At 38.4% G+C, this 288,358-nt stretch overlaps 3 protein-coding genes across 6 annotated transcripts; 1 reads left to right on the forward strand and 2 right to left on the reverse strand.

The window, feature by feature from the left end:
- Nucleotides 1–19,830: 19,830 nt before the first annotated feature.
- On the forward strand, nucleotides 19,831–211,823 carry cnksr2 (connector enhancer of kinase suppressor of Ras 2). 4 transcript variants are annotated; one of them, XM_012956245.3, is made up of 24 exons: nucleotides 19,831–20,230; nucleotides 54,814–54,977; nucleotides 58,521–58,723; nucleotides 62,080–62,148; nucleotides 66,984–67,071; nucleotides 72,313–72,354; nucleotides 77,261–77,380; nucleotides 82,480–82,539; nucleotides 85,967–86,035; nucleotides 109,019–109,165; nucleotides 109,608–109,652; nucleotides 118,245–118,378; nucleotides 121,374–121,585; nucleotides 123,488–123,577; nucleotides 127,117–127,331; nucleotides 159,507–159,555; nucleotides 166,507–166,679; nucleotides 170,578–170,651; nucleotides 172,473–172,544; nucleotides 178,548–178,624; nucleotides 179,803–179,903; nucleotides 182,156–182,681; nucleotides 202,387–202,583; nucleotides 208,751–211,823. In XM_012956245.3, exons 1-24 carry the CDS (start codon nucleotides 20,167–20,169, stop codon nucleotides 208,964–208,966), a joined length of 3,207 nt encoding a protein of 1,068 aa, XP_012811699.2. In that variant the 5' UTR covers nucleotides 19,831–20,166; the 3' UTR covers nucleotides 208,967–211,823.
- Nucleotides 211,824–216,012: 4,189 nt separating this feature from the next.
- Nucleotides 216,013–219,353, reverse strand: klhl34 (kelch like family member 34). The gene has a single exon (XM_002936045.4). The coding sequence runs from the start codon at nucleotides 218,846–218,848 to the stop codon at nucleotides 217,058–217,060; it is 1,791 nt and encodes a 596-aa protein (XP_002936091.2). The 5' UTR covers nucleotides 218,849–219,353; the 3' UTR covers nucleotides 216,013–217,057.
- Nucleotides 219,354–236,951: 17,598 nt separating this feature from the next.
- Nucleotides 236,952–280,348, reverse strand: smpx (small muscle protein X-linked). Its single transcript, NM_001078785.1, has 5 exons — nucleotides 280,191–280,348; nucleotides 266,037–266,097; nucleotides 256,092–256,178; nucleotides 248,309–248,471; nucleotides 236,952–237,061 (listed from the first exon to the last, which is right to left on the reverse strand). Exons 2-4 carry the CDS (start codon nucleotides 266,073–266,075, stop codon nucleotides 248,322–248,324), a joined length of 276 nt encoding a protein of 91 aa, NP_001072253.1. The 5' UTR covers nucleotides 266,076–266,097; nucleotides 280,191–280,348; the 3' UTR covers nucleotides 236,952–237,061; nucleotides 248,309–248,321.
- Nucleotides 280,349–288,358: the final 8,010 nt, after the last annotated feature.

Raw genomic sequence — 288,358 nt, forward strand, 5'->3', positions numbered from 1 at the left:
ATCTTGAAAGGACTGTTAACTTCCTAATGAAATAAGTATGGATTCATAAATGCATGAAAGAAAGAATAAAGGCATTCCACTAACTGTTAAATGTCATCAGTGCTAAATCATTGCTAACACTCTCACTTGGGGATGCCCACCCAAAACTGATTTTTTTTTCCACAATGGAAGAATATGTAACTGTAAAGTTGTTGCTAACAGTAATAGCAACTGAATGCAGTGTTTATTTCTGTTCTTTAGTTGTTCGTCGGCTTCTGCTGCATGGTTTCAAAAGTCAAAACCAGCAGTTCACATAAAAGCAAGGAACAGAAAGATAGTTCTTTCACTTACAGATACATTTAGAAATCATTTAAAAGCCACTGACATTTTTCATAAATGTATAATGGAAAGTTGATTAGTACATTATTCAAAAAAAATATTTGGGTGGATATCCACTTCAACATACGTGTCTCTATCATGTCATCAATGTCTGTTTTATATTAAAGAAGATATTTAACAGATGCATTGTTATACTGATCATATTTGTAATAGTTGATCATATGCCTTCATAGGGTATTTGCTTTTTTAAAGAAAGCACAACCGTCATGCCTTTCCTTGTCATTTAAAACATTAATTTCCTACACGATCAGGATGGCCTTCACTCGACTGATTTGGTTCTTTCACTTTTATATCTTTTGTAGATTGATGCCTAAAATGATATCCTGTATTGTAGCAATGGAATGAGCAATGATTTGTGCATAGGTGACTGTACTCAAAGCCCTCTTTCCTACATGCTAACATTTTCTTAGACTTTGCATCAAATGTGCCCGTAACGTGCTTGCATATTTTCTTTCTGATACACAGATTAGTACAGTTTAATCTATAATTACTTTGTTTTTTATTGCAGCTTAAACTTTATTTATCCACACCAAACTCCAGCTGTCAAGTGTCTGCCCACACTGCTAAAGTCCAAAGCTTTTGTAGTCAGTTACTATTTGGCTCTTATTCTACAACATAACAAAATTTAGTGTAAGGCTAATGCCAGATGTGAGGTTTGGCATATATTTTCGGCAAGCCAAAAAATATGGCTTGCCGAAAATATCACCATACACCTCCTACCTGTGCCTGCACCCAAATGAATGAAATACGCTCGGGTGCAGGCACATGTAGCCGATATCCACCAAAAAACGCAAGACTTCATATCTTCTACATGTGCCTGCACCTGAGCGTATTTCATGAACTTTACAGCGCTCATGTGCTGTTTGTAGGTATAAGTGTCGCTGATGATGTGTGAGAGGCAAAATGGCTGCTGTGGGAAAGATGCTATTTTTTTTTAGGAAAATGTGATTGCGCTGGCAGAGGGGATATATATGCAATGCAAATATGTGGTTTGGGTGTCCAACTTATATACATGGAAGGAAAATTTTGTCCTGGGGTCAATCTGTGTCCTAGGAAGCACTTGTCTGTCAGTGTCTCTCTGAGGGAAAACACTTAGATCCATGGAATGTTGCCGGAGTTCTATTTTTATTGCGTTGCTATAGAAACATCACTATCATTGCAAAGTAAAGAACAAGTGTTTATTATTTATTAATTTCTGAGCATTATTTAGCCATACTATACAACTCTGGGAATAACAAAAAAAAACTGGGGCCTTAATCTGAGGGGAAAAGGTATGTGCATCTGTGGTTTTCAACCTACCATACAGCCTCCAGGCTATTATACTATTGATAGTATAAATCCCAATACCTTAGTATAGCAGTGGTGTCCAACTGAGGCACACGGCCCACCTCTGTGTGCCCCCCCCCCCCACGTGTTTGGCTGCTTTGACTGCTTACCTTTGTGTAAGCTTTAAATGGTACCAGTACTGAGTTTAACTGGCCCCCTGCATTGTTCACACCTCAGATTCAGGTTTTAAACCCCTGTATTGTTTAAACATGTAATCCCCTTGTACTGTTCACATTTTTTAATCCCTGTATTGTTCACACCTCAGACTGTAAGCGCCCACATTGTTCACCTGTTCACACCTCATATCTTAAATGTATGGTATGGTCTTAAAAGCTTTTGTGATAACATGGGTGTGATTTGAAGTGGGTGTGGTTTAAAAAGGGGAGTAATCAAAACTGGCTTCCATTATCGGCCCTCCGCCATGTAGACCAGAAAAATTCCTGCCCTCGGTACCACAGAAGATGGACAGCACTTTTCTAGAGGACCACAGTCTGGAGGACCCTGATGTATATACTGATACTTTTAAATAGTTGTTACATGATATACTGTATTATTTTTTGAATTATTCACAAATATTTTCTACATTATGGGGGCTCCGTCTAGCACTGGAGCCACTTAGCCCTAACCCTATACAAGCCCTGCAATACTGCTAAATGAAGTCTTATTTTGATATAAAATTTATATATACAGGTATGGAACCTGTTATCCAGAATGCTTTCCTGGAGTTTATAGATAAGGGATCTTTCCGTAGGATGGGTCTCCATAATTTGTCTGGTTATTTCAAAATCATTTACACATTAAATAAACCCAATACAATTATTTTGCCTCCAATCAGAATTAATTATAATTAAGTTGGGATCAAGTACAAGGTACTGTTTTATTTAATACAGAGAAAAAGTAAAAGTTATTAAAGTTATCAAAGTTATTTGATTTAAATGGAGTCTATGGGAGATATCCAGGAGAAATTGTGTAGGGAGCATGTAAGGCAACGTCAAGGCCTCACCTTGAGTATGCAGTGCAGTTTTGGGCTCCAGTCCTTAAGAAGGATATTAAGGAGCTGGAGAGAGTGCAGAGACTGCAACTAAACTGGTAAAGGGGATGGAAGATTTAAACTATGAGGTGAGACTGTCGAGGTTGGGGTTGTTTTCTCTGGAAAAGAGGCGCTTGCGAGGGGACATGATTACTCTGTACAAGTACATTAGAGGAGATTATAGGCAGATGGGGGATGTTCTTTTTTCCCATAAAAACAATCAACGCACCAGAGGTCACCCCTTTAGATTAGAGGAAAGGAGCTTCCATTTGAAGCAGCGTAGGTGGTTTTTCACGGTGAGGGCAGTGAGGTTGTGGAATGCCCTTCCTAGTGATGTGGTAATGGCAGGTTCTGTTAATGCCTTTAAGAGGGGCCTGGATGAGTTCTTGATCAATCAGAATATCCAAGGCTATTGTGATACTAATATCTACAGTTAGTACTAGTGGTTGTATTTATAGTTTATGTATGTGAGTGTATAGATTGGTAGGTGTGGGTTAGGTGTGCTGGTTTTACTTGGATGGGTTGAACTTGATGGACACTGGTCTTTTTTCAACCCTATGTAACTATGTAACTAACTATGTAACAATAGAGTAATAGAGTAGAACAAAAGTCATAGCACTCACCATATCTTTGCTGTACAATTCTTTTATTTATTAGAAAGGGTGACAATTAGCCAAGAGCCAGTCAATTCATAAAGGTGGGGCCGAGCTTTCTGGATAACGGGTTTCCAAATAAAATCTTTACTTACACACACACATAAATATATATATATATATAAGTAAACACATACAATTCCCGGCACTAACTTATTATGGATAAATGTGCCTGAGTGCTGTATATCAAAGAGGGGTAATAAATGTTGAAACAGGAAACCGCACATCACAGGTCTTAATTATAGTGGAAAACAAAGGATGAAAAAGATCCTGTTGAGGACCGAAACGTTGGACTACTTCTGTACAATGTGTTCACAATAAAGTTGTGATTGTTTACATAAGGTGTGCCAGTCGTGAAATAATTTTTTTGTATACATTTAATTTGGCTGTGCACCCTGCCATATGATGATTTTTGGCATCAGAGTGCAGACACTCCAAGGACTGCTTTCAGGTAAATAATTGTTTTTCTAACTCCCATGTAACTGGAGGAGTCCCAAGCCGGACTTGTATTTCTTACTATTTAGTGCTATTCTGATATCTGCTGGGAGCTGCTATCTTGCTATCTTCCCATTTTCTGCTGATCGGAGTGGAGGGGGGGTGATCAAACCCTTACTGCAAGTTATTGGTCAGAAAATACATTGCCTGGCCTTACACTGATACATAATGTTGACCACACATAATAATATGGTTGGACAATCTGATTTCAGGAACCTCCTTTTGTGTTTCAGATCACACAGTAGTAATTGTCATTATTTCATTGATCTATTATAATGGGGTTGTACCCACAAGAAGAGAGATCAATGCTAAAACACATGACTTTTATTGCATTCAATGTTGTGGGTACAGCCCCACAGGGAAATTATTAAATCTTTTCGAGGGCACGCTAACACACTACAAGCTACTGCATGGTAAGTGCAGAGAAAAGGTTTCATAAATTTTGTATGAACACTAAACATTTTGAAATGTTGTCTTGGAAGAAATTAAGATTAACTTGGAGGGGATCTTCAACAAGAAATATTTTTGACATGATACTGTGTTTGATGCTACAAGGTTTATATACAGCTGGTTTATATTTTCCAAACCTTGGATTTCACAGTACTGTCTCTATTTTTGCTGATGATACTAAATTGTGCAAAACTATAAGTGACAGGATGCTGCCAATTTGACTAATTTGGAATACTGGGCAGCAATCTGACACATGAGGTTCAGTGTTGATAAGTGCAAAGTTATGATTTTTGGTACAAACAAATAAACATATACACTAAATGGTTAGTGTTTTAGGGGTATGCTTAACTGAGAAGGATCTGGGGATTTTTGTGGATAACAATCTATGTCATTCCAGGCAGTGTCATTCGTGGCTACTAAAGCAAATAAAGTCCTATCTTCCTTGAGGAATAAAAAAACATTTTTGCCAATTTATAGATCCCTGGTAAGGCCTCACCTTGATTATGTATTGCAGTATTGCGCTCCAGTCTTTTTCTTTAACTATATTTTACTACAAAAAGTGTGAGTGTTATATAATAAACACTGCTAAATACCTTATGCATAACATTTTTCATCTTAGGTATGATGCCATTGGACACAAATAGGAGGCACACCTGTTTCTTTTGAGAATCTGGTTTTCTGATTTCAGAATCAGTATGCCATTCTCTATTATTCAAATTCAGAGGTATTTGTCCTGAGTTCACAATTTTCACTAGCAATAGATTCAAGAGCGGAGGCGATCCTCATGTTATTGTGCAATATTCCTTACTGAGACCCAAAGGATTTTAAATTACAACATCAAACTGAGAACATTATTATAGCGAAAAACACTGTAATTCATTCTGGCTGATGGAGCTAAAATGTGGATAATTCATTTAGTAAAATGGTCAATTTCAATGAACAGATACATATATTCTAAAGCTATACAGAATTACAACCCCAGTAGTCTAAATGCACAGTGATAAGTCCATCATTTTGTACTGGTGAACTAGTGTTAAATGAGTTATGAGCAAATGAAAATGATGTAAATGGTCATCCAGATTTTGTCTAATTTATTTGGTTTGTCTTGCAGAATTTATTATGTGAATTTAAATAACAATGAAGGTTAAAAAAATGTTAGTAATAGCAGCTGTGAGCATGCAGACAGCAGGGTTGACGAGGGCCTAAAATGCACAAAGTATAGTATAGCGTCGTATAAACACATGTAAAAATATTGTCCTTAAGGCTAATGCCAGACGAGGCGTAGGGCGGATATTTTCGGCAAGCAGAAAAGTGCTTACCGAAAATTCCGCCCTACACCTCCTACATGTGCCTGCACCCGAATAAATGGAATATGCTCGGGTGCAGGCACATTTAGCGAAAATATGCATAAAAACGCGAGAGTTTGAAAGTCTTGCGTTTTTATGCGTATATCGGCTACATGTGCCTGCACCCGAGCGTATTCCATTCATTTGGGTGCAGACACATGTAGGAGGCGTAGGGTGGAATTTTTCAGCTAGTGCTCATCCGCTTGCCGAAAATATCCGCCCTACGCCTCGTCTGGCATTAGCCTGAAGTAGAGTGATCAGATCATTCGAAAATTCAGGGACATGTCTAATTAATACTTATTGTAGGGCAGCACTGATAGCATTTTAATTAAACTGTAAAGGTATAGGACCCATAATCCAGAATGCTCGGGACCAAGGGTATTCCGGATAAGGGGTCTTTCCGTAATTTGGATCTCAATACCTTAAGTCTACTAAAAAATCAATAAAACATTAATTAAACCCAATAGGATTGTTTTGCATCCAATAAGGATTAATTCTATCTTAGTTGGAATCAATTACAAGGCTCTGTTTTATTTCTACATAGAAAAAGGAAATCAGTTTTAAAATTCTGAATTATTTGATTAAAATGGAGTCTATGGGAGTCGGGCATTCCCTAATTCGGAGCTTTCTGGATAACGGGTTTCCGGATAAGGGGTCCGATACCTGTAATCAGTTCAGCCCCGCTGGTGGGATTTTCCAGAAGTGTCCCTGAATCCTCGAGTGATCTGGACACCCTACCTCAGAGGGATTTTTGTAGCCCAAATACTGTTCATGGGCTTCATAGATTTCTTTGCATAGATTTTTTAATATAATATCTCCTTATGACAACAATATGACAAATGACTATATGATGGCAGGACAAATAACCAGCCTACTATGTGTTAATAATGGAAATGTTTGTAGCCCTGTTTTGCTACTGAAGCAGATCCTGCACTGATTTACAATTTTTGGTGCTACAGGAGTCTTGTATGTCCACTATATAGGAGGCAAGGAGGCAAGGACTCCCTTTCGTAACCTAAATAGATTGGATTTTCTGCCACTGGGATTCTCTACTGATATTTTACATAATCAGCATCTCAATAGCAGCAATGATCCAGCACTTCAAACCTGTAACAGGAGCTCCCCATCTTGGAAAGTGTCTATGACCCAGGCTCAGTGAACTTTGAGCGCTGTTGAGAAGCTACTCAAAGGGGTCGTCACAAATTATCAAGCAGTAAATGAGATTTGTCTGTCATATAAGCTGATGCTACAAGGCTAATCATTACGTTCTGATGCAAATTGCACAGGTTTCTAAGCTGCCCTATAGTAATGATCTGTATTAATTACTAATCAGCCTTATATTGTGACATTTATATACAGTATATTGTGAGTCGGTCCTTAAGCTCAGTAAGTGATAGCAGCACAGAGCATGTGCAAATGTAATTGCAACATGCTCTGTAGGATAATTGTATGCCCTCCCCATAATACAGGTATGGGATCCCTTATCCGGAAACCCGTTATCCAGAAAGCTCCAAATTACGGAAAGGCTGTCTCCCATAGACTCCATTATAAGCAAATAATTCTAATTTTTAAAAATGATTCCCTTTTTCTCTGTAGAAATAAAACAGTACCTTGTACTTGATCCCAACTAAGATATAAATAATCCTTACTGGAGGCAAAACAATCCTATTGGATTGAATTAATGTTTTATTGATTTTGTAGTAGAATTAAGGTATGGAGATCCAAATTACAGACAGACCCCTTATCCAGAATACCCTTGGTCCCGAGCATTCTGGATAATGGGTCCTATATCTGTAAAAGCCATAACCAGTAACCTTGTAACCTTGATCAAAATAACTTTGCAAATAACTAGGCACTAAGACGAGAGTGTGGGTAAATGTTGGCCATAGCTTTATTTAATTTTTTCCCAAAAAAAGGGCCTTGCCAGAACTATTATCAACAACAAAAATAGCTTCTGCACTAATTTTACCACAACAACGTCACACCAGTAACCAACTGTGCTGAGGGAGGAATGGGCCAAGTGCATTAGGTGCCCAGGGCGCCAGCCAAAAGTGGCAGGCAGTAAAAGGCTGATCCCAGATCTGCCCCGCAATCAGCCTACGCTCTCACTAGGTGCCGCACATATATTTGGTTTTGCACACTCCACACAGGCTGCTTCTGCAGTGTCTCACAAACTGTTTGTTTAAATACAACATCAATATTCCCTTCAAAATCAAGAGAATTTTCAATAACTTGTTACATCAGTAATTTAACATAACATTTGTAAAAATGTCCCTAAGCTGTCACAGCTAATCCACAAGATGATTGAAATATAAAATCAATGATATTTTGTAAGAAAGTGATTATTGTTTTATAGCTGTTAATAGGCGATATTTTATTCTAGTGCAGTTTGAAACAGAGACAAAATGAATATTTTCAAGAGACAAGAGACAAGTACATTGATTCATGCTCAGGGTAAGTTGGTTACATCTTCAATTACCCAGGTTATGTATGCAGAATATCAATCAGATGGTATTTCTTTATATTGCTGAAACTATCCTTTAATACGCTGTGAATTTACTCCTCTGTGATTTTTGGATGATTTAGTGTTTGCCTAGGTCACATATTATATATGTGATATATATGTGACTTATATACTGTGGAAGCATGGAAAAAAGGGACCATTACATGAAAATGTTCAGTCAAAGTCAAGGTTCTAGTCTACAGTACCTCTTCTGAACCCCTTCGCCTAACAATAACCATCCTCAAGTCACCCTTCTGGACCTTTCCAGGGTCTTATCCTGTGCCAACCTTACCCATTACAATCAGCCTACCTTGTACCAATGTACAATCTAGCGAAACTAAATCTAACAGAAACCTGAAATCTTTGTCAGTATTGCACTTCTTGGAGAATGAGAAAAGGCTGATTGACCTCTTTTTTATGATCACAAGAATCTTGCCCACTGTGTGTTTTTTTTTTCATTTTATTTCAATTTTAATCAGACATTATCATAAATCAGCAATTGTTTCCCTGGGTTTCAAATTTACCCTAACCCTTTAGATTGTAAGCTCTTACGAGCAGGGCCCTCTGATCCTTTTTTTACTCTGTAAACCTTAGTTGTTATATTATTGTAAGATCCCTATTCATTATAAATTAATGTAAAACTCTGCGTAACTTGCTGGTACTATGTAAATAAATGATAATGATTTCATTCTGCCTTCTAAGTAGATTGGAGATATCATTACTTTAATAGATGTGGTTTTAAAGATCACATTTGGTTTCTATTCTACAAGTCTGACCCAAAGCCTTATCCTTTAACTGAGTTTGTATCCTTGAGTTAAGTTTCTATAGTTAAACGATACAAACTCCTCTTATCAAAGGCATATGAACAGAAGCTTATAACTTGACTATTCTACAAATTTTTCTTATAAGGAAAAATATTTTTGGCATAAGGTAATTCAGTCAGGCTTATTTAGAAAACATTTAGTTCTCCCAACTGTCAATCTAAATGTCCAGAAAGAAATATAAATTTATTTTTTTGACCCAGACATACTTGACAGTGACTGTATATTTACCACAGTGACTGTATATTTACCACTCCAAGTGCACTGCGATGAATGAGAGCTGACTGCCTGGCTATGGAATTGCAGAGGTACCTTTACGTGTCCCAGAGGCACTTATATTAATAAACATGCAGAAATGGAAAACATACCAACACTAATTGACAATACAATGAAACTGCATATTTATGAACAAATATTAAATTACACATAAAGACAGATGTGGCAAAAATATTTACGCACAATCAACCCATACAAGATACATTTGAAGGGGATACTATCAAGTTAAAAAAATTATACATTTTTAAAATTAAATGAACAGGCAGAATGCATTTTTAAGTCCTAATTAATTGGCACATTCCCATTTTGGAACATTGTGCATATTGCACTCTTTTGTTTTTAGGAATATAGCCCACTAATATGCTGTATGGGTCAAGCTATTGCAGTGTTTATTTGTGTAGCTACTGTATGAAAGATATTGGTCCTTAAAAAATATTCTGAGCCAATACTTTTTAAAAAAAATGTAAATTAATGTATGTACTAGAGTGGTATTCTTTCTTTCATTTATACAGTATCAATAATTATGGCATATAATTTACTTTCCCATCATATAGAAGGTCGATCTGTTCTGATTCTTAACAATTTTTCAATTTGTTTTTTAAAGACAACATTATTATTTTAATCAGGGCTGCTGAAAAAACAAAAGGGCCCCCTATCTATTAACTGATGTAAAGGGAACAAGCTTCTTTATTTGATATAATGGGAATTAGCAGTGCTATTCAAGGTAATGCAGCCACTATTACTGGGTTAAGGTGAGTATATTCTCTACTATTCAATGTTACAATAAACTTACTGTATATTGTTAGGAACACTGAGGACTTTGTCTGATAGTCAAGGTCAGTCATATAGGATATTTTATTCGCAATGAAGGTAACATAAAGAACAACTGTATGAAAATAAGTTTTGTATATGCCTGGCTATATATACTAGGTACTGTCAATAATATCCCCTTCTACTGCACTACACTATCATTTGAGCCAGAGATAATTAAGCCTTTACATTTTAAATGTCATTAGATGAATATCAGAGTGTATTCATTCATACATCTCCTTGATAAAGGACTTAGATCCATAACAATGGGCTGTTCTTTCTTGATTCAAGAAAAAGTATGTCAGAAAAACATGAACGTGAATATATGCGCAAATATTTTCTCAAACCTCGAACTGAAAAGTAATAAGCTGGCGAGTTTCTTTGGAAGTCAATGGGAATTGTCTCTAACAACTTTAACTTTCAAACTAAAATTTATTTTCCCAATTAATGAAAACAATTTATTAAAGATTTTCAGCCTTATTGAAAATGAATGGGACAACATTGTGTGTTTTTTCCTGCAATAGATCATTTTGTCACCTTTTTACCTTTAAATACATAAATATGTGTGCCCTTCCGTAATCAATATAGCAACCTATTACTCAGTGCTGATCAATATTCTCCACATGGGAGGTGTGGTGTTTTCAATCCTGCCCTTTTGGCAAGTGCGTCTTTGTCAAGGGGAATTCTTTGTGACAAGGGCATTATTTCCGAAATGTTGGGGTAATTTTCTTGCCCAGAGTATCCACCTTCATATCTATGGGCTTTTCTTGCTTTTTTGGTGGTACGGTATATATAGTTTTTTTTTTTTAATTGATTTAAACAATAATGACCTTGTAAATATGATTTAATACTTGGTCTATATAAATTTTGATGAATATTTTTCTTTTGATTGTAATACCACTTCTGTGTTTAGCAGTTTTTTCTGTGTGTTTTGCCGTTTTTTGTACTTATTAATTTGGTTTTCTCAGTTTTACAGCAAGGGGCCATTGCTAATTTCTTTTGTATCCAGAGCATCTTCACTTGATATAACAAACAGAGAATTGTTTTTGTTTATTCCCCCACATATTATGAGCCACACAAATGAACCCCGCAGCATCATCTCATCTGACTGTTAGGAATTGTGTAAAAAAACAGCATATTTATCAAGCTGTATAAAAGTTTTTTGGTGCCTACATTTTTTAGAGTTCATGCAGGCACAGGAGCTCCTGCTCTCCTATCTGAGGTCTGCAGCTCAGTGACAGCAGGGGGGCCCAGCTAATCCTGAAAGTGTAGTACTGCAGGGTTCCCCCTGTGGGGGAAGGTTCATGACTGGGCCCCTGAGGTGACAACACCAGTGGGCCACAGACATCCCAGTCCAACACTGATGCTGAAATCTAACTGCAAAACAGTTTTTCTCTTTCTGTATCATTTGAAAGCCTGGCAGGGGAGGAGGAATTAAAACATTGATGTTACAAATTATAACAACTTCTCCACAGCTCCATATTTCAAATTTGTGAGTTAACAAAATCAAATAGAACTCAAAAAACTTGAAAATCTCAAATTGAAAATATGGCTTGACTTATGGCTTGCCTTAGACAACTCCCATTGACTTCTACATAAATTAGCTAAATGTACAGTAGTAGTTAACATAAATTTACAAGCTTTTAGATGGCGAAGCTTTACATTTAAGTTTTCGGGGTTTTTGCACTTAATAAATATCAGGCATAAGAGTTTTCAATTTTTTTAAAAATTTTTGTTTGCTATAAGAGTTTTTAAACGATAATGTGAATTTTGAGAGCTTTAGGGCTAAAAAACTTTAATCGGAAAAAAATCAATCTTGAAACAATAATAAATCACCCCCTTAAAGTAGTCAGCCAGATCAGCAGGAGAACAGCGGGCTAGGCTTAAGGAACTGTTCCAAATAATATTATTAAATTAAAAATCATGAAAAAGCTGCATATCTTTTATTGATGTATATTGCAAAGTTGCTTAAAATGATATTTACTTTTTAAGTTGTGTTTGGGTGGAGTTTCCCTTTAATAGAACAATACCACTATATGTATCAAACTATGGAACATACATATACAAATAGAGAAATACCAGCAGTTATTTTAGATTGAGTGAATGACAGAGAGAAACAAATATAGGGGGATAAATAGAGGGACAGATAGAGAGGTAGATAGATTGAGAGAGAGAGAGAGAGAGAGAGAGAGAGAGAGAGAGAGAGATGATAGATAGATAGATAGATAGATACATACATAGATACATAGATACATAGATAGATAGATACATAGATAGATAGATACATAGATACATAGATAGTAGACAAGGACAACTGGCAGTTTGTTATAGAACTGCTACAATTTCCCCAGTGGTACTTAATTCACTTAGTTTGTTTGTATAACTGTTCACCCTGGAGAAATAATGTACACGAACTCATAGCCAACTATAATTACACTGTAAATAAATAATACTGCGATCCTAAATTATTTACAAAGCTTACTGCATTCCACAACAATATTGGATAAATGTGTAAAACAAAATGATTTGACGTGACAAAATTGGTTCTCTCTACAATGATTTTTATCTTGTCCAACTGTATGTTAGCCAAATATGGAAATTCTCTAGTGTTTGATCTATCATTGTGTATTTGCCCCATTTAAAATTCTATTTAAGGGGACCTGTCACCCTTAGAAATAATTCCGAATCATTTTCTATTATGTTAGCTGAGCAAAATAAATTTTACAAACCCTATATAAATTATTTTAATCTAGTTTCGGTATTTCTTGCAATCACAGCAAGCAGACGGGTTCCATTTAGTGGGCACTGTTATTAAGACAAGCTTTGCATCATCCCAAAATCTTGTTTATGGGCCAGAATGGGGGACCTAATGCCCATGCCCCTGCACAGGCTACACAATTATAGACTATGAGATAGTTGCAATCTCTCCAGTTCATTAATATGGTTCTTAAGGACTGGAGCCCAAAGCTGCACTGCATACTCATACTTTACCAAAGACCTTTAAAGAGACACAATTATTTTATCCCTCAAGTTAATGCTTTTTTATGGAAGACAGCACTTTTGCATTAGTAGCCACTAATTAACACTGCCTACATTTACACAGCTTGTTATACTCAAAAATCCCCAAATCCTGTTTTATAATATTTTTCAACTTCTTCAATGGGGAATATTTTTTAAGCAATTTTATAATATATTAATATCTATGAAGTATGAATATCTATGCAAGTACTATTTCCCATTGGAATGCAAGCATGCTATTCATCCCTGGCAGAGTAGAGCACACCAGCTGTCCCTTTCCTACTAACAAATACAATTATATGGCAGCTTGCCACATTATGGTATTTGTTAGCAGTCAGCTATCTGTGATAAGGATTTATATCTAAATACAATTTTTTTCCTAATTATCCAAATAAAACCATGAACATCATGCTACAAGTGATGTACAGTAGCTGGTGTATAGTTTATATACTAAAATGTACAGAAGTCATTTAATAGTGAAAGTCCATATCTCCTGAAGTCCTTTCCCTTTGCCCAGTTGAAATGTATATTCTCTGGCTTACTTACATTCAAGTATGTATCCCCTTAGTCCCAGTTAGGAGCTATTCTATGAGCTATTGGCAATGGTCACCAGGATGGCCATTGATAGGTAAAGATCAGCCACTAACAGTTACCCAAAGAGGATGCAAATGACATTGAAAAAGTCTAGATGGATGCCAAGAAAACTTGAGTAAGGTTTGAAAGATGGTCAAGGAAAAAAAGAGCTGAAGCTAAGGGGACCATGTAAGAAAACGCCAACCATACACCATACATCACCATTTGATCACCAGGCATTGATCAAATGCTGTGTAAAAAACATCATATTTGTCAAGATACGCTATTACTTTTATGCCTAAATAACCATGTTAAATATGGTGATCAGGCGGCGTAAAATAAAAATACACAGAACATTACACATGATAGCATGATAAAAAGGCCCCTTTTATCCAGCAACAAGAATATTATGCATTCATCTGTAAATAATGTATCACTATTACAAAGGAAAGCGTCACAAAAAGATAGATTACTTTTAATTTATTAGATTAGTTGATTTATGCCAGTTTGCTTTACCTGAGCTATTTTGGGATTAACATGATAAAGACTGTAATAACTAATAATTCAAAGGCAAAAACAAATATTATCAATAGAAAGGATAGCACATTGTACCCAAATTATGAAACCCTTGCAATATAAAGATGGGACACCTACTGCACCCTGTGCATTCCAATGGCGCTGCAATGGAAATTCTATTTATTTACACTTAATACATATTTATATGGTTGTGAACTGGTCAAATGACATTTCTCCACAAAATGTAACAAATAATCCAAAATCTTATGAAAAGCCATTGTATAGGTATTTCTTAAAGAATGTTGGCACTTTTCTGACACATTAATAAACATTTCTCTTAATGTCCTAGATTAGGTCCCAGTAAAACATGTTTATTACAAAATGTAATAGCGCTTCTCCAACAGAATCCTACATTGAAATCCATTTTTCAAAAGGGCAAACATATCTTTTTATATTTAATTTTGAAATATGAAATGGTGCTAGAAAGGAGCCCTCAGCCATGTGACTTGTGTTGTGGTGAACTTCAGTCACACTTTACTGCTGTATGAAAGTAATATCACTGCCTTTTCCCCCACAGCAGCTGATCAATAGAACAATGGGAAGGTAGCAAGAGAAGAGCTCCTTGACACCTGCATTGCTAAAAATGCTCCCATGCCCCATCTAGTAGTAGATGAGAATAGCACTCAATTGTAAAAATCCAAGTCCGGCTTAGCCAAGTCATGACTCCTTCAGTTACACTAAGCAGGAGAAACAGCTTATCTGAAAGCATTTCTATTATGTAGTGATGGCTCCTTCTGAAAGCTTAGCATCAGGCACTGCCTATACTCCAGTATTACAGCTAAAAAATAAATATATTGGTTCAAGAATAATATTCTAATGGTAGAATAAATTATATGCAATGTGAACAGTGTAATTTAGTAATAAAAAATTAAAAAAAAAACTTTACCATAAAAATCACGACAGAATCCCTTTAAACTCTCCTGAAGAATGGCACCTCGCCTTAATATATATATTATTATACAATTCAAAAAGCAGACACAGCCCAAGTGATGAGGTAAGAAGGTCCTGCCTGAGACAACTACAATAGGACAATACAATGATTGCAGCACAGTGGACATTAGAGGGTGTCCTCTGTAGCAGGCTAAAGGGTATCCTAGGGATGGTGCAGCCATATGGAGCAGAACTGGCAGCTTTTTTAATCTTCCTAAATAAATCCTACAAACAAATCCTATGTGTGTGTGTGGGGGGGGGGGGGGTGTTAAAGAACCAATTAAAACAGTGAGAAGAAAGAGCAGTAAATGGATTCCAATTAAAACCTGCATGCTATTGGATAATGAATATGCTTGCTACTTATTACAGTAATTTGACTGACAGTGTTGTTTCACAGAATTGATATTTTATCACTTGTGGAACCAAGTATTTATTTTATTAGTAAAATTAATTCTGTGCTATAGATTTTTATATAATTTCTGTCACAAGCTTCTATTTTGTCATAAAAATCTAGCTTGGAATACACTATTATATATTTTGTGCAAGTTTTGTTTTACATAATTTATTCTGTTTATATTATAATGATATCTATTTGTGCATAAAATTTATTTTGTTTTCATTCATCACTAGAAATATGTCTTTTGTATATTTTTACTAGTGCATATGGCCACACATTCATTCTGTGTACTGGGGATTATTTTGTGTATACAGAATGTATATTTGTAGACAAAATATACTTGGGACAACTGGCACCCCATACTTTAAAGACATTTGCAGCTATTTCAATCGATTGCAATTAGACAGTCATTCCTTACAACATTTGCAGAAGGAACAGAGTATCCTATGCCCCAAATCACTTGCAGAACGGCTCACTTAAACTTTAACTGATGCCCTGACAAAGCCAGAAAAAAAGACAATGACCCCCTTAATGTAGATATGTACTCCTGACATTGCATTTACTGGGATTATTCACAAGTAACTAGTAGTTGACAACTCATAGGAGAAAACGAGATGTTCACAGGCTTCACAGGCACCACCCATTATAAATATATATTCAGCTATAACTGTTCCATGTGGTATGGCCCTAAGCAAAGGGAGAGTCAAAACATTGCTAGCACGCTCCAACTGTCATAAAGACAACTGGCAGCATTCCACATCAGAATGGTCTCAGATTGCAACAAATGGGAGCAAGGAACAGAGGCAAGTGGAAAGCATTGGGAATGTTTTCTCATTTTGACCTGAATTCCTTTCACTTATAGAAATAGTGATCGGTAGTACTAGCCAGAGGCCCAGTTCGGTCTCTTTATGACCATCATCATCATCATCAAGGCTTTTTGCAACAAAAGAAGCACTGGTAAAACGTTGTACTCTTTTTTGGGTACAAAGGTCCATGTGTAAGGTCCCTTAGGGTGTAACTAACAAGAGATGGCTAATGATAGCAACCTAAAACACATTACCCTGTTTCCTACAGGGACAACCCTTTGCTACAAGTTGTAGTCCTTTTGGTATGACCCATTAAAAACAATTAAATCTATTTATAGACTGCCAAAGTCAGCACTTATGTATCATAATTAGTGATGAGCGAATCTGTCTTCGGTGAAAAATTTGCAAAACGCATATGTTGCACAAGTCTTTTTTTGTTGCCCGTTCTCTTTTTTGACGCGACTGCGCCCAATTTTTGACACAACCTTGCCCAATTTGTCGCACAACTAAATTTTTTTTAAGCACGCCAAATTTTTCTGCAGCAAATTTTCATGGAAGTTTTGCAAAACAATTTGCCATAAGCGAAATGTGGAAATTTGCTCATCAATAATCATAAGCCTTAACTTCTGCTTTATCTAAGTTCAAGTTGGCAGACAACCTTTAGAATATATTGTTTCCCTATATAGAAACATCTCATCAAGACAGAAGCAGAAAAGTAGGTCAGTACCTAATTTTCTGTATCAGCATAGAGCTAGTGTTCCAAAATTGTTCTGGTGGGTACATACCTAGGGGGAGAAAACAAGGCCCTTTCCCAGCCCATCTGCTTTCCACCTGCATGAGCACCTGATTGTGCCTGTGCCTTGTAGAGTATATTCCGTAAGATGCACAAAACACAAGATGTAGCTTCTTCTTTTCTCTTTGGGCCTGCTAGTAAAACGGTATAGATGGTGTGTTTAGCTGCTGTGTAACAACTCCCAGAATCCTATGTTAACCTCTAACTGTGGGCTGGGACAGCTGTGTAGCCATAAGGGCAGCCATTCAAGCTGGCCAAAAAAAGGAGAAAAGGCACAGGCTATATAGCAGATAACAGATAAGCTCTATAGAATACAATGGGAATCTATGCAGCTCATCTATTATCTGCTGTAAAGTTAGATGTTAGATGTGATCATTTTTGATGATCAGAAATGTCACAAATATGCTTATGAAAAAATCTCAATAGTCACGATAATATCGTATTGGCGATCCGAAAATCACAAAATTTTCGTATCGTAATCAGTGGGAAAACCTTTCTGACTTTGATCCTTCTGAGCATGTTTTTGGAAGCCTCCCATAGGACTCAATGGCACTATGCAGCTCCAACCTGGCCCAAGGAAAGTCACGATACCGAAGCTTGAATGAATCCGAAACTCTCGTACTCGGCACGACAAATACGATTTTGTTGCACAAATTGTCGCAAAGTACGAAAAAGTTGCGCAAATTAATGTAAAACTAATTTTTTTTATTCGGAAACAATCGTACTTTGATAAATGTGCCCCAGCAGCTTTGTTTATATAAACTATAGTAGGGTTTCTGAAGCACAGCTTTTACCAGTGCAGGGCAACAGTTCAACATATATTAAGTACTTTAATTCACTTTTATTTTTTGGAGTTACTGTTCCTTTAACTTTTAGTATGTTATAGAATGGCCAACTCTAGGCAACTTTTATTTATTTTTTTATAGTTTTGGAATTATTTGCCATCTTGTCTAACTCTAACTTTAAAATGGGAGCCAAAACACTATTGCTCTATGAGGCTACAATTTTATTGTTACTTTTTTATTACCGTATATACTCGAGTATAAGCCGAGTTTTTCAGCACCCAAAATATGCTGAAAAAGTCACCCTCGGCTTATACTCGAGTATATATACGATTCCCGATGCCCCGGCCAACCCTTGTACCTGGTTAATACCTCTCAAGACCCTGTACCGATTGCAAGTGAACGCGCATAGTGTAGTCAGCTATCAGGATCTGTTCCTGGCTGCTCTGCAACTGTCAATCAATTGCAGGACATGAGATCGCAGCACAGAAAATACATACCCACTGTTCAGTTGCCAGCAGAGTTTGAAGAGAGGGGAGCTCCAAGCACACTGAAAAGTGCAAGATTGCAACACAGAAAATACACGGTGTAAAGATGTTTAACTGATTATTGCACACTTAAAAGCTATGTTTTTATTTTAGCGATTTTAGATTGTCTTTAATCCTGGCAGTAGCTGCTGCATTTCCCACCCTAGGCTTATACTCGAGTCAATACGTTTTTCCAGGTTTCTTAGGTAAAATTAGGTACCTCGGCTTATATTCGGATCGGCTTATACTCGAGGTACTTATTTTTCAATTCAGTCCCTCTTCTAATCCTATACCAGTCTCTCATTAAAACCACTCCCTGGTTACTAAGGACTCTACCAACCAGATAACTGCTGAAACTCCAAACTGGAAAGTTGCTGAATAAAAATGTAAACAATTATAAAACTACAAATAATAAAAAATGAAGACCAACCGCACCTTATCACAGAATATTAATCTCTGCATCACATCAAGGGGCCCATTCATTAAAGCACCAATTTTTATTTTGAGAAAAAAAATCGTAATTCTTCTAATTTATAGAACATTTCGTAATGTCCACTATAATATCGTTAAAATTCCAAAACTTTTTCATGGTTTTTGTTAACTTCCACAAAAAAGTCATACTTTTCCAAAGACTACGAGCATTTCGGAATTCATTTAAGCTTTGGTATCGTGACTATCTTCTGGCCAGGTTGGGTCTGTACAGTGCCATTGAGTCCTATGGAAGGTTTCCAAAATCATGCATTGAAGTTTCAAAGCCAGAAAGGTTTTTGTGCCGTTTACGATTGTTCAAATCTGAAAATTTTGTGACTTTCGCGATATTTTCGTATGACCGAGAAAATAATTTTCGGGATGTTTTCACACATCAGAAATTATCGAGGTTACTCTGAATTTATTCCAATCGTGATTTTAACCACACAAAATGTGCGCTTTCATGAATGGGCCCCTAAAAGTGAAGTGAAGGTGAAGTGAAAGTGGTGAAAGTGAAGTGAAGGTGAAGAACCCCTTTAAGCAGTTTCCCCAGTTTAACTATTTCTGAATCTGACGTTATCAACACCAGCAAAATGGAGTTGATAAGTAAAAGCCACTAGATACTCAAATGTAAAGTGGCACCAGAGTCTGGGGCCTGGGGTGTCCAGGGCCCACTCTGGCTTGCATCTCTGGTGCCTCCCATTCTAGTCCTGGATATATATAATGATGATCATTTCTAAAATGTCAGTAGCAAGAGAACAATTTGTATCTTTATCATCACCATGGGAAAGAAGTAGTGATAATTTTTATCCCTAAGTGAAGGGGAGGCGGGATAATGATGTCATGATGGGAGGGAATAATAGGTGGGGGGAAACCAGCTCCAAGGAAACCACTGTACGGTTTGAGTGACTACTGAATCAGTATTGTGTGAGAGAGTGTGAAGAGGCGTGATGTGTCCGGCAGCCTGAGAGCTGATGCTGTGTGTGGGAAGCGCGTACTGAGGGGGACAGGAGACGGCTCGGCATTGGTACAACCCACAGCTGCCTGGGAACAAAGCGGGCTCTTGTACTGCTGCCAAGTGGCCACCCTGCTGCCCGCCAGGCTCAGCCAAGGGGAACATATTCCGCTCTCTTACACACTTTATTCATTCTGCTTCTCCCGTATCCGCTATTCCTGGCGCTGGGAAGAAGATCGACTAAAGTTTGGCAATGGCTTTGATCATGGAACCCGTGAGTAAATGGACTCCGAGTCAAGTGGTGGACTGGATGAAGGGTAAGGTCAATAAAAGAATTTCAACATTATTAAAACAGAATTAAACCCATTTTCAGCTGCCCTCTTATATGGCTTTGCGTATAAAGGGTCTAGATTTGTTTTTGCACTGAGGCAAAAATCACTGCCATAATATGTGTATTGGTTTGTGTTTCCCCCACCTGCTTCCCAACCTAACAGGTGTAATGATGTGTGTGTGTGTGTGTGTGTGTGTGTGTGTGTATATATATATATATATATATATATATATATATATATATATATATATATATTATAATAGGAACTTGACATGTAGCTGGTTAGCCCTGCCAGCTGTGACAGCAGGAATATCTACCCCACTGCTTCCCATTTGCCAACTTGTATTATTATTATTTAATTAGAACACATGAACATGTTCTGCGCTGCTTTAGGTTACATTACATTTTAGTTCAGCTACAACTCCTAGTGATAGGGGAGCAGCAACTGGATTCTTCCAGACCATGATTTGGCTCTCCCTCCTTAGATTTAGCTGCTGCACTTGTACATAGAAATAACCTCCGATATGTATTGGCAAGCAGCAGCCAGGATTATTTGAAAAAACATCAGTGGCAGTGATCCTATTCAGCATAGTCATTTGTTGGGAAAAAAAATAGGTTAACTATGTAGTTAACTTGCCATGCCAATTAAGAAGAATTAGTGGGAGAATCGGTGAAATTCCGCCTTAAGGTTTAAATAAGATGGGAATTCCTATGGGATTTATTTCAGACTTCAGCTAAGGGAAGAAAATGTGCGACAGCAAAATTGTGCCACACCGATTAAGAGAGAGACTTTACATTGGATTTAGAAGGATCTTGTTCCTGAATAAGCCTGTGTCAAAAGACGTTGATAAACAACTCCTATTTTCACATTCTTCTTTAAATGTAACCCTGCATTGGGCTGCCTTTCCCTCAGTGTATGTCTGTAGGCTGTTTATGGGGACGTGCCTAATTATTTCCCCATAACTGTTCAGTTAAGTAGGAGCCTGTATAATGTGCTTATCAGCTCTTTATTTCCCATACTTTGCTGGAACCTTTTACCCACAGCTCCCCTGCCTTGTGTTGTGACATGATCCACCTAATATGGCATCTAAAATTGCATCCTAAATGGTATGAAAATGGCTTTTCCCTGTCTGAGCAAATGCAGCTTGCATCAGTAACATTCTAATTGCCAATTAGCCTTTAATAATGACTGATGGAATAAAGTTCAGTTTAGTTGTTACAAGGGCACAGCAATCTGGTACTAATTGTTATTATACAGGTATACAAGACTATAGGAAAAACATTTTTGTTTATGTCGCAACTGTCTCTGGGATACTGGGTGAGTTTCAGCTGCAGGGCTGGAGCAATATTTCGGCTGGAGTAACATATAGCACAAGGAAGCACATTTGTCTCTAAACAGAATCAATGGGGCATGCCTGGCGTCTTACAGAAGCAGGCAGCTATCACATTACCTGCTTAACCCTCTCCCTTCTGTTTGGTTGGTTGCTTTTAATTATGAAGCTTTAAAGAAAACAGATTTTTCATGTTGCCCATGGAAATCTCTGTTGCCTTTATGCAACATTAAACAATACAATGATTTTTGCCTGTAGAAGTTCTTAAATATAATCAACAACAGAGCAGTAGCTTTTAAGGAATGCGTTACATCGTCCTATATTTGCTTCAGCTCTGGTAACCAACAGCAGCCAATTAGAAGATAGGGTTTTTTTTTTAGGTCTGCTGTGAAAAGTTAACATCTGGTTGGTGCTTTGGGTTACTACACGTGACGGAAACACTGCACCTTTATTAATTGCCCCTCTAGTTTGGTATTTCTGTGGTGCGAAGGCAAGAGAGACTTTGTTTAATGGCTGATGTGCCATTTGAGTGTTGCTTTTTTGGGCTGAGATCCATGTGTCCAAGGCCTGACGCACATCTGTATTTTCTATGCAAGTGCAGGTGTCGTGACTGCATGTCGAGAACATTTGAGTATGAGCCCACCCCATATCCAGGAATCTTATTCACTGCTTGGATGTGGTGGGAGTGCAAATGCATTTATCACCAATTTGCCACTCATATAGTGACATGAAATTGGTGTTATTCTCTTAATGCATGCATTCTCAAGCTGCTGGATCCATTTGTCTTAGTAAATGGTTACTATGACTGTATTTGCATGGAAACCACACAGGTCCTAGTGAATTACTTTTTTGGATGGACAATTCAAAGCCTTTCAGTCATTGCTTTTAGCTGTTATGGGTTTTTCTGATTTCTATGTATATATGTTGTAGAACAATAACAGCTAGAGCCATAGGCAAATAAAGAGTAGAGATAGGCAGTGCTATGCAGCTTGTTGAAAAATTGAAATATATCTATGCAATGACCCATCTTAACATCTGACACCTAACATGAACTAATAAATCTAAGATGAATGAGGTCCACACAGCCCACACACTATCCCTCCTGCCAACAGTGAGGTTATCTTCCCAGATAGCTTCATCAGGCTTGCTTTGAGTTGTAGTCCAATACAGTGTGAAATCTGCCTTAAAACTATGAATTGGGGTTTCCTTCCCATTGAAATCTTTAAGATTAAGATTTTTGAAATCTAAAAATTTCCTAGTTTTCTTCCCTGTGCAGCTTATGCTTGTGAAATCTCAAGTAACATTTCTTGCAGTTTTTTTTATTGGGTATTTATCGAAGTCGCCACTTACCATAGACTTTAATGGGAAAGCAACTAAGGAATTCTCAAGACATCTTTGCGAAAACTTGAGTAAGTGATGTGATAGAAGATTTCCATTCAGACCAATGCTGATGTACCCATTGATAAGAATGAGTCTCGCCAGGTTTGAGCTCCTGAAGTCTTTTTGGTGAAAAAAGAAAAGTGATTTTATTTAAGGTTTAACTTAACTTTTGTCTTGACCTTTTACAAATTGGTCCCTTATTCTAGTTAACCCTATCAGAATATGCTGAGTGCAGGCTGTCTCTTCAGAAGCAGCTGAAAATTTCTCTGCAGGTCTCTAGCTGAGCACTTTGTATGCCTGTTGGTATTTGTGACTTCTGGTACAAAGTTACTTTGCAGTACTCATTTAGCTACCAGTGCCAGCACTCAGCTGGTGCAAATGGCATATTGTTAATGCCCTGTTGTGCACTCCAAGGTGCTGAAAGGGTCGGTTTTAACCTGCCTTTTAACCTGCTTTTAACTATGTCTATGATTTTTATGTACTTTTCCCCTAAGAGATGCTAGACTGTGCTGCTTATTTTAATTATTAATCGCAAAACCTTTCCCTTTGGGGGCTGTTTACCTCTTAGTGCAAGCAAAGAACACAAATTCTTCTACTGAAACAAAAATGTTAGTTTGGACATCCATCATTGTTGCTGCACAGGGTATGTTGGCATCTCATTATATATACAGGCTTCTCTGCTACTGTAGTACTTAAAGATATAGAAGCATACATATATATGATTATTCAATTTGGTTAGAGTCTATCAAGAGTTTTAAGCTGGCCCTATGTGCTTAGATTTGGTTGGTCAGCTGCCATTTTTTACAATACTGCTGAACCATCTAAATGCAAATTTCACCTGAAGGAAGTCAGTCATTGCCCATGACAAAAGATTATCACCCACTCCTGCACAGAGGAAAATGTCAGGCTTCCTGTTCAATGGGAAACAGCCCACAGTAAATAGCTTGCTACAGTAAATAGATTGCTACAAGTGCCCAAGTCCACAAAAAGGTGGCATCCAAAGCTTCATGGAGCAAAACTGTATTACATTGTTACAATTCCCATGTAAATCTGGTAGCACTTGGTGGAGGAGATACATATAAATGAGACCGTCTACGTGTTTTTATTGACTTTTTACTGGTGTATTTGTGGGGTCTTTGTATTTGCCTTATGGATAAAATACCAGATAACTGCTATATTAAAGGGGCATTATAGTGAGGCGAAGCATCTTTTCTAATGTTGGGTAAGGCACTCACCTACTCATGTTTCCATTGGAAAGGTCTGTACCTCTGTGCTTATTTTTTTTTAATTGCAAAACTGGTGTTAATGATAGGTGAGTAGGTGAATACTTCAGGCTCATTTCATTGGACTTCTATATGAGGGGAGGTCAGTGTCCGTAAGATCATTTGAATAATGGCAAAAAGCATGACTGTACCTTCTAGGGTTGCCATCCAGTTAATGGCAATATATTTGGCAGTAAATTTGTAAAGGTGGCAACACTGTCTATAAATACCTCCCTTCCCTGGCCCTCTCCACTTTTAAATAGAGAGCCACCTCTGCCTATTTCACCACCCCTCCCATTTACCTGCACCATCCACCTATTTCCCTGCCTAGGCCGCCCATTTCCCAGCCCTGTTACATCATCACCCCACCCCCAACCTGAAGCAAGGTATTAACGGCAAAGATGTAGAGCTGCCAGCTCAATTCCAGACACTTATAGCTGCCTAACTTGTAATGCCCAGATATTCTCTTAAAGGAGAAGAAAAGGCTAATCACTCGGGGGTTCCAAAATGTTAGGCTCCCCCAAGTGACTTAATTCGCTTACCTTGTACCCGGGCTGGTGCCCCTTTTAGGAGAAAACGGCACCAGCTCGGGGTACCTGTAGCGAGCGCTTCCTTCTTCCTCTTTCTTCTGCCGGCGAAATCCCTGAGCCGGAGCATGCGCAGTAGAGTGAAAAGCCGACTTCTTTGTTGAAGTTCGGCTTTTCACTCTACTGCGCTTGTGCAAGTGCGCAAAACAGGAATCGCTTGCTGCTACCCCGGGCTGGTGCTGTTCTCTCCTAACAGGGGCACCAGCCCGGGGTACAAGGTAAGCGATTTAAGTCACTTGGGGGTGCCTAACATTTTGGCACCCCCAAGTGACTTAGCCTTTCCTTCTCCTTTAAAGGAAAAATCTTTACCGAAGAAGTAGGCTAGAAATGTATGTTGGGCTTCTGTACCAGTCCAAGGCGACCTGTATATACAGAATATAAATGATGCAAGGGCTGATTAGTAATTAATACAGATTATTAGTACATGATAACTCAGAAAACAGTGCAATTGGCATTAGATATTAATAATCGCTTTCTATGCCAGGCCAGCCAAATTTTCTGCTTGATAATTTGCTACAACCCCTAAGCTTAGCTTCTCAACAGCTGCTCAAAGCCCACTGAGCATGTGAGTGTCACAGACACTTCTAGTAGTAGTGAGAGCACTGCTGTGCTGAATGGCAGTTATAGTCGCCATAGTTAACATCTGTGTTATTCGTGGATAATGTATTCTATTTTCTGTCCCACAAGTACAATTGATTTAAGAGCATTGTATGAATCGTGCAGAGATCTTGCTGTTGTTTCCACAGACGTCAGCAGCAGTTATCCTGTCACCTACGTTTAGTGCGAGGGAAGCACTTGGATCAGCCAGCCTACAATAGCATTGGATGCTACTATATATGTGCATAAACATTTTTAGTCCTCTTCTGTTCTAGGTCACCATTATTGCTGTGAAACCACTTTGATCAGCTTGCCCAAGCAGCTAATAGTGGTTATATATGGGTATATTTTTAGCCCTTCATCTTTTTATTATTGGAAACCTTATCTGTATCATGTTCCTTGTGTCATAGCCAATTTGAACAGATTCCTTTTTGTATGCAGGTATGCTAGTTACAAAAAATAAATATAAACATTAAAAGTATGTAGCCTAGCTTTTCTTATACGGCGTTATTAATCAGCTCTCATCTGCATCCGGTTTGAGTGGGTAATAGGTGAGACTTGTATCAGATTAAAGAAGATACATAGAGAAGAGGTGATAGGTCTGTCTGCCCCTGTATTACATGAATATTAAGAAAATGTATTTTGTACCCTTTGAAGGTTTAATCTTTGAATTTGAATGTGCTTTTATATACACTATAGGATCCCTTATCTGGAAACCCTTTATCCATAAAGCTCCAAATTACTGGAAGGCCATCTGCCATATACTCTGTAAGCACCAATAAGTTATTGGTGGCAAAACAATCCTATTGGGTTTATTTATTTTTTTAAACGATTTTAGTAGATATTGAGATCCTTACCGAGAAAACCCTAGGTCCCAAGCATTCTGGAAAATATATTCTATAACCCTAATATTTCCCTTACAATTTTTAATCCCAGCCACCATCTTCTATATGTTTTACTGGCCAGTCTTGCTCTTTTATCCTTGCCCAAGCTACTACTGCCTTCTAGGCTAGTTGGCCTATCACCTCACCTAATTTTGGATCCTAATCCAGTCAAAAGGCGCATTGGCTAGCATCTCAGGAGATAGTACAACCTGTTTTTGGCCATGACCAGCCAAATGGGACTGTAAAAGTCCATAGCAGGTAGAACTCCTTTCCTAGGGTTTCTCAAATCCTATACAGAGAGGTATGCACTCCATGCATGTGAATGAAACCTTTGATAAAGGTTGCAGTTGTGTTCAATTAGTATAGTTTGCTTTAGATCTGTTCTCTCCACCTTTTTCAGTCTATTGAGCCCTGGAGCAGATTGTGGGCCATTTGGACCACCACATACAGTCTACAGGACCAGTGTCAGACTGGGACCCCAGGGGCCCCCCAGAAAACCTTAGACCATATGCCTACTCCAAACTATTGTTACTCCTCACTTAACCTCTTTATTCTCCTAGTCTTTTACTTTACAAGCTGTAACTTTGCTATCATCTATTTCTCCTCTATGTTCCCATACAGAAAAAGAGAATTACTGTGAAATGGTAAGGGGTAGGATGGCCCCCTGTGAGTTTTCCTGGTATGCTGGTGGGCCAGTCCAACACTGCATAGGCCTACAGTTAAACATACTTGTTTGCATAGTGTAAGAAATAAACAAATAAGTAATGCTTATAAGTTCCTCAGCAACAAATGTTATATTCATTTATAGCTGTTGTCTGCTTGTTTTTCTTTTCTGCCTGTTAATCTAATTTGGAACATCAGTGAATTTAAAATTTGTATCAGCCTGAGAAGGAATCTGAATAGCCGGCACCATACTTGATGGTATTTTTATTGAAATCACGTACTGAAAAACCGCCCACTCGTACTTACAGCAAGAATTTCACAAGCACATTTAGAACTGCTTTGATGATAAATCTTGTTGCTAGGGCAGTAATTTATTTCACATGCTCCGTTTTTTAAAGTAATTTTTTTCATATTTAGTGTTATAGTATTATGTTTCTATTCTGGCAAAATAATGTGTGTTTTTTTGGTGCTTTACTGTAAAACAAAAAGTAAAACAAAAAAACAAAACCAATTTTTTTTATTTTTGTGTGTGTGGGGTTTTTTTTGTATTTTTTTACTTTTTTTGTATGTGGTCAGTGTTATCTTTTGTTCATAGGGTGAAGCCAGTTCACATCTTTGCCATAGACTGATGATGTTTTTTAAACCTCAGCTAGGGGTTTGGGTTGTTGGAATCTCCTTTTTTTTCTACCAAATTTAGTCAGATTCCTTTGCCATCTGACATTCATTCAGAGTCTGATAGTTTCAATGCTGCATGGGTGTTTCATCTCTTACTGAGAGGATTGTATATTCTGAGGTGCATACAGCATTTTACTAATTTAAAGTAACCCAGATTAATTCTGTTCCAGATCTTGGGCTGAATCAAAGACTTAATTACTTGTCTCCTTTTTTGTACATATCTCCTGCTGCTTGTATGTATGCTGGGAATACATTTTTCATACACATTTGTCATTCTAGTCTCTTGGTGTACCCAAACTCCTAGATTGAAGTTATCTATTTTGACTTCTGATGCTGTGCTGACTTTTAAGTCCCTCTTAATAGTAATTAGTGAGTCTGAAGACTAAAGGGGGGCGTGTAGAGATGACTTAAGGGATACCTGCTCATTCAACCCAAGAACAGATTGTTGGGGATTTTTAATATTCCTGCCCACAAGTATAAATGGCCATTCAAGGTGCCTATAGAGCCAATGATGGTTGGACATTAAGGGCAGTAACAGACCTACTGACATACTATCTAGGAGCATGTATATCCACCTTAAACCTTTTTTGGAAGTCCTGCATTCCAGAACTGCTCAAATGGATAGTGACCTTGGAATATTCTTTATTCATACCTGGAAACAATTTCTAATATAATAAGAAGTTGTTCTTTAGTGAACATTTGCTTTACTGTGAAAAAAGTTATTGCCTGTTTTTGAATTTGTGTGCGGAAGTATATTTCCTTTTCTCAAAGGGTATAGAAAGTATCAGTTGGTTCTCACACTGTGTAGCTGGCCCACCACAGGTATGGAAAAATATACAAGTGCAATAGCAGAGTGGCAGTTAGGACCATATTTTTTAAATTATCTGATTAGAATAGCCGACAATGCAGGCCAGTGGGAGAGGAATGCATCAATTAATCCCAATTAGTATTGCATTTCATTTACTGTAAGAAGGTCATGCCAGTGTCAGTCTTTTGGAATACATTATAGAGAAAAGCATTGAGTAGGTGGAACTGAGCGCTACAATCTCCTTGCCTCCTATGTTGTTGCTTAGAATAAATGAATGTGAATGCAAAATCCTGCCGGGCTGAGCAGCTAAACTTCTGAATGATCTGATTCTCTCCTGGAATTAAATGAGAGAATGAAAATGCTATGCAAATGGCTTTACCATGGGACTGTTCAGCGTTCCTCATTTTTAGCTGCTGCCATGGTGGGGTCAGCTCATTCAGCTGTTGAGGGACCCGTCCTTCCACTGCAGAGATTCTGCTTTCAGTAGTGCAGAAATAAGACATAAATGGGGCTGAGCCACAAAGTTATAATCCATCTTTAGTTTCTCAGATGTTAGAATTTTTTCATACAAAGCTGCCTTTGCCAAGCAAAGATGACGAGAGTTAGGAATTTTCTGCGTTTGCTTGTGAGATCAGCAGGTGGCATTTACCTGTTTAAATGCAATTGTATTGGTTGCTTTTGGTTACTGCTCCTGGGCAAATTTTGTGCCTTTTATTACATATGGGGAAAGGTTTCTCTCAGGTCTAGTAACCTATAGCAGCCAATCAAGCATTTACTTTTAAATGTCAGACTAGTAAATGCAACTCGGTGGTTGGTAGCTATGAGCTGCAAGCCCTAAACAAACCTTGCACCCAAATAGATGATAACTTGTCTATGTATGTGAGCCAAGATATGTATCCAGGAATAACTGTATCTAGAAATTTGAGATGCACATCAGAGTATCAAAGGTTATCCTTTACTATAATTATATCCCATAGTAATAGCAATTATTACAGTGAGCAAAATGAATGCATGTAATTCACATTTAAACTATTAATATAAACAGTGTTGTAATATGACCAATGAGACCAATTGCTGTAGTTCTAAGAGTGAAAAGTTGTCCCATTCATAGAGATTTTGGCTGCTCAACAGTTTGGGTGTCCCATGTCCTATTTTTTCTTTCATAGTGCACCAAATGTTTTCAGTGGGTGACAGGGTGACTACAGACACCCGTACTCTCTTCCAACGAGCTGTGCTATTGTAAAACATTCAAAATGCAATTTACATTGGTCTTTTTTCACCCCAGCTTACCTAAGTCCAGCAAGTTCAACCCAGCACATACGCACACCTATCCTGACCTACCTATACACTCAAATACTGTGCATAAACTATACATACCAACATCAATACTAATTGTAGATTTTAGTATCCCAGTAGCTTTGAATACTATATTTGTTCAAGAAATCATTCAGACCAATATTAAAGGCAATTTGGCATTGGTTTGCTGAAGTAAGCATGACCTTCCCTGAAAAAGATGGTTGTCTTGAAGGCATCATATTTTGTTCCCAAACCTGTACGTTGTTCAGCATTAGTGTTGCCTTCCCAGATGTCCACGCTCTCCGTGCCATGTGCACTAATGCACCTCAATACCATCATACTACAAACCATCATGGAAACTGGCTTGTGAACTGTGCACTGAAAAGAAGCTGGATGCTCCTTCTCCTCTTTAGCCCTGAAGACGAGGGGCAGATTTATTAATCCACGAATACGAACCACGAATGGGCAAAATTCGTATTGGAAACGAAAATTTCTGAAGATTGCAAATATCCCGAAAATGCTTACGAAAAAATCGTATTACTCACGATAATATCGTATTGGCGATCCGAAAGTCACAAAATTTTCGTACTGACCATTGTAAACAGCGGCAGAGCCTTTCCGAATTTTTCGTGCGGCCGCGAAAAAATCTACAAGAATACACTTGGAGCGTTCGTGTCTTAGCGAATCTCCCCCTAGGTGTCCATGATTTCCAAAATGAATTTTAAATTTTGACTAGTCAGACCACAGGACAGTTTTTCACTTTGCCTCAGTCCATCTTTAATAAGCTTGGGCCCAGAAGAAAGTGGTGTTTCTGTATCATGTTTATATATGGATTCCTCTTTGCACGGTACAGCAAAGTCTTGGCTACACTGTAAACCAATCCTTGTATTACACATAGAACAGACGTATTTTTATACAGTGGCACATATCTTTATTTTGAAAGCTACTCTGTTTGTGTTACTTCCAGTGTTAGTTTAGTTGTCCCAGTGTGAATGGAGCCCTCTTTCATGCTTAGAGCTGGAATGGTTTTAATAATGTATATTTTAACTGTTGTTCAGTACCATGGACAGGGGTCATGGCTGCAGAGGCTTTCTGAGCTGCCAGGTACAGTTCTTGTCATGCAGGTTCTTTTTCTTTAGACTAGAACTTAACTTTACACTGTTCTCCTCCTGGGAGCAATATGGCAGAATCAGGGCATTCTTCCTAACATTTACTCACATACTTGGTTTGCTGTGCTAGCCTATTTAGCATTTTATTAAGCAATCTTTCTGTACTCTACAAAATTCTTCATCTGAACTGTAATAAAAGGTGCAACGGTTGCTAATGGCCCAGCTCTCTATAGCAGCCAGTTAGCAGGTAGTGGTTATTGGTCACCTGTTTGCTATGGGTTACTGCTCCTGGGCCATTTATTACACATGGGGTAAAACCTTAAAAGGTCACTGTGCATTCATGTGTTTGCATTTGTCCTAGATTTGCCTGAATTTGTTGCTGTTTAGTTTTCCCTGAACCCTTATTTAGTTTTATCATTTCTATGTAAGAAGCCATGGATATAAGGGCTCATAATATCGCAAGGCCGCTAAATTAGCCACTCTTATTTATTAAAGGTAGTTGTGTTAAAAAGCACTTGCACTTCAGTATAGTTGCCTGATTTTTGTTCTAAATTAAGCAAAAGTGTGCCTATTGAGCAAGGGGTTAATTGCAGGTTTCCCACAGAAGCTTGCATCAGTCGCTTCAGTGCAGCTGTGCCAAAAGTAATGAGCAGAGAAATACCTCTCCACACTGAATGCCGGAAATGATGCCAAGTGGACATTCATTGTAATGAATTGTTCAAATCTTGACTCATTGGCTGCAATTGCATAAGACACATCTCCCCCTGGTGACCACAGGGGAGATATAATAACCAGTGTGAAATTCTGCACTTCACTGGTGCAATACTAATTATTATCTTTATTTATAGAGCACTGACACATTGAACACAATGCTAACCACAGAGGTCTTGGTCACTCACATTAGTCACTGCCAAAGTAAAGGTCCCTCTTTATTTTTACAGGTCCCTTTCATGTTTAAAGTTGAATTAACTACATTAAAGGAGAAGGAAAGCCTAAATCACTTGGGGGTGCCAAAATGTCAGGCACCCCCAAGTGACATAAATCGCTTACCTTGTCCCCCTTTTAAGAGAGAACAGCACCAGCCCGGAGGTGTCTGCGAGCGCTTTCTTCTTCCGCGTTGGCACACTGCGCGTGCACATTAGAGATAAAAGCTAAACTTTAACAAGAAAGTCGGCTTTGCACTCTAATGCGCATGCGCCGGCCCAGGGAATTCGCTGCGGAAGAAGGAAGAGCTCGCTACAGGTACCCCGTGCTGGTGCAGTTTTCTCCTAACAGGGGCACCAGCCCGGGGTACAAGGTAAGTGATTTAAGTCACTTGGGGGTGCCTAACATTTTGGCACCCCCAAGTGACTTAGCCTTTCCTTCTCCTTTAAGAGCAGGTTTACACATCTGGATGTTTAGTGTGAGAGGAAACTAGAGTGTCATAGGGAAGCCACACAATGGGGAGAAGATACAGACTCCTTGTGCATTATAACCAAATTATGTGCTCCTAACACCTCTCCAACTTGCACAGTTATAAATCGGCTACCAATCACCATTCAATGCAATTGGTCCAGGTGCAGTGTCCCAGACACATAGCAAGGGGAGGTTCAGTGCATTAAAGACAATCAGACACACACTCCGGTTTATTTTACATCCTGCTTGATGTGACACAGGAGCATGCATCTGATTGTCTTCCTTGTCCCTGTGTCCATATAAGGATTATCAAATTAGATAGGCCCATCTATAATATAGCTAAAAGTTAATGTAAAGTTCCCCTGTAATCTGCCTGAACATTTAAGGTGTATGGGAGAAAACTGGGTACCAAACACAACCCCCTACAGGCACAGGGGAAACTGTAAAAACTTATTGAAGATGGTGCCTGAGGTTCTGAGGAAGCCCCAGTAGAAGTTTGCTTCTTTTCTCATTGAGAAAGCATTAACACAGGGTTTATAGGACTTAAAGTGTGCACTCACATGTTCTTGCAGAATAGTAATGCAGAGGAATACTAAGTTTGACATATGGCCTCTATTTGCATAGACAAATAGAAAGCCTCCATCTTTTTTAATGGCCACCTATAAAGGGCATTGCAAATTATTGCTGCACCTGTCGCACTTCTTTTAAACTCCTGCACAAGTGGAGCAGGTTTCCTAGATGATCACGACTTCTTCATTCAGCAAATAGTAACCGTTTTTAAGAGGGTCTCACAATCACCATATTCCATACAGGTAGGGAGCTTGCCACCTTTACTGTGACCACAGGTAGTGGTCACGTTGCCTGTCGGCTTGAGAGAGCATTAGATGAAGCAAGGTTTGCATTATTCTCTGAACTAGTAATGCTTTTGTGGAATCTTGGGAAATAAAATAGAAAAATAAACATGCCTGTAGCTCTTAAAACTTCCATTAGCAAAATCCACAGGGAAAATAAAAAATGATGGTGAAGAGGCACTTTATTGATTCCTGAAATAAGTGTTTTACCTGTACATAACAGTATACTCAATCTCTAGTCCTGGGAAAAACCCTTGACCGTTACTAATCTCTTCTCTAAGCTACCAGGTCCAGAACGCTGAAGAGAATACACCTTGCTTTATTCAGCCTCTCCTTTAATCGATTTAATAGAGAGCATACATGGCTTATGTCAGAATTTTTTTCTTCCTATAAGAGGGTTTGCTACTCTATAATTTTGTATAACTGGTGTTATTTTTATTTGTTTTATACTTGTGTTTAAACTTTTGATTGGCTTTGTCTGGTTGTTGACCTTGGCCCAGGATGTAGGGGTAGGTGTGACACAGACCATGGCTGAAAGGCATAAAAAAAAACAGATAACCAAGCTCGTTGCTTGCCTCGACTGAGTTCTGTGGGGAAATTGCGTCTCCAATGTCTAGTAAGTCACCTGTTGAGAAAGTGGCCCAGACTTGATGTTTTAAGAATACTGTGCAGCATTCTTATTATTTTCTTGGTCCCAGATTTCAACAGTATGGGGTTTCTTGCTCTTATTTGTATTTGAGTTTTACTATACTTTAGGATCTTGGATATGTAAAAAATATAGGCATTTTACTATAAATTGCTTTGAAATGTGTAATATTTGCTTAAGAACCTGCAAAGAATGTTTAAAAATTGATATTGCCTGTATTAAGTTTTATTACGGATGTGTTCCTCCAGTCTATGGCATAAAGAAGTAGATGTGGAGAAGAATGTAAAATTCCCAGCTGGAGGCGGAATACTAAGGCAATGATGATAAATTGCATATGCTTGGAAGTTCTGGTAAACAAATAAATGCATCACTATAATAAATAATGTTATATATTGTATATGCAGTGTTCAGTACATGCTAATAACCTGATCCCCTGATGTTGCCATTTAATTATGGGTTTGCTTTTTAAAACCAGCACTAATTTTAGTTCACTTGCCTAATGAAGTGTCCCTTATTTGTTTTATTTGCAAATTATGTTTAAGCCTTTGACTCAAGGCCACGCATCCACATAGATCACTTTAACTAAGGAAAATCTTGGAGACTGAAATATGGCCTCAGTGTTTGATCTAAAGTACTTTTTTTTGTTTGTAGAAAGACGCTATTAGGGTTGCCCCCGGGGAAATACTTTGGCCTGCACTCAGTTCAGCCATGTCCTCTCTGATACCTCTCCCAATTCCCAACTCACCAAATTTCTTTAGCATTATCCTGATCCGTCCCCTGCCGCCCCTTCAATGTCATTGCTCCACCCCTTTTGCATCATAACCCTACCCATTCATGTCTTAACCCCACCCCTTCCCCTATCCCCTGGCAATCCTATACCTTCTAGCTTGGTCTCACTGTGAACAAATTCAAATGCTATTATAATTTCATTTGATTTCTATGGAAATAGAATAGAACTGCCAGCAAATGTGTATTTCCATTAGTATGCATGTGTTAGAATGTTAATGGAGACACCTCTGTAATCCCAGCATTTTTGTAATGTTCTGTAGTGCATCCATCACTAGCCTAGACTGTTTGAGTAGCTTCTAATGGGATCCTCTGTCTGGAAATGTGGACACTTATGTGGCTGTGATGATGGGTTATATTTGCAGAGGCAGAGAAGCTCTTTGAACATTAAACCACATAAACTAATTAAATTGTCCCTTTTAGCACCGGCACTTACAGATTTTATGTCACATCTTGCGCCTATGAAACATCTGTTCGAGCAAATCTGCTCTTGCAATATGTTTTCTCAAGCAATTTCTTTCTCCCTGTGTTCTGATGCTGATGTAGCAATGAAGCATTGTATTAAAGCAGTTCAACTCTACTGGGAGAATTTTCTTGAAAATAGCCATGGTTCTTTAAGTGTTAGGAAAGCCAAGAGCTATTCTTTTAAAAATATTGATGTAGCTGAATACGTACAGTGCAGGCACTTTTTCTTTGTTTGCTTTGCTGAACTCCAGCACCCTAGTTTTGAAAGAGCCAAAGATATATGCTAAAATTGTCAATAACAAATGAATATTATATATACATAAATGACATATGAGAAAACCAATGCATAAGGGACAGGCCCTGGCATTTCAAGTACACAGAGGGCCAAACAGCCCCCACCAGCCCAATAAATAGTGACTGTCTATGGCACCTTGCAGCAGCCCCTCTAGCATTTGTCGGAATCCACAGATTCTAAAAGTGAACTGAGGTCCTGGGATAAATGTAGGGCATTTACTGGGTGAACCAGAACAAGCCCTTAAATTTGAGACTATCCCATAGAAACTGTGACAGTTGGGCACTATATGCCATGTCATGGCAGATATTTTGAAGTCTGGACCATCCGCATGTTATTCAACACGTCATTGTGAAGATAGTTGCCTTAGAGCTACAGTTTTAAATTCCATTTTTTAGACTAGGGAACAGGTCATAATATATTGAATAAATTCTGATACATTAGTGGTTTATTCAGTTGATGACATTTGTGACCTTTGTTCCTCAGTGCTCCTGCATGCTAGAGATGTTTATTGATTATTAAAGGTAGGAAGTACTACATTAGACTGTCCTTTTGAAAGCATACAGGTGAACTGTAAAGGGAAAGAGCTTTAAATAGATAACAAACCATTACACCTCTGTAATAGAGAAATATATTACATGTGCGTTAAATACATACCTTTGCATACATTATACAGCAGTAAACCTAAGTGGACCCTAGGATTTATATTACATGAAAGTATATATAGCATAGACACAGTTCTTCACTTATATGGAGGAAATATTTAACATAAACTAGCATCTCTGTCTGAAACCCAAACGTTTTTTCAAGGAAACCTTCAGAAATGACTGGCTTCCAGACCAAAATATCACCTTTATAAAGGGCTGTGTTCCAGACAGACCGAGATCTCCGTATACATTAAAGACAGAATACAAATATAAATAATTATTAATATTGTAAAATATACCAGGGCTGTGGAAGTCGGAGTCGAGGAGTCAGAGTCGGAGGCAATTTTGGGAACCTGGAGTCGGAGTCGGCAAAAAATGAACCGACTAAATTTAAATGTCCCAATTCACAAACAGTCATAATTAATTACTTCTCTGCTATAAGAATAAAGCCCAATGCACACAGTGCATAAACGAACACGTTGAGTGACCATGAAGCATGCTTTTCATTGACTGTATGAATATATAAAATACATTAGCATATTAAAAACAGAGGAGTCGGAGTCGGAGTCTTTATCTACCGACTCCACAGCCCTGAAATATACCACCAAAGATGTCCAGCACAACATAAAAGCACTAGGCTACAGGCCTTCTCACTGATGCTTGCAGTGCTACTCCAGTATCCTGTCCAGTATTAAATGGTTTACTAAAGCTTGCTTATCATAAGAAATCAAGGGAATTGTGCAGTCGTATGGTCTGATGAATGTACCAAAACAAGTAAAGAAAACCTTCTGGGAGATGAATCTCTGTGAAATGTAAATACACTTTTCTTGACCTGCACCCTGGCTCTCTTGTTACTGTAGAGCAGTTCAACAGTGGCGCTGGCACCTCCATGTCAAAACTGTAAATTCAACACTCTGTGACACAGAAAAGGTTAGGCTAGATGCACATATATATGCACACACACAAAATATAATATTAAAGACAGCAACCTTTCTCAAAGCTGTCATAAAGCTATTTTTACAACTTATGTGTTCCTTAAAGAGTCAGGTATAAAAGATGGTTTTTATAAGCCAATGCGTTTTATACTGGATGTAAATCTGCTCTGTTCTTAAGCAGTCTTGGAATCCGTTACTACTGTTTGTACTTTTTTGATTTTGACTCTACTTTCAAAGACACATTTTATTATTCTTAGACTGAATACTCGGTGGCAGATGTAGCCATCTGACCAATTTAGCTGCACACAAACTGGTCAGTACAGGACCTGATTTAGTTATCTTGCAGTCACCCCAAGAAAAGATTTAGGTGATTTTAGCATTTCTTTTGCTCAGAGATGGTATAAATGACTGGTTTTAGCATGGAGGGATTTGCTCAGTTGCAGTCAGAAGTTGACTCTTTGAACCGTGGTGAGAATAAGTGGAGAGAACCTAAATGCAACATTATGCTTTTGGTCCTCCATCCATTCTGTAAATTTGTCCTGTCATGTTGTGCAGCCAAGTGGCATAAGGGCTTATGTATACAATGGTCCAAATGCCTAAAACCCATTGTGTGTGCCATAGGCCTTGTGCCTAGAGGCCCCTTGAGGTTTCTGGCACCCAGTACCACTGTGGATAGTTATGTTGAACTAATACCTAAACACATTGGTGTATGATTGAAAATGTTGGCGTATTTTATCTTCCTGTGTGTACTGAACATTGTAGACTTAGAGAGTATGGTTTAATATCTGCAAGTATTTGCAATCTTCTTTTGCTTGAAATTATGGACCAAATAAGATGTCATTAGAATTGTGTTTGTCTTACCTTGGCTTTTAAGGTGATGGAAGAGGATGCGAGCTGCAAGCTTTTTTCCAAGAACTGACTGAATCACAGGTTGGTTATCCTTGAAGATGAGTAGGGTTGTTATTTTGCTCGGTAAAGTACCAAACCACAGATCTAAGTGAATTGAAATTGAAAAAGATATGTGCTGTCACTGTGATAAGCATTTATCAGCTCATCTGTAGGAGGAAGCCTGGAGCAATACAGAGTGATGGCTTGTGACGGAACAGGCTTTGAGAAATCCTCCAGTGACACCATGCACAGAGAGCAATCTGATCAGCTAAGTGCAGCCCCATGGAGAAACAGCCTACACTTCTCTATGGATATTTAATCCTTTGCTTACTAAGGTTGCCTCAAACGTTTTCCTCTCAGATCATATTTTTTATTTCATTGCAGCACTGTTTATCTTGGACAGGTGGCAGCACAAAGGTGCAATGCATTGGTGTTCTATCCAGGCAGGGTTTGAGTGCTTTCTGTGCTTGTAGGTTTCCTTCAGCACTCTTATTCACTCCCATGCTAAAAAAACATACAGGCTTGTTAATCAGTTCCTGATAAATTGACTGTAATGTGTGTGTGTGTATGGTGACTAGATTGTAAGCTCCACTGGGGTAGGGACTAATAATGATATGTCATTTCTAGGGATTACTGATGAGTAAATCTGTCCTGTTTCACTTTGCCCAAAATTTGCGAAACTGCTGAAAAATTTGTGAAATTTGCAAAATGTGGCTACCACATGACTTCTTTTGATGCAACCATGGCTTTTTCGCTCACTTTGTTATTTATGCAAAGTAATGTGGAAGATGTTTGTGTTATAAAGGTATGGGACCTGTTATCCAGAATGCTCGAGACCTGTGATTTTCTGAAATTTGGATCTCCATGCCTCTCCATGTATAATAAAAAAAATATCTTAAAAATTAGTTAAATGCAATAGGATTGTTGTGTCTCCAATAAGGATTCATTATATCTTAGGGATCATTGATCTTGGGAACAAGTACAAGGTTCTGTTTTATTACAGAGAAAAAGGAAATCATTTGCAAAAATGTGAATTCTTGATTAAAATGAAGTCAATGGGAGATGGCCTTCCCGTAATTCAGACCTTTCTGGATGATGTTTTTTTTTTTTTTTTGGATAATTGATCCTATACCTGTATAGATAAAGAAAAATAAGAATCTTATATTATAACTCTGATGCAAATTATTTTAAAAAAACCGTTTGTTTATAGTATATATCTTTTTAATTTTTTTTGAGGGGGAATGCCTTATATTATTAATATGTACTGATGTGTTGACTAATATTTTGGCAACCACTAGTGATTACACCTTTCCTTTACATAAGAATTTGATTCGTCAAATAAATGAACACGCTCTCGTGTAATCTCTTATCTTTCTATATTTTGTTGAGTTCTTAATTTTCTCTTTTTATCCTTTCTCCAGATAATGCTGACTAAAATTGTATATAAGGTAGAGAATGTCGAAGCATCTCCCGAAATATAAAATTTGTACTTTTAATCAGTTAAATCATTTGGAACAGCTTTACACCACAATATTGTTGTTGTTTTAATTAAAAATGTTGTTATAATGTGAACATAAAAATGCCATTATTGATATTATTGCACTAAACTATATACACTAATCTGCTTCCCTTCTGTTTAAATCAACAGAGTCACTAAGGCAAGGAATTATTTATCCACCCTCTAAGTAGTCTGTATAACAAGTTCTAACTGGTGGAAACATTCTGACTTTTTTTAGCCCTTTAAAGGAGAAGGAAAGTCATTTTGGCATGTTACTGCCAATAGATTTGCCACATTAGTGCCACCTAGAACACTATATTTATTCTACAGAAAGCATTATCATACGTGAGTAAAGAGCCCTAGAATCTCCCTCTGTTTGTTTAAGACAGCGGCTGCCATTTTAAGTAGCTTCCTGCTTGCAGCTCTAGCCAGTGGTAGCTCAGATTACACATATTTATCTGGTATTCCATGTCTCAAGAGTTCAACAATGCATTGGCTGGCTCAGCAAGAAACCTGCAAATAACACAAAACATGGAGGACCTATGGGGGTTTAATTGTATTCATTTGGTGCTGTTCTTAATGTTTGAATGTAAGCATTTGACTCAGCCAGCCCTTATTAACATACATGGGCCAGACTCGGCAACATTTCTTCTGCACTGAGCTGAAACCCTTTCTTAAACTTTCTGTACCAATATTCATGCTAGAGAAAGGTTTGCATTGGAACATAAAGATCAGTCCCAGAAATGTATTTTTTTAGGATATAATAGCTGGGAACCTGGAGTTTTTCCCTAATTGGGTCTAAAAAACATTTTAATATTAAATAAACCCAGTAGGATTGATTTGCCACCATTATGGATTTATGCAGCTTAGTTATCATTAAGTTCAAGGGACTGATTTTATTAATGTAAAGAAAAATAAATCGTTGTAAGAAATTAGAATTGTTTTCCTTAAAATGGACTCTGAGAAACACCTTTCTTATAATTCAGAGCTTTCTGGATAAAAGGTTTCTGGAAAAGAGGTCCTATACCTGTATTTTCCTTATTATCCTTCATGTAATACTGACATGCTCCTCCATGCTTTCCAGACATCATTTATCATTCATGACTGCTGCTTTCCCTATACTGTACACACACACACACACACACACACACCAGCGTCGGACTGGGGTGTCCAGGCCCATTGTGGCTATGACCTCAAGAGCCCCATTGCCTCAGTGCCACATATGTTTTATTTTATCTTTCCTTAACTTTGCAGGTGTGACTGGGCGAGGGGGGGGGGTAGTATCCGCAGCACCATGGGAAGCCGGCCTGGGTCATTGGGGGTGAACTGCCATCCCTGCATACTCTTTCAGTTTCATCATGTCCGTAGTCAAACCATCTGATGTATGGAGTCAAGCATGGAGAAAGCATATAAACTCTATGGAGATAATTCTTTTGTCAGATCAAAGCACTCCTGTAACCTAATGGAATATGTCAGTATCACTTTGATACTCCACAAATGGGAAGGATAATTTAACATTAAAATCCAGACCTGCATTGTCAGGTAATTGAGAGAGTCATGTATGATATTACTGGACAGATAGCACAGATAAAATAATGGTATTAAAATTGTGGTAATGACATAAAAATTTTGCTTTCTTTTTTATTTCTTTAAGAACGATATATCTGTATCTAGTTAGCAGTTTTGCTGTAGTTTCGCCAGTTGATATAATTGCTTCCTCTGGGACCTGCTGTTCCATTTAAACCATTTATTCTTCTCTAAAACTCTACATAAAGAGCGCTACACTATTTTTAAAATATATTTATTTTATGGGGGTATGGAAGTTGTTTAAAACAATAGCTGAACCCCTAGTGGGCTTATTTTCTAATGCACGTCCAAAAAAAATACTTGGCTTTAATCACGGATTTGGCAGTGAGATCATTGCATTAAACAGATGATGAGCATTGCATTAACTACAGACATGTCAATAACCTTACTAGACTGAATGATCAAAGATCACTGTATTAACATTAGACATGCAACCAAGATCACAGCAGAGAACAGATTCAGAGCATTGCAATAATATGCCAGTAATGTCCATGCAGAACATGGGTTTAGTGGCTTGCATTAATCTCAGACATGCCAGTAAGTTCACAATAAATAAGGTGCATTGCATTAACTACAGTTATGGCAGTAAAATCATTGCAAAAATAAGTGCTGCATTAACTCCCAGATACAGGTGTTGCACATTGTTAGCCAATCGCCAACTATCTTATAAGATTACTGTAGAAAATAGATTTTGAGCATTCCATGAATTCCAGACATCACAGTTACTTCACTGCAGATAATTAATTCTGGGCACTATTAAACTATCACCCAAAAGTTGACTTTTCTCGCTTTAATTTTTCCCTATTACTTATCTGACTTCTGCTTTCCTTTTTATCGCAGTTGTTTTTTGTTGTTTCCCTATTTCTTTCCTTTTTACATTGTGTGCTCTCCTTTATGTTTTATGCTGCAGTGTTCCTCCTTCAGCTCTTTCTCCTTATTATTTACCCGCCCTTCTTCTTTGGCCCAATCACTCGCACTTTTATACCTAAGTGAATACTAGTTTACTTTTAACAAATTTTTGCTGTTCTCTTGTATTTTCTTTCCTTTGCTTTTCCCTGTGTGAATTTGCTGCCTTCCTCCCTTCCACACAAAATATGTCTTTTCTTTTATATGGATAGTCTGTGCTCTCCTTAATAACAGCAACAGCTAAGACAACCCGGGGCAGAAACATAAAATGTGTTAGTCGCAGTGCATCTTAGCTGTTGCTGGTATTCTAAAGGAGAGCACTGAATATATTGATGATGGAATAGACAAACAAGGAGGAGATAAGGAAATATTGTGCATGGATATAAAGGGAAGCCAAGTTCATGGAGGGAAAATCAAAGGGGAGAAACAAGAGGAGCACAGTAGGACAACTACAGTACTTGTTCTTGAATTCTGTTAATTGACCGGCAGTGCAAGAAAAAGGAACCATTGAAGTGTTTCTATCACTGTGCATCCAGGAACAAGATTCAAAGGCTGCAAAGTTCATGGACTCCATTTCTCACACTTTGCTTAACAATGCAGCCACTATTGAAGCAGCACTGGTAAAACTTGACATCATGTAATTACCCTCTTTTTCTCTCATGATCTGTGTGTAAAGGCTCAGATTTAATAGATGTATGTATTTTAATGTTTTGAGTTTGGTAGTTTGCTGAATCTTATCCACATATCCTTATTTTTATCCTTTCGAGTATCTAAGGCAGACGTAGCCTTCAGACTGTTAAAAACAAACTGGCTTTTCAGATAATGAAAAAACACTCACATAGAAGCAATTTTCACACTAAAACTAGATCTCTTTTTAAATTGTTCGCAGGTAAATGTTTATTCAGGTAACATGCTATGCATACTTTAAGCTGTTGCGACAGTGTACTTCACCAAACACTTTGTGCATACCCCTTCTGTGTGTTAGAATTATTTAAGCCCCACCTATCATAACTGGCATTCATGACAATTTTGAGGCAACCATTTGGGAAGGTCCTTCAGCAGGATATGGCCTTGTGCGAAAAGTAAGATCAACCTTTGAGATACACCAACACCAGGATGATTTCCTAACATCACATCAGGTGTGAATGGAGGCAAATCCAATTTACCACTGTTTCTAAATTAAAAGGAAAGCCTTCCCAGAAGAGTAGAGTTAGAGACCAACTTCATAGTAGTACAGGTCCTGTACAGGACCTGTTATCCAGAATGCTCGGGACCTGGGGCTTTCCGGATAAGGGATCTTTCCGTAATTTAAATTTCTCCAAACCTTCAGTCTACTAAAAATTAATTAAAAAATCATTTAAACCCAATAGGATTGTTTTGTCTCCAATAAGGATTAAATAATTTAAAAATTATAATTATTTGCTTATAATGGAGTCTATGGAAGATGGCTTTCCATAATTCAGAACTTTCAGGATAATGGGTTTCTGGCTAAGGTATCCTATACCTGTACCCTTGTTTTAGACTAAGATGTTAGACAGGCAACTGTTTGGATGCTTTTGGCCATAACATGTATTTGTTTCAACAAGTTGTTTGTAGATCTAATACTATTATGTTCTAGTCTTTGTATGCTGTTACTCACACATAAAAAGCTGTACAGCTACGGGACCTGTTATCCAGAATGCTCGGGACCTGGGGTTTTATGGATAAGGGATCTTTCCGTAATTTGGATCTCCATTGCTTACATCTGCTAAAAATCATTTAAATATTGAATAAACCCCATAGGATTGTTTTGCCTCCAATAAGGATTAGATATATCTTACCTGGGATCAAGTACAAGGTATTGTTTTATTATTATAGAGAAAAAGAAAATACATTTTACAAATTAGAATTATTTGCTTATAATGGAGTCTATGGGAGATGGCCTTTCCGTAATTCTGAACTTTCTGGATAATGGGTTTTCGGATAAGGGATCCCATACCGGTATAATAAATGCAATGTACAAACTAAACATTAAACCCAAACACTTTTTTTTTCTTTTATTATTATTATTGTACAAAGTTTGCCTTAATAACAGTGCTGACAGAATCGCACCTGCCTGCTTGCTGTGATTGTGAATTCCAAGAATGAAGGAAACCCAGTTTAAATAATTTAAATAATGTAAGGGAGATTTATTTTGCCCAACTAACATGATAGAAAAGGATTTGTAATTATTTCCTAGGGTGACAGGTTACCTTTTAATTGTTCAGCAGTAACCAAAAACCAATTAGATACCCTTAAGTTTTTTTGTTCATTGCATACATGGTGTAATTGCCTCACCTCTCTTTGTTCTATTGTATCTGATGCTTATATAAACCTCAGCAGGTTTATACCTGGTATGTTGAGTTGGTATAAGTTTGGCAATAGCGTAGAGCTGATTTTCAGCTTTCCTGAGTACAAAGCATTTGCATGCAGTATGTCACTTGTACTTTGGAAAGCTATTTACAACTTTTAAATTAGTTTTTTTCCACGTAATGCTTCAAGCTTCTAGTTTCTCCAATGAACAAATGAACTGCTAATCCATTTCTTCCTGACAATCTATAAAAACAATTGATATATTTAATTAGACTTGTTCATCAAAGTCACTTCAAAGCATTTCATTCTTTTCACTGCCGGGCTATGTACATTTCCAGAGCTTAATTGAAGTATGAGAGCATCTTAATGGGAAGCCAAGGCAAAATGTAGACAATCATAGAGGTAAGAAACAAGCTGTTATTGTGAGGGCCCTGGTAGACGAGGGATTTGTCGCATGCAGTAAATCTGCATTACCACGGGGAACAAATCTCCTGAAAATGCCTTTCCATTACTTAGCATTTGGATTGGTGCAAGTAAAGCATATTACTCGTGCCAATCTGGCTTAATTGGGAGAACATAAGAAAGACCGTCATTTTTCCACATTTAAGCTGGATCGCTGCAAGTAATGTTTTAGATTTTCAGGAGAACTGTCACCTGTGGTAGTGCAGATTTACGACAGGTGGCTACTTTGGCTTTATGCTTTTGACCTTGATTATTTAATTTAATAACAATTTCAGTATTGAGCCTAATGCCACCCCCCCCCCCATCAAACACAAAACATTTCCCCTATAAAAATCCAAATAATTACTCCACATACTCATAACATGAATAACACACATGAATAAACAAACAATAATCAAATTTATCAATCTAGGGGTGGTTTAAATGGGTTGGTTAAGGGCATTACTGCAGAAAGAAATGGTGTAGGACAGGGAATTACAAATTTTATTGTAAATCTGCAACATCCGCCTTGGTGATTTACCTGCTAGCCTAGAAAAATGCCACCCAAGTGACTACATTAGCTCCTAGGCCCAAGCATATATCCACTTCTACAGAGAAACCTCTACCCACACTTCCTATTGGGTCTTAAACTGCACTTTAATGTGACGCCTTTCTTATCCTAGGTATACTAGGAAGAATGGACACTAATAAGGCTGACTGAAACCACCAATCTCCAATTTTTTCCTCATATATGTTAATAGCCAGAATTTGTTCAAACTGGTTAAACTCAGATGTTCATATTGCAGCTGTCTGATTGTATAGTCCAGGGGTGGCCAAAACTTTTATTGCGGTCCACCAGTCGATCCCCTGTGGATTTCTGGTGGACCGGGTCTAAGCCGGTAAATGCAGAAGTGCAGTGCAGATGTGGAAGTGTGGCGCGTTTATTGGCTATGCGTACGTATGCTGCGTCATGTAAGTAACGTGGGGAGGAGCCAAAGTAGATCGCTAGGGGAAAAAGATTGGGCACCCCTGGTCTAGTCATAATGTATTTACTAGAAAAACAATTGATTTAATGTATCTGGCAAATAACTGCATAGTAAAAGCCCTGCTTTTCCTGTTTCAGGAGAAAAGGCAGTTGATAACTGTATGTACATCACCTTCTCTGATCTCCTCCTCCTCCTTCTTACTGTTGCACTAATTTTCATACCCCTTCCATAACCTTCCTTTTTCTTATTTCTGTGCATTTAAGTATGCTACACTAGAAGACCTAGAAAAAAATGGTTTTTCTTCAGGCGATTCCAGACTAAACTCTATTTTGACCTCTCTCTGATGCTCATCATTTTTCTTCACATAAGGAAATCAATACTTCTAGATTTACCTCGATGCTCTTAATATTGTAAGATAATCAATAGGAGATGTATTTAGAAACAATGACTTTGATGTGCTAAACACATCAGTCATTATGGTAATTATCTCAAGTAATGAGTTTTTAAACTCATATCCACTAGAGAACATTACGTCCTAGTTTAATAGTAACTTGGAGAAAGCAGTCTGAGTGAAATGTATGTGGAATGGATACATGTCAGTGTTTATATCTATTTTGGACAGACACTGTTTTTCTCCTAAGCCAATCAGCCTCTAACTGAACATGTATTGCTGTTTGCCCCTAGCTTGCCTATTTGTATCTTGCAGAGCTATCTGAGCCTGTGTTGGGAAAAAAAAAAGTCAGTGTTAAAATGTGGAAACTTTGGGGTATATTTATTAAAGGGATTTAGATTTGGCTGCTAGGTAGCTCTGGTCTCAGATTATAGCAGGGAGGGGGGAGAAGGCAGGGGGAGAGGGAGAGAGGAGCAAGTTGAGCATGCTCAAGCCTGAGCCCTGAAGGTTTGAGCTGAGAGAAGGAAATCTGATACAAAAACTCATGTGTACAGAATAGAAGGAAAGAAATGCAGGGTTTCTTTTCACAGAGGACTCAGAGCAGCAGTTCTGTATGTGCTTATGGCTGCATTTACAAAGACCTTTCTTATAAAGCTTACTTTTTTTTACTTTACTTACTTTTTCACCTTTCCTTCTCCTTTACATTCCCCTCTGGTGAACTGTGGAGAGGTTTGCTTTTACTCTTTCATAAAAATGCCTCTTGGCGTTTGCATGGGCAGAGAGTTTCAGAGGATATGTATTACACAGAAGAAAAAAAAAACTTAGTTCAATAAAATTTCCACAACAAAATTAATTTTCGTCAGCAGTTATTTAAAGGATATACTGTATGGAAGACTTTTTTAATGTTTGCCAAATACAGAACCAAATCCTAATCAGAGGAGACTCCTGCTAATTTGTTTCAAGGGTCAGAACTAGCAGTTGCTTAGAGAGATATAATTTCTTTCATTATGCAAAAAAAATTTTTTGGTGGAGTTCCCCTTTAAGTGGATGGTGGTATATATATATATATATATGTGTGTGTATATATATATATATATATATGCGTGTAATTTTTTTTTTTTGTGGGGTTTCTATTTACAAATATTTAAATGAAAACATGTAAATAAGTTTACTGTGAAACCTGAGATTGTTATTAAAGCAGACTCCAAGAAAATCTGTCAGTAACAAATGTCGTCTTCAAACGCCTGTGTAATATTACATTTCATCGTAAATATCAAATGCATTTTGTCACTTTTATTAAAAGAACATTCTCTGTCCTGACAGTTCATATTTTTTACACAAACTGATATATTTGTGTGTTTCCCACTAAGCACAATAAATCATTGCTGCTGATATTCTGCATTTCACATTCCCAGCATAATCTCCAAGGGTGTATCTTATCCTTACCAAAAAAAAAAATGGCAGAGCTGTTTTTGTGGGAGGTGAAGGACAGTGGAGACTTGTTCCCTCCCATTCTCACACTTGCCCTGTTGCACCTAGCTGACAAAAGACGCAATGACACCGTTGTGTGGGTAGAGTTCGGCCACAGCTTTATTATAGAGTACAACCTCCAGAATTAGTCCTTGCCATGTATATTCAACTTTTTCAAACATCTTAAACTGTTTTGTTAACGAATGCCGGCACTGGCTGGGTGAGTTAACCCCTTACTAGCACGGAGGGAACTGAGCCACAGCTGGCTCCACAGTCCCTCCGCGCTTTCATTAATTAATTATTTCAGCGCTCTCTATAATGGTTTACAAACTTGCACTTCTTTTGTTTCACTATTGCACATTTAAGATTAAAACTGAATGTCTTCTACAGTCTGTGCTTCCGAGTTGGTTCTGCCCTTTGACTTTGAAGCTTGCCATTAGAGCAGTATATAACGACAGAAGCCAACAGAAGTCCAGGCTTTTTGAATGAAATCTATGTTAATTTATAAACCTGTTTGTGTCTTCAGGGCTGATTTAATAATTTTGAACATTACCTATACAGGTATGGGACCTGGTATCCTAAATTATTGGATCTGGGGCTTTCCGGATAAGGGATCTCCATACCTTAAATCTAATAAAAAAAAATAATTCAAACTTTAAATAAACTTGATAGGTTTGTTTTACCACCAATTCATTAAAGGAGAATGCAAGTCAAAATGTAAAAAGCATACTGCCCAATAGTCCTCCTATTATTTAGTAAAAACGCCACACTTTTGGCTCACCTAATCAAATACTTACTCAGTCACACTTACTTCACATTTTCTAGAACAGGCAGCCATCTCTAAAAAGGTATTATCCCTTCCTTTCCCTCCTTGCTTCATACTGCACATGTGTTTCATTCCCTCCCCCCCCCCTCCCCTCTGCCAGATCCGCTTCTGATTGGCTGGTGGGCATGTGTAGCACAGAACAGGAGACAGGATCAAGTTACACACATGCTCAGAGAATAGGAAGGCTGCCGCTGGCACCTACAGGAAGGTGAAAGAGATTTCAGTGATGTCTCTGTAGTCCTCACACTGCTGTAGGCTGCCAGCACCATATCTCAGAGAAGAAAGCAGGGATCTGGGAATTTAGATATGCAGTAAGTACTTAAAAATAATGCCTTTAGACTTACTTTTAATTTATATTAACCTTTCACTGTCCTTTAAGGATCAAGGATTCATTATATCTTAGTTGGGATCAAATAAAAGGTACTGTTTTATGATTACAGAAAAATTTAAAAAGAAAATTAAAATTATTATTTGATTAAAATGGAGTCTATGACAGACGACTACCCCTTATTCCGAACCTTCTGGATAATGGGTTTCCAGATAAAGGATCCCATAAATGCCTGGAATTTGCACCATGGGATCCTTTTATAGCCTGTAGTGGCCCACCTTGTAGCTTAGGGGCCAAAACCAGGCTTTCCCTGGGTATTCCTCTTTCCCAGATGTACCCTGGGGCTTTCACCAAGCTTCAGGCAGGTGTTCTGCCCTCCAGCCAATCTGATCAATCCCCTGCCTAGAAACTGGTAGGGTAATGTCACAAACAGAGAAAGCTACAGCACAGAAGCTGGTTGGCCCAAGGGTGAAGACACATAGAGCTACTAGCTACTTGTCACGGCTACTAAAACAGACAATGCTGATCATTTACTGATAATTGTCTCTATGTGTGTTTTAGCAGAGGCAATTTTCAGTATTGTCTATGGCAGGGTATTTTCTGGCATTTAGTAGCCATCACAAGTACTGTAGCACGAGCATCATTGGAATTACTGCATGTCTATTGCAGTCAGTAGTTATGTGACCCTGTGTGTGGACCCTTTTTGTCTATTAGCGATACAGTATATGGTTTTTGGATTATACATTTCCTTTTTAAAGTTAAATGTATTAACATCTGCACCTGGTACTGTAGGACTCATTTACTTTTGCTCCAGGCAATAAGGGTTGTAAAATTGTGCCCATTTGTGCCCGTGCAGGGAGCAGTTGTGCCCTTAGCGGTGGACATTGCAGGCTGCTCTCTGACAGGCGCCCTATTGGTGCCATAGGGAGAGAGACAAGGTTAGTTTACATGAGAATTCTCCTTTAAAACACTGTTTTAGTCATACTGCTTTAGTCATGCAGCAGTCCTGTTGTCAGTATGTGCTCATTTCTCATATCACGAATACTCCTACAAAAGGGGGAAAAAACGCCTGCCATCTGTGTTCCTACACAAGGTTGCTATCACTCTCATGCCAGCCCACATTTAAAAATAGCTGCATTGCTAGGAATCACTTGTTTTAGAACTCTAACTGAAAAATTGTATTTGCTTTTCTGCAAAAAAGACCAGGTTCTTGACTGCGAATATAATTTCCTTATGTAATTCTGAGCTGATTGCCTGATTAGGCTGCGGGTTGCTCAGCAAAGTAACCATAGTAATAAAGAAAATACTCCTGCAAGAAGCACTTAAAATGAAGTATTGTTTATTAAAATGTCCTGACTTGAAAGAACACTGCTGTTTAAGGATTTTAGTTTAGTAGCTAGATCACACTCCAAGGAAAATGAAGGGATAACGTGAAATATTCATAGGGGACCATGGGTTTTAGAAATGTTCACTCAGAATTTAAATGAACAACACAGAATGATAGTGACAATGTTCTGAGTCTTTATCGTTCCTGTCCACAAGGACCTGCACCTCCTTTATACTGTGTATATTCTCCTATGGGTGAATACTTTATTAAAAAGTAAATACAAGAAAATGTTGCTTTAGGAACATATAAGCAGCCATTGACCTTCTTTATTTGTTACTGACCTATGATACCAACCAGAGTAAGCACCATATAGGCAAGATTTACTTATATATAGTAAAAATGGCCACAGCTTTGTTTATCAATGAAACCGTATAATATGATTACTCATAACATATTAAACATATATCTTACAAAAAATTTTTTAACATGACTGTGTATCCATAAGCCTCTGAAGGCTGCCCCCTAACATTCCATACATTAAATATCTTAAACCTTCTAGCTTGAGGTCACCCACTATAGAGCCCGGGACAAAGCCTCCAACTACTATTCCCTCAGACCCCACAGTCACCTTAACTTTGGTATCCCCCCTTTCTGGCTGCCCCCTACAGGCTACAATAGGCTGGTTATTAGTGCAAGACAGTAATAGGTAGTACAGGTATTGGACCCCTTATCCGGGGTCCCAATATCCGGCACGCTCCAAAAACCGGCACTCTGAGTTAAGCCATCGCATGTTCAGTAACCTTTTAACATGCGAACAAGCAGATAACTTTTACGGATGTTAAACTCCCCCAGTTTCTTGTGGTATGCGCTAACTTCCGGTTCCCCTCTGCCACAAGAAGCTGTCTTCCTAGCTGTGCGTCGAAGCTACAGGTCAAGGATTACAGCCTCCCTCTCGCTCGCCTGTAAGATGCTTTTAATTTACTGTTCGTTGACTGACTTTTGGTCTCTGCTTCTCCCCCCTGATAATTTAAGTTTGTGAGCCAGCCTTACACAACATAGCTGAGTACCGGTACCTTTTCAATCAAGCTAAGGGCTTGCAGGGATGGAGGCATGTAGGTGCAAATGACCCTGGTTATGCACTGAAAACTGAAACACCCCCACTTACCATGTTTAATTGTTGCCTCACATTGATCCCAATTCCTCTGCCTGACAAATATATTTTTCCCTGTTGTTAAACATACCCATTTATATTGGTGCAGAAATGGCAGCAGTACCATCCATGACTGTTAATTATTCTTATGTCAAAATGTTTAGTTTCTCAATGTGTTTTTGGTGGCACTGAAAAATTTAGGATATTCTGAAACTACTCTGCAATTACTATGCCCAAACCCCTGGCCATTTGCAAGAGGAGTGTTGCAGAAAGGGCTATACATTATTCAAATAAAAGCTGTTGTCAAAATACTGTGTTTTTTCCCAACTTTTAATCAAACTGGTAAAAGTGCTCCAAATTACGGAAAAACCCCTTATCCGGAATAGACCAGGTCCCGTGCATTCCGGATAAGGGATCCTATACCTGTACCACAATGGGCATGAGTGTTTAATTACTAGGAATCAAGAAGCTCTTTTTTTCTTTTTCTTATTCTGTTAGTCGGTTGATTTCTACTCATTGGTGAACAATATTATGCCTCCTACAATCCTTTATACAACTGATTTGATTGTGGGGTTTAAGGCAAATGGGATTTTAGAAAATAGGGTAAGGTAGTGAGTTGCAGGACACAAGTTAATCGGATGCTTAGCCCTAGAGGTGACCTATATGTTGCCAGCTCTGTTCCTTAGAAGTGGAGGTTGATAACAAAAAATGGAGCTTTACGCAGGTGCCCTTCTGCAAAATATTTTGGAAACTCAGTTTATTATTTACTGTAGGTTAAAAGAGTTTGTCTTGTCAAGTCATTTAATTGGTTGAACTGGGAAGAACTGAAGTTATTGTTCACATATAACTTTTAAAGTGTAAATATTTCCTTTTACTTTAAAGTTTGTAGGATGCATTCACTTCACCCTGACACAGTGAGCAAAGTGCACTTTTGGACACAGTCGCCATATTTTTTCTTTCAATGCACTAAATTGCCCACTGTGTCTGCAGACGTAATTCAGCCCTTAAATCTGTTCATCCTGCACCTACATTAGACTATTGATTGGGGTGAAATGCCCTATTCTATTCTGTAGAGAGCCACAAATGGCAAATGCCCCCTGTGTATCCTACTGTATAAAGAATAAATGGGAAAAAGGCCTATTGGCCAACGCTCCTGTAATATATCAGCATTGTATGCTAGGGTGGTATTTTTATGCCAGAATTTAGTTTTTTTGGCAACCTGTGGTCCCTTGTAAGTAGCCCAAGTAGATATTCAATGTGTGTATCCATCTGCTTGCGTTTCAGCAGAATAATGTCCTGTGTCACAAGTACCAGATTATTCAAAAAACATTGCTTAAATATGACATCATTATAATGCAGTGGTCTTTAGGCCCAGACTAGCAAACTATGGATTCAAGCGGGGCTGCTATAAATTGCCTTAGGGTCAGGCATTCACTATTTACTGAGCTGGTAGACATAGGTGGAGGGTGACTTTTTGTTTAGGGAGACTAAAGATGGGCTATATGTAGACTGACCTAAAGCTTACTGTATGTGGATTCACTGCTGGCATAAAAAATCTCCCAACTACCTTTTTGCAGTTTGCACTGACTTTGAGGCAAACTTTGCAAAAGTGCGAGTAGGAGAGCTTTTTTTCACCCTAAAATGCTTAGGATGTAAAAGTATTTATCCATGCATTCTGTGAGGGTTAAGTTAGCTTAAATGTGTTTTAGTTAGTTTTATGGAGAGAAAGGCAGTGGGTACTGACATCCCAGGCACATTTAATACAGTGAGATGCACTCTGTATTTACAAAACCCAGCACATTATATGCAGTGAGATGGCAGATATTCAGGCATTCCCCTCTCACTAACTGAAACACAACAACAAAATATATAAAAGCACAATTAGCTTTTTCTGGGGGAAAGAGTTGATTTTGGAAAGGAGCAAGGGTGATAGGGACGTTGTAGATGCAGATTCAGCTAGTGAGTCAGCCTTTAGAAAATATACAGTATAGTACCTGTGGGAGTGGGATGAAATCTGCAGCAAATATACAGAGCTAGTGAGGATATCCGGTAAAGGTTACAGCCTGTAGATCCTTCTGATCAGTCTTCATTTCTGCAGTAAAGCCAACAATTCTGTAGGGAAGCACAGATAACAAACCACTGATGCAGTCCCTTCAATAAAGTAGACTAAAGTAAAAAGGTGCCAATATTTCTTTATTCGCTTAAAAATGTCAGTGCGCAAATCTTTTCTGTGCAAACCCGTATGGGTGTAGGTTGAGGAACCAATGCGGAATTAGCCCGATGCTTTGCATTATTGCAAGGAGACCTAAAAACAGCATTTTTAAAGCCATGTGGTATAGGTGATTTTATGAAGCTCAAAAAATGCAGAACACACAGTTTAAGTGATTGATGTTGAAGTCTTACCCTTTATAGTGATGGGTCCAGGTGCTCATGCCCCAGACCTTCAGCTTGGGGAGCCAATGTAGGCAGGCAGGCACTTCGGAACTCCAAAAAATGAAAGTCTCAAAGCAGCTCAATATTGAAGTAAAAATATTTAAGTTTATTATAACCATACACATAATGCCACAAAAGCTTTATAGGTGATTTTATATCTCCTGAGGAAGTGTGGCTTACCAAGTGAAATGTGTAGCGGATCGTAGAAGTTTCCAGGATTTTAGAGACTTTTTATTCAGTGCTTATATAAATCTCTGTTTGTGACTGTCATTTGGGGTTCTGTTCATTTATTAATAACACTTTATTACACTATTTTGGCACACTTTTTTTAGTCAGTATCCGCATAGGATACACAGAAGGTCCCTGATGAGAGATTGATGTTTGGCCTATGTGCATCTGGTGAGTAGGTGATATTCAGATCACCTACATGGATTTACATGGAAAAGATTTGAGCACTCACTTTTTTAATAATTGGCATATTTACATTTTAATCTACTTTACTGAAGGTACTGCACCAGTGGTTTGTTTTCTGAACTTACAAAATTGTTGGCTTTACTTGGAGAACCTGGAAGAGTGGATCAATTTGGGGAGCTGCAGTTATTACACCACAATATAGCGCTAAATGAACTTTCTTTTGCTCATTTGTGCACTGCCTTCAGTTTGTAATATCTCCCCAGCCCTGCCTATATCTGTGCCTTGATTGGTCAATTTAATGGTCTGTCAAGGTGAGCTGCGCTCTGATTGGAGAAGCCACAAGAAAAAGATCCAATCAGAACACAGCTGATTACAACAGAACTGGAGTTTGCAGGAATGCAAGAAGATTTCCCATTGAAGATGTTTTATTACAGTGCCAAGCAGATTTGGGGAGTTGGGTGGTATTTGGGGCTGTTTTTGAATTTGAAATCCTAGGACCTATTTCAAATTCCAGTCCGAATGAGTGTCTGTGGTATGAGGTAGAACAAGGCATTTGGGGAACCAAGCACTTATCTTTATCACACTTTTTTACATGCTGTAGTCTGTTCATTGCTTGTAGGGTTTTTCAAGGATGCAGTGGAATCATGGTAGCCTGATATTTGAAGATACAGGCACTTAAATTGATGCCACAGAGGCTGTATCATTATCTTATGTGTCTGTATCCATTATTCAGAAAAACAAATCTCTCTGTACTCCTAGGGCACACAAGAAGCTTGCAGCGACAAAGAACATTGTGTTGTTTGGATCTAAGGTTTGTTTGTTAACAAAATCCAGTATTTTAAGGATATGATAAAGTGTTGTGCCCTGGTATCAAGGAGATCAAATTTGTTTGCAGTGAAGTGTATCTGACAACTTTCTTATTACCTGTATTTTTTCTTTCTTGTTTCTTCTCCCTCCTCCTGCCCCCCCCGTTCCTTACTATAGGCTTGGATGATTGCCTGCAGCAGTACATAAAGAACTTTGAGAGGGAAAAGATTGCAGGGGACCAGTTATTACGCATTACACATCAAGAGCTTGAGGAATTAGGAGTCACACGGATTGGACACCAGGAACTTATTTTGGAAGCTGTAGATTTACTGTGTGCACTGGTAAACACTACGCCTAAATGTTACATTCTTACCTTCAAATATATGAATCCAAATATAGCATGGCTTGTTTAGCCTCATATCACTGGAGTGTTTATACATTCAACATTCTTAGCCAAACCCCATGCTATATTTGTGCAACTATCAGTATGAAGAAATGTACATCTTTGATATGTAGTCAAGTGTTCCATTTCATATTTGTGTATACAGCATGTATTTCCTGGTAATTTACATTTTGTACAATTCAATAATAGCACTGGCAGGGGGAACTAACATTGCAATAAACAATAATAAATATACACAAATTAAAGTTGCAAAGGTCAAGTGCTACCTGTTAAGAGACAATGGAGTCCCCTGCCCCATAGAGTTTACAGTCTAATGGAATAGTGAATTACTCCATTAACAATCTAGCAATTTATTAAACTACTGTGTACTTAAAAATTAACAGCTCCTTCGATCTAATGTATAAAAGCAAGATTATGGGGCAGCTGTATGAAATTTGAAATGGGGAATCCAGATGGATTTGTTAACAATCAGTTGGCATATATAGCGGAGGCTCTGCTTTTTTTTTTTTTTTTTTTTTTTTTTTTTAAATGTTCCAGCTCTTTAGATATGATTTGAGTCAAATTCAGTTCTGTTGAGAGGTAGTGGCAGTGCTGAACAATAACACCCTACTGTTTCCCCGAAGTACCCTAAAAAATACGAGCATTAAGTCTATTATGGAGTTGCCAGTTAGTAGGAATCCTTTTCTGCATTACTATAAATTGCTAGTTAAGCAGAAAATAATGTGTGCATTTGAACTGCTTGTTGGAGTAGGTTGGGTCTTTTTAATATATTTTCTGATTAAATAGGGCTGTCCACCTTTTGCAAAGTCCTACCAAAGTGGAAGGAGTTTGCAAAAGAAGCACTTTTGCAAATATAATTATGTGCAAAAGTTTTAATTAACCTCCTAAAGATGCCGACCCCTTCTTCCACTGTTCGCACGCAGAGATTGGCGGCAGGTAAAGAGAAATCCGCATGGACAGAGTGGGGTTAAGTCTTTCTGCATAAACAAAAATCTTCAGCACACCACTTACATACATGTTCTCAGAGGGTGCTTAACTTCCACAGCCGCTCCCAAGCCTTTTTTCCATGTATCTTTGTAAAGGGGAAGAAGCACTCCAGTCTGTCGGCAATGCCTTTAAATCATTTATTTGCAGAAATGGACAAACAGCACAAGCTTTCGGGGGTGACCCCTTCTTCAGGTCTTTAAAGCTGGCCATACACGTGGCGATCTCACGATGTTTCGTACGACCGTCGGTCGCACGAAACATCGTCAGATCCGCCACACACCATTCAGGGCTGAATCGGCAGGTAAGGAGGTAGAAACAATAGGATTTCTACCTCCTTCTGCCGATTCAGCTCTGAAGGGAGAATTTTGGTCAGGCGCCTTCTATGGCGCCCGATCAAAATTTTCTAACCTGGCCGATCGGCGAGTCGACCGATATCAGCAGCTTCCTGCGATATCGGTCGGCTCGCTGACATACCATACACGCACCGATTATCGTACGAAACGAGGTTTCGTACGATAATATCGGTGCGTGTATGGCCACCTTTAGTCTTTCTGCGCATGCCTGGACAGTTCCTCATTTATTTGCATACGTTTCAGCCAATCAGATTAGTGATATGCAAATGAATGAGCAAGTGACCAGGCATGCCCGAAACCTCTTAAATGACTTTGTCCTTATGCTGACCCCAGTGGATAAAAGATTCATTTAAATTTAAAATTTAATTTTAAAATTATATGAAGAAAGCCTTTTTAAAAAAATATTTAAATGGGAAAAGTATTCCTCTTGCAAAGTCCTACCACTCAGATAATGTATTTGTTGATATTTCTACCCTTATTCTTTAATATTGGTTAATAAACTCCATATTACTCATCAGTGGACCAATAACCACACAATGCACTGCATATGTAGACTGTCATGCTCAACTGTTAGATCAGACCCATGCCCGGATTTGTGGCGAGGCAAACATTTAGGGGCGGCATGCCGCCCCGCCGCACCGAAGTTCTGCTCCCATACGGAGCAGCGGGGACCTCTCCCCGCTGCTCCGTATGTGTTCATATCGGCGCCCGCAAAAATGCGCATGCGTGCGCTGGGGGGGGGTGAGTTGCGCATGCGTGCTCTGGGCGAGTTACGCATGCGCGGGGGGCGGCTGGGTTGGGTGGCCTCCGGGCGCTCGGATTTTAAATCCGGCGCTGATCAGACCAGGCAGAAAATTCTGAGTCTGGCCAGGATCATTTGGTCCCTTACATACATGGGCCTTGAACTGCCTATTAGGTCAAAGGCATTAATCTGCAGCAATATGTCTCTGGACTGGCCTACTTAAAGGAATACTCTCATGGGAAAACATATTTTTTTTCCCAAAACCTATCCGTTGCTAGAGCTTCTCCAGCAGAATCCTGCACTGAAATTCGTTTTTCAAAAACACAGATTTTTTTTATATTTTTTTTTTTAAATATTCTTTATTTTTTATTTTGAAACATTTAAATGAGGGATACAGAAGGGAAGAAGGGGTGGGGGTAAAGAAGCTTACTGGTTACATTAGGCTCATATACATATATCCAAGCATGACAATAAGTGCATATCTGTCTTTAACATTTGCGCTATCTCAAGAACACATTCTGATTTTTTTTTTATATTTAATTTTAATTTTCACATTAAATTTCACATGGGGCTAGCCATATTCTTAATTTCCCAGGGTGCTACGGCCATGTGACCTGTGTTCTGATAAACTTCAGTCCCTCTTTACTGCTGAGCTGCAAGTTGGAGTGATATCCCCCCACCACAGCAGGCGATCATCAGAACAGTGGGAAGGTAGCAAGATAGCAGCTCCCAGTAGATATCAGAATAGCACTCAATAGTAAGAAATCCAAGTCCGGCTTGGGACTCCTTCAGTTATATGGAAGTAGGAGAAACAATAGGTTACCTGAAAGCAGTTCCTAATGTGTAGCGCTGGCTCCTTCTGAAAGCTCAGACTCAGGCACAATGCACTGAGATGGCGCCTACACACCAATATTACAACTAAAAAAAAAAAAATTTGTTGGTTCAAGAATAAAATTTAAATTGTAGATTGAATTGGGTGCTATGTAAATAGTGTAATTTAGAAGTAAAACGTATACCATAAAAATAATGACCGTATCCCTTTAAAGCTATACAACACTAGATATACAACCTATTTTGTATTGTTTAGCAGTCTTCTTGTATTGAATGTTTGAGTTACTTGACCATAAATTTTTAAAGGTTAATGTAGTTATGTAAAAGATAAAACAGTTTTTTGTTATTGCATGCTAGATTTCTAGAACTGATACGACTTTCAGTACTTCCTCCTTATACAGCATATCTTCTATATGACTAGGGTTCTAGATGCAGAATCCAAATCAGCTCTGGAGTTTTCTTTTGCCATGACACAGTATATCAGTAGGGGTTTGATGAAATGAAAAATTGTAGTCCATAGTAATTTCTATGGCTAATGTGTCCCTTTTCTGTTTGTCTTTTTCTACAGAATTATGGATTGGAAACTGAGAACTTAAAAACACTTTCCCACAAATTAAATTCATCTGCAAAAAATTTGCAGAACTTTATAACAGGGAGAAGAAGAAGTGGCCATTATGATGGGAAAAGTAGCAGAAAGTTACCTAATGACTTCTTAACTTCTGTTGTGGATCTCATTGGGTCAGCAAAGAGCCTCCTCGCTTGGTTGGACAGGTAAAAGAATGCAATGCTGTTGATCTAATAGTTTTAGATCAACATAAACCTTAATAAATTGGCAATAATGTTTAATGTATGGTAGTAGAGATATGAATATTTGTTCATGCAACTCATTTATAAAACTCCCATCACACAGATAACCTGGGGTTAGCCTCAAATGTCTTACAATCCTCATATCAAGTTATGATTTTGAGCTTACCTAGTGCCTCTAATTTAAACTCTTTTTCTACTGACGTTTCTTATAAATATTTTTAAAAAAAATTTGAGCCCTTATATGTAAGTGTGAGTTATTTGCATTTTACATCCTGTGGTTTAGTTTATGTAGTTGAAAATGACTGGGAGAAGTGGAGTGGCTAGTGATATTTATAAGTTTTATATTTTAATCCAAATTATATGCAAGAAAAAAACCCTTGTCCCTTGAGGGTCAGCCCTAGCCATATATCCATATACTTCATCTGTCTTGCAGAATAGAGCTGGGTAAAAGCATCAGATTTAACCCAAGCACTTCTAAATATAGCTTGTACTATGTTAGAAATTAAAATACGGGTGTGTGCAGTTAGTATGGAATACTAAGGCATAAGAACCATGTAAGGAATGGGCTAAATTAAAACTATGGGTTGTATGGTGTTTGCTCTTATAGTTACTACATATTGCCCATGCAAGGGTGTTATGTTAATTATCTGTTTTTTTGATGATAAAGGCTAAAAGTAAAATAAGAATAAATGTGTTCTTGTGCAGTACCTGCACCTTTGTATTAATTTGCATTAAAATGTATTTTATAAACTATTTTTATTATTTAAAATGTAGGTACAGAAAACTTAAAGTAATTCTTCTCTGTTGATACTATGCGTATATTGCAGCTCAGGGTCCTATGTTAACGTGCCAAAGTAATAGGTACCCTAACCCCATGTGACTCTAATCTCTTACCCCAGAAATTTGGCTTTTGTTGTCCTTTACTGTTTCAATGAATGATGAGTGAATACATTTACTAGTGTGTGTGTGTATGTATGTATATATATATATATATATATTATAATATTTTGTATCAACCCTAAAATTCTAGGAGCTAATATATTGTTTAAATAAAATATATATATATATATATATATTAACAAAAATAGAAACTGCCAGCACTCGCGTTAAGCAAAAGAAAGTACGCCTGGGTGCAGTCTTCAAAGTAAAGAACAAATGTAGATATCGAAGAAGCTGCTCACTTACTAATGTTTCGGCTGAAGCCTCAGCCTTTCTCAAAGTTACATATCAGGGTGAAAGTAAGCCATAAATACTACAACTGGCGGGAAATTCAAACAATGACGTGCATAAGTGACGTAACAAATTCCAAACCTCAACCCCACCCCCATTTAAACACGTACAAATACCCCCCATCAATATATTAAAATCACACAAAATCAACTAGAAGAGAATCGCAAAAAATCAAAATAATAAGTAAAAAATAAAAGATATAACCCTTAGTTGTAAAAGTAATTTTAGAGTATCAGGGAATTGGGCCATATTGGGGACAGAAAGGGACAGCCACTGAGAATTGTAAGCGTAGAAAGCACAGCCTAAAACAGAAGAAAGTGTAGGCTGGGGGCAATCAGAAAGGTCCCAAGGTTTGTCAAGGTAATTGTCAGTAATGCCAGGGTCAGTAAACAGCCTCGGACTGACTTTAATTAAATAACCAAGAGTCATGCAGTTGGTAGAGCACTAAATAATCTACATATGGGCGATATAAATCAGCGACCAGGACCGATGTCGGATGTCAGGCAGTATGTGCATAATAGCTGACAATCAGGTCAGGCTACTTTTAATAGTTAGTTTGTAAAGAGATCCACAATGCATGCTCTTAAATGTATTGCAGGTGAAGGGGACTGGTCAGCACATGTGGTATCAGTACCCCTAAATAGGGGACATAAACCAACAAAGCATCCCGATTGCATCTTCCCCCTTTTTTTTTTATTAGAGAAGCGGTGCCCAAAATTCAGTTGGAGCATGACCTGTTAGATTTGTAATCATCAAAGCATTCACCTCAAAGGACAGAGAACATCAACTGCCATGTATCAATTGGCAACCGGGACAAAGTAACAAGAAGTAGCCACAATGTGTCGCCTCGCTGTAACTAGTTGTGCACGGTTGTAAGAAACAGTGTAGTACTGGCGTCAGGAAAGAAGGGAATAGCCACTTATTCGGCAGAACAATCCAATATTCTATAATAAATTGAGGCTATATAGTTCTAATTAATTATACAATGTTGCACTGCATTAAATAAATATATAAAGATTTGTTGCTACATTCATTAGCATCTCTGTTTTATTTATAACTCAAATTTTACTTTTTATTTGAATTGTTTCAATGTTGTGAATTATGTTCTTTATTGCTATATCTAATTTAGGCTTAAAGATATATTAAAAATGTTACATTGAGCAACTTTAAACTCGACTTTTAGGCACTGTCAGTATTTTATGTTGATCGATGAACATTGACATTTTTCTGTAATTACTATAATGTCATTCGTATAAAGTATGTCAAATTATTTCAGTTATTTTTCTGCAATTTATAGTTGGCAAAAACTGCAATTATGTAGGTGTATGGCCAGCTTTAATTTTTATTAGAAAATCATTGACTTCAGTCAGTTTCTAAATAGAGCAAATAATTGGCATTATTGCCCACCACTTTTGGTAGCTAATTCCAGCAATGGGACAATTTTCCTAGTGGCCTGATCGGAAATAAAGTAAACTGGATTGGGTGGATCTTAAATGCAGCAAGTAAGCTTGCCTAGAAAATACAGCCACTGAAGCCCAAATGGAGTTACTCATGTTTTGAAGTGTTTTAAAATGCTGTTACACTGAGAATTCGGGAATTCCAAGAGTATGCAGGTATCTCATTTATTAACAGTACCCTAATTTCATCTTGCATAGCAGAACTGGTGGTGATCTCACTTGAAGGCCCCTTCAGACATAGCAATGAACTAGGCAGGGTGCCTGAAACATTTCATATTCACATGGGGGCTAAATAGGAAATATTAGCTTAAACATGGAAACTGGGGACAGCTGCTTTAACATCTGCAGTAAAAAGCTTACACACCCTCAATAAGCTCAGCTAAATACTTTTAACTGCACAAATTCTCTGCAACCTCTGATGTACAGTGCCTTGGTAGTCATTATTGTCCCAAAATGTAATGAGATTTTACTGGAAAATAAATAAGAGTTGACTTTTCAGAGGCAGCCCATATAATGTTTTATCTCATTGTAATAACTATGAATGAAGAATAGCAAGTTATGTAGCACTGATGTTTTTTTCAAGTTGTTGTACAGAAGCTTTCGCTTGTGTTTGAAGTCTTTCTCTTGCCATAGGTATTGCCACGCTGATCAGGATGACATCGATAACCTTAAAAAAAGATGGATAGGGCATAAACTGGATAAGTAAGTGGCTCAAAAATCATTATTCTGTCCGAAGTTGGCTTTGCTTGACATGGGCTTACCCATAATGCATTGTAATTTGAACGATTATGCAAAAAAAAAAAAATGTCACTCCAATGTTGTGTTTGTGTTTTTGCACTTTTGGTAAAAGAATTTTGCATCAATATCTAGCAAAGAGGCAATTCCTTTCAGCATTGTCCATTGTTATGTGTTGATGTAAAGCCTACTGCATCATACCTGCTGCCATGTGTAGATAAGAGTGTGTTATGTTGCAGTGAGTACCCGTTTTATTGTCTGGTGTTTTACCTATCCGGTTGTTCATTCAGTCATAAATAGTAAACTTCATTAATTACCCTACACAAGAGTCATTAATATATTGTTAAACATTTGACACCAAGGCAGTGTTTGCAATGACTCTATCACTATAAGGGTTTATCTAGTAACAGGACCAATTTTTTCCTGCACTAATACCCCAACAATAACTAATTGGCAACCGATTTTTACAAATTATAGAAGAAAATGAATTGCTGTGGCCAAAACACCCTTTGGCCCCTTTATACATAACCCCCCCCCCCCCCCCTTCTATTCCAGATTCTCAAACTTTAAAGATCTAACCCCTATATATAATGAAAGAAACTAAGTTTGCCCAGGAACAGTAACCAATTGCAACCAATAAGATGAGTGCTTTTAAACAGGTGACCAGTAAATGCTTCCTGCTGATTGGTTGCTATGGGTAACTGCTCCTGGACAAACTTAGTGCCTTTTTATTACATAACCCCTTAAGGCCATTATTTAATAAAAGGTGAAAGTTTGCAATAAACCTCAAGTCCTATCAGTCATAAAAAGAAATGTATAATAAAACCTGGTAATAAGTAACTTTTTAAGGAATAGATAGATGTTATTGAACTGCATAGAGGAACTAAGGTATTTTTAGAAGCACCTGATGTGTCTACACCTGAGGAAGCTGGCCAGCTGCCACAGGAAACCTGCTAAAAAAAAGGACTGCCATTTGCAGCCTATTAAATGAACTTTAATTTAACTCTGCATACGTTGTTATGTAAGTATTATACAGTTGTGGATTTATTAGGGGCCAAATCGGAAGAGAGTTGTTACCTCCCTGTAGGGTCTGTGACACCCTCTGAAGAATATTGCATTCCTAAGAATTTAAGTAAAACTTGTTAATTGCTGGCAGAATGTTAAGGTGCTGATGGCATATGGTCAGTGGTGTCCATGGATGAGTAATAAACTGCACTGTTATAATTGTCACTAAAGTCTATTAGCATTTTGACTGTTTTTTGAACTTTCAAGTCTTTGCGCAAGGTCTACACTGCCAGCAATTTGTGATCTTCCATATTCAGTTAAATTTAAAAAATATAAATAACTATAAAGGTTATAGTACCATTATTGCTAAAGAACAAGTATGTGGGAGCTAATAAAGGCTTTTTCATGATTTTATGGAAGGTTTAAGCGCTTTCGTGGTCAATTTTGTTTGCCAAGTATAATCAAAACACTGAATAAAACAGACAATAAGTTATTTGGTATAAAGCTCTTTGTAAATAAAGAAACTTACACAGCATGCTGTATTTAATGAATAGAGCACATTTTTGTTGATAATGTTTTAAATATATGTATTATAATTTCATTGTTATGGGATAGAAGGTTTTATGAATAATAGATGTGCAATAACTGATACTTTCTGCTGATGCTTGCTGTTTCTACCCATTACTTTACTGTAGAAATTTTTTTCTTGTATAATTTTTTTGCTGTAGCAAATTTGCTGTAGCTTTACATTTTATAGATCTATAGAATTCTCACAATAGAGGTTCTTGGACTGTACATTATATGTTTATTCTTTACATCAACTCCTTGTGCCAGATTTACCAAGATGCGAGATTAAAGTTTAGCACAGAAAAATTCACCCACTTTCTATCTTTCTATTCATTCCTATGGGATTTTTTGAATTGTATTTATCATTGGGTAAAAATCACTGTTTGATAAATATGCTTTTAAAAATCCCATAGGAATAAACAGAAAGTGGGTGAATTTATCTCACATTTTGATAAATCTGACCCCTTATGATCTGGTTGATATAGTTGGTTTGCAGGTTAGACATAGGTAAAATGCCTAGCAATATGTTAATTTACCCTTCAGTCCAAGCAAGTATGTCAGTGGTTCCCAAACAGTAAAGCTGCCCCTTTGGCCAGGGGGCCTTAGCCTTAAGGTCACTTAGTGGTCACACTTAAATCTCTCTCTAATTAAAAATCCAGAAATATCTAAGGTGGAAACATTTATTTACTTCCTATACTGTATATTCTTTAAAACAATGTCTAAAAAAGCTGATATGGCAATATTTAATTATGCTTGTAAATGGTTATGAACCAATGGTCCTTGGCCGAGTGTTGAATCTCAAAGGTGGCTTTGAACTGTAAAAGTCTGTAACTCATTGCTGTAAGTCATGAGTTGTCCATGATGATCATCAATGCAAATGCTGGGACTGGCTGACTGTTGTGAGCCTTAAAATCAAGGAATCCAGTATTTGGAGTAATCAAAATGGCAGCTGAATTACTTCCAAATAAGGGTAGAAGTATCCAAATCAGCAAGAATGCCTAAAAGTCACATTAAAAAGAAAGAAAGGGGCTAGAATATACCGAGGTGTCTTGATAAATGATGTTAAATTGCATTCAATTTTTAATTGTGTGATAGGAGAAAATTCTAAAACTAAAATTACAGAGGATATTTTGGTTCCAGTTCTGTGTAATAATGGGAAACTTTAGCTTACTGTGCTATAGATATCATCAGTATGAGTAGAGGAAAGTCTTCAACAATGGAAACTGCATTAGCAGGGTCAGAGCCAGAGAGAAGTCAATTTCAAAACAAGCCAATAGACACTAACCTGGATTTTTAAAATTCACAACTGTAATGAGCTGCAATATACATACATGGTAATGACCATGGTACTGCTCATTATTTTCTGTGCATTCTTGATCAACCCCCCCCCCCCACACACACACACATTATTTACTTACTATGTAACCCAAACTAGTCAGCTGCTCTTATAAATCAAGCATCATAATTATTCCCTATCTTTACAATATTGATAGCAATATGTAATTGCTGAGGGTGGCTGGACTGGATTGGGTGGTGGTATTTTGGGGGTTAAATCACATATGTTATGGCAGTTAATGTCATCTACTTAGATTTTGCTAAAGCGTTTGATACAGTACCTCACAGAAGGTTAATGATCAAATTGAGGAATATTGGGCTAGAACATAATATTTGTAATTGGATAGAGAACTGGCTGAAGGATAGAGTACAAAGAGTGGTTGTAAATGGAACATTTTCTAATTGGACCAGTGTGGTTAGTGGAGTACCGCAGGGGTCAGTCCTTGGTCCTTTGCTTTTTAACTTGTTTATTAATGACCTGGAGGTGGGCATAGAGAGTAATGTTTCTATTTTTGCTGATGACACTAAATTGTGCAAAACTATAAGTTCCATGCAGGATGCTGCCGCTTTGCAGAGCGATTTGACAAAATTGGAAAACTGGGCAGCAAAATGGAAAATGAGGTTCAATGTTGACAAGTGCAAAGTTATGCACTTTGGTAGAAATAATATAAACGCGAACTATCTACTGAATGGTAGTGTGTTGGGGGTTTCCTTAATGGAGAAGGATCTAGGGGTTTTTGTAGATCACAAGTTGTCTAATTCCAGGCAGTGTCATTCTGTGGCTACTAAAGCAAATAAAGTGCTGTATTATATAAAAAAAAGGGCACTGACTCAAGGTATGAGAACATATTTTTGCCCCTTTATTGATCCCTGGTAAGGCCTCACCTTGAGTATACAGTGCAGTTTTGTCTCCAGTCCTTAAGAAGGATATTAATGAGCTGGAGAGAGTGCAGAGACTGCAACTAAACTAGTTAAGGGGATGGAAGAGTTAAACTATGAGGTTAGACTGTCGAGGTTGGGGTTGTTTTCTCTGGAAAAGAGGCGCTTGCGAGGGGACATGATTACTCTGTACAAGTACATTAGAGGGGATTATAGGCAGATGGGGGATGTTCTTTTTTCCCATAAAAACAATCAACGCACCAGAGGTCACCCCCATAGATTAGAGGAACAGAGCTTCCATTTGAAGCAGCGTAGGTGGTTTTTCACGGTGAGGGCAGTGAGGCTGTGGAATGCCCTTCCTAGAGATGTGGTAATGGCAGACTCTGTTAATGCCTTTAAGAGGGGCCTGGATGAGTTTTTGAACAAGCGGAATATCCAAGGCTATTGTGATACTAATATCTACAGTTAGTATTACTGGTTGTGTATATATATATAGTTTATGTATGTGAGTGTATAGATTGGTTAGTATAGGTTGTGTGCTGGGTTTACTCGGATGGGTTGAACTTGATGGACAATGGTCTTTTTTCAACCCTATGTAACTATGTAACTATATGTAACTATGTAACTATGGATGAATATGGGGCTGAGTAGTATTTTGGTGAGAGTTTGTGCTCTTTTACTGATGTTATGAACAGTTCCTTCACAGGAAGGTCAAATGGAATTAAATACTTGGTGCTTTCGATCCCACCTCTTCGTATTTTCTCCTGACAGGCAATGATTTAAATTTTATGCCATGTTTTTTTATTTTGGTAGTATAAAGTATTCTGCATTTCACCATGCATGTTTTATTAATTCCTGGCTATAACTATGAACTTACTGAACATAGTCTATTGCTTAGGCAGCATAACTTATGCTAGTTCTTGAGTAGATATCATTGCATGTTGTGTTTTCTATAGGCTATTTTAATTGTATGTATTCTAGAAAGTATAAAAGCTAAAATGTGTTCCTTTTTACAGATCACCATTTGCTGCAGTGACAGATTATTCAGTCACAAGAAATAATGTTATTCAGCTGTGCTTGGAATTAACAACCATTGTTCAGCAGGTCTGTATATGGTATGATAAAGCGCATTCGTAATACTTTAATGCATTAAAATAACCAACTCTACTTTGGGACATGAAAAATTAAAATTTTGCTTACAGAGCTATTGGCATTTGAGTGTTGGTACCCTCCTTTTTATGATATCCTAGCAATGTAATTTAAGTTGTTGCACAATGTGTCTTAGGTTTAATGTCTTTGGGATTGTGGATAGAATGTCGAGCCCAGGGGTGATCAGGTCAGGTCAGATAATATATATATATATATATATATATATATGTATATATATATATATATAATATATATATTTTTTTTTTTTTTTTCATCTGGCATTTCTGACAGGTAAATTAAAATACTTGGATAAAAGAAACCTTTTCTTGATTAGTATAAACAGAAAGCACCGTTCTTTTGGGAAGTCCTTTGTTTGAAATGTCAAGTTTTTATATTTGTATAGCAATTATGCACAGCATGATATTCTCCTGGCTGACAAAGTTCTCCCAGGTTACTGTAACCTGCTTGACAGGTGGTATTGAACGAAGGAATTTGGAATTTCAGAAAATTAGCGTTAATGAGAATGTCTAGCAAGTGAAATCGTAATAAAACTTGCCTCAATTGATTCAGTAAAGATATAGGAAAAAAAAAAGAGAATCCAAATACTGATTTGAGGTTACATTTACAAATAATGAATATATATTGGTAATTTGCTTAGAAATAGATTTTCGTCTCAAGGCAAACTTTTATTTTTATATATGATATACCCTTTAACTAATCAGTGTTTCTGATAATAATCAGTATAGTGTCATAATTTACTAATGCTGATTTTGTAAAAAATGTTATAACAACTTTTTTGTGCCAAAATACGCTTTTGTCGCAAAAAACACTTTTCCGCTATTTATTATGCAACAGAAGCGTGACAAATTCAAAAGAAAAAATACGTCATCTAAAACCTGACGAAATCATGTAGAAGTCAGTGGCAGATGTCCCTATTAGAACTGAAAGATATTTCTTATTTGGTGGTTTTGGGTTTTTTTTATGCTGTTATTTGTGCAACAATACAAAAAAGTCACTTTTTTTTCCCCACGTCTTCTTTTTTTTTTATTTTTTATAAATTACTAACATTCATGAAAATTAATTGTGACAATAATACTCATTGCCAAATGGGTCTTTTGATGAACACTTTTTTGTGATGTGTTGAAAATTGCTTGCAGCTTCCTTTAAAAAGTCCACTTCAATATGACCTCAAGACAAATTCAAAATAAATATATAGGTAGAGCATGAAAGATAGAACAAAATAAAACTAATACTGTAATATGTTTATTGCAAAATACAACACCCTAAGGGGCACATTTACTAACCCACGAATCCGAATCCGAATTGGAAAAATTCCGATTGGGAAAACGAACATTTTGCGACTTTTTCGTAATTTTTGCGATTTTTTTCGTCGCCTTTACGACTTTTCGGAAATTGTCGCGACTTTTTCGTTACCAATACGATTTGCGCGAAAAAACGCGAGTTTTTCGTAGCCATTACGATTCGCTCATATCTTGTTGCGACTTTTTCGTATTGAGCGCTCGTAAGTGGCGGGCGAAACTTTCAGACTTAGCATGATTTTGGAAGCCTCCCATAGGACTCAATGGCACCCTGCAGCTCCAACCTGGCCCAAGAAAAGTCACCATACTGAAGCTTGAATGAATCCGAATCTTTCGTACTCGGCACGAAAGCTGCGAAAAAGTCGCGACTTTTCGCGCAAGTAGTAACGCTATGAAAAAATCGCAACATTTTGCGCAACATTCGGAATGGCTACGAAAAAGTCGGGTCAATTTTCCGAAAAATCGCCAAATACCGATCATTACGAAAAAAACGCAATCGGACGCATTTGGCCCGTTCATGAGTAAGTAAATGTGCCCTTAAGTGTGTATATAACGCATCAAAAATAATTTGAAATGCTTGGTGCAACTGTAAAACCTCCACCCAGATGGTTAGATAAGTATGCGCACTCACCAGACTTTAACCAATCATGCCAAAAAGATAAACTTAACAGAAGATCCAACTGTGAAGGGTGAATATACTTCTCCTCTCCAACGATACGATAAAGAGGAAAAGAATATTCCCTAACCCATAAATTGTTTAAATATGTGATTGTTGCTTCACTTCCGCCTGGTAAAAAAAAATTCCTTTCCTTCCTCTTTTCCGGCTTTCTTTTTTTTTTCTTCCCCTTCTTCCTTTTTTATCCCCCCCTTTTTTTTTCTTTTTCCTTTTCTTTTTTTTTTAAAGAATAGTGTTTAAAAAAACAGTGTTTCTAAAAATGGTATATGGAAACCATACAACTATTAACATATAAGATCTAAAATCTTGTTGTTCCATCATACACGATTAATTGACAAACATATAATCTATACATATGACAAATATATAGATTAGAGATAAATTAAGCTACAATTAAATAATAAAAAATGTAAAAAGAAACCAATGTAGGTGAGAGATATGTGTTATTGTACAAACTAAAAAGCAGCCAAATCAATATCTACATTATGACCATGAGGTTGTAAAGTGTTCAAATTAAAGATCCAAAAAGTCTCTCGCCGTCTCAACTTGGTAAAACGATCCCCTGGGGAAATTTGTTCCAGACCTAAAAATACTAATCCAGTGGGATCACATAGATGTACCTTTTTTAAAATGTCATGAAACCCCATGATTATTCTTACCCGCTTTAATGTCACCTACATGTTCACTGATTCTTGCGCCCACTGCTCTAATGGTCCTACCCACATAAAATTTCCCACATGGACAAGTTAGTAGATATGCCACATATATAGATCGACATTTAATAAGCAGGTTTTTTGTACAAACTCCTTCTACTGATAATTTTTTGGAAGCTACAAAAACACATGTACTATATCTTTTTACCACATTTATATGTAACTGGAACCCCTAAGGCATTAATTGGTAAATTGCTTTTATTACAAATGTTTGATGGTGCTATAAAGTTCCCCAAAGTTTTAGATTTTCTAAAATGTATTTGGGGTTTCAATCTCATATAACACCCAAGACTGGGGTCAGCTGACAGGACAGGACTTGGTATAAAAATTAAATCTATAAGGGAAAGGTCCAAAATGTTCTTTCTTGTTAAGTAACTGATCTCTATCTACATTGTTTGCAAGATTCCTAGCCTCCATAATCCATTCTATTTTATAATCTTTCTTCTAAAATGGAACATACATTTATGAAGTCTATTTCTCTGGAACAGTTTCTCTTAGCCCTTAAAACCTGGCCCTTTGGGATATTCCTAATACAACTGAGAATGACGATTGCTAGCGGCATGTAACAAACCATTACGATCCGTTATTTTCCGATATAGTTTGGTCTCTATTTTGTCACTCTCGCTAAAAAGCGTCACATCTAAATAATTACTCTCTTTTACATCAAACTCTGTTGTAAAATTCAAATTATAAATGTTGAAATTGACGTATTCAAGAAAATTCTCAATTTTTCCTCTCGGACCATCCCAAATAAATAGCAGGTCATTGATATATCTAGTAAAAAACTACTATATTGTCTTTAAAGGGGTATGCACTCCAAATAAATTCGTCCTCCCATGCCGCCATGCAAATGTTGGAGGGAGCGAATTTACTCCCCATAGCCATACCATGCTTCTAAAGAATATAAACCCCATCAAAATTGAAATAATTGTGTGTTTCAAATTACAAATTATTTTTGATGTGTTATATACGCACTTAGGGTGTCATATTTTGCAATTAACATATTGCACTATTAGTTTTATTTTGTTTTATCTTTCATGCGCTTCCTATATATTTATTTTGGATTCATGAAAATTAGTTTCAAAATCCCCCAAAACCACAAAAATGAGAATGTTGATAAATGGGCCCTTTAGGTGTCTTTAGGGTCTCCAAACAGGAGTGATAGGCCAGATCCCAGAAGAAAGCAGAGGGGTTAAGGAGCAGTAGTAGGTATAATAAATGGAAGAAATGATATAGAGTAATAAAAGAACGGTAAAAAAAATATTGTATGTACCCGAAGGCCCAGAGCATAGACAGTGGTACTTTTTATAATAATGGGGACAGCTAAGTCTAATTTGCCCTTTCAAATGCCTCATTACCTAGATGTATTATATTTTTTTATTGTTTAATTTTGCAGCTCTGCTATATAGTTCTAAATTAAGCCTATCTAAGCTTGCAGGAATGATCAAGGCTAATTGCACTCCAATATGATATTTATGATAGAAGTTGGTTTATGGTATGTTAGTTAATGGTGTGCAAAAAAGAGAACTGCAGAGCAGAACTGTATTTAATTCTTCATTTGAAACAAATCTGATGTTAAAAGGTACAAAGTTTGTTGTCATTTCAGTATGTAACAAGACCAAGCATGGTTTACCTTTCATTTATCTGTTTAGCTCAAGAAATTAACCAAAAAACAATACAGTATGTTCGACACAACACCTATAAATTGAACTCACATTGAACAAGGCTGTATTCTGGTCCTTTAACTGCGTAATGGGCTCACATAGACATACTCCTCCCTCTGTATCCTCACTTTAATAAGTTGGCTCAATTTGTTGAAGTTAACATAAAAAAATAAAAGATAGTAGTCTTACCTTTCTTTTTTGTCTCTTTCCATTCTACTAAATTCATTTAAACATTACATAAAACCGATTGAATTCATATTGGTAGGAAAGCCATTCTTACGGCTTAGTTGGGATCAAGTACAAGGTACTGTTTTATTACAGAGAAAAAAGAAAATTACTTTTCAAAGATGTAAATGATTTGAATAAAATGGAGTCTATGGGAGACTGCTTTATCATAAATCCCAAAATATATTAAATAAGCACAAAGAAAACTACACTGAGGAAAATGTATTTGAGTTGAAGCTATTTTTCCCAGAAAATGAGTTTTGTTACATTTGTCTGATGCATTTTTAAGTGTGTGTATAAAGGCCGTTTTTTTTTTTTTTGTTTTTTTTTATAAATCCATGTAAAATTAACCCTCAACTTAAGTAACTATACTATATGAATGCTAAAAATTATATGATGTAATTGTAATGCAATATATATGCTATTTTGCTAAAAGCAAGCCCACAACATCTTTAGAATAAAAGTAAGATAATTGGCATTCCCACCCCAAATTGATTAGCCTTTCTTGTATTTTAAACAGTATAGTTCTATATCAAGATTTCAAAAAAGTTGAAATTGTAAAAATGGCTTATATATCTGTCTTTTTTTAATTTTCCTAGGAATGTACGGTGTATGAAACAGAAAACAAAATTCTTCATGTGGTGAGTTTAATTGTAGTTTATTAAATTAAGTTTAAAATGAATGTGGATCTATTAGTATGATGTTGGAGGAAGAAAGAAACAAAACAAGGGATTTATACTTTTCCCAGTTGTTTTTAACACTTTATGTGTTCTTCAACCAAAAACATTTCTGGCTGCAAAAAAAACACTTTTGCTTTGAACCAATGATGAATTTTACTGGCAGTCTGCAGTGCACTACTGATAAACAGCATAGCTGCATTGTTTGCAGTAGAAAAAAATATTTTGGGGTTGAATAGGTACATTAATAAACAGTTTGGTTGCATGTTTATAGCAGTTATAGTTCTCCTTGAAGTAAAGTTGTTGGTGGGGCACTGAAATGGAAATATACAGCGATGACGTTACAAGTGAATCTCTATGCTATGCTTGAACATAAAACTTGAACCTTTAGAGGGCAATTTATCAAAAATTGAGTTTTTGACAATCAAACATGCTCTTATATATTAAGAACCAGGAAGACTTGATTGTGTAAAAACATGAAAAAAACTTGAATGCAGAGAAACACATCCTACCCACCATGTTCTGAGGATTTTTTGTCTACCTAGAGTAAGAGAAATTGTGATAATGGAAAGTATGAGAGTTACCCAAAAGTACTTTTTTATTGTTAGTGTCTCAAGCCAATGCTGGGTATTATATTGCATTTGTACAGCTTCTCTTCACTAATTCAGTTAGAAGTATAAAAATGAATTAGTAACCCTTTTAAAGCCTAGATGTTAACCTAATGTAAATTTTGTATCAATTAAATCAACCTGTTTAATGAATGTATAACCTAGAACAAACCTCTGCTTTTCCATTCATACGTGTAAAATAAGTTGAAATTTAAAAGCTACCTCTCATAAGACCCAAAGAAAACAGTTATGAGCTAAAAGTTTATAACCAAGTTATCATTTTTAACTCAAATGTTCTATATTCCAAATATTTTGTTATTCACGAGACATGAATGTAAAACAAATAAGTCATAATGAATGTTTTTAACAGATATGTCTGACAATATGAAAATAAAAACAAAGTTATAAAAAAATAAGGGATTGAGGCCTATTAGTCTGACATCAGTAGTAGGAAAGCTCTTGGAGAGGGGTAATAAGAGAATATCCCTTGAATACTTGTTACCTTTCCATAGTTCTGCTGATCAGCTGCTCGGAGGGGCAGCTCATTTGTAAAGATTGACTGAAGGTTATCAGAGCACAGGTCATATGACTAAGGGCAGCTGGGACACCAACAACATGTCTGACCCCATGTCAAATTTAAAACATTTTTCCTATGATTTAACCCTTATTACCATTTATGAGTAATGTGTTTACCATCCAAAACACAATGGGTGGCATCTCAAATAAAGTAAAAGATAGTGGGAACTTTGTCCCTAAATACATTAAATGTAGTGAGAGACAGTAGAAACTTTTATAAAGTGCTGTCTAGTATTAAGGGTTTAGGATTCCATAATCATAGGATGTATGTGAGCTTATAAGGATTCTTAAAAATGTAATGTAAAAGAAGAGGGGTGACCTTAATCTGGCCAGGTTTGAGCAAAGTAGTCTAATATTACCAACTGACTAATATTTAATATTGATTTGGGATATTTTGGGGTTTTAAATAGCAGGATCCTTTTAATGAGGGATATGATAAGGGATAACTTATGCTGGTGTGAATGTTACAAACCAACAAATATTGATCCGGGTGTAGAAACCAAACTTTTACTGCAGACAGAGGATGCCCGGCTAGAATTAGAAACTGACTTTATAAAAAAGCTGCAGTGTACCCAAGGGGACTTAGTGTGCATGCAAAGAGACCAGCAAAAAATGTTATCCTTTGCTGAATAAGGGCATCTAAGATTATGCCATGCCTAACTGAATATTCTTATATTGTGCAGTGGGAAATACTAAACAAATGAAACATTTTAAATAGTTGTGAAGGATTTATAGAAGCTAATAACAAAACAGGGATCAAAGCTAAAATAAGAAATAAATACAAAAATACGCTTTTGTTTGAATGAAAATTCAATTTTATATTCAAAATGAAGTGCGATAAGAGACAAGAGCATAATTGTTTCTTATCAATGGCAAGTGCAACTAGTATTTTTAATTGCAGGGAAAAAAAACTATATAAACTTTAATGAATCTGAAGGAGCAGTATACCCCTTGTTCAACATGAGTGCGATGAATAGGGCTTTGGCTAAACATACTCTTTTCTTAGGCTGATGCCACACAGGCTGATTCTTGGCCAGGGGAAGAGCACAGAATACTTATCTGTTTACTTGAAATCTAATCCTTTTATATCACAAGAACCAAACATTGAGTAGCTTCAGTTTTTCTGTTTGCCCTCTTTAGCTCAAGGAATAACAAAAAACATAGTTTTTTTTGTGATTACAACAATAGGCAATGTTCAACCCAAGCTCTCTTCATTGCACTTATGTTGAACAAAGGGTATACAGGTATGGGACCTGTTATCCAGAATGCTCGGGACCTGGGGGATAAGTAGTCCCTAATTTGGATTTCCATACCTTTAGTCTACTCAAAAATCATTTAAACATCAATTAAACCTTAATCAATATACCTTTAATTAAAACAGGATTGTTTTGCCTCCCATAAAGATTATTTTATCTTAGTTGGGATCAAGTACAAGGTACTGTTTTATTATTACAGGGGAAAAAATAAATCATTTAAAAAGATTAGAATTATTTGCTTATAATGGAGTCTATGGGAAATAGGCTTTCTGTAATTCTGAACATTCTGGATAATGGGTTTCCAGATACCATACCTGTACTGCCCTTTTTAAGTAAGAAGCCATTTTCTTGGAGGATGAGTTACAATTTTGAAAAACTTTCTATTTATGCTTCCTAGGGATCTCTCTATCTCTCTCTTTCTCAACAGAAATAGCAAAATCTGTGATACTCTTATTTACGATGGCAAATGAGGCCATAAAAGCATGGAGGAAGAACTCGTTATTTTAAAGTTAACCATTTAAAAAAATCTAGACTACTCTGTAATGGTACAGGTGTATGTTGCTATAGACTCTACTTTGCCTTGTAATTTACATTTCTTTAATTTATAGCTTTCCACTGTTCTTAGTTCATTATCTTTCTTGGCTCTAATGCTAGTCTTTTGTTCTTGCCTTAACTATCGATTATCACTTTAGAACTCTTTGTTACTAAGTAACGACCCTCTTCAATAAGTAGATATTTGGAGAAAAAATATATTTAATATACATTTACTTTTGTTCCACAATTTTCTTATGGAAAATATCAATTATCATAGATAACTAACCTGGTAGGCAGCAAGTATCCAATTTTAGTATGTGATATATTCAGAACATTTCCTTGTGCAGTTTTACTTTACTAAACCAATATAAAGTTGGTATCGATAATTTTTTTTATCACATATAAATAAATATATTTGTGCATACATCTTGCATTGTCACTGGATTGCACTTTTCCGAGCTATAGACTACATGATTCTGTGCTTCTTATTTAAAAAAACAAACAAACTCACTAGTATCTTTGTAATGCTCATGCCTACTTATGTACAAAATGGCAGTACACTTCCTAGACTGGTGTACCGCATTTTTTATTTTTTGGCAAGTGCAGGTACTGTATGTGACCTATGATCAAGAATGCTCCGGACCTGGTGTACTGCACATAAGAGGTCTTTCCATAATATGGATCGCCATACTTTACGTCTACTAAAAAATTACTTAAACATTAAATAAACCCAATTTTTTGCCTCCAATCAAGATTAATTATGTCTTAGTTAGGATCAATTACAAGGTACTGTTTTATTAGAGAAAATGGATGTCATTTTTAAAAAATTTGACTAATTTGATTTAAATGGAGTCTATGGGAGATTGGCTTCCCTTAGCTTTCTAGATAACTGGTTTCCAGATACCGGATGCCCATACCTGTACTTTATTTCATTTGCGTCATGCTTGTAATTGAGAGACAATACTGTAAGCAGTCATCCTAGCTGGAACACCTCAATGGCAGCTTTCAGAGACAAGCAAATATATGCTTAACTATTACATTTTTTTTTATCAAGCAAATAAAGTGCTGTCTTGTATAAAAAGGGCATTGACTCAAGGGATGAGGACATATTTTTGCCGCTTTATAGGTCCCTGGTAAGGCCTCACCTTGAGTATGTATTGCAGTTTTGGGCTCCAGTCCTTAAGAAGGATATTAATGAGCTGGAGAGAGTGCAGGGACTGCAACTAAACTGGTAAAGGGGATGGAAGATTTAAGCTATGAGGTTAGACTGTCAAGTTTGGGGTTGTTTTCTCTGGAAAAGAGGCGCTTGCGAGGGGACATGATTACTCTGTACAAGTACATTAGAGGGGATTATAGGCAGTTGGGGGATGGTCTTTTTTCCCATAAAAACAATCAGCGCACCAGAGGTCACCCCTATAGATTAGAGGAACGGAGCTTCCATTTGAAGCAGCGTAGGTGGTTTTTCACGGTGAGTGCAGTGAGGCTGTGGAATGCCCTTCCTAGTGATGTGGTAATGGCAGACTCTGTTAATGCCTTTAAGAGGGGCCTGGATGAGTTTTTGAACAAGCAGAATATCCAAGGCTATTGTGATACTAATATCTACAGTTAGTATTACTGGTTGTGTATATATATAGTTTATGTATGTGAGTGTATAGATTGGTTAGTATAGGTTGTGTGCTGGGTTTACTCGGATGGGTTGAACTTGATGGACAATGGTCTTTTTTCAACCCTATGTAACTATTTTAAAATCAGATTAATGATCAGATTAGAGTTCACAGAATGAATATTGCATTAGCAAAAACAGGTGTAAGTTGAATATAAAATGGCCTGTGTTCTTTTATGGTTTTGGTCATATTAACTTTCATTATGTATTTAAATGTTCCTTTCTACTTTTAGTGCAAAACCCTCTCCGGTGTCTGTGATCACATCATCTCTCTCTCATCGGACCCGCTGGTTTCACAGTCAGCTCATCTGGAAGTCATCCAACTCTCCAACATCAAGCCAAGTGAAGGACTGGTAAGAAATGAGCTGTTACTGAGCAAAATCATCAACCGTAAGACAGCAGCGTGCTTTCCATGTGGTGCTGCAATAACATAGCACTGTTCTGTGGGGCTGCGGTGCTATTAAATGACACAGACAATGATAAAGGTTACTGAGGTGTAACTAAGCTGCTGAACACTGCTCGTGTACAAATTCAGCCACACATTTACAAATCCATACAAATCTTAAGTATATATCTTAAGTATATATACCGGTACATTGATATTCTAGAAACTGGCCAAGAATATATCTGTACCAAATACCACATAAAGCATTTTGCATTGGTCTTGTTTATAATACACATGAAAATGGGGCAAAGGGAACTTCGCTATTGTTGCAGAAGCACTTGTTTGATTTTAAGGGCATCTCTAAAGCAAGTTAACTGTAGACCGGCTTTTCATAGGGAAAACACAAAAGGCTAGTAGAAAATGTTTAAAATGCTAACAAATACAAGATTAACTATCTAGCATGCTGAAAAGGCAATTGGGCAAGCAAAAATGGAAAATGAAAAGGGCTACTGCAAAGAGTATAACAAAATACAAGTGTCCTTGAGTATAGGACGGGGGGGGGCAAATTTAGCATTGCTTGTACCTTTCCGCTCAAGCAATCAAATTTAAAGTATTTTTTTTCTGAACAGGCTTCCTTAAATAAGAAAATGTGACAAAATGTGTTCCTTAAATAGGTGACAAACTTTTTCTTATTTCAGAAAGCCTGCCCTTGGAAAAATACCTCAATTAATGAGGATTTCTTTCCAGAAATCGCATGTGAGTTCCTTAATTCACACAAAGTTTCCTTTATGATTGCTTGAGCCAGAAATCTGCCCCTTCGTATGCAAAGTAGATACAGATGCAGCCAGCAAGTTTTCACATTTTGTCTCACCATATCCAGACACCATTTTTGTTAAATCCTGCCTCTAGATGATGGTGCTAGAGTGCAAATACTTTCTGGCAAAATACAATAGAAAACACCATAGACCTTTCGCCAACTGGTTATAACTTTTTATATTTTCTTTCCCCTGTTAACTGAAAAAAACCTAACATGACAACATGGTAAAGGAACTTTGCTGAATCTGTTTTTTGATTGATGAAAGCAAAGAAAAGTGGTGATAGGTGGAACATTTTCTTGCTGGACCTGTCTTTTTAGTGAAAGGATCTGTTTTCTGGTCCTTTGCTTTTTAATTTGTTCATAAGTGACCTTTGCAGAAAGACTGGAGAACTGGGTAGCTAACTGCCAATTAAGATTCAATGTTTATGAATGCAAGGGTGTGCATCTGGGCAAAAGTAACCTTAATTTTAGTCAAATACTAAATGGAACTGTATCAGGGGCTTATTTCATTAAAAAGTATTTGGCTGTTATTGTGATCAACAGTCAAGTAAAGCTTACAATGTTCTCTTGTATAAAAATGGTTTTAAAGGACAAGGAAAGCCTGTTTTTACAAAGTGGCTCATTTTGTAATTGCACTCTCCAAGATACCTTATGTTTGTAGAAAAACTGCCTGTAAAGGGAATAATCACTATGTGTATGTATTCGCTCCATTTGTGTTTCTTTACCAGAATCGCGTCTCCATGCACGGCCTTCACGTTCATCTGCGCATGCGCCAAACTGAAATAATAGCTATTGCGCAAGCATCTTAGTCTTGAGCAGCACGGTGACTGGGTAGCGCTCATTCTATTCTTCCAGCTTTTGGAAAAACAACAGATAAGGATCTTTTTAACAGGGTATGCTTTAGCAAAATTACTGCACTGACAGGCTGTAATGAGGTACGCCTTTCCCTGGACTCCTTATTATATTTAGCCTTTCCTTTAACTCGTTGGATAAAAATATAATTTTCCCATTGTATAGATCCCTGTTAGTTCCTCACCTTTAGATTTGGGAGCCAGTCCTTGAAAGGATATCAGTGAGCTGATGCAGAGACTTCTGGCTTTGCTAAACTTCATTTCATGCTCATACAGTTGGGCCAAATTAAACAACATTAGACCATTTTGTAGTTAAATTAACACTGATTATTCTCTCTGATTTGCACAATGGCTGCTGTCCAAATGTTCGGTTAGCTTTTCAGTTGAGAAATGTATTACTTGCTCTAATATTTTTTATCTTTATTGTTACACATTAGTAAGTTTGATGTTTTTTTTTATTTCATGAAATGAACTTTAATGTACAAAGAATTGATACCTTGATGATATTTCCTTAATAAAGTTTCCCCATTTCCATCTGTATTAACTAAGAGTGCTTTGCTTTACTTAAACAGACCTTGGGGAAATTCATTCCATTAGATAACATAAGAAACAGCATCATACACAGGCGAAAATAGGGGCAATGCAAGTCAAGCCCTTTAGAGCTTTTAATAGGGATAAGCAGAAGAAAACAAAATCGCTGTGTTCCTTGCAAAGAAAACCTAATGTAAAGATATAAAGAGCTTGTTTACAGGATAGTTTTCTGTTCAAGGACAAGGAAAGCATTGAGGGGAGATTTAGTAAAAAATCTAGTTGTCATTTTTTTTTTTTGCAGTGCATCATGGGACTTGAAGGGGAACTTATATGTGCAAGTCTTGGTTCCTGTCATAGTAACAGTTATCCAAAGCTTGAAAAGTGAGGATGTGTTAATTATATAGTAGTGTATCCAAGATAATATCTGTAATCATTGACAGTATTACAGACTCTAAGCTGTTCAATAACTATTGAGGCATATTAATAGAGCTCCTGGGATGTGTAAACTTTTGTTATTTGCTTGAGAGAAAGAAAGGCTTTCAAATTTTCTGTTCTTCAGAACAGGAAGCTGAAACCGTATGGCTGCTATTGCTTGGGAACAATGCTGCTTATACCACAACTACAGTAGAAAAACAAGGGGCATTTTTTGTATTTATTCATCCATGCTGAAAATAAAAAAACAGTATTGTCGCTTTACAATGGGTACACAATAGCTTAAAGAACCAAATAAGAATAGTTGGAGAGGCTCAGAAATGAGAGGATAAGATCTTGAAGTAGAGTGAAAATGTTTAAAAGATATAGAAAAACAAAAATGATTAGGACCAATTTACCAAGTCTAAAAAAGCTGGATGATTCTTATCAAAACTGGGTGTGCCATTCAGATGCAAGTATTCATAGTGCCAAGTGCAGATACCAAGGTTAGGGATAATTACATAGTCAGCATAGGTAATAGCTGTAATTTGTTAAAATCTGCATCAATCATCAATATATTTAATATATAAAATATATACATGCAGTTACTTTGTATTTAGAGACAGCAGGAACAATCTGCTAATGAGATTTACAGTATTATTAATACCTGATGTTATTATCAAGCCATAAATGTATTTGTTTTAAATTGTATTTAGTTTTTTGTAAACAGTAGGCTTGTACGATTAGGATTAATCAACCCCACTGTTTTCTTACAATGCTCTTACAAGGCGGGTCATCCTAGTGTAAAGAAATACTACATTACAGCTGTTAGATTATCTCACCAATAGAGAGTAGTAAAATAGAGATGATCTTAGCCATACCTACTGTATCTATATCAAATGTATAAGCTTTTAAACATGTGGGTGTAGTGGAAAGCCTTTCTCTATAATGGCTTTGTGTAAGTATTTTACACATACCTCCCAACTGTCCCGATTTTCGTGGGAAAATCCTGATTTTGACAGCTCAGCCCACAGTCCCAGATTCTTTCTGAAAGTCCCTCATTTCCCTTTTATCTCCTGCACTGAACCTGCACTGAGCCAAAAAAAGATACAATGTTTCTCAAAATTAATTTAAAAAGTAGCTTTTGGTAGAGAGCCCAGAAAAGTTAACAAGCTACACCTGCACTGAGATACAATTGTAACTAATAAGCTAAACAGGTCTCTTGGGGGAACTGAGACTTGCAGGTTAAAGGGCAATTTTAGCTTTTTTAGTAAAACTGTAATAAGACATAAAAATGACCCTAAATCCCCCAGAAATGTGTTCAAACGTTAAAAAAAACTTGCCAAATTTTGTAAAATGGGAATGATATTTAGGGGTTGTGGTCGCAAACATAGGCGTGGTCAAAAAAATGTTGCAGCGTCATTTCCCTTTGTCCCTCCTTATATTTTTCTAATGTTGGAAGGTATGATCTTACATAGAGTGAACAAGAAGGTTTTCTCATGCATGATAACTGGATTATTTCCCAACTTATTTGGTACTTTTAGGTCCTCTTAGATATCTCGGTAACTGCCTGTGGATCATAATTTCTACATAGCTGTAGCCCATTTTGATATTGCAGAAAATATAAGAGCCAGGAAAGAGGGAAGAGCCTGTAGTTTAACCTTCCTTCCTAGTATGTCTGACTCACACAGAGCATCACACAGTGAACATCAGTGCAGAGCTCACACTGAGAAAGTTCTAAGAATACTAAGAGAATAATAATAATTTTTCCTTTGAACAGCAAGCTACATCCTTATGTAATTATGTTCTGAGCCATCTCAATCAATTTTGCAGGACAAAGATCCAAAGTAAACTGAGCAACGCTGTGCACTAGAGCTGCTAAAAACTAATTGAACAACATTGCCTGTTAATTTGTCTTCTGACAGTTAATATCCGCATATAACAGTAATAGCAGTTTATTCAATTTCTTGTTTTTCTTGCTTTAGTTAAAACTATAAGTTTATGTTTGGTGTGTGTGTGTGTGATCCAATGTAAAATGGACAATTCCATTCCTGAACTGCTGGGACATACAGAGATCTAGAACAAGAGGACCAAGGATGCAGGTCTTCTTTCATAAGCAGTGCTAAACCGAAAACCATTCAGGATTACCTACAATATTGATTTTGCACCCATGAATCAGTGCAGTTTGCATTGGAATCCAAGTCTAGGTCTCTATAATGTTTTCAGTTCTCAATTATAAGGAAAATCCATAATTAGAAGTTTTTAGCCAGGTTTTTAGATCGTCTTCCAAAATATCTCTTGCTATTTTAACTTTACCCACAATCCATTTTTTGCCCCACCTTTTTATGCTCAAGGGGCCCCAAAAGGAAGTCTCATGTACTCCGTTATTATTATTTTTTTTTTTTTTTTTTGCTTCATACGTGCTGCATTCGTTTTTGACCAATATTTTTATTTTAGGGTATGTACATCAAATCCACATATGATGGACTTCATGTGATTACTGGGACTACAGAAAATGTAAGTATTAATATACTGTTACTTTTCACTTTGTGCTAAATGCAGAATAAACCAGGAATGGTCCTACACAGCATGACATGTATTTATTGTAGTGACTAGGCAGACTGTTATGTCTATTGGCAAGATTACCATTGATGTAGAAGATGATTTGGCGCCCGCCCTTGCAGAGTTCCATTTATATGAGAAATAATGGAGAATATTTCCATTGACATTGCATGTCAAGAAGTTGTGTCTGTTGTGGTCAGAGCTTAATCACAAAACAAAAACTGTAGTACCGTGTTAGCCAGTGTCAAAAATAATAATAAAAAAAAAAACACATACAAGAGTATTGTAGAAATGATACCTATATTGGCTAACAATAAAAATACATGCAAGCTTTCAGAGCTCTAAGGCCCCTTCATCAGGAACTTTGGAACTGAATGAGAAAGGAAGATCTATGAATTCGATTGTATGGAGTTATTCAACACATTAAGACAGGGCCTTAATTTGGGGTCAGGTTTCATGTCACACTATCTGACCTGACTGAATCCAGACCCCTGGACTATTTACAACCCACCCTAATAAACTTTAATTACTTTTACTCTCTTCACAAGTTATCTCTATCTATCTGTAACTTCCTAATTTATTGCTTGTGAACACTTCTCTCTGATCTAACAGTATAAATGTTGTGCCATTTCAGTTCTCATTTGTATTTTGCCTGATGAAGGGGCCTTAGAGCTCCGAAAGCTTGCAATGTATTTTTATTGTCAGCCAATATAGGTATCATTTCTACAATACTCTTGTGTTTGTGTTTTTTATTAGGTCAGAGCTTAGTAATTTTTCAGGTGGTGAAAATTGTAGCGATTCTTTGCTAGCATTTTGCAGTGTGTTGTGTTTTTCATGAATAACTGCAAGAAACAACTCCCATTTACTCCAGTGCATTTGATGTGAGAAAAAACCCTCATTGATTCCAACACACAGAAAAGAAACTCTCACTCTATTGCATTTGACATTTTGCATTTGTGTGCAGTTTAACACATTTTTTAGCAAACAGAAGCAGGGCAGTTTTGCTCATCACTAATGCCTACTGATTTCCTATCTAGCATAAAGTATTTGTAACTGCAAACATTTTAAATCCAACTGTAAATGTCAATATACATGAGGCAACTCTGAGACATTAAGGGATAGATCCACTCAAAAACTTCTTTAGTATAAGTGAAAAAAAAATGTATCTAAGCAAGAAAATAGAAAGTGATAAACACATGCTGCTTGCAGTTACAATTGCATTTACAAGTAACTTTAAACCATCAAAAATATTTAACTTACAGTATAGAAACTTGCTCAGAGTGACATTTTCCTTACATATGCAAATATAGTTTTTGGGTGGAGATTCCCATTAACTGAGCAAAAGTGTTCCCTCTACAATGAAAATATGCCTCAATCACATGAATGTATACTTGTAGTCAGTTGTTACAGATCTTGATATTTGATTTTCATTGGGTTTCCAGTACATAGAAATGTAATTGTAATTGAAAGCAGGGGTTGTCTTTAAATTCTAGGGGTTACAAAAATTTAACAGGAATCCAGTCTTCTCCAGGTCTTTTTATCAGCTTTGATTCTCTGGCTTGCAACATCATTTCAGGAGTCAGAGCCAAAAGTATGGAGAATGTACAGTAAACAGTCAGACATATATTGCACTCGTTTACAGTTATATTGGCAAATAACTTAAAGGAGAAAAAAAAGCTACTGAGGCTTATTGTCAGTAGATTAGCCACAATAGTGCAAGCTGGAACACTATATTTATTCAGAATGCTTTACCATACCTGAGTAAACTGCCCTAGAATTGCTCTGTCTAAGTTGCTGCCATTTTAGCTTGGTCTGATGTCACTTCCCTGCCTGCATCTCTCCTGCTGGCTCCTAAGGGAAGGGGAGAGGGAGAGAGAAGCAAGCTGTGTTTGTTTGTACCGTGCCCTGAAAGGTTTGAGCTAAGGGAAGGAATACTGATACTGTAAACCATGTGTACAGAACAGAAGGAAAGAAATATGTGGTGTTTCTTTACAGAGCACTCAGAACAGCAGTATTGTGAGTGTTTATGGCTGTATTTACAGAGACCCTTTCCTTCTCATTTAAAAACTAGTGGAAAAAATGCAATTAATGAATACTGGAAAGTTGCTTAAAATATCATTTTCTTTCACTGTGGCAAACAAAAAAAGTTCTAGTAGGTGGAGGGCCCCTCTAAGACTGAGCAACATATGATACTGTGAATAGTGGTGTGGTTTACATAAATCATGCCATATGGTCTGTTTTTTTTAAACAGAAACTGGCTGAGAAACAGTGACCGAACTGAACCTCCCAAATAGCACTGTGGACTAGTAGCAATCTAAACCTAATACAGCATAATGTATAGTGATTAAATAACAGGATAAAGGAAAAATCATTAGCATAAATCTCAAATGATAGGAATAAAGGAAACCCTTACTTAAAAATAGCTGTTTTGTTTTTTATTTAATATATATATTGATTGGCCATTAGATTAATTAAGGGATCTTTTATCAGATACACTGTATGCTCATTAATTATTTACTGATCCAGTACCAGCAAGAACATTGCCAAGTTAAACAAGCTGTACAAAAATGAATGCTGCGTATACAATAGCCTGAATAATTTATTGATTCTTTACCCTTGACTCTTTAAAGGGGAACTACAAACTACAAGTCCCACAAAAATGTTTAGAATACACCTTTTTCAGAAGCATCATGCTGTGATGTGAATTAGAGCCGACGTTAACATAAACAAACTTGACCCTCCAACCTTGTTTACTCATTGGCCCTGATTTTCCATCGTTAGCTATGGCTTTGCAAGTTATATTAAACATACACACAAAGAATAGACAAAATTTGCCAGTTATATAAGAGGCTGTTCAATGGCGTAAATTCACTGTAAACATTCTGGTTGATATTTTATTTCCCTGTAATAGAAATGTCTCACATTCAAACCCCATATTAGTGCTGTCATTGTCACGGGCTGCCAATAATGTCCTACAGCAGAAGCCTTTGGAATCTAATAGCACAGAGGACTTTAGAAAATGTATTATTACTTGCACTAAAGAATTCTGCAGTTAATAATCTTTTGTAACACAGCAGTATCTAAATTCAATGGTAACACATTGCAGTGGTAACATACAATCTATTTGTATTTAGTGGCACAACTATAGAGAGGCCAGTCTGCAGTGGGGCATGGGGGATATGCATGCATGACCTGTACTGCATGCTATATTGTGGGTGAAAGGGGGGAAGGGAAGCCAAGGAAAAAAAATGGAGGGGGATGGGGAGGTATTTTTTTTTTTTATTTATTATTATCATCATTATTATTATTATTATTATAGAAAATTGTTTGATGTCTCTATTACAAATTATCTTCAGCTTTTATTATTGTGTTTACCTCATAGTCACCTGCTGATCGATGCAAGAAAATTCATGCTGGTGATGAAGTAATACAAGTCAACCATCAGACTGTGGTATGTATCTTGCATTCAGCTTACCGGCATTTGGATTGTTCTGCATGCAGTCAAAGCTTTGCAAGATATCTGCTATGATGCAAATCCATTGACCAGAACCTTGTGCATCTGTGTTGAGTATGGGTGAAAGCATAATGGCTGCTAAAACTGCTTATATGAAATAAGCCGAGACAGATTTTTGCATGGTACTTTTCCTCATTTCTATGGTTTGGTGTGGTTAGTGAAAATTTGATGATTATTTCCTCATCCACTTGTTTTGAAAGTCTTATTTTGCTTTTTGGTTTTCCATTAATAAGCATAAATTATATGTTGCCCTTAAGGTAAAGCAGATGGAGTACAGGCACATGGGAAGTAGAAATCAGGGTATTAATACTGTAAGATTAAAGATGGCCATAGAAGGGCTGTCATCTTAGCCACTCCATACCATTATTCAGCAACTTGGTCATCATATGGGGACAAAAACACCTACCAAGCTCCAACCAGATATTGGTTGGATAGGCTATCCATTGACAAGGTGGAACATTCCATTTAAATAAGGACCACATCAAATTGTATGTATAACTTTATTTATAAAGTGCTACAAGTATACGCAGTGCTGTGCAATCTTACTATGGCTATGTACAATAGGACACAATAAATACAATAAATAAGTATAAATACACAGATTAAGTGCCATGTGGTATGAGACACCATAAAGGAAGTCCCTGCCCTGTAGAGCTTACTGTCTAAGAGGATGTGTGAATGCAGTCCTTTCCCAATAACCCTGCATGAGGCCCCTAAGCAATCCTATTGCTGACCTTTCCAAAGTGGGTAAAAACCTACTCATCTGTCTACCTCATAAAACAGATTGGATTCTCCCACTCATCGCCAATTTGACATAAGGGGATGTAGTGGCTTTTTACCTATTGCAGGTGCAAAGTAGTACGACTGCTGTTGGTGATATGGTTTAATTACCCAAAAATCACATTTTATCTGCCTTTTATAACACAGTAGTAACATTTGCTTAAGGGTGTTACATTTTATGATACTGGGTGATAACCCATTAAAGAACTATATAAGCATTTCTGTGCCAGGCTTAGTAACTACTTATGTAGTAGTGTGCCACCATGCTTCTGATGGAGTAAATACCAGGTTACCACGCAGGGTGTCTCATAAATCCTTAACTGAACTGGAAGTGTCCATAAAACTTTCCTTTTAAGCCATAGCAACCAATCAGCAGGAAGCCGAAAAACATAAACTAGGCACTGAAATTGTCTTGCAGGTTCTATGGGCCATTAGCCTGGTACCACTGATTATGACTAATTCGAAATAATTCAGACTATACTGATTAATTGTAATGTTTAGAGGGGTGGTAGTGTGACAGATCATTTTTTCCTGCTATCCCCAAAGTTAAACGATCCATTTCTATTGGAATCTGAAGAGAAGTGAGACTGAGTTTGGGGTTATTAATAATAAAGAAAAATAAATGCAGTGGAAATTGTTAGGCCGAACATGGCTGTGCTGTTTCTATACTAATGCTATATTTCTAAGATTAGTGTATATTTATATATTCATTTACAAACGGTAAATTGCCATTAAATTAGATGGAAACAGCGTGCCATTCCGTTTGTTTTGCAGCAATTCCCTGGCCATCACTTCTGGCACTAAAGGAGTGAATGTTTATTGCTGATTAGTTTTTCAGCTATTACATTTTAGACAATGGACAAAATGGACTTCTTGTAATGATAATGTACTACTTTGTCGTTAAAAGAAATCTTTAGGGAGCATTATTTCAGGTGGGGTTGATTGTTTTTAATTATTTCGTTTTTTTGTTTGTAATTTTCTGGCAGAAATGTCTTGTAAAATCTGTAGAATTAAACGACATTGACACATGGGACACATTGTTCCATCAGGAAGTTGTTTCTCTCACGGGTGACAGTGCCCTGCTTGTCATTGCCCTAAAATCTACTTTGCATTTTTTTGTTTGTTTAATAGAGGTAAACTCTAACTCTGCTAAAGATAACTATGTTATAGATTGACCAGTTCTAAGCAACTTTTCATTTGGTCTTCATTATTTATTTATTTATTTTTTTTAATTATTTGCCTTCTTATTTTGACTCTTTCCAACTTTCAAATTACCCCATTAGGCAAAAAACTCTGTAAGGTTTACCAGGGTCGGACTAGGCCGCCGGGACACCGGGAAAAATCCCGGTGGGCCCCGGCCCTAGTGGGCCCCAGCGGCCCAGTCCGACCTTTGCCGGCGCTCCCCGCTACTGACTGTTCCTCCCCGACGCGTTCAATTTATACGCGCTCGGGGAGGACGTCAGGCGGGGGCCCTTCGGGGGGGGTTAGGGGGGCCCTTGGGGGGGTTAGGGGACGCGGCTGGGGCACCTGCAGGGCCCCTGGGGCGGGAGCCCCGGTGGGCCCTGCACCCCCCAGTCCGACCCTGAGGTTTACTATTAATGTTACTTTTAATCTTTTTTTACTGTTATATCTGTTCAAGTCCTCTCCTATTCATATACCATGCTCTCATTTAAACTACTCTGTGGTTGCTAAGGTTATATGAGCTCTAGCAACCAGATGACTGCTGAAATTCCAAGCCAGAGACCTGCTGAAAAAATAGTAAAATAACTAAAAAACAACAAATAAAAATAGAACAGGTGAAAATGGTCTTAGAACATTACTTTCTGCAAACTAAATGTTAACTCAAAGGTGAACAACCCCAAATAAGTTTTTCACAGATATAATTGATTCCACAGATTGAAAGTATGATTGTCTGTCTTGTTTGGCATAGGGATGCACTGAAATCACAATTTTAGGATCCGCCCAAACCACAAATCCTTTGTGAAAGCTTTAGCTGAATACCAAACCAAATCCAAATCTTAATTTGCATATACCAATCAGAATGATGAGGGGTTAGAAAAGAACTGTGCGCAAAACTCAGTGAAAAATTTTCAACTTCCCTGTTTATTTGACAAAAAGTCATATGATTTTAAGGATTCAAATTCAGGCCAGAGGCATGGATTTGGCTGAATCTTGCTGAAAAAGGCCAAAACTTGACCGAATCCTGGATTTGGTGCATCCCTAGCTTTGCAGGGACCATTTCCACACCCCTCTTTTGACTCACAGTGTAATGTACACTGTGGAACTCATTGTTTCATTCTGAAATGATTGATTCTGGATTTGAAATCCCTCTGCTTTCCATAGTGGATGGTGAACAGATTCTCTGGAAAGCAGGGGAACTACAAGTCCCAAAATCACTTTACAGTGAAGGTAAGGGAATGGTTGGATCACTATATAATCCTAAGGAGGGGTGGGGAACTGGTCCAGTGCTTAAGTACTAGTATTCTTCACCACTTATTTGCCATCAATGTTTTGAAACCACTCTAGGTCCAAATAAATAACCAGATAAGTATTAGATGCATTGATAAATGAGCCAACAAAAGTTTGAAACCATGAGCTAAATATCTATTTTCAGAGTAAAATGACTTCTGCAAACCACTCATACGTGTAAATCCCTCAGCATGTGTGTCTGTAAGGTTAGCCGTTTGCTTTGTTCTCTCTCCCTGTAGTGCCATGAGTCTCTGCTCTCAGTGCATGTCTGCAATAATTGCCCATGGGCTTCCCAGCTGAATCTGCAGAATGTCGCTCTTTGGTGATTAAGTCTGTACAAAAACAAGTAGATGTCTGAATTAAAATGCTCAGTCGCTCTAGAGCTGGCTGTCACTTCTGACTGGATGCGCTCATATCATAAATCTTCTGGCCACTGCAGATTTCTGTGAATGTCAAGAAAAAGAACACTTTTTGTGCATGTGCCATATTACATTTTGTTTTTTTCTGTAAATATATTAAACTAGAGGGGTATAGCTTGTTATATGTCCAATGCTTTTCTTGTCCCAGTGTTTGCGTTTGTTTTCATGTGATTGCACCTTTCCATAGACTTTAGGGTTTTAATGCAAGACCAATTTGAGGGTTTTCTTGTGCTAAAAAATCATTCATTTTATTTGTTTTCAAAAACTTGAATATTTGTTAAGTGCAAAAAGAATTAAAAAATCAAAAACTTCGGCATCTAAAAGCTTGGGGGTTATGTAGAAGTCAATGGGAGCTGTCCTTGACAAAATGGAAACTATTTAATTTGAGTTGTTCGAGGTTTTTCTAAATTTTTTTGGAGCTTATGCCACTTAAAATGAGGAGTAAAATATGAATTTGAGGTACAGGTATCAGATCCGTTATCCGGAAACCCATTATCCAGAAAGCTGCAAATTATGGAAAGCCTGTCTCCCATAGACTCCATTTTAATCAAATAATTCAGATTTTTTTTAATTGATTTCCCTGTCATAATAAAACAGTGCAGTACCCATGTATTTGATCCCCGCTAAGATATAATTAACCCTTATTGGATGCAAAACAATCCTGCTGTGTTCAGTAATGTTTTACTGATTTTTTTTTTTTTTAGTAGACTTAAGGTATGGAGATCCAAAATACGGAAAGACCCCTTATCCGGAATACCCTTGGTCCCGAGCATTCTGGATAACGGGTCCTATATATTACATTTTATTCCCACTATTTAATTCGGATATAAATAAGCAAACATTCAAGTTTTTTTTTTTTAAATTATGAATTTATTCAAAGTAGAAAAACCTCTAAAATTACACAAATTGAAATGATGATAATCAAGTGTCTTTGAGGCATGGTGTTTTACACCATTCATGCATTAATACTGGGGAACATCCTAAGCCTTTACAACAACCCCATATGATACACACATATAGATGGGGCATGATCTATCACAAATAGTTGCTCCTTCCGTGCAATCATGTGAGACAATTCCTGGATCACTTGAAATATGTTATTCTCCATCTGTAGGCCCTCCATCCATGATATACCATGTTTGTTGTTACATAGTTACATAGTTACATAGGGTTGAAAAAAGACCATTGTCCATCAAGTTCAACCCATCCGAGTAAACCCAGCACACAACCTATACTAACCAATCTATACACTCACATACATAAACTATATATATACAACCAGTAATACTAACTGTAGATATTAGTATCACAATAGCCTTGGATATTCTGCTTGTTCAAAAACTCATCCAGGCCCCTCTTAAAGGCATTAACAGAGTCTGCCATTACCACAACACTAGGAAGGGCATTCCCCAACCTCACTGCCCTCACTGTGAAAAACCCCCTACGCTGCTTCAAATGGAAGCTCTGTTCCTCTAATCTATAGGGGTGACCTCTGGTGCGCTGATTGTTTTTATGGGAAAAAAGAACATCCCCCAACTGCCTATAATCCCCTCTAATGTACTTGTACAGAGTAATCATGTCCCCTCGCAAGCGCCTCTTTTCCAGAGAAAACAACCCCAACCTCGACAGTCTAACCTCATAGCTTAAATCTTCCATCCCCTTTACCAGTTTAGTTGCGGTCTCTGCACTCTCTCCAGCTCATTAATATCCTTCTTAAGGACTGGAGCCCAAAACTGCACTGCATACTCAAGGTGAGGCCTTACCAGGGACCTATAAAGCGGCAAAAATATGTCCTCATCCCTTGAGTCAATGCCCTTTTTTATACAAGACAGCACTTTATTTGCTGTAGTAGCCACAGAATGACACTGCCTGGAATTAGACAACTTGTGATCTACAAAAACCCCTAGATCCTTCTCCATTAAGGATGCCCCCAACACACTACCATTCAGTAGATAGTTCGCGTTTATATTATTCCTACCAAAGTGCATAACTTTGCACTTGTCAACATTGAACCTCATTTTCCAGTTTGCTGCCCAGTTTTCCAATTTTGTCAAATCGCTCTGCAAAGCGGCAGCATCCTGCATGGAACTTATAGTTTTGCACAATTTAGTGTCATCAGCAAAAATAGAAACAGTACTCTCTATGCCCACCTCCAGGTCATTAATAAACAAGTTAAAAAGCAAAGGACCAAGGACTGACCCCTGCGGTACTCCACTAACCACACTGGTCCAATTAGAAAATGTTCCATTTACCACCACTCTTTGTACTCTATCCTTCAGCCAGTTTTCTATCCAATTACAAATATTATGTTCTAGGCCAATATTCCTCAATTTGATCATTAACCTTCTGTGAGGTACTGTATCAAACGCTTTAGCAAAATCTAAGTAGATGACATCAACTGCCATTTCAGCATCAAGGTTCCTGCTCACCTCCTCATAAAAGGCAACTAAATTAGTCTGGCAAGATCTGTTACGCATAAAACCATGCTGGCACAAACTAATAGTATTGTGAACTGCAATGTATTCAACTATCCTATCCCTTATTACCCCTTCCAGAAGCTTTCCTACTACTGATGTCAGACTAACAGGCCTATAGTTTTCAGGCTGAGAACGAGATCCCTTTTTAAATAACGGCACCACATTAGCAATCCGCCAGTCTCTCGGCACCATGCCAAACCTCAACGAATCCTGAAAAATTAAGTGAAGAGGTTTGGCAATCACAGCGCTCAGCTCATTTAATACCCTGGGATGAATCCCATCCGGTCCTGGACCTTTGTTTACCTTTACATGTTCAAGTCTCTTTTGAATTTCCTCCTGAGTGACCCACGCGTCAGTAGCTAAATTACTAGCACTGGGTATATTAAAAGGGAAGCCTTCATTATCTGGCTCCTCAGATGTATAGACAGATGAAAAATAAGAGTTCAAAATTTCTTCTTTTTCCCCGTTCTCATCAACCAACGTACCTCCCCGTGATAATAAAGTTCCCACCCCTTCTTGCTTCATTTTTTTACTATTCACATAATTAAAAAATAATTTTGGATTCTTTTTACTCCTAGCTGCAATATCCCTTTCCATCTCTATTTTAGCTTGCCTGATAGCTTTTTTGCATGCTTTATTTGCTTCCTTGTACCTGATGAAAGTTTCCGCTGTCCCAGCTAACTTGAATGCTTTAAAAGCACGTTTTTTATTACCAACCTCGACCTTAACTCTTTTATTCAGCCATAAAGGTTTTACTTTGCGATGCCTCTCCTTGCTTACAAGGGGAATATACTGTTGTGTATACTTGCAAAGCAATGTTTTAAAGATGTTCCATTTTCCTTCTGTGTCTAACCCCATGAAAAGCCTTTCCCAGTTGACACATTGCAGAGATGCCCTTAAACTGGCAAAGTCTGCACGTCTAAAATTGAGCGTTTTAGTTACTCCCTTATAGAGCTGTCTCTGCAGCATTATCTCAAAGGAGACCATGTTGTGATCACTGTTCCCCAAATGCTCACCCACACAAATGTTAGAGATAAGTTCAGTATTATTAGATATTACCAGGTCCAAAATAGACTCATTCCGAGTAGGTTCTTGAACCACCTGAAATAAAAAGTTGTCATTTAGCATATTTACAAACCTACTAGCTTTTTCTGACTTAGCCACCCCATTACTCCAGTCAATGTCCGGATAATTAAAGTCCCCCATAATAACAACTTGACCCAATTTTGAAGCCTCCTCCATTTGCAAAAGTAGCTGGGACTCATCCCCCTCATCTATACGGGGTGGTTTATAGCATACACCAATGATCATTTTCTTTGTGACCTTCAGCCCTACTGAAATTTCTACCCAAAGAGATTCAACGTTTTCATTTGTAATGTCTTTATTACATGGCTTTAAATCTGACTTTACATAAAGACAAACCCCTCCACCCTTTTTAATCCCTCTGTCCCTCCTAAAAAGCATATACCCATTTAAATTCACAGCCCAGTCGCATTTTTCATCCCACCAGGTCTCAGTGATACCAATTAAGTCATAATTTTCAATACATGCAATAGCCTGCAGTTCCCCTATTTTTCCCGACAAGCTACGCAAAAAAGATGCCCAGAATAACAACTGGCTGTACCACTGACTAAAGACAAACTAAAGCACAACTGCATAGATGCATGGTGAACTTTTTGGCTTATTAAAGGCCAATTAAATGTAAACTGACAATAGTAGGACAGGTTGAGCCCACATCAGCCCTTATAGTGCAACATTTATAGTTCAGTGTTTGCTGGACACAAGGTGCTTTTTAATACTTTCAGCCCAGAATCACGAGAGCAGAGAAATTTAAACTGCTGGAATTGAGTTTGTAATGCAATCGAATGTAATCAGATTGGAGCAGGCAATTTGTTGTAGCAGCTTCAGTGTGTAGTACATGAATAGACACAAAGATGTGAAGTCATGCAAGCTCTGAAGGTTAAAATTCTCACATTTCTACACAAGGATTAAAAGGTACTTTTAATTACAGTATGCATTAGTGCAGTAACTCATGGCAGCAAATCAAATTGTATATTTCATTTGATTCAGCTGCCTACAGGAGGAATAATGAATCACCATATGGTGGTTTGGGGTTATTGCCCCAGTGCCAGTTTGCACAATAAATAAACCTGGGTTCCAAACATGAAGTAATGTAATGTGCATGTGCCTTGCCGCTAGCAGAATCTGCAATGTAGTTTTTGTTGCTTCTATGCAATAATCTTAAGGATAATGATAAATGGAGGCATACTCATTAATATAAAAATGTATGGGTGCACTGGGAGACACTAAAATGCAGTGTAAATTGAAGGTGAGAGAATAGGTACAGGTAGGAGACTTTTTAAACAAAATGAATAATAGTAGGGCAGAAAGCAGGACTGTTTAAATGTCTTGCTAAAATTGCTCCTATGGAAACACTATCCCATGTGTATATTAAGTTATTGTTTGTTTTATGCTTCTCCACCGCTTGCCTCTCAATAAATCTTTTCTAAGCCTGACATGATTTTATAATTCTATAGAGCTTTTGAATAAAACAATGCATGTCCTGCAATAGCAGTAATAAAACATACATTGCGTTACCTGCACTGCACCAAAAATATCATTAAAGGACCAATAACAAGCAATGAAAATGATTCATTTGTCTTGATGTACTATTAATTTTTACCCTGTGTCTGTGAAAAATGTGTTTTTTGTTTTTGCCGACAGCACTGTTGTGTTTGGCCTGGTTTATTTGTTGTTAAAACAAGCCTGTTGTGCTCAGTGCTGCCCTAGCGCATACATATTTGTGGCTCTCTCCCTCAAATCATATTTTGGAATATTATTGTGTCTGCATATGGTGCAGGATTTTCCATAGTGAAGTGAAAAAAGAAAGATTATCATATGAAGAGGGCATTTTCTTTTTCTGGTGTCATCAGTCTTATTTTTTTTATTACCCACAAACCTGTCTAATGCTATCCATTCTAGTTTCTCACATGCCAGCAGGGAATATTGGATGGCTCACCCTAGACCACATAAGTCAAACACAATGCCCAAATCCGGCCCGCCTGGCTCTTTTATGTGGCCCTTGGCGAGTGATTCTGACCGTCCAGCATAATAAACTTCCATTCTCCTCACATAGTAACTAAGACTAACCTTAATAATCTTTATTTAAAAAAATTCGGCCCGCAACTTTTAGATTTCGGCCCCCTAATGTGATTGAGTCTGACACCCCTGCCCTAGACCCACCATGAAGAGACCAGTAGTTTGCAAATGCAGCTTTACTTCTGTACACTCACTAGCATATGCACAAGAGCACTAATCTCCTCATTAACTGGTGTTAATGTATTAACCCCTGCATAAATAGCTGGGAAATTCTAGTACAAATTGAATGCAACACAAGAAAAAGTGCATTTTGATTTGCAATAAAATGTTACACTGAAGGTATAAAGCTGTTGGAATGTGGGCCATTCTAGTCGAGGCTGAAAACTTTGTTGGTTTACAACATTTTTTGTGTTGCCCTTCTGATTTGGTACATAAAACACAGATTCTATGCCTAAATATAAACAAAATCTGTAACTATGGTATATATAACAATTTGGTTTTTTTGTATATCTTGGTATGAATAATGTATACAGTATGTGTATTTTTAAACTGAAGAATAAGTATAAGTATAATAATTATATGCGCACCTATTACACAAGCCTGATTGATTTTAATTGGAGCAGAGGCAGTGAGCATGCCCAGTTGGCATCTCTTTGACATCTTAATAGGGGGAGAGAGTAGGAGTGCTCAGAAGCAAAAGAGGGCAGATCTTAACAATAGATCATTTGTGAAAAGAGCTGCAGTTTTTGTAATAAAGAAACAAAATAAATCTGCATGCATGGAGAAAAATGTTATTCTAGAGGTTGTACAGAGTCCTTTTAAGGGATTTAAAAATAAAAGGCTTACTTAGCCTTTAAGGAGAAGCAGAGCTTCCTATACCTACAAACTGTACATGTACTCTTTTAGGGGCAGATTTACTTACACGAAATGTAAGTTTAGAGCTTAATACATAAAAACTCCCCTACGTTCTATGAATTCCTATGGGATTTTTAGAAGCATATTTATCAATGGAAGAAAGAAAAGAACTCACCATTTGATAAATACACTTCTAAAAATCCCATAGAAATGAATGGAACATGGGTGAGTTTTTATGTATTAAGCTCTGAATCTGCCCCTTAATGTTGGTCTTTGATAGAGTGATATATGTTTGCAAAACCACTGATACCTCTTTTTGACTGAATAAAATGTGTGTTTTTAAGACTGCCACTGAGGCTCTGATGGTGGTTAGTGATTATCTCTTCTCTACAGCATATGTAATTTATATTATTCTACGCTACACAGGTTGTTGTGTGTTAAACAGGAGCAGTGTAAAATGAGAAAATAATGGCAAACACATTTTTCCAGGTGCTTTATAAATATATATATACATACATACATACATACCCCCAGTCCCTACACACAGCAAATGTTCAAATACAGATTTATTATTCCTGGACTGCATTTTTTTCTTGGTTGCTTCTTTAGCACTAATGTGTAATTCAGCATTTAGATGTAGAAGAGTAAATGCGCAGGGAAAGATAGTACCTACTGGGATATATTTAGGTATCCAGGTGAGCTAGTATGCCTTGGGCTTTCATTCCAAAGTAATTGAATGTCGAGGTTTTCCTCAACTGAAAGGTCATATGAGTCAAATGCATCACTTTCTTGAACAAGAATAAAGATGAGTTGGATCAGTTGGTTGCACTGGAAAGCACAGCTGGACATTAACAAGATTGGCAGGAAGGTGGAAGAGCTGAGCACCAACATACTTGTTGGTGGATAGAAATGTTTTTGTATACATTCTCTGTTCTGAAGCAGCATTTCATTCTCTTATGTTTGAATTATAAAGCTAAGCATTTGTTTTTGTAGGTTTGGCCTTCTTGTGACTAAAGTATATACCCACCTATGCAGTGTCTGATTAACAGAATTCTGTCTGCTTCAAATCTGCTATCATAATACTACAGTTAATAACATAACAACATAAGTATGGGAATCTCATTGTTAATGCCAGTAGGATTTAAATAGGATGCTTGTTCTATAACAATCTTAGTGTGTAAAAAGCATTTTAAAATGCCACATTTATTTGTTTGCCAGTTTGAAGGATTAGGGATTTGTTAAATTGCTTTTGCTGTGTTAACATGGTGCAGTGATATGCATCTGGAAAAGGAGATTTAGTCGGAAACCCAATTTTCTATAAAAGCTATTCCTGAGTTGGGAATTTGTAATTCTGATATATGGGCATTCTGCATTAGGCTATGTCTTTTACAAGAGCTATATAGAATGATATTTTGTAATTTTGTCTAAGACAAAAGGTTGCAGTCAGCATTTTTTACCAGAATTATAATTGATCGTATATTTATAAAAATTATATAGTGAATTAAATACCCTCTTTTTTAAAATATAACAGTACAAGTCACTAAGACGTTTTATGACCATGACCATGCAAAAGCAAAAGGCTGTGTGTTTTTATATAGATCATGGAACTCCAAGCTGGCTTATAATATCCTCATATTTTACAACAGGGGGTACATAATTTAATATAATACACAAGTATCATTGAGTCCTGTGACAGAAATTACATCACTAAGCACTGCTTATAGCTGATGACATCATTATCCACCATAATTCATGGCTTTTGTGTATTATACAGTCATATAAAAATGTTTGGGAACCCCTCTTAATTCTTTGGAGTTTCATTTATCATTGGCTGAGCTTTCAAAGTAGCAACATTTTCAACAGTGACATAAATCATAAATCTGACATAAATCTGTTTGTTAAGATCATGATCTTAACAAACAGACATTTTTAATGTGCTGCTTTACATTGTTACCATTGTTACTATGGAGGGGGGAGTGTTGTTTTCATGTCAGTCAGTGTGGGCTAATTGAGAACGCTGATGGCCCTCTTTCTTTTCCAACTATGATGACCTCAGAGGTGCCTATTTATCATGCCTGATTGATTTTAATTGGAGCAGAGCATACCCAGTAGGCCCCTAATGTATGTTTGTTGCACACTCAGCCTACTCGTGAGTTTACTTTGGCTATTGGCTACTGAGCATGCTGTTTAGATTATGAAACACGCCTCCTCCAGTCTATCCACCAATGAAGATATGGCATTGGTGTTTCCCATAGAAACTAACTCTGCTCTAGCTGTCTGCTCCTATTTTTTTCTCCTAAACTCATCTTAACCATTACAGTGCTTAATCCATGCAAGACCAAAGTAGGTTATACTTTGCATTCTTGACAATGCTGGGAAACAGAATATATAATGCAGTACAAATGATTCCATCTGGGTGGGGGAGATATGCCCAACTCATATACCCAGTGGGAAAATGTAGGGTTTACATGTCCTTTAAAGTTAGTGGGAAGATCTGGATCTGAGGAGAGAGAAGTATTTCTCACTAAACTGAATCTGGGTCAAAATGAGAGATGTGGCATTGTGTATTGTATTTAGCAGGTGGCAGTGACTTACAGTATGTCCTGGAGAAATACTCGGCAGACAAGGATAAAGAAAACTTGTTTAAAGCCATTGGTATAGACTGGGGGAAAGTCTAATTGAAAGTGGGAGAGAATTCCAGAGAAAATTAGAGACATGGCAAAAGAATATAAGATAACACAGGGAAAGCTGACATGGTTGATTTCATGATTGTAGAACACAATTCTAATTTTGAGGAGAATGTATTAAGAATGTTTTCTGGATATATTGTTCTGTTTGCACACACTTAGTAATTTTCAGTACAGATATGAAAAATGGATTTGCATCATACTTTGAAAATCATAATGAATTGCCAAGCTAAATAGTTTTGGCCAAATGCTTCTCCTTACACATTTCCCCCTTTTTAAACAATGATCTATTCTTAGATGCTTTGTTCAAATTCAGAATCCATGCAAATTGTTTGCTAGGAAGCAACAAACAAATGTTGAATGATTGGTTTGTTTTGTATGTAATTTCAGCCTGTTGTATTGCTGCTTACTATAAATACTACACTTGTTTGGAAGCCCCTCTGCAGTAAGAAGAGCAATGGTTGAGTTGAAGCCAACTTTCTAAAAATACCGATATTATAAATCAACAATTCATATTTTTTTTAATGCATAATACTGGTACCAGCACTAAAAACAAAAAAAATACGTGATAGTGGCAAAATTTGTCAAAAAGTAGGATGTTTTCTTTCTGATGTTGCTCCTTTTTTGAAGTTAAAATTGAAATCCATTTAGAATAAAGATTAGTAGGCCTGCTGCTCTGTAAAATCATCTTTAATAAAGGTGGACCATGTTAAATAAATCAGGGAATAGCTATATTTAACTTCCAGTTACCTAGAGTTCCCTGTGGCAGTGATATATTGTTCTTGCATGGCTGCTAGTTTTGCAATACCTACTAGCTTTTACCATTTCTTTTTTTTTTTGTAACTTACAATTTTTATTAAGGAATTTGGGGGGTACAGAAAGGAAGAAAGGAGGGGGTTAACAATTTCACATCCACAGGTTGGCAGCTTTTACCATTTCTTTCAAGGTCTTCAGTGTAAGGTTTTTGCCTCCATGCACTGGTACTTTTTTTGGTACATGGATATGTAGGATATTCCTCTTTAAATTCCAAGAAAAACTGTCAAACTGCAAGTGATGTGATGCCAGTAGTCAACTCCTCTTTAAGCTTTACATGCATTTAACATCAACAATAGTTGTGTGTGAGTTCTGCTAGGTTGAAAGCCTTATTAGGAATGTAGAGGACTATACAACAGGGACATATGAATTAGTGTGTAAGCCAACATCACCAGTGCACAGTACCCACAATGTCAGGGCAGAAGGTATGTAAGGGGGTTAACTATACACTACGTACCTCAAGCATGCCTGGATGGAACTAGAAAAATGTTTATGGTTTAACAATTATTTATTTGTAGAGAGTTTAAAATATTTTGTTACTGTCCTTCTGTATATTTTGTGGGTCGTGAAAATGACTATTATTAAGAACTTCTGTACACCACACAGAACACAGTTTGGTTTGGTTTTAGATCATAAATCAGGGGATATATGACCCCCTAGGCTGATAGTAGGTGCTGAATATTGCTATAACCTTCATTTATATACAGGAGTTGATTATACTTATGTGTTTTTTAGTTTTATTTATAAAGGTGACATTGCTCAAATGCCTTTGCAAAAAGCGACCAAGCAGCAATTAGTTTTTTAAACAGTCTATTACAAGTTGGATAAATACCTATATTAGCCATATTATCCGCAAAGTTAGAGAAAACAAGGTCAAGACAATGTTATTATAGATGTAAAAAAACAAAGTTTAGTTTCAAGTGCCAGTATCTCTATATAACTCCAGCTTATCTTTAATCAAGTGGTTATAAATGCTGGATATATTTTCCCTAAATTTGTGCTGGGTGCAGTGATGGTGGGAATCTTGCAGTGAGTTTAAGGAAGAATAAGATTACATGATCACATTTCCTGTATAATATTGGTAAAATGATGTATACTTTTATTTGACCCAAAAAAGGAAACTAATTTGTTAAATACAGTATTACTGTTTAAAACCTTGAAAAGTCGTTTATTTCAGTGCTAAATCCCTAAAGCTCTATAAGGCCGTGTTGTTAAATAATCTTGCAAATTATTTTTCCTTTGACCATTATATAAAATATTTTCCAGTTGAACAAACAGAATTTTCTGCAAATGTGTCTCTCGCCGACTAAGAACACAGTTCAATTCCCAGTGACAGGGAAACACCTAAGGCTCGGGTCAGTAATTGGTTCAATCCTCCTCAACTATGTTTTTTTTTTTTTTTTTCTAGAACAGCAACATTTGGAAATAGCCTGTAATTATTTCAAGTCATTCATCCCATTACATATTGTTTTCCGTTATGCTCCCCACCCAAGTTAGAGATTTTTTGGCTATCTCTGCTGGAACAGTGAATGGGCTGTCAGATTTACAGATCAAGTGCTAGCAGTGCAGTAACCTTTCCCTAAGAATTTGCCAATTGTTAATCCTCCCCTACAGTTTTGCCAAATGCTGTGTTTTGTCCAAATGTTCTAACCCCATGACAGATGACACCTCCACAATTTCTTTATATTGAAGCAACAGAATAGCACCTGCCTAATCCTTTTTTCCTGTTATTTCTGGGATTTTAGGTGATCCATTTATTTTAACATGTATTGTTTGTAATGGGGCAATATATGTTTTCCTCTGATAGCTAACCTTCTTTTACTTGCTTTTATATTTATAACAGAAATTGCATGGGACGGAATAAATAAAAAAAATAAATGTTAATTTGAGATGAAAATAATGGGACAGATTTACAGAGAATTTTGAGCATTTATCATTATTTTAAAGAATTTCTTGTTAAGTAAAAAGGATACAAAAAAATGTTTTTGGAGTTGTCCAACCCTATAGACGAGACTTGGCCCGGTCGAAGCTGGCATACACATTTTGGTAATAACAAAAACAAAGAATGGGGGAAGTGGAGAAAAGATTTTGTAACAGATCATGAAAATGTATTTGACTTGGTTGAAAAGTTGTCAAATGTTTTCTCTAAATGTGAAAAATAGGCCTTTGGGAATAACTTGTAATGAAATGAAAAATGTAAGGAAATGTTAAACTGGCTATCGTCTTTTAACATACACTGTGCTATGGCCATACTTAATTATTAAAATGATGCTTTTACAAAGAGAGGTGGCATTAGCCTCTTTTTCTTTGGTTCTGCAGTGCTTTACATAGATCATACATCATTCCCATCAGTCCCTGCCCCACATGGAGCTGACAGACTATAATATACAACTTTCCTACATATTATGGTCAATTATCCTGACTGTATGTTTTTAGAGTACCCACAACACACAGGGTGCCCACGCATACTTCTTGTATAAATATATCTCCTGGCTGGAATTCAACCTTACACCGCAGCGCTGCTAATTAGTAATGATTACCACTGCACTACTGTGCTACCCAGTAATACATAGTGTAAACTATATCATCTACATATTTATTTGTCTAAAGGGGAAAAAACATCCAACACAAAGGCATATTCCATTCACACAAAAACAGGGTAGATATATATAAAATATTAATTTGTTTGAGCTACTAAACATATTTTTAAGTATATAACCTGATTACCACAAAGCTTCTGTTGTATATATGTGTGGTCTGACCTGCACAAACCATTGTGTTTCCTGGAATGCAGTTTGATTTGTTCACATGTATATGATTTAAGAAGCATAAGAAGTCATAAGTATAGAACCAGTCCCTGACTTGTAAAATAACCTTGCCTGCTTGCCCCTGGACCACCCAATGAATAATCAACTGATTGTTTTTTTCTTAATATTTTCTTAAGTAATGTTGTAAAGGCTTGTTTTTGATCATGGTTTGCTTAATAACTAAACTCATTTAAAAGCATAATGAAACCTTAATAACTGTAGTCTTATTATACGAGGACCGGAGGTTTACCCTTAGGTCAGATGGGTTAGGGTTGAGATTTGGGCGACCATTGCAGGTTTGGGTCGGGTGGGGGTTGAGTTTTTCCTGAACCTCACATCACTAGAGCACAGTATTAGGATTGTTAGGGGAGAAGTTGTTCTCTGAACCTTCTCAGCCAATACATCTTCCCTCTTTTCTTTCTCTCATATTTCATAAAAATAAGTGTCTGTAGCCATTGTATAGGTGAAATCAGCCCCGTCTGTATCACTCGGTATCACATCTGTAATGAACCCGTAGCAAAGGGATTTTAGAGGTTTTTACAATTCAGGTTTGAAGTTTAATGACTGAAGAATAGAGCTTAATGATTTATGTATTAGGATTAATCTTTTAATTCACAGTAATTTAAATTTTTTTAAATATAAAGCTATTTTTCGTTTTCTTTAAACCTGTGAGACCAAAACAGGCACAGCACTGCTGAGCTATATAGTGCCTCGTACAAGGCAAGGGGAGAGATACAACCAAAATAATAAAGGATGGAAAGCTCTAGGGGCCACTGAAAGGCACAGATCTTCACTGCCATATATACCCTCTGTGTGATAAGGCTGCTACATGCATCTAATATAATATTTGTGACTTTGTTTTTCTTTTAAATAGAAAGCAAACCTTGAAAAGGGGGGGGGGGGGTTTAACTAAAGGAATGTAGAACACTCCACATAAACGTGATGTCAGATCTCATTTGCTAAATACATATTGACAGGTATTGGTGCTTGACAGAATTTATCTTCTGGTTTTGGTTTCATTCACATATGATTAAGATATGCCAAATTACCAAAGCATCCAGAATTTTCTAGTCTTTTTTCCTTGCTTGTCTCATTTCCCTGCTTGTTCTATAAATCATGGTAGTATTGTTTGTATCTTGACTCGGACCTGTGCTTGCTATGGTATGTCCTACAATTCCTATAGACTTCAACATTGCTTAACACAGAATGAGGTTCCAATGGAAAATTCATGCTCAAGTCCTTCTGTTTTGTAACTCTAGAACAGCGGTTCTCAACCTGTGGGTCGGGACCCCTTTGAGGGTCGAACGAACCTTTCACAGGGGTCGCCTAAGACCATCTGGAAACACACAGACCGATGGTCTTAGCAATAATTCTATGGTTGGGGGTCACCACAACATGAGGAACTGTATTAAAGGGTTGTGGCATTAGGAAGGTTGAGAACCACTGCTTTAGAAAGTGACACTTGTAGCATTAAACAACAGATTGTTTAGGCAAATTAAACAGCCATTATAAACTTAGTGGAGATCATCAGCAAGGCAAGAATGGCTGAAAAAGTCACTGTATTTTCCATGAAGATTTTAATGCTCTTTCTAGAGTCCATATGGTTGCTCATTTCTCAGCAATGCTAATTCAAAGGCGCATAGCAGAGTAAGGAAAAGTAGAAATTTGTATTCCTCGCAGGCGTTTTGTTAAAGTAACAGGCAAGTAATGAACAGACTGAATGAATTAGCATACTGACTGGATCATTGGCATTCACAATATTGAGGAAAAATGCTATTTTGTAGCTTGCAACTCTAGGTATTTCACACCTAGACTGAATTTTATAAAGAGAAATATGCCCTCTTAAATGCCTGTACTGTTATAAAGACTTGTACAGGTATGGGACCTTTTATCCAGAATGCTCAGGACCAGGGGGGTTTCAGATAAGGGGTCTTACTATATTTTGGATATTCATACTTGAAAATAATTTAAACATTAAACAAACCCAATAGAATTGTTTTGCCTCCATTTAAGGAGAATTGTTTTGCCTCCAATAAGGATTAATTATATCTCAGTTGGGATCAAGTACAAGGTACTGTTTTATTATTAGAAAGGAAAAAGGAAATATGTTTCAAAATGTTTTATGAAATTGTTTTATGAAAATGGTGTCTATGGGAGATGACCTTCACGTAATTCAGGGCTCTCTGGATAACTGGTTACCAGATAATGAATCTTATACCTGTATTACTAGTTCCTATTCATAATAAGTTATTTAGGGAACTGATAGCCTTGTAGTTCTGTTTAATTAGGGTCATTCTTCTTAAAGAAAAAAAAATAGGATTTGCTTAAGGTGGTCAATGAACCCATAGTGTATTCTACACTAGATAAAATTCTTGTTTATATGGGGATACTGAGGCATGGATTTGCTTACACCAATTCCGTTTGCTTACTACTGCAGGTTAATAATCAATGTACAATGCAGAAGAGAAATCAAGAAATTAACACTGATGCTTGCCATCCTCGCAGCGTTGTCTTATTGAACTTTAGATTTTTACCTTTCACTGAATCAACAGAACAAGGAAAAGACAAACACAGAATGCAAAGCTAGCACTTTCTTTTCTAACCACAAGATGAATCCATATATTGTGCAGCTGAGCATAGGAATTTGCGTGACTAACTAGGTTTCTTTGTTCCCAGCTTTAGCAGATAATAAAAGCCAATGTTCTGAAGAAAAGCATATTAAATGTAATACAGAAATTATTTAATAGTTAGTTAATAAATAAATATCTTTATTTTTAAATTGTTATTAATTATAATGCATTGCTAATGGAGCAATTGAATGATGCAGGTTGAAATACTGATGTTTTAGCTGGAGCAAAGGAAACTGTTATATGACTATTTATGTATATGTACAACATGTATGTGTTTGTTTAATGTTCATTAATTATGCTAAATAGAGGATTATTACAGTTTTTGAAGACTTGTTTGTCTTAGGAAAATATTAGACTGTCTTTGTAACTGGGTTTGTCATAACCCACATTAGATGTGACCTACTGAAAACCAAGGGACATGCTGTGAAAAATGAGAATTGTCAGGCTCTGATGTTTCAGTTACTTTTACTTTTTACTTACATACTGTATCCCTCCTAAGGCCAATCCAGACATTTTACCATACTGATGGCGAGATATTTTGAATAGATATTTATTCTCCACCATGACATTTTTTTCCCACCTATCCTTCTGTGGTTTCTTACTACAGTTTAATTAAAAAAAAATGTTGAATTGGCTGGCATTTCTCACATTTGTCAAACTGTATGGCCAGACTTATTTAAAGTCTCTGTAGCAAAAGTGGCAAGGTCTAAAGGGACTTCATCCTCACATGTTGAAGTAACAGCTGTTTTTTTTTCAATAGTCAATATAGTATTCAGTTCTCTACTTTTTATTTTAGTAACAATTTAAAAATAAACATGCTTTCTTTGTAGAACCCTTTACTCCACCTGTCCATCTAAGTGGCCGATATCTCCTTAATACGCACTGTGCATTTTTTTCTCAAAAGGCTATTTCTTTATATTGCGTATAAAGAAGGCTAAATTTAGTAAGGATAGATAGATAGATATTCCTATCTATCTATCCTTGGATATAAAAGAAGTCCTTAGCAACTATATTTTACTTATTGTAAAGTGGAGGTGTAGGGACTACTGGGTCGTCATGTTTTAACATTCTGTGGGTTCCCATAAACATATGGGTCCAGAATTATTCCACACGTTAAAGAGGTTAGTGCAGCTGATGAAGATGATGGATTTCAAAGTAGTAATATGATGCAACATAATCCAGATACACAGAATGCTTTGATTTGTTGATTTGATTTGTGTGGCATGCAGTGCATGTTTGATCGTTACATTTTTCTGCTGCATTGTTTATACAGTATGTGTGCCTATTGAACAAAGCACAAAATGTGGCAATATTAATAACAGCTGAAATTATTTTCATGGCTGAAAAGAACTGTAAATATATGCAGAGATGTTGGCATAGAAGAGAAAATAAAGCTTAGCATTTAGCTTGATATATAAGTGTTAAAATAGCCTCCCAAAGAAAAACATGCCACTGGAAAGACTGACTCTCCATTTACCAGGGTAATCTTCATGACCACTCCCCTCCAAAACTCTAATCATTGTGCTGCTTACTGTTTGTGGCACTTAATGAATGGACTAAATTTAAGCACTAGTTCTTTTGGGCTCTGGTCCCTAAATGGTTCATACCCTGCCAGGCATTTAAGTAACCTAAAAATGTGTGCAGTACAGAATTGAGCATTGCCATACATTTGTGCTTTCACTGGCGTTGCTTGCAGATCACTCCCAAATGATTTCATGCATTAGCTTTGGCATTTGCTGTCTCATGGTCCAAGCTTAGATGTGAATGTAATTTTCTCCACTCAAAATGCTGTTTTTCCTTTAGTGCTGACATTTTGTTATATCTATATATTATATATTTTTAAGTTTGATATAAACAATTTCTAACAAGATATTAGGTCACCCCTTTCAACAAGAATTGCCGCTGAAAGCTTAGATGTGTTTTCTACAAGACTCTCATATTAATTCTATCGACCCTGAAACACTACGTTGTGATAGAGCTAATGGAGTGTGACTCCATCCTGTTTGTTTTGGTGTATAGGGATTTGGCTGGACATCCAGGGCAAAGCTCCATAGACAAATTACTTGTTAAAGGAGTATGAAACTTTGTCATCCAGCCTTTAACTGGATCTTTAATCCAGCAGGGTCTGGCTTTGGGTACACAATATCATCTTTTACTTTATGTAACTTTGAAATGTATAACAACTTTTCTTGCTTAGTTATTTCATACCACCATCCAGCAAACCCAAAGCATCACAGACCCACCACTTGTGTCATGAATATAACCGAGATAGGGTCAGGATGAGCTCCAGCTTACCTATCACTGCCCCTCAATTCTGTTCTTCCTTCCTCCAGCCCCTTTTAAAGTCTGATTCCTGTGGGTATTGATCCTCAGGTATATTTCCTACCATCCAGCAAACCCAAAGCATTCTGTTCTTCCTTCCTCCAGCCCCTTTTAAAGTCTGGTTCCTGTGGGTATTGATCCTCCGGTATATTTCCTATGTTTTTTTGAAATGTCAAGCATTGTTAGTGTCTACAGCTAAGGACTATGCCAGTGTAATTAAAGCCATACAGTTTTATTAGGTTGAGGAGCTGGTGCCACTGACTAGAAAGCAAATGTAAAAGGCTAAAGAATAAACTCAAGGTATTGAAGGCATAATACAAGCCAAGACAACAGGAGACCAAGAATCCATAGTGATGAAACTCCCACACTGTGTCCTCTAAGATATTTACAAGTTATGGGAATGTAAATGTCTCTAATGCTGGTCTTCTGCTATTGGATACAAATATATATAAACATAAAAAGTTCAATTTCCCCTACCTGTAATACCATCCCTTAGAAGAGACATCTAACTAAATATAGACATTAAAGGGGACCTGTCACACTAAGAAAAAAGTCCCTTTCTATGATGTTAGTTGTGCAAAATAAACTTTACTTGCACTATAGAAATTATTTTAATGTTCCGTTTAGTATTGGAATTAACAATCACAGTAAGCAGGCGGGTGCCAATTTGTGGGCACTGTTATTAAGTTTGCATCACCCCAAAATCTTGTGTATGTACCTGATGCACATGCACTGGCTACTCAGTTATGGACAGTAAGGAGGGAGGGGGAATGTGAGAAGTGCAGTGACATCTAGGAAGTGCTGAATGGAAAGTGAAAGTGATTGATAGCCTCGCCTCTATGCCTCAGCTCAGATTTTTAAATACATTTATTACAGATATGGATGTATAAATGTATACCATTTTTTGTGGTTCCAACAACATGTAATACATAATGCATTTCCCTGATTTAATATTTTCCTGGATTTTATACTATTCTTTCCTTGTCCCCTTAAATACGTAAAATAGGGGTTCTTCTGTAGTGTAAATTCTTTCTATTCTAGTAGGCTGGCTTCTCTGTGCAGCAAGGTATTGTAGGTCTTCAGAAACATATCTCCTATATCTATATATTAACTGAACATTTCCTGTAATATGAAAGGGCTCCTTATGTCTATTGCTGCCCACAGAGCTAATGATCATAGGAAACAAGATAGTTCTTTGAGGAAGCATTATCTGAGCATATTTGTTCCTCAGCGCATGCAAACAAACTGTTTAATGTTGGAATCAGCTCTCATTTATTTTTAATCTTTAAACAACATGATTGCCATTTATGCAGTGCTATTATTAGATTTGTTTTCCCCTGATCATAAAAGATGAACTTGCGGTTTTATTCATAAAGTCCAACTGCCCCGTTCATTTAAATTCCCAGTGCCATTAAATGGCTTATTATTATATTATGCTAATATTTGCTCTGCTTGTGCCCAAAACAAAATTCATGTCACATATCCCTTTCTTCGAGAAAGGGGCTCATTACATGATGAATACTGTACTTCAATTATATTGTAATAATTTTGCTGGTTACCAGGTGGGTTGGCAGTTGAAAAATTTGGTGAATGCACTACGAGAGGACCCGAGTGGTGTTATCTTAACTTTGAAAAAGCGACCTCAGAGCATGCTTACCTCAGCACCAGCTTTACTGAAAAATATGAGATGGAAGCCTCTTGCTCTGCAGGTAATAAAGCTTAATCCATAAGTCATGCAATATCATATTAGCCTAAGGCAGAGTTTGTTGTGCTTTAATGTGCCTCATCTCAGCAGCGTAAAATTACCAATTTACGCCTTTGAGAGTTACCTTTGTAATGACATGCTCGTGTGGCCCCACCTAACTTTCATGGCTTCATTTTCTTCTAATTCATCAGTAGAATTTGATCATTTGCTGCAACTAAAATGACCTAAGCTTTGCAGGGAATAACTGTGCATTCATTTGCTATCCATGTGGCAAGAATGAAATATGGTTAACGTCAACGTCTTCTCAATACAGCTGCTCAAAAAGGCAAAATGTAAAATTAAATGGCAGTTTTTCATAGTCAAGCATTGATTGTTCGTTTGCCTATTGACCAAGACAAGTAACTACCACCAATGAATGATAATGTGTCCTCCTCTTATTTTTTTAGTGGTATGATGAGGAAATGAAAACTTATTCCTGGACACGTATATCAGTAAGCAACTTCAAGTTACTAGATTTTTTTATTTCTGTGCGGAACACTTTTCTACACATTTCTAAATCATTTCAGTTTTATAGAAAAATGTAAAGGTCCATTTTCTTAATTATGTCTGCGGGCACAAGCAGCCCTGGGTATAATTAGATCAATCCTATAAACCAGGGGTTCCCAAACTTTTTAACTAGTGGGCAACATTTAAATATCCAAAAAGTTGAGGAGCAGCGCAAGCATGTTAAAGTTCACAGGGGGTAACTAATACAGGCTGTGATTGGCTATTTGGTAGCCCAATGTGGACTGACAGATTACAGTAGGTTCTATTTGGCAGTACACATGGTCTGTATGTCTCCAAAACTTTCCTCCAAGTAAACGAACACCTGCTTTTAGGCCACTGGGAGCAACATCAAAGGGATTGCTGAAAAAAATATTGCTTGCGAGCCATTGGTTGGGATCACAGCTATAAACCATAACCATAACAAAGTAAAACCTGCTATAATGTGAGTTAATGTTACCCTTTTAAAGAGATTCAAGTCTTTCTGGTCTTTTAACTGAATTGAGGTGAAACTCTGATTAAGGTGAAGTCCTATTTCAATCATCTGAAAGCTACCTATTAACTGTCCATTCCAATAACTTCATAAATCAGGCTGATGCATGATTTCTCCTGCATGTTTTAGGTACATACAGTTAGCTGCAGATGCACTATACCATAGCCATGAAATGTAATTTATTCTTGTATTCATGGTCAAAATGATGATCACAGACTTATTCAGATCATAGATAACACCAGAAATGTACAACTCTGTTACAACATAATATTCAACCCCAGACACCCTTATAGGAGAAAATTACCATTGTGAATGGTTTTTATAAATATACCTCGATAGATGAGTATATTATGCCCAGTATACAAGGTGAGATTGCAAAACCACTGCTGTTTCAAAATTCTTCTTCCATGTTGATCTTTTAATTGACTTCATTGAGTTCATTGACTGTTCGTGTAAAACAATATTTTTTTGTTTAGAATTCTGATGCATTCAAATGAATCAATATGTTTTTTAATCTGAGTTTAACAATAATTTGTATAGAAGTTTTGGTGATATTTTTAGTTTATATTGCTCTGAGGGCCCCAAGTTAGTCATCCTTGGTTTAGAAGTCCAGAGGCAAAGTGCTTGGCTGTTTACTGTGAAACTTTCATAAAGTCAGAAACATTGAAAGCTGACATCTATAAATAAATGGAGTTAGATTCCCAACATAAAATTTACTTCTTGGAGACAAGTCATTTTTTTTCCTGCAGATCAGTTTTTCAGGGTTTTTAGAGGTTGGGGCCATCTATCACTGAAGGCACACTGTGCAGTACAATAAACCAGGGGATTTGGAGAAAATAAAATAAAGTAGAGAGAAATGAAGGCTACAGAACCTAGTTTTTAATATGGCGAAGAGTAATAGTAATGGTTCAGCAGTGCGTTGTTTGATTATTGACGCACCATACACTCAAATTCACATATTCAGCAGTAGTTATATAGTAGCAGAAGGAAAGTTTATCATTTAGTTCTGTGACACTGGAGTAGCCTGATTATGATCTCCCTAAGTGCTATCATTTAATTTTCAAAATTGCTATTGTACTGAATCATTCGCTATAGCTTTAGTTTATTCAATTAAAATGCATGGGCCTAAGGTGCATGCACTCACCTAGGGCCAGAGGGTGGGGGTCAAAAGCAGCAGTTAAATGACTTGTGTCATCTTTCAATGCTATAGAGAAATAAGGCAGAGTTTTACCTGAACCTACAATGATAACTGAGTTTGAGTGTACAGGTATGGGACCTGTTATCCAGAATGCTTGGAATGTGGGGTTTGTCGGATAAGTGATCTTTCTGTAATTTTGATCACAATACCTTAAGTATATTAAACAATCATTTAAACATTAAATAAACCCAATAGAATTGTCTTGCCTCCATATGGATTCATGCAGCTTAGTTACCATCAAGTACAAGGTACCGTTTTATTATTACAGAGAAAAATGAAACATTTAAAAAAAAAATTTGAATTATTTGACTATAGTAGATGACCTTCCCATAATTTGGAGCTTTCTAGATAACCAATCCCATACCTGTATTTAGAGGTAGCATGATGCATCCTCTCCTTAGTCCTACTTTCTCATTAGAGATCCTTTTTTAGTTATTTTTAATTTTATGGATATGTTTCTATTTTTAATAGTTTATCAGAGAATACTGTGTGCTATATATTTGAGCCAGAAACTCAAGAAAACTCTTATAAGGACAATTAAATAGAGAGAATAATCTAGAGTGCAGCGTTACATTCCCAGCAACACAATAACACCTTTTATAAAAGGAATTTGACATGCAGCTCACAATGGGCAAATTCTGAGTTGTTTGCATAGTGAACGTTCTGTTTTGGAAGACTCCGCAAGGACCTTCTGGCATTCATGAGGCATCATCTTCAAGTATGTGACATTTGGACTCCATTACTGGCAAGATTGTTGTGTACAAAAGCAGATTAAAATGTTGCCTTGGACTGTTGTTGCTAGCAAGCAATACAAATCAGGAGGAAAATGTACTCGTGTTTTTAGAAACATTATGGAATATATTTTATTTTATACTTAACTGTGCTCCATCATTTGTGATAATTTTTTTCCTATCTATGTATAGTACTGTATCTTTCCCACTCTGATCTGAACTGCAGTAATGTCATATTTAGTTTTTCCAAATAAATAGCACTGGATTTGCTTTAAATAAAGAGAGAAACTATGCGGCAGGTGTGGGCGAGTGATTGTCAGCCCTCCTGTAACATTATGTTTAGGAATGTTATGGTCTGGTAAACCAGTATGTGCAGTTACTAGTAAGATTTCTTTTTCTCTTCCCATTGCATCGGTCCAGAATAAATAATTTGCCCTGGTTTTTACATTTCCACATCATAACGCACAGTAATGGCTAAAACACACAAAGCTACTTAGTAGCAGCTACATGTCACGGCTACAAAACCCCAGAAAATACCCTGCCGTAGACAATATTGACAACTGCCTTTGCTAAAACAAAGGTACAGATGATTATGAATAAATTTTCAGTATTGTCTATTTTTGTAGCTGCTACTAGTAGCTCCATGTGTCTTCACCCCTAAAACTATAAAGTCTAATGAGATTCTGCATATGTTTTACTTTATTTAATTTTTAAGTTATAGTTTCTTGAAAGCAGTTTATTATTTAGAGTTGGGTTTTCCACCATTTCTTCTATCTTGTTGACACCCATCTTCTTCTGAAATTCTTTTTCATTGGGGAAATATATGGTAATATTTTTTATTACAGTGTGTGTGTATGTGTGTGTGTTGATGCTGTTATGATATGGACTTTCTCACACTAGGGCAGGAGTTCCCAAACTTTTTACCTATGAACCACATTCAAATATATAAAAAAGAGGAGAACAAAACAACCCTGCAAATGTTCCCTGGAGTACCAAATTTGGCCTGTTATTGGCTATTGGTAGCCCCTATGTGGACTGGCAGCCTACAGAAGACTGTTTGGCAGTACACCTGGGTTTTACACAACCAAGGCAGGACTTCAAAAATAAGCACCTGCTTTGAGGCCACTGGGAGCAACATCCAATGGGTTGGTGAGCAACATGTTGCTCCCTAGTTACTGGTTGGGGATCTCTGCTCTAGGGTAGTCACAAAATGCCCTTTAATGTCATAAAATTCACATTATTTTGTTGTTATGCCTCATGGTATAACAAAATAGAGGCCAACAGTTAATGACAGTCACAGTACATGTTGTGGAATCGGAGTAATTAAAGGGCTACGAATGGGAAATATGACTACAGTCAAGCCAGTTTCTGTGCAATTCAAAGAGATTAGTATGTATGCACATTGTCTGTACTTTCTATTTCCAGGAAGTATGTACACACCACAAGGGTCATTTTCAAATGCAGTCATGCATGTTGTTGCTCTAAAAAGGGCTCAATTGTTGCACGTAAAGGATTAACTTTTAGTATGATGTAGAGAGTAATGTTTTAAAAACTTTTGCAGTTGGGCTTCATTTTTATTACATGTTGTTGTTGTTTATTTTTTATTATTTCACTTTTTATTCAGCAACTGTCCAGGCTGGAACTTCAGCAGGTATCTAGTTGTTAGGGCTCAAATTACCTTAGCTATCAGTGAGTAGTTTGAATGAGAGACCAGTATATGAATAGGAGAGGGCCTGAATAGAAAAAGAAGTAATAAGAACTAACAATAACAATATAACGGTAGCCTCAAAGTAGTTAAGTCGGTAACCCCTATTTAAAAGTTTAAAACTATAAAAAAAGAAATGGGACCTATTGAAAAGTTGCTAAGAATTGGCCATTCTACAACATACTACATACATACTTTTGTTTTTTAACATTGCCACTCTTTAAAGGTTCCGACATACTCTTTCTACTTCCAAACTTCCAAAGTTGCCCTGCCTATTTTACTGAATCATGCATGTGTGCCCCTACTGACGCTGGGGGACGCGCCACCAAAAACAATACACCCTGAACTAGTTTTAATTCCAATGGGTTGCGTCAATAAGCACAGCAGACTTGCACCAAAAGAATTTCACACTAATTTTGTTTTAATGCACATGTCCAAAGTGAGCTAATCCCATATCTGAAAAATAAACTACTACAACTTGGTATCTGATTTTGTGAACATACACAAGAGTTCTTGAAAAGAACACTGCATTGTGAGTAATGCATGGCATGAATGTTCTTGCACATACCCAGTTACAGTTGCTCATATCTGTCCAAATGAAGAGCAAACGGGCAGAGCCCAAAGTAAAACCCCGGTCTTCCCTCGTGCCTTACTCACAATTAATAGGCACAAAAGCATATGGTGGCTACAGCATCTACTAACATCTTTCTAAGGACAATTAATCACTAGATGAGGTGAGTTTATTCAGGCTGTGAACCAAACATTCTCACACTTCCACCATCGTTTAACCTCCAAATCCAAGTGAAGTGAACCCTTTTTAGTTCATGAATAGATGATGGCACCACAAAATTAACTTCTTACATTAAAGAAATGTAAAAGCCTGTAGTGTCTCAGCAGCTAGTGAGCTGCCATCTGCATGGTATGATTGTGGGTAGGCATGTAGGTGAAAAAAAAACCATTGGGAAGTTAATTTCAATGCACCATGGGTGTATATGATTGTTTAAACATTACTTATGTAGTTTTCCTTTGCTTCCTTTAAGATCTTTCCCTTATTGTTTTATGCAATGCTAAAGCAGCAGTTCCATATCACACTAGGATGAAAAGCAGCTTCTGTTTAGGATGTCTCTGCCCAGGTCTCTGGCCACCTGTCCAGCATGGGCCCCGCACAGCTGTATTGCTGTAACCCCCCCATGACAGCCAGACCGAGATAACAACCCATTACATAATGCTAATCTGTACAATTTTGGTGACCCAGAGCAAGCCCATGATAATTATTTGCTGCTTGGTTACCACTAGTAACTGCATTTGTTCAATTTAGCACCTATATTAGTAAATCAGTCCCAAAGTGTTAACCACAGCAGCCTTGTAAGATTTACACAGGAGGGGATAGTAACAACAGCTTACTGTCTAGTACTTGCGGCTGCCCTTGTGAAATTCCAGCTCTGAAATACATTAACCTTGAAGAAAGGCATTTTAATTGATGCATTGGCTGCAGCATTAGATGGCAGAAGATTGGGAGGGGGTTAAATTATGAGGCAACATTATCTCTACACATTGGGGAGATAAATAACAGCATTTTGTGTTTTCCAAAACCATGCCTTTTGTGTTAATAGGAATAATGTACTCCCTTATCTCCCTAGTTCGGGCCCTGAAGGATCAAATACTGATGCGTATTTGATCCCTCTTCCTGCTCGTAAGTGTGTGCGTGCACAGGAAAAGGCCCAGGGATGCGCAGGGGTTGCCTAGGGTGCCCATTTAACTTGGCCCAGCCCTGCCTTAAACTAAAGTTTTTAAGGCCTAATAATGGTTATCATATAATAATATACACGAGCCATAAACATCCTGTAAATTATATCCTTCTAAATGGTGCTTAGTGATGTCATCAGTTATAAACAGTGCTTAGTGATATGATTTAAAGTTATGTGACTCACTGAAACTTGTGTATTAAAATAAATAATGCACCCCTTGTTGTAAAATAAAAGCACCCCGCTTTCGGCCTCATGCCTTTATATGGTTATGGAACTCCTCGGTGACTTAATATCTGTAACACTTGTTTGGCTGTAATAAGGGGTATATACCAGGCTAGTTGGACTTAGAGCATGTGTTACATGCAACCCCTTCTCCCAGGATGGGCCTCCGCTATAGGGGAGATGAGTATAGGGCTCAATGGTGTAGTTGAACTACAACTCAAACTGGTGTTGTGCAATAGATTAAAGGAATAGGACGCCAGGAGCTCTTGCAGATTAACTAGATAACGCTTTATTGTCCAAGACAGATATTATTAATGCAGGGATCAACAGATACAGAGTTGAGGTAGACCAGCATACAGAAGTACAATTGATATTATAGATGATCAATTGGTAGAATATGATGTTTCCCTAGTAATCCCTTCTCATCAAAAGGTTGGGTAGGTAAAGCACCAACAGAAGGATAGGCAGAGGCAGCTCACCGGCGTAGTTCCTTCTCATCAAGAGGTTGGGCAAGGCATATTTGCTAACCTAAGTCCCTAGCACTTCTGTGTCCCTACAATAAGGCCATGAAGGCCTGGTAGGAAGACTACTCCTTTCCTATTATTCTGGATGGGGCCAAGACTGCCCTTGCTAAATAAGTCTAACTGATCTCACACCTCCTAGAGGGTGCTATTACAAATGCTGCTATGCTGTCTTTTCCTCATTCACGGGGCACTATCCCGACTTATCAGATGGAATGCTTACTGGGGCCTTAGTGCTCCAGGCTCAGTGGACTGATGCCTGAAAGCAGTGGCAGCCAAAGAGGAAGCCACTCCCTCCTACTAGACACTTTATCAGTCTGCAGGGGGAGTGGTCAACCTGTATAGACCTATAGGGCATAGTGTTAGAACTGTAACTTAAGTATAGGGGCTCTTACCCAATAAAAATAGAGCTGTGAATAGGAAGGGATAAAGCCATAGGGAGCTTAACCCTATGGGTCCCTACATATCCTTATTTTCCAAAAGAGGGTACCTTATTTACTACATATCCAGCCTTTCCCGGAGCTGTGTCACGTGATGCCCTCCATTGCTAATGAACTACATATCCCAGAATTCTCTAACAGCTGATGACTGCTACTTTTATTAATGGTTTGGAGCTTAACATGCTCATATAACCACCTATACTCTTATAAATGCGTTACTTGCATTTCTGCTTACAAAAGATTCCCCATCTTTATTTCTCTGCTCTGACCTCTTGTCTTTTTAATGCTATCGCCGTTTCCAGCCGTTATTAACTCTCTGCCAGTGGTGGTTCCTACATGTACTTATTAAAACATAAATTTAACAGACACAGTTACAATAATTCCAGTCGTATCTTGGCCTCTAACATGATTACAAAGTATTTTGCGCTTCGTCAGGGTTTCTGCAGATTTTTTTATTTTCAACTGTTAATGAAAAATAGTAATTTATTTTGTAGCTCTAATATTATTATCGCAATGGGAGGTATATCCTATTTTAAAGAGGCAGTGGTTTGTGTAAAACATATTATTTGGCTGCTGTCTTAAAGTTAAGCTATTCATTTTTCTAAATTATTTCTTGCATTTGTTAAGAGAAACAGTTCCATTACAACGTCATAAAGATGAAAAAAAAAGTTGTCGTGACACAATTTCGACGCAGGTTCTATTTATTTGTTCCTGTTTAGCAGAGGTGGATGTATGTATGTTTACTGCCCCTTTAAGAATATGAAAACATAAAGTAGCTTACTATCCGCACCCCTAGCTCTGCATATTTGTATTTATAAATTTGAGTGGAAGTTGCCGTGTTGCTTTTCTCCATTAACGGCTATAGTTTAGTAGCCAGATATTCCTGTAGTAGCTGCTGTTTCTATAAAGCATGCCTCAGCAAAGGTAAACATTTCAGCTCTTCACATCTTTCTGAGTTTTCATGCAAGTATTTTTAATTCTGTAATTTCAATACCTCCCCCCACCCGCAACAACCACAATCGAGAATTCAAGGTGATGCCCTTCACCTGTACCTTTTCGGTTGCACGTGACTATTCAGTGGGGCTGAGTGAGCGGCAAAGGAAAATAGTAACCTTCACTGGGACTCCAAAGGAGGGATGAGCCATCATGCACAAGGTTTATTCAGAGAGGGGAGAGAGTCTTTAGTAGGCTGCTGTGATTCCATTTCTTTAAGTAAGTGTGAGGTTATTGAGGTCAAGTGGGCCAATGATAGACACTTGGTCTGTATTCAGTGTGCCAAAGACACATAGGGATAAAAAGATGAAATGCCTAATATGGTGTTTTCCCCTTAAATAATATTTATCATTCTTTTATAAATATTTGCAATTCATATTTACCATGTGCACATGTGAAGCTGTTATTGTATGGAATACAGCAGAATAAATACTGTTTGTTAGGAAGAAATTCTCATGTTTGTATAAATCAGATGTTGTCTACTTGCAGCCCCTCATTCCAAGGAGTCCCACCAGCGGTGCCGCTACTCCATCAAGCACAATCAGCACACCGACAAAGAGAGACAGTTCAGCACTTCAGGACCTCTTTATTCCTCCTCCACCCCCAGAGCCTTACATACCCAGGTATGACCTGTATTTTGTACTTTATATTCCTTTTAGTCACTTTTGAGCTGGTGTTTGATCCCTTTTGTCTTATCTGGCTATCCTAATACATTAATATCTCCCAACATCCTCAACTGGAAAATTGGACTGGTTCATACCAGGGCTCTGATCCGACAGGCACAAAATTCAGCACACCTCTTGCTTAATTTGCACTGGAGCTAATCAATCCAAGGCTTTTACAAGCCAATTTAAACCTTCTTTGTTCCCATAAATTACCCATACAATTTAGTTGTAATATTTCAAATCCAAATGTTTATGTACATACAGTAGTGACCTGCTCTATACTGTTTTCTTTTATATGTACTAAAACCAAGCTGTAAGGGCCAGTGTGCCCAGATTATTTTGCTTTTATTTTATTTTACCATGGAAGGTAACTTACTCTGAACTCATTTGCAACCTCGTGCTGTGATCATTTGAAGTAAACTATATTGTTCTTGTGCATTGGAGCAGCACATTGGGGCCATGGTATGAATCCTATATGAATCTTGACAACTATGCTGTTGGAGTCTGTATGTTACTTAAACTATACCAACAGAATATACAGAATACTTAACAGATTATATTATGTTAAGTGACCTAATTAAGAATCTTGTCAAACTGGAATATATATATCAGTAAATATTGCCCAATTACATCCTTTCTCTTGATCCACCATTTAGTGATGGGCTGTGTGCTCCCTTAGAGATCACCTGACAGGAAGCTCTAACTGTAACAGGAAGTAGTTTGTAAGCAATACACAGAACCCTGTCCATTCATTGGCTGATGGGGCCTAGCATGTATGTGTGCCTTGGCTTGTTTGTGTGCACAGTGAATCCTATAATCCCAGGAGGCGGCCCTTAATTCTTAAAATGGCAATTTTCTATTTAACATTTCCCAATAGCACATACAGGTATAGGACCCATTATCCAGAATGCTCAGGACCAAGGGTATTCTGAATAAGGGGTCTTTCTATAATTTGGATCTCAATACCTTAAATCTACTAAAAAATCAATAAAACATTAATTAAATCCAATAGGATTGTTTTGCATCCAATAAGGATTATTTATTTCTTAGTTCGGATCAATTACAAGGTACTGTTTTATTTCTACATAGAAAAAGGAAATCAGATTTAAAATTCTGAATTATTTGATTAAAATGGAGTCTATGGGAGACAGACTTTCCGTAATTCAGAGCTATCTGGATAAGGGGTCCCACACCTGTACTACTAAAAAAAGTATATTTTTTATGAAAATGGCTTATTTAGATGAAGCAGAATTTTACATATGAGCTTAGATTTATGTAAGCTCCACTAGAGCAGGGACTGATAATGTTGATGAACAATGACTGTAAACTGCTGCATAACATAATGCAATGCTCATAGTATATGTAATTCCCATAACAGTTTCACTAAATTTAAGATTAGCAAAGGCAATAAGAACTTTCATTGACATTTGAACAACTGTAAGTGCACATACTATGCATTATGAGTTATGGCTCTGACATAAAAGTACCATTCTAAATATACCATTTGCTTATTTACCATGCCACTTGTTTACTGGGAACAAAAATGTGAAAAAATCCATAGGTGCCAAATTGAAAATGGTTAAACATATTAAAATAAATGTCAGAATTGTTAAGTGTTCTAATAAGGCAGCGGTTCTCAACCTGTGGGTCGGGACCCCTTTGGGGGTCGAACAACCCTTTCACAGGGGTCACCTAACCGTACTGTAATTTTAAGGCTGGGGGTCACCACAACATGAGGAACTGTATTAAAGGGTCGCGGCATTAGGAAGGTCGAGAACCACTGGCTTACAGGCATATTTGCCCAGTGCTGATAATGAGCCCCTATATAAATGACTGCTGGTGAAGGTATGAACAGGGGTCACCTGAGGCCATCGGAAAACACATATTTCCGATGGTCTTAGGAACCGAGACACCGCTCCTCTATCCGTCTCCAGGTGGGTCCGCCCACATACGAGTATCCGGCGTTGACATCATCGCGCCAACCCCATCACATACATCCCGTACAAATACAGGTGTATGTGACAGGGTTGGCGCCATAATGTACTTATGCGGACCAGTCACATGTGTAGAGACTAGCTACTGTATTGAAAGCAGCAGTATTGGAGGTAAGTTATGAAGTAGCAACAAAAATAACTTTATGGTTGGGAGTCACCACAACATGAACTGTATTAAAGGGTCGCGCCATTAGGAAGGCTGAGAATCACTGTAATAAGGAATAAAGAAAAATTCTAAATAATATTGGTAAAATGAATGTAATGAGTATAAAGAAGTTTAGAGCCACAGCTAAACCAATACACCAGTATTCTGTGGGGTCCAGTGCACATGCCCAATCTCTTCAGGTTGAGAACTGGGAGACTATTGGTAAAGACATGTGTGCAGCCTTCCGAGGAATGAACAGAAAATTAACTTGGCCATCCTGCAGTCATATTTAGAATACCACAAAAACTGTTTAATATGTTGACACTAATCGGTAAGTTTCTAATCTCAATTCTATTGGGTTTATTTTACACCTTTTATGGGGATGGTTGTGGTCCCTGTGCCTGTGTCATTATACAAGAAGAAAGTTTAGGCATGAAGTGCTACTGCGCATATCTTTCCTTTTCTGCCTTATTTGCATGTCTTTGAGTTGATTGGTTGTATCACGCCAGCCAGTTGTATCAATGATATTTAAGTAAAGCTGAATGAAAGGGGTATGCACCGTAGCACTTCATGGCGGTACTTTATTTTACAGTTTACAGGAACGGCCAGGCCTGTGTGAGTAACTTTTCACATCAGCAATGAGCAGTTTGACTTGTAATTACCTTGACAGCAAATTGAAAACCAGTTGAGAAAATGTTTCTAGTGGCAGGGACCATTGATATTCAGAGATTTGTCCTGTGATGAACTCTTTGCAAAGTATTATATCTGTAAACTGAAACCTAATTTTTTCCTATATTTTCTCCTTGTGTGTAAGAGATGAGAAGGGCAACCTACCTTGTGAGGATATGACTAGACACACTGTTGGCAAACCTGTTTCGAAGGGATCAGAGTCTCCAAACTCCTTTTTAGACCAGGAGTACAGAAAGCATTTCAATGTGGTGGAAGAGGATGCAATTCTGTATTGCTACGAGTATGACAAAGGAAGATCCGGCATGCAAGGTCGGAGGGAAAGCACGCCAACCTATGGTAGGAACCTACTAAATATTGTTAGTACAAAATGTAGTTGGGCAGACAGAATTCCTGAGGTTATTGATGGTGAATGAAATCATAAAAAACGAATACAGCTTGAAATACTGTTTTTATAAATGCTGAACTTACTGCGCAGGGATAGACTCAATTGTTCAAACTGCAGCAGGCTAAAAAAAAGTGATTGGTTGCTATGGGTTACTACCCATGAGAAAATTTGCCCAGTGTTTATAAATGAGCCCCTCTGGTTGCTATAGGTTACTGCACAGGTTGCGTGCAATTCCAGAGAAATCAATTGAGCACTCGGCTGCAATGACTTACCTTCTTAATAATAGTACGAACTGTCTTTGTGAGTACTTTTCCCAGATGGTGCTCATTCCTAAAATAATGGTGAACTTTTTTCCAAAACAACAAACTGTCTATCTATCTTTTTAAAGTATGCAATTTTGTCTGCTGCAGCCATAATATGTCTAATGGATCTTATTTATTGCCATTCCCATTATGAACATCTTTGAAAAGAAAGCATCAAGCAGATGTTCTAGTGACACCGGTCTGTAAAAACAGCTTTCCATATATGTCTATGAAGATTTCCAAATATATCTGAATCAAATGCAGTATGGCTATTGGAAGGTTCTGTTACATTTTATGTCTATGTTAATGGTTCTACTAAAGATGCTCAGTAACATCATAGCTCCCAAATCTCACTACTTGCTGTTTAATTCTTAAAGCATTATTGATTCCTAATTTATATATTCTTGATTGTTTCCCTAATGTAAATATTAAGACCAATTTCTAAGTCAGATGGTCTGATGTCGTTGCTGATGTTTGCTGGTCCGATGTCATAATCCACACAGAGCATTAGCAGGAGTTGTCCCCTAGGGGGACTAATAGATTAGTAAGGAATTCCAGTAGAGTAAGCATAGCTGAGCAAGAAAGTATTAAAGTGTAGAAAAAATATGAGCAGGGTTTTCATTTTTCCAATTTCAGTAACCCAATCCAATCAACCAGCTTTAATCAACTTTGACCAGCCTACAGTAGAGAGAGCCCTAATGGTAAACTGGAATTCCATTATTACCCCTTTTAACTTAATAGCTAATGTGTGAGTAAATGGTTCAACCATCTTGTTATAAGGCATGGTTAGTCCCATGCTTAAATGTGCAATATAACGTGGGATGTATCCCTGTGAGATAATCAGCTTCCTTATTTTGGCTAAGGGGTTTTCTTATTCTCCTCTTATTTCCTAAGGGGTGCCAATATATTCACAGCTTACTATATAAAGTCATTTGTAATGTTCGCTATAGTACTCTGCCATACTGGGTAAAATAGACTGCGCAAAATGAAAAATATTTCTAATATGGTTAGGTAAAAATGTAAGGCTGGAGTGAGCAGATGTCTAACATAATAGCCAGAGCACTAACTAACACTAACTGAACAGTTATGTTCCATATGCACCCCCTCAAGTCACTTATTGGCTACTGACTGCTAAACAGCTTAGAGAGCTGTAAAGGAGGAAGTAGTGTTCTGGCTATTATGTTAGACATCTGTTCACTGCAGCCTTTCTAGATTACATTTTTAACTGTATTGAAAACATTATTTATCCTGCACAATCTATCTATTTTACCTGGTTTTATTTTTACAATGAACTATTCCTTTACGTTCCAGTTTTGCTTATTCTGAATTGCATGGGTTTTGTCCTTAGAGCAATATCATTTAGAATGGCAGTCTTTTAATTACTTACTGTACCTGACTTTCCGAATCATGCTTGGTATGGTGGGGAGATATAAAAACTGACAGGCTATACAGGCTATGAGCTATGAACTTCCAGTTGTAAAAAACATAATCGCTAAGTAAACTTTGTTCTGGCCCCAGTACTGAGGTGCCCTGGTATTTATTTATTTGCAGGAAAACTGCGTCCAATTTCTATGCCCGTGGAATATAATTGGGTTGGGGATTACGAAGATCCCAACAAGATCAAGAGAGACAGTAGAAGAGGTAGGACAAGTTTCTGTACATAACTTTGAATGCTAAAATATATTAATGAGTCATTTCCTTCATATGGAATTTTCCCTAATGAGTAAACCGGAACCGATGAACTGTTCTTCATGACTCACTAAAGAAAACAAGAAAAACAAATTTAACATTAACATTGTGGTTGTTATGTACAACTTATTAATATATCTTAAAAAAAAATAAAATAAAAGTGAATGATGTTGTATGGGTATGGGATCCATTATACAGAAACCCATTATCCAGAAAGTTCAGAATTACAGGAAGGCCATCTCCCTTAGACTACATTTTAATCAAACAATTCAAATATTTAAAAATGTCTCTGGAATAATAAAACAGAACCTAAAACTTGATCCCAACTAAGATATAATTAATCCTTATTGGTGGCAAAACAGTCCTATTGGGTTTATGAATAATTTTCTAGTAGACTTATGGGCTTATCAATTTTCAAGCTGAATTGAGTTGTGAATTTGAGTGTTTTTCCAGTTAGAATAAACTTGCATTTTTAAAAAATTGAATGCTTGCTTATTTATTAATATGGTAAACTCGTTTGAATAAAAACACTCAAATATCTCAAAAGTGTGAGTTTACAAACTCGAATAAAACTCAAATTGAAAATATGGCTTGACTTTGCCTAGGATAACTCCCATTGGCTTCTACATTAACTCGCTAGCTTTTAGATGCCAATGTTTTAAATTTGAGTGAGTTTTTTTTTTATTGGTGGGCTTTCTTTAAATCTTAAGTTTTTGAACCGTAATTCGAATGAGTTTTCGCACTAGAAAATGTTAATCAGGAAAAAAAAATCAGATGTTAATAAATTACCCCCTTAAAGTATGAAAAGACCCCTTATCCAGAAAACCCCAGGTCCTGAGCATTCTGCGTAACAGATCCCATATAGAACCTTAAAATTACATAAAATCTTATTTTCACACAAGATTGGATAGCAATAGTGTAAAAAAATTGTATAGTCTACCCCACCCCCCCCACGCAGGAATCAATATAGGCATACACTACACTGAGTAGTATAAAAAAAAGGCTCCCCCTAGTGATCAATGGAGGATACAACAACTGAACACAATAAAACTCAAATACCACTCTGTAAGTAAAAGATGTACAAATTTATTTCAGTCCATTAAAACGCAACACTAACCCCTTATAAATATATATACATATATATAAATATATCTATATATTTATAACACGTTTTATGCTTACCCAGCACTTAATCATAGGCTACAGAAGTGGTATTTGCTTTATACTTGTGTTCTAAGTTCATCTTTGACACACACACACATATACATACACACATATATATATATATATATATATATATATATATATATATATATATATATATATTCATAAGTATAGATAAAAACATTTTATTAAGAGCCAATGTTTCGGTCACAGAAATATATATGTATAGTTCATAAAAAGACCAGCAACACCAGGAATTGTAATGAAAAATCATGTGTATTGAGTAGGAACATACAGCGGCTGTATGTTGAGGGTAGATTTTCTGGGTGATATATGTATGTGTGTGTGCGTGTGTTGCACTTACTGTTATGTTACTGTTAAGCCCTTTTTAGGCCTTGAGGTAGATATATAGATATATATTTGTATTATTTTTAAATATAATTGCTATTAAAAGCCAAATATATATGTTCTTATCTGTTGTTTACAATCACATCTGGTTCTGATTATCAAAAATATGTAACAGAAGCTAGCTGTTCTCCAGGCCATTATGCCAACTTCCACAATCACCACTACCCATAATAAATGTTTTGCAGCAAACCTGCTTAAGCTTATTTTTTGGGTTTCTACAATCCCCTGCATACCTCTTAATCACCTGCCTTCTGCTTCATTTAGTTGTCAGAATTAGCAGTGCTAAGAACAAAAAAAGTCAGAGCCAGATACAATTTTTTGTAGCAACTGCCTTTCACCATTAACTTTAAAGCGGACCTGTCACCCAGACATAAAATGCTGTATAATAAAAGCCCTTTTCAAATTAAACATCAAATCCAAAATTATTTTTTTATTACCATATCCATACCCATTATAAAAGCATTTAAAAATCCCAGCTGTCAGTCATATATTGCCTGCCCCTCCTCTATGCCTTAGGCATAAAGGTGGAGCAGACAGTTACTTTCACTTTCAATTCAGGAATTCTTAGATGTTGCTGCTCTCCTTACATTCCCCCTCCCTCCTCACCATCTAATTTTGTAACCAGTGCATGGATATGGGCATCAGGTCCCCCCATACTGGCACAGAAACAAGATTTTGGCAGGATGCAGTGCCTGCTTTGATAACAATGTCCACAAAATGGCATCTGCCTGCTTGCTGCAATTGTGAATTCAAAGGCTAAAGAAAATAAGATTCAAATAATTTATATAGTGTAAGTGAAGTTTATTTTGCTTGACAAACACAATAGAAAACAATTTGGAATTATTTGTTAAGGTGACAGGTGCGCTTTAAAGTAATTGAAAATGTATATATTGTAAACTTGATTAAAGGGACAATCACTGGGGGTGGGAAATGTTGGGCAGCCTCCAGTGATTGTAATCACTTACCTGATACCCCGGGCCGGTGCTCCCCAGGGTTGCTGTGAGAGTGATCCTCTTCTTTCTTCTGTCTTTGTGCCGCAGTAGAGTGAAAAGCCAAACTTTAACAAAAAAAATCGCCTTTTTCTTTACTACGCATGTGCCAGCCCGGGATTGCTAGCAAAAAAACAGGATTAAGTGGTTTGCTTGTTCGTAGCTACTCTGGTTCTGTTTTCTCCTAACAGGAGCACCAGCCCGGGGTATCAGGTAAGTGATTACAATCACTGGAGGGTTCTTAACATTTTGGCACCATCCCCAGTGATTTTACCTTTCATTCTCTATAAAAGCTGATTTTCTTTTATTAGGCAAGATGCTATACTTACATGAATTGTTTATAACTTCATTGCAATTTATAGATCTATTAAAATCTATGTACAGATGTAGTTTTACTTAGGAGTCCTGCGGCACAGTGCCCTCTGAAAGCCAGAGCCCCAGAACAGCAGAAAGTAGAATAAGCAAGACCAGAGCGACAACAGAAATCAATTGCTCACTTGTGGTGGCTGTCAGAGGAAATCACTGCCTGCGATGCAAACTTAGATAGCCTGTGGAGACTATTATTTTGCGCCTAATGTCTTTTTTTTATTGCTAGAGAGATTGGCCATTACAATCATTAGAAATGGACAATGAGTGCATATCCCCAGCCTTCAGGGGAGGTATGTACTTGCTCAGATATTTGTGTAATTGAGCCAGAATGCAGTTTTACTCTGGGCAAATCTACTGTAGCATTATACAGTCCTCTCCATCAGTTTCATGTTCATTCTCAAATATAGAGCAGGAGATTTAAAATCACAAGTCTGTGGATAAGTTCCACAATTCCCAGCATCACCTTACAGCATTCTGCTTGCAAAATACTAGGAGATTTTGTTCAGAACCACTTGGGGGAATCACTTTTATTACTATAATTTGTTCTCTCTTTTTGCTTAGAAAGTTCATTGCTACGTTATATTAGCAATGACAAAGTAATCCAAGAAGAATACATGCTTCAGAGGGGCACAAAAAAAGAAACTGGTAAAAAATCCAAGAAGAAAGGAGAGAAGAATACAAGTCCAAGCCATTATGCCCTGATCCCTGCTGTACAAATGGATTCCCTGTGCCATGAAGTTGTGAGCCCATCTGTTTCAGACGCTGCATCATATCATGTGAGTACTATACGCAATAAGATATGACATGCACATTTAAAAATATATATTTATACAAAAAAAGGAGCAGTGGCCAGCTCCATGTTGTAGCTCCCACCCTTCCCAGCTACAGTCAGTGATCCCAATAAAATGGTAACCATTTGGGCGTTTTAACTTTGAAAGCAAGCAAGTTGTAGGCAGAAGAGCACTAGGTCCACCAAAAAAATAATTTCTGGTGAATTATGACTTTTAAAAGTCAAAATGATGACTTTTAAACTCATAATTATGACTTGTAATCTCATAATTATGACTTTTTAAAGAGTCGGCTTTTGTAGAAACAAAAGGATTGTTTCTACAAAAGCTGCTGTTAAATTGTTAAACTGTTGTAAGACTATGTCACTGTGAAAAATGAAGCAGCAGAATTCTTAATGAATCGGAAATAAGTGAGTATAGGACTGGCCAGACTGGGGATGAAGTTGGCCTGCTTGAATATATTACAGTGTATGGAAGAACATTCCCGTGTTTTGTTTAAAGGAAAAGGCCTATCTTAGTAGCTTAATGCACAGAATGTCTTATTGTCCTAATGTATATATATTGATAATGGGTAAGTGCAGAGGACATCTAGGATATATATATGCTTGATTCCCTTGAGAAAACATCGGGTTTGTAAATTAAATAAAAACACAATGTGTGTGTACAAAGTGTGTATGTATATATATATATATATATATATATATATATATATATAATATAGACATTATACTTGTGTGTAATGAAGACATTGTAATTCAGAGATACCCATGTGCATCATTCCCCTGAGATACAGGAATTATGGAGCGGAGCTTGTTGTTTTGTGGTTGTGAACGTGGTTGTGTATTGGTGGACTTAACATTTTGTGTGTTGCTTAATTAAATAGTGGTAGCGCAAGTATATAAAAAGTATAGAGACTGCCTCCATTTCCAAATGACTCGGTACGGCAGCACATTACAAAATGAGGATTTTACAGTCACCTCTTCTATGGGGCTGTTTTTATAAACTATAATTATTTCCAAGCAGCATTTGGATTGCAGTGTTTGTGAAAGTGTAATTTCATTAAAACGACATAACATACTTCCTCCCAGGCTTATGAGAGTTTTCTTGCCATGAATCAAGAACCTCTTATTCCGAGCGCTTCTGTACAGCTCAGCTTTCCTGCGCCTGCAGCGATATAAATTTTGAAGCTACAATAAAAGTGCAGCAGAGACACCTGACATGCTTCATTTATATCAATAACCACAGGAAGCTGCAGAGCATGGCAAGCCTTCTAGCCCTTGTTTTTGCTCCCAGTACCACATAACCTTGTCTGACAAGTTCTGTAAACATGCTGCGTTAAAATATGTGCTAGCTGAGGAAAAACAGATACTCCTTAGTTATACAGATCTTACTCGGCGAAGGTAAATAATTAAAGGGGACACTGCAGAAATGCCTAAAACCACTAGCTTTAGTGTGAGTGCAAGTGGCAAGGGCAAAATAGGTGAATAAAACATCACCCTTTGGGGTGTATTTATTAACATTGGAAAAAACACATCACCAGCGATGTTGCCCATACCAACCAATCGGATCTTTGCTCTTGTTTTCTAACTTGTAGGTGATTGTTCAAATCTAATTGCTCATTGGTTGCCGTCACAGGTGCTGTTTATCTTCAACGTTAAAGGGATAGTTTACCTGTGGATTAACTTTTCATGGAATGTAGGCAGTGATACTCTGAAACAATATGCCATCGGTCTTTATTTTTTTGTTCTGCCTTTTTTTCTGTTATTTAGCTTTTTGTTCAGCAGCTCTCCAGGTATTTTACCAGATATGTTGCTAGGGTCATATATATCCTTGCAACCAGGAAGCAGTTTAAATGAGAGACTGGAATAAGTATAGGAGGGGGATTGAAAAAGAAGAGAATTAATTAAGAGTAACATTTACAATAAAATTGTAGCCTCACAGAGCAATAGTTTTTTTGCCTGCTGGGACCCCCATTTGAAAGCTGGAAAGAGGAGGAAGAGAAAAGCAAATAACTCAAAAACTATAAAGAATAAATAATGAAGACCAGTTGCAAGGTTGCTAGGAATTGGACATTCTATAACATACTATAAGTTAATTGCAATTACCATAAGAACACTAGAAACAAAAATGGTAGTCAAGAGGTTGTGTGAGTTAAAATCTGATTACCTACCTGGCTGCTTTTCAGAAATGCCCCGTTTTTGTGTGTATGTGAGTTATAGGGATGAGATTGTTTAGCTGCCAATTTTCTTTGCCTTTGGCCCTGTGGGATATAAATACAACTGTATATACTGGTGTGTGTGTGTATGTGATATTTCTGGTCCTTAACCTTTCATTTAACTTGATAATGGTTTGACTTAATTCATGCTATTTGTACATCTGTTGGACTAAATGTGTTTCTTCATTGTCCTCTTGCATGGAGCTGAATTAAATATTCATTTAATATGACTTCACACAACTCCCACACACTCGGTAAAGGGCTGTATAATGACACATAAATGCATTGATATAACTATGAATTGTGTATGTCAAAAAGAAATGTAAAAATTTGGGTTCTCACGGTTAATCACAGTTGAGATTTTTATCAATCCTTCTTTGGGATATACTTATATAGCTATGCAATTAAAAAAATATTTAACTTTTATCTTCTGTCACTGCTACACTGGGGTAAGGGCTAGGAGAAGTTCATAGTAAAAAGGTACATCCTAGGGTAGGGTTTTCATGTATTTGACTGCCAATAGTCTTCTTACCTTGCATCTGCGTCTATTAGTATGTACAGTAATGCATGGTTATTTTAAAAGTATGAGCATTAAAAAGATACTACTCCTTTTACAAAGTGTCTATGTTCCAAGTCATAGTTGATGAATACGGACATGTATAGAGCCATTAATATGACATAGTTCCTATACATTTATGACTAAAAATGTTGTATTTAATAAAGTTAACTTGATGTGATACCAGAGGGCTTCAGTAGCCCTATAACAGTAGCGATCAAGGCCTTCAAAGTCATCCACAAAAGCTCCCCCACGGTCTGATCTTGTTAGGCCCGCTTTCGAGTCAATGACACTGCACATGCTCAGTGTGCTTTAGCCTGCTGTTAAGATGCTAAGCTTAGGGGATGTCAGAAACATATTCTGTACATTTGCAACATGGTCCCTAAGCTGAAGCAGATGATTTTGGCTCTTCGCTGATAAAATGTAACTTGATTAGAACAGGCTTTATGCAGTTTAGGATATAAAGCTTTGAATCTTAGAAAGCTGTATTTGAGTTAGTAAACTAATAGTTCTGAATGCATAGCTGGCCACAGGGATATAAAGGAATGCAAGTCTCCTCCCATGATTTCTTAAGCCGAGTAAATATTTACCATTTTTCCATGGTGATGCTATATATGTAGAAGGGGGACCTGTGAAAACCTTGTCTTACAGGAAAGGGATCTATCATCTGGAATGCGGGACCTTGGTTTTTACAGATAAGGGGCTTTTCTACATATATCAAAAGACAAGCACATTAAAGGGGGAGCTCCAGCTTCCAAACCAAAATATGTTAAAGTGCTCCACACAACAGGGAAACCCCTTGTATAAATATAACTGTAATCTGTGCTTTCAAAAAGTATGGACAAATACCATTTTTATATGCTGAAATCCAGCTGCAAAAGGGTTCTTCCCTTTCTGCATCATTTGAAATCCTGGCAGGGGAGAAGGGACAACAGCAGGATGCAGGCTGAAGGCAGGCCGAGGACGTTCGACTACTGTTACATTTTATTTGAGTCTCAAAGTAGGAGCAGGAGAACAGGGCGTCAGGCTTAGGTAACTGTTCCAAACCATATTATTACATTAAAATCATGACAAGGCTGCATAGTTTTTTGAATTATGTATACAGGTATGGGATCCCTTATCCGGAAACCCGTTAAACAGAAAGCTCCGAATTACGGAAAGTCTGTCTCCCATAGACTCCATTTTAATCAAATAATTCAAAATTTTAAAACTGATTTCCTTTTTCTCTGTAATAATGAAACAGTACCTTGTAATTGATCCCAACTAAGATATAATGAACCCTTATTGGATGCAAAGCAATCCTGTTGTGTTTAATTAATGTTTTATTGATTTTTTAGCAGACTTAAGGTATGGAGATCCAAATTACAGAAAGACCCCTTATCCGGAATACCCTTGGTCCCGAGCATTCTGGATAACAGGTCTTATACCTGTATTACAAAGTTGCTTGAAATGATGTTAACTTTTTAAAAAGTTTAAGTTGTGTTTTGGGTTGAGTCCTATTTAAATACCTTAGAATGGAGAACTTTGGAATTATATGCTTAACATAGATTGTAAGGTGGCTTTCCTGTAATTTGGACCTTTCTAGATATCTGGTTTCTGGATAAGATACTTTATATTTGCATCACAGAAACAGAGATAACAAGACAAGGCCCTATATTCATTATTTAGCAGATATATAGAACAGAATAAATATCCTAGCCATTAAATGTGTTTCTGGTGTAATATTGAATGCATGCTCAAAGTTTAAATTAGCAGTCTGTACTTTTTTTAAAATATATCTATTGGGGGGGGGGAGCTATTTGTAAACAAAACCATATTTTGAGTAGGTGTGTAAGAAATGACGGCATGGCCATGCAGATGGTGCTTGGTTAGATATTAGATAACTTAGAAGTAAAATAATTAGGATTGGAAATGTTCATGTTGCAGCAAATGCTATTCATTTATAAAGGTCTGAATTCTTAAATTGGCATTTTAAATTTGGCATTTTATGTTGATTTGCCTAGAAAACGGAAGAAGGATAGGGCTTGCTGTATTTCTTCTGAGGAAAAACTGAGAACCCAGGAGGAGACGTGGGAGTGAAGCATGCTTCAGACCAAAAGGAAATAGCAGTGGGAGGAATCCATATACAATTCTTAATCCAGTCACCTCATGTATTGGTTTATTTGGAAGCATATGTTGTTTAAAAGATATTTACTAACTCACACCTTAATGTAATGATATTCATGCTGAGTGTCCTATTTGCTTGAAGTATACCCAAAAGGCACAATCAAGCCTGCCGCACACTGGGTATTATTTGCAATAATCATTTTCTTTAGTCTTAGGGAAGATTTTTCCAGCACAAGATATTCTCTTTAATGTGAACCATCCTAAGCACATTTTATATCGTAAATATGTCTTATTATGGGTTAATGACCTTTTTCCCCATTCTAATTAGAAACAGCTCTAAAGATGTATTAACAGTGCAATTAGTCCTTTTATAGAGGGAGAATAAGTTTCAAGAGGTTACAGTACTGTACATCTATCATGAGCCTGCCATATAACAAAGTGACTGGGGATCGATAGGAAGATACATACTGTGCTGCAGGGAAGCAAACTTAGCTTCTTGGATGTTCATACCTTCACCGGCAGTCATTTATATAGGGGCTCATTATCAGCACTGGGCAAATATGCCTGTAAGCCAGTGGTTCTCAACCTTCCTAATGCCGTGGCCCTTTAATACAGTTGTGGTGACGCCCAACCATAAAATTATTCCTAAAACCATCGGAAATATGTGTTTTCCGATGGTCTTTGGCGACCCCTGTTTAAGGGGTACTGCTGTAAGCAGTAACCCATAGCAACCAGGGAGTGAGTGTCTTTTTTTCAGCCAGCTGAAGGTAGAACAATGAATGCAACAATTTGATTGGTTGACATGGGTTACCGCCCACAGGCAAATTTGCCCATTGTTGATAAATGACCCCCAATATTAATAATTGAATTTTGCCATTGGGGGTGCTTAATGAGTGGTTTTCTGGCTATAGGATGATTTTTTGCACTTTGGAAGGTGTAGATTGAGAGGCTGGTGTATAGTGAATGACTATGGCAGACTGTCCTGATGGGTACAGTCCTAAACTGGTTCTGGAACTCCATCCATTAATTTGTTTTTTCAGGTAAAATAATCTCTGTACAAAGGTTGTTATTTTTAACGTTAAATTTTTTCTTCAAGTACCAGATGGAGGAAAAGGCAGTCCACAATTTGACCACTAATAGACTTTATGGGCATTGTGCTATATAATCTACTGGTGGGAAATGGGAGAAATGCACTGAGTCACAATTCTAATAAAGAAATGAACCAGAAGGTCTAGATTGTTCCAGCTCTGTGACTATATTTCACTCTAATAAGGTGTATAACATTCAGTGTTATACACCAAAAGCAATGGGCTTGTTTACTAAGATTGGAGATAAATTGTTGCTTACTGGCTTATCCCTGTCTATAATAAATACCCCATTATTGCTTCTTATATAGTTAGATCTTAAGAAATGAATCTGGGGTATGTTGGGGTAGAATGGGCGTGGAATTTAGGGTTGTGTTCACAAAGTGCACGTGGCAAAAGATTTTCACAGCGCATGGTGGATTTTCATGGTTTGTGCTGTCTGCTTAAACCCCCCCCGCCCATGTTACACAATTATGCAAGTTGTGAGCAATATTGGGTTTTGCCAATTAATTGGTTTCCTGCAAACCTGACCCCTACTTATTGGTATGCAGGCTCAGTGTTAGAAATACAGGTTGTTTTTTCTTGATAAATTTGCCTCTCCCTTAAAAATGTTTCTGTGGACGCCCATGGTGATCAGATCACGTGTAAATTCAGGGAGACGTCTAGAAAATCCAGCTAGTGATGCTGCCCTGGTTGCAATTTTATTTTACGTGCAATAAGTGCAGCCCCGCAAAATACATTTTTTTGTAGCAGCGCAAGGCAAATGCAGGTACAAACGTGTGTAAGGGCCCCGATTGGCAATAATTCTGTAAAAGAAATGCCGGCCTTCCTATATTTTCTTCTTCCTCCCTATTAATAGCATTGGCATTAAGCATTGATTTTGTGGGCCAGGGAGGAATTACTTTTGCACGCTGGGGGTAAAACAAAAAAGGGAAGGGATCACCAACGAGCCGGGCTTGAACCAGCACCCTTTGGATACTGCTGTCCTTGATAGTCTGTTGCTCTACCGATGAGCCATGAAGGGATCACTGAATACAACTGTCTCACAAAGGCTTCTAACTGTGACCTAGGAGGCATTCTCCAAGATGGTCTTGCTTTCCAGCAAGGCCATGTTGGATTTTTTTACTTGAGCCAGGCACAGGGAGCAAGAGGAGCAGGCTGTGAGCAGCAGGAAAGAAGAACTTTGGTGTAGGGATTCTGCTTGTGCAAGTGTAGGTGAGGGAATGCTTTCAATCTATACATTTCTGCATTCATCTTTCTGGATTGTCTGGAGTTAATGGAATGCCCATTTGCCATTTCTGCACTTATAATACTGCTACTGTACAATGCAAATCACTTATATAATCTTATTTTCCCTTTAAATACTATGTTCTACATCTACATTCTACATGTTGAAATATAAGCTTTGTTTTATAACTGATATTTTACCTAGTTTTGCAATGAGTGACCTACTTCAATGAGTAAAGTAAGGCAAATTCCAAAGCAATGTTGTTAACCTGTAGATCACAGTCAAAGCAAAAAGTTTCAATTCAATCAGAGCCAACACTTTACTGTAATTTGATAACGACGTTAAGCAATTTCTGCAAGTGACTATTTTTGGCATCAATGTTACAGAACTTTTGCTTCATTCCAATACCCAGTCCCTTAGTAGTGTTAACATTTACCTTAGGAGTGATTGATTTTTCAGGAAATATATTAGCTTGGTGCTTTGGGGCGAAATAATTGCTTCCGTCTAGAAATACACAAACTTAAACAAAATTTTACTTGGGTCGTATCTTAGAACAGTCACTATCCTACATTAAATGGCCATTTAATTAGTCTGACGTGGGAAAACCAGTTCTATGAACATTTTTTACATAATAGTGTCACAAAAAACCAAGAGTATATTACTTTTAAATTAAGGGATTATACATCCCACAGTATTCTGCAGAACATATAAACTATTTTTGTCAGAATCACATAGGTTTGGCCATTTATACACATTCAGTTATTGATACACGGTCAATTACTGATAATTCTACCCTTAGGGGCTGATTTACTAATCCACGAATCCGAATGAGAAAAATTCAGATTGGAAAACGAACATTTTGCGACTTTTTCGTATTTTTTGCAATTTTTTTCGTCGCCGTTAAGACTTTCCCGTAAATTGTCGCGACTTTTTCGTAACCGGTACGACTTGCGCGAATTGTCGCGACTTTCTCATTGCCATTATGCCATTGGAGAATTGTCGCGACTTTTTCATTGCCATTATGCCTTTGGAGAATTGTCGCGACTTTTTCATTGCCATTATAACTTTCGTGAATTGTCGCGACTTTCGGATTAAGAGCTCGAAAAAGTCGCGACAATTTGCAAAAAAGTCGCAAAGTACCGATCATTACGAAAAAAACGCTTTCGGACGTTCGTGGATTAGTAAATGTGCCCCTTAGAGTGATTCTTTTTACCGAACTTGTTAATGCAATATACAGATGAAGCGCAGGTTTTCCCAAAACTTAACTAGTTACAAGATAACACAGGCTATCCTGTTGTGTTATCTCGTGCCATCTCCCTGCTGTGTCAGGGGAAAAAAAGCCTTCTTAAGGTGGCCATACACGGGCCGACTATAGCTTCCGATATCGGTCCGTTGGACCGATTCGGCAGCTAATCGGCCCGTGTATGGGGAGAGCAGAGCGGCCTGGCCGACCGATATCTGGCCTGAAATTGGCCAGATCTCGATCGGCCAGGTTAGAAAATCTGGTCGGATCGGGGACCGCATCGGCTCGTTGATGCGGTCCCCGATCCGACTGCCCCATTGCCGCCCACATAATCCGATCGTTTGGCCCCAGGGCCAAACGATCGGATTATTATTTTTTTACCTAAATGCTCCCCGATATCGCCCACCCGTAGGTGGGGATATCGGGGGAAGATTCGCTCGCTTGGCGACATAGCCAAGCGAGCGGATCTGCTCGTGTATGGCCACCGTTAGGCTGTTATTCTGTTTTTAGACAGCAGGTGGTGCCTGGAAAGTAACGTTAACATGCACAGTAGGGGGTCCATTTTGACACCAGACTTCTCCAGCCTTATCTTTTTTCTGGAATGTGGGAAGTGCTAAGAGTGATTAAGATTATCCCCTGGTAAAAGCAAATAGAGCACTAGTCTCTCCTGTGGGTAATTACACACTGGGCTGTTTCTGGGCAAATCCAGTTGGTACAACGTATATCAGGCGCATAATCATATATTTTTAATTCTGTAGTTTGGCATTTTTCCCTCCTCTTTTCACATTATGCAATTTTGTTTTTCTCAATCATTTAACTATTAGAGTTCCCAGATCCCTGCAAAGAATGGGCCCAGACAATAAATAAGTTCCCTTTTCTCTGTAATAATAAAACAGTACCTGTACTTGATGCCAACTAAGATATAATTACCCCTTATTGGGGCAGAACAGCCCTATTGGGTTTATTTAATGGTTAAATGATTCCCTTTTCTCTGTAATAATAAAACAGTACCTGTAATTGATCCCAACTAAGATATAATTACCCCTTATTGGGGGCAGAACAGCCCTATTGGGTTTATTTCATGGTAAAATGATTCCCTTTTCTCTGTAATAATAAAACAGTACCTGTACTTGATCCCAACTAAGATATAATTACCCCTTATTGGGGGCAAAACAGCCCTATTGGGTTTATTTAATGGTTAAAGGATTCCCTTTTCTCTGTAATAATAATATAGTACCTGTATTTTATACTGGGTTTTTTTTGTGGTTAGGATGGTTTTGAGAGAGGGCCATTTGTATAACTCAGCCTGCAGCCTTGTGCTTTATATGGGCACAGAACCCCTCAGTGACTTCTAAAATCCTTATCATTTACAGTAGGGGGTACATTATCCCTTATCATACATGAGTGATACTCAGAGTTCCTGTATAACTCTGCCTGCAGCCTTGTGCCTTTATATGGTCACAGAGCCCCTCAGTGACTGCTAATATCCTTATCATTTACAGTAGGGGGTACATTATCCCTTATAATATACGAGGCCTGCAGCTTTGTACCTTTATCACAGAATGCCTCCAATATCCCTTTTAATACATAAGAGATTATTACAGCCATGTTTTTCATTTATAGTTATTAAGGTTAAGGCCACAGGCAGTGACAGCAGCTTTGGACAAGTATAAATGATAAATAAAGCAGACATTATCAATAGTTAAGAAATATATCTTTCCACAACTTGGGACAACCTATCTGTACTGAACCCAGTGAGTTTCTTACGCCCTGTAGGCAACACTGACACCCAACACTGCACCACACCATACCTCCCAACATTTAAAAATTAAAAAGAGGGACAAAAGTATATGCCGCGCTAAGTGATGCAATATTTTTGACCACGCCCCTCTAACCACACCCACATTACAAAACACCCCCATTTTCCATGGTTGGAATGGCAGCATCAGACACACCAAGTGCACTAGTGTTTTAACTCTTTTACTGCCAACGACGTATGGCATGCATGTGCCGCCGCTGCAGAGAGCTTCTATCCATGACAGCCCCCCTGGGTAACGTGCCAGGGGGGCTGTCATGAGGGTCCTGCAAGACGATCGCTTGCAGGACCCTCCAGGAAGCAGCAGACGCGATCGCATCGCGTCTGCTGCTTCCTGCTTCCTCCTTCCCCCCTGCCGGCCGGCCCACTGAAGAGGAGGCGATCGGGTCTTCAGGACAGGTAAGAACTTTTTTTTTTTTTCATTTACACACTTACACACACACTTACATACATTTACACACACTTACAGCACACATTTTAGCAGTTTTTTTTTCATTTTTCATACTTTTATACACTTATTTACACTCATATACACACTTACACACTATAACAAAACTTTTACACATGTACACACATGTATACACAAACACTTTGGGGTTTTTTTTGTTTTTTTTTTTCATTTTGCCACTTTGTTTTTAGTTTCTTTTACCCAAAAACTGTTTATTTTGACAGCGTGACTATTGGATCAGATATTCTGACCACTAATTACACTGTCATGTGACTTTGCACAATTTTTGTGGTTTTATCGCATTTTATCCCTGTATAAGTGTTCCTAATCTGTTTTTAGCGTAGCTTTGCCAGGTGTAACTTTGGTGTACAAAAATAACTTTGCCTATTTTGAATTCATCAGAATGTGTACTTTCCAAAAATATATGGTTTCCTGGGGCTCTCTGTATAGTAAGGGGGGGGGGGGTTACTGCACATAATACGCTGTCAGGGGGCTCTGTGTGCAAAAGCGGAGTTGGCAGGCGAGAAATCCTTATGCGCTATTTTCATTTTGGGGTCAGTACACACCGCAGACTTTGGTATATCTATGCATATTGGGCATCAAACTGTTCAGTAGGCCTCTGGTGTTCCTATTTGGGGTGACTTGCCTTTGTATGCAAGAAATTGTGTGAGATAAATGCGGCAAATTGCAACATTTTTAGGCGATTTTCTGAAATACCATAAAAAACAATAACTTTAGGAAAGCTTTGCAGATTGGTACTTTGGTGTAGAAAGGACTCTTTACCCTTGTTGGATTTGTCAGAATGTGTACTTTCCAAAAATATATGGTTTTGTGGGGGTCTGTGTATAGTTAGGGGAAGTTTCGGCACATAATACACTGACAGGGGGCTCTGTGTGCAAAAGCTGAGCTGGCAGGCGAGAAATCCTTATGCGCTATTTTCATTTCGGGGTCAGTACATACCGCAGACTTTGGTATATCTATGCATATTGGGCATCAAACTGTTCAGTAGGCCTCTGGTGTTCCTATTTGGGGTGATTTGCCTTTATCTGATCTTTATCAAGAAATTGTGAGAGATAAATGCGGCAAATTGCAACATTTTTATGCGATTTTCTAAATGTCATATAAATCTGCAAACTTAGGAAAGCTTTACAGCTTGGTACTTTGGAGCAAAAAGAAATGTTTACCCATTATAGATTCGGGGGGATGTGTACTTTCCAAAAATATATGGTTTTCTGGGGTGAGCGTACTTTTTTTGTAGCATTATCCCACATAAAGGATGTAAATGTGTTGATTTTGCAGGAGCTGAAATGATACATCAGATGGGGGTATGTTCCCATTGGGGCCCCTACATGCCACATACTTAGCTAAACCTATACATATTGGGCATCAAACTGTTCAAACAGACAGTTCTGCCTATTCTGTATTCCCCAGAATCTGTTCTTTTGCAAAAATGTACAATTTTGCGGGATAAACCTTCTGTTAGTGGAAATTTTGTCCTTGAAATCTAAGGTATGCCGCTTTCTGGAGCAGTGCTTTGGAAATTTGGTAATGTACTGCTGGGAGTTTTTGAGAAATCTCCATAAAACTATATATATTTGGTATTGGCACGTTCAGGAGACATGGGACTTTCCAAATCAGTTGTATATTCGTGCATAAAATCATTTTTGTTTCTAGTATGTGTGTTTATATTATGGAAAATTAGATTTTTTTTGCATTTTTAGACATTTAGAAGCCTATATCTTGTTACAGAATTGGAATTACACAAAAATTCTACCATATTTTGAAAGCTTAGGTTGTTCTGAAAAAAACGATATATTGTTTTCCTGGGTAAACTAAAAGTCCGCCAGAGAAAAGGCCCCTAAAGTGAAACAGTGCAAAATGTTAAAAAACTGTCTGGCAATACAAGTTCCGCTTTGACCAAAACAGCTGGCAGTAAAAGGGTTAATAGCTGGCATCATAAATCATGAGCTGCCCTTGAAAACACAAAAAGGAGGAGGCCAGGACGCGCCTGTGGCCATCAATGGTCCTTCATAGTTCAATTCCCTTGGTGCGTCTGCCTCTATCAATGGGGCTCAATGCTGATACCATTTCTGATACATGCCCTACCTAAGGCATCAGCTTTGAGACCCAAGGAAGCTCAGCTGCCAGGGCGGGACTCGAACTCCAAACCTTACGGGGTAGGAATCGAACTCCAAAGCCAACGGGGCAGGAATCGAACTCCACACCCGGCGATGTAAGGGCGTGCGCTCTACCACTTCGCTATCCTTCCTCCTCCCACTTGTAACATGTTTCTTCGTAATCTTGTTTTCTGCATATTGGCGGTTGGTGTATCCTAACCGACTGACTGAAACACTCAGGGTTAGAGCCTGCTGCTTGCCCCAAGCCCTATATAACTAGGGGGGCTGTTATAGTAGGGGGAAATGAATCCTCCATTTATCAACATTCTCTAGGGGGGAATGAATACAAGGGTATAAGTTTTACCCCCGGGGCAAGAGAGGTCCCCAAATTTCCCCATTGACTTATGATGGGGATTTTGGCAAATAACTAGTTTGTCGTAGACCCATGAATGAGGTGTTAAACTGTGCGGCTAATTCGAGAATGGGGTGCAATGACTTTTCTGAGGGGTGGGCAGTTAATTGCCCCAGCAGGGGGCAATTAACCACCGTTTGTCGTAGACCCATGAATGAGGTGTCAAACCGTGCGGCTTATTCGGGAATAGGGTGCTATGACTTTTGTGAGGGGTGGGCGGTTAATTGCCCCAGCAGGGGGCAATTATCCGCCCATAGACTTAACATTGAGACCAACTTTGACTGAGTCCCGCACCGTTTTTCGTAGACCCATGAATGAGGTGTCAAACCATGCAGCTTATTCGGGAATGGGGTGCTATGCCTTTTCTGAGGGGTGGGCGGTTAATTGCCCCAGCAGGGGGCAATTAACCACCGTTTGTCGTAGACACATGAATGAGGTGTCAAACCGTGCGGCTGCTTCGGGAATGGGGTGCTATGACTTTTCTGAGGAGTGGGCAGTTAATTGCCCCAGCAGGGGGCAATTAACCACCGTTTGTCATATACCCATGAATGAGGTGTCAAACTGTGCGGCTTATTCGGGAATGGGTTGCTATGCCTTTTCTGAGGGGTGGGCGGTTAATTGCCCCAGCAGGGGGCAATTATCCGCCCATAGACTTAACATTGAGACCAACTTTGACTGAGTCCCGCACCGTTTTTCGTAGACCCATGAATCAGGTGTCAAACCGTGCAGCTTATTCGGGAATGGGGTGCTATGCCTTTTCTGAGGGGTGGGCGGTTAATTGCCCCAGCAGGGGGCAATTAACCACCGTTTGTCGTAGACCCATGAATGAGGTGTCAAACCGTGCGGCTGCTTCGGAAATGGGGTGCTATGACTTTTCTGAGGGGTGGGCAGTTAATTGCCCCAGCAGGGGGCAATTAACCACCGTTTGTCATATACCCATGAATGAGGTGTCAAACTGTGCGGCTTATTCGGGAATGGGGTGCTATGCCTTTTCTGAGGGGTGGGCGGGTAATTGCCCCAGCAGGGGGCAATTAACCACCGTTTGTCGTAGACCCATGAATGAGGTGTCAAACTGTGCAGCTTATTCGGGAATAGGGTGCTATGACTTTTCTGAGGGGTGGGCGGTTAATTGCCCCAGCAGGGGGCAATTATCCGCCCATAGACTTAACATTGAGACCAACTTTGACTGAGTCCCGCACCGTTTTTCGTAGACCCATGAATGAGGTGTCAAACCGTGCAGCTTATTCGGGAATGGGGTGCTTTGCCTTTTCTGAGGGGTGGGCGGTTAATTGCCCCAGCAGGGGGCAATTAACCACCGTTTGTCGTAGACCCATGAATGAGGTGTCAAACTGTGCGGCTTATTCGGGAGTGGGGTGCTATGACTTTTCTGAGGGGTTGGCGGTTAATTGCCCCAGCAGGGGGCTATTATCCGCCCATAGACTTAACATTGGGACCAACTTTGACTGAGTCCCGCACCAATTTTCGTAGACCCATGAATGAGGTGTCAAACCATGCAGCTTATTCGGGAATGGGGTGCTATGCCTTTTCTGAGGGGTGGGTGGTTAATTGCCCCAGAGGGGAGCAATTAACCACCGTTTGTCTTAAACCCATGAATGAGGTGTCAAACTGTGCGGCTTATTCGGGAATGGGGTGCTATGACTTTTCTGAGGGGTGGGCGGTTAATTGCCCCAGCAGGGGCATGAGATTTGCCACGGCAAGCACCACTCACATTTTCTTCAGGAAATCTAGTTATTATTATTGCCGTGGAAAAAATCGTGCCCCTGCTGGGGCAAATTAACTGCCCACCCCTCAGAAAAGTCATAGCACCCTATTCCCGAATAAGCCGCACAGTTTGACACCTCATTCATGGGTCTACGACAAACGGTGGTTAATTGCCCCCTGCTGGGGCAATTAACCGCCCACCCCCTAGAAAAGTCATATCACCCCATTCCCGCACGGTTTGACACCTCATTCATGGGTATACAAAAAACGGTGCGGGACTCGGTCAAAGTTGGTCTCAATGTTAAGTCTATGGGTGGATAATTGCCCCCTGCTTGGGCAATTAACTGCCCGCCCCTCAGAAAAGTCATAGGACCCTATTCCCGAATAAGCCGCACGGTTTGACACCTCATTCATGGGTCTACGACAAACGGTGGTTAATTGCCCCCTGCTGGGGCAATTAACTGCCCACCCCTCAGAAAAGTCATAGCATCCTATTCCCGAATAAGCCGCAAAGTTTGACCCCTCATTCATGGGTCTACGACAAACGGTGCGGGACTCAGTCAAAGTTGGTCTCAATGTTAAGTCTATGGGTGGATAATTGCCCCCTGCTGGAGCAATTAACTGCCCACCCCTCAGAAAAGTCATAGCACCCCATTCCCGAATAAGCCGCACAGTTTTACACTTCATTCATGGGTCTACGACAAACGGTGGTTAATTGCCCCCTGCTGGGGCAATTAACTGCCCACCCCTCACAAAAGTCATAGCACCCTATTCCCGAATAAGCCGCACGGTTTGACACCTCATTCATGGGTCTACGACAAACGGTGGTTAATTGCCCCCTGCTGGGGCAATTAACTGCCCACCCCTCACAAAAGTCATAGCACCCTATTCCCGAATAAGCCGCACGGTTTGACACCTCATTCATGGGTCTACGACAAACGGTGGTTAATTGCCCCCTGCTGGGGCAATTAACTGCCCACCCCTCAGAAAAGGCATAGCACCCCATTCCCGAATAAGCTGCACGGTTTGACACCTCATTCATGGGTCTACGAAAAACGGTGCGGGACTCAGTCAAAGTTGGTCTCAATGTTAAGTCTATGGGCGGATAATTGCCCCCTGCTGGGGCAATTAACCGCCCACCCCTCAGAAAAGTCATAGCACCCCACTCCCGAATAAGCCGCACGGTTTGATACCTCATTCATGGGTCTACGACAAACGGTGGTTAATTGCCCCCTGCTGGGGCAATTAACTGCCCACCCCTCAGAAAAGGCATAGCACCCCATTCCCGAATAAGCTGCACGGTTTGACACCTCATTCATGGGTCTACGAAAAACGGTGCGGGACTCAGTCAAAGTTGGTCTCAATGTTAATTCTATGGGCGGATAATTGCCCCCTGCTGGGGCAATTAACCGCCCACCCCTCAGAAAAGTCATAGCACCCCACTCCCGATTAAGCCGCATGGTTTGACACCTCATTCATGGGTCTACGACAAACGGTGGTTAATTGCCCCCTGCTGGGGCAATTAACCGCCCACCCCTCAGAAAAGGCATAGCACCCCATTCCCGAATAAGCTGCACGGTTTGACACCTCATTCATGGGTCTACGAAAAAACGGTGCGGGACTCAGTCAAAGTTGGTCTCAATGTTAAGTCTATGGGCGGATAATTGCCCCCTGCTGGGGCAATTAACCGCCCACCCCTCAGAAAAGGCATAGCACCCCACTCCCGAATAAGCTGCACGGTTTGACACCTCATTCATGGGTCTACGAAAAACGGTGCGGGACTCAGTCAAAGTTGGTCTCAATGTTAAGTCTATGGGCGGATAATTGCCCCCTGCTGGGGCAATTAACTGCCCACCCCTCAGAAAAGTCATTGCACCCCATTCTCGAATTAGCCGCACAGTTTAACACCTCATTCATGGGTCTACGACAAACTAGTTATTTGCCAAAATCCCTATCATAAGTCAATGGGGCAAATTTGGGGACCTCTCTTGCCCCGGGGGTAAAATTTATACCCTTGTATTCATTTCCCCCCAGAGAATGTTGATAAATGGAGGATTCATTTCCCCCTACTATAACAGCCCCCCTAGTTATATAGGGCTTGGGGCAAGCAGCAGGCTCTAACCCTGAGTGTTTCAGTCAGTCGGTTAGGATACACCAACCGCCAATATGCAGAAGACAAGATTACGAAGAAACATGTTACAAGTGGGAGGAGGAAGGATAGCGAAGTGGTAGAGCGCACGCCCTTACATCGCCAGGTGTGGAGTTCGATTCCTGCCCCGTTGGCTTTGGAGTTCGATTCCTACCCCGTAAGGTTTGGAGTTCGAGTCCCGCCCTGGCAGCTGAGCTTCCTTGGGTCTCAAAGCTGATGCCTTAGGTAGGGCATGTATCAGAAATGGTATCAGCATTGAGCCCCATTGATAGAGGCAGACGCACCAAGGGAATTGAACTATGAAGGACCATTGATGGCCACAGGCGCGTCCTGGCCTCCTCCTTTTTGTGTTTTCAAGGGCAGCTCATGATTTATGATGCCAGCTATTAACCCTTTTACTGCCAGCTGTTTTGGTCAAAGCGGAACTTGTATTGCCAGACAGTTTTTTAACATTTTGCACTGTTTCACTTTAGGGGCCTTTTCTCTGGCGGACTTTTAGTTTACCCAGGAAAACAATATATCGTTTTTTTCAGAACAACCTAAGCTTTCAAAATATGGTAGAATTTTTGTGTAGTTCCAATTCTGTAACAAGATATAGGCTTCTAAATGTCTAAAAATGCAAAAAAAATCTAATTTTCCATAATATAAACACACATACTAGAAACAAAAATGATTTTATGCACGAATATACAACTGATTTGGAAAGTCCCATGTCTCCTGAACGTGCCAATACCAAATATATATAGTTTTATGGAGATTTCTCAAAAACTCCCAGCAGTACATTACCAAATTTCCAAAGCACTGCTCCAGAAAGCGGCATACCTTAGATTTCAAGGACAAAATTTCCACTAACAGAAGGTTTATCCCGGAAAATTGTACATTTTTGCAAAGAACAGATTCTGGGGAATACAGAATAGGCAGAACTGTCTGTTTGAACAGTTTGATGCCCAATATGTATAGGTTTAGCTAAGTATGTGGCATGTAGGGGCCCCAATGGGAACATACCCCCATCTGATGTATCATTTCAGCTCCTGCAAAATCAACACATTTACATCCTTTATGTGGGATAATGCTACAAAAAAAGTACGCTCACCCCAGAAAGCCATATATTTTTGGAAAGTACACATCCCCCCGAATCTATAATGGGTAAACATTTCTTTTTGCTCCAAAGTACCAAGCTGTAAAGCTTTCCTAAGTTTGCAGATTTATATGACATTTAGAAAATCGCATAAAAATGTTGCAATTTGCCGCATTTATCTCTCACAATTTCTTGATAAAGATCAGATAAAGGCAAATCACCCCAAATAGGAACACCAGAGGCCTACTGAACAGTTTGATGCCCAATATGCATAGATATACCAAAGTCTGCGGTATGTACTGACCCCGAAATGAAATAGCGCATAAGGATTTCTCGCCTGCCAGCTCAGCTTTTGCACACAGAGCCCCCTGTCAGTGTATTATGTGCCGAAACTTCCCCTAACTATACACAGACCCCACAAAACCATATATTTTTGGAAAGTACACATTCTGACAAATCCAACAAGGGTAAAGAGTCCTTTCTACACCAAAGTACCAATCTGCAAAGCTTTCCTAAAGTTATTGGTTTTTATGACATTTCAGAAAATCGCCTAAAAATGTTGCAATTTGCCGCATTTATCTCACACAATTTCTTGCATACAAAGGCAAGTCACCCCAAATAGGAACACCAGAGGCCTACTGAACAGTTTGATGCCCAATATGCATAGATATACCAAAGTCTGCGGTATGTACTGACCCCGAAATGAAAATAGCGCATAAGGATTTCTCGCCTGCAGCTTTTGCACACAGAGCCCCCTGACAGCGTATTATGTGCAGTAACCCCCCCCCCCCCCAACTATACAGAGAGCCCCAGGAAACCATATATTTTTGGAAAGTACACAGTATTCTGATGAATTCAAAATAGGCAAAGTTATTTTTGTACACCAAAGTTACACCTGGCAAAGCTACGCTAAAAACAGATTAGGAACACTTATACAGGGATAAAATGCGATAAAACCACAAAAATTGTGCAAATCAGTGAAACAACAAAATAAGTCACATGACAGTGTAATTAGTGGTCAGAATATCTGATCCAATAGTCACGCTGTCAAAATAAACAGTTTTTGGGTAAAAGAAACTAAAAACAAAGTGGCAAAATGAAAAAATTCAGTGGGCCGGCCGGCAGGGGGGAACGAGGAAGCAGGAAGCAGCAGACGTGATGCGATCGCGTCTGCTGCTTCCTGGAGGGTCCTGCGAGCGAACGATTTGCAGGACCCTCATGACAGCCCCCCTGGCACGTTGCCCAGGGGGGCTGTCATGGATAGAAGCTTTCTGCAGCGGCGGCACATGCCGCCGCTGCAGAGAGCTGCGCTTAAATGCCAAGGAAGTATGGGACACGTCGTTGGCATTTAAGCCCTTTTACTGCCACGACGTATGCCATACGTCGTTGGCAGTAAAAGAGTTAAAACACTAGTGCACTTGGTGTGTCTGATGCTGCCATTCCAACCATGGAAAATGGGGGTGTTTTGTAATGTGGGTGTGGTTAGAGGGGCGTGGTCAAAAATATTGCATCACTTAGCGCGGCATATACTTTTGTCCCTCTTTTTAATTTTTAAATGTTGGGAGGTATGGTGTGGTGCAGTGTTGGGTGTCAGTGTTGCCTACAGGGCGTAAGAAACTCACTGGGTTCAGTACAGATAGGTTGTCCCAAGTTGTGGAAAGATATATTTCTTAACTATTGATAATGTCTGCTTTATTTATCATTTATACTTGTCCAAAGCTGCTATCACTGCCTGTGGCCTTAACCTTAATAACTATAAATGAAAAACATGGCTGTAATAATCTCTTATGTATTAAAAGGGATATTGGAGGCATTCTGTGATAAAGGTACAAAGCTGCAGGCCTCGTATATTATAAGGGATAATGTACCCCCTACTGTAAATGATAAGGATATTAGCAGTCACTGAGGGGCTCTGTGACCATATAAAGGCACAAGGCTGCAGGCAGAGTTATACAGGAACTCTGAGTATCACTCATGTATGATAAGGGATAATGTACCCCCTACTGTAAATGATAAGGATATTAGAAGTCACTGAGGGGTTCTGTGCCCATATAAAGGTACAAGGCTGCAGGCTGAGTTATACAGGGAACTCTGAGCATCACTCATGTATTATAAGGGATAATGTACCCCCTACTGTAAATGATAAGGATTTTAGAAGTCACTGAGGGGTTCTGTGCCCATATAAAGCACAAGGCTGCAGGCTGAGTTATACAAATGGCCCTCTCTCAAAACCATCCTAACCACAAAAAAAACAGTATAAAATACAGGTACTATTTTATTATTACAGAGAAAAGGGAATCATTTAAGCATGAAATAAACCCAATAGGGCTGTTCTGCCCCTAATAAGGGGTAATTTATATCTTAGTTGGGATCAAGTACAGGTACTGTTTTATTATTACAGAGAAAAGGGAATCATTTAACCATTAAATAAACCCAATAGGGCTGTTCTGCCCCCAATAAGGGGTAATTATATCTTAGTTGGGATCAAGTACAGGTACTGTTTTATTATTACAGAGAAAAGGGAATCATTTAACCATGAAAAAACCCAATAGGGCTGTTCTGCCCCAATAAGGGGTAATTATATCTTAGTTGGGATCAAGTACAGGTACTGTTTTATTATTACAGAGAAAAGGGAACTTATTTATTGTCTGGGCCCATTCTTTGCAGGGATCTGGGAACTCTAATAGTTAAATGATTGAGGAAAACAAAATTGCATAATGTGAAAAGAGGAGGGAAAAATGCCAAACTACAGTATTAAAAATATATGATTATGCGCTTGACAGGCCTGGATTTGTGGAGAGGCCACAAAGGCCCGGGCCTAGGGCGGCAGAAGTTTAGGGGTGGCACGCTGCCCCGCCGCCAGAAAAATTTTTCAATTTGGCTTCCATACGGAGCAGTCGGGACCTCTCCCCACTGCTCCGTATGGGAGTTTAAAGGAGCGTTCGCGCATGCGCACTGGGGAGAGGCCGCGTTCGTGCATGCGCACGGGGGCCGCGTTCGCGCATGCGCAGAGGGGGACACCTACAGGGGTGGCCTCGGGGCGCCTCAGAAAGAAATCCGGCCCTGGCGCCTGATACACGTTGTACCAACTGGATTTGCCCAGAAACAGCCCAGTGTGTAATTACCCACAGGAGAGACTAGTGCTCTATTTGCTTTTACCAGGGGGTAATCTTAATCACTCTTAGCACTTCCCACATTCCAGAAAAAGATAAGGCTGGAGAAGTCTGGTGTCAAAATGGACCCCCTACTTTCCAGGCACCACCTGCTGTCTAAAAACAGAATAACAGCCTAAGAAGGCTTTTTTTCCCTTGACACAGCAGGGAGAGGGCACGAGATAACACAACAGGATAGCCTGTGTTATCTTGTAACTAGTTAAGTTTTGAGAAAACCTGCGCTTCATCTGTAACATAGGGGTAAGTCTTTGTTACTCACCATAGTGGTAAGGTCAGCTGTTGGTTTATTTCTAAATTATGGGTGGTGGGAATTCACAATTCATTTTTGATTTTCATCTGCCCCTAGGAAGACAGGAGAACTAGAGAACTAATTAGGATTCTGATTCGTTTCTGGATTCATCTGAATCCTTCAGAGTGGGTTTGGGGGTTCGGCCGAACCCAAAAAAGTGGGTTCGGTGCATCCCTAGTACTTTCCTCTCTCAATGGTGTTCATGAAGCAGACAATCAATGTGTATGTGTCAGGCAACTTTTATGTGTAATGATAATGAATCATTGACTAGGGTTTTGTACAGTAAGATTTTTAATTCCTCGATTAACAAGCAGTGTTTTTGAGTTAGGGCATTACTTTATGCACTTTCTCCCGTTGTTATCCTGAATACAGCTGATAAATTACAAATCCAGGAAGAGGAATGTTGTGTCAAGATAGGTAACAAACATGCAGTACTTGACTTGTATCAAGAGGTCATGTTTTTTATTGCAATTCCGAATTATAAACAAAACCCCATAAACCAGTGCTAAAACAAAAAATGTGAGAACTCTGTGAAGGCTCAGTATTCACTTACGAGTACGAGCTCTGAAGTTTATGCTGGTTGTAAAGCATTTTTTACCATTTTGCAAACGTTTTTATTCCAAGGTATCACCAGTAGATTGGCATCTGCTGAGCAAACTGAGTACAGGTATGGGATCCATAATCCAGAAACCTGTTATCCAGAAAGCTCTGAATTGTGGAAAGGCCATCTCCCATAGACTACAAAAAATATAATTAATCCTTATAAATTATATGTTATTTGGTATTAAGTACAATCCTATTTGGTTAATTTCATGTTGAAATTATTTTTTTCATAGACTTGGGGTATGGAGATCCAAATTACAAAAAGACCCCTTATGCAGAAAGCCAACAACCTATTTAGTATATGGAAATTACAAACGGCAAACACAGTTTATCTCACTAAAAAAAATATAGGCTTTTTTTTTTTTATTTTTGCAAAAGTTCCATGGCATGTTAGTTTATAAATATTCTGTCTAATCGGCTGTACTCGCTCATGCAAATAATGATTTGATATTGTATAAAATTCACTCACTCTTATCTAAGTCATTAAGCCCGTGCGTATGACGTCACACGTCAGCGACGAGGCGCAACCTTATAGAAGCGCCTGTTGCCTGTAAGAGAGAAGGAGCCGCCGCCGATGGTCTGTTGGGGGTATGTACTATGGGGGAAATTGGGGCACTGTGTGGGGGCTAATGTCTATGGGGAAATTGGGGCACTTTCCATGGGGGGCCAGGTCTTTGTGGGTATTGTGTATGGGGCACTTCCTATTGGGGCACTGTGTATGGGGCAATTGGGGCTGTGTATGAGGGCACTTTCTATTGGGGGGCAAGGTCTTTGGGGGGTATTGTCTATGGGACACTGTGTATGGGCAATTGGGGCACTGTGTATGGGGCACTTCCTATTGGGGGCACTGTGTACACTGTGTACACTTTGTATGGGGCAATCACTGTGTATGGGGCACTTTCTATTGGGGAACTGTGTATGGGGCAATTGGGGCACTGTGTATGGGGCACTTTCTGTGCAAGGTCTTTGGGGGGTACTGTCTATGGGGGAACTGTGTATGGGGAAACATGGGGGCACTTCCTATTGGGGCATTCTAAGGCAATGGGGGCACTGTGTGGAGGGGGCTGTCTATGGGACACTGTGTATGGGCAATTGGAGGCACTGTCTATGGGGAAATTGGGGCACTTTCTATGGGCAATTGGTGTGTTGTGTATGGGGCAATCACTGTGTATGGTACTGTCTATGGGGCAGTTGTATGGGGGACCGTGGACTGAATAGCGTTAGGGAGGCCTGGCCAGCATAGTGTTAGGGGGCACTGTGGTAGGGTGACCCTAATACTTTTTATGTCTGTGTGTCCTGTACTGATGGGAGGCCCCGTGATTTCTGATGGCGGCCCTGCCACCATGGGCAGCCACGGACGCACAGCTGAATCCACTTTTGACATATGACATGCGCACCGCATTTCAAATTCAATAAAAAAAAAAAAAAAAAAATTTAATGCTGCTTTTTTTATTTTGTCTATTTTTTTTAAGAATAACTAAATAGAGGGGCGGCAAATTTCCGGTCGGCCCCAGGCGACGAAAGCCCACGCTACGCCACTGGTTATTATGTTACCAATATTCAATTTGTTAAAGCATTTAAAGAGCAACTGACAAAAGAAACTAATAGGTATCAAATGTATCATGTATAATAACATAGTTATAGCTTGTTCCTTTTGGTTCAAAAAATGTTTTTGCATGATTGAGCCCAGGCAGAGAAGTCATCTTCTTGGCTAAGTTTTGATTGTAAGGACAAAGCCCATAATGGAAGGGGTAACATCCTGTTAGAGACAACAAGCACGTACTCTAATGAAGTTAGTTTGTTATCTTGGTCTTGATTTAGCTTTTATTTGCTTTGTTAAGTCTGTGAAAATCTCTCCAAACATTCAAGTTAGCTACAGTTTGGCACCAGGGTAGTTTTCAAGCCCTCATGCAAATAATTTGGCCTTGAACTGTGTCAGTATAGATATAGGATCTGTTAAAGAAAAACCTGTTATCCAAAACCGAGGAGTTCCATGACCATATAAAAGGCATGAGGCAGAAGGTCAAGTATTTTTATACAGGTCATGGAAAACCAAGGTGACTTCTTATATCCATATTTTTTTCAACAGTGAGTACATTATTTATTATAATACCCAAGTTTGTGAGTCATGTGACAGATATTATATCACAAAGCACCACTGATAACTGGTGACATGACTAAACACTGTTTATACAGTAAGGATATTCATGGCTTTTGTTTATTATAATGAATAAATTCTTCACATTACTGCACCTCTTTTATTTGTTTGTACGGCTTGTTTTGTTGTATATACTGAACATAATGCTGGCAAAGAGCTTGTCCTTTATTGTACCTGTGTAAATCATTGGCTACATGTGAGGCAACAAGCATTTCAAATAAATTGCACTGTAAAGCTTGAAATCAGTTGGGAACAGTTCTGCATGGTGTACAGTTCACATGCCAGAATCTATATCTGAGATGTGACAGTCAGGTTAAAGGGAAAGTGGCAGAGCCAAAGTGATACACAACATATTCCTAAAATGCCAACTGTGGGGTGGGGAATAACCAGTTGCCTCCACTATAGCTAACCAACCCAGTCACAGCCAGAATGTGCTACTCTAGCAAAGCCGGCAAAGCTGCTCTTGGTGAACATGCTAACCTCTAGTTCTTTTTCTCTGGAATTTAGTGTCAGTTATCCAGAATTTTTGACCTTTGTTGTAGTGCTACTGCATTTCATTGTGTTTTTTAAAATGTAACTTTGTCATGTAGTGTTTTGCATTTGATGTATATTAAAAATACAGGTATAGAACCTGTTATGCAGAAAGTGTGGGACCTGGGGTTGTTCCAGAAAAGGGATCTTTCAACAATGTGGATCTCCATAAGTCTGCTGTCATTTGGATATTAAATAAACCCAATAGGATTATTTTGCCTCCAATAAGGCATCCAAGGCAATAAGGATCCAATTAAGTCGTAGTTGGGATCAAGTACAAGGTACTGTATTATTATTACAAAGAAAAAGAAAGTATTTTTTAATAATCAGAATTATTTGCTTATAATGGAGTCTACGGGAGATGGCCTTTCCATAATTCAGAACTTTCTGGATAACAAGTTTCCAGATAACAGATTCTATAACTGTATACTGTAATGGAGAAATGCATGGTAAACTCACTTGTCTCTATTGAGATTGTTTGCCGTCAGCCTGCATTTCAATAGACGTACAGTACATATGTAAGGGTCCCTTAAACTCTCTCAATGGCATTTTCACCAAAAGAAGAAAAAATCCCACTGTTGTTAATTTGTATTGTCATCATGTCTGCAACTCCTTCCCCCCTACTAATCATTGCACTGACAGCACAGTGGAGAGAAACATTTGTACATTTAAATTCCCATTCCTCTGACATCCGAATGATTACAGGCGCGGAAGTTACAGTGTCGTATTCACATGGGAAGATTTAACATAAGGTTTTATGAAGGATCTCAGTCTGTTGGGCCAAATGGCCCTTATCTTTCATTTCTAGAAAGTGCCATGACATCTGGAAATCACTTATCTTCCCATTGCATGTGATAGTGTTGATCCACCAGCTGTCAGTCGCTGCTCAATTCATCTGCATTAACCTGAAGGGACAGTGTAAAACCAATTAAATCTCTATCACTCACATTTAAGGGGGGAAAGGACCTGTTTGATTACAGGGAAATGGTGATGAATTTCTATAAGAGCCTTGCTTGAACTGCCGAGTCCTTTTGCAGAGCGGGTAAGCATTTTGCAGTACATTAATCGGCTGTCAGCAGCGCACATTCCCTTCACAGCTAGGCAATTACAATCAGTTGGCAAAGTGGCGCTTCTGCTGGTAGGTTAAGAGGTATTCAAAGGACACACTTTTTGTGCTGTAATTTAAGTTTTGGCATTTGATTTTATTATCAACCCCCTTATTTCTGCAATACGGGCGAGGAATATAAATTTTAGCATGACAGAAGGGTTTTGTGTGCCGGATAAAAGCAATGTCTGTATTTTTTAGTTACTAAGTATTACATATTATCCACAATGTGAGCTTTTTGGCTTTGCCTCCCAACTTTCTTTAGTTCCTGACCTGAAACTTTAGTCTGAGCCTTTGTAATAATCACTTGTGACAGATCTCATTGAAACTCAATTCCGGCAAATCTCATCTTATTAGGGTTTCTGCCCTTGAATGAATATGAGGGCGTAGCATTGTTCTGTAATAGACAGAGAATATTAAGTATGTAACGCAGGAACGTATTGCAGAACTTTGGGCCTTTGACATATTATACTTAAATGATTATAGAATTAATTAAATAGGTCATTTAGGAACAATGGTGCTAAATAGCAATTTGTTTTTAGCCTTCTACCTGTTAGCAACCAACCAGATCCTTGCATTCATTTCTTATCAACCAAGGAGGAATTAAATAATGCATGGGAACCTCCTAGGGCAACGAAACATGGGTTGACTGAGGGTGTTTGGGTAATATTTATTAGCACTTGTTCATGTATATATACTATGATTGGAAGGAAAAGAGAATGAATGTGCCATTGCCAAGGTCCTTTATAGGATCTTAACTGATTGGAACTCGAAAAATTGGTTACCATGTTGTTAAAAGTCGATCTCCATAATCTTCTTTATTATAGAACAGTTTTTGCTTACAGCAGCTAAGTAATTAAAAGGAATCAAATAATTATAAATTAAATCCTAGGTCATAGACCTGATTCCAAACACAATTTGGGCCCTGCCTGAAAGGCTAAGCGACCAGACAGAGACCGGAACCAGTCATGTGAGACATTATATGTGTACTCACCTTTAACCGATAGTAACTCTTTCAGCCACTAACTGATGAATGGCAGCCAGGCTTGCTCTCTTGGTATTAATCAGGGCAGTCTCACCTTCAATACTTACAGGTATAAAAGTGAGAACATGGATTTGATTTTTATACAGCTAAAAACGGTCTTTCTGGGTTTGGGGAATAGCTATATTTAAAATGTTATATATAATATAATATATATATATATATATATATATATATATGTTATAATATTAGAATTGTATGTTAGTCTTAGGCCTTGTTCCAACTGCTATTTAAGTTTGTTTTTTTTACCCTTTTGCAACTCCCAATTGCCTTTGGGTTTCACGTGAATGGTTCTCCTCCTATTATTCCAGAGTATGTTACATGCACAATGAAAGATCGTGAGAGCCGCTGCATCCTCATGTGGCGCACTGCACCTGCTCTGTCTCTGGGCCTAGAGGAGTAAGGGCCACACCAGAGGAAGCTTGAGGATTGGTGGGGAACAGACTAGAGACCTGCTGGCTTTTTTCAGTCCCACATCCAACCTATTCCCACTTACCTGCTTTCTTATCCCCATGCAAGCTCACTCCGCTCCTGAAGTATGTGTCACACTGGAAGTGACATCACACAAACCAGAAGTGATGTCTCACACCCATCGTTTGTACATTGCCAGGAGTAGATTTTAATTTGTTATCCCCTAAATTGCCACCTCACTGCATTGGGTCGGGTACCCATGGGTTACCTGCATGTTGAGGACATCAAGTAGATTCCAGCCGAGTCCTGATTGCTTTGAGAGTATCCCGTGGGTACCCAACTTGATGTAGGACTCTAGCACAAACCTAATTGGCAGTAGGTCTTTTCTTTTCCTTGCCCTTTAAATAAGAGGCTGGACATTTAACTTGCAAAATATGGAGAAAATTATTATATTGTCAATGAAGACTGTTGACAAGCAGTACTGGGCATATTCTAAACAATCCACAAGATGGCAGAACATTTAAGCCTTAAGCTGTTGCATTTTTGAGTGTAGGAAGAATTGGCTTGTTTGTCCATTAATTCCAGCTATTGCTGTGAAAGAGTTTAAAGAATCTTTCCTTTTTAAATAACAAAAGTTACACAGCCAAGTTATATAAAAGACATTCAGCCACCCTGGTTTATAGGTGTAATGAATTTGAGTTTCTATTCTGTTGTTCTTGGGCTAGATTTAGAGACGATGTTAAGCCCCTGTCCTAATGTTAGTAAATCCTGGTAATACTCATCTCAGATCTTTATTGTCCATCTTATTCAAAAATTCTGAAAAATATCTGCGTTAATAGAACCATGTGTAAAAAGTTGCAAGGGAAAGTGCTGGTACCCCTGACTAAGGCACTTAGAGATTAAAGGGGTTGTTCACTTTTGAATATGACTTTTATTATGATGTAAACCGTGATATGCTGCAGTTGGTCTTTTTTTTATTTATTGTTTTTCAGTTATTAAAGTTTTTGTTTAGCAGCTCTCCAGTTAAGTCTGCTTGCTAGGTTTCAGATTATGCTAGCAACTAGAATAGTCAAGCTCTTAAATAGAAAGATAAATAATAAAAAAAATGACAATAACATTGTAACCTCACAGAACAATAGTTTATGGGTTTCTGCGGTCAGTGACCCCCATTTGATAAAAGGAAGGCAAATAATTAAACTATAAAAATAAAGGCCAATTGAGAAAAGTGCTAAGAGTTGGGAATTCTTAACATACTAAAAAGGTAACTTGACAGTGAAATACCCCTTAGAGCAAATTTTTTTATAGACACTTGGCATTTTCATAGCTTTTTTCCATTAATGTGCATATACCATGTGTTCTGTGTGATATCAAAAATGTGACTCCATCTCTGCTCTTGAATTCAAAAAGAAAAAAAAAATGTATTCTATTAAAGGGAGTCGTGATTTTTTATGGTGTACTTTTTATTTCTAAATTACACTGTTTACACAGCAAATAATTCACTCCACCATTTAAAATGTTATTCTTGAACCAACAAATGTATTTTTTTAAGCTGTAATATTGGTGTGTAGGCGCCATCTCAGTGCATTGTGCCTGAGTCTGATCTTTCAGAAGGAGCCGGCGCTACTCATTAGAACTGCTTTAAGGTAACCTATTGTTTCTCCTACTCCCATGTAACTGGAGGAGTCCTAAGCCGGACTTGGATTTCTTACTACTGAGTGCTATTCTGATATCTACTGGGAGCTGCCATCTTGCTACCTTCCCACTGTTCTGCTGATTGGCTGCTTGGGGAGAGGGGGGTGATATCGCTCAAACTTGCAGCTTAGCAGTAAAGTGTGGCTGAAGTTTATCAGAGCACAGGTCACATGGCTGTACCACCCTGGGAAATGAAGAATATGGCTACCCCCATGTGAAATTTCAAAATTAATTAATTAGTTTGTGTTTTTAAAAAACTGATTTCAATGCAGGATTCTGCAGGAGAAGCTCCATTAACTGATGTGTTTGGAATTTTTTTTTTTCCCATAACAGTGTTCCTTTAAATTTTAAACTTGATTTGCTCATGGCACATGTAACCAGCTTAAAGGTAACATCATTTTTTGTGCACAAAATAACATCTGTTTCAGTAACACGCTTCATTACATACACAGTGCAAATTCATGAACACACAATCGTTCCTCCATAGGCTGATGAGTTTGTATGTGTTCAGAAAGCTTTGGGTTTAGCATTGCGCATATTTTTCCCACTAACTCTGTTTCTTACGTTCCCCCTTTATACTGCTCCATTCAGCCTTATTATGGCCCTTGTCACGTGCTTGTACAAGTGTACATCTCGCTAGGCTTGTTTCCATGGAGACTGAGCACTGGTATAAATTTAGGCAGCTTATTTCTGTTACCGCACTTTCCAGTTTATGTTTTTAATATAGAGTGAAATGTTGATGAAATGCAAATGGCACTAAAATAGTGTTGTTTACTTTGCAGCAAACCAGTGTTTTTATTTGCTTGATCTATTTAACAAATCTGCTCTCTAACCTTATACAGAATGTCCCTAATATTAAGAGTAATACATTTAAAGGGCAACCAAAGTTTGTAATGAAAATGGGCTATTTTACTACTTGTTCCAGCAGCCGTTCAAGATAGAACCACTCTCTTTCCATGAGCATCCGATCTACCATCTATGTTCTTTCAGCATGGTCATTTTGCAGCAAGTGCAGGGCTTTGTGAATTTACAGTATTACAGACTTTATAAGCATAAGCCATAATACAGTATATTTATCAGGCAAGAGGACCTAGGGGTTAGGGATATCATTTTCTTGTAATTGTAATCAGTAATTAGCACAAGATCATAACAGTGAGTGCCACCAACTGGCAGGATTTACTAGAGCAGCGCTGTCCAACTTCTGTGGTACCGAGGGCCAGAATTTTTCAGGCCTACATGGTGGAGGGCCGATAATGGAAGCCAGTTTTGACCACTCTCCTTTTAAACCACACCTACTTCAAACCACACCCATGTTATCACAAGAGCTTTTAAGACCATACCCACATTAATGGTGGTAAAAACCCAAATTGTTGGTTCTCACTGTAGGGATATCACCCTTCATTCATATGTAAAAGAATTATATTATGTCATATTAAGACAAACCCATAAATCCATATGCCTCCTCCTCCCCTGTGGATAGTAAAGCAACCCCCAGCATATTACACACCTTAGGGACCATATAATTACTATTTCCAAATGCTAACAAACTTCCAGAACAAACCCCTGCCAGGTTCACCTCCCACAGGCAGCATAGGGCAGGCAGAGTATGGCACACACAGGCAGGCAGAGTATGGCACACACAGGCAACGTAGGGCAGGCAGAGTATGACACACACAGGCAGCATAGGGCAGGCAGAGTATGACACACACAGGCAGCATAGGGAAGGGATAGTATGGCACACACAGGCAGCATAGGGCAGGCATAGTACTACCTGTGTGTGCCATACTCTGCCTGCCCTACCCTGCCTTTGTGTGCCATACTCTGCCTGCCCTATGCTGCCTTTGTGTGCCATACTCTGCCTGCCCTACGCTGCCTGTGTGTGCCATACTCTGCCTGCCCTACCCTGCCTTTGTGTGCCATACTCTGCCTGCCCTATGCTGCCTGTGTGTGTCATACTCTGCCTGCCCTACGCTGCCTGTGTGTGCCATACTCTGCCTGCCCTACGCTGCCTGTGTGTGCCATACTCTGCCTGCCCTACGCTGCCTGTGTGTGCCATACTCTGCCTACCCTACCCTGCCTGTGTGAGCCATACTCTGCTTACCCTACCCTGCCTGTGTGCCATACTCTGCCTGCCCTACCCTGCCTGTGTGTGTACTAGAGCATCCAATGGATAGTCCATGTGTAGCCAAGACACAGGGAGGCTGGTATACTGGAGTCCTTGATCTTATTGTTACTCCATAAAAATCCAATGGCATTAATCGGAGGACTATTGGTCTCTGAGCCTCCCTTTCTTATTGAAATATGGTTCCTTTTATTTAGGATGCATTAAAGTTCCAGTAATAAGTTAGGTGCATGGTGCCAGGTGGTTCTATCGACTTCCAAAACTACACACACCACACTTAGTACATAATTCCTAACTTATCCTGTGTATTTCCTGGGCCCTCCCCTCAGAAACAGAATATTATTTGCTCCCTTTGTTCTAATCCCCTATCTGGGCTCTATGCGCGAAGCAACAGACAAGGTATGAACAGGAACACAGCAGTGGATGGAGCTGCCACATTGAAAGGTGTTTGATTCAGCAGACAGAATGGCACCAGTGCCACTAAGGGTAGTAGCAAGATTACTGTCCAAATCACAGAATAATTTAAACTTTTATATCCTATAACACAATACACTGAATCCCACACATGAAATAAAGTAATAATGTGACACGAGATTCCGGTTAGAAGTTTGGGATTTCTTTTTTGGCGGTCATAAGCCTGTGGTACATGAGCTGTGTAACACAACCACAAACTGGTTTCTTTTTCCCCAAGACAGCCCTCCGTTTGTTCTAGAGTACAGGGCCCTTTAGAATGTCAAAGGGGGCTGCTATATGGTGTTGCACTTTGTACAGTATTTGTAAATTAGTACCCTTTGATAGTTAACATCAAAAATAAGGTCATGGAGTGCTCTCTGATCATTTTATTTTGATTTTTTTTTTGCAGACATTTCAGCAATCTTCATTACAGCACAAATCAAAGAAAAGGAATAAAGGTAAGAGAAAGTAAACTGCATCTTGACTTTGAAGCTTTTGCTGGAGGATTCCCATGAAATGAGTCAATTAAAATGAATTCAACATATGTCTATTTTCAGTGGTAAATGGCTGAACATGTGCTCAGTCCTAGCATGCTTAATCCAGACTGGAGCAAATCATATATGGGGTGGAAATCATACATCATGTGCTGGCACTTGTGTGGCAAGCTTAAAGGGGAACTATTGCTAAAATGAAAATTTAATATAAGCCTCATCATACTAAAATAAGAAACTTTCTAAATATAATCAATTACCGTTTCTGAAAGAAGTTATTTTTCATTCTCCCCCTCTCATCATATATCTAACTTTATTCTCTTTTCATGCAGGACTTGGTTGTCAGATTTTTTCGACCCTTTTTTTCTATTTCTGTATGATGAAGCTTATATTAAATTTTCTTTTCTGTGATAGTTCCCCTTTAATGCTAAGGTTTGTGTCACTGTTGACAGAAAACTAGTGAGCAGCGATCTTAGTGAAGGTCACTTGAATTCTTCTTTCTTTCTGTATTTCACATGGCATATACATATCCTTTAAAACAAGTGTGATATAGTATTCCTTAATAGTGGAATAGTATTGGCCTCCTTTATGTGAAATTGCCTCCTTTATGTACACCTGATCTGCTTTGTGTTAAAATAACAATTATTTTAATCTCTCTGTTTTATTTCTAGTGATGAGTGATTGCCAGGTATGGATTTGTGGCATTCTGCATTTCGCCATTGGCAAATTTTTTCATGAAACTGTGGCAAAAATTTGCAGAGTAGGCAACAATAGGAGGTTATTCATTACTGGCATCTCAAGTGACCAAAACCTTTGGAGTTATGCTCACAACAGGGAGGAGCTACATAGACTCCATTTTAATCAAATAATTAACTTGTACCACATTTACGCTTGTGTGCCTTAGTATCAGGTGTCCTGTTTGTTGCTCTCTTTTCTAACTTCCCACAGGGTCCATCACATAAACACCAGTGGCGTCTCAGTGGCTCAACTTCTTCATGAAAGTCGTGGGCAATCTATACAATGATAAAAAGCAAAATACCAGTTTATTGGTGACTCTCTTAAATGTCAGTAGGATGTAGACAGTGATATTTTGGGCAGGTTGCATTGAATAGCAGAAGGCAGTTGCGTAACTATAGTTAAAAAAAAAAAAATCCCCCTCCCTGCTGCCCGTTCTCCTACCTGTGCGCAAGCGTTTGGGAGTGAGGACATGAACGGGAAGCAAGGTAAAGGGGGTGGGGATGCTTTTGCAGGTGCGCCGGGCCCCTCCAGATATTACTTTGTGGGGTCCCATCACCTTATTGTTATGCAACTTGCAGAAGGTCTAAATAAAAATATGCACTAAAATATATTAAAGAATAAAACTCTGCTTTTTTTGGTTAAATTAATATCTACAAAAACAAAAGATGAAACACAAATTGTCTCAGAATATCACTGTTAACATCAGGCAAAAGTTTATTTTAAGGTAAATATCCCGTTTGACTCCCGGGGCCCAGAATACTCTGGGGAACAGAAACACTTTTATTTTTGTCCCACTCAAGTTGTCAATGTAACACTTACAGAGGCGGAAATTGATTCCATGATCATCATCGTCCTTTCGATCAGTGACAAAGAAATATGCCTGAATCATTTCATGTACGAGAGTCTGTAGAGTAGAAAATACTTCAATTAAATATTATTGCAGGGCCCAGTATTATACAGAATATACAAGTAAAATAAAGTGGGTTTTATAACCTGTTAACAATTTGACAGCATTAAAATGATAAATATTATTATTTTACTTAAGTTTTAAGGAGTAGTAACTAGTTCAGCCCCATGTCCCACAGAGTTAGGAGGAGACATAAAAGCCCAAACTCTTACTTCCACCCTGTTCTTTTTTCGGCAGTAAGTCCAGGATAGGCATAAAGGAATTATAGGCATCCTACAGATGGAGTGGTGGCATTTTAACCATCATGTGTACAGGATACTTATGAAATTGAGGATACTAATTGATGGAGCGTGGTGCTTATATTGTGGTATAGATTTTTCCATATGCAAGTTTTGGATTTATGCATTAAATCCAGCATTAGTGACGAAAGAATCTGTCCCGTTTCGATGAAAAATTGGCAAAATGCATTGAAATCAGTAAGTATATGCAGCTCTTTTTATGCTCTTTTTTTCTCACCTCCAATACATTAAAGTTAATGTGCTTTTTTTTTCTTAACAAATTTTTTGTTGCTGAAAAAATTTTGCAGTTTCCAAAAAATGTAATGGCAAAATGTAGGCTTTCTCCACAAATCCGTGCCTGGGAACATAATTTGCTCATCACTAACTGGCACTTTTTGGTCAGTATGCAGATTATCCATTTTCTGTAGTAATTATACATAAATGGATTTTCAATAAGGCTATGGGAGCCTAAGCCTCCCCAAACCTGCTTGGCGCCTTAAAAGAAACCTCACTCCGTTTCTGCACTGGTCTGGAACCTTTAACATCGGGAAATCTTGTTGCATTCCTCTTTCCTGGATGCTCTGGTTCTGCTGTAATCAGCTGTGCTCTGATTGGATCTTTCCCAACTAAAGTCAGTGCAGAAATGAAGACTGATAAGAAGGATCTGCAGGATGTAAACTTTACCTAAGAACCTTTACCAACTCTGAACTTTTGCTGCAGATTTCATCCCACTCCCACAGGTACTATACTGTATATGTTCTAAAGGCTGAATCTCTAGCTGAAATTAAATCTATCCCCTGAAAAAGCTAATTGTGCTTTTCTATATTTGTTGTTGTTTTTACACTGACTTTTTTTTTACTTTTGTCATTGTTTTGTTCATTTCTAGTTAGTTACAGTGGGGCCAATGTTGTGTATCAGTGCCAGTGTTATAGTGCCAGGGCCTGAATATCTGCCATCAGTACCCACTGCCTCTCACTGTATATAATGTGCTGGTTTTGTAAATTTAGGCAGCATTTGATGCATTTTAATGTGCCTGGGATGTCTGTACCCACTGCCTTTCTCGCTATAAAACTAACTAAAAGTAATTTAAGCTAACTGATCCCAAACACAAATGGATTGAGAACCCCTCACCGAAGTTCATGTACTGTATGAATACTTAACAGCAGCGAATCTCACATTAGCTTTTGGTCAGTCTATTTTAGTATGGCGATCTTTAGCCTCCCCAAACAAAAGTCACCCTCCACCTATGTAATTATACTGGTATGTTTTAGGATGATATGCTGATTATCATTTTCTTTAGTGATTATACTGACAATACCCAGGTCAATATGCAGATGGCACCCAAGTTGAACTGCCAAGCTTGGAGCTCAAACACATACAAATGATTATACCCTTTTTCTTGAACCCTACATGGCTAATTAGCAGCTTACTTCTGCACTGGGTTTTGTTCAGGCGTGCACTATAAATCCAAATGAATTGCTAATTAGTCATATAGATTACAGTTTTAGAAAAAATTATAACCAGAAGCCCTTGCCATTTGTTGAAAGGTTTCAGCTGGTTTACCTCCTGACTTCAGTCTTTATCCTCTCCAGCATTATATTCATTCATAACATAGATGTCTTTATCCTGTGTTCATCCATCTAATGCTGAACTACCTCTACCAGCATCCTTTGATAGGTAAAGGGAGACCTGGTCATCGGCAGTTGGAAACTTGTAGGTTAAACTTCTTAGTATAAGAATATGCCTCCTGTAACGAGTTTGCAGGCAGTGAACCAAGGACCATGCATAACTGATGTATGCACAGTAGTGATGAGCAAAATTTTGTGGCAGGTATGCATTCACTGCTACAAAAATGTCCAGTAAGGAAAAATTCGCAGTCACATAAAAGAAAGTCGCGCAGTAGCCGCGTTTTACAAAATTTTTAGCACTTTACTGGGATCCCTCATGTAGCTTTTATTCAGCTCTAAAAGATTCCATGTTCTTCTGAGAACTGCTTTATTGCATTCAAGCCACAAATGTTCAATTACTGCAGCTTTGTGGTCTTGATATTGAGATCATTAGTCAGGAACATTGATTATATGTTCAGTGCATGAGATCAGGGCCAAGCTGGGATGCAGATGTAGTTTTGAGAGAGAATGTTTATATACAGGAGTAGTTCAGATTATAGTACTGTTTTCTCCTGAAACACCATGCTCAAAAGGGGACCTACTGTCACCCAGACATAAAAGGATGTATAATTAAAGTTCTTTTCAAATGAAACATAAACCTAAATTCTTTTTTTTTTTCAATATATCCATACCTGTTTTGCACTTTCTATGCCTTAGGCATAGGGGCAAATTAATATTAATGGTGGATTGAGAAAAGAGAATCTATAAGTTATATTCCACTGGTAGGTCCTGAAGCAGTATACAATCAAGTAACAAAGTATTTCAGTGAAATAAACAGACCATTTATTGGCTCAAAATCAAACAAACAATACAAAAATAAGCAGTAAACATACTATACCAAACAATGGATAGGTGAATCCCAGTGCCTCATGGTACCCACTCTCCTAACGCGTTTCGCACCATTGGGTGCTTCATCAGAGGAGGCAGTTACTTTCACTTTCCATTCAACACTTCCTAGATGTCACTGCACTCATCTCATTCCCCTTCCTCCTTATGGTTTATAATTTTGTGCCCTGTACATGGTCACCACATCCCCCATTCTTATGCATACAAAAGATTTTGGCATGATGCAAAGCTTGCCTTTGTAATAGTACCCACAAAATGGCACTTGCCTGCTTGATGTGATTGTGAATGTCAATACTGCAGGAAAAAAGATTTATATAAAAAAAATGATTTTGCTTGACTAGCACAATAGAAAAGAATTTGGAATTATTTCTTAGGGTGACAGGTCCCCTTTAAAGTAAGTTTTATCCCCCTAACACAAACTTATTAACTCTGCCTGGTATCTGGCTGTTGTCTCCGTACAGCAAATAAAGCAATGATTTCCAGTTCAATTAGGCCTTTTTGGTCTTGATTTAATTAGGGGCCCCAATTTCAGAGAGTTGCTTTATTAAAACATTAATGATGGGGGCCTCCCAGAACATTTTGCCATGTAAGCAGCACATTTTTATATGCAATTTGTACTTGAGTAGGCCTAGAGGAGTAGTAGGAGTAGTGCTGCTCAGCCTTCATTAGGTATTTAGAATGGTCTTTGATTCAGTGATCCTAGGGCTGCATGTTACCACATGGTGTGTTTGCAGAATGTCCTCCTTGGGGTTAGAGAAGCCAACTAAGCATAGTAGTAAAGATTACTTTAAGGCATGGAGGGCAAATGGGCACTTAACCCAAAATTCAGTCCCTACTTTTCAACTACAGGTTGCTGCTATTTTTTATTTTACTTTGTTCTTATTGCTGTGAGCCTGGTCCTCTGCCTGCTTTTATCTTTTGCTCTTCATCTGCCATTTTCCTGACACTCGCCAAAGCAGCAAACATACACCTACCTTGTATTCATATCAGCATTAAGTAGTTCAGTTTTAATCTGCAAGACTGGTTATTTCTTGATATTCTAAAACATTAAATAAAGGGTTAGCCAGCACTGACTGTGGTTTTTGCTGGGACCTGAGCCACTCCACTTCTATCACTCAGTTTTCAATGCAAGGACAAATCCTATACTAGGGAGTTAATGGGTCCTGGCAGCAATGTGGCATGAACCTGATTCTGTCAGTCGTTTGCCAGGGGAAAATGTTACAAAATCTTAACAGGAATAAATGTAAACATTGGATATGCACTAGTGAATTTTATGTAATCAAACAGAAATCAGTTGCTTCCCTTCTATGATGCTGGCCTCTCAATAGGAACTGTGCAGACAACATAACTTGGATTGGAAGAAACAGCGTGACCTTTCTTAGCAAAGCATGACAGCGTGGTGGTTAAACTAAGAAAGACTAATGAATGTATTACTGAAGTGGCAGACAGACATAGCCGGAGGATATTTCTTTTTATCGCAAGTCACCAGCTTCTTGGATGCCATTTAAATTAGACTTAATTTGATATGTTTTATAAGCCAAAGAAAATGTAATTTGAAAATCTGAACACATAAGCTTTCTAAGGTACTTTAGAGAAGCATTTTTACCAGTAATAATAATAATCTTATGTTCACATCCCAATATTATACCTATTAAAAAAACTGTATAATTTTGCAGCACTTGCAATTTATAATTTTGTTTTCTTTATACTACATCAAGTTACTTTAATTGATATATATAGATTTAAAATAAGCCAGAACTTCAATATTAATATGTATTTATAGATTCTGGCACAAGAGGCGCATGGAGTCGAAACGAACAACCAGACTTATGTGCAAAAACACTTGGCATGCAGCAGTGCTGAAAAGTCTCTGAACATCACTGAAAACAGCCCTCTATCTATTCACACCACACATTTTTAGAAAAACTACACTACGCTGGAGCATATTGCCTCCACACATTTGGACACATCAATAGATTTAGAAATGGGGATTATGTTAGGAGTATTCTTAAAATAAACCTACAGTAACTGCTGCCAGCAGTTATAAATATATATGTGTATATATAATAAAATATACGTGTGTCATTTAGATTGTAAGCTCAACGGGGCAGGGACCTCCATCGTCTTGTCTTTGATTCCTAACTTATTGCAACTGTACCTTAGATAAATACAAAAGTATGGTAATAAATACATTATTTTAATAACCGCCTGTTGTATTATGTTATTGTTCTACTGTAGCAGCACTTTATAAATAAAGATATACATATCTTATACAGTATATATATTTTTTTTATACACACACCAATGCTTTTAAATGTAAAGTTTCAATTAAAAAGTGATTGTGTCTGCATTGACCCTAAAATATCCTTCCTGAAACATTGGATTCCTTGGCAGCAAATCGAACTGTTAGGCACAGCATTACTTTTGCTATACATCATTTCTGTAAATATGTGCTGCATTAATCTGAATTGATCTCTTGAAGGTCCTGTTCCTGGCAAAAGTAAAAGGCGAATATCATGTAAGGACCTGGGTCGTGGCGATTGTGAGGGATGGCTATGGAAGAAAAAAGATGCCAAGAGCTATTTCTCTCAGAAATGGAAAAAGTACTGGTTTATTCTGAAGGACACATCTCTTTACTGGTATATAAATGAGGAGGTAAGGATAAATGTTTAGTAACTGATTTAAAAGGGGAAGAATAGGTAAAATTACCTGGGAAGAGGGGTTAAAGTTGTAAGGCACTTTCTATGCTACCCTGGCATAGTGCAACACTTCTAGCCCGCGCAAAAATGGGGTACTGTTTGATGAGTGCTGCGCTACCATCTTTTTAGTCTTCCAGGCAGTACTTCCACCTTGGCCAGTAGCGAAGGATATACCTTTTTACTTGGAAACTGGGGGTACATTTATGAAATCAATTCAGCCCTTACGAGAGGCACATCTGTTAGTAAAGCCACTGTTTGTAAACTGAATCCAGTGAAACCACTTTTTTGATGAACCTCTGCAATTCTGTAGCAAAATTAAGCCTAAGCTCCTCAAATCCCGACTAGTTTATGAAGCCAGTCTTTTATGCAAGGGCTTGCAGTCTGTCTTCGTTTAATTGGAATTAAGGCCTTTGTGGTGTCTAGCATTACCGGGATTAATGATTTTCTATATGTATTAATCAGAGGTGGGAGGGTGTCATGCAGAAGAAGTGCAAGTTGTGTGTCAGGGATTTGTGCGTTGGTGACCATTTTGATAGTGTCTTGTACTGTGCTTTAAAATGATTTCAGGAACAGACAACACCAAATATGTGTGTGTAAGGGTTCTGGGGTGTTTGCTGCATCTACAGCATAGAGGTGATACTGAGGTGGAAATCGTCTTTAGTTTTGTTGAGTATCTATTAAGTTATAAGGTATAATTAAGTTCTTGTATCTTGGTGCAAGTAGAGGAAGTGTGGGAGAGTTGCTTAATTTTAGTCCACTGATCTCCATTTATGCTAAGATTTAGGTCTTTTTCCAATTTTTCTAAATTTTCTCTTAAAGGAGAAGGCTAGTAAAGAGTTAATCTCCAGCTGCAGGCATACCTTCAGCTGTCTCAATAGTGCCCTTAAGTCTCCCCATATTTCACCTGTTCAGAAGATCTGAAACCAAAGAGGAAGAAAAAATGCTGAGCTGTGCAAAGTAAGTTCCCATAATGCCTCGCTCCTGCACAGACACCCAGACCAAGTGAACATGCTCAGTGTGTAAGACTATGAGTCAGCTTCCTGCTGATTGGCTCAGATCCATATTCCTAAGGGGGGGAGTGAGTTCTTAGCATTCTTGAGGGAGGGGGGAGCAGGAGAGAGGAGAGAGCCGCGTGTCTCTGGCACAGGAATTACAGACACAACAAATTTTTTGACAGAGAACTCAGTGCAGCATTTCTGTGAGTGCTTATGGCTTTATTTACATAGATCTTTCTGATAAAGCAGCACGTTGGGCAGCTCTCTTTCCATGCTCCTGTTTAGAATGAACCGGGAAAAAAAGAATTAAAGGGGAAGTTCAACTTAGTCCTATTTTGCTATAAAAACATTAATTCTCTCCCCTAAGTTTACCGGTTACTCTCCCATTTCATTTTATTTTATCACTTATGCTTATTCTTATACCCTGAACTGCTCTTTCCTCTTTCATCCCCTTCCTCCACCCCCCCCTCCTTTTTCCCTTATGTTTATGACTACGTTATAAATTTGCTTAGCACCCTGGGATAACCCAAAAGGTGCTCCTCTGTATGCCTAAAAGCCCATCAGCCTGTAAAGTAGTTCTCCTTTTTTCACCCTTTAAAGCAGATTAACATTTACCTGAAGCCCATAGGCCTGTATAATTACTCTTCTTTCTTCACCTTTCAAGGCAGAACCCAACTCGCTGCAAATCTCTGTTTCAGACTGGAGTGTTGGGCACAGAGATTTGCAGCACGTATCTTGTCTAGTAATCACATGATTACTAGACAAGATACTTGCATGTTGTATATCTCCCTTTTAAAGGGGACAAATTGTGTGAAAAACACAATTGTGCCAATGGATTGTATTATTTTAAATATAGAAGGAATGTTATTTAAAAAGTAGTGTTTCAGGCTGATTTATTAAAACTTTCTCCACATACCCCACTAGTCCCGCCCATCTGTTCCACTTCCTGCTGCCTCCTTTTCCAGGTTGTGCAGGGGGGCCGGTGGCACTTAGCAGCTAGGCTGACCTGATAGGGAACTGCAGTCTGTCTGTGCTTGTTTGACTGCATTGCTGTGATTGGCTGTCCCACTCCTACTGTGCTTCTGGCACACCCACCTCCACCATTTGAAACATGGTCAGGGACCTGAGAGGATCTATAGGGAGCTCCAATAAAGGGGGCATTATTACAGATTAGTTTTTAGCCCAAAGTTAAACCCGCACCATATATTATTCATAATTGCCTACAAGATTAGAGGTTTTTTTCCGTTTATCTCTTTTTAATATTAAAGTATTTAAACATTTATAACAAGACAACTTTTTTTATAACTAATTTTTATTGACATTTTCAAAGTTTCAAACACAAAACTTCTTTGGTAATAATTCTTCACAAGTGTTCTAGTAGCGTGCTCCCTACTAAAAGATGGCGATATGTGAACACATTTTTAATGTAAAGACATTTGTAATAGAGAATGAGAAATTATTGACTCAGATTAGCGGATCTCAAACTGTGGGGACATGGAGGGGTGGCAGGGGGGGAATATTAGCCTAAATGCCTGACAAGGTGAGTATTGTGGAGAATAACCTTGTCCTACATACACCTGAAAGCCCAGCTTGGTGGTTTGTTATTCTATAATGGGGAGAGGGGTTGTCCTAGGTTCTAGGTATTCCAGAAAATATGGCTGACACTGATGGAACAAAGGGAGGCCCTGACCAAAGTTTAGACCTTCAGGGGAGCTTGAACTGAAAAAGTTACAACTTCAGAATTACACTTAAAGGAACAGTAACACCAAAAAATTCAAGTGTATGAAAGAAATTCCAATATAATGTACTGCTGCTCTGCACTGGTACTGTTTAAACACAGAGGCGGCGCTCAAATCAAATAAATGTGATAAATTAAATCAATGATTATTTATTAATTAATTGAAATAAAAAACATTCATATATAGGAATACATCTTAGCATTAAAAATAAAATACATCAATACATAAATACATAAAAAATATAATCAGAGATATATTATACAATTTGAGACCTTAGAGTGAATATGGGTCTAAAAATTCATAAAAGGAGAAATGTAGATAATCGAGGGAAATAGTAAGTTCAATATAATAGGGTGACTATACCAATATCCTAATCCATAATAAAAGAGTAAAAATTGACTGCTATAATATCTAGTCACCGGATGCAGTAATTAAAAGGTATAAATAACCCCCATAGGGAACTAGCTCCCAAGAATACCACCCAATAGGTAGGAGAAGCCAGAAAGGATAGTAGTAGTAACAGTACTGAGGATAAGTGTTCTCTGCACTGGTACAACTGATGTGTTTGCCTCAGAAACACTACTATGGTTTATATAAAGAATGCAGCTATGTAGCCATGTGGGCAGCCATTCAAAGGAGAAAAGGCACAGGCACTTAGCAGATAACAGATAAAACACTATTGTATTCTACAGAACTTATCTGTTATCTGATATGTAACCTGTGCCTTTTCTCCTTTTTTCCAGCTTGAATGGCTGCCCCCAGGGCTACACAGCAGCTTATTATATATAAACTATAGTAGAGTTACTGTAGCAAACACACAACTTTTACCAGTGCATTATATTTTATTTACTTTAAATCTCTTTAATTTTTTGGTGTTACTGTTCCTTTAAAAGGACTGCCACTTTATGCATAGGGCCCTACGGGTAATACCGCTCATTTCTTTAGCAGTCTTATGTGACAAAAGGTCAAGTTTTTCATTTTATTTCTGAAGCTGGCTCTTGACTGAAAGGTGAAAATAAATATATTTTTCTGACTTAATAAATAAATAACTTTTAAATTTCATGTGACAGTACATTAGGCATCATAGTGATCCATCTGTTTAACTTGTGTTTATTCTCAGGAAGAGAAAGCTGAAGGCTTCATCAGTCTGCCTGAATTTAAAATTGATCGAGCCAGTGAATGCCGTAAAAAATTGTGAGTATTGATGCCAAGAATATTCCTGGCTGGATGGCATTTTCATGTTCATGTGTAAATGTAGAAAAATAATTATTGGTAAAGTAAATTTTGCCCTTTTGCATAAGCGCAAGTGTGTATTCCAGTCATCAAATGCTGAATCTAATCGTTCATTTCCCCTTGCAGAAGGGTTCTGGCCTCACCAATCACAGGCGGCAGCAGGTGCAAAATAAAATTGAATTGTTTCACCTCTTTCCTTCCCTTCTGTTATTTGTTAGGAATAGTCAAATTGTCCATAGTTGTTGTTTTACATTAAAGGAGAACTAAATCTCTAAACTAAAGAAAAGGCTAGAAATGTTGTACACCATGTTTTGGGCTTCTGTACCAGCCCAAGGCAACCACAACCCTTCAGCAGGGAAGATCTGTGCCTCCAAAGATGCCCCAGTAGCTCCCCATCTTCTTTTCTGCTGATTCCCTGCACGTGCTCTGTGCTGCTGTCACTTACTGAGCTTAGGGGCCGATATACTGTATATATAGAATATAAATGTCATACCATAAGGCTGATTAGTAATTCATTCAGATTCACATTATATGGCCGCTCTGAAACCAGTGCAGTTATCAGAATATAATGCTCAGACCTGTAACATCAGTTTATTTGGACAAACCTCATTTTCTGCTTTATAATTTGCTATACCCCCTAAGCTTAGCTTCCCAACAGCTTCTCAGAGCCCACTGAGCATGTGCACTGTCCCAGACATGGAATTTCTAGCCATATTCATCTTTAGGGTTTAGTTCTCCTTTAAGTAAAAAATGATTAATTTGACAATTCTAAAAGAGACATTACAACAAACAGAACAACTCTCATGAACAAAAGCAAAACCACTATTTGTTTTTTGCTAAAATAGGTTTCTTAAAGTATGTGTTTGTAACAGACACTGGTTGTTTAATGGCATCTTAATAGCAGGGAGCATAATGGTTGAGTTTTAGTGCTAGAACTCTAGAGGTAGACATAAAAGGCACATCTTTAGACTGAAAAAGTAGGGGGGGCACTGGGCACATACATATTCTGCCTTATAAGGTAGAATATGGCCCTTGTATAAGTCAAGTGCACCAAATCAGCACTCTGCACTCTCCAATGTCTAGCTGCAGGGGGATTTGGTGCATGGGGGGGAGAGTTGTTGTGTACAGGAGAAGGCCGAGGTACAACAGAGGGTGGGGGCAACCTGTGATGATGGCTTGCCTTTGGGGACCCTCCCTGGTAGGCCTGGCACTGTGAAGTATGATAGCATAAAAAAGAAGAATGTCATAAAATATATATGGGATGCAAAAGTTTTCTCTAAAAGGAATCTAATGTACAATATGTAGTGTATATACACTTTGTATAAATGCTTTATCTCTGTATATAAAAACTGTATATAATTTTTATTCTTAAGTCATGTTAACTGTTAATTATATTTCTAGTTTTGTCTGTACTTATCTCTATTATGTCTCTATACACGTTTCAGTTCAGACTTGAGAGCACCCAATTAAAGGGCCTGATTAGTTTGCAGTCACCCATTTTTAACCTGAAGGCCAATGCTGTTCAGTCCAAATAAGCTACAATGGCAGTTGCCGAGTAGTAACATGTGAGGGTTAGAAATGGATAACCATCCCTTTAAATTCAGCAATAGTGATGCTATTTTGGTAAGGAATTTTTACCCATTAGAATATTTTGAAGAAAACTGTTTCTCTGCGAATTGTAATTGTAGTTTATAACTCTTATTATATCATCTCTGGTAATAATGTCATTTCATGATTATATGTTGTTACAAACACTACTGCTTTTCGCATCTTCCTTTCCAGTGCATTTAAAGCCTGCCATCCCAAGATCAAGAGCTTCTATTTTGCTGCTGACAACTTAGATGATATGAACAGGTAAATAAAACAGACCATTATTGTTATTTTCTTTGCGGTCTGTTTTTGAAGCTGGTGCAAGACTGATGGATTAAACTCGGCAGTAAATTACATTTTGAAACAAGCATCCTAACAATTTCAATAGTTACTGAAAAATAACATCAGTGCTAGGGCTATGGCATATCTTTATGAACAAGGCAATTTTTGTAAAAATGGAAGATGCTGCTAAAGCAGCTGAATAGCAGATCTTTTATTGACTTTATTGTCTGGTTCCTACTGGGCATGCTCACTGCCTCTGCTCCAATTAAAATCAATCAGGGATGCGCAGTAGGCACCTCTTTGAGGTCATCATGTGGGAGAGGCAAAGAGGGCTCATAAGAGCAAAAGGGGGCAAAGCATCACAGCAGATAAGGAATTCAGTAAAATATATGTAGTTGAACTGGATGTAATAGAAACACAAAGAAAAACTGGATTTAAGGAGAAAGGTATGTTATTCCGGGGGCTGTAAAGAGTCATTTTATATATATATATTTTTTTTTTTAAAAAGATTTAATTATTCTTTAAGGAATTTTTTAGTGTTCAGAACTGGCTGGATGAGAATATTCAGATAGCACATTCCAGGTCAAGCATCACAATTTCCAAGCAATAGAGTGCTCAATCACAGGGAAACTTAAGGTTCATCAATGAGACAAGTTTTCTTTGTTGCCTATCAGAGGTACAGGTATAGGATCCCTTATCCGGAATGCACGGGACCTGGTCTATTCCGGATAAGGGGTTTTTCCGTAATTTGGAGCACTTTTACCAGTTTGATTAAAAGTTGGGAAAAAACACAGTATTTTGACAACAGCTTTTATTTGAATAATGTATAGCCCTTTCTGCAACACTCCTCTTGCAAATGGCCAGGGGTTTGGGCATAGTAATTGCAGAGTAGTTTCAGAATATCCTAAATTTTTCAGTGCCACCAAAAACACATTGAGAAACTAAACATTTTGACATAAGAATAATTAACAGTCATGGATGGTACTGCTGCCATTTCTGCACCAATATAAATGGGTATGTTTAACAACAGGGAAAAATATATTTGTCAGGCAGAGGAATTGGGATCAATGTGAGGCAACAATTAAACATGGTAAGTGGGGGTGTTTCAGTTTTCAGTGCATAACCAGGGTCATTTGCACCTACATGCCTCCATCCCTGCAAGCCCTTAGCTTGATTGAAAAGGTACCGGTACTCAGCTATGTTGTGTAAGGCTGGCTCACAAACTTAAATTATCAGGGGGGAGAAGCAGAGACCAAAAGTCAGTCAACGAACAGTAAATTAAAAGCATCTTACAGGCGAGCGAGAGGGAGGCTGTAACCCTTGACCTGTAGCTTCGATGCACAGCTAGGAAGACAGCTTCTTGTGGCAGAGGGGAACCGGAAGTTAGCGCATACCACAAGAAACTGGGGGAGTTTAACATCCGTAAAAGTTATCTGCTTGTTCGCATGTTAAAAGGTTACTGAACATGCGATGGCTTAACTCAGAGTGCCGGTTTTTGGAGCGTGCCGGATATTGGGACGCCAGATAAGGGGTCCAATACCTGTATTTCCATGTTTTGAATTTTCAAGCAATTTGTCTACTGAACAACTTCATATGTATTTCCATGTTTTGAATTTTCAAGCAATTTGTCTACTGAACAACTTCATATGTAACAGTTTGCATTGCCTGTAAACTGACAGCCTTTATACCAGTTTGTCTCTCTGGACACTAATACTCCCTCTGCAAGAAATATAATTTAGAGACCGGTCCAGCCATAAGGGAGAACAAACCATAAAATAAATGGTTTTGATGATATGCAGGACAGTGAAAGTGTTTTTTTTTTTATATTTGTAAATGTTAAAAGGTCCTAGCTGTCGCCATGGCTCAAGCTGACTACTGTCATAATGACTCGCTTAAAATAAATGGCATTACCTAAGTCACATGTTTCCATTTGTTATAAATTCACATCAACTGTCAGTTAGGTCATATGCCCTTTAGAATTTGTGAAAGTCAGGGCCCAGGGGGTATTGCCTATGCATTCCTCACACAACCCGACATTTATGAAACCACAGAAATGGGGATTTAATAAAACAGTATTCAGGTTGTCATTGATGATCATGGCATTTTACCGCCCACTCTTTCATATTTTAGGGAGACAGAGTGTTAGACATTTTGTCATTCTATATCATATGTGGAACTACAGGTATTGGACCACTTATCCAGAAACCCATTATCCAAAAAGCTCCGAATTATGGAAAGGCCATCTCCCACATACTCAATTTTAATCATATAATTCAAATTTTTAAAAATGGTTTAATTTTTCTCTGTAATAATAAAACAGTACCTTGTACTTGATCCCAACTAAGGTATAATGTCTTCTTATTGGAGCCAAAACAATCCTATTGGGTTTAATTAATGCTTAAATAATTTTTTTTTATTAGTCTTAAGGTAGGAGATCCGAATTACGGAAAGACCCCTTATCCGGAAAACCCCAGGTTTCGAGCATTCTGGATAACGGGTCCCATACCTGTATTACACTATAGAGCTTACTTCTTAATAAGTGGGAACATGTGGTTTAAGATTACATTTATGACCATGATAGACACAGTGAAAACCCTGAAAAATGAAAGCTTGGAAACAGTTAACTGCATTATTAGATAAGGGCAGTTCAGCCAATAAGCGTGGTTTCCCCATCTGCAATTGTTTTGTTTCAGTGTAATTCAGCATGAATCATTATAAGACGGGTAATTATTCTTATGTAGCGACTTTTCCTTTGGGACTGACTGTGGGACTGACAGTGTACCAGCAATCATGATCATTTTCTGATATATCAATTAAATGATGAGTTTTACATCTGGCTTTATATAGCTCCAAAGAAGTTCTGTGACAGCTTGATAAACAACAAAAGCTGCTGAAAATTTCAGGTACTTTAAACTTCTCAGTTCTTGATTCTTAAAAAGGAATTACCCTGTGGAATGAGGGATTAGAATTTATTTTAACTGGCTATCTAAAACTGTATCCTTTTACTTCCATATATAAATTCTCTTCAAATACAAGTACATCTTCTAGTCTTTTCAGCCTTGATCTAATACAGAATGCTGACACCAAATTTGCAATCTACTAAATCCTTTATAAGTGTTTAATCTGAACATTTAGCCTTTCCTAACTAGGGTATTGCATATTTACCTGTCTTTTATTAAAGTCTATAATGACAAACAGTTAAGGTTTGGTGTTGCAAATGTTTCCTTGTATCTGACCAGTATGACATACGGCAGGTTTCTATGAGAAAAATGACTGAAGATACAACCCTACTTTTATTTTGTATAATTGCGGGATTTGCAGGAGATTTACAATCCAAAGACGTGAGTGAAAGCAATTGGTGTGGGCACAGCAAATGTCAGTTTATGTTTTATGCTCCAAGGCACAGCTTTCAGTGCCAGAAGTCTGTTGCTGAGAAATGAGCATTGATTTAAACCCTCATTATGGAGAAGTCTTTCATTTAAGGTGCTTATATAGAAATTAAACTTTCATTTAGATCAGTGTGGTTGCCCCCTGCAGGGGGTTTGGAGCAGCAGTAGGAAGCTCAGCCTGAGTTAGAAGTTAGAATCTGAGAGAATGCCCATTTGCTCTCTTAGATATATCTGAAAGCCGAGCTTGGACTTGTTGAGGTCAGTTGGAGTGAAATACAAAGTTAATATCTATATTCTGTCCTATTTATGAAACCTGACTTAAGGTTGGACTTTTAAGTGGGGCCCTGACCAAAGGTTGGGCATTGAAGTGGGGCCTTGACCAAAGGTTGAACCTTCAAGAGGAAGCCTGACCAAAGGTTGGACATTCAAGTAAATGGGACATTAACTGACAGTTTGACAGCCACTGATTTTGATATCTCTGAATTCAGCTATATGTAATGGGGTATGGGATATCTGAAAGGTTGTACAGATCTGGCTGAAGGAAGAAAGGATATAGTCATTGATATTTTGGGATAGTTTGCCATTGAGCTTTTCTTCTAATCTTCGTGAATAATACCTGAAATTCTCAATGCTCTCTGGTTTTCGGAGTCAACATTTGCCACATTAAAAACCATGACCTGTTTGCTGGGAAAGTGGGACCCTTGCACAGGTACTGTAGGCGCAGGACAAAATGTAGTAATAATATATAAAGAAAATTCCCTTAGGAAAAATTATCTAGAGCTATATTGTATTAGAGTGACTGGGAGTTATGTTGTCCTGTTTGTTAAAATCTCTCCATAACAGGCTGCTTGTAAAACTTTCTCTGAATTTACAACAAAATGATTGTCCAGAGCAGAAAGAAGTTGTCCTCACTGAAAGTTTAGGTCTCCATACAAATAATTTTCAAAGGAACCATTATAAAAAATAATTCACAGCAGCTAAAACGCTATAAATAGAAATCATATAAAGGTTATGCCAGTGCACCATTTTCTGACATTGGCAATTGCACCATTAAAGCCTACTCCATCTGTATTGTTATGGACACATGCATTAAGCAAGTAGAACATAAGGCAATAGTCAGTCACCTGTGGATGCGTACTAGCCAATTTTCCTGACTCTGTCTAGTATTCATGCCACCAACGACATTAGCCAAACTTTTAGGGGTGAAGTAAGGAGAACGTCTAGTTCTGCCAGTTTTTCGTGACATTGATGCTCACTGTACAACTTATTATTTCCTGTATGACCTCTTTGATTTGTATTTTAAAGAACTCTAACTTCAAAGTGTACTTTGAGTAAACTGACAAGTATTAAATTTTTATAGCCAACAGAGAACTCTCCATAGATTCTATCACCTTGATGTAATCTGTAATCATATCTTGTTGGCAGATGGTAACAACTGCCAGTCTGTCATATGACAATGCGCTCACTTGCCAAAATATCTGAACGGTTGATATTTCTGTTGCTGCGAACATGCTGTTCATGACTTGCAGTTTTATTGAGAGCATTTCAGCAGCCCAGCCTTATATAAATGGCATTATGCGGCTCTCTGAGGTTACTGATTTAATAGATATATTTCATGGGTGCTTAGGCATCAGCATTATTGCATATTCATTTTTATTTTTTCACCCGAAGTAAATTGCAAGTGCTTAGGAAGAAAAACAATTTCTAACACAGCTGATCGATATGTGTTATTTTATTGTAACTTATTCTGGACATCAGTATTGTACACTATTACTGTACAGTATATAGTATACTGTACTATACCTCTAAACAATGTTGGTCTGTACAAAAATTAATTGCATAAAGCAGCTTATATGGAAAATTGCCATTTTAAGAATTAAGGGCCACCCCCTGGGATCATAGGATTCACAGTGCACACAAACAAACCAAGGGCTCAGATACGTGTTAGGTTATATCAGTTATGGACAGAATTCTGCCTTTTACTGACACACTACTTTAGGATTACCCCTGCCATCAGCTGCAATATAGCCTCAGTTAAAATGCCTCTTTCCACCACTTCTTCTAATAACCTTATAGTAACCTATAACCTGAATCACACATATAGTGACAGGGGAACCTTTGCTTCTACCTGGTGCAAACCCTTCTTGTTTAGGCATTTTGACTTCAGCTACTACTGACACTTTGTAAGATACTGTAATAAAGAATGTTTTTTTTTTGTGTTTTTTTTTTTTTGCTGACATTTATTTCTGCTTATAATGAAATATTATGAAAAAAATACAACATGCCTGTGGCTTTGCATGTGGAAAGACAATTTCATGTATCTGAATACTCCCAATCCCATTTTCTTTGCAGATGTTTGATGTCTTCATTCATGGTTCTCTAGTTAAAAAAGGAAATCTTTGTTTTGACACATAAAGCTGAATTATACTTGTACTGAGACAACAATTATCCCAGCTAACATCTGGCCATAAGTAATAGTTTGTGATGTGTCACAATCTCGGCAGCCATATTTTATATAGTCATTGCATTAAAATTATAGGTGGCAAAGAAGCCATTGTGTGTACTGTTTGTGTAATTCCTGTTCTTGCTGTTGCAGATGGCTTAGTAGAGTGAACCTAGCAGTGTCTAGCTATGCAGAGAGAGAGAGGATTAAACAGGATCAAGGCAGCATAAGTAAGTTTCCAACCAACCAATAAGATGTTTGCTTTTAAACAGGTGAACAGTAATTGTAACTATTCATTGGTTTCTATGGGTTACTACTCCTAGGCAAACTTAGCGCCTTTTATTACATGCCCCCATAATTCTTAAAGCTAAGGCTATCCTGTATGGTGCCCGACCAACTAGCCTGTGCGGTATGACACTTGAGGAAGTCTTTCAAAGCAGTGGATCTGCATGACAGTGCTCTCCTCTATATTTACAATGTATTAAGAGGCCATTGGGGGTTGATGCATCAAGCCTGGAAACAGTAAGGCTGAGCAGTTGAATACCTAAGTTTTGATTCTGTGCTGTATGAGGTGGCCATACAACAGGATCTTTCTGTTGCTTCTCCTGTTGGTGCCAACAGCTTTAGACCTATGGCCAAAAGGCAACTCTCTGGTGTCTTCAAGCTCTTCCACTGAAACACTGGGAGAAGAAGGGGTTGGGGGGTAATTGCAGGCTTTCTGGTTTGGTTTATCCCTTTAAACAAAAAGGACACTTATTGAATACACATGCTGCAAGTTGGAAAAATCCTTGATCCATGCATCCAGCTTGCAGCATGTGTACTCTTTTAAAGGGCTGAGATTGTAACCCTATTTCTGATGCCAGGTTATTAATTGGCGCTAAAACTGGGTATAAAACGATAAAAATGTGGGGGGTGATATGGTGTAGAATTAAAGTAAGTGTTTATTAAAGTTAGAAAATGTACAAGGAAGAAAAATGTTCAAGCTTTCAATAAAAGTCCTTGTTCCCTTTCCACCTTGGCATGTTTCATGCTATACACTGCGCTTCCTTAGGAGGTCATTTCAAAAACTGTGTACCATATGCTTTAGGGGAGGCAGGTAACAAAGGTAATGGCAGCTCCAGCTATTGCAACTTTCATAGAATGCTACTAAACGTAGTCAGCTATTGCTGAGAGAATAGCTGACTACGTTTAGTAGCATTCTATGAAAGTTGCAATGACCTTTGCTTCATATATATATGCATTGACTCTTCAGTGCATAGAGTATGTATTAAGGGAAGGTCATTGCAGAGAGTGAGACAGAAATTATGTCTATGAAGATTCTCATTCATCCAGGTCATGATATACAGTATCTAGTAGAATTAAGTCTAAAACAACTGGACAGAAATTAATTACTCATTTCACTTAATAGATTATTGGAGTGAGAGTGATCAGGAAGAAGTTGATACACCATCAACACCAAAACAAGACAGTCCGCCGCCTCCATATGACACATACCCAAGGCCAGCCTCCGTAAGTCCAATCATGTTGTATTTAATATATGCTACAGGTATTTGTATGACGACTTGCATTGTTCCCACAGAGATATTCAGTGTTTACTTTATATGCATGCCTTTTAATTATATGGGACTCGCTACTTGTCACCAGAAAAATGCTTATTACTCAGATAAATGCAAACAGGCCAAAAAAATATTGTTTACACATATGAATAAATACATTCTTGGCCTTTATAAATCATCATCATTATACCAATTAAATCAATTAAAAACAATTCATACACAATAAATCATTAATTTGAACATAAAGTGCAATTTATAGAAGCAATAAAATATATTATAAAATTTAATTATTATTGCATACACCAGCTTTGGTTTCAGCATTATATAAAAATAAAAAATTTAAAAAAAAATTATTGGTGAACTTTGTTTAAAATACTTGCGAAAAAAGCTTTAGCTCCTAGTTGTTGCTCTGTGCTGCAACCAAATACAATTGTAGAAATCCAAAAAATAGGAAAAAAGCTTCAGCAGGTTTACTGCAAAACATTTATTGTGGGTAGTGGTAACACAACATGTTTCGGATCAATACCCTTTATCAAGTGTATTATTTTAATAACTGCCTGAAATACAGTCTGCCTCCCAGTAATTCAAAGAAAGAAACTCCCTAACCATTTTGCCATCTCAGAATCTAAGTGCCAACCTGTTCTGATGTATATTTTATAATTTGCTAAATGTGGTTTCTTTGTTTTTCTTGTTTTCCTACTTTTGAGCTTAAAACCATCACAACACTTATTGCAGAAAATGATCATGCTACATAAATACTGAAACTAGGGATCTACATATATATCCTGACACGTCTCAGTATTATTCCACTATTCTTTGAGATGTGTAGGATGAGTAAAACCACAGAAATGTTTCCTACGCTCTTGTATATCATGTACAGTTCTAAATCTGCAATTATGCTCTACAGCGATTCATATCAGTATTTTACATGTATTTTACATTTGCTTTTTTACTTTATTCAAAACCCAAAAGCATACAAAAAGATTATTATATAACATGAACATTTTTTCACTGAAATGAATTAATTTATACTGACAGTGTAATTGACAACCATTACTCCAGAAGTAAAAGATGTAAATATATGCAAGTTCTTAGTTTCCATGGAAACACTGACAGCGCAGTCTACAAAGTAAATTCCTAAAAGCAACAGAAGTGGCACTCAATTTTCATCTGAGAAATAAAAAAACATTCTGTGCTTTGCTGCGAGTTCCTCAAACAATGTTTGCTAATTGTCGGTAAGAGACAAGATAATGTTGGAACCATTACAATACATAAACATTCATTAAACTATCAATCAAGTTCCGTATCTTGTTTTCTCTAAAAATGGAATGTTTTTTTCATACTGCCCTGGCTGTCCAGTTTGTTAAAGCAGTTTTATAGATTTGTAGATTTGCTTTGCATAAAGGAAACTACTGCTTCATTTGGGTTTCTCCTGGGGAAGGACACAACATTGTGTAGCATGTACAGTATACAATACTATACACTATACGGCTGCTCTGAAAGCAAAAGTCCATAAAAATGGGGCTTATGTACAGGTAATGAAATCATGGGAGTGCCTAACTAGCTTGTTACAACTATTGTACATATCATACAAGGACATTGTCAAGGAACTGATCCTTAAGATGATTGAGTTCTCTGCCAATTGAGGCTGCTATAGAATATTCCTTGAACTTAAAGGTTCAGGTATCTTCTATTAAATCAAAAAGAAAGGAAACAATATCTGGAGTGAATTTCTGTTGTTAAAGTTTAGAATACTTCATTGTGATCTTGATGGTATACCTGATGAGTGGAGGATAAAAGAATGGCATTCTAAAACATCTGCCTGAATCTAATTTTTAGTGTATCCAAATTACAGAAAGACCCTTTATCCAGGAAACCCTAGGTCCTGAGCATTCTGGATATTAGAACCCATGCCTGTACATGAATATACAATCTTGGTTCTAGAATTACACATTTTTAGCTTCAGGCTGTTTTTCAACATTCCTGTTGGTGCATTTTTCCCATATAATTCCAAGTTGCTGTTTCCCCACTCACCCCCAAATAGGGAATAGCCAAAGTGTAGCATCCCTTCAGCTGATTTAATATATACATAATATTATTTTATTTTATTTTTTTTAAACCATGATTGTTTTATCATAACTGGAATACAAGTCTATTGGCAGTTCTTATCCTCCCAGGTTTACTTGGTTTTTTTCTCCCCTGTAGATGAGTTGTGCCAGCCCATTTGTGGAACCAAAACACAGGCTGTCTTCCACTGAAACCTCACAGTCCCATTCCTCGCATGAAGAATTTCGGCAGGAAGCAGCTGGAAGCACTACAGATTCTCCAGTAAGAAAAACAGCCAGTCAAAGGCGATCCTGGCAGGATTTAATTGAGACACCACTAACTAGCTCAGGACTTCATTATCTTCAGACTCTTCCTCTAGAGGACTCTGTATTTTTGGAGCCAGCTGTGGTTTCCCCAGATCACAGACGACAGTCAACCCTTCCAGCTCCAAAGTGCCATCTTCTAGATCATTATGGTCCTTTTTCTTTGGCAGAGTGTAAACAATCACAAGCACAAAGTGGTAGTGGGGCAAAACCACGCAGTTTTACACTCCCACGAGATGGAGGCTTGAGCCACTGTGCGCCACTGTCACCAGTGAGTATCCTGGAGCCACTGGAATCCTCGCCGAAACTGGAAACACAAGGTGAAGCAAAATCTGATCAACCAGGGAAAGTTGAAGATGCAAGTAGGTGTTTCTTGTTCTCTTCAGAATATTGTAGAGCTTGAAAAGCAGTTTGGATTTGGTTTTAATGTAGCTCTGTCTATTATGAACCATATTATCACTTTTATAAGTATATCTGGAGTTACAGGCTGCTTTCGCTGAAAATTAAGTGCAGAACAGTATTCCAGAAATCTGTGTCGGTCTCATTATATTGTTTCAGTGGGGGAACTAGAAGTAGAAGTAGTTTATTGCCACCCTAAAATGCAAGTGAGCTATGGATTAGGACTAGATGTAATTCTTAGTGGTGAAGGTAGCAGGAGTCAAATGGCAACATGTGCCATGCCTGTACAAGGATGTCCAGCACTTCTGAATTGCACCTGATTAACTGCAGAAATGGAGCAGAACATATATACAAAAAAGAAGACAATAAATACTGTGTTTCTTTTGATAGAGGACTCAGTGCAGCTTTTCTGTGAGTGCTTATGGTTGTATTTACATAGACCTTTTATTATCCTTTCTGATAAAGCTTATTTAGTTTTCATCTGTCCTTCTTCTTTAAGTCAATCTGTTGTTTTAAGCTGTGTGTTGAGCAACAAAGATTGTGTAGAAACGACAACGTTGGCAAAATAGTGGTAAAAATGTATGAAGCATTACACACTTGTGTTTTTGTTCCTGTTCCTTAATGCACATGTGAGAACCCCTGAGCAGGGCTATTAATGGTGACTAGTGATGAATGAAATTTTTTGGCAGGTTTTGCCGCAAAGAATCTCCCATAGATTCCAATGTTGGGAAAAAAAAAGTTGCATGAAAAAACACTCATTGACTTTAAAAAATTTTGCAAATTTTTTCTGTTTCGCAAATTGTCCTGTGAAGCTAAATGGGACAGATTCACTGATCACTAATGGTGACTGATATATGATTACCTTGCTGTGAATCAGGAGACTATTGTGATTACAAAGGAAGGTCTTTAATCAACTTTCATCCAGGGAAGATAACATTTTATTTTCTTGATACAATTTTTGGACACCCATTCGTTTTCATTTTTGCTTTTTATTTTTTCAATAGTGATTTTTGTTTAGGGCTTTTCATTTAAGCCTTTAACCTGCATTGGCAAAAATTTTTTGCAGTTTTTTGGTAATTTATTTTATTGGAAACTCCAATGACAGTCTGAAAATAGTCCGCACAAGCTTGGCCCTTACGAGTGGCTAGAAGCTTGCGTTTATAGCATTTCTGTTGTGTAAAATTCATATTTATTAATAAATAGTTGTCTAAAACTTTTTTCCTGCACTTTGCAATGAATGGTTAAGTAAGGGTGAGTAGAATGTAGTATTGATTCAGTTATGAGGCTTGTCCCTATTTGGTAGCTGACATGTGCATTAAAAGCAAAACCTGCACCTGTAAGTTTTAGGAAAGCTTTGCATAACCCATGATAAGGGCAGCGTCAATTCTGTTCCCCTCTCTGCCAACCCCCTACCATTACGCCTGCCTCCTTTGTTCCCACCAAGACATTCACACGACAACCTTTTGGGTAGAAATAGGCCGCAGCCCGTTTATTTGCAACAGTATCAAATTTGTTTAACAATAACACTCATATCATTAAATAATATAACTTAGTATCTTGGTAACATAATAACAATAATAACAATAAGCCGCTGAAGGCTGCTTTGTGGCAGCTGTATCTGCCCCCACCGTAAACAGTTCCTTGAGGTTAGAAACCCCTTTCTTAATCCACCACAGCCCCATTTCCCACCGACCTATGGCTGTAATCCCTATCCTCAGGCCTAAACTTCCGCCTAGCTCCTCTTAGTTCTGACCACCCCCCGGCTGCGACTATGTCCCTCTTGTTCCCCTGCACCCTATGACCCTCTTTTTCTTTCTCCTAAAGCTAAGGGAGGGAGGGTGGGAGCTGCTGCAAACAAAATGGCTGCTCTCCTCCGCGCTTCTCCCTGTTTGTCTTGCTCCTTCATTCTCTCCTCCAATCACCTTCCGGACTACATCCCCCATAATGCCTCGCACCTAACACTTTTCCCCGGGCCCTTTCCTAACCTTATCATGGCCCCGTGCCCTCACTCCTGCCTCGCTTATTACGGGGCCCCTTGATGTGGGGTGAAACAGAAGGCTCTGCAAATGAATTATAATGTTGTTAAATATGGGATAAAGTATATTTATAAAATACCCCTTGTAGTGAGATGGCACAGACACAGAAAACCATAATATATGTTAGACAAAGCCCACTTATTTTTGGTAATTCAGTAGTTGTAATCAAAAGGGTTATTTCCAGGCAAGTGCAGAGCTCAGATTTCAGGGCCAGATTTTTAGCCAAATATGAAAGTGTGTTCCTTACCAGATGTTTGTTTCTTGTTTGGAGGAAGTTGTAATTGGCAAGTGTGCAAGTCCTGAGATCATGAAAATGTAACTGCCAACCAATGAGCCTGAAGCTGCCTTTCAGGGGCAATTGAAATGACTCCAGTTTACAGATGCTGGTGTCACACATGGGAAAGTTTTCTGGATGCACAAATGTTGTGACCACGCAATTCCACAAGGGGCTTCATTAGACAACGTGGTTTTCCCTTTTGGTTTTATCAGACTTATGACCACTCAGATGTTTGGGGGCTTCCTACATACCAACTTATCAGCACTGAATAACCACAATGATTTAAAAGCCCTGCTTGCAGTACTGTATTTAAAGCAAGTGGGTTACAGTTGAACAATGATAGGTGCTAGACCTTTTTCTTCTAACACTTTGCTTCAGTCACTGTTAGTTCTTACTGATAAAGGAGCCAATTACTTTTGGTTTCTTTTTACTTAAAAGGGGAAGTAAACACTCCTTTCAAAGTTTAGGAATTGTAATATTATTGTGTAAAATAGGCTTCTTTCTAATAAACAGCGATTTTTGTACAGGTATAGGACCTATTATCCAGAATGCGCGGGACCTGGTGTTTTCCAGATAAGGGATCTTTCCATAATTTAAAAAAAAATGACTCACTATATATTAGAAACTAGCTTCTTTTAAGGGATACAAACAGAATATGTAAAGTTGTGAGAATCCTTTGGTTCTCCTTTAATTGGACTCATTTGCAAGCAAGTGTAGTGTTGAAGTTGTACAGTTTGCTCAATATTCACTGTGTTTTTAGACACAGTTTTATCCATGTGCGTATGGATTGTGTCAGTGCCGAAAAAGGCATTGGAAATAGTGTGCAATTCAGTAGTGTATATCAGCTGCATGTGTAGTTGCAACAGGGTATAGGGAACCCATAACAGTAACATCTCCTCAAGGCAGGTGTACCTGTGTGCCCTCTACTTTGTACCTTGCACCTAATACTGCAAAAAATGCACACAAATGCACATTTGAGGCTATGTTGGTGCTTTGTGTTGAACTAAATCAAATAGTTAACTTGCCCTGCTGCTTCGGGAGTCTCCCTTCTGTAACCTATAATAGGAGGCTGGGTTTCCAGTTAGCTCAGTAAGGTTATGTAAGTGCATACCTCCCAACATTTGAAAAAATGTAAAGAGGGACAAAAAGAAATGACTCACGTAATATAAATTTTCTTGACCACGCCCATTTTTTGGCGACCACAATCACAAATATCACTACCATTTTACAGAATCTGGCAGGTTATGTAAAGTCTGAACACATTTCTGGGGATTTTGAGGTTTTGTTTTATGTGTTATTACAGTTTTGCTAACAAAGAGGTAAAATTGCCCTTTAAGCTGCACACTTGAGTTCCTCCAAGAGACCTGTTTAGCTTATTAGTTACAATTGTATTTCAGTGCAGGTGTGGCTTAAGTTTTCTAGGCTCTCTGCCAAAAGCTACATGTTTAATTAAGTTTTAGAAACTTTGTATCTTTTTTAGTGTTCAGTGCAGGAGATCAAAGAGAAATGAGGGACTTTTCAGTAAGAATCCGCGACTGCGTGCTGAACTGTGAAAATCTGGACTGTCCCATGAAAATCGGGACAGTTGGGAGGTATGTAAGTGGAGGAAGCACGTGGCTCATTCTCTGTGAACTCCACTGGGTACCAGAAGTGGAAGTGCTGGGGAGCCTAGAGTCGAAGCTCTCCGTACCAGTCTTTAAGTCCTAAGGCGACCAGCACCCTAGAAAAGTTACGGGACAGGGACACCATGATAAGGGTAAGAAATGGTGGTAAGGGGGTAGGAGCTGTGATAGCACCCATCTTGGAGACTGTAAGATAGACAGGCCAGCTTATTAAGAGCAGCTTTTGCTCTGCAGAGTAGGGTGATGTGGGACCCCAGATGGAATGGAAGTGAGACTGTTGCTTCACATTTGATCTGTCACCTGTTATAATTGGTGGTCTGATATTATATGCTCTTTAATTGCCTCACCACTTTTGTGCTCAGGAAGTCCCCTATTCAAGTTACTATATGCTAATAAACCTTGTTTTAATTAAGAACTGCCAATGCATAATAATATTTGAGAGTAACAGTCCAGCAACATCAAACTTTTCCGCTGTCATCTTGTGAAGAGCCAGCAGGGAGAGGGAGTCACGGTGGAACAGTGTTCTATTGGTCAGCAGCTTTGGTTAAAAGGAGAATCATTTTTACCCATTATAGTGATGTAATTTAAACATTTCACTCCCTAGTAGTCATACATTGTCCTGTGACAGCGAAGGTATTTTTATTTCTTTTAAAAACAGGTGCCAAGCCTAAGACTAATATCATCATTGGTAATGGCAATGACAGTCTTCTGAGGGAATAAAATGTGACAGTTAAATATGAGTGAATGTCAGCAGTAATCCTTCACTGTCACTGTCCCTGTTAAATATGTCAGCAGCTTATATGTGCTATAGGCACAGCATCTGCCCGGTGTTTGCACTGTACTGGTATGGGATCTATTATCCAGAATGCTTGGAACCTGGGGGTTTTTAGAAAAGGGATTGACCATACCTTAAGCCTGCTAATAATTATTTAAACAGTAACTAAACTCAATAGGATTGATTGTTCTGCCACCAATACACACCAATTACAGAGAAAAGGGAAATCATTCTAAAAAATTAGAATTAGAATTGCCTTTATTGGGAAATGGCCTTCCAGTAATTTAATGATTTTCATGATAATGGGTTTCCAGATAAGGGATCCTATACCTGTAAAACAAAACTAGTTCTAGCAAAGACAGGAAATCCGCATTCACAGGTCTGAACGTGAAAGCAGCGATGATTTGTTTGTGGAGACAAGTGACCATTCAGCCCATTAGCCTTCCTCTGAGGTAAAACACAAAACACTCTGTTGCCCTAAAAAAGCATGTAGTGGACAGAAGACCACAGTTGTGCTCATTGGTGGCATCTAGCAATGGATGTAATTGTGTAGAAGTGCATGTAACTTAGAGATATCAAAACATAAGTGGGGTTAAATCACATGTGGGTGTCCTGAATGCTGTATCTGAGAAAGGGGGGAGGTAATTGTGGGAGATATTCTAAATGGGTCACCCTTGCTTTCTTCCTCCAGTCCAAGCTCTCCTAGAGGGCGGAAGACATTACAAGTTGTCAGACAATTGGCCTCACCTCAGTGGTTCTTTTTAACCAGGTCTTGCCCCTTGACAGGTTAATAAACTCTTCTACCTCTACTCTACTACTAAATATAGATATCTCAGTTACAGTATGTGTTACACCTCGATGTTGCTCTATTTAAAATTACACAGTGTATCAATTTAGCATGTCTCCCACTGACACAATGGATGTATTTTATCGAGTTCCCCCCCAGGATTCTTCTAGTCTGTAGCAAATCATGTTACTGTGCAGTTAATGTGTCGCCCCACATGCCCGCTACAGTGCCATATATTGCCAACTAATAGAGGTGTCAATTTTGTACAAGGACAGCAATTTTCTTGACAGTACCAGTGTTGGTATTTTTTCCCCCATACTCTTTGTGCGCTTCAATAGGATTTCTGCCTTAATTTAAGTATACTGGACTGGGTGGTTTACCTAACCCAGTATGTAGAGCACTTGATTCTGTCTGGAAATATTCTTGACACTATTGGAGCAGTTCTGTGGTTGTGCTGTTGCATCACCCTTTTAAAACAGTCCTGTATGTGTAGGCAGGGCCGCCATCAGGGGGGCACAGGTGGGACAATCGTCCCGGGCCCGGACGTTTTTAGCTTTAAAGGGGGCCCGGCTGTTTTTCTAAGTTATCTTAGCTCGGGGCCCCCTTTAATCAAGTCCGGGCCCTTGCTTCCTCCGGCTTCAGCGGCGTCCTCGCTATGTGCCGCTACTTCTGCGCTTTTATAAGGTTGCGCCCATGCGAACTGACGTCACACGCACAGGGCACAACCTTATAAAAGCGCATAAGTAGCGGCACATACGCGAGAACCACGACGCAGCCGGGGGACACCACGGCAGCAGGCAGCTGGGGGGAGGGAAGGTGGGAACTGGCAGATGCTTGGGGCCCTGGGGAAGCTGGAAGGATGCTTGGGGGGTGGTGGGGGAACTGGAGGATGCTTTGGGGGGGCTCTAGGGGAAGCTGGAGAATGCTTCTTGGGGGGGCCCTGGGGAAGCTGCGAGAATCTTTGGGGGGGGGCCTGATGGAAGCGGAGAATGCTTTTGGGGGGGGCCCTTGGGGAGCTGGAGGAATGCTTTGGGAGGGGGCGCTGTTGGAAGCTGGCAGGATGCTTTGGGGGGGAGCCTGGGAAGCTGAGGATGTTTTGGGGGGGGCCTTGGGGGAAGCTGAGAGATGTTTTGGGGGGGCTGTGGGGAAGCTGGAGGATGGCTTTGGTGGGCCCTGTTTTAGGGGCTGGGGAAGCTGGAGGATGCTTTTGGGGGGGGCCTGTTTAGGGCGGGCCCTTGTCTACCAAAGTTTTAGGGGGCCCTGGGCTGGCTAGCAATGATTTAGGCTACCAAATTTTATGTCCTTTGTATTCGATGGGAGGGGTCACTGGGCGAGGGGCCATTGGGGGTGTGGCAGGAGGGAGCGCCCACAAAACTTTATTGTGAGGGCCCCGTTGATTTCTGATGGCGGCCCTGTCTGTGTAGGCACATTGGTGACTTGTTTCAGATGTTTTAAAAGGTGGCATATTATATGTAATGCTGCTTAACATTAATAGTTAAGGTACTTTATGGAGGAAGGCCATTCTGAGGGACTGATTTGACAGTTGACTAATATTTTTAGTATGTGGTAATGTCTGTTTTATAAAAAAAAAAAAAAAAACTAGAGTTTTTATGTATTAAGCTCTAAACTCACATTTTGATAAATCTGCCCCATAGAGTGTTATGCTGTAAAATTATATAGCTGTGCACATAGAAAAATGTATTTTGCTGTTGGTAAAAAAATGTGAACTTTGGCACTAAATGTGGCCTACAGACTTGTCCACCTCCTCTCAGCTCCCAACCACTACTGCAACTAGGGTTGCTGCCCCCTGACATTATCAACACCCCTAACGTCACTGCCAGCCTCAATGTCATAAACTCCACCCCTTTTGCCTGGGTTTAACTACCAGCTAAGGTGGCAGTCCGGCCTAGCTGCAACAGGCCTTAATGTCAATTCAAGTTTAGGAACTTATGCATTAGGACAAGTGCTTGACAATTATGCTTGAGAATCTTTTTAGTGAGGCACTTTCTCCTGTATATTTGCCTTATCTGGATGATTTTGATGGCTTTATTTTTTACTGTTTAGGAGATGAGCATTTGGGCCACTGTACTGTCTCTGTCTAAATGAACCAGTCTGTTAGACTTGATAACAAGATGCATCTATCTTGTACTTTACTAAGTTGATGTAAACGTGCAGTATTCCTCATTCTTGTCAGTTTCTATGGCAATGCTTGTTTCTTTATATCAGCTGATCAGCCTCGGGCCTTACAATACATTTTAGCAGCCGGATTTTAGTTTCCTTGCTGTAAATTCCATCACTAATCTACGTGCTGCGTTCTTTGCCATATAAAGGGTTTTCATCACCAAGGAAACCTGAGTTTTCCAGCGCTTATCACCAGCAATTATGAGCACTCCTGTCCCTGGGTGGTGCAGACTGTGTCTGTGTGTATGTGTGTATATATATATATATATATATATAAAATTTATTTATTTATTTCCTCCAGTACTAGAACTAGATATAATGTGCTGGGTGGGGTCCACATGTTCCCTTCTTGGTAGAACATGTTTTGTGCAGGTTCTGGGACTCAAATGTGATTCCAGGTTCCATGTGGCACAACTGCTTGGGGTTGTTTTCTCTGGGAAAAAAAAGATACTTGCGAGGGGACATGATTACTCTGAACAAGTACATTAGAGGGGATTATTGACAGATTGGGGGCTTTTTTTTCCCATAAAAATGATCAGCGCACCATAGGCCCCCCCTTTTGATTAGAGGAATGAAACTTTCATTAGAAGCAGCGTAGGGGGTTTTTCACGGTGAGGGCAGTGAGGTTGGGGAATGTCCTTCCTACTGATGTTGTAATGGCAGATTCTGTTAATGCCTTTAAAGGAGAAAGAAAGGTAAAAACTAAGTAAGCTTTATCAGAAAGGTGTATGTAAATACAGCCATTAGCACTCACAGAAACAATGCACTGAGTTCCCTGTCAAAAGATTTGTTGTGTCTGTTTTCCTGTGTTAGAGACACGCCCCCCTCCCAAAAGAATGCTAAGAACTCACTCCCCCCCTTAGGAATGTGGATCTGAGCCAATCAGCAGGAAGCTTCCTCATAGTCTAACTAACTGAGCATGTTCACCAGTCTTTGTCTCAGAGTGAGGCATTATGGGAACTTTCTTTACACAGCTCAGCATTTTGTCTTTCTGTTTGGCTTCTGATTATCTAACGGGAGAAATATGGGGAGACTTAAGGGCACTATTGAGAGAACTGAAGGTGTGCCTGCAGCTTGGGATTAACTCTTTATTAGCCTTTCCTTCTCCTTTAAGAGGGGCCTGGATGAGTTCTTGAACAAGCATAGTATCCAAGGCTATTGTGATACTAATATCTACCGTTAGTATTAGTGTTGGTATATATGGTTTATGTATGTGAGTGTATAGATAGGTCAGTATAAGTTAATGAATTTGATGAACTTCTGTCTTCTTTCAACCCAACTTAACTGTGTAACTGATATAGTTGAGTCAGTCAGGGCTGGAACTAGTGGCTGGCAGAAGCATGTGCCTAGGGGGCAATGCTGGGGTGGGGCGTTAGACATGTATCTCTTGTCTGCCTACCCCAAATCCTGGCCCTTGGGTCCCTTCAGTCCCACTCATGATCCCCATGCTGCCCACTCCCTAGGGCATCTGGCCGGCCTGCCTTCACTTTGGTGTGAGTTATAACTGATGCTCTGATTATTAGGTTCTGTTTTTAAGGATGTGTTGTATAGTTTATTTATGGCTTTCTTATCAGGGAATATTATTCCTCCAGTTGTAATATATTAGAAGTTGTAAATGAGTTATTTGACTAGGGTTGCCACCGAAGGACGATGACCCCCATCATGGAATGGAGACAGTGATGTCTCACAGGGCGGGGCTATGACACGGGGGTCGACAATTGCACGATTGTCCTGACCTTTTCAAAAACCAGGCTCTCTGGGTCAGAATCAGACAGGTGGCAACTCTATCTATGACCATTGGGGAGTCATTATTTATCATTTCCAGGTTTCGTAGTCTGGTTATAACTGATTATTAAGCACTGTTTATGAGGTTGTATTTTACATGATAATCTGATTTTGTGTATTATATTACTTTTCGCAAGGTTGCCAAGTCAGTAGGTCAGTTCTTTGTTGAGATAAGTAAAGGACACATGAATAATATAGCTCTGCAAGATTACTGCACCCCTATTAACCCGAATATGTATTTTCTTGATAGGCTTTTACTGGCTACAAAAATAAATAAAGTTTGCAGTGATAAGGGTGCAAGACTTAAGTTGAGCATAGGAATAGTTGCTATTTAATTAAATTAAGTGGGTTCTTACCAGGCTTTCTATTGGATAGGAAGAAATTTCTTTGGGGTTCCTGCCTAATTCCTAGTGTGCTAACTTGCTTGTGGTGTTCAGCGCTATATGGTTTGGGAAAGCCGAAAACTGCACTTTACCTAATGAAAGAAAGTATAAACAACTTCTCTATATACATTGCAGTTAAATCAGCATTTGCCTGGCTGTTTACATTCCCGGCACTACTGACTCCTGAAGCAATGTTACATAAGCCTTCATACCTTCAGTAAAAATGTGCAATATATGTTGGTCAGAATTGCATTTTTGTTTCTTATGCAAAAAAAAAAAGGTGTTTTGGGCAGCCGAGCCCTTTAATGTGTGGCATATTCAGTGCTGAAAGAGTGAAACTCCGGCTGCAGGGTTTGGGAGATGCAGCAACATGACAAGTAAATAGAAGGTGACCTGCACGTGATTTATGTTTTCTGCCAGGCCCAGAGCTGCAATGCCTTGTGTTATATTTGTACTTACTGTGCAGCCTGTACTTCACTCTCTTGGGACAAGGTGACTACCTGGCACCCCTGTTATTACAGAACTTTACCTAATTTAGAGTTCTGGCCCCCTGCCTTGGAAGTGTATTTGTTGCTCTTATGAGTGACAAACTTTTTATAATGTGTGACTAAACTTAGTCTGTGTAGGCGTTTGTTGTACCAATGCCAACTAGTTTAGTACTACTCTTGTTGGGATGCAGTAAACACCATATTGTGGCATTTGCTCCATTGCCAATGTGCACAGTAAAGCAGTAGGGATCCAGCCTGGAAATGATAGATAGTAATTAATTATGGGAAATAAGAGAATAGGGGAATTAAATAAAAGGCACAAAGTATGACCAGGTATAGTAACTGTAAAAAGCCCCCCTAAATACCGGGTTATTGACTATAACTTGTCAGGCTTTCCTTGACTCTACTATATATACAGTGTTGTGAAAAACTATTTGCCCCCTTCCTGATTTCTTATTCTTTTGCATGTTTGTCACACTTAAATGTTTCTGCTCATCAAAAACCGTTAACTATTAGTCAAAGATAACATAATTGAACACAAAACGCAGTTTTTAAATGAAGGTTTACGTTATTAAGGGAGAAAAAAAACTCAAAATCTACATGGCCCTGTGTGAAAAAGTGATTGCCCCCCTTGTTAAAAAAATAACTTAACTGAGGTTTATCACACCTGAGTTCAATTTCTGTAGTCACCCCCAGGCCTGATTACTGCCACACCTGTTTCAATCAAGAAATCACTTAAATAGGAGCTACCTGACACAGAGAAGTAGACCAAAAGCACCTCAAAAGCTAGACATCATGCCAAGGTCCAAAGAAATTCAGGAACAATTCATTAAACCAGTGGCAGGTTTCACCTTTCATTTCATTATATCCTTAAAGAGCAAGGAAAGGCTACTACTGTAGCCCTTAACATAGTGTAGAGCCCCATAGCCCGTAGCAAATCGCCAAATTTAAAAATTGGGATTAATTTAGCTGTATTTGCAGCCTCTCACGGCCGCCATCTTGCATTCCCCCACTCGATCAAACAGACCCCCCCACTCGCACCCCCCCCGTGGTGATCAAACAGACCCCCGCTCACACCTCCCCCACGATCAAACAGCACCCCGATTTCAACCCCCCCCCCGCTTGCTCGAGTGCTTCCCTGTGCTTCTGTGCTTCTCATTGTATCTGCATGTCACATGAGCGAGGGGAGCGCGCCTGCTTGTCACACTGAAAATGAGCGCTGCCCATGCGCCACCTACGTGTCCCAGTCACATAGTCAATGCAGGAGTGAGGCATTATGGGAATCCTCTTTACCCAGCTCAGGGTTTTTTCTTATTGTTTGGCTTCAGATCTTCTGAACAGGAGAAATATGGGGAGACTTAAGGGCACTATTGAGAGAACTGAAGGTATGCCTGCAGCTTGAGATTAACTCTTTATTAGCCTTTCCTTCTCCTTTAAAGGGGAAGGAAAGGCTAAATCACGGGGGGGGGGGGGGCGATCCCAGGGCCTGCACATGCGCAAAAAGGCAGCTTGTTTGTAAATCTCGGCATTTCCCTGATGAAGGAAGAGGGTCGCTTCTTTGCATACTCCCCGGCTGGAGCAGTTTTCTTCTAACAGGAACACTGGCTGGGGTTTCAGAGATTACACTCACTGGGGGGGAGGGGGTCCCTAACATTTTGGCACCCCCAGTGATTGTAACTTTCCTTCTTCTATAAAGAGGATCTAAACACCTAAAAATGATGTGATGTAAACTTATTCAGAGTGGTCCCCTGAGCATTTTCGCAATTTACATTAATTTTCTGTTTACGGTTCTACTGTTCTACTGCTAGACAAGCATCAGATCAACAAGCTTCTTTGAAGACCAAATAGTGAAAGACTGTAACTATGCACCTGGATTCCGTTAGCCCTTGACAGCCAGCTGAGCCAAAAACCTGGTATTAGCAGTCCCAAAATGCAAATATTTCAGAAACAAATAAAAATACAACTTAATATAATTTGCAGAAATGCTCAGAGAATTGCTCCGAGTAACCTTACATCAATTAGCCTTTTGGTATTGATCTTCAAGGCAGAGTTTGCCCAGGAGTCGTGATGAGCGTATATGTGTCTGCAGAAAAATTCTTGAAATGGCAAAAATTCAGGAAATGCATTTAGCAGCCACCACCAACATCTTACACAACTGACAGACTCCTCAATTTCCCAGGATTCCATTCAGTCAGTATTGACACTGACACTCTTGCTGCTGCTGAATGGAATCCTGGGAAACTGAGGAGTCTGTCAGTTGTGTAAGATGTTTTGTGGCAGATCAAATGGCTCGGGGTGAGCCATGGGAAAATTGCCCGTTTGCCCATTTTAATAGAGCAGCCCTTTGGCTAGTTGGTCCATTCACTGACACTCTAGCTGCTGCTGAATGGAATCCTGGGAAATTAAAGAGTCTGTCAGTTGTATGACGGATTACAATTTTAAAATATTCCTATGTCCCTAATTTAAAAACAATTCTAGATTGTCAGTATTACTATTATTATTATTATCAGCTAGTGTCAATACTGACTGAATGGAATCCTGGGAAACTGAGGAGTCTGTCAGTTGTGTAAGATGTTTTTCTATTGTTTGCCCAACAAACTGTTCTTCAACTTCTTCTTTCTTCTTCTTTTTTCTTAGCGCCCCCCATTTTCTAAATGCTACTCCTCCTACAGTTTTAGGGGTACAACACCCAAACTTGCCACACTTCTTCGCCCTATAGCAGAGCAGGTTGCTTGTGCTTTTCTAAGTGATCCCGCCCCCCGTCTTTTTGTGGCGCCGCTCTGAACACCCCAATTTTCCCATTGTTTTTGACAGGGAAGATTTTCAAACTGCTGCCACTCTTACAGCTTTAAAGCTACACCCCCTAAACTTGAATAACATGATCATGGGGTGACCCCAAATGAAAGTGACATTTGTTGGATGTCCCAAAGTGGGAGGGGCCAACAACAGCCAATCAAATTTTACCCATTGAATTTAATGGGGTAATTGCTGCCAATCTTACAGCTTTGAGGCTACACTCCCCAAACTTGAATCACATAGTCATGGGGTCAGCCTGAATAAAAATATGATGATTGTTGGATGCCCAAAAGTGGGTGGAGCATCAGGATTCCAGAATGAAATCCTGGGAAATTGAGAAGTCAGTTTTGTAAGATGTTTTTACCAGACACTTGTGATCACTTGCGATCCGTCAGACAACTGATAGACTCCTCAATTTCCCAGGATTCCTTTCAGTCAGTATTGACACTGACACTCTAGCTGTAAGATTTTTTTCCCAGGATTCCATTCAGCAGCAGATGTTTTTTCCCAGGATTCCATTCAGCAGCAGCTAGAGTTTTGAGTCTGCTGTATCACAAGGGGTAGAAGGTATGAAGGAGAGTGTGTTACTAAAGAGGGGAGTGTTCGCTGCTTAGCCCAGGGCATTACAGGGGAGGAAGGCTTCTCCATATGATTGAGGAGGGTCTTCCCTGTGTATCAAGCTGATAAAGCTCTGCCCTGCCCAGTTTCAGTGAGGGCACTACCAGGCAGCCATTGGAGACTTGTGAACTGCAGTTTTGGGCTCAGCCACAATCCCTTGCTGGATAACTCCTGTAACTACCTGCAGGTCTTATTGTCTGTCAGTAGCTCTCCCTATGTGCTGTCTATTGCTCCTCTGCCTGTTGCAAATTTCAACTTTGCTCTACAGTACCTTGTAATAATGTCCCTGACTCATTTGCTCTTTATAACCCTATAACTACGTGTTGTGTTTCCTCCTACACACAAAATACTCTACAAATACACAAAAATAACCTCAGCCTTTCTTTACTTCTGCCGAAAATAGCACTGCTTTCTCTTAGCTGTATCCCCTACAATAATCATGTCCTAGCTATACTCCCTACTTACTCAACATACAAACTGTGTGGAAAGTATTATTATGGGCATCCTACAGACATATATTCAATATCCATTAAGTTCTGAGCCTATTCACAAGCGAACAGTCATTGAACTTTACAGGTGGTCAAACATACAGGGTTCCCTTGTGCCAAATAATGTAGGGCAATTGTGCCTTGGTTTTGAAAAACACTAGTTGGCAATTTGGTGTGTAGGTGTGTTTTGCAATGCAGTGTTCACTCTAAATGACAGTTGCATAGTGTAACTGCTTTTTGTATGGCATTTTATGGACACAAAGTAATACAAAATGTTTGTGCCACACTAAGTCTGTCATAAAAGGCTGGGGAACTCTCATTTTGGCTCTTACAAAATTCAGCTGCGACATGGGATGTCATGGGATGTTGGGACCAGTTTGTCTAGTACACATTGTGCGTCTGCAATTTCAACCAGGAAGAAAGTATGTGTTTTTTCAAAATAGGAACGTGTCATTTGGGGGCGTGGTCACAAAGTGGGCGTGGACAAACATCAGATCATTTTGTCCATCTTTCTGCTTTTCAAATGTTGGGGAGGTATGGTAAAAGCATATAAGGCCAACTGTTGGGTGAGCAGGAGGGGCCACTGGAAGTTTTCCTGGTATCCTGGTTGGCTACATATTTCACAGCTTTGTACAATAAATGGGGTGTATACACTAAACATACAAGAATGGATGCAAAAACAACCAAACACCAATACAATATCCAACATCTTACAGTAGGGGCTGCACATTGATATGATTCGTCCAAATACCTCTCCCTGAACAGACTGACACTTTTGCTCTGTGCTTTTTATGACTTTTCAAACAAATAGTTTTGGAGGGCACACTACAATTGCTAAAGCAGATTAGCTGGCTTTAAAACAAAGACGGCAAAAAGAAGAAAAAAGAGTGCAAATGTGAATCTGTCCCCAAGCCCACATAGGGGCAAACAGAATATTAATACAAATCAATCAATTACTCAATGCACACCGACTAACCACAAAGAGGCAGCAAATGGTATGTTTAACATATAATGCTCTTTATATGGTAAATATTCACAAAGCAGTAAATACAATTACAGTGCATAATATACATCCCCCCAGTTGGACAAAACGTGTGGATTGAGAAAACCCCAATGTTTCGGAACACAGTCCTTTGTCAAGGGGATTCTGATGTGCGGGCATTCTATGCAAGTTTAAATACCCATAAGACACACCTCGTTTGGTACTGCAAGCGCACGGAAAAAAGCGAGTGACGTCACTCCCATTGTCATTTCCGCTGATTTCATCGTTAAAGATGCAGTAAAAAATTGTCGCCAGAATAGTCGTAGGCAGAGGAAACTGATTCATATCAGAAAAAGCTGAAAACATAGTTTCTGACTAACTCACAACAAGGGTGCCATACAAGTACTTTATACAAAAATATAACTCCTAGTAGTTACCAATAACAGTAACAATACACAATGTATATTATTCCACATAGCGAAAGTTACACATCATATCTAAATATTGGGGACAGAACATTTTCAACATATGATATGTTTACAGTGTATATTTGGGAAATGTTTTTAATTCTGATGTTTTTACTGTTTTTTTAATATATTTATATAGTACATATATTGGGTGAACTGTTCTGAACAACGATTGATCTTAGACTCTCTACCTGGGGATTGGGACAATCTCATTACTGAAAATGGGTTTTTACCTCTTCGCAATAATGTCACTATTGGCACTTCCACTCTCACTGAGAGTACTATTTCAACTGCGATTTTGGACTTTCAATGTTATTAACAATATATATTGATGTATTTATATGACACATGTATTGACACTACTGCACTTTATGTATTTATTATAACAATATGAAGGTATTTTATTGTCTGTAAACATATCATATGTTATACTAAATGGCAGCGGAAATGACAATAGAAGTGACATCACTCACTTTTTTCATGCGCTTGCCGTACCAAACGAGGTGTGTCTTATTTAAACTTGCATAGAATGCCCGCACATCAGAATCCCCTTGACAAGGGACTGTGTTCCAAAACGTTGCTTTTTCTGTTTTAATACATTTTGTCCAACTGGTGGGATGTTTATTATACATTGTAATTGTATTTACTGTTTTGTGAATATTTACCATATAAAGAGCATTATATGTTAAACATACCATTTGCTGCCTTTTTGTGGTTAGTCGTTGTGCATTGAATAACCGATTGCTTTTTATGACTTTCACATGGATCCTAAATAGAGAGCTGCTAATTAGATTTCTGCTGCATGTCTGGCGCTCTGATCGCTTGCACAGTATTATATGGAATTCTGTTTTGGGGCTGAAACGTGTACTAATTATTTTGTACATCGCGTTTAACATTTTGGAATGAAGCTGCCTATTCAGACATGCTTCGTGAGAGTGTAATATATCCTAATATATTCATCCTTCGCCCGCTGGATATTACTGAGCTGGCAAACAACAATTTCTCCCCCTGCTTGAGATTCATTTGGTTAGAAATCCATTTTGCATTACCTGTTTGTATGCATTGTTAATCAGCTATTCATTGAGTTGGGTGTGATATTAAAAATTGTTCTTTAGTGTAGTTTGTATGAAAACCATTCTGACTAATGGTCATGTCATGCGCTAGACATTGATTAATCTGTATCTTGCGTCTTGTGACACTGAGCGATTCTGTGCGTCTCCTAATCTCAAGGTCGTGCAGTAAATGACTGGCATCTCAAGTGCAATCATCAGACCCTTAAATACAGGGCTAAATTGTTTTCCTTTATGTCACTCACAATCTGTGCCTTGAGCAACTGCATTTGATTGACTTTTAGGCTTGTGATTCTTTTCCCATCGTATAATAAAATGCTATCGTGGTTTTGTGCACATTTTATTAGTTCTGTTTTACTTCCAGGCTCGTGTCAAAGAGGATAGAAGAAGTTGGGTTATTTGTCAGCCCATCTGATTCATGCATCTAGGTTGTTTAGCATGGAGACATTTAAAGGGACACTGTCATGTACAGAAAATATTTAGAGAGGACAACAAGTGTGCCCTTGCCCTTGTGCATGCTGATTTTTGGATTCTGAATAACTGCAATTCATTCATCTTTACCTTGTTGACAGCAAGAGGATCTCACTGACCAGTTGATCCTGTCAGTACTTGATAAAACATCAGCTTGTAATGACTTGAAAATGCAGGGTTGTGTGTGGAGTTGTTGGCATTCGGTTCATGTTCCCAGAACCAAACACTTAGTGATGGCCATTGATTCACTAATCCCTGGCTGCGTATTGTAGTAAGGTTTAAGACTGCAGGTTCACCTTGGCTATGATGTGTGTGTGTGTGTATACTGGCCGAAGGGACAGGTTCTGCTTCTTATATAAATATTACATTTTTTGGCTGTATTTAGAGTCAACAATGATCAGATATTAATATGTATCAGTGTCACTCAAAAACTTACCTTGGGAAAATCATTTTGTTTCCCCAAGGTATGACAGGACAAGTGTTGGGTCACTGGTCAAATGGCAGAGTTGCTTACAAGGCTGGGCTGCACCCAATGAAAGTGGCTCCTTGGCCAGCAGGATATTTGCTAAGTGATGGTGGGAAAGAGCGCCATTTATATAATCCGCTTATACCTAGAGAAGCCTTCTGCATATTCAATGAACTCCCAAGCTGCCTTAAGGAAGGCTGCTGTGCCAAAGGAACCAAGTAGCTCTTTTAAAAAAAAAAAAATTAGGCGCAAAGCACAGAATTTTGAGTGTACAGTAATATTTATGTTATTTTTAGGATTTGTGTCCCATAAAACTTAAATAATTTGGATTTCTCTTTTTCTAATATCATTTGGAATATTTCTGCATGTTTGCTTGTTATTAAAGCTGATATAAATCTTTTCCAGGAAAAAATAACTGATGTGGAAAAAGCCTTGTGTTATAGTCTATAGGGGCTCAATACTCCCAATGCTAAAGGGCTGGTTCACCTTTACATTAACTTTTTTAGTTAACTTTTAGTATGTTCTAGAATGAGCAACTTTTCAATTGTTCTTCATTATTTCTTTTCCAAAGGGGGTCACTGACCCCAGCAGCTAAAAAACTATTGTTCTCTGAAGCTACAATTTTATCATTGTTGTTACTTTTTATCACTTATTTTTCTATTCCTGTTCCCATACCAGTCTCTTATTTAAACCACTCCCTAATTGCTTAGGTACTTTGAACCCTAGGAACCGGATAACTGCAATAGATCACAATAATTAGAAAAGCACAGATAATTAAAAATGAAGATCAACTGCAAATTGCAAATATCACTTTCAACATCAGTGGTCCCCAATCCACATTCAAATGTAAAAAGAGCTAGGGAGTAATATTTGGGGGTGCCAAATAGGGATTGTGATTGGCTATTTGGTAGCCCCTATGTGGACTGGCAGCCTACAGAAGGCTCAGTTCGGCAGTGTACCTGGTTTTTATGCAACCAAAACTTGCCTCCAAGCCAACAAATCAAAGATAAGCACCTGCTTTGAAGCCGCTGGGTTTTTGGAGCACTCACTTTGATCTCTTTGACTGTGCTCATCTGTGCCACTAAAAATGAAAATGAGAGGATCATTACACTTGCCTAACACGATTGATCAATCCTTTGACAGACTCATGTGCATTCTTAGTAAATGCTTAGTTGACGTGCACACAATTCTGTGTACAGCTTGCAAACTAAAGGAGAAGTATATTATACGAAGAAATATGTCCCTGATCTACATTTTTAGTGTTATGGGTAAGCCCCTGAGGTATGGAACAAGGGGGACAGAAAAGCTTGGTTGAATTGGTTACTGCTCCCACATTGGGCTACCAAATAGTCTATCACAGCCCTCATACAGCATCCCCAAGGATCATTTTTTCATGCTTGTGTAGTTAACCAGCATTTTTTACATCTGAATGTGGCTCTATACCAGGATCCCTGGTATAGAAGAATGGCTGGAGATGGGAGTATGTGCTGCACAAGAGCTGTATTACTTTAGAAATAAAGTCAATTAAAAAAAAACAACATTTTTTATGGGTACAGAAATACCCCTATCAGAACATCACAAATATTTCTCATACAATTTCATGACCATTCCATTAGAAATAATACATTTATGCTGTATGGTAATGCAGAAAAATTAATCTGGGTATGTAAGTTAACTGCTGCATTGCTCTTTATGATTTGGTAGTGATAAGTAAGGGATATTGAGTAAATAACAGTTAGTCTTTTGGACCATGTGGTCTGTGTATACAGTTTTGGGTGCATAGCGCTGCTGCTGTCCACTGCCTGCTATGCGTTATTCACTAGTTCCTAGTCCTGTTTGTATGAGTTGGATACACTCTCAGAATTGCTGTCTTGTTTGCAACTAAATTGCAAGCCCAATATCAGGACAAGGATGAGGTGCTGGCTTGCAATTACTCACCAGTTAATGTTGCTCCATTCCTTCTGTTTTCATGATAGCTGAAACTGTAGACGAGAAGCCAGCAGACTCATTACAAGATCTCTACAGGGCCCTGGAGCAGGCCAGTTTGTCCCCACTCGGAGATCGGCGTCTTTCAACCAAAGTGGAGTACAAGAAGTCTTTTATTAAAAGGTGTAGTGATCCAGTAGTCAATGAAAAACTCCACAGACTGCGAATTTTGAAAAGCACTTTAAAGGTAGGATATTAGACGAGACAACCAAAAGTGAATCCCTGAACTCCTGGAGAATATATTAAATGAGCATTTACAGATTTATTACCCAAACTGTAACTTGTTCTGAAGTCCAACTTACCTTTATATACATGATACATTCCTTACAGAGAAGTCCATCTTCATTTCACACCATGTTCTGGAATTAATGATAACAGTGGATTTGCTCTCCAAAATGTGGTCCTTTTGAGCAGTAAGAATAGTAGCCTACAAAAGGAGGTCTACTCAGAGTGCAAGGTGTAGTGATGGTTGCCTATGCACATTAACTCTTACTATGTGTGATTGTGTATATTTATACTCTGTTCAGTGCTAATGACAGAGATTATTATAGCACAAAGGTTGGGGTGTAGTGCCTTGGTAGTGTAGAGGTATTCCTAGCTCTTGAGTCCATGGGGTTGCAGTATTTCTTCACTAGATGTCTACAAGTGATCCTATGACTGTGGTTTGGTAAGTTGCTCTTGGTGTTGTGGGTTTGTACAAGTGTATTATAACAAGACTGCATGGTTTTAGCTTTTCGTCGTTCTACCATTTTGTTTTTCTTGTGATCGACTGTTGTTCTGTTAGTAATGTCATAGGATATGTTGCATAATGTTCCTAGTGATGTGATGGACAATGTATTTCTATTGTAATGTGACACAATCAGTGATATTGTTTCTGATGTTGTTTGGTCATGTAATGTCATCTATTATAACTTAATCACCGAGTGTAGGTAAGGGTGTGTACAATAGATAAGCTCTAATGAGCTGGGTCCTCTCTTGCTCCTGTATTTGTTTGTAATCTGTATGTGTGATGTGTACATTCTTCTATTGTACAGCGCTGTGTAATAATGTTGGTGTTTTCTAAACACAATGCTCTTAATAACATGTGTTTTAGTTGTATTTATAATTAATCTCAACACTGTACCCACATGGGTTCCTTTAGGGTATAGCAGCAGTGTGGTACATTATAGCCTCACTCCTTACAGCATAGTTCAGCATACAGATTTAGTATAAGGTGGAGATAAATATCCTCCAATCTGCACATTCAATATGTACAATTATTTCACAAAATCAGTCCCAGAAATAGAGCCCTTAGGTTAATATCAAGCTAGGTGATTTCTCTAATGTACGTCTTTTGGCCTTAAACTTCCCAAGCTTGTGTTGACAGGCGGTTTCCACTTAATGGAGACAGAAAGGACAAGTGGGTTCCTCAGCACTGCCCCATGGGCTGTGTTTACTATGGCTAGGGAAAGGGGGGCCAAACTTTGCCTCTCATTCCCCTTAAATTCAGTAGGAAGTGTCAAGGGAGGTTTTGGGGGTTTCAGAAACTGCATAGTGATTATGAGCATTAAGGGCACCTATATGTGCATGGCGTAATAAGCCATGGCTGCCTGCACCGGGGGTTCCCTGCCCATTGTGGGTAGCCCAGCGCTGGCAGGGGCCCTTTAGGCTGTAGGGTGTTGCAGTAAATGATACCAGTGACACTCCCTCGTCCCCCACACATTTTTTTTACTTGGCCCATGTGCCTTATTTACTCTTCTAATGATGATTAAATTGGGTATTTGTAATTATGTATAATTTAATACTGCCTATATGTTGCTAGTTCTTGTTTCATTGTATGTTAATATCTGTTGGTATCAATCTAATCAAGTGAATCAACCATATTTATTGCTTAAAATGCACAAAAAACATTTTTAGGGCAAAATACAATCAAAACATCGGTAACTAGGGTTGCCACCTGCTTGGTTTTGAGCCAAACAATTCTGTTTAATTTAGGCCTGATCAGGTCTCAGTTGTCTGTTCAGTTTTTATCCTTGTAAAACGAGAAAAGTAATCTGGCCAATAAATTATAACATTTAAATATTAAAATACTCCACTCAACATGGCTTTGTTATCATCAGTTAATTTTTTATTACCTATCCGTAACATAAGATGAAAACTGCCTGTCCAGTCTCACGGAGTGAAACCTGCCTGTCCGGATTCCAAATTAAGAAATCCAGACAGAACTTTGGCTGATTGCACATAATTCATTTTAATCGTTGATCGTCACATCATATCCCTGCCCCTGACATTATAGACCCGCCCTGATGTCACTTGCCCTGCCCCCTACTTTATCAGTCCGCCCCTGACATCTTCCTCATCCGCTTTCCCCCCCCGCCAGGACTTTTGCAAAAGGTGGCAACCCTACTAACACCCCTTTCACTTTGTCTGCTTTATTATATTACCATATGTAAGGGACCACTACAGTGCTGCCTGCACCTTACTAGTTAATATGTCTGTAACCAGGCTACACTCTAGGTCAGTTACAGGCACACTGAAAGAATGAGCTGCCACCAGTTTTGTACATTATGATACCAATGAACCTCAGATAAACGTCCCCCAGTATGATCTACAGTGGCAAGGGCAACTTTGCTGTATACATATACTCATTATTAGAATTGATCATCTTCACTTTGCTTTGTTACTCAGCATTTTAGAATCTAAATCCAGAAATAGCCACATGATGCAAACATAGAATGCTTTTCCCAGATCTATAACAAAAGGTTTTCAATTAAAACAGTTCCTATTTCCTATCATTGTGTAAGCTAGAAATGTGCCCTTGTTTTGCTGTATAATGGAAGCTTCCAAATTGAGGTAGATTTCCCAAAGGTGTTAGTGTTCCTTGAGCCTTCTAAGACGTAATCTGCATCTGGCTCAAACATACGCACATTTATACACAATTCCCCTTGCCTTAATATAGAATAATATCATCAGGCACAACAACAGAGGTTGGTTGGGATTTAAAGCTACCTCCATAGCTTAGCTATTGTTGTAACCATAAACAGTTTTCTGTATTAAGGCCCTAAATTATGAGCAAAAGTAGGAAATAACTGGTACATATAAGGTTTTAATAGGAAACCAATATCAGTTAGTGTAAAAAAAAAAGGCCCATTATTGTCATTAGGCTTAAATTAATGCTATAAATAGAAATTATTGGTATAGTCAATAAGTATTTTTTTTTTTTTAAAGACTAATACCCAAACATCAATTCCATCATTTGCTTCTTGGCTTCCTAGAAATCATAACAAAGCTTTATAACTAGGTATTGGGTTACCTGGCATAACCTGGTGTTTTTGTCCATTTCTCTGGCTGAAAAATGTGTAGCATATGCCCCGTGTGAATGAGCCTTAGTCTGCAGATCAAAGATGGTGGATAACAGTAAAAAAGTGGAAGTTGTGCTCACCACTAAATTTTAAACCATTAGGCGGGGGTGCAATGAGGTTGTGACCATAAAATTAATATAGACAAAAACAAAAGGTTTGCACTCCATTTACACCCATTATTTATATATACAGTATAGGAAATGAAGACATTCTGTGCATTCATCTACTAGGAAATACCTTCCCCTTTAAACAAAACAGGGATTGTTTGTCCATAAAGAGCAATATATTCAAGCTGGCCAACTACATCAAAGTTATACCTGGTCTCACTTTCATCTGATCTATTAAGAATTCTACTGCTTCATTATACATTTTTACACAAGGACTGAGAAAAAAAGGGCATTGCTTAGTAGCCTAGTGCATAGAATGTCTTAATGTCCTATATATATTGATAATGGGTGAAAGCAGAGGACCTCTTGTTCTGTATATATGAATTTTATGGTCACAGCCCCATTGCACCATTGTGCATTGTGCTAGCCATCTTAGTGGCTAGCACAACTTCATCTTTTTTGTTATAGTTTATACAGGAGCAGTGGGCAGCTCCATGTTATAGCTCCCATGATTCCCAGTTACAGTCAGGTGATTCAAAATTGTGGACAATAAAAGGGCAACCATGTGGTGGGTTTTAACCTTGAAAGCAAGCAAGTTGCATGTAAAACTCAGTCCCTGTGTAAAATGTGTAATGAAGCAGTAGAATTCTTAATGAATCAGATAAAAGTGAGTGTAGGACTAGCCAGACCGGGGATGACCAACATAGGTGGCCAGCTTGAATTATATTGCAATATATTGACAAACAATCCCTGTTCTGCGTAAAGGGAAGGGCATTTCTTAGTAGCTTAATACACCGAATGTCTTAATGTCCTATATACAGTATATTGATACTGGGTGAGTGCAGAGGATCTCTTGTTTCTGCTGATAAAAGTAACACTGTAATACAAATCACAGGAACTTCTATATCAAGAAATAGGTATAATAAATCATTTTAATAAGTGTTGATGTTGTGTCTCTAATCTTGCATTACTCTCAAAATCCATGTAAGAATCCCTCAAGGCCTGCTTTCTCTGCTGTGTCCCTTGCATTTTGATGGGTGCTCACAAGTGTGCCAGGTTCTTATGTTGGCACAACTGCTCTGTGTAAATATACTGGCACTGCCAAGGCAGCAAGCCAAGGGAAGTTGCCATTTCAAGGGCAGTACTGGGGAAACTTCAGCACTATTAGCAGCAGCTAATAGACATCTGGTTGGCCTTGGTAGCCCTATGACAACTGTAGAGTTTGAGGCTTAGCGTTGTTATGGGTATTATAGAGTTTACTAATGTATGTCTATGAAGATTCTCATTCATCCAGGTCATGATATACAGTATCTAGTAGAATTAAGTCTAAAACAACTGGACTTTTCTGAGTTTTTCTTGAAAACGTTTCACCACTCATCCGAGTGGCTTCTTCAGTTCAAATGACTGGTAGGGAATTCCCCGGTATTTAAACTCTTGATGGTAGTACAGTCACAGACATCCAATCACAATGGTTCCATTGAACTTGTTCAGTTAGGTGTTAGGTGAAACTGACAGGTGTAAGAAGGTATGATCCAATCAACAATTGGTACCATTGTGATTGGATCATACCTTCTTACACCTGTCAGTTTCAGCTAACACCTAACTGAACAAGTTTAATGGAACCATTGTGATTGGATGTCTGTGACTGTACTACCATCAAGAGTTTAAATACCGGGGAATTCCCTACCAGTCATTTGAACTGAAGAAGCCACTCGGATGAGTGGTGAAACGTTTTCAAGAAAAACTCAGAACAGTCCAGTTGTTTTAGACTTAATTCTACTAGATACTTTACTAATGTAGTGTCCATAGTAGGACTATAAAATCTTTTAGCATATATTGGTAATAATATGTATATACATTATTATATTTTATTATAATTAGGGGTGCAGGTTTAAAATACACCTTTTTAGGCAGTGTTCAACTATTAAAACATAAATAAATTCATTAATTCATTTCTGGTCCAGGATCTGACTCGGTGGCATTAAAGAATAAGTAAACCTTTTATTTTTTCGATCAGTAAAATTACTCTAAACAGCCTCCAGAATTACCTACCTTTGTCCCAGTATTCTGTCTGACCTGGTTCCTCGGTTTGAAGTTGATCGTTTCCTTTGCTTCCTTGTGCAGAGTGAAGCCACACCCCCACTTCCTGTTCAGTTTCCTCATCAAAAAAAAAAATCCTGCTCATGCACAGACTGGCTCCTGCTGCCTCCAGGCATGCGCAGAAGGCTCTCCACTACAGTAGTCGAAGTGATGAGAGAACTGAACAGGAAGTGGGGGCGGGGCTCCACTCTGCGGAAGGAAACAATCACCTTCTGACTGAGGAACCAGGTCAGACAGAATGCTGGGACAAAGGTAGGTAATTCTGGAGGCTGTTTAGAGTAATTTTACTGATAGAAAAAAAAAAGGTTTACTTATTCTTTAAAGTGAAGTGTTATGTCACAGAATACTTACCTCAACAAACACAAAAAGTAGGTTAAATGAGGTGCCTCATTGTAAATGCAGGGATCCTATTGTCAGACTAAATGAATCATCAACATATCTAGTTTTTCCTTTAGCCAAATGCAACTGTAAATATGAAAGTGTTTAACCCAATATGTAATGGGGAGAAGATCCAAATTCAGCTTGTTAGAATTTCTCAGAAGCTGCAGTGTGCACAGGGGTGAAGCTCCTGTAATTCATTATCAGTTTTTGCTGCAGTGATTGAATAATCAATGCAAGATGCTTTGTGTATTTTCTGTTTGTCTTTGCTCTTTTGTTGCCTCATTGGTTCCCTGATTATTTTTATTGAGTGTAACTGTGTGTGCATGTTGGGTAGCCGTCCTCTCGTAAGGCGTTAGACAGCTGTGCCATTATAAATATACGTACCAGTCCCAGTAAAACAAATCTTTGCCTTTTATCTTTTTCAGGCCAAAGAAGGAGAAGTAGCTATTATTGACAAACTTCTGGAAAAACCAGACTTCACATCTAAAGACTTTCAGGAGTGGAAGAGCCTGTACCTTGAGCTTTTTCTGGAAATCTGTCAAAAGAGTAACTCAAAGGACGGGGAGAGCGTCTCTTCAGAAGTAGATGCACTTATACAGTCTCTAGCGCACATGCACTCCTATATCGAAACGCATGTATAATCGTCTTTATTCTCTGATGCCTATAACCCTGAAGAAAGGACATTTTCTATTATTATATGGAAAGTCTAGTAAATTATATTTTAAAGTTGCTGATCTATGTGGAGTAACTCTTCTATGATCCCAATGCCGTCCTCTTCGATTGGCGTTTGTATATTTTCTACGCTGGTAGTGCTTAGCTTTATGTTCATCCTGTGATTCGGTCGGTAAAGTGTACAGAGATGATTTATTAAACTCAGCGATGGAAGCGGTTTTCTTAAGGCCTCATCCCTTGGAAAACTTTTCTATTAACAGATTTACATTTTTTCTGTGCAAACGGGATCGGGGCGACCATGAAAAATAGGTTTTGTATTATTCTTGAAATGTTTGAAAAAAACAAAAAAAAAAACAGGTATCTAAAGTATATAAATGCTGCAGTTCTATTTTTGATGATGTAGAAAAGAATAAAGACACTTATTTTAAAAGAAAAAAAAACATAAATACCAAGAAATGGTAATATCACAAGACAAATGCATCGTCCTCATCCTCTGTTACATTCTTGTTAATATCAGCCAGGAAGGGTCAAACTGATGTGATTTGTTATCCAAGTGCCAATCATAAGTACATGTGACCAGACCGAAATGATGTCAGCATGGAGAATGAATTGCATGTTGTCATCTATTGTTAGATGTCCTCTCTGCGATGCGTCTTAAAAGGCTTACAAGCCAAAAGCTGTTCTGTTCAATAACTAGTAATTATTTTGACCTCTAGTTCTTTTCTAAAAATGGTGATGTTGATTCTTTTTTCTCCCAACGTTCCACACAACTTTAGTATGTACCCATGCATTGACAGGAAGAAAGAATACATCTAGTTACATATGACTGATAAATACTAAAATAGAAAACAAACTTTATGTTGTATTCAAAACTTTTTAAAATGTTTGGTTTTCTCAGTTTTCAATGAAATTAAACTGATACAAACAAGTAGCACTTACTGTACATTAAAGGGCACACAATCCATAGCCACACAAGCTGTCTCTAGGCATGGCAGGTCAATGCTTGTTTTTTGCTTGGAGGTCCAGCCTGCATTCTCTTCTCAAACATTCTGTCCCCATTGGCCATTAATCCGGCTCTGTCTGGTGTTTATAATTACTATTAATCAGTAATTGACATCTTTTAAGGGAGATGCTGATATATTCCTTAACAAATCATTGGATCAGCTCAAGGTGGCCATATTGAGGAAAGATCTTCAGGTTTATGGCAAGCTTTACACAGGCACACACAATCACTCTTTCACAGATACATGCACACAAACACTTATACATGTGCACATACAAAGGTACATGGGAGTACATTACAGAATCATGCACTGTATTAGCAAACATACCCAGACACAAATGCACTTTAGAAAGTTATAATACACAGGTTGAGGTTGCCACCATCCCCGGGTGATGTTAACAGTCTGCACAGGAGGGAGTGAGATGATGATGGTGGAGTTAATGGTGGGCTTGGGCGGGCAGTGGGCAGGCAGAGGGCACAACAGGAACTGGGTGTGGTGGGAGTGGGGATGGAGGGCTTTAATGGGCAGTTAAAGTGGCATGATAGGTCAAGGAAGAGGAATTAAACACATAACAGCAATTCATTTTCTAGCTGGTGATTTACTGGGTTTGGTCGACAAACCTAACACATAAAAGCACTAATACACTGGCACACAAGCACTTTTTACTCAGACACACACAAATACACATTAAGAAGTCATGAGCAGAGACACAAACACTGAAAAAGTATATTTTTATGGCCAAAACGCCACAACAGGATTACCCATAAGTCTTCTGCACTGCAGTCAGTCTCATTACCTTGGTGTACAATGCACCTACTGTCCCTAGATTATTTTCTAGTCTCTCTGAACAGAAGTGATTTGCAATGCAAACATTTTCAGGTATGGCACAAACTGATGTTTTCTATACCACTTTTAAGTGTCCTTTGTAAAAAAGCACAAAATGAATATTTCAGATATACTGAGTCCTTGAACAACCTTCCTATTTAAACACAAGTCTTAGTGGCATTGATGAATGCTGGCCAGTGCTTTGCCATAATGAGTGGTATCTACTTACAATGAAGCACGAGCCTCGCTTTAGCCTGGAAAGTCTCTGCTTCCCCTCTTTAGAACAGAATGGTCCAGTCTGCTGTAAACTTAGTGTCAGCCAATGTCACTTCTACACTGTATTTACATCTATGTAGTTGTTAGAGACTCATATATGTGCAAGCAGCTGCATGTTTGAAGAACTGGCTCTGTATTCTTCCTATAGAGTATGGCTGATGCTCTGAATATGCCATTATAAGGGTCAAGCGGAAACTTAGAACATTAGAATGCTTTGCAGAAAATCCTTCTATACTTTTGCAATAAAGACTTGCCTGTGCATCTCATTGAATGTATTTAAATCTTAGTTTGGATGCTGCTTTATCTATATTTGTTATTAAAATGAAGATGTTTTGATTTTCGTGCCGAACAGCCATTTCATTCTAAATATTTTATAAGTATTGCATACTTGCACAGGGGACTGAGTGGCCTTCCTTGGCTGTCTCACTTATTCATCATCTAAGCCAAAACGGTTCAGAAAGAAATATCTCATTTTGTTGGAAAAACTAGATCCAGGGTATTATTTGTATTATTTAGGGAGAAAAGGAAACTGTTTAAATGAAATAGCCATTTTTATCTGCATGAATACAGATTGTTCATTAAACTGTTATGCGGCTTTGTATTTTCCCATGAAAAATGGTTTGTGCTCATGGTTTGTGCATTGAGATTTATTGTTTTACTGGACCAAAAGAAAAAATATATATATATATCTATAAATATATAAATACTCTCTTAAAACAAATTGAAGTTGTTTGCGTAATTATTGTGCATCAGATGCAGCAAAACTTGCCATACACAGGACGATAAAAGCTGCAGACTCTGCCCCCCCCCCCCCCCCGACCATGAACAGCTCATGTATGGGCCAAGATAACTATCAGCGAAGTCTGAAAATCCCATTGGGCATGAACCGCATACTGTAGGTGCATTGATGTGGTCCTTGCCCTACAGGTCACACATTGTGATCCAATCGTTTGCCTTCAGGATTTCGTCATTTCCTTTGAATGTTTAATACTCGCTGTCAATTGTAAGTGAAGATTCCAAAAAATGAAATATCTGATATTTTTTTAATAAATTATAAGCATTACTATTCAATATAAAATGTAAGTCAATGAAAAAAAAACACCTTTCTATTTTTGTATGAGCAAATATCCTTCGCATGCATAACGTAAGTGGTCACCAGGCAAGGATCTGCGGCAATATTCTGCACGTCACAAAAATACCACCAGAGAAAAATGCCACAACGCCCATTGACTTCAGTGTATTTTTTTCTGTGGCTTCTCCCATCACTACTAGTAGCATCTTGCCCACATTAGTTTCACATCGGCACATCTAACGCTTCCTTTTGCCCAGTGTTTCATGCCATTCAAAGTGCTGAGCTGTGATTGACAGAATAATACCAAGAAAACCTAGGAATGTAACGTGGTTCACCCTCGACTTCCATATTCTGTATTTCACAGACATATCGGCAGGCATGTTATTACTAATTTCACTATGAATCAGCATTCAAACTGGTTGGATCCATCACAACCAACTCCCAATTATATCTGCTGATCATTTTACCATTTCCTTCATCTGTAGCACTTGAATATCTGCCCCACAAACTCAAATATGTTGAATTCAAAATACGGCTTGAATTTGCCTAGGGCAATTCCCATTGACTTCTACAAAAACTCTCTAAGCTTTTAGATGCCGAAGTTTTACGTTCGAGTTGTTTGATTTTTTCCCTTAATAAATATCAGACATTCTAATTTTTGAACCATATTTAACATTTTGCGAGTTTCAGAGCTATAAAAAACTCTAATCATGAAACAAAATCAACCTCTCCAATCCACTACAAGCAAGGCAAATGAATTTCCCAAAGGATTGAAGTGATAATAAATATGTTTTATTACAAGATCTGTTAGAATGACAGGGGTGGGGTATTGGTAAGATAAAAGGAGAATGATAATAAAAGGATTAAAAATTGTGCCTCTAATACATGTGAGATGGGTTTGAATGTATCTGGAAGGTTGTATACATTTTGCAATTCTGTGCAATCCATACTATCTGGCATAGGCATTGTACACAATAGCCAATAAGCCAATCCAACCTATCAGCTGGGTTAACCCTCCATTCCCTCACCTTTATTGGGTATTGTAGTAACCAATAGCAGGCTGTTGTACATATGTTTGTCTTATGTCTTATTTTTTTTGTGTGTTCCCCTATTACCTTTGTTACTATTTTCGAGTTTGTCCTACTTGTAAAGTAACCTGAAAAGTCATCCACTCACTATCACAACCCTTCCAACAAAAGGGTATCAATATTATTGCTTCTGCAGGGATGACCTTGCCACTGCCATTTGGTATCTGAAATCTATCAGTCCCCATGATAGAAATGTTCATTAGACAAAGTGTTATAGTGACCCTTGTATATAGTTTTACATACTAATCACATTTCATCTAAGCAGTCACTTCTAGAAATAGTAACCACCGTTTCTCAAGCCACTTATTCTAAGTTAGATCATCTGCGCTCCTTTTGGAGACAGTTGCCAAAAATTGTAACCCCTACACAAGATGTGATTGGAGATATTTCCACATTATTCTCATTAAAACATATTTATAAAGTGCCAACATATCCTACAGCGTTTTTCAATACAATATGATGAAATGTTTTACTTTTTTTTCTTCAAACTTCTTTCTTCAAAGTCCATCAAGTTCAATCCCTCCAAATTAACCCCAGTGCAGATATATACACATACTTATACCAACCTATTTTTATATTTACATACTGTATATAAACCATATACCAACATCAATACTAACTGTAGATATTAGTATCACAATAGCCTTGGATACTATGCTTGTTCAAGAACTTATCCAGGCCCCTCTTATAGGCATTAACAGAATCTGCCATTACCACATCACCCAGCAAGGGCATTCCCCAACCTCACTGCCCTCACCGTGAAAACCCCCTACGCTGCTTCAAATGGAAGCTCCGTTCCTCTAATCTAAAGGGGGGGCCTCTGGTGCGTTGATTGTTTTTATGGGAAAAAAGAACATCCCCCATCTGCCTATAATCCCCTCTAATGTACTTGTACAGAGTAATCATGTCCCCTCGCAAGCGCCTCTTTTCCAGAGAAAACAACCTCAACCTCGACAGTCTCACCTCATAGCTTAAATCTTCCATCCCCTTTACCAGTTTAGTTGCAGTCTCTGCACTCTCTCCAGCTCATTAATATCCTTCTTAAGGACTGGAGCCCAAAACTGCACTGCATACTCAAGGTGAGGCCTTACCAGGGACCTATAAAGGGGCAAAATTATGTTTTCATCCCTTTGAGTTAATGCCCTTGTTTTACATCCAATTTTACATGTATTTAAATACTGTGTATAAGGAGCACAAATGATAAAACACCCACATACTCATAATCATTCTATATCTGCCTACATTTTTGGGAAATTCCACTACAGTTTCAAGATATTTGACTTTACATGTTTCTCACTATACAGAGATAAATTCATCTCAAAAATTTTATTGTACGCAAAAAATACAACAACTTTACACACCTGAATGTTAATGCTAAATATATATAGTTGGTTTTTTTTTGGAGACTCCAGACTTTGCGGTTCAATAACGAAATATCAAAGTACCTTGCCAGAAATAAGCAATACAGGTATAGGACCCATTATCCAGAATGCTCGGGACCAAGGGTATTCCGGATAAGGGGTTCTTCTGTAATTTGGATCTCCATACGTTGTCTATAAAAAAAAATCAATAAAACATTAATTAAACCCAATAGGATTGTTTTGCATCCAATAAGGATTAATTATCTTAGTTGGGATCAATTACAAGGTACTGTTTTATTATTACAGAGAAAAAGGAAATCCGCTTTAAAATTCTGAATTATTTGATTAAAATGGAGTCTATGGGAGATGACCTTTCTGTAATTCGGAGCTTTCTGGATAACGGGTTTCTGGATAAGGGATCCCATACCTGTACAAGATTTCAAGGCCCAAAACTCCCTTAACAGTAAGTTGACCCCAGAAAAGCTATGACATACACTTTCTGATGCATCAAAAAAAAAAGTTTTGGTTTTTTTTTTACTCTAAACTGCATTGTCTTTATGTCTTAAATACAAGTATGGGATCAGTTATGCAGAAAGCTTGGGACCTGAGATTTTCTTTGGAATAATTTGGATTTCCATACTTTGTCTACTAAAAAATCATGTGAACATTAAATCAATAAGGGGTATTTATATAATTTAACCATTAAATAAACCCAATAGGGCTGTTCTGCCCCCAATAAGGGGTAATTATATCTTAGTTGGGATCAAGTACAGGTACTGTTTTATTATTACAGAGAAAAGGGAATCATTTAACCATTAAATAAACCCAATAGGGCTGTTCTGCCCCCAATAAGGGGTAATTATATCTTAGTTGGGATCAAGTACAGGTACTGTTTTATTATTACAGAGAAAAGGGAATCATTTAACCATTAAATAAACCCAATAGGGCTGTTCTGCCCCCAATAAGGGGTAATTATATCTTAGTTGGGATCAAGTACAGGTACTGTTTTATTATTACAGAGAAAAGGGAATCATTTAACCATTAAATAAACCCAATAGGGCTGTTCTGCCCCCAATAAGGGGTAATTATATCTTAGTTGGGATCAAGTACAGGTACTGTTTTATTATTACAGAGAAAAGGGAATCATTTAACCATTAAATAAACCCAATAGGGCTGTTCTGCCCCAATAAGGGGTAATTATATCTTAGTTGGGATCAAGTACAGGTACTGTTTTATTATTACAGAGAAAAGGGAATCATTTAACCATGAAATAAACCCAATAGGGCTGTTCTGCCCCAATAAGGGGTAATTATATCTTAGTTGGGATCAAGTACAAGGTTCTGTTTTATTATTACAGAGAAAAAAACATTTTTAAAAGTTTGAATTATTTGTTTCATAAGGAGTCTATGGAAAATGGCTGTCTCATAATTTGGGGCATTCTGGATAATGGGTTTCCGGAAATGTTCCTTCTACTGTGAGCGCTCCTCACACCTGCACACAAATTTGAAGGCCAGCGCACACAACAAGAATAAAAAAAGCAACATTTTGTAGCTATTCTGACCTGAGCGCACTGTATTTTAAAATGTGCACATAAGTTTAAAATGTGGGCACAAAAGAACAAAAGAATCCTATCTGCCAAATGTTATACAGTACAGAAATAAAACAATGTAAATAATGAATGAACCCCAGGTTTCTTCTGAAGCCAATATGATTAGTATTGAGTCTTTATGTGTAAAGTGCAGAAGCAAATCCAGAACAGTACTGAATTCATTAACACTAACCCTATATGTAATATAGCAACCCATAAGAAATTTGCTTTTAAACAGGTGACCAGTAGTGATGAGTGAAATTTTTCACAAGGATTTGCGGAGAATTTGTGCGTTTCGACAAAAAATGAAAAAAAATTGTTGCAAAAAAATTTGCCACGTAACAAAAAAAGTTAAACACATCCAAAAGAAATGTTGCGTGCATCATTTTTTGACACACGTCAATAAAAAATGTTGCGCGTCATTCATTTAACACGTGCAGCAATTTTTGTTTTACACACACAACAATTTTTTTGACGCACAACATTTTCCTAGGTTTTCCAATCTTTGCAACATTTCGCAAATTTTTGGTGAAGTGAAACAGGACAGATTCACTCATCCCTAGTGACCAGTAAATTCTACCTGCTGATTAGTTGCTATGGGTTACTGCTCCCGGGAAAACTTAGTGCTTTATTACATAACCCTATAAAATCCAATAAACCCAATGAATGCGATACAAAATGCAGTGGTCAGTGGTCAGAATTCCAGTTTCACTAGTCCCACTGCGCAGTGATTGTTTTATAGCAAAGCGATAAACAGAACTGAAAATGCAATGAACGGACACATGATATACAAGATATCATGCATTAATCTTTCTACACTCTCTAAATATACTTCAATGCTTGAACTTATTGTACTTTTTTTAGAGCGTGCACCTTGGAGCATTTCTCATCGCTTTCCGTCACATCCGACAGCTGCAGAACTGAACACTGCAAACCACTAAAAGGAAAAGCCATGCTGCATATTTCCTCCCAGCAGTCATTTTCTGTATCGTAACCAACAATATTCTGAGTTGGCACCTCTTGAGAATCTTGCCATTTTTTGCCCCCAAGAAGAAGAACCGTTTGCTCCACCACGACCAAACCATAGGAAAACCGATCAAAAGGTAACGGCCTCAGGCGGGTCCATTGGTTGGTTTTTGGATCATACTTTTCTATGTCAGAAAATGGTTCATAAATTCCAAGAAATGTGAAAATAGCATCTTTTACCGTAGCCATCTGGTGCCCGAACCTTGCAATACTCATAGACGCTTGTTTTTTCCATTGGCCCTCTAACCTATTAAATGAATAGACATCCTTACTACTGTTGGCTTGAGTATCCGTCTTACCCCCTGAGATGTAAATGATATTACTGTGCACAGTGCCAGCATGGCCGTGCATCTTAGATGGCAAATCTTTACACTTTGTCCAGGTATCTCTGTTAATATCATAAACTTCCACAGTTGATAAAAGTGTCTGCTGGTCACCTCTGCCACCCATTGCAAATATGTACTTATCAATGATGCAACAAGAGAACTGGGCCCTATTCTCTAACATACCAGAAACCTGTAGCCATTGGTCAAACCTTGGATCATACCGATACACAATATTTGTTACACATAAGGAGGAATCCTTTGTAGAATATTGTGCCCTTTCTGGCGTCTCACCCCCAAGCACATATAGGAAGTTACCAATGACACAGGTGCAGTGATGCTGAACCTTGAGGTGCAGGTTGGTTACCGAACGCCATTTATGGCTGTACACATCGAATCCGAGGACATTTTCAACAAAGGTGTCATTAGCAGTTCCCCCAACAAGCATGATCCATTCCTTCTGGTTTCTCAGGGTGCTGAATTTATCTTGCAAAAGGGGTTGCTTTGAAGGAGTGGAATGGTAATTTATTGCTTTTATGATCATACATTTAATAGAGGCTGTCAGGGGCACATCAGTCTGCGTATATAGTTTGCGTAGTGTATCCAGTGGCAGAAGTCCATATCGGATATTGTCAAAGAGCACTTTAGCATATCCAAGTCTAATTCTATCATATTGGAGCCAGTTCAGCACTAGAGTCAATAGGCTTTTCTCAGAAACCCTAGGGATATCATTTGACTTGATAATATTTATCATTGATTTTACATTTAATTCAAGCAGCTCAGTGTCATCTAGGTCTTCCTGTAGCAGCCTCCAGAGATTAGTAATGATGTATTTTTCAGCCTCAGTCAATGCATCTGTAAGGTAAAACTTGAATGCAATATTGACAACAAAACAGCAGCTTTCCAAGTCACAAGTGTTAATCAGAAACTGGCTACACAAGGGTATGGCACCCAGAACCTGGAGATAACTGGCAGCTTCTAAAGTATCCTCCAAAGTGCTCAATGAAAGAGACAACCATGAAGTGTAGATAAAATCCAGAATGTTTTGCAGGCCTGTGGCTGAGATCACTTTTAGGTGGACAATGGTGGCCTTAGATTCTTTAGTATGGTCCTTAAACATGGCTCGGAAATAATCACTTGAACAAGCCAACAGGGACTTGTGCGCGGGGAATTCATTTCCATCCACGATGAGAGAAACATCACACAACTGTCTCTCGGCTCGGAGCATCTGGTACTGAGTAAACACCGTCCCACGATGGGACTTGCAATAAGCCAAAAAATAACTCATGATGCATAATGAGTGTAAGCCGGATGAAAATGGGTACCTTTAGCAATAGTACAGTCAAAGCCTGATGCAATTTCAGCCCCCGTCAGTAATGTGCTTTATGAATCATTTTAGTATGCTGGTTAGTTTATTCTTTTCTCACCTCCAGCTGCAATACTTGTGAAAAATGAATACTGTGGCTTTGCCGTCAGAAGGTTGAATATAATAAAGATGAGACGTACTGGCAGAAAGCATTAGCACTCTCTCCTTCCTGCAGGCATCAGCTCTGCTGATTATACCAAAGTGATAGTATCCAGCCCTCCGACGGGTTATAAACAAGTTCAGCTTGTACCTCGTAACGTTCTTTGCATGACCCTTTTGTCTTTCCAATTGTACACTAGGGTATAAACATCAAATGAAGAGCCGTGGATTAGAGCTGGACTTACCGAATTTAGAAGACTATAGTAAATATCCTGATTAGTCATTGCTTTAACTTGACATGTGTATCTCAGCCGCGGCTGAATGATATCACCATAGCTCACAGCTACAGGAATAGAATGCAAACAGAAGGCAGTACTGCATAGCTTCCTGGGGTCACACTAAGCCGTGGGACACAGGGCAGGAACACAACAAATAATTACAACATAGCCAAAAAGCAATATATCTAAACACTACGGGTATCAGCTGTTTTGATTCTCACAGCCATATCTATCAGGACTTGCATTAAGCTTGATTTCCCCCATTTGTTTGATATGCCATTCCATATATATTGCCTGCAGCACAATTCCTGAGATTTAGTAGCAGTTTAATGTATATGGAATATAATCAAAGATATAATGTCTATCCGCTGCTGGCGAGCTCCCACTTCCCAGCAAAATGCTCCCATTAGTCGGTATTTTCTTTCCATTTAGTTTGCACTTCAGCTGGAAATCTTTATCACACCGAGGATACCCAGACAGTGAAAAAAGATTCCTGACTGCCTTCTGGCACAGTTCTCCGCCAGCCTGTAAGCTTAGGCGCACTGCTGCTAAATATTTAAAGGAACATAAATACTTGTTTGTTTATTTTTTTTAAATCATGTGTTATTATTAAATATTGGAACAGGCAAATTGGAAAAAATATATTGGCTGATTCACTACTGCAACCCTGTTTTAATTGGAACGGTGGGCATGGATATACTATGGATATAATGGTATGGGATCCTTTATCCTGAAACCCATTATCCAGAAAGCTTTGAATGATGGGAAGGCCACCTCCCATAGACTCCATTTTAATCAAATGATTCCAATTTGAAAAAAAAATATTTTTTTTTTTTCTGTACTAATTAAACAGTGCTTTATCCCAACTAAGATAAGATAACAACAAAAATGTGTGTGTTGAGTATATGTCTTTATTATATGTACCCAGGAACACTGTTTCCATGGCAGAGGAGCTTAGTGCTTCTGAATGGGGTGAGGTCTATTGCACAGGACCAGAAGAATCAGTTATTAAGGGCAGAATATGGTCTTCACTGAACAGAGTTGGTTTCCATACATTTCCACAAATAAAGGTACTATGTACTTCTGGATCCAATCAAACTCTCCAAACCTGAAGCTTTCATAGTAAATCTGGAATATTCCCAGGTAGGAACAGAAATATTCTGAGATGCCAATGCCCTTATGCATCAAGTAGAAATAACCCAATTGTACATAGTGATGTACCTGAGGGGCATCAGAGCTGCCTGGAATCCTGAACTAAAAGAGACAACACTGACTGCACCACCATTGGGAACCAGAAGGTATTAATGAACGTCATCTGCACTTTCATGTGTTTAGCAAAGCTATCCTAGTATCCAACAACTCTGTCAAGTGTAACAATCAGTTCGATATCTTGTATGTTGACTTGTGTGTCTTAGGCTAATGCCACACGAGGCGTAGGGCGGATATTTTCGGCAAGAAGAAAAGATACGCTGGGGTGCCAGCACATGTAGCCGAAATACGCATGAAAATGCGAGACTTTGCATTATCTCACATTTTCATGCATATATCGGCTACATGTGCCGACACCCGAGCGTATCTCGTTCATTCGGCTGCAGGTACATGTAGGAGGCGTAGGGCGGAATTTTCAGCAAGCGCTTTTCTTCTTGCTGAAAATATCCGCCCTACGCCCCGTGTCGCATTAGCCTTAGATACAGGGGTTAAATAATGTCAGCAGCAGGTGAAAGTTGAGCCTGAGTTTATCTAACAAGTAGGAAACAATTATAAGCAAATATAATATATATATATAAATATAATAATCTAGAGAGCTGCAGAACATAAAGTTTATTAATACAAAGCAAACGGGACGTTTACCTTCAAATTAACTTTTGCCTGATATTAACAGTGATATTCTGAGACAATTTGTGTTTCATCTCTTGTTTTTGTAGATTTTAATTCAACCAAAAAAGCAGAGTTTCATTCTTTATTTTTATGTATTTTATTACATATTTCTATTTAGACCTTCTGCAAGTTGCATAACAATAAGGTGATGGGACCCTACAAATTAATATTCAGTGGGGCCCGGTGCACCTGCTAAGCCTCCCAACCCCCTTTACCTCGTTGCCCGTTCATGTCCTCACTCCCCAACGCTTGCGCACAGGTAGGGGAACGGGATTTTTTTTAACTATAGAAGAAGCCACCTCTGTCCCCCTGCAACTGTGGGGTCTGATTCCTATAGTATCGCCACTGCCTTCTGATTCAATGCAATGACAACCTGCCCTAAGTATCACTGTTCAAAGCGAAATACCTCTTTACATTAAAGAGAGTCACCAATAAACTGGCATCTTTTTATATCATTGTATAGATTGCCCACGACTTTCATGAAGAAGTTGAGCCACTGAGACGCCACTGGTGTTTATGTGATGGACCCTGTGGGAAGTTAGAAAAGAGAGCAACAAACAGGACACCTGATACTAAGGCACACAAGCGTAAATGTAGTTTTGTGAATTTGCAGAACCAGATAAGGGACCTGCAAATAAAAGAAAAAAGTTTAGCCCAAACTACCAAAAAGTAACATTTGTGCAAACTTCTCTTTGAGCAAAACACTTTTATATGCCTCATTCTGCATGCTCTGAAGAAACTCTAATGGAGGAATGAAACACTAGCATTAATGGCCTACAGTTTAAAGGACATGTAAACCCCACACCCAAAAATGTAATCAGTGAAAAGCTTCTTTGAAATCTTTCAATACCTGCCACACTGGTTGTCCAGAGGTTAATAGTAAGGCTGCAACATCTCCTTAATCACTTAGATTTCCTGCTCCTCCTGAAACCCACTCGGCCCCCTCCCTCGGGAATTTGCTTTGACTTCTGGCTTGTGGGCATGCTCAGTTGTTCTAAGCTCAGATTACTAAACACGCCCCCCCAGTCTAGCAGCCAGTGAAGAGATGGCATTGCTGGTTCCCACAGAAACTCAGCTCTAGCTGTCTGCTTCAGTTATTTTTCTCCTAACCTCCTCTCCTGAGCTCAGCTCAAACAAAGCAGAACTTTTATCAGAGACAGTTGTGCCTGTGTGAGCCTGTATTCTTGATGAAATGTATGCTGAATAAGGGTCTGTGTGTGTGTATTCTGTTTGCAGATTTAAATGTATCTGATTATATATCAGAGCACAATGGCCACCGGGTGAAAGCTGCTATTTGCTTTAGGAAAAGGTGATGGTGCTGGCAAGCGGAGGGGATATATGCAGTACAAATGATGCCATTTGAGTGGGGGAGACGTGCCCAACTGATATACATTGTAGGCAAATGTAGGCTTTACATGTCCTTTAAAAGTCAGAAATGTCCGGAGGCATAAAACAGCTCCTAATGGAAAATAGCAAATAATAACAGAATCCAGCAAACTGGGATTGCCTTTGTAAGAAAAGTCACTTTGGGATATGCAGTTGAAGAGAATAATCCCAGCCCTTCCCAGAGACAAAGACTGACTTCACAGGCTAGAGATTAATCTTTTGCAAAAATCAAGCAAGGAGCCTGTCTGTTCTCTTGGGACTGATAAGATCGTGTCTCAGGGAGCACAATTACACTAGTTTCTTTCAGCTGGAAGCTCTCTCTCTCTATCTAGAAATATTTTTTAATTAAAATTACACCCTTATCATCCCCCATCCCAACAGTATTTCAGAATATCAGGGGTATTTAGCCCTTATAATTGATTTACTGGGGCTCAATAGCATGCTGCTATAATTGGCTGGGGCAAATAAATAAAAGGCTTCAGTATTGTTAACAGTTATTCTCCAGCGCTAAGACCAGTATGATGGCGGTATTTGGAGATCCAGGAACTGGAGCCTGATTTGTTGCAGTATTTCTGGGCAGGGAGATGGTAAAGACAATGTATAAAACAAAAGGATGCCATTGTTTCATTACACAGTCCTTGTCAGTATCATTTTGGGTATATGACTTTGCTCATTTTAAAATGCAATTTTAAAGTTTTGTATACAAACTCAAATATGTTTTTAATAAATTGCTCTCTTATAACACACATATCTTGTTTTCCAGTCTCATCTCGTTACTAACATCTCAGCTTGTGTTACTCCTGGCTCCCAGGCTTATCATCAGGATGATCTGGTTTCTAATACCAGAACTGATATAGCTACAGCCAGTGCTGTGCATGTGATGCTGAAGCTTTCAGGAACAGATGTGGGAGGGCTGGGGGTTAGATATGGCCATAGGTTTAGGAGCTACAATTAAGTGTTTTTGTTTTTTTTACTATGTGCACAACATATGTGAATGTATTGTCTTGTATGATGCACAAAGTATATTCAGTATAAAACTATATTGCTTTGTATTATGCTATGCCAAATGTACACTTACTTACCAGAACTGCCTTTTAAGGGGAGAAAGGGGGCAATACAGGTATGGGATGGGTTATCCAGAAACCGGTTATCCAGGAAGCTCCAAATTACAGGAAGGCCATATCCCACTGACTTCATTATAATCAAATCATTCAAATTTTTAAAAATGATTCCCTTTTCCTTTGTAATAATAAAACAATACCTTGTACAGGTATGGGATCCCTTATCCAGAAACCCGATATCCATAGAGCTCCGAATTACGGAAAGCCTGTCTCCCATAGACTCCATTATAAGCAAATAATTCAGATTTTAAAAATTGATTTCCTTTTTCTCTGTAAAAATAAAACAGTGCTTTGTATTTGATCCCAACTAAGATATAATTAATCCTTATTGGATGCAAAATAATCTTATTGAGTTTAATTAATGTTTTATTGATTTTTTAATAGACTTAAGGTATGAAGATCCAAATTACAGAAAGACCCCTTATCCGGAATACCCTTGGTCCCGGGCATTCTGGATAATGGGTCCTATACCTGTACTTGATCCCAACTAAGATATAATCAATCCTTATTGGTGGCAAAACAATCCTATTAGGTTTATTTAAAGTTGAAATAATTTTTTAGTAGATATAAGGTTCGGAGATCAAAATAAGAGAAAGATCCCTTATCTGGAAAGCCCCAGGTTCCGAGCATTTTATATAATGGGTCCAATACCTGTAATCCTGAGCAAACCTCATAGTTGGGGGCTGCAGAACAACAGCTCAGTATCTAGTTAGAGTGGGGATATGATGTACATAAGGGCAAGATGGTGGAAGTAGTCAATAATAACAATAACATGTCCTGAAAGGTTGAATAAAAATGAAATACATTGTTGCAAAATGTACTACAGGAATGTCATTCATTATACGGAAATCCATTATCCAGAAGCTCTGAATAACAGAAAAGCCGTCTCCTCTTGGGTTTATTTAATTTTTAAATGATTTTTAGCAGACTTATGGTGGATTTGGAGATCTAAATTATCAGAAAGATCCCTTAACAAGAGAGCCCCAGGTCTAGAGCACCCTAAATAACAGGGCCCATACTTGTAGTACATGTCAGTTACCATAAAAACCATGGTGAATTTGTTTTGTGATGTCAGATACCAAATTCTCAGCAGCAACCTAAGAATAGTAAGAAAAAGACTTAATCAATACATGTACATTCATATCCATTTATAGATTTCCATTTAATATTAAATAAACAATTAAAATCAATTTAATATACACTATATGGCAGAGAGGCATTCCCCTTGTTGTTGGCTCTATATAGTGCTGGAGCTTGTGGCAACCTGACTGGACCCAAAATCCACTTCCTTAATAAAAGTGCACATTACACAATTGATTAAATCTGTTCACATACTTAGGGGCAGATTTATCAAAAATCAAGTTCGAAAAAAATAAACATGGGCGACTTCAAATTTACTTTTTTTTTTTTAATGTTAGCAGCTGAAGGCCTGTCTGACATTGGCAAATGTTGATGTTCATGAGTCCACCATCAGAAGAACACTGACCAGCACTGGTGTGTATGGCAGGGTAGCAAGGAGAAAGCCACTACTCTCCCCCCAAAATATTGCTGTCCCTCTACAGTTTGCTAAAGATCATGTGGACAAACCAGAAGGAGACTGGAAGAATGTTTTTGTGGTAATAACTTAAGTGAGCCAACATCCAAGATCTGAAGCTGTTCTGTATGGGGGAATGGGCTAAAATTCCTTCAAGTCAATGTGCAGGACTGATTAACAGTTACAGCAAACGTTTAGTTGCAGTTATTGTAGCACAAAGGAGTCACACAAATACTGAGAGCAGAATTCACTTACTTCTGCCCCACGCAGATATGTTATTGCTTTTTTTTTCAATAAGTACATGACCAAATAGGATCATTTTGTTTTATTTGTTTTGTTCATATATGTTTAGGACTTGTTTGAAAATCAGATGATATTTTAGGTCACATTCATATAAAAAGGGTTTACAAACTTTCAAGCACCACTGTATTCTACTATACATACACAGCAGCAATACAGGCATCTACCAAGCCTGCAAAAAGTACAGGACATTTGGGGAGGAATGTTTAGGTATCTATCCTAATATGGGGAGGCTAATTTATCAATAGTGATTTTTTTGCAGTAAAAAAACCAGAAAAAATGTCCATTGACTTCAATGCATTTTGGATGACAAAAGTGCATCGAACAATGAATTTTCAGCGAAAGAAAATAACAGTAAAAAACAGCCATGGACTTCAAGGCATTTTGCACAATAAAAAGTGTAGAACCTCAACAGGATTTCATTCACATTTATCGGTGGATAGATTGTGCAAATGAAAGTTTAGACGAAAACTGAAATATATTGAGTACACGTTTTCCAAATTGTGGAGAAAAATATTGATAAATGTGTCCCTAATGATGCAATAAAAACTGAATGCGTCATGACAAAGACATCATTCCCAACTCCCTTCAGTACCTGTTTGGCCCCCACACCCCCTTTTTTTCTTAATAAAGTCTATAAACATTTGGCAGCACAAAAAAATAAACGTAAAAGAATCAAATGAATCAAAAGTATGGCTCCAAAATATCTCCTAAGTACACAGCACCCAGGGTGTATTGGATTTCCATTAAATACTGAAACTGCTTCATGATCAGAGCTTGTCAGCAAGTCAGAGATCACTATGTAGCAAACTGGGATGGTATTTCATTCAGAATCTCAGTCCTGTTGGTGGTGCTCGCTCAGTTCCATAGATGGATCAAATTTTCTATTTCCTCTGAAATAACAGCAAGTAACATGTAAGCACTGGTCTTCACGTTGGTTTTTAAAAAAAGAGGAGCATTTTATTTTTCACATCCTGTTATATTTCAAGGGTTTTTGTCTCTTTTTCTTATTCTGCTTATGGAATAAACTTGGTGATATTATCGGTTACACTTGTTTACTGTATTACTTGAGGGTCTCCTGTGTACATAGTGACAAACCCCATTGGTTTCATGACACATATGCCACCAGTTGCATAAGAACAGCACACCAGGCTCCCCCATGAATAAATCTTTGGAGAGGCTTGGTACACACAGTAGCCCCTACCTGGCCCTATCTCCTTACCTATAGCAGTGGCATTGGAAAATATAACTCAATATACAAAATATAACAATTTTTGCCTTCTTGTTGCCATTTAGACTCTTTATTGTTGCTCATTACCACAAGTAAATATGTACTAGATTACAATGCAGCAATAGCACCCTATATAATGGACTCCTGCACAAAATGTTCTAATATAATATAAAACCAACAGATATTGTTTTGTCTGCTTTAAGATGAAGCAGTGCAAGCGTGTATTAAAATCTAAAAATGTTGATAAAATATTCCTCTAAGTAAGAGGTTTGTGTAGTTAAATGCAATCTAATGAATTAAGGTGAAAACAAAATACATGCAGTGAGCTTTATGCCAGATAAAAGGCAGGGTTTGAACGTGTGACACGAAAAGCCAAGAGCTAACATTAGATCATTGCTACACACAAATGCTTGTTGGTAGGAGGGCAATGCAGACTGGTATTTATGTTGTTCCTGAGTCGTGAGTCATTCTCTTAATAATATACCGACATGGCTGCCCCCTTTGTAGCACAAGGAAATACTCTTCCATATCAGGACACAGGGCGGTGTAGAGGTGATTGGCCCTGTTTAAATGATAGTAGTAGCTTGCACTAAATAAATATACACAAAAAAGGAGTAACTCTGCTAAAGTACAAAAATACACAAAGGGGTGTTGTGGGAGCACTACAAAGTAGAATACATAAATACAGTGCAACTGATCTGGCCAAGATAGCTACAAACATACAAAAGAGAGAGGGGCTGATCAATTCCCCGGTCCCCTGTTTAGTTTCTATGTAGATGTGCACAACCAGACCCGGCCAACTTCCGTGATGTCTGAATATTTATTTTATAGCGGTAAGTTATTACACATCTTTTACATTGGCCCTGTACCAGTGAGCTTGCAATCTAATTTCCTTATCAAATTTTCTTATCACATTCACCCACACATTTGGGTCAGTTTAATCAGAAACCAGATAACCTGCCTGTATGTTTTGGAGTGTGGGAGGAAACCAAAGCACCAGGAAGAAATGCTCACAGAGAACATAGAACGTAGCACCGTTATCTAACATAATACCAGTATTAATAAACAGCAATACTAAACAACACGTCACCCTTGTTATTCATTTTTTAGTGCTAATTTAGTTTGTCATACATTTGCATTAAAAGTTAGGCACACCCTTTTTTGAGGTGAATTGATCCTACAGACAATACAAATTGGGAATGAAGATAAATTAAGAACGTCTGAAACGTCTAGTGTAGTGTAAATATTACCCCAGCCAAGTTTGTGTTTATTTGTATTAAATGGAGGAGTTGTCTTTCTATGTATAACCCAAAACATACAAGAAGTGGCTCACTTTTAGGTTGGGTTACCACCTTTCTTATACACAAATATTGGCAGGGGGATGTGGGGGTGGGACAATAAGGGGTGGACTTATTCTGCTAATGGGGCGGGGATATGAGGAAGGGGCTGATTGGGCTTAGGCAGCATCAGTTTGGTGTGTTGGGAGGGGTGGGAGGTGCGGGAGTAGATAGGTCTAACCTGGGAGCAGGGGGAGATTGTGGGAGGGCCGTGTTTGGAATAACAGGTAATCATAAATGCATCACTGGTAAATTTGTAATGCCCCACCGTGACTGGTATTTTACCAGCTAGGCCAGTGAGATTCCAGCCAGGTGGCAACCTTAGTTGTAAGGTAAACAACTGATATAAATGATGATGAACTATTTCTGTAAAGCCCTGCATAATATATACAGTATATCAGCACTGGATAAATAATAGATAATGTTATAAATTGTAATTTTCATACAGTGCAGTCATTGTGATCCAATAATCATTAATATTTAGTTCATTCAGAACTTTAGCTACACATAGTGGGGCTAATTTCACCTGAAAGTAGTTGGGAAGCCACAAATAGGATCTGGTCACTGCCCCAGCCAAGATTAATACCATAGTACAAAGTGTATTAATGAACATTTTTAGATATCCTGGCAAAGTAGAAAAAGATACAAGATAATTTACTAATGTAACAAGGGAACATGTAAAGCACCAAAGTGTCGTTGATACTCATACTAGCAGAGTATAGTAACCTGATATTGGTAGACTGGATAGAGCTCAGAGGGGAAAATCAATCATCTCACCTCATCTTTATATTCAGTGATAATTATTCCACACTGCAGAATAAAAAAACAACTCCATTCTAGTGTGAAAAAAGGAGCTGATATGCATGAAAGTAGGGGGGTAAATATTATTGATAAATCGTTGTTTGGAATGTATTCAGTGTTAAGCATTCAGAGAAGGTAAATCTTGATTGTGTCATTTTATGTTCCCCCCCCCAAAAAAAATAATGTCTATGAAGATTCTCATTCATACAGGTCATTATGTACAGTATCTAGTAGAACTAAGTCTAAAACAACTGGGGAAAAAACTCAGCAAAGTCCAGTTATTTTAGACTTAATTCTACTAGATACTGTATATAAAAAATGAAAATATTAAAGAGACAGTTGCATGTGTTAGTTGGTAATATCTTTTTAGTATTGAGATTTTAATTGTAGCAAATTCTTTTAAATATATTAATAATAAAAAAATCAAGGACCATTATGGCCGACGTTATCTTGTGACATCAGTCCCCATTCCTTATACTCTTAAGAATTTAATTGTCGTAAACGGTATAAATATATTTGTAAAGATATTAAAACAAATGCAATGAAGGACCTTTACTACCGGCAGCGTCTTCTGACATCAGCCCCCGTTCATTTCATCTAGCCATGAGGATTAGAAGAGATTAGGTGTAAGTGCTGTAAATATGTGACCTTGAAATTATATAGGGACAGGGATATAAAATATGGAAGCTGAACCTTCTCACCCTTCAGCGCAAGAGATTTATGTATAAAGCACCTCACTCTAATTAGTTGGCGTTTGTACCTCAATAAACAAGCACAACCAAGCCTTCAGTTTTTAAATTGCTGTTCCATGGCACTCTTTCTTTATTCAGAATGTACGGTCTATTACTTATGGAAGAGGGTTGTATATACAGGGACATCTCAAGCTATTCTGCGGTCTGAGACCAGGGCCACACACACACAAAGATGCCTGTGTCAGCCCTATCTGATGCAGTTACATAGTTACATAGGGTTGAAAAAAGAGTCCATCAAGTTCAACCCATCCAAGTAAACCCAGCACCCACAAACCTATACTGACCTATCTATACACTCACATACATAAACTATATATACAACCACTAATACTAACTGTAGATATTAGTATCACAATAGCCTTGGCTACTATGCTTGTTCAAGAACTCATCCAGGCCCCTCTTAAAGGAAAAATAAAGTCAAAGTCACTTGGGGGTGCCAAAATGTTAGGCACCCCCAAGTGACTTTGACCGCCTACCTTTTACCCCGGGCTGGTGCCCCTGTGAGGAAGGAACAGCACCAGCCCGGGGTAGCTGCCGGCGCTTCCTTTTCCTGATTCGCTGCGCGCGCATGCGCAGTAGAGTGAAAAGCCGAACTTTAAATGTTAAAGTCGGCTTTTCACTCTACTGCGCATGCGCCCACCGCTGGCACTAAGGAAAAGGAAGCGAGGAAGACGGAAGCGCTGCGCTCCAGGTGCCCCGGGCTGGTGCTGTTTTCTCCTAACAGGGGCACCAGCCCGGGGTACGAGGTAAGCGGTTAAAGTCACTTGGGGGTGCCTAACATTTTGGCACCCCCAAGTGACTTTGACTTTCGTTTCCCTTTAAAGGCATTAACAGAATCTGCCATTACAACATCACTAGGAAGGGCATTCCCCAACCTCACTGCCCTCACCGTGAAAACCCACCTACGCTGCTTCAAATGGAAGCTCCGTTCCTCTAATCTAAAGGGGGTCCTGTGGTGAGTTGATCGTTTCTATGGGAAAAAAGAACATCCCCCAACTGCCTATAATCCCCTCTAATGTTCTTGTACAGAGTAATCATGTCCCCTCGCAAGCGCCTCTTTTCCAGAGAAAACAACCCCAACCTCGACAGTCTAACCTCATAGCTTAAATCTTCCATCCCCTTAACCAGTTTAGTTGCAGTCTCTGCACTCTCTCCAGCTCATTAATATCCTTCTTAAGGACTGGAGCCCAAAACTGCACTGCATACTCAAGGTGAGGCCTTACCAGGGACCTATAGTTGGTAGGTAAGTTAGGAGATGCAGCAAGCTACCAATAGCACGCCAGTCTAATGATGCACATTGTGCCATGCCATTCTTTACTCGTTGCCCATTGCCAGCAATGGAGAATAGGAGCTCAGCATTTTGCTATACTAGTAACTGGGGAAATGCTGCTTGCAGTCGTGTGGCAACCATAGGGGGACCCTGCAAAACACTTTTGGACACGTTATTGGCTGATGGTTTGGGGATTGGCACCCAAATCCAGCTTCCGTACAGGTGAGATTATATATATTTAAATAATGTGAGTTTCCTCTTTCTTGTGTGTGTGTTAGTCGAATGCAGGATATTTCCTACCCTTGCCCCAATCCATTTTGAACCCCACCTCTGAGCCACTTCAAAGAATCCCTTTCTCGATATTTCATAGAGAAGCTCCTTACCTTCATATATAAATCTTCTCACTCAAAATACTTTTCATATAAAAAAATGCATGTTTTTGTGTATTACACCAGTGTAGACCAGGTTTATAATTTCAGTTGATACTGCAGCTTTAACACATAAAAAAACTGTGTTCAGAAGCCTGTGCTTGAGATAGGTGAGTTTGTATATGTTATGTAATCCTAAGCCAATAATGGCATCTCCATGCTTGTCCCTGTGAGTGCCATTTTGATCCCTGCAGATATAGGAGCTCAGTGGCTGAACAAAAGTTGTATTTGCTTAGTACCATAGAAATCAGGCACCTTTTTAATATGTTATGAAGTTCACGGTTAGTTGTCAGCTGCTAATGGAAAAACAGACTGCGACTAAATAAAGCTTCTGACCCAGGCCAGAATTTTAGAGCCTGAGTCACTCTTTTACAATTTTGGGCCATGGCAGTCTGTAGTGCGACCAGGTCACAAGGACATAGAGATCCATGTGGCATTTAGCAGAAATGGTGACCCTGACATGACACAGTGTGGCTTCATTATCTAAAGGACAAACTGGAACATGTTTGCAGATCATGCCTATCCACAGTGTTCAAACAGCATCCTATTTTAAACGAATAAAATGGAAGATGTAGTGTGCAATCCCCTAGGTGTTTTGAGGGGTTGTTAATATTTTATCAAGAATAAATGTATGTATGTACAGTGGCTTGCAAAAGTATTCGGCCCCCTTGAACTTTTCCACATTTTATCACATTACAGCCACAAACATGAATCAATTTTATTGGAATTCCACGTGAAAGACCAATACAAAGTGGGGTACACGTGAGAAGTGGAACAAAAATCATACATGATTCCAAACATTTTTAACAAATAAATAACTGCAAAGTAGGGTGTGCGTAACTATTCAGCCCCCTGAGTCAATACTTTGTAGAACCACCTTTTGCTGCAATTACAGCTGCCAGGCTTTTAGGGTATGTCTCTACCAGCTTTGCACATCTAGAGACTGAAATCCTTGCCCATTCTTCTTTGCAAAACAGCTCCAGCTCAGTCAGATTAGATGGGCAGCGTTTGTGAACAGCAGTTTTCAGATCTTGCCACAGATTCTCCATTGGATTTAGATCTGGACTTTGACTGGGCCATTCTAACACATGGATATGTTTTGTTTTAAACCATTCCATTGTTGCCCTGGCTTTATGTTTAGGGTCGTTGCTGGAAGGTGAACCTCCGCCCCAGTCTCAAGTCTTTTGCAGACTCCAAAAGGTTTTCTTCCAAGATTGCCCTGTATTTGGCTCCATCCATCTTCCCATCAACTCTGACAGGCTTCCCTGTCCCTGCTGAAGAGAAGCACCCCCAGAGCATGATGCTGCCACCACCATATTTGACAGTGGGGATGGTGTGTTCAGAGTGATGTGCAGTGTTAGTTTTCCGCCACACATAGCGTTTTGCATTTTGGCCAAAAAGTTCAATTTTGGTCTCATCTGACCAGAGCACCTTCTTCCACATGTTTGCTGTGTCCCCCACATGGCTTGTGGCAAACTGCAAACGGGACTTCTTATGGTTTTCTGTTAACAATGGCTTTCTTCTTGCCACTCTTCCATAAAGGCCAACTTTGTGCAGTGCACGACTAATAGTTGTCCTATGGACAGATTCCCCCACCTGAGCTGTAGATCTCTGCAGCTCCCCCAGAGTCACCATGGGCCTCTTGGCTGCATTTCTGATCAGCGCTCTCCTTGTTCGGCCTGTGAGTTTAGGTGGACGGCCTTGTCTTGGTAGGGTTACAGTTGTGCCATACTCCTTCCATTTCTGAATGATCGCTTGAACAGTGCTCAGTGGGATGTTCAAGGCTTTGGAAATCTTTTTGTAGCCTAAGCCTGCTTTAAATTTCTCAATAACTTTATCCTTGACCTGTCTGGTGTGTTCTTTGGACTTCATGGTGTTGTTGCTCCCAATATTCTCTTAGACAACCTCTGAGGCCGTCACAGAGCAGCTGTATTTGTACTGACATTAGATTACACACAGGTGCACTCTATTTAGTCATTAGCACTCATCAGGCAATGTCTATGGGCAACTGACTGCACTCAGACCAAAGGGGGCTGAATAATTACGCACACCCCACTTTGCAGTTATTTATTTGTAAAAAATGTTTGGAATCATGTATGATTTTCGTTCCACTTCTCACGTGTACACCACTTTGTATTGGTCTTTCATGTGGAATTCCAATAAAATTGATTCATGTTTGTAGCTGTAAGGTGACAAAATGTGGAAAAGTTCAAGGGGGCCGAATACTTTTGCAAGCCACTGTATTTGTATAGCACTACTAGCATATGCTGCTCTGTATATTTTTACAATACACAGAAGGAAGAAGGTCTCTGCCCTTTAGAGCTTACAATCTATGTTGGTAAATAGCATGCAGGCACAAATAGGAAGGTAAAAGTGTCACTATACAAAGGTTTGGGCATTAAGTTCCTTAAGTGCCAATACTGGACTAGGTAATATCCTAGTATTCCAAAAAGTAGCTTCTGAGTTGCTTTATGAAAAGACTCAGTATTTCTTTCAGAAGAACTTAGGGGTGGAATTCAATGAGCAGCAACATAGAAACTTTTAAGATAAGATTTTTTGCATTATACACCAGGTTTATTCCCCATGTGAAACATCAACTGGCTGCAGGAAATAACAAGCCCATGTATCCCCATTCATAAAGGAGCAGCTATAGGTAGGAAACGTGAGGCATTTATTATACAGCAAACCAAAATAGCCACCTGGAATCATGGGGTCCCCATATGCCTGTCCAAATACACATCTGTTTCAGCCAAGCCCACCCAGTTCTGCCCAGACCTTCTCCAACTCTACTCCTGCCCCTTTCTCAGCAATAAGGCCCCCTAGCAGGATTCCTGCCTCAAGGCTGTTTATAAATAAATATATTTTTCCAGTCTACTGTTACTATGGCACCATTCAATTTGAAGAGCACCCCACCTTCCACCTGGGCATCAATAAAAGAGAGTGCAGAGTGCTATTATCATGCACATTCACTTGAATATTGATGTCAGGGTTAGAGATTGTGCCAGACTATGGCCCATACAATATATTTTTTAGAATAATTTATTTATGCACTACCCAACCACCAACAAGCAATGAGAAGGACGATGCCTTTCTATGATCTTACCTGGTTATATAAAGGTGTAGAAGGTGAAGAATAACTTTTTTATTATAGTCACCCCACCTAGCAGACAGCAAGAGAAGCCTTGGAAATAGTAGTTTCCTAAAGAACCACCATTAACTTGTTTACTCCAACAACCCCAACTAGCACATGGCAGGAGAGCTGGGTTAAGGGTACGAATCCCTGATAGCTTAGTGTAACATGGATGTCCCCCAATACCTTGTATATTATGATCACTCCACCTACCAGATGGTAAGAGAAGTAGGCAATGACCTTTTTGCTGATAGAAGGATGTAGATGTTGAAGAATGACCATTTGCTCCACTATCTAGTGCAAGGCAGGAGAAAGGGCCTCAACGGCATAAAGTACATCATTTATGTAGGACATTTTTATATTAAAATAGATTGGTTGCAGAATGATGATCGCATTTCACCCTCTGATACCCAAGATGCATTAGAACCTCTCTAATCCTCTTTGATGTCAGGTATTGATTGACAGAACTGTTTAATAACTGTTTTCATATTTGTTTGCTTCTCCATCCTACACCAAAGACATATTTCAGATAACATGAGAAAAAGTGTTATTGGTCAAGCGTACAAGAGTCTTCCCTTCTGATTGATCCTCCTTCTGAGCATTCTTTGGGGATGAACTGCCTTGTAAAGTAACTAAAACAAAAAATATTCATTCTAAAGGTAATATTATTTAGAAACTACACCCACACTCAGCATTGTCATATCCACTGTGCCTCTTTACACCAGGGGGGTCATTTATAATTATTGGGCAAATTTGCATCTGGGCAACTGGGCAAATAACTGGCAACCAACTAGATATTTGCTTTCATTGTTCTAACCTCAGCTGGTAAAAAAAAAGGCTAATCATGGTATATATATATATAATATGGTTCATTTCATACAATATTCTTATGTGTATAGCTGATTTACGAGATGACCAATATCCCTAAAGCTTTGGATATCAGTTGTCTCGTCGATCAGGCAGGACCAATGGTCACAGGAAAGATCGAAATTGGTACATGTATGGCCACCTTTGTATGTGTCTGTGTGAGGAAGAGCACAGTAGAAAGAATGGGATGCGTTTGTTTCTGCGATTCCCTGTGGTGGAACATAGAGGAACGCAATGCAGGGAAGCGCAGAAACAACCATTTGTGAGTATGAGCCCTAAATATGAACTGTAGTAACATAATTCTGTATAAATCAGAGAAGGGAAACCACACAGTGTTTCTTTATTTGGGCAGAAAATTAAGTTTATTAATTAATGTTCTCATTGTTTAAGGAGAACAACGCCAATGGCAAATCTCTCTTTGTTAGGAAGAAGGAATGACTTCAGTCCTCAGAAATTATAAGAATGTTATTTACAGTAGAATAGTGAGTTCATAGATTAGCTCATGTATATTAAAATACGTCTATCTACAGAGTCATTTCAGTTAACCACGCAGACTATAAAGCATAAGGCAATTAAAATCTGTGAAATATATAAAGTGATAAAGGGGATATTTACACTTACACTGAATAAGTCTAAGTAGAGCTTATTAAAAAATATGTTCAGTTTATTCTGTTATCGAGTGGGTATTTCCAGTGCTTAGTAACATCCTACTCACTACAAATAGGGTTTCATGTATAATCGTATCCTATCTCTTTCTCTCTCTCACTCTAATTCTAATACTACAGGTATTATTCCCCTTCTGGAGCTGATGATCTTATTGGTTGCACCGATGGGCAATCCCGTATCTAAGGGCAATGCAGTATTCCTAGTCTTTGCAATATACGGAACACTGTACTGTATATAACAAGATTTGCTTATCCAGTGCTTACAGCCAGTGCTTATATACTGTAGGTGCAAATGAAAGGGTCATCTCTAAATAACCAATGAACCTTTTAATATACTACATAAAGGCAGCCTGCGGGCAGACTTCCATTATAAAGTAGAATTTGGCATGAAATATATCAGTGATGCCACAAATAATGCAAAGCTTTCTTTATTGGTTCTTAATAGTATTATTGTTTGTGTAAAGGTAATATTTATCAGAGTGTGTATAACTGCTACAGCAACTAAAGGCAACATTTACCAATGCAGCTGTTGTGCTGAGTTAGAGTTTGCTAAATACTCATCAATATCGACATTTATTGCATTAATAGGTAGAAAATGTGATCATTGCCCATAGCCTTCCATGGGAATATGTGACAGATTTGATCATTATTGGTTGAGTTGATTGAAGTGACCTCTCACATTGATCGGCCAGTTGAATCCATTAATAAAGATTCTATCAAAGTTGGAATGTCTGCAAATGTTGCAGAATTCTCAGATTGAACTTGATAACTTGATAAATCCCTCCCCATGTGTTTAATAATACAAACTAACTTTAAAAACAAAAATAGAACAGATTTTTAAAAACAACTGTTTGTTTCTTTTATCACTCCGTATTCTTAATATCGTTTTATTAGGAAATCATGTCTATGAACAATGCATATAAATGTACAAACAAATGAATTGCTGCCTACAGTATTCAATAATTTATTTAGTATACAGTATTTATACAAATGTATAAAATATTTTGCTGGTTTCTATTCTTCATAAAGAGGCTTCTCTCTGGTTATTCTTGCTAGATCTGCAGGTCAAAGAATAAAGTTACATTAAGATCATAGTCATATAAGTCATATAATAAAAAAAACATTATTAAATCTCTTAGATTCATTATCTTAAAGGGCATGTAACTCAACTAATCATTATCCAAACTTTGCACATTATCAATGATGAATGTAAGAGAATTCTCCAATGACACTTCCACCTGATCTATTTAAATCCGTCTTCATGTTCTCTGTTCCTGCAATTGGAGCTGAAGGGATGGATACAAATTATCCAGAACTAATCACCGAAACAACCCTAACTTTGGCAGTAACCCATACATTTAAACACTAACTCTTGGAGCACTCAGGAAGTAGTCTGGAACTTAAACTGCAGCATCCATTATCTTTGGGTCTGTACTACCCACCACTTAGATTGTAAGCTCTATAGGGCAGGGATCTCCTTCCCTTGTCTACTTGACAATTAGCTCTTTACGTTTAACATTGTATTTGTGTTTGTATTGTTTGCTCTGCGCTGCGTACATTATTAGCACTTTATAAATAAACATATACATACTGTACATACAGTTGCAGTTTAAACAGTAAATTGGCTGCTGCCTAGAATCAGATAAACGCAGTGTTGATAAATAAGCTCCAATCCACCCCAGTTTGATTACAGTGTAATACTGGAAAGCTAAAATTGCGCAGTACTCACTGTATTTTGACTAATAAAAAGATCAGTGTATTAGTAAGTAGGCTTCTTATCTTGCATGCCTAATTTTAGCCCAGCTAGGGGTAGTTCAACTGAGGGTTTAAAAACCCACCGATGTTTACATTTTAATGCAAATAATGTGAAGTGACCCTTTGAGTGTCCTGCACTTGGACCTACAACCTGACCTGCTACCCGCTGACCATTAAACCAGAAGTGCTACTTCTTTAAACCGGAAATGACATCATCAGACATGTGGGGGGGGGGGGGGGCAGAGGAATAAGAGTTAGGAGAGTTTGAAACCTGAGCACAACCTGCACACCTGCCAACCAGCAGCCATATCTGCATTTTTCAACCAAGTTTTATGATGGTCAGTTGTTTGTGAATGAGTGATTGTGCTCATTAAAACTATTACACCCATGCTGATTGGTGATCCCTATGCGTACATGTTTGGGGCCATCTGCCAACCTGGAATAGGCTACCTCCACTATGTGACCCACTAGCTAATCAGTAGATACAATTTGGCCATTTACAGGACCTGCTATCCCGAAATTCAAAATAACACCAGCTTTTGGGAAAGATACCGCGGAACACTTTTCCTCTAGAATTGAAATTTCATCTTTCTTTTAGTCATTTAGAACTTGGGTAAATGTGCAAATATACTCAAAACCAAAACAAAAACATACATTTCCCCCATATGTAATAACAGGCACTGGGTTTGCCTAGATCAGCGGTCCTCAACCTGTAGGTCGGGACCCATTTGGGGGTCGAACGACCCTTTCACAGGGGTCGCCTAAGACCATCAGAAAACACATTTCCGATGGTCTTAGGAATCATTTTATGGTTGGGGGTCGCCACAATATGAGGAACTGTATTAAAGGGTCATGGCATTAGGAAGTTTGAGAACCACTGGCCTAGATGTAGATTTTTGCTCCGAAACAGGTGACCAGTAAATACTTACTGCTGCTTGGTATAGGTCATTTAGATAGAAAACTTTGCACCTTTTATTACATGTCCTCCTCATTTATTTTCTATGTTACAGATCACTTGATGATGTTACTACTTGCAGTACAAACTCAAAGCTAACTAAATTGGGTTAGAACAAATAGGGGCTGATTTACTAACCCACGAATCCGACCCGAATTGGAAAAGTTGCGACTTGAAAACGAACATTTTGCGACTTTTTCGTATGTTTTGCGATTTTTTCGGATTCTTTACGAATTTTTCGTTACCAATACGATTTTTGCGTAAAAACGCGACTTTTTCGTATCCATTACGAAAGTTGCGTAAAAAGTTGCGCATTTTTCGTAGCGTTAAAACTTACGCGAAAAGTTGCGCATTTTTCGCATAAGTTTAAACGCTACGAAAAATGCGCAACTTTTTACGCAAATTTCGTAATGGATACGAAAACTCGCGTTTTTACGCAAAAATCGTATTGGTAACGAAAAATTCGTAAAGAATCCGAAAAAATCGCAAAACCTACGAAAAAATCGCAAAATACCGATCATTACGAAAAAAACGCAATCGGACTCCATTCGACCCGTTCGTGGGTAAGTAAATCAGCCCCATAGTGTAGTAATACTTGGTATTGTTAGAATGCATGAAAAATAAAAAGCATGAAAAAGCAATGTATAGAATATTATTCTATGGGAAGTGATGGCAGTGTTCGGCTAAACTGAGCTTTGTCCTTCATGGTCACCTTCATATTTACATGGCCTAGTATAGTATACATTAATGTAGAAGATGATTACTAAAGTAATCTATGTACATTGCTTGGTGGCAATAACAATCAATAGCAAGTAATCTATATTACGTAAAAAAGTTAATTGTATTTGACAATTTTTATGATGTCTTCTACCTATAGGTTGTATGACCTGCATGAAGGCTCAAGGCCACATACCATGGAGCTACAAACATGTTACTTATACATATTTTATTACGATTTTCAAAACTAGCATTAATGTGTAAGAGATAATGTGTGCACTACTGGAATAGATACAGAGTTAAAGAAATGTCTCCTTGGAGTGAAAAGCACTTACCCTGCATTATTATCCATTTATTAATAATAAACTGAACAGGTTTAACTTAATGTGACCTTCATTTTGAAGAACAGACACATTCAGATTACAAACAAAGAAAGAATTAAAACTGAATATAGGGATATATCTCAATTTTTAAAGGAACAGTAACACCAAAAAATGAAAGAGCTTTAAAGTAATTAAAATATAATGCACTGTTGCCCTGCACTGGTAAAACTGGTGTGTTTGCTACAGTAACACCACTATAATTTATATAATAAGCTGCTGTGTAGCCATGGGGGCAGCCATTCAAGCTGGAAAAAAGGAGAAAAGGCACAGGTTACATAGCAGATAACAGATAAGCTCTGTAGAATACAATAGTGTTTTATCTGTTATCTGCTATGTGCCTGTGCCTTTTCTCCTTTGAATGGCTGCCTCCATGGCTACATAGCAGCTTATTTATATAAATTATAGTAGACTTTCTGAAGTAAACACACAACTTTTACCAGTGCAGGGCAGCAGCACATTATATTTTAGTTACTTTTATACACTTTCATTTTTTGGTGTTACTGTTCCTTTAATATCTCTTTTTATAAGTGCTTAAATAATCCTGAGCAGTTTTATTTTACTTAATATATGTTGCTGTCCTATAACAACACAACTTCATTTAAAACAACTATGGTTTTGGTTGTTCTGCTTTCCAATAATTCTAGGTACTTAATCTGATATGTTCTGGAAATTCTTAATGCATGGAAAGAATGACAAATCCATACTGAAATTGGCCTGTGCAGCTCTGGGCCAATCAGCTGGAGAGCGTTCCAGATTGGCCTGTGTATGGGCGCATTTAATAAACATAAAAGAAACATTTGGATCTCATACAATGTTAATTTGACTTGTTAACACTGTCTTTCTAGCCCAACTATTTTTACAGCAACACAGCAAAAAAGAACATGAGGCAATGATCTTCCTTTTCCCGGTGTCTCCAGAACCATCAAACACGGAAGCACCTATGCCAGCAGGAAAGATATGAACATTAATTTTTGATGTTTTCACCAAAGAAAATTTTAAAAAGAAAGGTTTGTGAAGTTTAACCAATTCCTATTTACTTTTTAAAAGTCCAGTGGTTAAGTCCCACATTTTAAAGTCATGCAAAAAGACTTTTGTTTTCATAGCAGATGCACATTCTCCAGTCAAAACCTCCCATATCCAAAATTTCTCCATTAAGAATAGTGGATTGGAGACACTTTAGTCAATTAGTTGTCTTTTAAAGTAGAATTTACAGTCCAAATTGTTTCTTCTATTTATAATTTTGTATACCAGACATTAAGTGCATTCTGGAAATGCTTTAGCAAGTTAGAGACCAGCTCATCTGCAAAGAGTAAATGTAATGGAATTTCTTTTAATAAAGGAAATAATGGTTTCCCTCTGGAACTGATACTATTTAACTACCGTATATATATGTAGAGCGTATAGTGATGCATGTCCTGTTTTGATTCGCAGAAAAATTGCAAATCTCACAAATGATTTGTGAAAGGGCGAAAAATTAGCAAAACAGCAAAAATGTTGCAGCAAAAATGTTGCGCCGTTTTTTTGACACGGGTGACAAATTTTGTGCGACTAATTTTGTCACACGTTTCCAGAAACATGGAAATTCATGCCTTGCAAATTATTTTGCCCATCATTAGTATAGTACCATTATTACAAAGCCCAGGTAAGGCCCCATTTAGGATATGCAAAGCAAGATTTAAACATCTCCCTTCCAAACAGGCTGAAATGAAAGAAAACAAATGGCCTCTACACAGCAGGATTTAATAAAGAAAAACAGAACTTTAGTCAACTTTAAGAAATAAAGACACAACAAGTTTTGGTCACCAGTGCTCAAATGGGATATTTTTGAACTAGAGAGAGTCCACTGAATAATTTGAAGGTTCTTCTGATCCATTCACTTTTTCAGGGGAAGTATTACAGTAAGTGTAATAGATCCTGTATTGCAATTGAATGGATATTACAAGTTAACACCTGCAAAGGGGCTGCATTACCTTCAGGTTTTTAAACAAAAACTAGGCAAGGAAATCCAAGGCAACTATTGTAAAAGTAAATGTACTTCTAGAAAAAGGGTTTGGAAAAAAATATCTGTACAGTTTTCCACGACGTCTAGCATAAAAGGAGCACTTATACAGCATATACTTTATTTGTACAGTTCCACCCAGTGCTAGATATGGGAGGCACTACTGCATGCCTTGCCTACAAATAAACCCCAAGTGGGTTGAAGTAGATTCTGTGATAATCAGCATTTTAGCATTTAGCATTTTATCTTTAAGAAATAAAGATGAAACAAGTTACAGTTTAACAGAGGCGATGCCCTCCTCTTCCCCTCAGCGTGTATCTTGAAGAGTGGAAGCATATTTACAGCTTCCAAACAGAGAACAAAAATATAAATATGCTTTTTGCTTACTTGACACAAAACTGGATTTTCTAGTTTGTCTTCAAATGTAAGCCTATTAAAAAGGAGAACCTGGCTTTCAACAGGAAGCAGAATAATATCAGTGTGAGTCTGTGAAAAGAGGGGCCCTATTCTAGATTGCTAGAGTTACACAGGTATGGGACCTGTTATCCAGAATGCTCGGGACCTGGGGTTTTCTGAATAAGGGATCTTTCCTTAATTTGGATCTCTCCTTAAGTTTGCTAAAAATCATTTAAATATTAAATAAACCTAATAGGCTTGTTTTTTCTTCTGCCGGCGAAATCCGTCGGCCGGCGCATGCGCAGTAGATTGAAAAGCCGACTTTCTTGTTTAAGTTCGGCTTTTCACTCTACTGCGCATGCGCGCGCAAGAGAAAGGGAAGAAGGAAATGCTGCAGCTACCCCGGGCTGGTGCTATTCTCTTCGTACAGGGGCACCAGCCCAGGGTAAAAGGTAAGCGATTAAAGTCACTTGGGGGTGCCTAACATTTTGGCACCCCAAGTGACTTAGCCTTTCCTTCTCCTTCAATTATACCTTAGTTGGGATCAAGTACAAGGTTCTGTTTTATTACTACAGAGAAAAAGGAAATCATTTTTAAAAATTTGAATTATCTGCTTATAATGGCCTTTCCGTAATTTGGAAATTTATATATTTATATATATATATCTTGCTCCAAAAATACTGCGCACTCTATTCGTAATCGTTCCAATTTATTATTCCATCAAACCACATCGACGTTTCGGTCCTGGTCTAGGACCTTAATCAATATTGTGTATTGTGTATAACATCTTGATTAAGGTCCTAGACCAGGACCGAAACGTCGATGTGATTTTATGGAATAATAAATTGGAACGATTATGAACGGAGTGCAGTGTTTTTGGAGCAAGATGTCTAATACAACTATTTGCAGCACCTGATTATGAATGAGAATACCAATCTTTAAAGTGAGTGCGGACATCTTTGGTATATACTATATATATATATATATCCATCCTTGAGAAAGGTCCTATTGGGGACCAAAATATCAGAACAATATGTTTTAAATAAACTTATGACTATTTTAAAAGGGTGTGCCAGTCACGGAATAATTTTTGTTGGATAATAAAAATTTGGCTGTGCACCCAAAGTTATGAGCTTTGGAGTGCAGACACTATAAAGACTGTGATAGATATATATATATATATATATATATATATACTTGTTTAATAAGTGAACAACATAGATTGTTTAATTGGGGCATCTTTAGAATTTTGGGGGCTTTTTCACCTATATTCAACTTGGGGCTCATTTAGGAATATAACTGCAGTGCAAAAAATGCAATTTCATATGCAATTCACCATGTTTCAATTCAAGTGTAATTGAGGCTGTGCATGGATTTGAGCAAGGGCAATTGCTTCTGATAAGCTAATTATGATCGCATGTTGTGGAAAATATGTTTGAGTGGGGATTGCATTGTTTCTGCCACAGTGTTCAAATGGTGTCTGTTCATGATCTGCAGGTCTGCTGCACCTGTTGACACAACCATGAAACAGCACATTCATTAAAGGTACAAGTACCTTAATTGAATGGTGTCACTGTGATCATAAATAAGCCCTTCTCTCTTTACCTCAGAGGAAGTTGAACGTTAATATATAGCTATTTGACCAAAGGGAACAAGCATCAGGGAATAGCTTTTTAATAATAAGCCCCTAAACCTTGATAAGAAACATCTTGCTCTGAACATGTTTTTCTCAAATAATGTTGTGTCATTGACAAACGCTCAGACAAACAGTCAGTGCCAGCTCCAAGGTTATTAATGGAGGCACTGAAAAGAAAGCAGTTGAACACAGAAGCCCAAGTTAATCCACTTGTAGCATTGGTCCAGCTAGTGAATGTTTCATTAATCACAAATCTCTATTTGGCTTCTGTCACTCAAGTCTTTTTGTCCTCCAACATCAAATCATGAGAATTATAATCCAGCACTTGGCAAGAACACATGGGATATTCATCCTGTGCCCTGTGGCTCAATTAGAACCTATTAGAGTCTTAAATGATTCAGTTATGTGGTCAATTTATTTAGAAGCTTGTGGGTGTAATAAAACTCTTCTGTCTTCACCTTTGTTGGAATTAATTCTGGAAGGTTAAAAACAAATTTACAAAAGTGAAGCAACTGCATTAAGGGATTTAGGCGATTATGTTAAGTACCAACACCAACTGTGAAAAAAACTGCGAAAGGTAAGTACATTTGTATTTAGTGTAGGAGATAACAGAGAAAAATAATTTTGCATGGCTGAAACATGTAAGCGGTTATTTATCACTCACAGGCAAGGGTGCAAACTGCTATGTTTTCTAAACTTTGTGTCCAGCCCAGTGCTCGGACTGGCTAGCTCAGTGGGCCCCTGTGACCTAGACTCAATCCACGTGCAGCTAATCTGCCTCCCCTGGGCCACTAGGGGGTGCGGAGGCCACAGTGGGGGCCTCATGGGGGGGTTTGGGGTCCCCTGGGGTGGCAGCCCTGGTGGGCTCTGCACAACCAGTCCATCCCAGCGTTTGAGCACCCAAACACAAAGGTTTTTGCACTCCAAACTCCATTCTCTGCATGAATACAGCACTGACTGTGTCCAGCAACTCTGTATTCATCAGGGGTGTGCACAGGATGCTACATGGGAGCCCCCTACCTGTCATCTAACTTTGATGTGCAAGTTGAAAATGTCTGTGGGCACAGGCTGGAAAGAAGCCCTTTATTTAATGCCTGTCTTATGGAATACAGAAAGGACACGGCTGCCAGGAATGCACTCTGCACCATATTTTTTTAATGAATCCCGAATGCAAGCGCTTCTTGAATGAACACTTAGGGGCAGATTTACTAATCCACGAATCCGAATCCCGAAAGGGAAAAAATCGTATTGGAAACGAAATTCTTGCCAATTTTTCATCGCCGTCGCGATTTTTCATATTTGTCGCGACTTTTTCGTATTTTTTTGCGACTATTTCGTCATCATCGCGATTTTTTCGTATTGAGCGATAGTAAACGGCGGAAAAACCAATCCGATTTTTTCGCGACGCCGACGAAAAAGTCGTTGAAAATATACGAAAAAGTCACAACGGCGACGAAAAAGTCGTAAAAAATACCAATCATTACGAAAAAACGCTTTCGGACGCCTTCGGACCATTCGTGGATTAGTAAATCTCCCCCTAAGGGTTAGCCCGGACTGGCAATCTGTAGGCTGTGGCAAATACCAGGAGGGCTGCTGTAAGGTGCCATAGTCAATCACAATTTAGTGGGCTGGTGGGGGCAGTTTGGGCTTTTTAGAGACCTTGCCTCTTGCTCATTGCCTGGGCAAACAGGTTATGTGTATTAAAGTGTATAAAACGCTTATCTTAGTAAGTCACTGAGTTCCATCAGTATTTGACCATGGCCTGTCTGACTGTGTGGCCTGTGGCCTAACCATGGCCTGTGTGAGATTTTTAGAGTAGCTCCCTAACTGAGGAGCCTTCTCTTAAAGCACGTCAACCCCCAAAAAAAGTTTTTGCCTAATGAAAACATAATTCCAAGCAACTTCAATGTGAATTTATTAAAGTGCTTTCAAAGTTATTTGTAAATGTAATTGCTATTGAAAGCAGCATTAGCTGAACTCCTGGTTGTTTATTTTTAAACAATGTTGCAAAGGCCAGTCTCCTCCAGCAAAACAGGTCTGTCAGTCTGCTACCTTGTGTTACATTGCAATAGAGAAGGACAGAAAAACACTGCTTTTAATAGCAGTTTTATATACAAATAACTTAAAAACCATTATAAATTTGCAATGAATGTTTATTGCAAAGTTGCTTAGAATTTTGTTTTCTTTTATTGGGCACAAAATTATATTCTGGGTTGACTGGTCCTTTAAGGAACCCAAAATGACAACTGAAGGGCTAGAAAAAAGGCCAATAAGGATGACAATTGGGATTTATTAGAATTGTCTGTCTTGTAATAATAATTATTTATGAGGGACCTGTCCAAAGTAGGAGGAGAAAAGGGGAAACACAAAGAAAGTCCTTCTTAGGGGTCATTTACAATGCTTCACACACTGTACAAAGAGTCTGCAATTGGCCAGTGCACTTTGCCCACTTCATGGGGCATTTTTGGGATTACAGAGACCAGCGGACTTCTGTCTGAATATACTGGTTTATACTGCGCTGCATGCAAAAGGTGCAGACAGAAGCACATAGGCATCTGCCCCAGGGGGGTGCAACTTCTGTTAAATGAACACTGAGGGGAGTGCTCCTTAACCCCTTAGTGCACTTGCACCCCCGGGGCTTGTAAATAAGCCCTCAAGGACATGTTTATTGCCCAAAATTTCAAATATAGTACAAAACAGTCCAAGATTTACAAATGATTTCCTTACAATGTAAATAAAAGGGAGTTCCTTCCTTACAACCAAATTCATGGATTCTGCTCTGAATATAAACTCTTTACAAGCAAATGAGCAGCCACATTTCTCTCAGGGATGATCCGGCAGCTGTAATGTCGACATGTGGTGAGACTAAGCGAGCCACCTGGCACCAGTTATCAAGACTCATGCCTGGCATTGACAAAGGATGTACTTGCCAGCGACGTGCCATCAGCGAGATAACAGGACTATCTTGTTATCAGTGTCACGCTATGAACACACCTGTTTTTTTGCCCTTGAAAATCCTTTAAAGTGGCCTTTTTCCTCTATAACAACCGCTCTATACACAAGTCCCAATCTGTTTTAGATTTGATTAAATAGATGTTAATTAAAATCTTACTTATTACTTAAAGAGATTTAAGATGTAGGTAATAACATGTACAACCTGTTTATTCTCACAGTTAGAAAGGACAGCTACTGGATTAAATGTAATTGAACGCACAAAGCTGTTTTAACAGTCTCATTTTATGGCACTGTTGTTAGAAAAATGATCTATGCAGTCACTCATTTAATTCAATGTCATAATATAGGTGCAACTTTGTTGCATAGCAAACTATAACATCGACTTGGACATTTGAGAAAGGTAAATAAGGGCATTGAAATAATTGGAACATATAAGTCTCATGTCCCTAGGTTCAAAACATGTGCTTTTTTGGGACAAAAAAAATGAATGCCTAATTTAATATTTTGCTCTCCGCCTTTGTTATTTGCAGGACAATTTTTTGTGGTACAGGAATGGGACCTATTATGCAGAATGCTCGGGACCTGGGGGTTTTCCTGATAAGGGGTCTTTCTGTAATTTGGATCTCCATAACTTAAGTCTGTTAAAAATAATTTAAATAATGAATAAACCCAATAGGCTTGGATTGCCTCCAATAAGGAATAATTATATCATAGTTGGAATCAAGTACAACGTTCTGTTTTATAATTTATATTAACAGATTGATCAAAAGTCATTGCTGATTGGTTACTGTTGGTGCCTTGTCTGGAGCAAAGCATAAACAAACAATTAAACATACTGTATGACCTGAAACTCCATTTTACAGCCTGAGATTAGGAACCCACCTTTATCAGCACATGAATGTTAAAATGGAAGTAACCAAAAATATCAAAAAAATAGGTAAATAGTTTGATTCCACTGGCTCTTAGCAGGAAGATGATTCATGACAACCAATTTCCATATTTCCTGTAATCTGGAGCAGTAGGTACATGTTTGTTTAGAAACCATAAGTGACCCAAGTAACTAGGAAGCAGGTTGAAAACCTTTTCCCACATCAAACCAAAAGTTTGCCCAGGTGTATTAACCAATAGCAACCAGTAAGATATGTTTGTTTTTAATAGCTGGCCAGTAAATGTTACTGGTTAGTTGTGGCTAAACCTGTAGCAAACAAGTGAACCCTTTTATTACATAACCCATTGTGTGTTCAGAACTTGTAAATATTACTGCAATACTTACTGATAACATTTATCACAATTATAATTAAAAAATACTGTACATAAAGGCCATTTAAGAAAACAAAACCTGTAAATATTGAACCATGACAAAAATGACAAGTGAAGCAGTGCTTATTATGGGTAGTAGAAATTCATTAAGGAATAACCATATAACCAAAACAAAGGCTAAATAAAACTTTCATTTCAGAACTTGTTAAAGTATTAATACTGTTTAATAATGTTGTGCCGTGACCTTACCTTTCATATAAAACTATTCTCCTTCTGCTTTTGGTACAAATTTGAGTTCACTTTTTACATTCTGGATTTCTGAGAGGTTGAATACAGGCCCTGGAAGTTTGACTGCTCCTGGAATAGGTTTCTTTTCTTCATTCTTTTCTTCAGATTCATGCATTGGGACATGCTAAAAGAAATGTGGGACACGTGGTTGAGGCTTCATTATTTGTAAAAAGGTACTGAAAGAGAACAATGTTTAATTTTAAGATATTATTGCAACAGAGACAGATAATAGTAACAGCTTTGCAAACATTTATTAGGGTTTATAGTTTTGCAGCCCTGACAATGGAATAACATAATAAGAAAGCTTGAAACAGTTACATATGTACAATAACCTAAAAAAGGTTAAAATGCAAGAAAGAAAATGGGGGAGCCAAGGAAATAGTTGAATTTTCATGAATTTTGCAGCAAAGGCAAAGTATTGCCCCTTTTAAATGTAATTACAGAGAAAATTAAAAAATTGTTTAATAATCTTAATATGGAAAAAAATTGAGCCCTAGCAGAGAGAATCCTGCCCTGCCTGTAACTGAAGTTGAAGCTTAGGGTGTTGGCTTTATTAACATTCGGATTTTTGTGGTTTTATATTTTTTTGGAACCACGACTAAACTCATTTCCATGAATGTCAGTCATTTATCAACAAAAATTGTATTGAAAAAGCAAAAGCAACGGAAAAAACGGAAAAAAAAACATTTTTCAATTTGTCACACTAAAGCTGTGACTTTTTTGTATTGTCCTACAAGAGTCAGCTTCAAAAAACCTGAAGACATCTAAAACCATGAAGCAAAAGATCTTCTATTGACAAGTTTTGGCTGGTGTATTTTTGCATTTGGAAGTGTTATGGTTCAGTCCCATAATAAATTGCAACAAAGTTGTCCTTTTTTACTGTGACAAAATCAGGTTTTTGGTGACAAAAAAATCAAGCAATAGTAAATGCCCCCCTAGTGTAACACATCCCTACAATGAGGTGGGACTGGGCACACTTAAAGGAGAACTAAAGCCTAACTAAAGAATTTGGGCACAAATATTGTACATTATGTTTTGAGTTCTGTCACAGCCCATGGCAACCATAGCCCTTTAGCAGGGAAGACCTGTGCCCAGGCCCAGATTTGTGGCAAGGCCCGGGCCTTTGGCATCACAAAAACCTGACGTTTTCTTGCATTCAGAACACTGAAGGGCTAGGCGTATCCGAGATCTCTGGGTGTCCTGTCACCTGTGCTCCAGGTGCAAGTTCAAAGGATACACTTGCATGTGACTCTGTGGGGGCATGGTAAAGGGTGCTGGCTTTGGGTATGCTGCAAAGAAATCTGGCTCTGTCTGTGCCTCCAAAGATGCCCCCAGTAGCTCCCCATCTTCATTTCTGCTGATTCACTGCATGTGCTCTGTGCAATTTGCATCAGAATTTAACAATAACATCAGATGATATGACAGGCCAACCTCATTTTCTGCTTGATAATTTGCGATGACCCCTAAGCTTAGCTTCCCAACAGCTGCTCAGAGCACACTGACCATGTGAGTGTCGCAGACACTTTCCAAGATGGTGACCCCCTGTGACAAGTTTAAAGTCCTGAATCATTGCTGTTATTGAGATGCTGAAACTTTAGGCTGGTGCAGTAAGTACAGTATATACAAAATATGGCATTTTTAGCCATATTCATTTTTAGTGTTTACTTCACCTTTAATGGCAGATTTATCAAAATTTTAAATCAAACAACAATTCTGAGATGCTTCATCTCATCTGTAAGAAATTTCACAGCTCGTTTATTGTTTGTCATTTGATTTTCTTGGGCGTAAAGTACCCTTCTGATTTCTCTTGAAAGTGAAGTAAGATTCACAGTTGAACAACAGCTACTATCCCTGTTGCTTTGAATGGATTCTCAGCACTTTTTATACCGTGGCTTTAAACAAACATTTATGAGAATATAAAAAAAAATTATAAATATGTAAAAAAATTCATAGTCTGCAAAAGAGAGAAGGAAAGGCTAATAAAGAGTTAATCTCAAGCTGCAGGCATACCCTCAGTTCTCTCAATAGTGCCCTTAAGTATCCCATAATGCCTCGCTCCTGCACCAAGACCCGTGTCTTTAGTAAGACTATGAGGAAGCTTCCTGCTGATTGGCTCAGATCCACATTCCTAAGGGGGGGGAAGGGAGTTCTTAGCATTCTTGAGGGGGGGGGAGCAGGAGAGGGGAGAGAGGAGAGAGCTGTGTGTCTCTGGCACAGGAAAACAAAGAGACAACAAATCCTGTTTCTTTTGACAGGGAACTCAGTGCAGCTTTCTGTAGGTGCTTATGGCTGTATTTTCATAGAACTTTCTGATAAAGCTTACTTAGTTTTTACCTTTCCTTCTCCTTTAAGATTTCACAATATTTCTTGTATTGACTTTTTATAAATTGGTTCCTTAGTATGTAAGATGCCATAGACAGTCACTATTTATTGGGCTGGTGGGGGCTGTTTGGGCCTCTGTGTATATGAATGCCAGGGCCTATTTCGAATTCCAGTTCAAGAATGCTCAGTATACAGCCTTCCCAGATAGTACAGCATGGTTATCAGTCTGTATCTATTGTGGCTGGGTATATATATATATATATATATATATACATACAGTAAAACAGTCCACACGACAGCACCACACTCCAAAATCTGCTGCTCTGCAGCTGCCCCTGTGCACGGGATATCACATAAATATCAAAATAAAACAGCCAGCACCAAGGGTCTTTGTGTTTCAAAAAATCTCTTGTGTATTATAATTGCATGTACAACCGACGTTTCGGTACCTTTTGGGACCTTTTTCAAGGTGCAAATACATACAACAACTCAGTTTAAATAGCCTCCTCCCATGAATCCAGGGAGGGCCAGTGACATCATATGCACATTAACCCCATAGTGACCATTAATACCATATACCAATTATATATTTTATAAAAGTGCATTCATACTTCATAATAAATCTGTTGCACATATTCAATACCCCAATCTAGTTAAAACTGCAACGATATAAAACAGCATACATGTGTATAAAATTGCCCCCACATCTATAAATACTCGTGCAACATCGTATATTATGTGAACATTATGTGAACCGTATAAAGTGCAATTTTGCTAAATTAGTAAAATTTAAAAACAATACATGACTATGCACACTTTCCTATGTCCATGGTCCCAAAGTTTCCCATATTGTTAACCCATTGACTCCTATTCGTACAATTTTACCTTGCTTAAATATAATACATTCATATAGATTATATGACATTTATATTATCTATACCCGGGTCAATATAATACAGTAATACATCTTAATAGGTATTATTTTTCTGTCAAAAAACAGTTCAATTGCAACGTGGTGTTCAGTCCCCTCGGTGCAACACATCCCAGCTATATATATATCCCAGCTATATATATAGTGGGCTTTGCTTAGTCACTATCTATTTCTACTTTTTAATCAGATGTCCTATAACAAAAAGAAATTATCATGCAATGGAAACATGGTGTACAGACTCATATCAGTATTAATATTGTCTTTATCTTGCTTTGAATTTGAATATATCAGTAAAATAGAAATATATTTTCTATCCCTACAATGTGTGTTACTGGCAGCTCATATTCCTAGAACAAGCGATCAATGAGAGGTTTGTCATTGATTTAGTTCTTCTGTTATAAATCCCCCATGGTCAAAAAAGTTCAGGACCTCTATATGTTTTTCACTTTCTCACTATTTAAAGACTATAGCTCTAATTATAATTTCAGCAAGATCAGGAACAACAGAATAGTACGTAGGTACAGAATTGGTTCTGTAATTGGAGTACAACTGTGTCTCTGTGCTTCCACAACTTGCCTCCAAGCCAGAAATGGGCACCTAATTTGAGGCCACTGGGAGCAACATCCAAGGGGTTGGAGAGCAACATGTTGCTCCGGAGCCACTGGTTGGGGATCACTGGCTTAGACTGTATTAGAGGCACCATCCTCCCTCTTTTGGTAAGGCACAGGGGCTCTCTCAAACCTGGCAAAGAAGGGCAGAGTGGACTTGTGCATCCTGCATGCTGTATATAACCTATGGCCAGTAAAGAGGTGTCACGACTGAAGAGTGCAGAATTATATTATTAGAAACTATATGGATCGCACCAAGCAATCATACTGTTGCAACCACAGAATGCAACCAAACAGTTATACAGGTATGGGATCCATTATCCTGAAACCCAATCCATTATTAGCAAATAATTTTAATTTTTTTAAATTATTTCCTTTTTCTCTGTAATAATAAAACAGTACCTTGTACTTGACCCCAACTAAGATATAATTAGGAAACAAGATGTATATCTGTACATTTATATAGTTTGTGAAGTTAATTTTGCTTAACAAACACAATAGAAAAGAAACTGGAATTATTTCTTAGGGTGACAGGTCCCCTTTAATAAATGTTTAAATTATTTTTTAGTAGACTTAAAATTATAGTAACCCATAGCAACCAACCAGTATATCTCATTTACTGTTCCCCAGTACTGTTCACCATTTACTGTTCACCTGAGAGGAAACACCTGATTAGTTGCTATGGGTTACTAGATTTTTTTTTTTTTTTCGGTTGTTTATATACTACAGGTGATCATTTTGTGGCTAAACAGAGAATGGCAGAAGTGGGAGTGTAACAACATCCATCTTCTTAGGCTACAGTTCTGCTGTCTGGGTATCACAAAATGCACTGTTGGGGATGCTTTAATCCAGGTTTGAGAAGCTATGATTTACCAAGTCACTAAACCCAGAAGCCAGTAAAGCCTGCAATGCAATTTTGTTCCTCTCTTTGCCTTTGGTATACATGCCTCTTAAAAACACAATATCATCGTTATGATGCTTGTCAGTTATATGTTAACAAATAGGCACAGATATGCTTTTCCTTCACTCTGTTCAGGAATGCTTTAATTAAGACAACCTATTACCTAAGTGAATGGGAATGTTTACTTGCATCCTTCACTCAGAAGCTCAGCTCCCAAATGGGAATATTCAGCCTTTCTTATTAAACAAAATATCTGCATCATTAAAAACAGGCAAGGAGCAGTTTGTTAGGTGCCAGGTACTTCCCAAGCTGAATGCCAGATTACATATACAGTATTTTCCAGATTTATATTACTTGTGAGCCTCTACTTTACGGGAGGCTACATCATCTGATGAAAATGGAATATTTCAGCTAGCATGGGGATACTTTAACTTTTTCACTAAAAAAAATATATCCTTTTAAAGGCAGTATAGATAATATATAATGGCCAATATAAGAAACTTTTCATTTGGTCTTCATTATTTATTTTTTTTATTGTTTTTGAATCATTTGCTTTCTTCTTCTGTTAAGAAAGGAACATCAAGCCCTCCGGACTGCAGAGATCTGCTATAAAACGGACTTTATTTCTTTATATTAAAACATATTTAATATGAAGAAATAAAGTCCGTTTTATAGCAGATCTCTGCAGTCCGGAGTGCTTGATGTTCCTTTCTTAACACTGGTGTGTTCTCCTTTCAGCTGCGGGTTCGGGGCTTTGAGCACCCGGACCACCATTGGACTTTGGTGAGCATGCTGTTTTCTTTTCCCTGAACTAAATGTCGTTCTTGTGTGATTAATCTCTATATTGTGAGCGATAGACTCGGGGTTTGTACACCCGGGTCTCAACTTTTTATTAGGTATTTAAATTAATTTAGTTTATATTGTGTCAATAGGCATGAGCGGTGCCTCAGGGACCTGATTAATTAATTATCTGGTTATTTAACTGTTTATTTGTTCTATTCACCTCACGCTGGTTTTGTCTTTGAGCGTTTTTTGGTTTGCTTTCTTCTTCTGACTCTTCCCAACTTTTAAACTGGGGGTCACTGACACAGGCAGCCAAAAAACTATTGCTCTGTGAGGCTACAATTTTATTGTTAATGTTAAATTTTTTTTTAATTATTTATCTATTCCGGCCCCTTCCTATTAAAATACCAGTTTCTCATTTAAACCACTGCCTGGTGGCTGAGGTCATTTGAACCCTAGCAACCTAATAGCTGATGAAATTCCAAAGTGGAGAGTTGCTGAACAAAAAGTTAAATAATTAAAATCTCACAAATAATGAAATGAAAAATGAAAAGAAAAAAATGAAGATCAATTTCAAATTGTCTGAGAATATTACTGCCTACATCATACTAATCAAAGGTGAACAACCCCTTTAATACAGAACAATTTGGCTAGCTGTTTCTGTGGCTGGCTGGCACTCCTTGCTATAGCTAAGGTTATTAACCACAAATACAATATTAATATAGGGCATTGGCTTAAAATCTGCTTGGTAGGGCCGGAACTAGGGGTAGGCAGAAGATGCACTTGCCTAGGATTGGGCGCGGTGGCTGGCCGGGTTGCTTTGGGGCGCCCAGCCGCCTGGGCCTGCCTCTGGTGCGTGGGCAACATTTTAAGCAATAATTACAATACTTGCAAATCAGACAGTGGTAGGCAGTTAGACTTTGTGCCACACAGCACATTTTGCCCACCACATCACAAGCTCGCCATTGCCAGCAGTGAGGGATGGTAAAGGGCAATATGGGGTGCTTTGAAACTGCATTTTGCAAAGGTAAATCATACGGCACATAAAACTTTAGCATATACTCTGAATGAGCAGGGCTGTTACTGCTTTTAGATTTCTTAGTACAGAATCTCTACAGTTATGTTAAAACATTCTGCCTCATTAAAACACTCAGACTGCATGTTAGGCTTAAAGGTCCTTAAATCAAATGAAGTCCCTCCGTAATAAAATTACTTTAATAGCAATACCTTCACAACGACATAGTTGTCAGGAAAATCGCAGGGAAGAAATTATTTCTAAAAGCATATACTCAAACGTAAATTAGATTTTTTTTCCCCTAAAAGAACTTTAGCAATAACCTAATTTACATAAGAATAGAATTCAGTGTGATTCCCAGTGGAACATGGCCTGGTTCAGCTCTCTGAGGAATTAGTATAAATATTTGATGTACATGATTACAGGAGAGATTTCCGCCTGAGGCAACACTGGCACTCTGTGGCAGCAACGAGCAATGCAAGTTAGTTTCTATGATGTTCTCATATGGAATATAGAATAGAAATCAAACTACTACTGTGAGACATTAATCTGTTTTTAGCTTTCCTTTGTATTGATCAAATTTAAAGATTTAGAGGTGAATGTACAATTATTTATAAAGAAAGCAGGTTTCCATAGGTTTACCAAAGTAAATGCCCGATTCCTCAGTTAAAACCTACATGCAGTATGTTGTTAGCTGTTAGTCTGGGCTTTTTTCACTTGGACCAATTCTTTAACTTGGGTTAGTTTGGTTTAACTTCTGCTATTGATGCAGTTTGTTAGAGAGAAATGAATGATTGTGGTGTTTCTGAGGGCATACGCAGCAGTGCTTGAAACCAAGCTGTCCCGCGTATTCCCCACTCGCCATACCAATCTTTGGGGGGAGAGACCAAAGATAACCACATACATTAATTAATAATATCAGGTAAATGAGCCATTTAGGATTCTGCAATAGTTTAACACTGTTAAACAAATTTTGTATAATGCAGTTACCATATGCAACTGTTTGTCATTTCCATTAGAGCTCAGTTTAAAGATTCACAAATGCTGCATGGTCACATGGGTTTTTCCCCTCAAATAGGAGTCAAATTAGGGTCCCCTCTCTTTCAACTTTAGCCCTGCATCCATTTATAATGTCTATATTTGTTCCATGATTTCTACATACTGTAAATATAAAAGATTCTCACCGGTTCTTCTTCAGTTGAAATTTCTTTTCTTCTGGGTGGCTGGCCGGCACCAGGTCGAAACGCTCCCATAGGAATATTGATATTAGCCTTATTAGAAATGAAAATTATCAGCAATTAGTTTGCATTTTACACATTAAACAACAGGAATCGTTACACAGATTCCAAAATAATAAAGGTATTTTAATCACTGTAACATTTTTATGTCACAGTGATTTTTATGAATTAGGTTTGGGTCGCCTAATTTGGAAGCTAGAAAACACTAAAGAGTAAGTTCTAGGAAAGGTTCATTTCCCCTTTATATGGGAATTGCGATCCATCTATAAAACTGTACCATCACAATTTCAAGCTTTCCAAAGGGGCTCAAAATTAATAACAAATGCAAAAGACTAATGTAAAACAAAACCAAACTATCAGTGTTATGGCATTTAATATAGAGATCAAAGTTTGTGTTCCTGGTTCATATACACAGTATTTATATCACAAGGCTGGCAGTGCTGTGTAGGTGTTAGAGGCTTGGGAAAATGTTTTTATTGTCTATAGAAACAATCATATGAACAAAGAGCAGGAACCTGAGCATATAAGCTATACAACACTGTAATTGCAGGATCCTCTTGTAATAAATAGGCCACTGGCTTAAGAAAGAGTTTTGTCAGGCATGTTTCTGTAGGAATACAACTCTGGTAATGTAGGAATACATCTCACAAAATGCATAATGTACCCGGGGGTGCACTGTCTCTGGCAGTGTTTGTACACACAATAGAACCCAACTTTTTAGTTACTGAACCACAGCTTCCATCATACTTGCAGTCCAGCTACATATAGATCGATCAGCACTGCTGTGGCAGGTTTACATACAGTAGCAGCTGACATTTCGAAATTGCAGAAAACCATTTATACTGCAATTTTATTACAGTCATATTACAGTTTATTGATTATTGTGCACTAGCGAGTGACTGCAGAATGTGCTGTTGGGTTTGCAATATATGTTTAAAGGACATGTAAAGCCTACATTTGCCTACAATGTATATCAGTTGGGCACATCCCCACCCAAATGACATTATTTGTACTGCATATATCCCCTCCGTTTGCTAGCACCATCATATTTTCCTTAAGCAAATAGCAGCTTTCACCTGGTGGCCATTTTTCCTATGATACATTTAAATCTGCAAACAGCATACACACACAGACTCTTATTCAGCATACATTTCATCAAGAATACAGGCTCACACAGGCACAACTGTCAGATAAAAGCTCTGCTAAGTGATAAAGGTGATGCTGCAGCCTTACTATTAACCTCCAGACAACCAGAGTGGCAGATATTGAAAGATTTCAAAGAGGCTGTTCACTGATTACATTTTTGTGTGTGGGGTTTATATGTCCTTTAAGTGTATGGCATCCTGTGGCAGCTCCAAAGATATTGAGAGGATTACTCTGTATGCTTTGCCCCTACTACAGAAATAATGACAAATAAGAAATGAAACAAACCATCAGTGGCACAGATAGCAGTGATTCCTGTTCAGGTATCATGGCAATACAACGAGGGCAGTGGCAGGGAAAGCCATCCTGAAGGCCAGGTTTAAGGTCAGTTCAGTTAGACTCATTCGCTGTCCTAGATATTATTGGAACTATGCTTGATAAAGCAATGTTTTCATACATCTGTTATTTTGTTATCAGCTTAAAGAGGCCCATATAACTATGAAAACTACTAGTATAAAAGCTTTAACATTTCTTCTACATTTTTCTAACTAGGAATTAGGAAACTACCACACAGATAAAGAAAGCATCTCATTTTCAGGAAGAATTTCATCTTGATAGATGCCTGGGTGCAAATGGATAAGCTTAAAATAGCACTATCCAATACTGTACTCAACATCATAAGCCAGTGACCTTTCTCAAGGAGAGTACAATAAATGTAAATATATATATATATATGTATATACAGTATATATATATATATATATATATATATATACACACACAAAATATAATTCTACCTGCCATGTCCAACAAAGGGGATACTGATGAGACAAATAAAAAAGGCTTTGCAGCTGCCATTGTTTCTGGATACCCCCACTGAAAGTTAGAAATAAAATGTGTGGCTCCAAAGGCAGCAGTCAAACTACTCTCTCACCCTTTTTCATTCTTTAGGGTGAAGACATACAGAGCTACTTAGTAGCAGCTACTTGTCAGGGCTATAAAACACCAGAAAATACCCTGCCATAGACAGTACTTAGAATTGCCTCTGCTAAAACACACATAGAGACAATTATCAGTAAATGATCAGCATTATCTATTTTAGTAGCAGTGACAAGTAGCTGCTACTAGTAGATTTGTGTGTCTTTACCCTTAGATAATTTGAATGCCAATAAAGAATTCCAAAGTTTATGTTCCATGAATAGAGACAGTTAGGAGAATGAATGCACTCAGCTGTGCTATTAAATCCCTAGATGTAAAACTGTCTTCATCCTGGAGACAAATTGCATTTCTGTAATGCCATTATTAATTTGTATATGGAAGCAAAGATTGTGTATAATAGGGTAACACTGTTTGTTGCCCATTTGCAATTTGCACCTCAGCAAATTAGAATGGCTAGGGGTATATACCAGGGGTACATTTAACAGGAACATCAAATAAATAAATCAAAACGAAAAGAGTCTTGATACATTAGCATGACTCTTTGAAGTGAAAACAGTCCTAAATTTTGTTCTAATCATCATAGAAAAATAAAAATAAATGCAAACATTAAATTGATTTCAATGGATTACTGTACTTGGGCAAAGCATGAGGCTAAGAGTTTCAGGTTTGCTTAACACTTCATTGTTTTATAACTGCCTGTTTTGTCTTCCTTGTAACCTCCTCTACCCAGACTTTACTTCCATAAACAAGCCGGAGGCATGGCCTAGCATGTGAGGTTGTATGACTTAATTAGATTATGTTCTATGGACACGTTGAGAGGCCAAAACAGTAATGGAAAGACACAGTTCTGCCAAACAATCTAACTTTCTACATGGAACCTTTTAGAAATGGACATACAGGTATCGGACCCCTTATCCAGAAACCCATTATCCAGAAAGTTCCGAATTACGGAAAGGCCATCTCCCATAGACTCCATTATAACCAAATAATTTACATTTTTAAAAATGATTTCCTTTTTCTCTGTAATAATAAAACAGTACCTTGTACTTGATCCCAACTAAGATATAATGAATCCTTTTTGGTAGCAAAACAATCCTATTGGGTTTATTTAATGTTTGTAATGGAGATCCGAATTACGGAAATATCCCTTATCCGGAAAACCCCGGGCATTCTGGATAATGGGTCCCATACCTGTATTAGTAAGTTGTCATGTCATGATTTGTTATAAGCTGAACAAGAAGAACATGTTTCCTTTTTATTGGGCTCATGTTTACCTTGAGAGTAAATTGCATCTTTAATGCTAAAAAGTATTAGGTTGGTGTTGTAAATTGTTAATATTTTATTGAAACATGTTCCTCCCATGATTTTTAGTAAAATAGTCTACAGAATATGCATACAGAATGTGCATGCAGATGTGCCCTTCAATAGGCAATCACTAGCTATTTATAGGAAAAACAAATTATATATACCGTATATACTCGAGTATAAGCCAATCCAAATATAAGCCGAGGTACCTAATTTTACCTAAGAAAACTAGAAAAACTTATATTGACTCGAGTATAAGCCTAGGGTGGGAAATGCAGCAGCTACTGCTAAGTTTCAATAATCAAATAAATAACAGATAAATAAATAGATAACTTTAGGGAAAGAAAAATGCTACAGCAGCAGACAAAAGCAAGTTTGGGAACGCTAAGGAAGCTGCGATACTAATTATCAAGTACTTAGACCCCCAAGTCCCACCACAGTACTACAATAGTCGTTACAAGGGCAAAATAATTCTTGATGCTGGACTTAATACAAATTTAATTTTTGTAAATTGCCGCACCCACCCTCCCTTCCTTCCTCCCTCCCTCCACTTGTGTCCGTGCATACATACCCTCCCCCCTACCTCCCTCCCTCCACTTGTGTCCGTGCATACATACCCTCCCCCCTACCTCCCTCCCTCCACTTGTGTCCGTGCATACATACCTCCCCCCTCCCTCCCTCCACTTGTGTCCGTGCATACATACCTCCCCCCTACCTCCCTCCCTCCACTTGTGTCTCCATACCTCCCCCCTACCTCCCCCCTCCACTTGTGTCTCCATATCTCCCCCCTACCTCCCCCCTCCACTTGTGTCTCCATACCTCCTCCCTACCTCCCCCCTCCACTTGTGTCTCCATACCTCCCCCCTACCTCCCTCCCTCCACTTGTGTCTCCATACCTCCCCCCCTCCCTCCACTTGTGTCTCCCTACCTCCCTCCACTTGTGGCCGTCCTGCATCTGAAGATGTGACATGTAACGCGCTCGGTGGCCGTCCTGTCGGCTGCTCTATTCATCATAAAATATATTCTATTTTATATATATAAATAGAAAGAGTGCCGCACACACAGGGGCTTGGGGGCATGATGCAAAAGAAAAAATGTTTTTATTGAAAAAATTAAATAAATACATTTTTCTTTTGCATCAAGCCCCTGTGTGTGCGGCACGCTTTCTATTATATTTTTGCTTTTGACCTGCACCAAGGGCATTTGGACTTGTATAGGTTGTGCTCCTCTCTGTGTACTATATATATATATGGCAATGCTATGTATAAAAAAAAATCACCCACGAAGAGATTCTGTGGAACTGTGCTATTAAAACATTTTCATCTCCTCCCAGGAGACAACTGTTCCAGGACTTCAAGAGCACTAATTAGGATACAGGATATCACAGGATCAGTGCAGGGGCAATACATCAAACTAGGGATCAGCCATACTGAGTCCAAACCTTTAGGGACAGATTTATATATCAACTGATGCTCTGGTTCCTATATAATGATAGCAGAAAATGTAAGTGAGTTCTTTAACTCCCTCACGCTTTTAGGCATCAATTGTTTTTGGGTTTTTTTCATGGTTCTGGAATTTTTCCCCATTATTATGTTTTAAATCATTTAAAACAGCCCCCAACTTTGCTCATTAAAAATTCATTATCTGTTAAAGAAGAGTATTTAAGTGGAGATTACTTTTGAGTATAGGAAGCCTGCTAGGTAACCTATGTTCTGTAAGTAAGTCAGACTGTGTCTTTGATGACAAAAGTGAAAATACTTGCATTACATAAATGTAGATTTTTAAGGTTGATGTCCCACGAAGCAAGATAGATCTCTGCTATAGGGCGATTAGCCGCTCTGAAATGCCTTTCCACCAGCAACAATTAGAGTTGCCGGTGGAAAGTCCTTCACATCACTTTTGGCGGAGTCACACAACACAACCGAAGCAATTCAAAGGCCTTTCCACTAGGGACTCCTGTTGTTGCTGGTGAAAAGGCATTTCATAGCAGTTAGTCGCCAGCAATAGCAGAGATCTATCGTGGGTGACTGATTTGCTCTGTGGGGCATCAGCCTAATACATTTAACACAAACAAGTTACCTCTGACACTGAAAAGGTTACAGGAGATAAATATAATTATTACACAGACCATAGTTATGCTGAGCTAAATTTTGCTGATGACTGATCAAGGGCTGGGCATGATACAGCCTCCTAGTGAGGTACAGCAAATCCACAACCATTTAACGAAGCGCTTCTTACTAATATTATTCCCATTATGTCATATTGTATCTGCTGAGAGATATAGTTTCCCTGGGAATGAGATGTATGGTGTGAAAGTGTGAAACTGCAGCTTTCATTTATTACCTACAGATGGGTTCTGGGGCACAGCTTATTATAGCATACTCAATCAACATATAGTATCACATGGCGGATAGTGTTATTCTTGGTAGCTATAAAATCAGGCAATGGGTGGTGTCTGTTAATGATATAATAGGATAAAATTATCTGTATTATTAAACTGTATTATTATCACATTCCCTCTCTTTAACACCCCACTATAACTTTTTTTTCTTCTTACTACGTGTTCTTCTATTTATCCTTTAAGTTATACATTTGTACACATTTTTCCTCTCTCCATGCAGCATTTCATCTGCGTTCAGTATTTTAATGCACTCCTGTGGGTACTGTTCCATAGAAAAGAATGGGGTCAGTTAACTCCTGCGTTCCCCTGAGATCAAATGGATAAAAAAAGCCACTCACAAAAACATTGTTAAAACGCTCTTTTCCCATAGAGATGACTAGTGTCTTGTTTGCAGTATTTGCTTCATATGTGTCTGCAGACAGGGAGCTAGAAACAGCAAAACTAACTGAAATACTGTACAATAGATAGACAGAACAAATGATAATGTAGATGAATGATAGATTTGACTTTTAAGCAGATTTATCTGAGCCCATTGTGACCCATTCAGCTAGACAACAATAAGTAAATAGCCATCCTGTTAATTGTTTATGAGCTTTGTGCTCCCTGCACTTGTAATACCAAACCTACATGCACTTTCCATTGGAGTGTTAAGGTGGCTATAGATTGATTCAGCATCTTATGTGCTGTGTATGGGCACAAATGACAGGCCTCCCTTAGATGTGGCCCCCGAAGGGCCAAATGAGGAATTAGCCCAATATCACCCACACTTAGGTGGGTATATCAGGAGATTAACATTCTCCAACATATTATCAAGGGGTAAAGCATGATGAAAACTGTGAAGTCAAGCAACTATAGCCTTAAGGGCTAATTTACCTATCCAAAGGAACTTGCATCTGAAGCCATTCCTTGCACTTGCACATTTTGACATGAAGAACCAACGCTATTGACACTGGGCAACCCTGGAGCTATCACCACCTTGGAGGTAGTGGTAGCTCCAGGGTTCCAGTAGTGGCCTGCACCAAAACATGCAGCACATTTTTTCTATTGAATTACATGCAGACATTATTTTGATGCTGAGTGCTAGGATTTACAATATCCTGACACGCACTGGTGCATATTTTAATGCATTGGATGCAATGGTGCCAATCCCAACTCCCCTAATGGCAAGTAAAAATATGGCAAGCTATGCCCAAAATGTCACTTTGCTCACTGTATTTGTGATATGTATATGAGCCCTGTATAAAATAAACATTTTTCCTCTGGCGCCAGTGGCATAACTCATGCAGGAGATCCTCCAATAACATTTCTAATTACTCTATTTACACTTTAGCCTCTCTTCTTAGCTTAAAGGAACAGTAACACCAAAAAATGAAAGTGTATAAAAGTAACTAAAATATAATGTGCTGCTGCCCTGCACTGGTAAAAGTTGTGTGTTTACTTCACAAAGTCTACTATAATTTATATAAATAAGCTGCTGTGTAGCCATAGAGGCAGCCATTCAAAAGAGAAAAGGCACAGGCACATAGCAGATAACAGATAAAACACTATTGTATTCTACAGAACTTATCTGTTATCTGCTATGTAACCTGTGCCTTTTCTCCTTTTTTCCAGCTTGAATGGCTGCTCCCGTGGCTACACAGCAGCTTATTATATAAATTATAGTAATGTTACTGTAGCAAACACACCAGTTTTACCAGTGCAGGGCAACAGTGCATTATATTTTTATTACTTTAAAGCTCTTTCATTTTTTGGTGTTACTGTTCCTTTAATACAATAAATAGCGGTACAGATCTTTGAACTCCTATGCATCATAAAGAACCTTCCTCTGAATACAACACCGCATGCACTCAGCAGTAACGTATTCATGCCGAAGTTGGCGGGTGGCACATGGATGCAGGCATTAACTATGACTGTCTATTGCAGGGATCCCCACTCTTTGTTACTTGTGAGCCACATTTAGATGTAAAAAGTGTTGGTGAGCCCCACAAGCATACAAAAAATTTTGAGAATGCCAAGTAAGGGTTGTGGCTATTTAGTAGCCCAATAGGGACTGCTAGCCTGTGCTTCTAAATCTTGCCTTCAAGTCAGAAATGTAAAAATGGGCACCTACATTAAAGCCACTGGAAGTAACATAAAAGCAGGTGGTGAGCAACATATTGCTTGCAAGGCAGTGGCTGGGGGTCACTGGTCTGTTGTCTGCCAGAACTTTGCTCTGCACCTTGTGCTGAATTCAGTGATAGTTTCAGAAAGCAGCCACTGCCCCAGCCAACAAAGCATTGCGCCAGTAGGTATGTGTTCTGTGTTCCCCTCTGTGCTCTTGCACTTATCTGGGTCAGTAATAAATTACCCCTATAATTCCTGTTTATTAGATTCCTTCTGTTAAATGATGTACAGCACCACAAAGTGAAGGTATGCAGTTTCTCATGTGGAGTAAATTTAAAGGCATTATAACATACAATACCAGTATTTGGAGGGATTTTTTGAAGAGGGAAGAGCAAGGGAAGCTAAAGGCAATTAAAAAAGGCAAATAAAATGTTGCCTTAGGAATATACCTTTGCTTTAAGATATTTAGCTTAGTGGATAGAAAGGGAAGGGAAAGATTAGGGTGGATCTGAAATGAATAAAATAGCTAAACAAGGTTTAAATCTTGAATATTTTTAGGTTAATGAATACCAGATTAATTTAAACAAATAATTCTTCTAATACATTGATCAAAGGGACATGCAAACTCGAGAAAAAAACATATTGTTCCCAGTGAGCAACCTCATTAGCCTGTTATAAGTGTTTATCTGCCATCCTTGTGTTTATTCAGTACACAGAAACACCTGGACAGCACTATGTGCAATTTCATTATATAAATACAGGTAGATCTCTTCATGAAGTCTGTTTGGTATAATCAGCCAGCACTGCCATAGTATGGCTCATTACCCCACTGCCTTTGGGGCTTAGGAGCTTACTATACAAAGTTGTAATCACTAGTAAAGTGTGTGCTGAAGTATTGGCCACCTTCAGTCCTCTCTGAAGGAGGCTCATAGGTTGCTCAGCTTTGGTGTAGTACTGTATATTATACCATTTTATTATATATTATACAATACTGGGACATTTTCTGCAGTCCAATTCTAAATGATTAAAACCTCAACTAGGCTTGTTTTGTAAGTACTATAGCACAGGGCTGCTGTGCAGCTTCTCATAAATAGTCATATTAGGGTAAATTAATGTGAAAAAATAGTTATAGGTTTGGACAACTATGGCAACCAATCAGCATTTAGTATTTACTGGTTGCCTGTTATTGATCAATATGGGTTTTTGCACCAAGGCACTTTCAAATTATCTCATCAAACGCAATATCCTACAGTTTTCCTATGCTGCCACAATTTACAGGCTATGTATTGTCTCTAAGTAGCTGTCTCTTTCTATTTAGGAATCATTCAATGAGCCAAGATGCAAATTATGTCATAACGCACACCTTGGACAACCAGGAAAATCATCTATTCCAGTAGCGCATTATAGAACAATAGGAGGCCTATGGGAAGTGATAGGGAAGCTTGTTCCCAACTATTCTGTAAGACAACAGTAGCTTATATAGGGTTACAAGTGTAAGTTCAGCCAGTAACACATTCACAGAACACAGAGGGGAAAGAAAAAGGAAAATAGTTCACCTCATTTATATCCACTTCAGCATTTCCCAAAGACAAATGCAAAAGTCAAGCTATAGCAGCCCTTAGAGTTAAATCCCCACATATTTCTGGTGGTTCCAGCCTATAGACCTCCTACTTTTATCCCTTCAAAGCAAAGTTTATATACAGAACACTGTTCTGGGGGTTGTGTACATAATATGCATGAATTATGCCTATGCAGAACAGGGATAAGGGGGTTCTTAAAGATAAACAAGGACAGTGCGTGGTGACTGAATTTTGGACTGTAATCTAGGAGGCGCAGCTTTCAGGCCATGGTGATTTAAAGTAAAGTTAATTTTTAAAGTAAAAATTAAAATTTTTTAAACTTTGCTTATTCTGCGATCATAAATCAGAAAGAATTGGCAACTGTAATAAAGACAGATATTTCTAATCATAACCTTATCTTAACCAGGAAATAACACCTACCTGGATAGATCTGATATTGGATGCCGGCTGTTTAGACATGTTAATCTGCAGGGTATTCTTTCTGCAAACAGAGTTACAACAATTAGAATCAATGTATTTAGTTAATGATCACGATTAAATTTTCAGTTTCAGTTACTCAGTAACTTTAATGCTCCCTACTAATGTATCGCCATGATAGCTCACCTAAGCTTGTGTCTTTACCGATTAAGGGCTCTGGCACACGGGGAGATTAGTCGCCCGCGACAAATCTCCCGTGTCTCGGGCGACTAATCTCCCCAAAATGCCATTCCACCGGCGAAAATGTAAATCGCCGGTGGGATGGCATACGCAGCGGCACGATTTCAGTGAAATCGCGCAAGTTTCCTCTCGAAATCACGCCGCCGTGTATGCCATCCCACCGACATTTTCGCCGGTGGGATGGAATCCGGGGAGATTAGTCGCCCGCGAACAGGGAGTTTTGTCGCGGGTGACTAATCTCCCCGTGTGCCAGAGCCCTAACACTGACCTAGGTCATTTACATACATTAAATGAAGGTCCAATTATAAGATATATTATTGTATGTTAAGGTCTGCCTATAGCTTTATTATACAGTATGCACAGTACATTTTTACATGTAGTGTTGAAGAGGCAATTTGATTACCTTTAATTGCATGATATGAAATATACATTTTTTAAAGTAACCTCTGGTAGGTCAAGTGCAGTGACACTTATTTACTTCAGGTTTGTGAATTCCTTCCTACTTAAACTCTCACCACTTTGCACATCCCAAATATGCAAGGGGTTTGAAAAAGATATTTGTTTGTCAAGTTAACCCAAGATTTGTCACAAAGCAAAATTTTGGTCCCATTGCGACAAATATTATATTCCCCCATTAGTGCTTTTTATTACATATCTCCATAGTGTCCCTGGGCAAAATCCTAGGGGTCTTTGCTGATATTCTGAGATGAAGTGGTGAGAGTTAAATTAGGAAGGAATTTACAAACCTAGGAAAACTGTTAAACAGTAAGCAGCTCACATTAGTCTTACATTATGGTATCATACTTGCCACTTACTGTGGGTTAGTTCAGATTGCAGTAAATGATACTACAGCCAGTCAAAACCTGATTCATGGAATGCTACATTAGAACTTACGGACTTCTTTTGAACAAAGGCAAACTATGGGGGTTAACATAATAAAAGGTGCCAAGTTTTTTGCAGGTCTAATCACTTATAGCATCCAATCAGAAGGTAGCATTTATGGGTCACCTGTTTAAAGAGAAGGAAAGGTAAAAACTAAGTAAGCTTTATCAGAAAGGTCTATGTAAATACAGCCATACAGAACTGCTACTCTGTATCCTCAGTGAATACATAATCCTCTGTGTCGGACCTTCCTTTTCTCATAGTAATCCTTCAGAGCACAGTATGAGTGTGCTCAGTTTGCTCCTCCCTTCTGCTCCCTCCCCATCCCCTCTCTGCTCTCTCCCCATCCCTTCTGCATTCCCCCCTCCCATCTCTGCTGTGTAATCTGAGCTGAAAGCTGTTCTTGCCTGCAAGCTGTTGCCTGCATGTGAAGTCAGACCCAGCTAAAATGGCAGCTGCTATCTTAAACAAACAGAGAGATTCTATGGCTGCTTACTCAGGTATGGTAAAGCATTCTGCAGAATTAATATAGCATATGAGAGAGAGTACCTCAAATGTATGCAGTTCTTTGCAAGGCATAAACGCAAACAGGGTACAGTTATTATAACCACACAATATAAATAGTATAGTGGTAGGAGATTCAATACACAGTATAAAAGCCCCAAAGAGTTTACAGTCTTTGAATTGTATAGATGGGCTACAACACTTTAGCTGCTTTGATCCCTGCTTTTTATTTAAAGGTTTTTTTTAACCTCCACCCCATACTGTGTTATGTGAAAGTATTGCTCGCACTTTGTTATTTTTCTACAAAATAACCAATGCAGCTGCACCTCAGGTTAAGGAAGTCTTCCTTTAATACACAACAGAAAGAATACTTGGAATGTAATAGAGTGTCCTTCTTAAAATTTCCATTTGTATAACTGGGTTTTAAAGCACAGGCAGAGTAGTTGCTGGTCAGATCACAGCTGCAGACAAGTCCTCCCTTATTTGGGTTCTTCAGTGTAACAGAGAGTTTGTGATCGCATTTGCAGAGCCAAGGAAGTGTTTTTAAGTGAGGAGAACCTCTTTATATCTGTATGCAAAATTGCAGAAAGCCTAAGAAGGAAAGTCTCAATCTTGGCAAGTCCCCTTCTGTGATAGGTAGTGATGAATTGCTACTTTGAAGCACAATCATTCAAAACATCTTAGCCTGGAAATATACCCTTAGACTTGTATGTTTGCATAGTACTGTGGGCCTATGCAGCACCATTATACAAGAACTGCAGTAACACGACAACCCTTGCCCAATGGAATTTTCAAATCTGTCCAAAAGATTTTGGCCTGATAGCGACCAGAAAAGCGAGGCAAGGACCACATCAATAAGCCAATGCAGTCCTCGACTCAACAGCAAAATCAAGCCTGCCCAATGAAGATCTGGTCGATTTTGTTAGGGAGGAAAAAACAATTCAAACAAAAGCTCCTATAAGCACTTTAGCAAAAGTATTAATTGAATTCATATTTTGTAAGTAAGGTCACCAGATTGCTGCATAAGAGCATTGCAAGATTTCATAGCAATAGCATAGCGTAGCGTAGCATAGTTTTTTTATTCTATTAAACATGCAATAACCAATTGAGTTTTTTTATTTTTCTTAGCACTAAAATTCCTTCTGAACCTCTGGTAACCTCACTTTCTGCTAAGCTGAGCTTAGCTTCTAAACAGCAGCCAAGAGTACACTGAACATGTGACATGTCACTCGCACTCAAAGGATGGCCTAACAGGTTCAGATGATGGAGACCTGCTGTGGGAAATTTTGAAGGCATTTCTTTTTTAGGGGTTAGTTCTCCTTTAATCATTAATATCAGTTCCCATTCAATTAAGTTTTAGTCTAAGTTCCCTACATTACGACACATGCTTGCTAATTAGTATGTTACTTGGAGTCTGGGAGGAATGCAAAGAACATTTAGCGACCCCACATTACTGCAGTAAAACATACAAAACTCCACACAGTCAGAATAAAACCAGAACTCCAGTGTTGTGAGGTAGCAGCAAACACTGTCCAAATTAGGCTTTAACAGATACTCTAAGCACCTTATGGTAGTTACAGCTATTTAAAAATATGCTAAGCGCCAACTTCTCCTCCTCCTTCTCTCCCTTTGCCAGATCTGTATATGGAGCTCTGTGCCCAACACAAATGTTATCTTCCAGACTCATACTGGCTGCACTTAATTTAGCTATGGGAAAAATAATGTCTGCCTCACAAAGATTTTAACTTTAGGATTCTTTAATGGATACCTAAGCAGTTTATTGGTATGCAGAATTAAATCATTTGAATAAATATGAGGATGAAATTTATTTTTTCATTAATAATCCTGCCATCATTCACCATCATTCTGCCATCATTCACATCCTGCTTAAGTGCTATTTACAGAATATCAGCACTCCATTTAGTAACTCTAATCAGCTACTGCAGGCCTATTCTTCTTGAATTAAAATGGATTGGGAATGCAATGGAAATAACTTTTTTTCTCGGGGCAAGTTTATGCATATGGCAACAATTTCACAAATCCCCAGAAATAATGGCAATAAAAATGCTATAAATGCAAGTCTTTCCTCTGACCATCCTTTACAAGAATGAAATAAGGTTAATAAAAGCTAAATATAGTTTGTGGGGATGTACAGTAAGATGTGCAGCTGTTTTCATCTACTGTTAAGTAACCTGACAGATAATAAGTACAGTCCCAGGAGAACCATTTTTTAGGTTCAGTGCACAAAATACTAGTTTTTCATGGATCCTGATAAATATGTTTAATGTGAATAACTATCTGGCAAGAATTGAGCAAGGTCTTTGTTGGTTTGATGGTGTAGGCTACTGGCAGTGGAACCTTACATTGTGGTTATCTTACTTGACTTTATTATACAGACATAAATGCTGTTCTTAGCTTGGCAAAAGATTTATAACTACTGGACGGAGATTTGAAGAACCGCTGGACCATGGGCCCTGGTACAAAAAAAAGAACTGGCTCCTCCCCAGTCTGGCCCCATGACTGAAGATGTGCCGTGCTCACTGTCATCTTTGGGCCTCGACTGGCGAGCAGTGACTCCGGCAGGGACATGCAGTGACTTAGACGGCCCTACGGGGGTGGGACTAGTAGTAATGCCACTGAGGAGAGGAGCTAAACTACACAGGACCTTTTGTCATATGGTGTTGGATCAACAGAATGCATCCTTCAAGTCAGATGTACTGTAGTTGCATGGGTCAAAATATAATGAGACTGTTATAAACTGCATGAAACTACATGCAATACATGGAAGATTTGTCATTGAGTGCAAAATGCCTGTCAGAAAGGAACTAACTCTGCATGCTGCATCTTCATCTGACAAGATAAATCTTCTTCTGACATAGATATCTGTTGGTGCCTGACAGACTTTTTCTCTCATTAAAATAGATGTAGACTAGGATGTAGATTAGGGTTAATAGATCATTTGAAAATTGAGGGACACATCTAAAGAATGCATGTTGCAGAGTTGCACTAATGGCATTTAAATGTAATTGTGATCAGTGCAGCCTTTCTGGCGGAATTGTTGGAAGTGTGCCTGAATTTTCAAGTTATCCGGTAACCCTAATATAGATGCATGAACAAAAGGAAACATTTGACTGTATATGATCCGATTTGCAATACAGCTGTGGGAATCAGAATTTGTAGGATAGATAGATGATAGATATATAGGTAGATAGATAGATAGATAAATTTGCCAAACTTGCTCATAATAAAATATACAAATTACATACACATTTATCATAAATAACACATTTGTTATAAATACTAAAAACTAAAAGCTCAGCACTTCAATCTACTAAAAGGGGAAGACTTAAACTAAGTAATAGCTGCCAGTGAAAAGGATGTCCTCTGAAAACTCAGTAGTACATTTTGGTGGTCTCAACCTATTACTGAATGGGCTATGATATGAATCTAGTGTTGCATGTAAGGGATGAAAAATATTCTCCAACTTTTGCCTTGCCAACATCACTTCTAAAGTCTCAAATCTTATTCCCAGAACAGAACCTTCTTTCTTTATTAATTTATTAAGTCTATTTGCTGTTCCAGCATATTCATGCTACACCATAAAACACTAGCCACCACTGAATGATAAAACATCAAGGGCATTGTACTACAAACACTAAACAATGTCATTATTCTAAAAAAAAAATGCCCATGTACTTATATTCCTGAAAAGTGTCTACTTCAGCCCCTCTAATAAAAACTTAAATTAATTATCTCAATCAACCTATTTTATTTTTATCCATGTCTGCACACTCACTTGGAGATCTAACTTTGCTATACATAATTAAATATTACTAAATAGCTAAGGGATGGTAGGGGGCTTGCATTTGTTCCATCTGCATTTGGCACTTTCATGAACCACAATGAGTATGATCTGCTGGAAAATACAGGACTTAGATTTTTCCTGCGTTCCCCTATGGTGAACTGATCCACTGCAAGGGAATGTAGGAAGAATGCCTGTGTGCAACACTACAGTTAGGCACCCTTACACAATACTGCATGAAATATGTCTATGAAGATTCTCATTCATCCAGGTCATGATATACAGTATCTAGTAGAATTAAGTCTAAAACAACTGGACTTTTCTGAGTTTTTTCTTGAAACCGTTTCACCACTCATCCAAGTGGCTTCTTCAGTTCAATTGACTGGTAGGGAATTTCCCCTGCTTTTAAATCCTTGAGGGTAGTATAGCCATAGATATCCAATCAAAATGGTTCCATTGAACGTATTTAGTTAGGTGTTGGCTGGAATAGGATCATACCGATCCAGTCACAATGGTTCCATTGAACTTATTCAGTTATGTGTTGGCTGAAACTGACAGGTGTCGGGATCATACCGATCCAGTCACAATGGTTCCATTGAACTTATTCAGTTATGTGTTGGCTGAAACTGACAGGTGTCGGGATCATACAGATCCAGTCACAATAGTACCATGATTCTCATGTACTTTGAAGGATTAACACCTGCATTAATAAGAATTATGGTACCATTGTAAGCAGTCACAGCAACCAGACAGGTGGGGGGGCCACACAGAGGGGGGGCTGCAGGCCACCAGTTGTACAGCCCTGCTGCATATCATTAACCTGGATTTATGAGAATCTTCATAGACATATTGCTACTCATTTTGGGGAGAATACCCTAAAATTGGAATATGAGAGGACGGCCAGAAAACTTTGACAGGGCCGCTTTGACATCCTTACCCCAGTGGTTTCTGAAGGAGTAAGACCTGCATCAATGAGACTGGATCGGTATTATCCTTTCAGCCAACACCTAACTGAATAAGTTCAATGGAACCATTGTGATTGGATGTCTGTGACTGTACTACCCTCAAGGGTTTAATTGCAGGGGAATTCCCTACCAGTCAATTGAACTGAAGAAGTCACGTGGATGAGTGGTGAAATATTTTCAAGAAAAAATTCTACTAGATACTGCATGATATAATTAAACTTTCTTGATTTTGAATAATAACTGACAAAAGCCTTAAACACAAAGGCCTTAAAACTAAACATCACCAAATTAACCTTTCTGAAGCTTGATTACATGGCAATATTGGTAAGCAAAAATTGCCTGGTAATCCCAACATGTTAGATAACAAAGGGATCACTGATGTAGTGCCAGTAAGACTGATTCTCACTAGGGAATTGATTCTGTAATTAAGCTTGGGATGCCCACAGTATATACAAATCTTGACATCAATGATTATGTGCTACCTTTACATTCCTATTGGAGAGCTGTGACCAGGGTCAACATAAGTTATAAATAAAGTTTCCGTTTACTATGCAATGCAAGGTAAAACAAATGGGAGCACTCATAGACACATAATGAAATACCAATTACTCACATATAGACATGCTATGTGTTAAAATCATGTGAAAACTGCCAGTATACATATGACTAATAAATAAAATGATACATGCTACATGCAGTAGGCAATCAAAATTACAGTCTGTCTTTTAAAATGACCTAATTGTCCTCACTGTATTAAGCTTGAGGCTGTGCCACATGCATTTCAGCACTCTTAGCACAAGCTTATAGCAATTGGGTTAAATACTAATCTTGCATAACTGCAGTAGGTTCCTATTTAGTTGAATTCCCACAGTATGTTCAGGAACTTTCCATGTAACATCCATATCAGTATTTAAATTTAAAGATTTCATACATGTCCACGATAAACTACCCCTAAATCATATTTAAAAATACTTGCATAACTCATACGGTGATCCAAATCCCATCACTGAATCACTGGTTTACACAAACATAGTTAGCACACCATCATAGTCAGCCATCAGTCATTTCTGGCAACAAGTCTCATCAGTCATTACTGTTTCTCCACCACACAGAGAGCTTCGTGTCACAGGGCAAAAATTCCCATGTACCCAGCTGCTATTCATTTATAACTCCCTGCAACATGCAAGAAACACTGACATTTAGTAAATTATTTAAAGTTAACCCTATGAGGGAATACGTTACAGTTGTTTACAAACCGGATTCCAAAAAAGTTGGGACACTAAACAAATTGTGAATAAAAACTGAATGCAATGATGTGGAGGTGCCAACTTATAATATTTTATTCAGAATAGAACATAAATCACGGAACAAAAGTTTAAACTGAGAAAATGTAACATTTTAAGGGAAAAATATGTTGATTCAGAATTTAATGGTGTCAACAAATCCCAAAAAAGTTGGGACAAGGCCATTTTCACCACTGTGTGGCATCTCCCCTTCTTCTTACAACATTCAACAGACGTCTGGGGACCGAGGAGACCAGTTTCTCAAGTTTAGGAATAGGAATGCTCTCCCATTCTTGTCTAATAAAGGCCTCTAACTGTTCAATCGTCTTGGGCCTTCTTTTTCGCACCTTCCTCTTTATGATGCGCCAAATGTTCTCTATAGGTAAAAGATCTGGACTGCAGACTGGCCATTTCAGTACCCGGATCCTTCTCCTACGCAGCCATGATGTTGTGATTGATGCAGAATGTGGTCTGGCATTATCTTGTTTGAAAAATGCAGGGTCTTCCCTGAAAGAGATGACGTCTGGATGGGAGCATATGTTGTTCTAGAACCTGAATATATTTTTCTGCATTGATGCTGCCTTTCCAGACATGCAAGCTGCCCATGCCACACGCACTCATGCAACCCCATACCATCAGAGATGCAGGCTTCTGAACTGAGCGTTGATAACAACTTGGGTTGTCCTTGTCCTCTTTGGTCCGGATGACATGGCGTCCCAGATTTCCAAAAAGAACTTCGAATCGTGACTCGTCTGACCACAGAACAGTCTTCCATTTTGCCACACTCCATTTTAAATGATCTCTGGCCCAGTGAAAACGCCTGAGCTTGTGGATCTTGCTTAGAAATGGCTTCTTCTTTGCACTGTAGAGTTTCAGCTGGCAACGGCGGATGGCACGGTGGATTGTGTTCACTGACAATGGTTTCTGGAAGTATTCCTGAGCCCATTCTGTTATTTCCTTTACAGTAGCATTCCTGTTTGTGGTGCAGTGTTGTTTAAGGGCCCGGAGATCACGGGCATCCAGTATGGTTTTACGGCCTTGACCCTTACGCACAGAGATTGTTCCAGATTCTCTGAATCTTCGGATGATATTATGCACAGTTGATGATGATAGATGCAAAATCTTTGCAATTTTTCACTGGGTAACACCTTTCTGATATTGCTCCACTATCTTTCTGCGCAACATTGTGGGAATTAGTGATCCTCTACCCATCTTGGCTTCTGAGAGACACTGCAACTCTGAGAAGCTCTTTTTATACCCAATCATGTTGCCAATTGACCTAATTAGTGTTATTTGGTCTTCCAGCTCTTCGTTATGCTCAAATTTACTTTTTCCAGCCTCTTATTGCTACTTGTCCCAACTTTTTTGGGATTTGTTGACACCGTGAAATTCTGAATCAACATATTTTTCCCTTAAAATGGTACATTTTCTCAGTTTAAACTTTTGTTCCGTGATTTATGTTCTATTCTGAATAAAATATTAGAAGTTGGCACCTCCACATCATTGCGTTCAGTTTTTATTCACAATTTGTTTAGTGTCCCAACTTTTTTGGAATCCGGTTTGTATTTGCACAGTATATTTAAACACAGGTTTTTATTTTAAATAAAAATTGTGTGTTCTGGCCTAACTAACCACGTGGTACACTGCCATTCCCATGCTAAGCACTATTCTAAACCATGAATTATCAAGATAGAAAGTGATTAAATAACAACATTGTATGTAGTGTACTTATCCAATTAAGTTTATTTTTTCTCCTACCAGTAACTCTACTAGTAGTTTTCTAAGGACAGTGGCAGACGGGGAGATAAGTCGCCACGCGACAAATCTTTGTTACTGCGGGCGACTAATGTAAATCTCAAGGCAACTTCGGGAAATTGCAGTGACGCGTATGCCATCCCACTGGCAATGTAATTACAGATACAAGTCAATTCTTCAATGAGATACTACTGCTCAATCATATATGTCAATGTTACCTTGTGGTATAACTTGCTTACCGATCTTACATTATAATCAAAGCTTTGTTTGAAGCTAAAGAAAAACATTTGCTACTTTCAGCTACGATGCCATTGCCAAAGAACATGGAGCCAGGAATAGACAGAGAAGGCAGTATTCTTTTCAGGATCCTCTTGCATTAAAAGGGCCATTGGCCCTTCAGACTTGGTGAAAAGGCTGATCAAGTAAAGTTGCTTTAAAATTCCAGTCCTTAGGTTGCTTGACTACAGCTCCCAAGCTCCTAGTAGCTTTTTACTCTTAATTATATGCTGCAGTGTGCTAGGAGTATTACTTGGGTGGGGCAACACTGTTAGGAAAGGTTTAGGATTATGCTAATATAAGAAAATACAAACTGACATTAACACCTGTAAAATATATATGTATATATATTAAAAGTACCTATTAAATAAATATTTACTAATTTATCGTATTATCAGTATTCACTTTATGCTAACCACCTAGGTGTTGCTATAATTCTACACCTAAAAAAATGGAAGCCAAGTCACTAATGCAGAGTTCAAGGTAATCAATATATTAAGAAACATAGCCGTACATGAAGAATAATTGGATTTGTCTTATGTACTGTATGCAAGTGTGACAAATCCCTTTCAGTGAATAAAATAACAGTATCCATTTAATCTCCCACAAAAATATCTAAATTATTTTTTCTGTGCAAATGGGTTTAAAGTTACCAAACCTTCTAGCTACTTATACTGAGAAGTTTCCCAAAGACAAATTGAATAGCCATAGAATATCTCAGCTATACCCTACTGAGAAGTATTCGCTGCCTGAGAGGCCAGTGAAACCACTTCCTTTTTGTCTATCCACACACAAGCAACACACCCAACTGCTCCTGACAGATTTGTTTGTTTCTATAATCTATGGGTAAACAAAAACCAAATGAGAGATTACAGTGTTTACAGGATTGCTTAAACCTTGGAAAACATTCTACAATAGATTTACAATACTTGTATTAATGGGCCATTTACTTGCATTATGCAAAAAAGGATGCAATTGACCTTTTTTGTTCTTTACACAATGTGGTCTGCTCTAGAACAGCTGTTTTAGAGCAGAGGCATGTGGCTAGCCCCTAGAACATAGAGACAGCCAGTGGCATAATTATCATGCCAAGAAATCTTGGAGAGGCCTCTCGCAAAGTAGGAAACCCTACCCAGCCCCTTTTGCTTGCATCCCCTGCCTGTTTGCTTTTGAATCCCCACTCTCCACCCCCTATCCTACCTAAGGGTGGGGGGACAGGGATTTATATGCAGCAATAGAGGAAGCAGACCTCACAGTCCAGGATCCCCTGTCCCCCAGGACCCCCATGACTGTGGGGTCTGCCTCTGTTACACACTGGCACTGACTGTGTTAAGGTGCCCATACACGTTAAGATTCGCTCGCTTGGCGAGATCACCAAGCGAGCGGATCTTCACCCAATATCCCCACCTACAGGTGGACGATATCGGGGAGCGTGCAGGCTAATTCGATCGTTTGGCCCTGGCAAACGACAGCATTCTATCCAAGAAGGGTGGGTGAAAGGAGGCATGTAGGCATCACCCCCCAAACCTTCAACCTGTATCCTAACTTTTATATGCATTTACACCAGCAGGGAAAACAGCTCTAGTGACATAGACCTACAAGGCTGATTTATCATCTCTCTGGATTTCTTTAACATTCATTAAAAAATACAGATTAAAATGTAATGATTTTAAAGAGCATTTATGAATCATTAATACCCATGGGATAATTTTAACAAATTGGGGCGATTCACTAAAGGTCGATAAAACTAGCGCTATTTAAAAAAATTTTTATCGCATCTTATTTTTTGCGACTTAACGCTAAATTCACTAAAAGGACAGGCGTCATAATTAAGATGGATGTTCTTTGCGTCATTTAACTCGCGATGAGCGGTTTTCTTGAGTTATTTCCAGCCGCATGCGTTATTTCTCGCTGTGCGCGATATGCTGTGCGCGTTCTATGTTAGCGCACAATTTTACACACGTAACCATTACTTTTGGAAAACTACTGTTCTGAAAATGACCATTTCCCCGAAAACCGGAGGATGCATCACTCTAGGGCCAACACAGACTTGAAAAAAATCCCACTGCAAAGTCCATATTGTGTTGCCAAAAGCTCACAAACCACAATTTTCTTTAAGTACCACCTACCCCAAGTAGGTGTTAATATTCACACAGACTAATGCGATTTTTAGCGCGTTTAACGCTTCATATGTGTTTGTAAATCATGCGTTAGTATTATTTCTATTCGCTAATTAACACAATGCGAGGTAAATAACGCATTGCGATAGTGCGTTTTTTTGCGCATGCAATATGTGTCTTAACGCATGCGAAATGACTTTGATGAATCAGGACTTAATTATCGCATGCTTTTTAACGCAAAAAAAGCATGCAATAAGCTTAATCGACCTTTAGTGAATTGGCCCAATTGATTATTAGTTTGTGGGCTTTCACAATTTGGCAGCATGTTTGCACTCAGCATTGCAGCTATGCTCTAACACAGGGATCCCCAAGCTTTCTTACTATTGAGTCAAATGTAAAAAGACTTGGAGAGCAACACAAGCATCATAAAAGTTCATGGAGGTGCTAAATAAGGGCTAAGATTGGCTATTAGGCAGCCTCTATGCACACTATCAGCTTACAGGGGGCTTTATTTGGGAGTAAATCTTGTTTTTATTCAACCAAAACTTGCCACCAAGTCAGGAATTCAAAAATAACTCCTTGGTTTGGGGGCAGTGAGAGCAACATCCAAGGGGTTGGTGAGCAACATGTTGCCCCCGAGCCACTTGTTGGGGATCACTGCTCTAACACCTCATAGCCAGAATGGAGTTCAACTGCTCAAAGCAGTCGTACACATTAGTATCAACTGACACACTGATCGAAGGAGTAAATGCTTTAATAAATGCAAATGAGATCAAATGTGGCTGTCAGGAAGGTGTAAACTCAGAATATTTTTTTTAAGAACAGAAAATTACCTGAATACTCTATCACCATGGAGAAGAATAAAACTATATGGAACGATAGTAGTGGTGCAGATTTATATTCCCTGCTTTCTGGGAAGATAGATTACAATTTGTTCAGTACTTGACCTTTACTAAAGCAGGGGTTCCTTCCTACAGTCTTTTCAGCTCAAAGATTCTAAAAAGTTGTAGAAAACCAGCTGGAGTGCCACGAGATGGGCATAACTAGGCAATGCAACTAACATGAAGAAACTAATTTTCAGGAGCACTGTAATTTTCTGTCTTTCATAATGGGAAATATAAGAACAAAGCACTTCTACAATGACTCAGCTAATTTGTTTAGAATGTTTTTATAGAACTTTTCTTCTAAATAAGGTTTCTTCCTTCGTTTCCATGTTTACACTCCCCTAAGTACTATCATTAATTAATTCGCAACATTGTGTTTCCCTAAACATGGAAATAATAGACTACAATGTTTTTAAATCTTTTTTTCTCTTGCTTAATTTCTTTAATGTTTTATCTAATCTTTTCATGGCACTTTAAAGTGCAGAGAATGTGACGCAGTGACATGACAGTTCTAAAATTAACTTTTGACTTTCACGGTTATATTATAAAGAGGGAAGGGCTTATGACACATACATAATATTCAATAAGTCAGTTTCCTAACAATATAATGACCATCTACTGTATTTAAAACTGCAGTTATGAGACTTTGTAATAACAATGGAAAATAATGACAACAGTGGCTTATAGTATCTGTAAGGCTTTATATAGCAGCAGACGGCAGTAGAACAAAGTGAGTTTTACATAAACTGTTCTATTTTATTTCTACTACTATTATTATTATTGTTTTGCTTTCTCTCCTAAGGTTTTTATCTCCTGAAAATACACAGGAATCAAACAAAATAGAATATCAGAAAGCAGTGGAACAAGTTTGCTTTGCAAAAATGTGTTCTCTTTTATTATTGTTATTCCATTGCTTTCTCTCTTTAGAGTTTTATCTCCTGTGAATATCTGAGAATCGAGCAATATAAAACAGCAAAGGTGCAGTTGAACAAATTAAAATTTGCATAAACTGTTCTGTGTTAAAGTCAAATGTGTATTATGGAAGAGAAGACCCTCTTACTTTTGTAGGGCAGATATTGCCAGTGCTCCCTAGTTTGGTTGATGCCCATTGATGGAGAAAATGTTGATAAAACCACAAAATCATATTATATTTTTGAAGAATTGCCAGATTTTTCAAAACCTAACCTGTGACCTTTTATATTAGGGCTATCATTCATATTGTGAGAGGTATAGTTAAACCACAATGGAGGGTCACAGGTTGGCAATGCCTAAATCATGGACTGTATGTTAAATTCTTACTGTAATGCCTGGCTACCACACATTTATCTCTGACCCTTATAATCAGAGTGGAATATTATAATACATATCAGTACATACAGGAAGTAAATAAATAAAACAGTTTTAAGTATTCACAATACTTCACAATCCCTATATGTTTCTGCTTACCTTTGCCTTTCTTCTTAGGAGAACAGCCAAGCCAAAAACAACCCTTGATAAAAGATCAAGACCTCTAGTATCCCACTTCTTCCTTTTAAGTGTTCGGTAGGGATCTTTGCCAGGGATCCTTTTAGCTGCGCTGAGACACAGTTCTGGAGAGCTTTGTTTTCTGTGTTATACTCTGAGCTGCCTCAGGGCTTGAAGATAAACCCAGTTTGGTAGTGTAAGTGTAAAAGGCATTCCTTTCATAGCTCGGAGTTGTTCTTCCTAAATATAGAGCTCCTAACACTTGGTACAATCCCCTACCATTAGATTAAACAGGTGTAGAAAAAAAGAGTCTTGTTTCAGCACACACCTCGCAGGGCAGGCACCGGCAACAGTAATAACACAGCACAGGTTGTTGCCAGTAGTTGCTCCGTCACCTGCTCAGCTAACAGTGGTTTAGGTTTCCAGGCAAACAAATCGACAGCACATATAATACATGTTTAGCAAGCTGCTGCTCAGAGGCAATAGTCAGGTTATGCACCTGCCAACATGCAGGGTAAGGCTAAAGCCCCAAACGGGTATTTTGGGACTGATATTCACTGGCACAGATTTGTAGATACAGACACAAAAAAAGAAAAGGTTTGCAGCTAAATTTCTCCCTCTTACACTGTGTGATTGGTCCCCATGAGATTAAATTTGCTTTCATTAAAAAAAACTGTTGCGCTTTTTGTCGCAAAGAAAAAGTCCAATGGATATTGGGGCTTTTCCATTTTTACTTAGGAGCATTGCTGTTGTTCTCAGGGACTGGAAAGTCATCCCTACATTAAGGGGCTGATTTACTAAGACACGATTTCGAATCCGAATTGGAAAAATTCCGATTGGAAACGAACATTTTGCGACTTTTTCGTATTTTTTGCGATTTTTTTGGCGTCTTTACGATTTTTGCGTAAAAACGCGAGTTTTTCGTAGCCATTACGAAAGTTGCGCAAAGTCGCGATTTTTTCGTAGCGTTAACACTTGCGCGCAAAGTCGCGCCTTTTTCGTAGCATTAAAACTTAAAAGGTGCGTCGTTTCGCGCAAGTTTTAATGCTACGAAAATATCGCGACTTTGTGCAAAAATCGTAAAGATGCCGAAAAACTCGCGTTTTTACGCAAAAATCGTAAAGACGCCGAAAAAAATCGCAAAATTACCGATCATTACGAAAAAAACGCAATCGGACGCATTCGGCCCGTTCGTGGGTTAGTAAATGTGCCCCATAGTGTTTGTTAGTATGGTAGAAAGCTGTCATTGAGCCACAGAGGTTAAACCTACTTAAGCTTTTGCTAAAATGTATCTTTTAGATCGTAAGCTCTTTTGGTCAGGGCCCTCTTTAAATCTTGTATTGGTTACTAATTGTTATTTTACATAAATCAGTGTATACACCTATCTATTGTACAATGCTGCAGAAAATGTTTTAAAAATATGTGTAATAATACTGTTTTTTGGATTCCAAACCTTATAAACCCTATAATTTATACACCTATCTTTAGTTGTCTTTATTTATATGCATCATGGCATTGATTGATGTATGTGTAGATTATCTAGGTGTTAATTATTAGTCCCTTCAGTCTTCTCTGACCTTGAAGACTGATGGGCCACGGGGAGATAAGTCGCCCAGGGTTAAATCTCTGCTACCATGGGTAACTAATGTCCCTAAAGAGCCTTCCCACTGGCAACAAAGTTGTAATATTATGTGGTGCACACTAGATGTCGCTATAACATGATAATGCTTGATGCATTAAAGAATGTAACTTGTTGGTGAGGGGAGGTTCAGTAGCCATCTTAAAATGTGCAGCCTGAGAGTAATACAGCAAAAAAAAAAAAAAAAAAAATAACATTCAAGTGATATATAAACCAGGAAGCATGATTCCTGTTGCAGATACACTAAGCAGTTTGCCCCTTCCAGAAAAAAGTACTACAGAAGAGATATTTGAAACACAAGTTATGTCAAGCCTTCCCATTTCAGACCGCAAAATGAAACAGCTCAAAAGTGCAACTGCAGAGGACCCGCAACTAGCAGCAGTGAGAAAAGTCATATTAAATGGATGGCCAAGGTCAAAACATGCCTGTCCTCCAGCAGCAGCAGAGTTTTGGAATTTTCATGAAGAACTGGTTCTTATGGACAACATCATCTGCAAAGGTGACAGGTTGGTAGTACCAAAATCCATGAGAACAGAATTGATTAAAAAAATACATCAAGGACACATGGGAGCTGAAAAATGTAAAAACAGAGCACGGGACATATTCTACTGGCCAGGTATGAATGCCCAAATAGATAAAATTGCACTCACATGCCCACTTTGTATACAATATCGTGCAGCAAATCGCAAAGAACCAATGATTCCACATAGTGTACCATCAAGACCATGGCAAAAAGTGGCTTCAGATCTGTTTGTGTTAGACAATGTAAACTACATTCTTGTGGTGGACTATTACAGTCGATTCTTTGAACTAGAATGTTTGAAAAACACTTCTTCTTCTAATGTCATAGAAAAACTATAAGCAATATTTGCCAGACATGGAATTCCAGATGAATTTGTGTCAGATAATGGCCCTCAGTTTGCATCAGCAGAGTTTGCACGGTTCACTAAAGCCTTTGACTTTCAGCACACAACTTCTAGTCCAAACTATCCACAATCAAATGGACAGATTGAAAAAACAGTTCAAACTGTTAAGCATCTGCTCTCAAAGGCAAAACAAAGTGGTGGGGATCCCTACATCGCCATACTGGAATACAGAAACACACCAATAGATGGAATTGGGTCACCAGTTCAACTGCTCATGAGCCGCCGTCTGCGCTCCACACTACCCATGACACACAACCAATTACTACCACAGATTATACCATCAGCTCTGGTGAGAACAAGACTGCAGAATAAACAACAAAGACAATCCAGATACTACAACAGAGGTACCAGGCCATTATCTGTTCTACAGGAGGGAGATCAGGTCATGATGCAAAAGCCTGGAGGAAAGTGGCAACCAGGACATGTGACTTCTAAATTACAAACCCCAACATCATACCTGGTAGAAACTGATGATGGTGGTGTATACAGAAGGAACCGTAGACATTTGATCAAAAAACATGCACCGATGTCTACAAACAGTTTAGATGATGATTTGGAGGAGAGTGAAAGTACACCAATGGAGCAGCCTGAACTGCAACATAGTTCGCAAGTTCCTTCATCAGACACAGAGTCATCAAATACTGGTGCAGGAGCATCACCACAGAACAGGAACATCAAAACAACAAGATGTGGTCAAATGGTGAAGCCAGCCCAACGACTGAACTTATAATTATGCTTATTTACATTTTAATAATATTTCTCTATGTGTTTATTCTTTAATGGTTATGTTCTTTAAAAGAAGGGAGATGTAATATAATGTGGTGCACACTAGATGTCGCTATAACATGATAATGCTTGATGCATTAAAGAATGTAACTTGTTGGTGAGGGGAGGTTCAGTAGCCATCTTAAAATGTGCAGCCTGAGAGTAATACAGATCCCTAACAGCAAGAGTGTGTCCTGTGTCTTTGTTACTCCACAGTCAGAAACACTACAAAAGTGAATCCAGGGCCGGAACTAGGGGTAGGCAGAAGAGGCACCTGCCTAGGGCGCAAGGGAGGGAGGCGCCAGGCAGGTACCTCTTCTTTTACCTACCTCAACTGCTGGACCCTTTCCCCCCACTGCAGCGGCCCTGACGACCCCGCCGCCCTATGTGTACACATCTTGCGCATGTGCGCATTCACACATGGGGGGGCGGTGCTGGGTGTGGGGGATGCTGGTTGGGGCAGGCCAAGTTGACCAGGTTGCCTAGGGCGCCCGGTCGGCTTGGCCCGCACTAAGTGAATCGCTGGTGGAAAGGCAGGAAACTTCACGCAACTTCAGAAGAAACAAAGCAATGCGTATGCCTTAGGCTTGTGCCTAATCTCCCCATGGGCCATTGCCCTTAAAGTGAGAGCACAGTCTTAGCCAAACAGATATGACAGCAACACACATGAGCATGATGGTGCTAAATAAAAATACTTATTTGAAAAACACAATATTAATAATAAACCTAAGGCAATACAAATTTTCCATTTCCCACCTTTAAGAGATAATTTCAATATTTTTAAACGTATTTTCTTAAGTAAGGAATACCTTATCAGAGTAGCCTTACTTGTTTACTGCATGGTTAGCAGGTACAACACCCTTAGGGAGTTTTGCATATGGAAACTAGGATGCCTTGGGACGTGCAGGAGTCTTATGACACAGCAGAAACAGAGTTGTAGTGAAGCAACTTTTACTTGTCACGTGCTACTGAAGGGTTTCTTTGAGCCATATGTCCTTCACATTGTTGCCTCTATCCTGCTTTAAAACTTGGTAAAACAGAGAAAAACCCACTAAATAAGTCCATATACAGAGAAACGAAAGGATGGCTTTTTTTTAATGCCTAGTACATTTGAAGAACATTTACTGCAGGTAAAGGACCAAAAAGATAAGTATATTCAGTAACATTAAAGATTAAGGGCCACATGTTATCTGACATACAAGGACTGTGCCACCAATATGGATCCATGCAGCTTAGTGAGTATCAAGCACAGAGTACTGTTTTATTATTACAAAGAAAATAATTTTTAAAAATTGGAATTATTTGTGTAAAACTGACTCCATTTAATATGGCCTTCCTGTAATATTAAGCTTTCTGGGTAACAGGTTTCTGGATAAGGGATCCCATACCAGTATTTCCATAACCTGAACAGCAGTTGGTTGTTCTTCCTAGGCCTGCAAGCATATTGCTTCACTGCAGGGGCGGGCCAAGCCAACTGGGCGCCTTAGGCAACCCAGTCGGCCACCTCGCCCCTGCGTCTCCCCCCCTTGCTCATGCGCAGTTCTGTCAAGCGGGGAGGTCATTGCCCCCACCATGTAATGACAACCGGCGGGGGCAATGAGAAGGGCGCCTGGCGCCCCCCAATCGTTGCTCCCTAGGCAGGTGCCTCTTCTGCCTACCCCTAGTTCAGGCCCTGCTTCACTGCATTGGTGGTCATCCTGAACAGCAAAGGAGTAGTTGCGCCTGTCAAGAAAAGAGTCAACTGCTTCTAATTTTCAACTTTCATTACAGAAAAAAATGCTAAGAATCCCCATATTTCACCAGAAAATAAATGTATTTTGGAAAGTAAGGAAGGCAACACTGTCATATGTTGTTGGATGGAAAAATACCTATCACTTGTCGATTGCATAAGAAATTATTTTGAGATTTGGATGGGTTAAAACTAATTCTTAAATTGGGCACATTTCTTGCAGAAGAAAACTAATTAGCTCTTGCTAATTCTCAAAGGCATTTTATTAATGCAAGAGTGCAACTGAAGGCTTTCCAATCCATTACCAGGCTTATTTTAACACTATCTTTAACCTCTGAAAAGGCTGAAAGCTTCTATGACAAAAACAAAGCTGTGTGACCATGGACTTTGTTACACGAGATCAGCAGATTATCAACATATAATGTCACTGTTCAAATGTGTGACAGATAACCATTGTTGTGTTTTTTCTACAATATTTTAATTTTTGTATTAATAACTACAGCATAATGCACTATTACACAGTTATTAATTATACTGTGTCTGCATAGATAGCTTTTGAGTAGAGCGGTACAAGTATGGGATACTTTATCTGGAAACCTTCATTCAGAAAGCTCGGAATTAGAGAAAGGCAATCTCCTATAGACTCCATTTAATCAAATAATTTAAATTATTCCCTTTTTCTCAGTAATAATAAAACAGTACCTTGTACTTGATCCCAACTAAGATATAATTAATTCTAATTTGTGGCAAGTTGGTGGCAAAGCAATCAAATTTGTTTAATTACTGTTTAAATGTTTTTTCATAGCAGACCTAAGGTATGAAGATTCAATTTATGGAAAGACCTTTATCCAGAAAACCCCAGGTCCCAAGCATTCCGGATAGCAGGTCCCATACCTATACTGCATTTTTAAAAGAAGAAATACCACAATGAGTAATATTTTGCCAGTTCTGGGGAATGGACAGTTTGGTACACAACCAGGTATATGCGGCTGGTTATTTTGAAGGTGTTAAACTTTTATCAGAAAAGACTGTTGTGTAACAAGAGCTGCACACTTCTTTCATTACTGACCCAGTAATAAAAAATGTTATGACATAAATCTGGCATATTGGTGCTATGGTACCTGCAACCCCTTACATTGTAGCACATTCACTACTAAATATGTGGTCAGACTGTGTATGCATTGGGCTAATAGTTTACAGTGTGTAGACGTGAAACCTTTTAAAAGGTGCTTATGAGAATTTTGCAACAAATTTAGAAATTAACAGTGTGATTAATTTGTCAGCCTTGGGTATCACTAATTAATCTCATCCCAGTCATGGTAGTAACTGCAAGAAAATCAATGGCCATAACTGCATCTGGGCCTCAGAATCAGACAGCCCCAAAAAAGACATTTCTTTACAGAAAAATGCAGGGTGAAAAGATAACATGATTATTAAGGGTACGGTAGTGGCCCAAAGAGTGCTGTAGTTTGGGTGCATATTCCCAGCATATCTCAGTGGGGTCCCATCCTTGGTGTTTAGGCCCAGGGCTTTCACTTTCATGTCTTAACTAAGGTGTTCAAAAGGCTAATAAAGGCACAGATCTGAATGTATAATAGTCATATATAGCCCCATGCTGTGTCTAAAATCAAGGCTGACTTGCAACCGGTTGTATTACACTTATGGAAAGAACAGAACATGAACACTAATGCTGCTGTGCATCAAGTACCAATTAGTTGTTTTTGATGCTGTGCATCAAAAGGTGGTCTAGTTACTTTTGTTTCATGACATTGTAGCAGTACTACTAGCATACACATTAGGACAGTGAAGCATTAAAGGACCAGTAATGACAAAAAGTAAACTTTTTTTTTACATTAATAGTTTGTATTTGTTGCTCTAGAACCTAAAAATAAACCCTTTAGACCCCGGGTTATGTTCCTGCATTGCATTTTACACAATTATCTGCTATGTAACCTGTCTTTTCTTCTCTCTCAGGTTGAATGGCTACCCATGGTGGCTACACATCTTAATTATATAAACACATAGTTTTTACAAGTGCAGGGAAACAGCACATCATGTTGTAATTACCTGAAAACTCTTTGATTTTTTTATATTACAGGTATGCTAAAAATCATTATTATCAAATACTGAATAACCCCAATAGAATGGTTTTGCCTGCAATAAGGATTAATTATACCTTAGTTGGGATCAAATACAAGATACTGGTTTCTATGGAGTGATGGAGTCTATGGCAGATGGCCTTTCCGTAATTCGGAAATTTCTGGATAACGGGTTTCCAGATAAGAAATCCCATACCTGTACTTGTCTTACAATAAATCTAGTATTTAGTTGCTGTGCACATATAAATTATATATTATTGTGCACATATAATAACTTAAAAGGATTCTGTCATCATTTTTATTTCTAAATTACACTGTTTACATAGAAAATAATTCACTCTATCATTTAAAATGTTATTCTTGAACCAACAAATGTTGAAGTGGACCAGGGGTCGGCCTGAAAAACATGAAGGCAAACAGTTTCCAGGCTGACCGGCACCACTCTGTGTGCGCACACTCGGGCTTTTGCCATTGCTTCTAGTGCACTCACACAGAGTGGCATACTGAAGCGGATCCGCTTCTCTTAGCCAGGCAGAAAAGTGCAGGGCTAAGAGAAGCAGAGGTATGCTTCATCTGACCATGCCCTTAAGAGTGGGCATGTTTCACTTCCTTATCTGTGCCTGTTCAATGATTGTGTGTTTTTTTTAAAGTCTGGTTTAAGACAGTCCCTGCTTTTGTTTTTTTTTTCACAGCTGGTACATAGCAGTCCCCAGCTTTTTTTCACATCAGGACGGCCCTGTAGAAAATCGAAACAAAAAAGGCAGGCACTCCGGAACTCAAATAAAAGTCTGTAGTAGTTCAAAAAAGTTGAAGTAAAATAAAAAAAAGTTTATTTAAACTTACACATAATGCTACAAAGCCTTATGCGTTTCTTACCTGAAAGGTACTTAGTCATAGGCTCATGTCAGGGCGGCCCTGTAGGTTTTCAGGAGCTGTGATCAGAGCTTATTTCAGGAGAATAACATAAGATGCAAAATACAAAAGTTTCTAAT

Source organism: Xenopus tropicalis, chromosome 2 (genome assembly GCF_000004195.4).
Source record: "Xenopus tropicalis strain Nigerian chromosome 2, UCB_Xtro_10.0, whole genome shotgun sequence".
Lineage (NCBI taxonomy): Eukaryota > Metazoa > Chordata > Amphibia > Anura > Pipidae > Xenopus > Xenopus tropicalis.

Excerpts from the sequence above, each read along its gene's own strand:
- klhl34 (XM_002936045.4), bottom strand. The coding sequence starts at position 218,848 with ATGAGTTATTTTTTGGCTTATTGCAAGTCCCATCGTGGGACGGTGTTT.
- cnksr2 (XM_012956245.3), top strand. The coding sequence starts at position 20,167 with ATGGCTTTGATCATGGAACCCGTGAGTAAATGGACTCCGAGTCAAGTG. Across the intron at positions 58,724-62,079 it reads CTCCTCGCTTGGTTGGACAG|GTATTGCCACGCTGATCAGG; the intron begins GTAAAAGAATGC and ends CTCTTGCCATAG. Across the intron at positions 109,653-118,244 it reads ATTCCTGGACACGTATATCA|CCCCTCATTCCAAGGAGTCC; the intron begins GTAAGCAACTTC and ends GTCTACTTGCAG.
- smpx (NM_001078785.1), bottom strand. The coding sequence starts at position 266,075 with ATGTCTAAACAGCCGGCATCCAATATCAGATCTATCCAG. Across the intron at positions 256,179-266,036 it reads CCAATATCAGATCTATCCAG|GCTAATATCAATATTCCTAT; the intron begins GTAGGTGTTATT and ends ATTTCTAATAAG. Across the intron at positions 248,472-256,091 it reads TTTCAACTGAAGAAGAACCG|CATGTCCCAATGCATGAATC; the intron begins GTGAGAATCTTT and ends CATTTCTTTTAG.